Raw genomic sequence first — 288,358 nt, forward strand, 5'->3', positions numbered from 1 at the left:
ACAGTACAGTATTTGATGTCATGGCTCACATCCTCCTCGTCCTGTAGCTCTATATACAGTACAGTATTTGATGTCATGGCTCACCTCCTCCTCGTCCTGTACCTCTATATACAGTACAGTATTTGATGTCATGGCTCACCTTCTCATCCTCCTGTACCTATATATACAGTACAGTAGTTGATGTCACAGCTCACTTCCTCCTCCTCCTCCTGTACCTCTATATACAGTAGGTTAGTTGTCACAGCTAATCTCCTCCTGTACCTCTATATACACTACAGTATTTGATGTCACAGCTCACCTCCTCCTCCTGTACCTCTATATACCGTACAATGTGTGATGTGAAAACAAACTAAACCATACATTTCACATAAAATCCTGATTTAACCAATAGTCTTTTTTCGGCTGACACGTCCCCTTACAGCCGCCCATGTTCCTGGTGCTGATTCTCTCCCTGTATCTGGGGGGGCAGATTCTCGGAGGGGCACATGGCGGAGATGGTTGATGTTTTCGGCTTGTCCTCCTTTAGCTCATGTCCTGCTCCAACCTCGGGAGGGATAAGCCCGGCCTCGCCATGAAACCTGACCCCACTGCTCCAGAATACAATTATTCCAACAGGACCATTACGGGTTATAGGAGGGCGGCAGATGCCAAAATCCTTCCTGGCAAGTAACTGTATCGGCCCGATCCTCTTCTAGGGTATCAGGAGCTTTCTGCACATCTGATGATACGTCGTCATGTCCATTAGTGACAGGGCGCCACGTCCTCCTCCGATCCACACACAGATGTGAGCGGGACTCCCCCTCTCCCGCTTCGGGAGCGTCATGTGTCGGGAGCGGAGGGATCGTTAGTGAGATTGCCTTTCTGCATTCCATGTATTTGTCAGGCCGATGACAGGCTTCTAAAGACTAAGGGCATCGCTGCCCACGGCTAAAATGGACCGCGTGACCGGCGCAGGGCAAATGACAGCATTCCTCATGGAGAGGCGCTCTCGGCCGCCTCTGTTTTAGTATGCGCCTGTACTTGCTATGAAATCCTTCCTTTTTTGTGTCGTTCCTCAGTTATTCCTCCTGGAAATGAAAGAAGACAACAGGCAGTTAATATTATCCAGATATACAGAGTAAAGGTAAGGAAAATGAGACTAAAGACCGAAGCGGGCGCCATCATTATTCAGGAATTTCCTGGAGGAATAACAGAGCAACAGCGCAGCTAGGTGTACAAATTTCCCCAATATTTATATGTAATTGATCTGGACATTGAAATGTCTCCTTTATTTACTTGTTTTTAATTTGTTTTTTGTTTTAATTAGAGGCGACTAATGGGAGCGACAAGGTGAAACCAGCCGAGCGCAACCAGTGTAATCTGTTACCAGGTGATGACTCACGGTTGATAGGAGGGGATTCTGGGATCGACTTATTATTGCTGCGAGATCTGACTGTCTTCATCCACACCCACCTGCCTTCCTCGTCCTCCCGCCTGCCCTCCTCGTCTCCCGCCTGCCCTCCTCGTCTCCCGCCTGCCCACCTCGTCTCCTGCCTTTTCATTACACACCTGTCCTCCTCGTCTCCTGCCTGCCCTCCTCGTCTCCTGCCTGCCCTCCTCGTCTCCTGCCTGCCCACCTCGTCTCCTGCCTTTTCATTACACGCCTGCCCTCCTCGTCTCCCGCTTGCCCTCCTCGTCTCCCGCCTGCCCACCTCGTCTCCCGCCTGCCCACCTCGTCTCCCGCTTGCCCACCTCGTCTCCCGCTTGCCCTCCTCGTCTCCCGCTTGCCCTCCTCGTCTCCCGCTTGCCCTCCTCGTCTCCCACTTGCCCTCCTCGTCTCCCGCTTGCCCTCCTCGTCTCCCGCTTGCCCTCCTCGTCTCCCGCTTGCCCTCCTCGTCTCCCGCCTGCCCACCTCGTCTCCTGCCTTTTCATTACACGCCTGTCCTCCTCGTCTCCCACCTGCCCTCCTCGTCTCCCACCTGCCCTCCTCGTCTCCCACCTGCCCTCCTCGTCTCCCACCTGCCCTCCTCGTCACCCTCTTGCCCTCCTCGTCTCCCACCTGCCTTCCTCGTCACCCTCTTGCCCTCCTCGTCACCCTCTTGCCCTCCTCGTCACCCTCTTGCCCTCCTCGTCACCCTCTTGCCCTCCTCGATCTCCTGCCTGCCCACCTCGTCTCCTGCCTTTTCATTACACGCCTGTCCTCCTTGTCTCCCGCCTGCCCTGCTCGTCTCCCGCCTATCACGTGCCTTGCATCATCATCACCCGCCTGGCCTCCTCATCACCCGCTTGCACTCCTCATCCACCTGGCCACCCAATCACCCATCTGGCCTCCTAGCCTCCCTATCACCTGCCTGGGACTCTTGTCACCACCTTGTCCTCAATCCTCATTCAGGACATACTTGTCATGGGGGTGAATGCCCGACAGGATCTATGGCCCCATCTCCGTCTAGCACAGGAGTCACATCACGTGTACAGACTTCGCCAAACTTTGCTCCTTTAAGTTGAGGGTCAAGTGCAGCTGTTTGGCAGCTCTCCATAATGGGGGCTTCCATAGTTCCCTGCAGGCACCACTAGGGGAGCTCACCTCACATAGCTGGAGCGATTGCCATGATTGGGAGCAGAGCAGCCCCAGCGGCTAAACTTAGCATCTGGGAGAGGAGAGTGCGCCTCCGCCGCCGCCTCTGTGGTAATTGGATGTGTCGGCGGCTTCCTTTACATCTCTCGGTGTTCGTCATTGAGCCATTTTAAAACTTGCATTGTCTTCCAGGGGAATTTTATGTGACGAGGCACTCCAACCTCTCCGAGACCCATGTGGTTTTTCACCTCTGTGTGGATGATAACGTAAGAAGCGGCAACATAACCGCCCGCGACCCGGCAATTATGGGCTTAAGAAACATCCTGAAGGTGTGCTGTACCCACGACATCACTACTATCAATATCCCGCTGCTCCTCGTCCACGAAATGTCAGAGGTAAGGCCGTGCAGACCATAGCGAGGGGGCGGAAATCGATTGGACATGCATTTAAAGGGAACCTGTCACTAAGCCTCGGGCAACTAAACCATGAGCTCGTCATTCTGAATGTGGGGTTTAGCGTTTTAAACATGGCCGTGTCCGAACTGTAGAAGACTAATAGGCCGTGTTCACACGTAACGTGCTTTTTTTTTTCCTGCAGTAGCGCTCTGATTATTGCGTTTTTGACACATTTTTCTCCTGTATTTGATGCGTTTTTGGTGCAGATTTGAAAATTCAGCAAAAATCACATCAGATTGCTGTTGCGTATTTGGGTGTGGAAACCTGCAGAAAAAACGGAGGAGAATCTTGGCAGCGAGTCCAGCGGCAGCCAGAGCATGTGTTATATATAAAGCGAGGTGTACGGTCCTCAGTCTCGTCTACTCAGTGCTTTTGTGCCATCTCCGGGCTCATGTCCTGGTATTGTCCTTTTACTACCACGTGCACGCTTAAACGAGGTGTACGGACTTCTGCTTCACATGCGCCAGCTGTCAATGGACCCCTCTCCCTGGTAATATAGAGGTCCTTTTATTACAGTATGCACATTGATACAAGGTGTACTGTCCTGATCCTCAGTTGTGCAATTCGCCAGATGCCATTGGGCTCTTCTCCCTGCGAATGTCTTTTTACTACCGCACACGCACTGAAAAAAGGTGTACTGACTCTTGCCTCACCTGCGTATACGCCAACTGCCAATGATCCCCTCTCCCGGGTAACATATAGGTTCTTTTATTTCCAAATGCACATTGATACAAGGTGTACTGTCCTGATCCTCAGTTGCACAATGCGCCAGAAGCCATTGAGCTCATCTGCCTGCGATTGTCGTTATACTACCGAATGTGTACTGAAACGAGTTGCATAATCTTCTGCCTCACATGCACCAGCTGTTGATGAACCCCTCTCCCTGGTAATATAGAGGTCCTTTTATTGCAGTATGCACATTGATACAAGGTGGACTTCCTTGCTCCTCAGTTGCGCCATGTGCCAGGTGGCATTGGGCTCATCTCCCTGCTATTTCGTTTTACTACCACATGCGCAATAAAAACGAGGTGTACAGACTCCTGCCTCGCATGCGCCAGCTGTCGTTGAACCCCTCTCCCTCGTAATATAGAGGTCCTTTTATTTCCATATGGACATTGATTAAGGTGTACTACCCTCCTTTTCAGTTGCGCCATGTGCCAGATAGCATTGGGCTTTTCTCCCTGCTAATGTCTTTTTATTACAGCATGCGCACTGAAATGAGATGTACTGATTCCTGCCTCACATGCGCTAGCAGTCGATGGACCCCTCTCCCTCATAATATATAGATAATTTTCTATCTGTATTCACAGTCATGTAAGATGTACTGCCCTGCTCCTCAGTTGCGCAATGTGTCAGATGCCAGTGAGCTCATGTCCCAGCTACTATGTAGGTCCTTTCACTACCGCATGCGCCCTAAACCGCAGTGAGCTGTCCCCGGCCTCACCTGCCCAGTGCGCCAGCATCTGTTGGATAATATATAGGTCCTTTTATTACCATATGCACAGTGATGCAAGGTGTACTGCCCTGCTCCTCAGTTGTGCATGTACTTGCTGCCAAAAGTTCTTTTACTGCTATGTGCCCATGGAAGCAAAGCGCGCTGACCTTGGCTTCATCTGCACAAGTGTGTATACTTAATGGTTTTTACCTCGCTTTAGTGCTCATTATGGAAGCAAAATGGAAAAGATAAAGGTATTACCCATTTCACCTTAAAGAAAGGATATTAATTATTATTATAGTGCCATTTATTCCATGGCGCTTTACATGTGAGGAGGGGTATACATAATAAAAACAAGTACAGTAATCTTAAACAATACAAGTCACGACTGGTACAGGATGAGAGAGGACCCTGCCCGCGAGGGCTCACAATCTACAAGGGATGGGTGAGGATACAGTAGGCGAGGGTGGAGCTGGTCGTGCAGCAGTTTGGTGGATCGGTGGTTACTGCAGGTTGTAGGCTTGTCGGAAGAGGTAGGTCTTCAAGTTCTTTTTGAAGGTTTCCATGGTAGGCGAGAGTCTGATATGTTGTAGTAGAGAGTTCCAGAGTAGAGGGGATGTGCGGGAGAAATCTTGTATGCGATTGTGGGAAGAGGAGATAAGAGGGGAGTAGAGAAGGAGATCTTGTGAGGATCGGAGGTTTCGTGAAGGTACAGTTGTGGCCAAAAGTTTTGACACCCCTGCAATTCTGTCAGATAATACTCAGTTTCTTCCTGAAAATGATTGCAAACACAAATTCTTTGGTATTATTATCTTCATTTAATTTGTCTTAAATGAAAAAACACAAAAAGAATTGTCCTAAAGCCAAATTGGATATAATTCCACAGCAAACATTAAAAAGAAGGTGGACAAAAGTATTGGCCCTGTTCGAAAAATCATGTGATGCTTCTCTAATTTGTGTAATTAACAGCACCTGTAACTTACCTGTGGCACCTAACAGGTGTTGGCAATAACTAAATCACACTTGCAGCCAGTTGACATGGATTAAAGTTGACTCAACCTCTGTCCTGTGTCCTTGTGTGTACCACATTGAGCATGGAGAAAAGAAAGAAGACCAAAGAACTGTCTGAGGACTTGAGAAACCAAATTGTGAGGAAGCATGAGCAATCTCAAGGCTACAAGTCCATCTCCAAAGACCTGAATGTTCCTGTGTCTACCGTGCGCAGTGTCATCAAGAAGTGTAAAGCCCATGGCACTGTGGCTAACCTCCCTAGATGTGGACGGAAAAGAAAAATTGACAAGAGATTTCAACGCAAGATTGTGCGGATGTTGGATAAAGAACCTCGACTAACATCCAAACAAGTTCAAGCTGCCCTGCAGTCCGAGGGTACAACAGTGTCAACCCGTACTATCCGTCAGCGTCTGAATGAAAAGGGACTGTATGGTAGGAGACCCAGGAAGACCCCACTTCTTACCCCGAGACATAAAAAAGCCAGGCTGGAGTTTGCCAAAACTTACCTGAAAAAGCCTAAAATATTTTGGAAGAATGTTCTCTGGTCAGATGAGACAAAAGTAGAGCTTTTTGGGCAAAGGCAGCAACATAGAGTTTACAGGAGAAAAAAAGAGGCATTCAAAGAAAAGAACACGGTCCCTACAGTCTAACATGGCGGAGGTTCCCTGATGTTTTGGGGTTGCTTTGCTGCCTCTGGCACTGGACTGCTTGACCGTGTGCATGGCATTATGAAGTCTGAAGACTACCAACAAATTTTGCAGCATAATGTAGGGCCCATTGTGAGAAAGCTGGGTCTCCCTCAGAGGTCATGGGTCTTCCAGCAGGACAATGACCCAAAACACACTTCAAAAAGCACTAGAAAATGGTTTGAAAGAAAGCACTGGAGACTTCTAAGGTGGCCAGCAATGAGTCAAGACCTGAATCCCATAGAACACCTGTGGAGAGATCTAAAAATGGCAGTTTGGAGAAGGCACCCTTCAAATATCAGGGACCTGGAGCAGTTTGCCAAAGAAGAATGGTCTAAAATTCCAGCAGAGCATTGTAAGGAACTCATTGATGGTTACCGGAAGCGGTTGGTCGCAGTTATTTTGGCTAAAGGTTGTGCAATCAAGTATTAGGCTGAGGGTGCCAATACTTTTGTCTGGCCCATTTTTGGAGTTTTGTGTGAAATGATCAATGTTTTGCTTTTTGCTTCATTCTCTTTTGTGTTTTTTCATTTAAGACAAATTAAATGAAGATAATAATACCAAAGAATTTGTGTTTGCAATCATTTTCAGGAAGAAACTGAGTATTATCTGACAGAATTGCAGGGGTGACAATACTTTTGGCCACAACTGTAAGTACCGGGAGACGAGGTCACAGATGTATGGAGGACTCAGGTTGTGGATGGCTTTGTATGTCATGGTTAGGGTTTTGAACTGGAGTCTTTGGGTAATGGGGAGCCAGTGCAGGGATTGACAGAGGGGAGAGGCCGGGGAATAGCGGGGGGACAGGTGGATTAGTCGGGCAGCAGAGTTTAGAATAGACTGGAGGGGTGCGAGAGTGTTCAAGGGGAGGCCACAGGGCAGGAGGTTGCAGTAGTCAAGGCGGGAGATGATGAGGGCATGGACTAGGGTTTTTGCAGATTCTTGGTTGAGGAATGTACGGATCCGTGAAATATTTTTGAGTTGAAGTCGGCAGCAAGTGGAAAGGGCTTGGATATGTGGTTTGAAAGAGAGATCAGTGTCAAGGATAACCCCGAGGCAGCAAACTTGTGGGACTGGAGAGAGTGGGCAGCCGTTTACTTTAATGGATAGGTCTGTTGGGGGGTCACGTGAGATGGGGGAAAGATGATTAATTCTGTTTTGTCCATATTTTTAGAAATCTAGCGGAGAAGGATGAAATAGCGACAGACATTGAGGGATTCTGTTTAGTAGGGAGGTGATACCTGGTCCAGAGATGTAGATCTGTATGTCATCAGCATAGAGATTATACTGAAAGCCGTGAGATTCTATGAGTTGTCCGAGGCCGAAGGTGTAAATGGAGAAGAGCAGGGGCCCTAGGACTGAACCTTGCGGGACTCCGAAGGATAGGGGGCGCGGTGAGGAGGTGGTGTGTGAGTGGGAGACGCTGAATGTCCGGTCTGTTAGGTATGACGCAATCCAAGATAGGGCCAAGTCTGTGATACCACGAGATGAGAGGGTCTGTAGTAATAGGGAATGGTCCACTGTGTCAAAGGCAGAGGACAGGTCCAGGAGGAGGAGGACAGAGTAGTGTCGCTTGGCCTTGGCGGCTAATAGGTCATTGGTGACCTTAGTTAGGGCAGTTTCAGTGGAGTGGTGTGGCCGGAAGCCAGATTGTAATCGGTCAAGGAGGGAGCAAGAAGAGAGGTGGGAGGACAGTTCAAGATGGACGTGTTGTCCAGTAGTTTTGAGGCATAGGGGAGAAGTGATATAGGCGATAGATAGATACAGAGGATGGGTCAAGAGAGGGCTTTTTGAGGATAGGTGTGATTGAGGCATATTTAAAGCTTGAGGGGAAAACACCAGTTGTTAGTGACAGGTTGAAGAGGTGGGTTAGGGTTTGGATGAAGACTGTGGTGAGGTTTCGTATGAAGTGGGATGGGATCTGTAATGGTGGAGAAGTTGGTTTTGGAGGAGGAGGGCAGGGCAGTTAGGAGGAAGGGCACTGGAGGTTGTTGACCAAGACTGTCTCTGATATCAATCTTCTCCTTGAAAAATGAGGCAAAGTCTTCAGCTGAGATGAGTGGGGAGGGAGGAGGTGCTGGGGGGCGGAGGAGAGAATTGAAGGTGTTGAATAACTGTTTAGGCTTGTGAGACAGGGAGGATATGAGAGATGAGAAGTAGGTTTGTTTTGCTGCAGCGAGTGTGACCTTAAAAGCAGTGAGGAACTGTTTGAATGCGATGAAGTCCTCATTGGAGTGGGATCTTTTCCATCTCCACTCAGCAGCCCTGGAAGCCCGCCTCAGTTCTTTGGTCAGACTGGTGTGCCAGGGCTGTCTGTTGATTTTGCGAGCTTTGGTATGTGTGAGAGGGGCAACCGATTCCAAAGCTACATCAATTGAGGTGATATATAGAGCGGCAGCGGCATCCGCATTGTGTAGGGAACTTATGTCTGTAAGAGGGAGGAGGGATTCAGACAGTGAGTGTAGATCGAGGTGTTGGAGATTTCTGCGAGGGTGTGCAAGTTTTTGAGGTGGGGATTGTGGACCTGAGGAGGAGAGGGAAGAGAATGTAAGTAGGTTGTGGTCAGAAAGAGGAAGAGATGAGTTAGAGAAGCTAGATAGAGAGCAGAGGCGGGTGAAGATGAGGTCTAGTGTGTGGCCATCTTTGTGAGTGGCTGCAGAAGACCATTGAGTGAGGCCGAAGGAGGAAGTGAGAGATAGAAGTTTAGTGGCAGCTGAGAGGGAAGAGTCAATGGGGATGTTGAAGTCGCCCAAGATGATATTGGGGATATCAGTGGAAAGGAAATGAAGTAGCCAGGTGGTGAAGTGGTCAAAGAAGGTGGTGACTGGACCTGGGGGCAGTAAATGACAGCTAGTTGGAGGGGGAGTAGATGCGCACAGAGTGCACCTCAAAGGAAGGGAGGGTAACAGAGGGTGGCAGTGGGATTGGGGTGAAGGAGCAGTTATCTGACAGGAGAAAACCAACTCCTCCACCATGCTTGCTGCTGGGGATGTGGGAAAGGTGGAATCCACCATATGAGAGTGCAGCAGGAGAGGCTGTGTCAGAGAGGGTGAGCCAGGTTTCGGTGATGGCGAGGAAGGAAAGTTTGTTAGTAATAAAAAGATCATGGATGAAGGAAAGTTTGTTTCAGACAGAACGAACGTTCCACGGAGCTCCTGTTAGGCTACTTTCACATTTCCGGCTTTTAGAATCTGGCACCCTGCGGCGAAAATTTCCCAAACCGGATCCAGCGATATGTGGTGCCGGATCCGGCTTTTTCAGCATTGGGATACATTGGTGCCGGATTACGCCGCATTAACACGCGGCGCGTCCGGGTTTTCCCGGATCCGACGAAAAGTGGCGATGCGGCGTTATGAAAAAATGTTGCATGCAACGTTTTTTTCCTCTACCGGACCGCTTTTTTCCAATGCGCATGCCCGGCATATTTCCTCGGGCGAGAATGTTAACCCTGCAAGCGGCGGCAAAAATAAAAAATATCTCTCTATATATCTCTCTCTCTGTATATATATCTATCTCTCTCTCTCTCTCTCTCTCTCTCTCTCTCTCTGTGTGTGTGTATATATATATCTCTATATTTGTGTGTGTGTATATATATATCTCTATATTTGTGTGTGTGTGTATTTATATGTATATATATCTATATATTATCTCTGTGAGTCTCTCTCATCCAGCAACCCCATCACATGGCCAGAACGGAGGGATCAGGGTCATCTGTTCCTTTAAATTTCTACTCTACCGTATCCGGCTAAAAGAAGGATCCGGTGTCAGCGTTTTATGCCGGATCCGGTATTGCGGCTTTTCACCGCAGGCTGCCGGATTCCAAAGCCGGAAATATGAAAGTAGCCTTAGTGGGACTGGGGATGCTGGGACCGGGCGAATGTGTATAAGGTTGGACTGGTTACGGAAAGTTGTGATTGGGTGTGGATGGGCGGTAGAAATGACTGCGGGAATGTGGTGAGGAGGACCAGGATTTGGAGAGATATCACCGGCAGTGAGGAGGAGCAGAGAGAGCGTTAGCAGGTGGGAGCAGGAGAGGGCATGAGGGGGCTGTCTGTGTTTGGAGACAGAGGATTGTATGTTGAGGAACAGATCTGAGCAAGAGGTGAGATGGATTGGAAGGATTGAAGAAGAGATGAACAGTTCCTTACTAGGTGTAGGGATTAGTGGGGTTATCAGAAAGTGAAGGATTATAGGGGTCAGAGTGGAAACAAACAGAAACATTGTTTACAGTGACTCTTTCCAGTTACCTTCTGTTCCCTTCTGGTTCAATTATGAATATATGGATTAATCCAGATCATCTCACACTTTTAAGATACACACTTATAGGATACACACTGCAGACTTGTGCTATAATAAGTCCTGTGCCTTCATGTACAGAGAGTATATACCACAAGGGGGCCTCACTATTGATCGATGGGTGGCAGAACCCATCGCATCAGTTGATTGCATCTGTGATCGCTATGTTGAGTTGCTTTCAACTACTCATTTTCCCTGCGGTGGCCACTAGAGGAGAAATATGGTATTACATGCACCCTTCCATTTGTTGTCCGCTACTTTGAAGTCTAGAGAGGTGACACAAGCAGAAGACCCCCCTTCTATGAGGTTTTCATACCCTAATAAGGAACATGGACATAGATTACACCCCAGTAAGGGCAGAACATCTAAGGACCATGTCAGGCAGTAGAAAACATTTGCACTTAATTATGAATTGATTAAACTTGACATATATGTTTTGCAAATCTTTTTTTCTAATTAACATGTAATAAAGTGATAATTGGCTCCGACTGCGACTTGTGATCGTTTGTGACCGGAGCTGATATTGGCCTCCCGCAGGCGGAGGAGCGTCTATTACAGGCAACATATGGGATCGAGCTGTTTAACTTATTGTCCCCCTCCTCGCATTACCACCGACACCGCAACTGAACTCACTTTTCCCTGTAAAGTCAGGAACAGAACGAGAGCCTGAAGATGCCAAAAAGTGAAACCAGAGGGTTTCGTAAGGAAGGATGTGGAGGAGGTGATGAACGTGCGCAGGACGGAGGAGAAACTCCATGACCTGGACAAGGGTGTCCCAATGGCTCCTCTCCGTATAATAGTAGGGTTCGGAGCTAACCTCTACCTCCTGGCCTGACGTGGGACATCCAAATAGATCAACATCCGCATATGAACCCAGTGATGTTCCTAAAACCGTTTTTTTTTTTTTTTTTAAGATCGGCGGGGTCAACACAGGGTTAGTTATAACATTTAAAGGGGTTGTCCTACCATTAAAAATTAATTATATATATATATATATATATAATGTGTGTGTGTGTATGTATGTGTGTGTATATATATATATATATATATATATATATTGTTATCATGAAAAACTAATAATTGCCATGTTATGACATCTAATTACATGGCATGGCGCCCCCTGGTGTTCAGTGTATAGCAATGAACACGTCCACCTACCGAGCTGAGACCTGTGGACACACATGCTCAGTCCCGCTCCTCATTGTTATCCTCGGCATAGTGCTCTTCTGTTTACCGGATAGCTTCATATACAGAGGGAAAAAGAAACTGAGCGGGGAACCTACTGGAGAATAGATTAATGGCTGCCAGATGGAGAAGGAGACCAATAAATTTGCAGTAGACTATATAGTTGACAGAGGGGAAGGAAACTGCCATGGGAACTTACTAAGGGCTATATTTATGATTGCAAAAGGGAAGGGGACTATATTTATGGCTAGCAGTGGGGGGGGAGACTGCAAACTCTTTTAGGCAATATATTTATAGAAGCTGTAAGGAGGAGGGAACTCACTTTACTGACTGGGGCCCTAACGGTAGACTTTATAGCTTCCAGAGGGAGAAAGAGACTGACTGGGGAACTTACTGGGGGGGGATATATATATATGACTGTGAAAAGGTAAGAGCCTGTCTCTAGTGCTTACTGAGGAATATTTTTTATAACTGCCAGAGGGAGAGGGAGACTGACTGGAAAACTTCCTGTGGACAGGGAAAGGCATAGACATAGCTTGGGTATAGTAGCTAAAGGGAGGAGGAAACTGACTGGGGAACATACTGGAGACTATAATTATGGCTGCCAGAGGGAGACGGTGACAGAGAAATATTCTAGAGACTATATAGCCAACTGAGTGTAATTAGACTGTAATGCTAACATACTGGAGACTATTTTTATAGCTGCCAGAGGGAGAAGGAAACTGGCTGGCAAACTTAATGGGGACTGTATTTATAGTATCTCAACGAAGGGGGAAACTCACTGGGGAACTTACTGGGGGTATATTTATAGTTGTGAATTGGAGGAATACTGACTTTAGAGCTTACTGGAGAATATTTTTTTATGGCTGCCAGGAGGAGAAAGAGACTGACTGGAAAACTTCCTGGAGACTATATGTATAGTAGCTAAAAGGAGGAGGAGACTGACTGGGAAACTTACTGGAGACTATATTTATGTCTGCCAGAGGGAGATGATTACTGAGAAAAATGCTAGAGACTGCAATGGTAACATACTGAAGACTATGTTTATAGCTGCCAGAAGGAGAAGGAGACTGACTGGGCAACTTATTGGCATCTTTATTTATGGGTGTGAAAGGGAAACGGACTGACTGGAGAGCTTAATGAGGACTTTATGAGAGCCGACGAGGAGTGGGGGCGCCATTGCGCAGGAATTTAGGGTGCCAACCTCCGCGTGAGGTAGGGAACAGTCAGTTAGGGACATTTAGGGCCAGATTTAGTGGGCACCCTTTCTATAATTCCTACAGATACATGGAGGTTGGTGGTATCCCCTATTATGCATGCAACAAAATAATTGAACAAATTCCACATTATACATAATTTGCAGATGGTACCCTGATTATCTTTCATTTTCTTTTTTCTGTTTCTTTCCCTACGATGGGGTGTAAAGAATTTGTTTTTATTCACAAGATAATCCTTGACAATGTCCATAATATGGGTGTTGGCGTTTTGTACTGATTCATAACGCCTATGCAATCATAAAATGACTTAATAATTCAGATCCCGTATAAATAATGATAGGGGGACGCAATCAACATTTTGTGATTGAGTAAATGAAGCCGCACTATTAGATTGATGTAGTAAAACAAAGTGAGCGGCTCCTAATGGTACGTGATGGTCAGGTGACTGCTTAGACCAATCACGCAATATTTTGATATGCAGACCGACAGGCCCGGTTACGCCCAGGAAGTGGGGCAGGGTAGGGTCGGTTCCTGTCCCAACATGACGCGCGGCGCCTGTTTAGGAAAACCCAGGAAGTGGGGCAAGGTGCCTGAGCAGATGCCGGCGTCATGCGCAAACCGGAAGTACTGAACGGGGCAACCGGAAACGGCAATAAGCCGCGGTATGCCGCGATTTATAAAAGGCAGCTATCTCACAATGGGCGAGCTATGCGCCAGAAAAAGATGTCACAATACCCCTGATGAGTCAGACATTGATGAAACGCGTTGGGTGACAATTCTGGAGATCGGGTCATGATTCTGGGGTTTTCAGATGGACCTTACCTGATCATCCGTTATTTATAGAAGCGTCCAAAGATAAGTACAGCGGTCTTAGTTTCTACAGTGGTATCATAAATAGATATAAATTGCTGATGAGGTGATTTTATGTTTATGCATTTGACCGGTGCTGTACACACGCTATGCTATTTGTATACGGGCTGAGTATATGTCTAACAAGTAATAATTCTGATGACATAAAGGCCCTTTGGCATATGAATATATATGTATAAGGCCCATATGGTCGGAGAGTCCAGGTTTATAAATATTTGGACAAGAAATACGATAATGTCTAGGGCCATATGGTACCTCATAAAGTACATAACGGTTTGTTTTTAAATAGAGCACTACACAATTGCACTTTGGCACATGTTTGTCTAGATTTGATGCATGGTTTTTAAGGAATCATTAAAGGTTATGTTTTATAGTTTATGATATACCAATTTGCTACCTCTGACTATAAAGCAGACAGTGGGGAAGGAGACTGCCTTGGGAGCTTACTGTGTACTGATGAATATAGCTGTCAGTGTGGTGATGTGGTCCAGAGAGAGTGAATTTTGGGTGGTGTAAGCAGAAAATGTAGAAATGGGTCAAAGCGTCCCTGCCCTGGATCATTTTTTCCCATCAGTAAAAGAGGATAGTTGATAAGTGGCGGATTGGTGGCGTTCTGACCGGTGGAACTCTATTAATCTCCATCACAGAGATGATGGATTTCATGGTAGGGAAACTTTCAGGCCTGTGTCGCGTCACCCCACGTACTGCATAAGGGCTTTTACCTAAACAGGAAAAGTCCTAAAAAAAGAAACAAAGGCACGAAATAAGGATGTGAAGTCACCTCTGCCCTGCGCAGCAGCTAGCAACGCATACGGCAGGTGTGAGTGACATCAGCAGAGGAACACCGATCACATCGCCCTTTATTAATCATCAGAGAGAACTAAAGGAACTGGGTCATCAGGAAATAATTCATCTTTTAAATTTGGTTTTCATTATAAATTTTTCAGACCTTATAGTGATTTTTTTTCTTCACTATTCCCATTGAAAACAATTTTTAAACATTCTACTTTTTTACATTGGTCGCAATCCGCTGACAGTTGTTTTCTGTATGTAGCTCACTTTTTTCAGCTTTACTGTGTAGACTGAGACAGAAGGAACAGAGTCATGTCATTATCATTAGAGGGTGGGTGAGTTAATGACGCCACTTCAGTACTACGCAAGGTTTGTGATCAGCTTCTTTTCAAGACATAGAATCGTAGAGGTGGAAGGGACCTCCTGGGCCATCTGGTCCAACCCCCTGCTCAAAGCAGGATTCGCTAAATCATCCCAGACAGATGTCTGTCCAGCCTCAGTTTGAAGACTTCCATTGAAGGAGAACTCACCACTTCTCGTGGCAGCCTGTTCCACTCATTGATCACTCTGTCAAAAAGTTTTTTCTAAACTGTGTCTCCTCCCATTCGGTTACATCCTTTAAAAGGGGGTTTTCCTTTTTAAGGAAAGTGAACCCCAAATAATGAAATATACCAAAAATAGCAAAAGGAAAAGTTACTGTCCCACCCGGGGTCCAGTGGCGGATCTCTGCTGATGCTCGGATCTCTCTGTTGTGACCGCAGCGGTGATGTCTGTTGTAACCACTGCGGGCAATCACTGAGCTCAGCAGCGAGTTCAGTGATTGGCTGCAGCGGTAACGTAAATTGTAGTCAAGATGTCACACTGCTGTTAAAAACCCAGAAGGGGTTACCTGCTCCTTTTGGTTTATGTTTTTTTTTAGGTATAGAAGAGCGTTTGGGGTCCACTTTTTAAACACCCCTTTAAGTAGTCGTCCGTAAATTGACTTGTGAACTTACTCACCTTGACAGATGATAACCCCGGTGGCACCTGAATGCGAAGAAAGAATACAAAGGACATTTTTTTTTTTTTTTTTTTTAAGTTTTCGGAGCTGGTTTGTGATCATTATCTAAAACACAGGGCTGAAACCACTGTCAGACGCCTACGCCGCTGCTGACAGCATGAAATGTAAGCGTGTGTTCCGTGTAGGCAGATAATATACGACGATGCCGGCTACTGAAAAATATCAGAATTATGGGTCTCTTTGCCTCCGGGGCTTCTCCAAAATTGGCTTTTAAAGAGATATCAACTTTTATCAAAAATGGAGATTTTGTAAAGATATTCCCATCATGGAGTTTCCTTTATTCCGAAAATCCATATGTAATGATATGAACCATTGATTTATAGGGGAAGAAGATTGGGGGGGGGAGGTGGCCTTAGACTTCTCAAAATAGTAATAAAATGGTCCAAAGTCTGTGAGTTTCAGTGGTCTCCTCTCTACCTTCTATTTTTTTTTTCCGCTTCCCAAAAAACTAACTTTTTAACTTTTAGCTCGATAGAGTTGTATCAAGGCTTGATTTTTGTAGTGCAAGCTGTAGTTTTTATTGCCACCATTTTGGGGTCCGTACATCTTTCTGTTTTCTTTACTCATTTGAAAAAAAATCTTGAAATATTGCACTTTTTTTCATTGGCAACTAGAGGAGTCACAATCGGCTGACTTTTCCTATTTTCTACAGCTCAGTTTTCAGCTTTGTTGTATAGAATAGGGCAGAGTAAACAGAGTCATCTCGTAATTATTTCAGGATGACCCTACTGGATGGTGAAGGTTTGGATGAGCCATACAGTAACACTATAGACTAGAGCTGGGCAAACTGCGACCCACAGGCCACACCGGCCCGCAGGCCAAGACGTCCGAAGGGCTGAAAAAGTGGCACATACCATTCCCTCACCCGCTGTCCATCCACTGCCATAGTCGCTATCCACATCCTCAGGATGCAAATAGTTGTGAATACATTGGTGGAGAATGTAGCAGCTGGCTCCTTTTCCCACAAATCAGCGTGTGTGTGACTGACCCAGCTGACGTGATGATGTAATGTTGTTGCACCAGCTGGGTGGAGACTCAGGAGACCGGAGCGGAGCTCTAGGGGAACAGGAGCAAGGTGAGTATGTGGGTTTTTTTCATATGTGCATGGGATGTTTCATGCCTATAGGAGGCTATGGGGGTTCATATTTTATTTAGGGGACTACGTGGTGGCTCACACTGTATATAGGAGGCTACTCATGCTGTATATAGGAGGCTATGTAGGGCTCATACTGTAATAGGGGGCTACGTGGGGTGCTCACACTGAATATAGAAAGCTATGTGGGGGCTCATACTATATATATATATATATATATAGAGAAGCTATGTGGGGGCTCTTACTGTATATAGAGAGGCTATGTAGGAGCTCATACTGTATATAGGGAGCTATGTGGAGGCTCATACTGTGTATAGGAGGCTATGTGGGGGCTCATACTGTGTATAGGAGGCTATATGGTGGCTCATACTGTACTTAGCCTCTCTATTTGGGGCTACACTGTATAGAGGGGCTATATGGGGGCTCATACTGTGTATAGAGAGGCTATGTGGGGGTTCATACTGTGTATAGGAGGCTATGTGGGGGCTCATAGTGTATAGGAGGCTATGTGGGGGCTCATGCTGTCTATAGAAGGCTATGTGGGGGCTCATACTGTACATAGCCTCTCTATTTGGGGCTACACTGTATACAGGGGCTATGTAGGGGCTCATACTGTATATAGAGGCTATGTGGGGGCTCATACTGTATAGGAGGCTATGTAGGGGCTCATACTGTATATAGAGAGGCTATGTGGGGGCTTATACTGTACATAGCCTCTCTATTTGGGGCTACACTGTATTACAGGGGCTATGTGGGGGCTTATACTGTATACTGATGCTATGTGGGGGCTCATAATGTTTGTTAGGGCTGTGTGTCACCTTTTATGGTATATAGAGAGGCTGTGTACAGGATCATACTATATATATATATATATATATATATATATATATATATATATATATATAGAGGGATGTCAGCATGCTTAATTCTGCTCAATATTAAGTGAGATAACATTTTATTAATATAAAATGATGATATGTTAATATTAATATTGAGCAGAATTAATTTCAGCCTATTGGTTTGGTCCTCCACAACAGTCACGGTCTTTCATGTGGCCCCTCGGGAAAATTAATTGCCCACCCCTGCTTTAAGGGCCTGTCACACTAAGCGATATCGCTATAACTTGTGACGTTCCCCCGCTGGTAATCGCTGATCGCGCGAGAACGTCCAGGACTGTTTCTCGTCGTCAGCTTCCTGCGGAGAGACGAGCGTGGACGCGGGCGGAGGACGCAGGATCGCCTGGTGTGACAGGTGAGTAGCGACCCCCGACCCCTGCGATGTCGCTGGTGAGATCTGCCTGTGTGGCAGCTCACTAGCGACCACTTAGCGATGTACCAGCGATCCTGACCGCGTCATATCACTGGTCGGGATCGCTGGTGCATCGCTAACTGTGACAGTACCTTTACACTATACGCATAGGTAAGTATATACACACGTGGTCAAAATTGTTGGTACCCCTCGTTTAATGACAGAAAAACCCACAATGGTCACAGATATAACTTGAATCTGACGAAAGTAATAATAAATAAAAAATCTATGATAATAAGCAAATGAAAGTCAGACATTGCATTTCAGCCATGCTTCCACAGAATTGAAAAAAATAAAACTCTTGAAGTAGGCCTGGATGGAAATGATGGCACCCCTGAAAATAATGTGACAAAAGGGGCATGTGAAATCGCGGTGTGTCCACTAATTATCATCACAGGTGTCCACAATCTTGGAATTTATTTATACATTTTATTTTAGGATTATTTTTTATGTAATATGTTCATATAAAATCCCTTGGTGTAGCTTTTCTATGAATTTTTTTTATTTTATTTTTATTTTATATTTTGCTTTAGTTTTAGCTTGTATTTGTTTTATTCTTTTATTATATTTATTATTTTAGGTTAATTTTTTTCCTGTATTTGTTTTATTCTTTGATCATATTTATTATTATTATTTTAGTTTTAGCTTGTATTTGTTTTATTCTTTATTTTTATTATTCATATTTATTATTTATTTTTTTTCTTTTAACTGGTACATTCATAGACATTAGCAGAGCTCATCTGGGTCTATATCATACCTGGGTACTACTGACGATCACGCAATCGCCGGGGTAGATCAGCCGATTACGCGATCGCCAGGAAAGATCAGCCGATCACACAATCACTGGGGAAGATCAGCCGATCACGCGATCGCCAGGGAAGATCAGCCGATTACGCGATCGCCAGGAAAGATCAGCCGATCACACAATCACTGGGGAAGATCAGCCGATGACGCGATCGCCAGGGAAGATCAGCCGATGACGCGATCGCCAGGGAAGATCAGCCGATGACGCGATCGCCAGGGAAGATCAGCCGATGACGCGATCGCCAGGGAAGATCAGCCGATGACGCGATCGCCAGGGAAGATCAGCCGATGACGCGATCGCCAGGGAAGATCAGACGATCACGCGATCGCCAGGGAAGATCAGCTGATCACACGATTGCTGGGGAAGATCAGGCGATCGCCGGGTCCAATAGTGATCTTTAGGATGCATTGCAGCAGCATTAAAACTTTTTTTTTTTTTTTTACATTCTCAGCGCTTGATCCAAAATAAGATAAGGGTTAATCAATCCCTGCACTGGGTAATTTGCGGTATTTTCACTATATGCGGTATGTATATCCCTATGAGCGGTCTGTATTTTTAGAAAACTAGGAGTCACCTGCACAGCCTCACGTACGCACACGCCGCCCCATCACCTAATAATAAGACTGAGCGCTTCCTGACGGCATTTCTTCTGTCTATTTAGGAAATGACTATACCATGGTGCCTGAAGAGAGCCGAGCTGGTGTTCAAGTGTGTGAAAGGTAACAACGGCGTGTGAATTTATTGGGGTTTTTTTTGTTTTTTTTACGGTGCGACCTCATAGTAAACACGTCTCGGGGTCCCATTGTTCCCGATCACAATCCAGGCATATTTGACGGAGAAATCATGTTGAGAAAGAATTGGAAAGGTTCCTCCAAATGTGTCTCATTAACCTCCCGTCAGCAGTGGGGTCCTGGCTCCTCCGGCCTTCCTGTGGACGCCACGTATGTCGTCTCTGTGTATGGGACCGCCAGGTCAGACGAGGCTGACACATGTCGTGAGCAGTGTAACCCCGGAGCAATCTAGATTTTTTATTTTTTTTTAAATATATGTGCAATTAAAAATATTTAGCCATCTTTCTGGGGTGAATAAATGGCTGATTAACCAGCTTGACCGGCATTGTGACCCTGCTTTACCACTCTCCTGCCTGCATGTGTAGCAAGGATATTGCGGAAAGATGTTGCACTCAGGCTGGGTGATAGGAGCTGTAATGACAACCATACCTTGCAGGGAGAGCGGACCCAAAATTTTGCCCACTGCAGAAAAAGTTTTATAAAAAATTTTCTAACCCCTAGAAGCACTTGGGGTTAGAGCCAGGACTAGGGTTAGAGCTAGTATTAGGGTTAGATCCAGGACTAGGGTTAGAGCTAGGGTTAGGGCTAGAACTATGTTTACAAATGGGGCTAGGGTTAGGGCTAAGGCTATGTGTAGAGATTGAACTAGCGTTAGGGCTAGGACTATGTTCACAGCTAGGACTTGGGTTAGGGCTAGTACTATGTTCAAAGAAAGATTTAGGGCTAGTACTATGTTTAAAGCTAGGGTTAGAGATAAAATGAGAGTTAGGGCTAGAACTATGTTTAGAGATAGGACTAGGGATAGGGCTAGTACTGTGATTAGAGCTAGGGTTATGACTAGGGTTAGAGCTAGGTTTAGGGTTAAATCTATGTTTAGAGCTAGAGCTAGTATTAGGGTTAGGGATAGGTCTAGGGTTAGGGATAGGTCTAGGGTTAGGGATAGGTCTAGGGTTAGGGATAAGTCTAGGGTTAGGGATAGGTCTAGGGTTAGGGATATGTTTAGGTCTAGGGATAGGGTTAGGGATAAGTCTAGGGTTAGGTCTAGGGATAGGGTTAGGGATTGGTCTTGGAATAGGGTTATAGCTAGAGTTAATGCTAAGAGGATGGTTAGAGATATGATTAGGATTAAGGTTGCGCATAGGACTAAGGCGAAGAGTAAGGTTTGGGCTAGCACAAGGGTTAGAGTAATAAAATAATAACAAAATAGTAATAAAGAAGGAAAAATCTATAACACTGCATAACATACATTCTGGGCTGAAAAAAGGGGCTTCAATGGCCCACAGGTTAGGGGGCACGATACACCTGCCTTAGGTGCTGGCAGCCCATACCCCTAGTTGTCTGAGGAGGGAAGGTATAACCATTTGTTTTCCTGCCTTGATTATACTGGGTCCTAGGAGTTCATAGAGCGTCCATCTCAATATATATGTCACCGGTGGGATCAGGGGTGCAGAGGTAGAAGTTGTACGGCGGCACAATAGTCCCTCTTCCATATAAGAACACACCAGTGGTAGAAATGTTACATGATGGGCCCTGGTCCACACTGTGTGTTGGGGCCAGGTATAGAGATCGGGGGCCACTATCTCCCATATGTTACGTAATATCAGAGATTTCTTTTGTAGGTTTCATGATGGAAATGGTTTCCTGGGATGGAGGCGTTTCGAGAACTGTGCAATTTCTTGTTCCGCAGGTAAGTTACGAACAGTCCAACCTAGGAACATAAACCCCTCAGATTCTGCGGTCCATGGCCAGTGCCACATCTAAACGGTTAGATAAAAAAGTCCGCTTTTTTTTTACCCACCCCACCATCGGCAGTAAACATTTTCTGGGCTCTGTTGAGCGTCCACAACAACTGAGATTCATATATGTGTCCACATTGATGCAGATGGTTGTTTAGATCTAGGTAATGTTTCCAGCCAGGAAGTGTTGTCAGGGGGACACATAAATAGATTTGCTACAGACATATTGTAAAATCTCCTTGTACGATATCAACTAGCCTTTGTCATAAGCGCCTTATATCCGACATGTAGGGAAGGAGCGAGACCCTCCTTCCTGGCCGCAGTGTGTCACGTCGGATTTGTCATGGGGTTGTCATATTTTAGTACAATAAGTATTTGTTCGGTGTCCTGGCAGCCATCTTCCAGGTATTTGGCCTCGGTGCGAGCCTGGTGCTATCTGTTCCCACGACGGTCATAAAAAGTTATTAGCCGGCGACACATTGACGAAGATGAAAAGGAAAGCCCCCCCCCTCGCTCAGAGCGGCCGCTGCGCCTTTGTCTAGCGGGATCATCTATGTTAACAGGAAGAGTCATTCTGGGCCGTGTGACACAATGACACGTATTCTTACAGGGGACTTTAACCCTTCCTTAAAATTCTGAGTTGTCAGACCCCCCCTCAGTAAAGGGATTAGGGGGTCTTCATTCCCCCTCCAAGAGGGCAAGACTTTCTCTGTTTCCTTCTGGGTATTTGGTTTCCATCCCTAGGCGCTAGCAGATGTAGGGATCCCCTGACACCCAAAGAGCCCCCCCCAACCTGTAAACCCGGCCCCAATAATCCCAGCGAATCACCAAGCAGACTGCTCTTTACAAAGCTACCCTAATGTTGAGACCCGCTTCCCCCCATTAAAGGCAGCTCTACCTAGTCAATGTGTGAGGGGCTTCCGCTTATACATAGCAGCCAAGCTGAGCGAGCCGAGCTGCAGCGTGAGAGAAAACTCCAAACCCCAGAAAAGGATCATTAGAAATAAAAATAAATTATTGAATATTTTTACTGCATCGGATGGAATTTTTTGAATGTTAACCCCTTAAAGGGGGTTTCCACTTAATAATAAAATATTAAAAATAATAATAATAATAATAATAAAAACACTGCTCCAACAGCGCTGCAGACAGTCAGTGAGGTCAGTGGCTCTGCCTGAGTGTGCACGGCACAAGCCATTTAGAGCCGCTGAGTTTGTTGATTGTCTGCAGTCCAGTCAAAGAGACATCAGATTTGCAGGTAATAACAGACACAGAGCAGTGGCGGAGACTCAGAGCTGGACCAGGGGAGGGCGAGTTAATCAATTTCTATTATATTCCGGTTTCCAAAACCCCTTTAAGACCCCTTTGCTTGTTTCTATATTTTCAGAACATCTCAGAAGAAATGTTCTACCAGCTGAGCAACATGCTGCCGCAGATCTTCAGAGTCTCGTCCACCCTCACCCTGACGTCCAAACGCTGAGACCACAGACAAGACGTCTAAGTAATAGTGAAAACCACCCATAAGCGGCCATATTGTATTATTGATATTGCCACCATCAGTGGGGATCTGTGCTGCTTTCCATCCAGGACGTGGAGTATTACAGTGGATATAGGGATCAAGGACCACAGGCACATGTATATGATATAATGCACTAACAAACATTCCAGTAAAAAGGCAGATTCTGCATTATTAATGGTGGTCACTCATCCTTTCTGCGCTATAGATCAGGGTCATGGTGTAAGTAAGCCAGAGATGGCACGTATTCAGCAGCTACAGCATGGAGGACATTATATAGCAGTACTGAGCAGTGTAGATGTGAATGCAGTACTGAGCAGTGTAGATGTGAATCCAGCACTGGAGTGAGTTGAAACACTTACTAGAAAGCTGAATCATGATGTATGTCTGTCTATCCCTTTAAGCCATTTTAAGAGCAAATGATGAATTAATGGAGAGGAAAAAGTGGCTCACAAATCGAGAAATAATATTTCTTTGATAAGATAGATCACAAAGTTTCTTATATTCACTTTTTCTATTCATTTTGCTGAAATAAGTGAAAATGCGCAGATTTTGTTTCGAATTTCGTTGCGGTACGTTTGCCGCAGCTTTTCATGCTGCGGCGCCGATCAGTTTCCGCTGTGGGTTTGTGCCCTCCCCCCGTTCTCAGACCCTCAGGCCCCCTGCAATAGTAGTATAGATGCGGACGGATAAGACAGGAAATGTCCACGTCACTCTTTATCTTCACAATTATGTTGTTTTGCGGTATTTTTTTTATTTTTATTTTAGAAGATGTATTTAAAGAAGGGAAATTGATATTTTCATTAAATTTGCCACCACCGTTGCAATCTTGGCTCTATGGGTAAATAAGAATTATGGGATGCTAAAAACGGTCCCTTCAACCAGAGGCATTTATATCCGACCGTGATACATGGCTTTAGTGACCGGGGGCTGAATCGACTCCCCTGCAGAATATTTATAGAGAGGACTATAGGACGCCCGCTGTCACAGAGGAAATGATTTCATGGGGGTGGAAGATAACATAACGAGGGGGGTTGTGCGGTCCCTCTCATCTACATAATTAGCCCTAGAGTTTCTTTCCAGCCCGGATCTTCATTTCTGATTCTATTTTTTCCTGAAAGAATATTTTTATTTATTTATTTATTTTTTTAAGGAATTTTATTTTTTTTTTTTTTACATTTTTGAAGAATATTTTTAATTAAAAATTTTTAAATAAGAATATTTTTTATTTTTTGTTTTAATGTTAAAAATTCCTTAATTTGTTTACATTTTTAAATAATTTTTTTATTGTTAAATTCCTTTTACATTAAGAATTTTTTAATGTTAAAAATTCCTTTTTTAAAATTATTTTTTAATTTTTTATTGTTATTCCTTTTTTACATTTTTAAAGAATGTTTATTTTTTAATGTTAAAAATTCCTTTTTTTTTTACATTTTTAAAGAATATTTTTAATTTTATTTTTTTTAAATGTTAAAAATTCCTTAACTTTTATTTTACATTTTTAAAGAGAATTTTTTTTTTTGCAAATTAAATCTGTTGTTGTCAAGCTATTATTTATTTAATAAATTAATAGTACACGTGAAAATAAGAATCCTTGTAATTTATCTTATTAGGTAAATCTGCTTTTTTCTCCTCCTGGACTGATCATTCATAATTCCCAATTCACAGGTAAAATGTTTCTTCAGTACTTTCCCATTACTATGATAACAGATGACAGTTGGTGCTTATAAAGTTCTATGGAGAACTGTAAATATCTGTGTCTGTCTGTAGCTCCTCCCCTCTCCATAGAACCTTGTGGGCACCAACTGTCAGCTCCCATTTCAATAATGGGAAAATCTGAAGACAGATTTTGGAGAAATAAGCAGATTTCTCCAGTAAGTTGCTCATTCACATCTAAAATTGGTTTATAGGGGTAAAAAAAAAAAAAAATTAAAAGAACGAATAGTCTTTAAGGCCTCCATTCACATTAGACTAAGGTCCTGCTCATATTGGCGGTATTGGCCTACAGTCATGTGTGGGGGAATCCAGAGAGATTGATAATCTCTTGACCAGGTTTACGTTTATCGCCCCAGTTTAGATGCTCCCCGTTCCCTTCTGGTCTCTACTTCCGGGTTCTGCCTCGGAACACAGGAGATATCGGCTCAGCCAATCACAGGCTGCTGTACTGACACACCTCCACAACTGATTGGCTGATCAGAATTTCCTGTGTGTTAAGGAGGGAACAGGAAGCAGAGACCAGAGGGGAACTCGGGAGCATCTGAGGATCAATGGCAGTAAGTATTGTTTCGTTTTTTTTCTTTTACTCTTAAAAAGGAAAAAAAAAAATTAGTTGGACAACCTTTTAAAGCCACATTCACACAGATCCCTTTAAATGATAAATAACAAGGAATGGGGAACTTAAGCCCTGGTGGTCCCTTTAAATTATGTAGGGGTGAGGTACTCCGACCGATCTGCCGTTACCGGTGTGTGCGGCAGCCAGAACTGCTCAGTTGCAGAGATGCTCCATCGAATGTATAGTGGCCACGGCCCGATACTGCACATCCGCCATCTATTCAAATCAATAAGGGGTGGATGTGCAGTACCGCTATTCCGAGAAGCTGTTTTATCTCCATGACTGACACCGGCAACAGCTGATCGGCAGGGGAGCCGGATATCGGACCTCCACCAATCAGACATCCTAAGGATAGGCCATCAGTGTTAAAGTCTCGGACAACCCCTTTAACTTCATGATAGCTGAACTGCAATACCTCACACAACCTGTGGACATACGTGGCGCTGTTTCCAGAAAATAAGCCATATTTTTCTCATCCCATATAACCCTTTCAGCGTTTTTATCAATGTTACTGGATTTCATCAATGTATGTCTAAAAAAAAAAAAAAATCCAAAAAATGTGAGAAAGTCCTTAAATAGTGACAGATGATGTCATCCGTATTAATATGGGGTACATCCCGGTGGTCAATGATCTAACCTCCATCATTCACGGATTATTCCGACACGCTCGTTATAAGAAGCAGAAGAAAAAAATGTGAAAGGGATTATGTCTTTAAAAAAAAAAAAAATGTAAATTTTCTTCTTGCGCTGTGCTCCCCCGCTGATTTTCCACTGCAAGCTGAATAAGTCGCAGTCCTTTTCAGAAGCCCCGATTGTTCGCTGATCTGCCGCCGGGTGTTCTGATTGGCTGCAGTGTGTGGTTGATTGACCAAAATGTGACAGATTAAGGACATTACTCCGACGAGATGAATGTGGCACAAACATGAGCGCTGAATGGCGGCTTTACATGACAATCCAGACAGCAAGGAGCAAGTGCCCTCCCTGGCATTACCCCCTGGAAATACATTCTCGTCATATCTCATGCTGCCTACGACATCCAGACTCGGAGAGAATCCTGATGCCTACATTGCATTATGGGTAAAAAAAAAAAAAGTAAAGGCAGTGGGTTATCCTTTAGAATGAAAACTAACTTAGCCCTTACTGATTAACTGTCATTGAAATTCCTACACTAGAGAGTGTACTACTACTTAGGATATGGGAAATTTTGACTTAAAGGGGGTTTGTCAGCATTCACAACTTGTTTGTTTTTAGAAATAATCGTGTTCCCAATAATGTAACAATTCTGGAGCAATTTTTCTTTTTGTTCTACGTCGTTCCGTTCCTCTGTTATACCTCCTAGAAAGTTATGCATTAATTGACATCCGCGTGACAAATGAAGGGGGCGTGTCCCTGCACACTCTGACACCATCCAATCAGTGCTGACAATGTCTGATAGTTCAGGGACACGCCCCCTTTGATAAAGAGAAAGGGGACAGGCAGGTGTTAGTTTATTTTGACTTTTCTAAGGGGAATTACAGAGGAATGGTAAAACACAGAGTTTTAAGGAAAGATTTTCCAGGATTGTTAGTTCTTGGGGAATACAAGTATTGGCTAAAATAGATCTAAGAGGTCCTCCTTAAAGGGGTTTTTTGGTCTCCTGTAAATAAAGCATAAAGTGGTTGACCGTCAAAAAAAAATTAATCGTATGATTTCTTGAACCCCCACCGATCACATATGAAGCCCAGCCGGTGATAGTTTTACAATACACTGCAATATTACAGCACAGCAGTGTATTGTACAAGCGATCGATCGCAGGTTCCAGTCCCTTATGGGGACCAATAATAAAAAAAAAAAAAAGCGTCTAAAAGTTTATATCACCCCCCCTCCCCATTTCCCAGAACAGAAAAAAAATTAATGTATTTGGTATGTAACTGTCCAAAATAATACAATATAATAATATTATAATATAACATTGAAAGCCAAAACGGAAAATAAAATGGCAGGATCATTGTGTTTTAGTCACTTTGCCTCCTGAAAAAATTATATAAAAAGAGATCAGAAAGTCGTACTTACTCCAAAACGGTGATGATAAAAGCTACGGCTCGGACGGCAAAAATAAGCAAGTAGAAGGCAAAGAGGAAAAAATTGGAAATAAAGACGGGCCCACTGGGCAAAAAACCTGGAACTGGCCCTGAATGTTCCATTCAAACTTCTGTGATGACCAGAGGTGTTCGAGGTCTAACCAGGAGGGTGTGACCGGGAATGTGCGGGAAGGGGGCCCGCTGACACCAGCGTTTATTCAGCTGAAATGTATTCCAGGGCAGAGACCTACTGACTTTCTGAATCGCCCAGGATTGGGGACAGTAATACAGGAAAGGTCCCAGGATGCTGGACATTAATACAGGAAGTGGCCCAGGATTGAGGACAGTAATACAGGAAGGGGCCCAGGATTGAGGACAGTAATACATACAGGAAGGGTCTCAGGACTGGGTACAGTATTAAAGGAAAGATCTCAGGATGGGGGACATTAATACAGGAAGGGGCTCAGGCTGAGGGAGATAAATACAGGAAGGGGCCCAGGATGCTGGACATTAATACAGGAAGGGGCCCAGGATGCTGGACATTAATACAGGAAGGGGCCCAGGATGCTGGACATTAATACAGGAAGGGGCCCAGAATTGAGGACAGTAATACAGGAAGGGGCCGAGGATGAGGGATATTAATACAGCAAGATCTTAGGATGGTCACATTAATACAGGAAGGGCTTAGGAAGGAGGACATTAACAGGAAGGGGTCCATGATTGAGGACATTAATACAAGATGAGGGAGAGGCACATTAATACAGGAAGGGCTTAGGAAGGGGGACATTAATACAGGAAGGGTCCAGGACTGGGAACAGTAATACAGGAAGGGTCCCAGGATGGGGGACAATAATACAGGAAAGGGCACAGGCTGAGGGAGATAAATACAGGAAAGGGGCCAGGATTAGGGACAGTAACACAGGAAGGGTCTCAGGATGAGGGCGATTAATACATGAAAGGCTTAGGAAGGGGGACATTAATACAGGAAGGGTCTCAAGATGGGAATATTAACACAGGGAGGAAGCTCAGGATGCAGGACATTAATACAGCGATGATAATGTGTGCAAACTGTAAAGCGCTGCGGAATGTGTTAACGCTATAAAAAAATAAAGATTATTATTATACAGAATGGGGGACATTAATACAGGAGGGGTCCCAGGGTGGGAAGCAATAATACATAATGGGCTCAGGATGGGGGACATTAATACAGGGAGGGGCTCAGGATGGGGGACATTAATACAGGGAGGAGGCTCAGGATAGAGGACATTAATACAGGGAGGAGGCTCAGGATAGAGGACATTAATACAGGGAGGAGGCTCAGGGTGGAGGACATTAATACAAGAAGAGGCCCAGGATGGAGGACATTATTTAATAAAGGGGCCAGAATGTGGAACGTTATTACATGGGGGGTTAGCACATTTGTGTAGGATCTAGAATGCATCAAGGGCCAATACCTCTGACCCACATGCAGGTGGAGGCCTAGGTCCAAATTTTGCAATGGGGCCCATCAGACTCTATTTAAGTCAGTCCACTGCTCAAGATGCCCATGTAGTGATTGGTGGGACCCCCTTTGGTCATATATTTAGCATTTCTCCTGTGGATAGGTGATACATTTTTGTCTTCCAACCCCTTTAAGGTGTAATCCTATGATACACTATACCTTGTATTTCAATTCATTTGAAACATCTGCGCTTGCTGTAAGTGAATGCAAACAATCCGAGCCTATAAAACCTTCTCACAGCTGGGACCTCGGCACAATGTGTCAGGCATCCATCTGCGAGCTCAGCCTCGTGGATTAAAGAACACAATGTTTTACAGAGCCATGGGTATGGATGGTACGTGATCCTGCACATGCATTTGGGGGCATACACCCCCCGTGGTGGAGCGTCCCGGTCCTGGAGGTGCAGTTTCGTTCCAGCTGAGATAACCAAAAATAATAAAAAGCAATAACGTAGACGTCTGCGCACATTTCACATGCCACGAATGTCTCAATCATCACGCGTAGCATTTATATTTATGAAGCGATGATCCTTCAGGAGATTCCCCGTTGGGTCATGGGAACGATGAGATTGGTCGGACAGAAGTAAAAATGATTTTTTTGCAGATGTCAGCAGAAAAAAAAAGAAAAATGTCCTGGATGAGCGACAGTGCAGCATCAGGGGCCTTAAAAATAGTCCCTGAGATAACGCTGCGCCGTGTCCCTTCCCATGTTCTTTGCTCTTTATCCTTGAGAAAAAACTTCCCGATGGGCAGCCATATTTAAAGGATGACGACCCAGTGGGTCTGCACGCTCCTGTAGACGTGCAGGAGGACATGAGACACTGATGGCACTGATGCGTCGCCAAGAGGACTTTAACCCCTTTAATGTTTTTCTTTTTATGTAAATAAAGATAAAAGTTCTACAATTTTGTAATATAATCTGTGCTGGATTTATTATTGCATTTGCTCCTTTTCTTTCTCCAGTTTTTTTTTTTTTTTCCTCTTTGCACCTTTTTCTTCTTTTTATTTGCACTTGTATCCTGTGTAGACAATGTCTCTTGTATCCTGTGTCCAATGCAAAGTAGAAAATCACCAGCGAGATTACTGATGGATTTAAAGGGGTGGTGAGGTGAAAAATAGAAAGAAATGATGCTCGCCTCCTGGACTCCCCCGCCGGTACGCTGCAATCAAGTGGTTCTTCTACTCAGGCAATGCAGCCGACATCTGTCTGTAACAGCAGCGACTAGAGCTAGCTCAGAGTGCTGTTATTTAACTATTTAGATGCTGTAACTGAACACGGACAAAAACATTTTGTATTGTTGAGTTGCTTGATCCGGGTTTACACCAACGCCCATCGAACCATTGCAACATGGTTGTAGGGACGGATGCCTTAACATGGGCAGCCGGGGGCCTATTGAAGGCGTTGGCTTCTTAAATCTTCTATAAAGCTGGCGCTCCTCGTCGCCAGCACACCTCCTGCAAAGCCTGGGCTCCTCCCGTAAAGCCAGGGCTCTTCCCGTAAAGCTAGTGCTCCTCTTCTAAAGCCAGCGCTCTTCCTCTATAAAGGCAGCGCTCCTCCTGTAAAGCCAGCGTTCTTCCTGTAAAGCCAGCGCTCCTCCTATAAAGCCAGCGCTCATCCTGTAAAGCCAATCTCCTCCTATAAAGCCAGCGCTCATCCTGTAAAGCCAACGCGCCTCCTATAAAGCCAGCATTCTTCCTGTAAAGCCAGCGCTCCTCCTGTAAAGCCAACGTTCTTCCTGTAAAGCCAGCGCTCCTCCTGTAAAGCCAACGCTCCTCCTGTAAAGCCAACGCTCCTCCTGTAAAGCCAAGGCTCCTACAAAGCCAAGGCTCCTACAAAGCCAGCGCTCATCCTATAAAGGCAGTGCTCCTCCTGTAAAGGCAGTGCTCCTCCTGTAAAGCCAGTGCTCCTCCCGTAAAGCCAGCGCTGTTCCCGTAAAGCTAGCGCTCCTCTTCTAAAGCCAACGCTCTTCCTCTATAAAGGCAGCGCTCCTCCTATAAAGCCAGCGTTCTTCCTGTAAAGCCAGCGCTCCTCCTGTAAAGCCAGCGCTCATCCTGTAAAGCCAGCGCTCCTCCTATAAAGCTTGCGTTCCTCCTGTAAAGCCAACGCTCCTCCTATAAAGGCAGCACTCCTCCTATAAAGCCGGCGCTCCCCCTATAAAGCTAATGCTCCTCTTATAAAGCCAGCGCTCATCCTGTAAAGCCATTGATCCTCCTATAAAGGCAGCGCTCCTCCTATAAAACCAGCACTCCTCTGATAAAGCTAATGCTCCTCCTATAAAGGCAGCACTCCTCCTATAAAACCAGCACTCCTCCTATAAAGCCATTGATCCTCCTATAAAGGCAGCGCTCCTCCTATAAAGCTGGCGCTCCCCCTATAAAGATAATGCTCCTCCTATAAAGCCAGTGGCTGGGTTGTATCAAGAATTTGACTAAATACTGAAGAACTGTAATGCAATTAAGTGCCCTAAGGGAGCCAAAAAATGAAGTAAAATTGAATTCAATATTTAAAAAATATTAAATAACTAAAAAAAATAAAAGTTTTAATCAGCTTCCTTTTTTAAATGTTATTTGTTCCCCAAAATGGTATCAATAAAATCGTCAGCTCAACCCTCAAACACCTTTCAAAGTGAACAATAAAAAAGTTATTAGGCTCTGAAAACGGAGACAAAAAGCAAAATAATTATTATTATTAATTTTTTCTTTATAAACAATTCTGATTTTTTTTTTAACCATTTTTTTTTTTTTTTTAAAGTGTCAAAGTTCTGTATTGCCATAATGGCACTGAGCTGAGGAATCCTCCAGCCATATTAATATTGGCACTCAATGAACGTGGAATTCCTCCATTGTTTTTTGGGTTCTGTTGTTACTGCATTCATTGTGCCGTAAAAATGATTCCCCCAGATCTGTGTGATTACAGAGATACCAAAGTTGTATAGTTGTTTTTTTTTAAGTGGTTGTGACGACACAGCATTTTTTCTTAATTATGCCAGACATAAAATGTGTAGGCCCAGAATTATAAACTGTTGTCTAAGTATTGACTCTTCTTGTAGATTGAATATTTACCTCTATTATTATCTCCTACAGTTTGTAGCATTCCCAAACAGAGGGGGGAAAACTATGTAAATCGAATCGAAAAATGCAGGTTGGCCTCATTCACATCTCTCTCTGGCTACTGGATGCTGGTTAAAGGCCAGTTGTGAACTATATAAGGAGACTTTTACTTGTGATTCATCTAACTCTACAGGAGATCAGCTTAGGGAACTACGGCTCCAGCTGGAAGAACACAGGGCTGCTTCATTGACCATCACTGAAACGTCCAGATTGGGACAGTCGGGTCACCTGGCCTCATACCTCACTGCTCTTGGTTAGCTTCCTAAGATTGTCGTTATCTCCTCACTGTGGGGGCCCGCCAAAAGCGGGGAGCCACTGGTGGGGGTATTCGGCACTGGAAGTAGCTCTAATCCCGGTGAGTCAGCGGAAGGGTGAGACTCTGTAATTCACACCATCTTGGGTATTTGCTGGGACTGTTCCGTATGCTATTGTGTATTGGTGGTTCAACACTGTTTTACCCTCACCCTGCGTTGTCTGAGTAGTGTTCTGCCCATGAGGAGAGAGCGGGCCTTCAGTGGGATGAGCTCTGGTCCATGCAGTCTTTCTAAAGACAGCCAGGCCAGCAGATGAGAGCACCAACTGATCCCCGTGTCTCCACAGTGGTATGAGAGCACCAACTGATCCCCGTGTCTCCACAGTGGTATGAGAGCACCAACTGATCCCCGTGCCTCTACAGTGGTACGTTAGCACTAACTGATCCCCGTGCCTCCACAGTGGTACGAGAACAACTGATCCCCATGCTTCCACAGTGGTACGAGAGCACCAACTGATCCCCGTGTCTCCACGGCGGTACGAGAGCACCAACTGATCCCCGTGTCTCCACAGTGGTACGAGAGCACCAACTGATTCCCGTGTCTCCACAGTGGTACGAGAACACCAACTGATCCCCGCGCCTCCACAGTGGTACCGTGTACGAGAACACCAACTGATGCCCGCATCTCCACAGTGGTACGAGAGCACCAACTGATCCCCGTACCTCCACAGTGGTACGAGAACAACTGATCCCAGTGCCTCCACAGTGGTGCGAGAGCACCAACTGATCCCCGTGTCTCCACAGTGGTACGAGAACACCAACTGATCCCCGTGCCTCCACAGTGGTACGAGAACAACTGATCCCGTGCCTCCACAGTGGTACGAGAGCACCAACTGATCCCCGTGTGTCCACAGTGGTACGAGAGCACCAACTGATCCCTGTGCCTCCACAGTGGTATGAGAGCACCAACTGATCCCCTTGTCTCCACAGTGGTACGAGAGCACCAACTGATCCCCGTGTCTCCACAGTGGTACGAGAACACCAACTGATCCCCGTGCCTCCACAGTGGTACGAGAACACCAACTGATCCCTGTGCCTTCACAGTGGTATGAGAGCACAAACTGATCCCCTTGTCTCCACAGTGGTACGAGAACACCAACTGATCCCCGTGTCTCCACAGTGGTACGAGAACACCAACTGATCCCCGTGCCTCCACAGTGGTACGAGAACAACTGATCCCCGTGCTTCCACAGTGGTACGAGAGCACCAACTGATCCCCGTGTGTCCACAGTGGTACGAGAGCACCAACTGATCCCTGTGCCTCCACAGTGGTATGAGAGCACCAACTGATCCCCGTGTCTCCACAGTGGTACGAGAGCACCAACTGATCCCCGCGCCTCCACAGTGGTACGAGAACACCAACTGATCCCCGCGCCTCCACAGTGGTACGAGAACACCAACTGATCCCCGTGCCTCCACAGTGGTACGAGAACACCAACTGATCCCCGTGCCTCCACAGTGGTACGAGAACACCAACTGATCCCCGCGCCTCCACAGTGGTACGAGAACACCAACTGATCCCCGTGCCTCCACAGTGGTACGAGAACACCAACTGATCCCCGTGCCTCCACAGGGGTGACAAATTTGTAAAAAAGTAGAGGAATCTGTTACCATTTTCTGAAACACGCAATATTTTCATTTTAACATTGATGGAGCTGTGTGATGGCGTACTTATTGCGTGGCGAGCCGACACTTTTATTGGCAGCATGTTGGGGTAGATACATTTTGATCTCTTCTTATTGAATTTTTTTTTGCTAAATTGCAGCGTCCGTTGAAAATAATTTTTTATTATCTTTGCGGTGTTTACTGATTGGGTTAATTCATTTTATATTTTCATAGATCAGACTTATATGGATGCGGCTATATGTTTAATTTAAATTATTACTTTTTTCTTTATTAAAAAAGGATTTTTACATTTTTTTTTTAAAAATATTTTTAACTTTTATTTTATTTTTTTCTTTTATTTCTAAGTCTCCTCAGGGGAGTAGAGCCTGCGATTGTCCGATCGCTTATACACAGTGACGTAACATGAAGCTTTTGGGCAAAATCTTCAGGAGGGTACACAATTCATCACAGGTCTTTAATAGTAATGGTCTTTCGTTCGGGGCCAAGGGAACTTTTTTTTGAGCCCCCTCTTGTCTCCACGGCCAGATTACAACTCCTGCTTATACTACACTTTACTATATAGTAAAAATGACAGTCTCCTATTAATGCCAACCACAGTCTGGGCTTCAAAGGAGCAACGTCATGGAAGATGCTGGGACCTTCAGCAGGCCCCTCGCTGGCATAGAGACCCATTAGCTCCCTGTGATTGTGCCGCGGAGGGCCAACGGGTGCCTGGAACAGCTCCCTTCCCCAGACTGTGTACTGTTTTGGAGATTTAGGGACTTGACAGCTGTTAAAGGCAGATTAGAGCAGTTAAGAGGCCGAATTTGATGCGGGCTCAGCTCCTGAGACTGTATCATAGAATGTATCATAGAATGTACTAATCCACCCCGATGTCGAGAAAGGGTTAGAAAAAAACGTTAATAGAAACCTCATCCTAATTAACATGTTAATGTCTAGGTGACCTTCTAGATGGCGCTGTTACTGTACATATCTGACCATCTAGATGGCGCTGTTGCTATATATCAAAAGTGATCACACGTTTGGTAAGGGAAAACAATATGGCTGCTCCCATTCCATTATTTCAAGGCGAATATATATATGGAATATGACATATGGGGAAGAAATAAAGTGTGAACGTAGTTTTAGGTTAGTGAAAGAAACACATTCATGCTACTTCACAATAGGGGCTATTTCCGCCTTTAAGGACGTGGAGCTACATGCAGATATGAGCCGGCGATGACTTCCTGTTGTCAAGTGAGGTCGTGTTTGTGGCCCTCCGAGGCGGCGTATTAAAGGCTCCGAGATTCCTCGAAATATTTTTACTTCAGCCAGATCAGTCCAGACTTAGCTGACTCCACCGAGAGTGGCCCATTGTCAGACGACCCTTTTGGGAAACAATTCGAGTGCTAGGGTCAAGATTTTATTAGCCGGACGATGCATAAAGAGTGTTGTTGGCGGAAGCCGGGTGTCAGTCTCCATGTGTGAGGAGTCCCGTACTCCGCGTACATTATTGTCTCTAATGTCATTATCTCAGATCCCAACGCTAAGGTTATTGAGCATTACAGGAAATCCTTATTGTGCCCCGAGATCCCCAGATAAAGGGTTTCCTTGAAGAAAAATAAAATAAAATACAGGACTTTTCTGTTGATTTATGTGTCTGGGATATTTACGGTGACAGACAGTCAGCCAATGAGTATACGTGCTGAGCTGCAACTACGCACTCCGCTCACTGAACTCAGGACATGGGCAACGATTCCCGCTCCTGGAATGTCTCCTGACTACATCCAAGATTCTGTGTGGGAGAAGTCAGAGGATGACACTCAGAAATAAAGGAAAAATTCAAGGAGAATTTTTAACATGATATGAAAATGCCTGAAAATTAACTCTTCCTTTTTCTGCTCTGCTTTCACCATTATTTCCATATGCAGGACATGGCGGCATTATCTGTATATACAGTACGTGGCAGCAGCATCTAGCATGCAGAATATGGAAACACTAGATATACGTGCAATATGTTGCAGCATTATGAGTGTGTACTGTATGTTGTAGCATTATTTATGTGTACTGTATGCTGTAGCATTATTTATATGTACTGTATGTTGTAGCATTATTTATGTGTACTGTATGCTGTAGCATTATTTATATGTACTGTATGTTGTAGCATTATTTATGTGTACTGTATGTTGTAGCATTGTATTATTTGTGTACAATAGGTTGCAGCATTGTGTATGCTTAGTGTTTTGCAACATTATTTATATGTACAGTATGTTGCAGCATTATTTATATGTACTAGATGTTGTAGAATTATTTATATGTACAGTATGTTGCAGCATTATATGTACTAGATAAAACAGAAAGCAAAAAACACAAATATCCTGAACTAAAAGTAAAAAATATACTGCAAATAATGCATAAAGGTAATAATAATAATAAGGGTATTTAGTAAACATAATTTTGATCAAAATAATGTACAAGCCATCCCGCCACGTCACGGCAACCCTTGTGGGACAGTCCCTACTCTAGTATTTAAAACCTTATCACTTGCCAAGTGGCGTGAATGTGAATAAGGGTCGAGCGGCTGAACCACTTGTAACAGCTTAGGCCAGACTGGATGGCTTTCCCAGCATTATTTATATGTACTAGATGTAGAATTATTTATATGTGCAGTATGTTGCAGCATTATTTATATGTACTAGATGTAGAATTATTTATATGTGCAGTATGTTGCAGCATTATTTATATGTACCAGATATAGAATTATTTATATGTACAGTATGTTGCAGCATTATTTATATGTACTAGATGTAGAATTATTTATATGTGCAGTATGTTGCAGCATTATTTATATGTACTAGATGTAGAATTATTTATATGTACAGTATGTTGCAGCATTATTTATATGTACTAGATGTAGAATTATTTATATGTGCAGTATGTTGCAGCATTATTTATATGTACCAGATGTAGAATTATTTATATGTACAGTATGTTGCAGCATTATTTATATGTACTAGATGTAGAATTATTTATATGTACAGTATGTTGCAGCATTATTTATATGTACTAGATGTAGAATTATTTATATGTGCAGTATGTTGCAGCATTATTTATATGTACTAGATGTAGAATTATTTATATGTTGTAGCATTATGTATGACTAAAGTATGTTGCAATATTATTTGTGTACAGTGTGCTGCAGCATCATGTCTATGAACAATAAGTTAAACACACAAAAATCGAGCTTGGTTTGAGTTGATAACATGCAGCACATAAAAGCATGTTGACCTTGGCCATAAAACACAAAACCTACAAAAGACAAAATGAGCAAAAACCCTGCTGTAACTAAATAAGTAAAAGCAAAAGTGCATCTAAATAATACAGAGTTTTTAGTAATACTGTTTTTGATCAAAAGCCATCCCACCATGACAAGGTAACTCTGTTCGGGACAGTCCTACACTGTCTAATATTAAATGTTGTAGGTTTTATGAACAATAAGTGGCAGCATTTTTTACACGCACACTATGTTGCAGCATTGTGTACAGTATGATGTAACATTATTTGTGTACGGTGTATTGTAGCATTATTTGTGTACAGTATGTTGCAGCATTATTTGTGTACAATATGTTGCAGTATTTATATGTACAGTATGTTGCAGCATTATTTATGTACAATATGTTGCAGTATTATTTATATGTGCAGTATGTTGAAGCATTATATGCACAGTATGCTGTATCATTATGTGTACAGTGTGTTGTAGCATCATGTATCTGTTCGGTATTTTGCAGCATTGTATGTGTATAGCATGTTGTAGCAGTATTTGTATACAGAATGCTGCGGCATTGTGTGTACAGTATATTGCAGCATAAGGAGAACATACAAACTCCTTGCAGATGTTATGGGATTTGGACCCAGGACCTCAGCGCTACAAAGGATCAGTGCTAACTGCTGTCTCAGGACAATGAGATTATTTGCGTACACTATACAGCGCCATTACTTATATCTACAGTATAACGCTGCATTTTTTATCTACACAGAGGTGTAGCTAAGGGCCAGGGCCTGCGTTAGGGGCAGACAGACTAGGGCCCGGCTCCTCCAAGGGCCCCCCCAACCAGCCACTATGGGGTCCCCTCTCTCCACGTTCAACTTATCGGCATCATAGTTGCCGATACAGTTGAAAGTAGTGATGGAGGAGAGAACGTCAGCTGACGCTCCCTCTCCCATCACTCCCCCTCTGCCTCAGACTCCACAGCATGTGCCAGCTGTGGAGCTAATGAGACGCTCTGCAGAAGCCAGAGTAGTGGGGGAAACGAAGAGGAGAGGTAAGTATTGTGTATATGCATTATAGTGTGTGTATGCATTATAGTGTGTACGTGTCTCTGCTGCACAATACTGTGTGTGGGGGTGCTGCATTAGACGTGCGAGGGGCTGCAATATAGTGCGTGTGGGGGCTGCACTATACTGTATGTGTGTGAGGGGCTGCACTATACTGTGTGTTTGTGTGGGGAGGCTGCACTATACTGTGTGTGTGGGGTGTTACATTGTACTCTGAGGGAGCTGCTTTATACTCTGGGGAGCTGCATTATACTGTGTGTGGGGAGCTGCATTATACTGTGTGGGGGGGGCTGCATTATACTGTGTGTGGGGAGCTGCATTATACTGTGTGTGGGGAGCTGCATTATACTGTGTGTGGGGAGCTGCTTTATACTCTGGGGAGCTGCATTATACTGGGTGTGGGGGGCTGCATTATACTGTGTGGGGGGCTGCATTATACTGTGTGTGGGGAGCTGCTTTATATTCTGGGGAGCTGCATTATACTGGGTGTGGGGGGCTGCATTATACTGGGTGTGGGGGGCTGCATTATACTGTGTGGGGGGCTGCATTATACTGTGTGTGTAGAGTGTTGCATTGTACTCTGAGGGAGCTGCTTTATACTCTAGGGAGCTGCATTATACTGTGTGTGGGGGCTACATTATACTCTGACAGGGACTGCATTATGTTCTATGAGGGGACTACATTATACTCTATCAAGGACCATGGGGAGTGCATTTTACTATATGGGACCTACATTATACTGTATAGAGGACTACCTGCACCAATCATTCTTCCTCAGCCAGAGTAATGGTAGGTGCACACGGTCAGTATACGCTTTAGGTTGGATGTCGCGTACTTGTGCAGAGTTCAGATGCTACAGCATAGTGGATGGGATTTCAAGAAATCCCATGCCCACTATGCGTGCACAGACTCCCAAGGCTCACCCGCGGAGACATACATGCGGCTCCTTCTCTCCACACCGCAGCATGTCTATTTATCTTGCGGAGACGCGAGTCTCTGCAAGATAAATTTCACCCATAGAATGTATTGGAAGTGGTGATTCCGCAACGGTTCAGTGAACACATGCGGAATCACCTGCATTCAATAGCCGGCATGTGCTGCGTTCAAAGCGCTGCCAATTATTAACTGTGTGCACCTACCCTAAAGAGGCCGGGAAACAAGCTTCGAACAACTGCAATATTGTCGATCACGCTCGATTACCGGCCTGAACTTAGCGCTTACAAATACAACAGAAATGTTTCTGTGTGATGTGGAATATGTGAGCATTTGGGGCCCCACTTTGTCTAAAACCGTTATGTGTACACTAAATGTCACCATTATTTTCTATAGTCTACAACAACATTATTTCTTTGTATAGTGAGTGTAGTATTTATGTGCACGTTATATAGCGCCATTATTAATTTTTACACTATATGGCAGAATTATGTTTGTGTAGTGGGCATTATTCATTTCTATAGAGCATTATTTCTCTATATAGTGTGTGGAGGCAATATTTATATGTACATTATATAGCACCATTATTTATTTCTACACTATATGGCAGCATTACATTTGTATAAGGAGACAGAAGTAACATTTATGTGTACATTATATGGCGCCATTGTAAGATTTTGGCTTTGTCAAAGGTGGTGGGAAAGGGGTCCATGAGACTTGCAGCTGTGGGGAATCGAACATTTTTTTCGAGCACTCCGATGACACTCAGTTAGCAACCGAGCATGCTCAGATAACACCTTATCCCAGCACGTTCACTCATCACTAGTGATGACGCTGATCTCCAGAGGAAAAAAAAAGGCTCCTTTAAAATCCGGTTGAGGACTGTTCTTGTTCTGCTTTCCGGTGAGCGGATTTTGAATTGGATTTTAGCGTCCCGCCCCAAGAGCTTCTATTTGACAGCTATAAGGCAGGTGTCCATGGCAGTAAACTTTCTTCCGTAACTGTAGGAAGCCTCGGCACAGCGGGCACACAGCTCTCCAGGAACAGCTGTAGGGAACTTGACATCTCTCCTGACAGAGGGGATGTAATCGCCCCCTTTACTGCAGTCACAGTTTATTTAACCCTGTTCCTTTCCTGCCAGCAATTCCCTCCAACGCTTTTTAACTCTTTCCTGTTTTCCATAAACACAAAAGGTCCTCGATACATTCTACGCATACTTGGCACGCTGTGAAAAAAACTCATTTTCTTATATCCGATTGCTTAGATGACATTGTTACAGCGGGAAACAGGATACGTGGCGCGTTCTCAATCATTTGTTCTAGAATGTCCTTCTAACAGAACGTCCATACGTCAAGACCCCCCCCCAAAAAAAAAAAAAAGATCAAAGATAGCATTTTATATAAATCTCCCACGGTTCTGTCCTCACTAATGAACCGGGATTCATGTAGGCTATACAGGCAGCTAAACCGCTATACCGGGGTCCAATAAGGGAGACTGTAGTTGAATCTCTATTTTATTGAACGTGGTGGTATATTGGCGCTGTGAAACTACAAGTAAAACATATAGATACAATCAGTACTGGGTTCATAGGAATACATAATATACATACAGTTGTGGCCAAAAGTATTGACACCCCTGCAATTCTGTCAGATAATACTCAGTTTCTTCCTGAAAATGATTGCAAACACAAATTCTTTGATATTATTATCTTCATTTAATTTGTCTTAAATGAAAAAAACACAAAAAGAATTGTCCTAAAGCAAAATTGGATATAATTCCACACCAAACATAAAAAAGAGGGTGGACAAAAGTATTGGCACTGTTCGAAAAATCATGTGATGCTTCTCTAATTTGTGTAATTAACAGCACCTGTAACTTACCTGTGGCACCTAACAGGTGTTGGCAATAACTAAATCACACTTGCAGCCAGTTGACATGGATTAAAGTTGACTCAACCTCTGTCCTGTGTCCTTGTGTGTACCACATTGAGCATGGAGAAAAGAAAGAAGACCAAAGAACTGTCTGAGGACTTGAGAAACCAAATTGTGAGGAAGCATGAGCAATCTCAAGGCTACAAGTCCATCTCCAAAGACCTGAATGTTCCTGTGTCTACCGTGCGCAGTGTCATCAAGAAGTTTAAAGCCCATGGCACTGTGGCTAACCTCCCTAGATGTGGACGGAAAAGAAAAATTGACAAGAGATTTCAACGCAAGATTGTGCGGATGTTGGATAAAGAACCTCGACTAACATCCAAACAAGTTCAAGCTGCCCTGCAGTCTGAGGGTACAACAGTGTCAACCTGTACTATCCGTCGGCGTCTGAATGAAAAGGGACTGTATGGTAGGAGACCCAGGAAGACCCCACTTCTTACCCCGAGACATAAAAAAGCCAGGCTGGAGTTTGCCAAAACTTACCTGAAAAAGCCTAAAACGTTTTGGAAGAATGTTCTCTGGTCAGATGAGACAAAAGTAGAGCTTTTTGGGCAAAGGCATCAACATAGAGTTTACAGGAGAAAAAAAGAGGCATTCAAAGAAAAGAACACGGTCCCTACAGTCAAACATGGCGGAGGTTCCCTGATGTTTTGGGGTTGCTTTGCTGCCTCTGGCACTGGACTGCTTGACCGTGTGCATGGCATTATGAAGTCTGAAGACTACCAACAAATTTTGCAGCATAATGTAGGGCCCAGTGTGAGAAAGCTGGGTCTCGCTCAGAGGTCATGGGTCTTCCAGCAGGACAATGACCCAAAACACACTTCAAAAAGCACTAGAAAATGGTTTGAGAGAAAGCACTGGAGACTTCTAAGGTGGCCAGCAATGAGTCCAGACCTGAATCCCATAGAACACCTGTGGAGAGATCTAAAAATGGCAGTTTGGAGAAGGCACCCTTCAAATATCAGGGACCTGGAGCAGTTTGCCAAAGAAGAATGGTCTAAAATTCCAGCAGAGCATTGTAAGAAACTCACTGATGGTTACCGGAAGCGGCTGGTCGCAGTTATTTTGGCTAAAGGTTGTGCAACCAAGTATTAGGCGGAGGGTACCAATACTTTTGTCTGGCCCATTTTTGGAGTTTTGTGTGAAATGATCAATGTTTTGCTTTTTGCTTCATTCTCTTATGTGTTTTTTCATTTAAGACAAATTAAATGAAGATAATAATACCAAAGAATTTGTGTTTGCAATCATTTTCAGGAAGAAACTGAGTATTATCTGACAGAATTGCAGGGGTGTCAATACTTTTGGCCACAACTGTAACATACATTATCTGCACTAATAACTAACCAGGGGAGAGCTATCTAAGCAGGGTAGTAGAGATAGGAATTAGATATAGGAAGCGTGATTACCTACCAGCGATGCTGACACAAGGGGGAAGAGAAATGAGATGTTCCCAGAATGCAGGCTTGATAGAAAATGGAGGACTGGAGGGAGAAATGGCGGCTGGACTAAACCATAATGCTTTGCAAACTTACCGGGGTGCTTTGCAAGCTTTCCCAAAATACATTGTGAATTGGAGGGAAAGAAGATTAGAAAGTGAAACTAAGACACACAATAACACTGCGGTTATGACTCTGGCCACTAGATGGAGCCAGAAACAATGAAAACATTAAATCTATGGCTGAAACTGGACATTATGGAATTCACAGCAAATCATTGTAGATATTATCAAAATAGACAGTCAAAGGGTTTGAATTATGTCGGAGACAGAACACCCACCATTAATTGGCTTTGGTCACCTAAAATTTATTTGGAAATCCATAGGGTTTCAGTTTGAGGATCATCTCAGGTAATTAAGGGTGGATTTACACTGTCCAAAAAAATGTAAGGTCATCTCATGGTCAATGTGGTGACTAAGGAAATTAACAGGTCCTTTGCCCAAAATGACATTTTCTGCCTGAAAATTCACTTATCAAGTGCAATCCTTCTCTAACAACAGAGAAACTGAGACAGATTACAAGAGGGCATCAACAGGAAGTGAGGGTGAGTCTTTATCTATACAGGAAGTAGGAGCGTGTCCGTCTCTCTCTACAGGATGTGGAGGCGGGTCTTTATCTCTATACAGGAAGTAGGAGCGTATCCGTCTCTCTCTACAGGAAGTGGGGATGAATCTTTATCTCTCTACAGGAAGTGGGGGCGGGCCCATCTCTCTACAGGAAGTGGGGGTGGGTCTTTATTTCTATACAGCAAGTAGGAGCGTGTCCGCCTCTCTCTACAGGAAGTGGGGGAGAAACTTTAGCTCTCTACAGGAAGTGGGGGTGGGTCTTTATCTCTCTACAGGAAGTATGGGCGGGTCTGTGTCTCTCTACAGGAAGTGAGGGTGGGTCGTCTTTGCATGAACAGGAAGTGGAAAAAGGCTTTGTTTCTTTACAGGAAGTAATGTCTCTCTACGGGAAGTAGGGACGGGTCTTTGTATCTGCAGGAAGTCGAGCAGGGCTTTGTCTCTCTACAGTAAGTGGGGGCAGGACTGTGTTTCTACAGAAAGTGGGGGTTGGTCTTAGGATCTACAGGAATTGAAGGCTGATCTTCTTATGTACAGAAAGTGAAGCAGAGCTTTGTCTCACTACAGGAAGTAGGTGCGGGTCTTTCTAAGGAAGTGAGGTAGGTCTTTCTCTCTACAGTAAGTGGAGCAAGACTACCTCTTCAGGAAGTGGTGGTGAGTGTCTCTGTACAGGAAGTACTTTTGTCTCTCTACAAAAGGTGGAGAACAGCTTTGTCTCTCTATAAGTAGTGGAGCAGCGCTGTGCCTTTCTGTCACGTCGGCGGCGGTAGCCGCCGCCGTCCCAGCAGCAGCGGGACCTGCCGCCGCCTATACTCACCGGCGCCCGCCACGCCGCACTGTGCCCGCCTCCCCCTCATTCCCCTCTGTCCAGCGTGTGCCTGCTTCGTGCGGGCGCCTTAGGCTGCGGGCGCGCGCTCTGCAGGTCTCTTAACCCTGCAGCGCCTGCCCAGAAGCCTGAGCGCCCAATCAGCCAGCAGCACGGGGTATATCAGGCGTCTCCAACATGGTGGAGATGCCTGATTATCGTGTGCCTTTCCTTACGGTATCCTGGCCAAGTGTTTAGGGGTTTCCCCCTTCTCACTCTCTCTCCGTGTCTCCGTCCTGTACTCCAGTGCCCAGTCCTGTACTCGGTGTCTCCGTCCTGCACCCCAGTGCCCAGTCCTGTACTCCGTGTCTCCGTCCTGTACCCCAGTGCCCAGTCCTGTACTCCGTGTCTCCGTCCCGTGCTCCCCTCTGTGTGCCTGGTCCTATACTCCGTGTTTCCGTCCTGCTCTCCACTCTGTACTTCCTACTCCCTTCTGCATTCCGTTCTCAGTCCTGCACCCCTCACTCAGTGCTTTGAGCCGCCCCTCTTGGTTCTAGCAGTCGCGGCATCTGTCTTCCGAGGGCCTGCCCCTAACGGCCCCTGTATAGGGGTCGGCACCACCTGGCGCGCTCACCCCCGGGAGCTCCAGTGCCGAGATCCAGAGGGTCCACTCTCGGATGTAACCTACCTGTCGTCACAGTATACGTCACACTTTCTACTGGAAGTAGGGGAAGGTCTTATTCTTTCTACAAGAAGTGGGGGTGTCTCTTCCCAAAGTGGGAGTGGTTCTTACTCTCTCAACTTGTGCATCCATTTCTGTCAAATGGCATACAGATTTAACTGAGAGGTCGGCTTTCATTTCATGGCTGGTAAACCATTGGACAATTTCAGGAGCAATGTGAGAAAAAGATAGTGCTAGTTCCTGTAGTTCTGGCAGAATGCATGAAAAGGAAAAACCACCTAGTCAAACAAATAGATAGAAAGTTTGAGAACATGATAATCTAGACTCATTGACACCTTTGAGGGCAACATAGGGTGAGAGGGGTATCGTGGCAACTGAAATTACAGTTGTTTTCAGTGGAGTGAAGGGCAATATGTACCCCAATAGTTCTGTGTGCCCTAATACACACAACCTGTTATAAAATCTACTAGATGGTGGCCCGATTCTATCGCATTGGGTATTCTAGAGTCTCTGTTAAAATAAAAAATAGTTATATACTCACCTCCCGACGGCCCCCGGACTCTTTCTCTCCTCTCACCACGCTCCCGGTATCTTCCGGTCCCAGTAATGCTTAGCGCGAAACACCGCTGATGACGTCGCGCTCTCGCGGCCCTTCTCGCTAAGCATTACTGGGACCAGAAGATTGTACTCCAGTTAATCCCAGAGCTGAAGTCACTGTTCTGCTTTTACCTAATGTATTGTAGTCCAGTTACACTGAGCTGCAGTCACCGTTCTGCTCTTACCTAATGTATTATACTCCTGTTACAGCCAGAGCTGCAGTCACTGTTCAGATCTTACCAAATGTATTGTACTCAAGTCACACCCAGACCTGCAGTCACTGTTCTGCTGTTACTTAATGTATTGTACTCCAGTTACACCCAGAGCTGCAGTCACTGTTCTGCTGTTACCTAATGTAGTGTACTTCAGTTACACCCAGATCTGCAGTCACTGTTCTGCTGTTATCTAATTTATTGTACTCCAGTTACTTCCAGAGCTGCAGTCACTGTTCTGCTTTTACCTAATGTATTATAGCCCAGTTACACTCAGCTGCAGTCATTGTTCTGCTGTTACCTAATGTATTTGTACTCTAGTTACACCCAGATCTGCAGTCATTGTTCTGCTGTTACCTAATGTACTCCTGTTACACCCAGAGCTGCAATCACTGTTCTGTTGTTACGTAATGTAGTGTACTCCAGTTACACCCAGATCTGCAGTCACTGTTCTGCTGTTATCTAATGTATTGTACTCCAGTTGCACCCAGATCTGCAGTCACTTTTCTGCTGTTACCTAATGTAGTGTCCTCCAGTTACACCCAGAGTGGCAGTCACCATTCTGCTGTTACCTAATGTAGTGTACTCCAGTTACATCCAGATCTGCAGTCACTGTTCTGCTGTTATCTAATGTATTGTAGTCCAGTTACACCCAGAGCTGTAGTCACTGTTCTGCTCTTACCTAATGTATTGTACTCCAGTTACAGCCAGAGCTGCAGTCACTGTTTAGATCTTACCTAATGTATTGTACTCCAGCTACACCCATAGCTGCAGTCACTTTTCTGCTGTCACCTAAAGTATTGTACGCAAGTTACACCCAGAGCTGCAGTCACTGTTCTACTGTTACCTAATGTATTGTAGTCCAGTTACAACCAGAGCTGCAGTCACTCTTTTGCTGTTACCTAATGTATTGTACTCCAGTTACACCCAGAGCTGCAGTCACTCTTCTGCTGTTAGCTAATGTACTCCTGTTACACCCAGAGCAGCAGTCACTGTTCTGCTGTTACCTAATGTATTGTACTCCAGAATATGTACAGGACTGTGCCTGTGTAATGAGCAATGCAGCAGTGATGCCTGTACAATAAGCAATGAGGCCGTGTTGCCGCGATGACTGTTGTGAGTTCATTTTCCCCTTCACCATTGAGGTCTGATGAACTCCCTCTTCTGGTGAAGGAAGGTAGTGAGGCTGATTACAAAGCACCTGAGCAGAATGATGATGACTGGGTGACTGGGATTGCTGACTGGATATAAGACAGCCGACGCCCTTCTGCCTTCTGCCTTGCGGGTGATTACTCTGAGGGATTCTTGGAGACCAGTCTGATTCCTGCTCCTCAAAAGCTAAGTTTTCTGCTCTACTTTTTGCATTTGTGTTTTGGTTTTGTTTTGCCTTGTTTTTCTGGATTTCTGCCTTTCCCTGCTGGGTTAGCTGAATTCCTTTTTGCGCTGTCTTCAGATAATACCTGAGTACTGATATAGTCTTTTTGAAGCCTAGCGTCTTCAGGGCTTTTTTCCCTATCAGTCTGTTGGCTCCTGTTTTTGAGAGGGTTTTGGCGGATTGCAGACAGCAGCTTTTCTATTCTGTCCTATTTAGTTAGCTTGGGCCCCATCATTTGCTCAGCCTATCTTTCTATCTGTGTGAGTGTTTTTTCATCTTGCTTCACCGTCATTATATGTTGGGGGCTGCCTATTGCTTTGGGGTCTGCTCTGGGGCAGTTTAGATTTTCCTTTCTGTCTTTAGGCTATGTAGTTCTCCGGCTGTGATCTAGGGGTCTAGGGCATCGTAGGAACCCCCCACGGCTACTGCTAGTTGTTGTTGTTAGGTTCAGGGGTCTGCAATCCGATAGCTGCCAACTTCTCTGGTTTTCTGGACTTAGCTAGTATTTCTGTTTTTTCCTCCAACGGTGACTCATTCATAACAGATGACTAAGCAACTGTCGCTGATTGGTCGCGGCCTAACTGCCACGACCAATCAGCAAGGTGGGATTTCCATTACAGACAGACAGAATTAGGCAATTATATAGTAGATGAAGATGCTACTTAAACATGAAGGATACTCCTCCGCTCTTTTCTTAGAAGTTTTCTTTATTTGATCCCTCTGTTATGCTTCCTGGAAATGTTTTACTAAATTGACAGTTGGACGTTACCATTCTACATGTCAATGGGGTGTATCCCGATAGAGATTTCATGGAGACCAAATGGCCAGTTCCACTCTTAAATTCTGGTCTGATTGGAAAGAAATGGGTCAGATATCTGTACAAGTAGTGGCGTTTGGAGTTGTAGCTGAACATAGATTCTCATAGCTTGCATCATCTGGATACCATTTTTAAGGCTTTGCACCTGATCCACCCATGAACATTTATTCGTGGATAAATTTGCATAAGTTCCACCCCCGCTGAAAGACAGTCCAGCAAAAAGCAAGATGGTTTGAAGGTATACCTTCCACATTCACTGCCTTGTATTCATGAAAGACCCACTATGAAAAAAAGGACTGGACGAATCTGCCCGAGGAAGAACTTCTGGCTCATATAGAGGTGGACAAAGGACCGTCCTGACTATGATGTCCATGTGTCCTAATCGGTCATAAAGAAAACAGTTGCCGAGACAGCCCCTTAGGATAGGTTGTTAATAATTGATCAGTGGGGGTCTGACCTTTGGGAATAATTGTTACAAGATCTTGGGGACAGATTTGATTTTTAGACCCCCCCAATAGTGAATTTGGGACCATAGTAGGTCCAACCACATTATTTCAAATTGGTTCATCAGTTTCTTGCATCCTTAGCCTTGATCACAGATTTCGTCCAGCCCTGTATTTCCTGGGCACGAGTCTCAGTGACAGAGAGTGCAAATTGCAGTTGGTCTACAACACGTGTTTTCCCCTCAAGCCTAACCATCAAAACAAAAGGATGTGGAGCCCAACCATAGAGCAGCTGCGGTCAGACCACTGTCTGACCAAACATTTTTATCTTGGAAGTGCTTCCATCCGCTCTGGGCAATTCCCCTCCCATGGAAAAGCCTTCTTCCTTTCAGACAGTACATAAATTAAGGAGCAGGCGTTTCTACCGGTTCTCGGTGCATGCTGTATCGCACATACTACAGGGAATGGAGGACGCGGCCTCCTCGGCTATATTTATCACTGCTTCCTGCGATTTGGGCTAAAAATATAACTTTTGTTCAAGTTTCCACCTAAAATCCTTCTATACTGTCTCCTTCTATACATAAAACAGGAGGGCGGTGACGGAAGTCTTAACCCATTGTACGCCAGCGAAAGTGACAGCTTAAACAGGACTTGACATTTACCAAAAATATATAATTTTATTTTTTTTTTTATACTCACTGTTCTCTTGAACCTGGTGTTGTTTTTTTGTTTTTCTTTGTTTTCTGCGCCTTTCTCTTCCTTAGATATGGCCCCATCTTTCCAGGATATATAGCCTTGGTCAAAAGTTTGGACGCATTTGTTCATGCAATGATTCTCGTTGCACTTGTTGGAATTTGCACGTTGTAGATTCAGACTTACGGCAGCAAAAAAACACAAACAAATAAATATGGAAACAAAGAGTAAAGGAACATGTGAAACAAACCAGAATGTGTGTTAGATTCCTCAAAGGACACCTTTTATTTTGATGACAGCTTTACACTCCTTTGGCATTTTCTCAGCTTCATAAGCTGGTCACCAAGTATGGCTTCCAATGAACAAATAAGCCATGCCCACAGCTAAATTGTGGAATCAGCAGCCAGTTAGGGTATCCTCAAGTGCAGTTATGAAAACCATCAGATGCTATGATAAAAGTAGCTTTCATGAGGACTTCCACAGGAAAGAAAGACTAAGAATTACCTCTGCTGTAGAGGATAAGTTCATCAGCATTACCAGCCTCAGAAACTGTAAACTGACCACACCTCAAATGCCAGCTTTCAGAATTCATTACAGACAAGTAGAAGGCACATTTCAATTTCAACTATCCAGAGTCGACTGAGAGGAGCAGGCGTTTATGGTCGAATTGCTGCAAAGATGTTGCTACTGGGGACGAGAACCACAAACAAGAAGGGTTTATATGGTCAAAGAAACACAAGATCTGTTCTGTGATCTGAATAGTTAAAATTTGAGATTTTTGGTACCAATCGCCATGTCTTTGTTAGATGCAGAAAAGGTGAGCGGATAGTTTCTAAATGTGTGGTGCCCATTGTGCATGGAGTGGGGGGTTGTGATGATTTGGGGGTAGTTTGCAGGTCACACTCTTGTTGATTTATTTAAATTTCAAGATGTACACATCATGGCTACCACTGCATCCTGCAATATCAAGCCATCCCATCTGGTTGGCACTTAGGGGGACCATTATTTATGATGCAACAAGACTATGATCCAAAACACATCTCCAGTCTATGTAAGGACTGTGACCAAGAAGGAGAGGGAAAGAAGTTCCTTCAGATGACATGGCCTCCGAGGGATGGAAGTTCCTTCAGATGACATGGCCTCCGAGGGATGGAAGCTCCTTCAGATGACATGGCCTCCGAGGGATGGAAGTTCCTTCAGATGACATGGCCTCCGAGGGATGGAAGCTCCTTCAGATGACATGGCCTCCGAGGGATGGAAGTTCCTTCAGATGACATGGCCTCCGAGGGATGGAAGTTCCTTCAGATGACATGGCCTCCGAGGGATGGAAGCTCCTTCAGATGACATGGCCTCCGAGGGATGGAAGTTCCTTCAGATGACATGGCCTCCGAGGGATGGAAGCTCCTTCAGATGACATGGCCTCCGGGGGATGGAAGCTCCTTCAGATGACATGGCCTCCGAGGGATGGAAGTTCCTTCAGATGACATGGCCTCCGGGGGATGGAAGTTCCTTCAGATGACATGGCCTCCACAATCATCTGACCTCAAGAAATGGAGATGTTTTGGGATGAGTTGGATGCAGACTGAAGGCAAAGCAACCAACACATTCTCATCCCCTCTGGGAACTCCAAGTCTGTTGGAAGCCATTCCTGGTAATCAACAGCAGGTGCCATGTAGTGACATTTTGATTCCTGTGCAGAGTCTCAGACAGCTTAGGTGAATGGTGGAGCAGGGAGCTGAAGGCTCCCTGCTCCACCATTGTGTTCAGCTGTATCCTGCTTCATTCAGGATACATTGGAAAGGAAAGAGTTTAGTGAAAGGAAAGCCCCCATCCACATTAAGTAGCTATCCACAGACCACTTTCTCTTCCAGGTCCTTCATACACAAGAGCCCCCCAGCCGAGCTCTCCATCTCGCTAGTTGAGAGGCGCTATCAGACTCCTCTGTGTCCTCCAGACTCCCATGATAGCAACTTGTCTCCTAGACAACAAAAAAGGATCGGCGGTTGGAAACCAATGTGTCACATTCTACCCTCCCCTGACATAATCTGTTTGGGGATAGTCTGTAGTCCCACAAACACATTAGACTGTCGGACGATCCCATAGATATCGGCAGACTTGCCTGACTTTAGTCCAATGTGTATGGAGGCCTGAAGACCGATTAGTACTGACTGACTTGCAGTAGTGAAGACAAGGATAGATGAAAGGCTGTGGTATTCATTCCAGTTCTTAAGCCACACATTCTTCTAGGTGGCACAATTGTGTTCGCGAATTTTAAAAACCATAAAAAATGCTCTTTATTTTTTTTGCCTATTTCCTTCGTTTTTAGCTTTCTAGAGCAAAAAAAAGTCACATGTTCCACTAAAATGTTGCAGGAAACATCTGTGCAAAATGCTTGGTGTATATATAAAAATATATCACTGGCTGGAGGGTCTAGATTACATGCAGCTACAACTTTTGTGAATTTTTAAAAAGTCGCAAATAGTTAACCTGCGGCAAAGGTCTGGGTCAGCAAAACCGAACCCACAGGGAAAGTCAGAGGAAAAAAAAGTAGAAAATAGACTTCAAAATAAACGCACCTAAAAAGAAGGATTTGATGCAAGACAAAAAACCCTTAAAACAGGAAAAGTTTACAAAAAATAGGCACAAATGCCTAAAGGTCCCCATACACATTAGAATAACATTGGTCAAACCTCCTAATATTAATGACCGATAATCGAATGTGTATGAGGGCCACAGACAAATGATAGTCAGGGGTGACGAGTATCTGGGATATACAAATTCGGACTTACAATCCTTCTGTTCTCCCGAAAATAAGCAGACGCCAGAGATGTCTGGCAGCAGCCCTTTCATAGAGCCCTGCTGCATATAGCAAAGAAGGCTGAGTGAGCTGTCTGCTTATGGATAGGTGCACAACTGTCTGTATGGGACTTACAAATTTTCTGGGTTTTTTTCATGATAAGAAAAGACTTCAGATTCTGGGGGTGTTTTTGAGTTGATTGGATATATTGGAAATATAACCCCAATACAGTGGCCATGCTGCCTGGAAGTTATGGTGGCACAACACACGGAGATGGAAATATCAAATTTAGGAAGGTTAGCACAGGGCAGAAAGACATGATGTTAGACGCAGTGGATTGGTGTTTTGTAGCTCTCAAACACACTGCAAACCCTTTCTTTTAATCCCCTCCCTTTTACCTTTTAATCCCCTCCTTTATGATCCCCTCCTGACAATGGCACATGTAAGAAGTCATTATGGGCTCTGAATACAGGCATCCACAACCGAACAGGAGTGCATGTGTAGTGTGGGGTAGTAAGGAAAGAGAGCTTTCCCTGCAGCTGTGTGTCATGGAGCAGTAACATTCTAAGTGTGCTGCCATACAGTGCACAGTACAGTGCCATAGTCTAAGAAAATTATCCTGGTGTATGGAACTTTCATTGTGAATCCTAGAGAAAGAAAAATGATGTCATTTGATATCAGACGCATATAGTAAGAGTCCATTAGAAGTCTATGGGTGCCTTATGATGGCTCCATATGACTCGGAAATTGTATGGCGGCATAATACACTTGTTTTCATAAAATGTCCATATATACACCACTACAATGATAAAAATGGCCATAAACATTGGATGAAAGTAAGCCAAACCTTCAAGTTTGGGAGTATTCCTCAATCCATTTTAAAGGAGTGTCCTGACTGTTGGGCTCACCTGATGAAGTGCATCCTCAAAGCTCAAGGTTTGGGTGGGCACATGGGCCAGGAGTTTTGGTGCAGTAGGTAGTTGTGGCACATGCAAAACAGGTATCAGAGGTCCTGAAGAACACAGACAAGTAATAGGTCCTACAGACAGGTAACAGAGGTCCAGGAAGACCGTATACAGGTAGCAGATAGCTGGAAAACACAGAACAGGTAGCAGAGGTCCTGTAAATCCACAGACAGGTAGCAGAGATCCTGTAAATCCACAGACAGGTAGCAGAGGTCCTGAGGTATCAGAGGTCCCAAAAAACACAAACACGTAATGGGTCCTACAGACATGTAACAGAGCTCCTACAGACTGCAGACAGGTAACAGAGGTCCAAGAAGACCATAGACAGGTCAGAGGTCCAAAAGACTGTGGACAGGTAGCAGAGGTCTGAAATACCGCAGACAGGTAGCAGAGGTCTGAAATACCACAGACAGGTAGCAGAGGTCCAGGAAGACCGAAGACAGGCAGCAGATAGCTGGAAAACCCAGGACAGCTAGCAGAAGTCCTGTAAATCCGCATACAGGTAGCTGATGTCCTATAAATCTGCAGACAGGAAACAGAGGTCCTGTAAGACTGCAGACATGTAGCAGAGGTCCTGAAAAACTGCAGACAGGTAGCAGAGGTCTTGGAAAACCGCAGACAGGTAGAATAGGTCCTGGAAAACTGAAGGCAGGTAGTAGAGGTCCTGTAAGACTTCAGACAAGTAGAAGAGGTCTGGAAGACTGCAGAAAGGTAGCAGAAGTCTGGAAGACCACAAACAGGTAGCATTGGTCCTGGAAAGCCACAATCAGGTAGCAGAGGTCTATGAAGACAATAGAAAGGTAGCAAAGGTCCATGAAGAGTGCAGACAGGCAGCAGAGGTCATGGAAAACCGCAGGCAGGTAGCAGAGGTCCAGCAAGACTGCAGACAGGTAGAAGAGGGCCCGGAAGACTGCAGAGGGCCCGGAAGGCTGCAGACAGGTAGCAGAGGGCCCGGAAGACCGCCGACAGGTAGCCAAGTTCCTGGAAGATCACAGACAGGTACCAGAGGTCCTGGAAGACTGCAGACAGAAGAGGTCCTGGAAGACTGCAGACAGAAGAGATCCTGGAAGACTGCAGACAGAAGAGGTCCTGGAAGACTGCAGACAGAAGAGGTCCTGGAAGACTGCAGACAGAAGAGGTCCTGGAAGACTGCAGACAGAAGAGATCCTGGAAGACTGCAGACAGAAGAGGTCCTGGAAGACTGCAGACAGGTAGCAGATGTCCTGGAAGACTGCAGACAGGTAGCAGATGTCCTGGAAGACTGCAGACAGGTAGCAGATGTCCTGGAAAACCACAGATGGACAGGATAATTTCTAGAAGCCGCAGGCAGACACATAGCAGAGATTTTAGAAGACCGGGAACAGGTAGCAGAGGTCCTGGAAGACCAGAGATGTGTAGCAGACAGAACCCCTGAGCAACTAGAAAAACAGACACATGATCACATGTTATCTGAAATGCCTGACGTGGAGCACAACAGAGTTCAGCAGACCGGAGTGAGGTGAGCACAGCCCAGATCTGGGACAGGTGCGTAACACCGGCATTCCTCATAAGACGGATATTTTGGGGGATAAAGCGATTGGGGATCTTACATTATAACATGCCAAATCATTTGCTCTTCTTCCCCTTTTCCTAATGAGAATGCACACTCTCCTGAGCATGCATGTGTATGGAAAGGCGAGTAGCTGTCAGACATACAAGTGTGCAGCTACCGATGCTGTATCGGTACATTCCATATCCTAAGGTTGCCCATACACCTTAGATAACTGTCAGCTGAAACATTATTTATCCTCAGCCATCTCTGCCGATTTCCAAAGAGAAGTGCACACTCAGCTCAGTATGGAGAGGGGAGTAAGCTGTTGCCAGAAAACTTATTTCCCAGGAGAATAGATGGATCAATCATTGAAATAAAATACGGCCCATCCTTCTCCCCACCCTCAACCGAGGTCCCCCCCCCGTACACCAAAATCAGTGATGAGGTTAATCTAAGCTGTATAGAAGCATGGGGAAATTAGGACGTGACCGTTTGGAAAAGATAAATGGTCCAAGATATGTCTGGCTGCCAACCAGGCTCAGACTGGCCCACAGGAGAACAGGAGAATCCTCCGGTGGGCCACCACCCTGTTTTATGAGCAGTACTTTTTTATTATTATTATTATTATTATATTATTTATTTATATAGCACCATTGATTCCATGGTGCTGTACATGAGAAGGGGTTACATACAAATTACAGATATCACTTACAGTAAACAAACTAACAATGACAGACTGATACAGAGGGGAGAGAGGACCCTGCCCTTTCGGGCTTACATGCTACAGGATGGTGGGGAAAGAGACAGTAGGTTGGTGGGTTGCAACAGTTCCGGTGTTGGTTGAGATGATATCTCCGGTAGTGGTGAGGAGGTAGCGGGGTCATTGCAGGCTGTAGGCTTTCTTGAAGAGGTGGGTTTTCAGGTTCCGTCTGAAGGATCCGATTGTGGTTGATAGTCGGACTTGTTGGGGCAAAGAATTCCAGAGAATAGGGGCTATTCGGTAGAAGTCTTGGAGGCGGTTGGGTGAGGAGCGAATAAGTGTGGAGGAGAGAAGGAGGTCTTGGGAGGACCAGAGATTACGTGAGGGAAGGTATCGGGAGATTAGTTCAGAGACATATGGGGGAGACAGGTTATAGATGGCCTTGTAGGTCAGTATTAGTAATTTGAACTGGATACACTGAGGGAATGGGAGCCAGTGAAGAGATTTGCAGAGGGGAGAAGCGGAGGAGTAGCGAGGAGAGAGATGAATTAGTCGGGCGGCAGAGTTAAGGATGGACTGGAGAGGTGCGAGGGTGTTAGCAGGGAGACCACAAAAAAGGATGTTGCAGTAGTCGAGGCGGGAGATGATGAGACTTCAGTCTGCAGTGTGATTTCTATAAGTGTGTTCTAGAAGTGTGAAGATTAATTTAAGAATTAAAACCAGAATTGAACCAGAAGAGAACTGAAGGTAACTGTACACAGTCACTGTAAACAATGTTTCTGTTTGTTTTCACCCCTATAATCCTTCACTTTCTGTTAATTCCCCTAATCCCTACTCCTAGTAAGGAACTGTTCATCTCTTCTTCAATCCTCCCCATCCACCTCACCTCCACCTCAAAACTGTTCCTTAACATACAATCCTCTGTCTCCAAACACAGACAGCCCCCTCATTCCCTCTCCTGCTCCCACCTGCTAACACTTTCTCTGCTCCTTCTCACTGCTGGTGATATCTCCCCAAATCCTGGTCCTCCTCACCACATTCCCACAGTCATTTCTACCTCCCATCCACGCTCTATCACAACCTTCCGTAACCTCTCCAACCTTATACCCATTCACCCAGCCCCCCCTTCCCCAGTCCCACTAACAGGAGCTCTGTGGAACGCTCGCTCTGTCTGCAACAAGCTTTCCTACATCCATGATCTTTTTGTTACTACCAAACTTTCCTTCCTCGCCATCACCGAAACCTGGCTCACACCTTCTGACACAGCCTCTCCTGCTGCACTTTCATATGGTGGCTTCCACCTTTCTCACACCCCCCGCCCCAGCAGCAAATATGGCGGAGGAGTTGGTTTTCTCCTGTCAGATACCTGCTCCTTCACCCCAATCCCACTGCCACCCTCTGTTACCCTCCCTTCCTTTGAGGTGCACTCTGTGCGCATCTACTCCCCCTCCAACCTCCAACTGGCTGTCATCTACCGCGCCCCAGGGCCAGCCACCACCTTCTTTGACCACTTCACCACCTGGTTACTTCATTTCCTTTCCGCGGACATCCCTACTATCATCTTGGGCGACTTCAACATCCCCATTGACACTTCCCTCTCAGCTGCCACTAAACTCCTATCTCTCACTTCCTCCTTCGGCCTCACTCAATGGTCTTTTACAGCCACCCACAAAGATGGCCACACACTGGACCTCATCTTCACCCGCCTCTGCTCCCTATCTAACCTCTCTAACTCACCTCTTCCTCTCTCTGACCACAACCTTCTCACATTCTCTTCCCTCTTCACTCCATGTCTACAATCCCCACCCCACAAACTCTCACACCCTCGCAGAAATCTTAAAGACCTTGACCTACACTCATTCTCTGAATCCCTTCTCCCTCTCACAGATATAAGTTCCTTACACAATGCGGATGACGCTGCCGCTCTATATAACACCACAATAGCTGTAGATTTGGAATCCGCTGCCCCACTTACACATACCAAAGCTCGCAAAATCAACAGACAGCCCTGGCACACCAGCCTGACCAAAGAGCTGAGGCGAGCTTCCAGGGCTGCTGAGCACAGATGGAAAAGATCCCACTCCAACGAGCACTTCATCGCATTCAAACAGTCCCTCACTACTTTCAAGACCACACTCGCCACAGCTAAACAAACCTACTTCTCATCTCTCATATCCTCCCTGTCTCACAACCCTAAACAGTTATTCAACACCTTCAATTCTCTCCTCCGCCCCCCAGCACCTCCTCCCTCCCCACTCATCTCAGCTGAAGACTTTGCCTCATTTTTCAAGCAGAAGATTGATAACATCAGAGAAAGTTTTGGTCAACAACCCCCAGAACCCTTCCTCCCGACTTCCCAGCCCTCCACCTTCAAAACCATCTTCTCCACCATTACAGAAGATCGACTCTCCACTCTACTCTCAAGATCACATCTCACCACCTGTGCACTCGACCCGATCCCATCCCACTTCATACCAAACCTCACCACAGTCTTCATCCCAACCCTAACCCATCTCTTCAACCTATCACTAACAACTGGTGTTTTCCCCTCAAGCTTTAAACATGCCTCCATCACACCTATCCTCAAAAAGCCCTCTCTTGACCCATCCTCTGTATCTAGCTATCGCCCTATATCACTTCTCCCCTATGCCTCCAAGCTACTGGAACAACACGTCTACATTGAACTGTCCTCCCATCTCTCTTCTTGCTCCCTCTTCGACCGCTTACAATCTGGCTTCCGGTCACACCACTCCACTGAAACTGCCCTTACTAAGGTCACCAATGACCTCTTAACCGCCAAGAGCAAGCGACACTACTCTGTCCTCCTCCTCCTGGACCTGTCGGCTGCCTTTGACACAGTGGACCATTCCCTATTATTACAGACCCTCTCATCCCTCGGCATCACAGACTTGGCCCTATCCTGGATCTCATCATACCTAACAGACCGGACATTCAGCGTCTCCCACTCACACACCACCTCCTCACCTCGCCCCCTATCTGTCGGAGTCCCACAAGGTTCAGTCCTTGGGCCCCTGCTGTTCTCTATTTACACCTTTGACCTGGGACAGCTCATAGAATCTCATGGCTTTCAGTATCATCTCTATGCTGATGACACACAGATCTACATCTCTGGACCAGATATCACCTCCCTACTAACCAGAATCCCTCAATGTCTGTCCACTATTTCATCCTTCTTCTCCGCTAGATTTCTGAAACTCAACATGTACAAAACAGAATTCATCATCTTTCCCCCATCTCACGTGACCCCCCCTACGAACCTATCAATTACAGTAAATGACTGCCCACTCTCCCCAGTCCCACAAGCTCGCTGCCTCGGAGTAATCCTTGATGCTAATCTCTCCTTCAAACCACATATCCAAGCCCTTTCCACTTCCTGCCGACTTCAACTCAAAAATATTTCACGAATCCGTTCATTTCTCACCCAAGAATCTGCAAAAACCCTAGTCCATGCACTCATCATCTCTCGCCTTGACTACTGCAACCTCCTGCTCTGTGGCCTCCCCTCAAACACTCTCGCACCCCTCCAATCTATTCTAAACTCTGCTGCCTGACTAATCCACCCCGCTATTCCCCAGCATCACCCCTCTGTCAATCCCTTCACTGGCTCCCAATTGCCCAGAGACTCCATTACAAAACCCTAACCATGACATACAAAGCCATCCACAACCTGTCTCCTCCATACATCTGTGACCTCGTCTCCCGGTACTTTCCTGCACGCAACCTCCGATCCTCACAAGATCTCCTTCTCTACTCCCCTCTTATCTCCTCTTCCACAATCGCATACAAGATTTCTCTCGCGCATCACCCCTACTCTGGAACTCTCTACCACAACATATCAGACTCTCACCTACCATCGAAACCTTCAAAAAGAGCCTGAAGACCCACCTCTTCCGACAAGCCTACAACCTGCAGTAACCACCGACCGACCAAACCGCTGCACGACCAGCTCTACCCTCGCCTACTGTATTATCACCCATCCCTTGTAGATTGTGAGCCCTCGCGGGCAGGGTCCTCTCTCCTCCTGTACCAGTTATGATTTGTATTGTTTAAGATTATTGTACTTGTTTTTATGTATACCCCTCCTTACCTGTAAAGCGCCATGGAATAAATGGCGCTATAACAATAAATAATAATAATAATAATAATAATAATAAGGGAATGCACAAGCATTTTAGTAGATTGAGGGTTGAGGAAGGGACGGATTCTGGAAATATTTTTGAGCTGGAGGCGACAGGAGGTAGAAAGAGCTTGGATGTGCGGTTTGAAGGACAGGGAAGAGTCAAAGGTTACTCCGAGGCAGCAGACTTCTGATACTGGGGAAAGTGTGATGTCATTAATTGTTATAGCTAGGTCGGGTAAGGAAGATCTGTGAGATGGAGGAAAGATGATGAGTTCAGATTTGTCTACATTGAGTTTGAGGAAGCGAGAGGAGAAGGAGGATATGGCTGATATAAACTCTGGGATTCTGGACAGCAGGTGAGAGGTGACGTCTGGGCCAGAGAGGTAGATCTGAGTGTCATCAGCATAAAGGTGGTAGTGGAATCCGTGGGACTTTATGAGTTGCCCCAGACCAAGTGTATAGATTGAGAAGAGTAGGGGTCCTAAAACAGAGCCTTGGGGGGACTCCAACAGAGAGAGGGTGGGATGAGGAGGTGGTGTGGGAGTGGGAAACACTGAATGTGCGGTTGGAAAGGTATGAGGAGATCCAGGATAGGGCAAGGCCTTTGATGCCGAAGGAGGAGAGGATCTGTAGTAGGAAGCAGTGGTCAAATGCAGAGGACAGGTCTAGAAGCAGGAGTATAGAGTATTGTCCGTTTGCTTTGGCTGTAAGTAGGTCGTTAGTAATTTTGGTCAGGGCCATCTCAGTGGAGTGATGGGGGCGGAAAACAGATTGTAGATTGTCAAAGAGCAAGTTAGATGATACGTGGGAGGAAAGTTCAGCGTGGACGTGCTGCTCTAGGAGTTTGGAAGCGAATGGAAGCAATGACATTGGACGATAGCTGGACATAACGGTTGGGTTGAGGGTTGGCTTTTTAAGGATAGGCGTGATTGTGGCATGCTTGAAAGCAGAAGGGAAAGTACCGTACGTTAGTGATAGGCTGAAGTGGTGGGTTAGGGATGGGATAAGTGTGGTGGTGAGGTTGGGGAGGAGGTGGGATGGGATGGGGTCAAGTGCACAGGTTGTGAGGTGCGATTTGGAGAAGAGGCGATTAAGCTCCCCTTCAGTGATGTTAGAGAGTGAGGTTATGGGGTTTGGGCATTGGTCTGGAATACAAAGGGGTTGTGGTGGTTGAGTGATGAAGACTTGCCTTGTTTGGTCAATCTTGTTTTTGAAGTGTGTGGCAAAGTCCTCGGCAGAGATGAGGGAGGTTGGAGGAGGCAGTGGTGGGCGGAGGAGGGAGTTAAAAGTTTTGAATAACTGTTTTGGGTTGTAAGATAGGGAAGATACAAGGGTTGTGAAGTAGGCCTGTTTAGCAGAGGTGAGGGCAGATTTGAAATCAAGTGTTGCCTGTTTGAATATGGTGAAGTCATCTTGCGAATTTGTTTTCTTCCAGCGCCGTTCTGCAATCCTGGACAGTTGCCGGAGCTTTCTAGTGGTGTTATTGTGCCAGGGTTGTCTGTTGAACTTGATACGTCGCATTCTGCCATGAACGAGAGGGGCGACCGTGTCAATAGCTGATGTGAGAGTGGCATTGTAGAAAGCAGTGGCAACGTCTGTGTCATGGAGTGAGGATATGGATGCCAGTGGTAGAATAGAGTCAGAGAGCGCATGGGTGTCTAGGTGTGCAAGGTTTCTGCGGGGGGGGCGTGTTGCTGGACATGGGTGACAGGTGAGGAGGACAGGGATGAAAAAGTGAGTAGATGATGGTCAGATAGAGGGAGAGGGGAGTTGGTGAAGTTAGAAAGAGAGCAGAGACGGGTGAAGACCAGGTCTAATGTGTGTCCGTCTGTGTGGGTGGCTGAGGAGGACCGCTGAATAAGTCCAAAGGATGAAGTAAGGGACAGGAGTTTGGAGGCTGCTGACTGAAGGGTATCAGTGGGGATGTTGAAGTCACCCATGATGATAGTGGGGGTGTCAGTTGAAAGAAAATGAAGAAGCCAGGTAGAGAATTGGTCAATGAAGGCAGTGGTTGGGCCTGGAGGTCGGTATATGACGGCCACTTGGAGGTTGGAGGGAGAGTAGATGTGGACAGAGTGGATTTCAAAAGAGGGGAGGATTAGGGAGGGAAGAGGTGGGATTGGGTTGAAGGTGCAGTTGGAAGAAAGGAGAAGACCCACTCCTCCACCGTGTCTGTTGCCAGGGTGAGGAGTGTGGGTAAAGTGGAGGCCGCCGTAACACAGCGCAGCAGGGGAGGTGGTGTCAGAGGGTGTCAGCCAGGTTTCTGTGAGGCCGAGGAAGGCAAGATTGTGAGAAAGAGGTCATGAATCACATGGAGCTTATTGCATATGGAGCGGGCATTCCAAAGTGCTCCCGAGAGAGGGAGCAGGGGGTTGGGTGTCAATGGCACAGGTTTTAAGTTGGAAAGATTGTGGTAGTTCTTATTAGATAGGGAGCGGTAGGAAGGGCAAGTAGTGGGGGGTGAGAGCTGTGGGGGTCCAGGATTGGGAGATATGTCGCCAGCAGTGAGGAGAAGAAGAGAAAGGGAGAGCAGATGAGAGGAGAGTGGGCAGCTTGTTTTATGTTTCATTCGGACAGATTTGAGATTTGTGCTTGGCACAATATACTAGAATCACTATGTCCAGACAAAGGCGGCATCTTATTCATTTAACAATCTGCCCATTTTATTCTATAGAAATGTGTTAATGAGAATAATATCATATTTGCATGTAGCTGAAAAGTGAGGACCTGGAGTTGGCCAGTCCGACACTGCCACCGATCCTTTGCCCTCCAAATATATGCATGTTTGGCTAGGTTGGGTGTGGAAGACATCAGCACAGGACCCTGATTGTCTATGGTCTATTTGGACTTATTTAGACTTCTGTCTGGGATGGAAAAAAAAAAAATTCTGAAGACTAAAGCTTTTCGTTCAAGGAGCCTGAGGTCAGTCTGGAAAGTGATAAAACAGAGGATGGGAGGAGTGGAAATAAAAGGGATTTGCATAGTTTGTGTTGCGTACTCAGGGTGACAAAAAGAAGGTCAAGTTAAGATCTTAATTGGGGCCACAGCCTATCAGGCACACAAGAGGGGTCTATTATTGGGCCTCATTGATGTGGGGGGCTCCATAGACAAATCCACTTACCGGCCGATGTAAATGAAAGGCAAACATCTACTGACTCCAGGCTGACAAAAACAATGGTAAAAAAAAAAAAAGAAGTAAATAGCATCAACTCCAAACATTGTTAGTTGACCACCAATTAAGACAATAGTAAACGTAATCACAGGGGGGTCCTGATGTCAAGACCACCATCAACTGCAAAATGTAGGAATACTTGGCAGTAAGTGTTTACTTTCACTCTACTGCCTCCGCAGGGGGAAAGTTCACTGCCCAGTAGTGATGAGCGAACGTGTTTGGGTAAGGCGCTATCTGAGCATGCTCAGGTGATCACTGAGGGTCTCCGACGTGTTCGAATAATATGTCCAAGTCCTCGCCGCTGCATGTCTCACGGATGTTCGACAGCCGGAACACATGTGGGGAAAATACCTGGATGTGTTGCACTCCGACTAATGTTATTCCTTGAGGCCGTGCACATGCCCGATTTACCTAGCTTAATCGGATCGCACTCGGCCATTCGTGTCTATGGGTCCGATTTTCATGGACCAACAGAATGGAGAAGATGGAGAAACTTTTTTTTTTTTTGTTCTCCACGTCCGAGGAATACGGATCCCACTCTGACCAGAGTCTGATTTGCATAATTGGCCAGTGGGTTTTGGATGCAGAACCCTAATCTAGTACATCTCCAATGTTAGCTGTATGTCCCAATGATATCTACATTTATCATCGTATCTATACATATCCAGTGGTGTCAATACCTGTCCTATAGGAAAGGCTTTAATACTAGAGACAGGTTAGGACTCTCCCGATGGGTCACCTTGATGTGGTGGGATAGCGTTAACCAAGTACCCAATGTTATTTACATGTACTATTCACTTGCTGTAAGGTATATGCTTCCTGTAGGCGGACGCTCCCGAAAACGATGGACGGCGCAGCGCACGTTTGCTCTGCCGGCGCCGTTCCTGCCGACGCATACGTCCAAATTCCGTTTTGCCTGGCGGCACCCGCTAAACGCAATCCCAATCTTATACAACTGTTTCTTTGATAAAGAAGGCCGCGCTCTAAAGTTTCGGAAAATTGCATGGAGAAAAAACCCAAAAAACTTATGGGGTGCAATTTTAGCCCTCGCAATAATTCGCCGGCCGAATAAATGGAGAACGTGGCGGCGCTCTGTATCCTGCCAGGACTTTATGGAATCGTTACTTTAATTGGGAGATGAATAGTTGTTAGTTTCCCACTTCCACAGTCAGAATAAAACACTTTACTGACACGTGAAGCTTCCAACAATCGGGGGGATTCTTCCCATCGCTCCTGATGAGCCCACCCACTCACCCCCTGCTCTCTGCGGCTCTCCTGGGGTCTGTCAGACTTTCCAGCTTATTATCTGGCCCCGTCTGTGAGTGACTCAGGTCGCCCCCCTCTCTCTGTCTGTCTCACACTCCCCTCAGTGTCTCTCACACTCCCCAGCTCTCTCTCTCTCTCTTCGGAGTTTCCGTTTCCTGCTCTTTGCTGTCTCCAATTCCCGGAGTCTGGAACTTCCGACCACCGATCACATTGTAAATGCCCCCCGGTGCCGGGAGACCCGACCCAATCAGATCGCGATCGACGGACGAACTCACCGGAAGGATGAGGTAAGAGAATCCCCGAGCGTCCGGACTGATACATTGTATCCCCCCAGTCACGTGTCCCCCCACTGATACATTGTATCACTCTCTTCTCACAAATACCCCCCAAAGTTTTGAGGACAGAATTTCCAAACTTTTAACAGAAACTTTTCCAAGTCTGTACAGCCTCCTATAAACTCCCTGGATTCCAAAGATGAAAAGAATAAAAAGTTTTTTTTTTTGTTTTATTCAACTTTGTATTACTTTCTAAGGACAAAGCCTCTGACTCCTGACAAGTGCAGCTTAGGATGGATCACCTCTGTGTTGCAATATAAGTATAGCTGATACGAAACCACAAACTCTTTAGATTGCAGGGACTTGTAGTTCTACAGTATTGGGGTTAGATATTGACCTCCTTATATTTTATTATTAACTGATTCATTTCTATTAATTATATATTGGTGTAAATGTATTAAAACGTAAAGGGTCTGGTATATAAACATAAGCTGATCATACACATTAGGTCTCCTTCACGTTAGGGCTCCTTCACGTTAGGTCTCTTTCACGTTAGGTCTCCTTCACGTTAGGGCTCCTTCACGTTAGGGCTCCTTCACGTTAGATCTCTTTCACGTTAGGGCTCCTTCACGTTAGGTCTCTTTCACATTAGGTCTCCTTCACGTTAGGGCTCCTTCACGTTAGGTCTCTTTCACGTTAGGTCTCCTTCACGTTAGGTCTCTTTCACGTTAGGGCTCCTTCACGTTAGGGCTCCTTCACGTTAGGGCTCCTTCACGTTAGATCTCTTTCACGTTAGGGCTCCTTCACGTTAGGTCTCTTTCACGTTAGGTCTCCTTCACGTTAGGTCTCTTTCACGTTAGGGCTCTTTCACGTTAGGGCTCCTTCACGTTAGGGCTCCTTCACGTTAGATCTCTTTCACGTTAGGGCTCCTTCACGTTAGGTCTCCTTCACGTTAGGGCTCCTTCACGTTAGATCTCTTTCACGTTAGGGCTCCTTCACGTTAGATCTCTTTCACGTTAGGGCTCCTTCACGTTAGGTCTCCTTCACGTTAGGGCTCCTTCACGTTAGGTCTCCTTCACGTTAGATCTCTTTCACGTTAGGGCTCCTTCACGTTAGGTCTCCTTCACGTTAGGTCTCTTTCACGTTAGGGCTCCTTCACGTTAGATCTCTTTCACGTTAGGGCTCCTTCACGTTAGATCTCTTTCAAGTTAGGTCTCCTTCACGTTAGGTCTCTTTCACGTTAGGTCTCCTTCACGTTAGGTCTCTTTCACGTTAGGGCTCCTTCATGTTAGATCTCTTTCACGTTAGGGCTCCTTCACGTTAGGTCTCCTTCACGTTAGGTCTCTTTCACGTTAGGGCTCCTTCACGCTAGAGCTCTTTCACGTTAGGTCTCTTTCACGTTAGGGCTCCTTCATGTTAGGTCTCTTTCACGTTAGGTCTCTTTCACGTCAGGGCTTCTTCACGTTAGGTCTCTTTCACGTTAGGGCTCCTTCACGTTAGGTCTCTTTCACATCACGTTAGGTCTCTTTCACGTTAGGTCTCTTTCACATTAGGGCTCCTTCACGTTAGGGTTCCTTCACGTTAGGTCTCTTTCACGTTAGGTCTCTTTCACGTAAGGGCTCCTTCACGTTAGGTCTCTTTCACATTAGGTCTCTTTCACGTTAGGTCTTCACGTTAGGGCTCCTTCACGTTAGGTCTCCTTCACGTTAGGGCTCCTTCACGTTAGGGCACCTTCACAGTAGGTCTCCTTCACGTTAGGGCACCTTCACGTTAGGGCTCTTTGACGTTAGGTCTCCTTCACGTTAGGTCTCCTTCACGTTAGGTCTCCTTCACGTTAGGGCTCCTTCGCGTTAGGGCTCCTTCGCGTTAGGGCTCCTTCACGTTATGGCTCCTTCACGTTATGGCTCCTTCACGTTATGGCTCCTTCACGTTAGGGCTCCTTCATACTAGGTCTCCTTCACACTAGGCCTCCTTCACACTAGGTCTCCTTCACACTAGGTCTCTTTCTCACTAGGTCTCCTTCACATTAGGTCTTCAGGGGTTTGTTTTTCTTACGTACGAGAAAAACCGACCAATTATTTTGATCGAGTGCGGTCCAAGAGTCATCCGTTTTTCTCGTACTTTGAGAAATAAGAAAAAAACAATTTCTCCACCCTAAATCAGATCACACTCTGACGTCCTACAAGTGCGGTCTGATGTTTTCCATTGACTTGCATTGATGATTTCATAGAACCATAGAATCGTAGAGTTGGAAGGGACCTCCTGGGCCATCTGGTCCAACCCCCTGAAACAAAAGTTTCTCCGCCTTCTTTATTCTGTCATTCGGGCGTGGTCCAATTTTTTTTCATGGACCCTTAGAGTTGCATTGCTGATTTTGATCGGATCAAAACTGGACACGTCCCCGATTTTTTTTTTTTCTCCACAGACCAATAGAATATGATAGGTATGAGTGCTATCTGCGAAAACCATGCACTAAACGGTCGTATGCTCTAAGGCCAGCTGGGGTCACACTAGTGTAGATTCTTCCATGCGAGATAATCGGCCAGATTATGCTAATGACACTCAGATTAAACGCTGATCATAGTGTCGGCTTACTGTGATCCGATTCCGTTGGATGAGTGAATCGTAGCACAGGTGAGAAGATGGAGAATGTAATTTCTCCATCTTCTCCATTGTTTGAGTCTGTGGATATCGGACTGCAGTCCGATTGTTTCACACGCAGCAGTACACACACGCTGCATGTGATCTAATCCGGATCGGCGATTCGGCATGAGCAAAAAAAAAAGCTGAACCAGACAGACACTTTGGCCACGGTGAATGTATTATTTTCAAGCATTGGCCTTTCGGAAAACTTTTATACTATGTAAGCAACCCAAAACATGTAGGTCACAACAAGGTTATAAGTTAATGTATACCTCCAATGCATGGCACTGTGTAGATGCATAGCTTAGATTGCTCGTAGTACCCAGCTATTAGGGGTCTAAATATAGTAGGTGCAGGGGGGTTCAGTCACAGCCAGAGCTTAGAGGGGCTCAAAAGGTTCTTCTGGCTCATGTAAGAAGGTCAATACTATTAAAGACCCTTGATAATTGGAGATTTTGCATTGAGTTCCATAAAAGAATGATCAGATATGTGACATGTTGCTTAACCTGGCCATTTCCAAAGAGATTACCGACCCCATTGGATAGTGAGATATTTGCAGTCCACATTTGCTCTTCTTCAAGAACTTGCATTTTACTTGACCTCTGGAGCTGCTCGAATGTTAATTAGCCATTATCTTTCAGGTCTCAACCACTTTTGACCTTGGGAACCCCTTTATTTTCCTAGGATTAATTAAATTCCCCATGCCACCCCCACCCCCAAATATATCAACTCTTCTTTTAATGAAAAACCAAAAAACTGAGCCAGAGTATAAGTTGGTAATACATAGGAACATGCTCCTTTGCACTGTATGTATACCAACTTACAATATACTCCGGCTCAATTTTTTTGGTTTTCCTCTAATTTCTTGTACCTTGAACAGACAGGGCACCCCCTTTTTCTGAGATAGGCGTTTCATTTATGTAGCGTCCCATGGCTGGCTGGGTGCCTGAACAGTCGGACCCCCGCTCCTGATCTGTCTCCATCTACATTGAGGTTGTCTGACGCAAGTTGAGATTTTAACACTAAAGGATAGGACTGTCCCGATTGGGTGCACCTTGACGCAGTGGGATGGCTTTTGTGATCTAAAAACAGTGTTTACTAAATACACAATGTTATTTCTATGTACTGTTACTATTTACTTACAGCACGGTTCATGCTCTTTTTGTTTCCATCTTCAGTTTTGTCTTCTTTTAATGACTCACATTATCTCCACATATACAACTGCCTAATTAAATCCAAAGGGAAATCAGATTTGTCAGGAATGTAGAATTAGGAAGTGGCCTGAGGGACAATCTTTCTGCATACAGGAAATAGTCCCGGCTGACAAAATATTAAAAAGATTAAAAAATCATCACTCTTGTATGAAGAGCAACTCAATAATGAACACAAACTCTTTAAATACTGCTCAACACCCTGTTTTGTGTGGCTTGGCCACTTCAAGTTGGGTAAGAGGGACCATCCTATACTAAAGCCAGGTTTAAAAGTCCATCCCAGGTAAGATCCAGGACTGGAGAACTGAGTTACAGGGCAGTTGCATGTCATAAGGATTGAAAGAAGGTTACTTAGAGAATAATGTATTGCTGCCTTAGGCGAGGGTCACATGACCATTTATGGTAATCGTATTCTGATCAGCGCTTGTTCAGCGTTTGTTCAGAGCTTGTTCAGAGATTGTTCAGAGCTTGATCAGTTTTTTCAGAGCTTGATCAGAGCTTGTTCACAGCTTAATCAGAGCTTGTTCAGCGCTTGTTCAGAGCTTGGTCAGAGCTTGATCAGAGTTTGTTCAGAGCTTGTTCAGAGCTTGATCACAGTTTGTTCAGAGCTTGTTCAGAGCTTGATCAGTTTGTTCAGGGCTTGATCAGTTTGTTCAGAGCTTGGTCAGAGCTTGATCAGAGCTTGTTCAGAGGTTGTTCAGAGCTTGTTCAGAGCTTGATCAGAGCTTGTTCAGAGTTTGTTCAGCGCTTGATCAGAGTTTGTTCAGAGTTTGTTCAGAGTTTGTTCAGCGCTTGATCAGAGTTTGTTCACAGCTTAATCAGTTTGTTCAGAGCTTGATCAGAGCTTGTTCAGAGTTTGTTCTGAGCTTGATCAGAGCTTGATCAGAGCTTGTTCAGAGTTTGTTCAGAGTTTGTTCAGAGTTTGTTCAGAGCTTGATCAGAGCTTGTTCAGAGCTTGATCACAGTTTCTTCACAGTTTGTTCAGGGCTTGTTCAGAGCTTGTTCAGAGCTTTATCAGTTTGTTCAGAGCTTTATCAGTTTGTTCAGAGCTTGATCAGTTTGTTCAGAGTTTGTTGAGAGTTTGTTCAGAGCTTGTTCAGAGCTTGATCAGAGTTTGTTCAGAGATTGATCAGAGTTTGTTCAGGGTTTGTTCAGAGCTTGTTCAGAACTTGTTCAGAGCTTGTTCAGAGCTTGTTCTGAGCTTGTTCAGAGTTTGTTCAGAGCTTGTTCAGAGCTTTATTACAGTTTGTTCAGAGCTTGTTCAGAGCTTGATCAGTTTGTTCAGAGCTTGTTCAGAGCTTGATCAGTTTGTTCAGAGTTTGTTCAGAGCTTTATCAGTTTGTTCAGAGCTTGTTCAGAGCTTGATCACAGCTTGTTCAGAGCTTGATCAGCGTTTGACAGACATGGAGAAAAAAAGTTTCTCCACCTCCTACATTCAGTCTGTATATGACAATTGGTCTGATATTTTCCATGGACCGAGTGCAATCCGATTATTGCAGGCAATTCGTGCATGCTGCGATTTTGGCTTTTCCCCCTCAAACCATTCAGTCTGAGAAAACAATCAGACTTGTGCACGGCTTCATTGAATAACATGAGGACAAGTGCCATCTGTCAAAATGATGGATAGCACTGGTCCGAGAGTTACACGGTCAGGTCGGTCGTCTGCTCGAGCCCTTAGGCTTACACTAGTCAGTTCTATAGTATTCCCTATAAATTCACCTTGACATAATCATCACAAGTTGGGTATTTTTCCCTTCTCATGGGAAAATGAAAACATATAGGCCTTCTAGGATTGAAATAGCAAAGTGGTGTGGCTTTATGCCCTGCAGATTGACGCTGACCTTACCATACATTTACCTTTGCTTTGCACTGAGTTGTACAGCCACAGGTTGTAATCTATTGTATCAACTGGTCAAAAGAAGACAAAGGGGACTGCTGTTACCAATTGTCTAAGCCACTCTACATACTCAAGGCACCAAATAAAAGCCTGTATCCTGTATCTGGTGTGTACATTGATTTGCATATCTGTGACAGTAGGTTTTCCCCAAAAAAAACGAATACACAGAGAACTTGCCCTAAAGGTCTTCTGGGTTGGCACCTATTTCAAGAAGAGCTGCCACTATAAATATAGGTAATTAAAGGGGTTGCCCAGGACGTTAATATTGATAGCCTATCCTTAGGATAGAACATCAATGTCTGATCAATGGAGTGCGACACCCGGTGCCCCGCTAATCAGCTGTTACCGGTGTCAGCGGCGTCTGCAACCACTCAGCCGCAGAGCTGCATAGCTCCATTGACTGTATAGTGGCCGTGGACGGGTACTGCACTTTCGCCCTCTTTTCAAATCAATAAGGGGCGGATGTGAAGTCCTGGAAATCCCTTTAATAACTTGTGTGTTTAGCAATGGGTCTTTGGATTTAATCCGCGCAGAACAGTAAATCTAGTGAGGAATGAAGATGTTGGATACAGTGGCACATATCGGACTGCTATTACTGGCCTAGAGGGGCGTATGGTACATGCCATTCCATAGATGCCTGATACTTTTTTATCTCTTATAACAATACGCTGGAAGGGATCGCTCCGAACTGTCTGACCATGATGGAAAATGATAAGGGACCTCAGATGACAGTGATAATAGCCCTGTAAGACATAACCAGTGTAAAAGAGGCTCTCTTCTTAAAAGAAGAGGGAATCTTATCAGGGGGTTTTGCTATGTTATCTGTGAGCAGAATGATGTTAGGGAAGAGATCCTGATTCCAACAATGTATCACTTAGTTTACTGGGTGCAGCAGTTGTGATAGAAGCACAGTTTTCTCTACAGGAGATCTAGCAGTGCTTGGAATATTGAGCCCTAGGAATGTTGTGCTCGGAATGTTGAGTCCTTGGAATGTTGAGCTCGGAATGTTGAGCTTTTGGAATGCTGAGCCCTTGGAATGTTGAACTCGGAATGTTGAGCTTTTGGAATGCTGAGCCCTTGGAATGTTGTGCTCGGAATGTTGAGCCATTGGAATGTTGTGCTCGGAATTTTGAGCCCTTGGAATGTTGAGCTCAGAATGTTGAGTCCTTGGAATGTTGAGCTTTTGGAATGTTGAGCCCATGGAATGTTGAGCTCGGAATGTTGAGCTTTTGGAGTGCTGAGCTCTTGGAATGTTGAGCTCGAATGTTGAGCTAGGAATGTTGAGCTTTTGGATTGCTGTGCTCGGAATGTTGAGTCCTTGGAATGTTGAGCTCGAAATGTTGAGCCCTTGGAATGTTGAGCTCGGAATGTTGAGCTGTTGGAATGCTGAGCCCTTGGAATGTTAAGCCCTTGGAATTTTGAGCTCGGAATGTTGAGCTTTTGGAATGCTGAGCCCTTGGAATGTTGAGCTCAGAATGTTGAGCCCTTAGAATGTTGAGCTCGGAATGTTGAGCTTTTGGAATGCTGAGCCTTTGGAATGTTGAGCTTGGAATGTTAAGCTTTTGGAATGCTGAGTCCTTGGAATGTTGAGCTCGAAATGTTGAGCCCTCGAAATGTTGAGCCCTCGGAATGTTGAGCCCTCGGAATGTTGAGCCCTTGGGATGTTGAGCTTGGAATGTTGAGCCCTTAGAATGTTAAACTCGGAAGGCTGAGCTTTGTATAACCCCACCCACACTACTAATTGGCAGCTTTCTGTGTACACTGTATGCTGACAGAAAGCTGCCAGTGAGCGCTGGGGCGTGGTTGGACTAGGAGGCACGAGACGCCTAGTCCTCTGGAGATAATCTCCTGTTAATAAAACACTGATTGTACTGAAACATTAAAACACAGCCTAGTAATTGACGTATCGCTGGAATCAGGCTCTCAGTCCCTACATTATGCTGCTCTCAGATTATATAGCAAAAACCTGGTGACAGATGCCCTTTAAAGGTTTAGTCTCACCATAATAAATAGTTAAAATTGCAGAGTTCTTGTAAAAACATTTTTTTAAAAAGCCAATTCAATTCCTGAGAGCGGAGAGAATTTTGAATTCTAGTGTTGATTACTTGTTGACTAGGTTACTTGCTACTGCAGAGGAGTCTTGTCTCCTAGACAATGAGTGCAGCACTTACAAGCTCTTTCCTATAGAGCTTGCAATATCTTCAGTGCTCCTGTGCTCCTCTGATGGTGTAGAGGCAAACGGGCATCTGCTTGGAGAGCACAGAGACACAGTTGAACCCAACTGTCAAACATCAGAAGCACACTGCTCCCGGCAATCAGGAAGCCAGGAGGCAAGGGAGCGGTGCGCTCCTGAAGATTGAATGTGAGACAAGCTGTTTAAGGGTCTTTTTATACCAGACCATACACATTAGATAGCTGACAGCCACCCCACCCCCCATTACTCTTGCTCTCTGCCCAGATGAGCATGTATTTTCAGCAAGAAGATGGTAGAAAGTTTCTTGCAATGATTTATCTCCTCATACACTGCATGATGCCCATAGGTAGTAGAAATGCAGTATTAAAAACTCAAGAGCTTACATAAAGTGATCCAATGGGGGTCTTCAGACTTTCTGCCCACCCCAAACTGTTCTAGCAACTTCCATAGATTGAGACATAACATCTTATGTGACCCCACTTACTACACTGATCCTAATTAGGATTGTGGGTTCCCATAAATCAGACCCCACTAATCATAAAATGGTGCTGCCACCTGTTATCAATATTATTATTATTATTATTATTATTTATTTATACAGCACCATTGATTCCATGGTTCTGTACATGAGAAGGGGTTACATACAAATTACAGATATCACTTACAGTAAACAAACTTACAATCACAGCCTGATACAGAGGGGAGAGGACCCTGCCCTTTCAGGCTTACATGCTACATAATGGTGGGGAAGGAGACAGTAGGTTGGGGGGTTGCAGCAGTTCCGGTGTTGGTTGAGGTGATATCTCCAGTAGTGGTGAGGAGGTAGCGGGATCATTGCAGGCTGTAGGCTTTCTTGAAGAGATGGGTTTTCAGGTTCCATCTGAAGGATCCAAATGTGGTTGATAGTCGGACTTGTTGGGGCAAAGAATTCCAGAGGACAGGGGCAATTCGGGAGAAGTCTTGGAGGCGGTTGGGTGAGGAGCCAATAAGTGTGGAGGAGAGGAGGTTTTGGGAGGACCGGAGATTACGTGAGGGAAGGTATCGGGAGATTAGTTCAGAGATGTAAGGAGGAGACAGGTTGTAGATGGCCTTGTAGGTCAGTATTAATAATTTGAACTGGATACGCTGAGGGAGTGGGAGCCAGGGAAGAGATTTGCAGAGGGAAGAAGCGGAGGAGTAGCGAGGAGAGAGATGAATTAGTCGGGCAGCAGAGTTAAGGATGGACTGGAGAGGTGCGAGGGTGTTAGCAGGGAGACCACAGAAAAGGATGTTGCAGTAGTCGAGGCAGGAGATGATGAGGGCATGCACAAGCATTTTAGTAGATTGAGAGTTGAGGAAAGAACGGATTCTGGAAATATTTTTGAGCTGGAGGTGACAGGAGGTAGAAAGAGCTTGGATGTGCGGTGTGAAGGACAGGGCAGAGTCAAAGGTTACTCCGAGGCAGCGGACTTCAGGTACTGGGGAAAGCGTGATGTCATTAATTGTTATAGCTAGGTTGAGTAAGGAAGATCTGTGAGATGGAGAAAGTTGATGAGTTCAGATTTGTCCACATTGAGCTTGAGGAAGCGAGAGGAGAAGAAGGAGGATATGGCTGATAGACACTCTGGGATTCTGGACAGCAGAGAGGTGACGTCTGGGCCAGAGAGGTAGATCTGAGTATCATCTGCATACAGGTGGTACTGGAATCCGTGGGACTTTGAGTTGCCCCAGACCAAGTGTATAGATTGAGAAGAGTAGGGGTCCTAAAACAGAGCCTTGGGGGACTCCAACAGAGAGAGGGTGGGATGAGGAGGTAGTGTGGGAGTGGGAGACGCTGAATGTGCGGTTGGAAAGGTATGAGGAGATCCAGGATAGGGCGAGGCAGTGGTCAACTGTGTTGAATGCAGAGAAGCAGGAGTATAGAGTATTGTCCATTTGATTTGGCTGTAAGTAGGTCGTTAGTAATTTTGGTCAGGGCTGTCTCAGTGGAGTGATGGGGGAGCAAACCAGATTGTAGATTGTCAAAGAGCAAGTTAGATGATAGGTGGGAGGAAATTTCAGCGTGGACGTGCTGCTCCAGGAGTTTGGAAGCGAATGGTAGCAACGATATTGGGCGATAGCTGGACATAGCGGTGGGGTCGAGGGTTGGCGTTTTAAGGATAGGCGTGATTGTGGCATGTTTGAAAGCAGAAGGGAAGGTACCGGACGTTAGCGATAGGTTGAAGAGGTGGGTTAGGGATGGGATAAGTGTGGTGGTGAGGTTGGGGAGGAGGTGGGATGGAATGGGGTCAAGTGCACAGGTTGTGAGGTATGATTTGGAGAAGAGGCGATTAAGCTCCCCTTCAGTGATGTTGGAGAGTGAGGTTATGGGGTTTGGGCATTGGTCTGGTATACAAAGGGGTTGTGGTGGTTGAACGATGAAGACTTTGTCATGGTCACGTGTGTCAGGACGCAGATGTTTCCGCAAGGCGGACCCATAACACACGTGACCCTGGATACACCGCCTCCAGTGGGGCGCATTTAAATAATAAAACGTGCAGGTGGATACGCCGCCTCCACCTGGCGAATTTAGGTATTACACGTTATACATACAATAATCAAATAATAAAGGGGGAACCTGGGAAACTATAACAATGGTGGGCCCTGCGATAGGGAATGGGGAAATGGAGACCTCCTAAGCTCCCCTGAGCCAGTGTCCCTGCACTCCTTACATTCCCTAAACAGGCTCCGCACCTGTCGCCGCACGCGTACCTTAACGCCCTTGCTCACCCTGACCCTAAACCCTCACTAGGGAATGGGTCGGTGCGGAGACTAATCCCACCACTGCACTAATAACACACATGAGGAAAGAGACAATACAGGGGAAACACCACTTAGCTTTGCTCTGTTGCGTGCGCTCCCAGCAACAGAGCCCTCCACCTGAGTGCATCTTCTCCTCCACCCGGATCCATCACCATAACAGGATCCTTCACCTTAGTGCAGCCTTGGAGCAGAGTCCACCACCAGTTGCAGCTGCTTAGAACCAGAGTCCCAAGGATGAATTCAGCTGCTGACACGAAGTCGAGCATGCTTGAGTCCAGCTCAGCGGCCAAGTCCCACATGGTGAGTGCCACTCTCCATAGTCGCCACTCCACCAGCCCATGCAGACACTTCCCGCTGACACCATCACTGCGACTCCACCACGCCATGCCAGCCCTTCGTCCAGACACCATAGCTGAAACACATCCCCCCTGGCTAAGCTGCGCAGGACTCCTCACCAGCTCCATCCTTCATCCAGGCTCTCCAAAAACAGAGTGAACACAAACTCACAATATCACAGGCAGTGAGTGAACACCCTGAGCACACCTTTATAGGGTGTCACACCTGATCCATAATTAAGTGCAAAAAACCCTAAAGTGCAATACCACTCACCACCACCGGGGACAGTCAAGACACCTTGGAACTTTCCAAAGTAAAAAAAAGTTCACCCAGTGCAATTTAAAACTGTCAGATCACTTCAGATCATGACAGACTTGCCTTGTTTGGTCAATCTTATTTTTGAAGTGTGTGGGAAAGTCCTCGTCAGAGATGAGGGGGCAGTGGTGGGCGGAGGAGGGAGTTAAAAGTTTTGAATAACTGTTTTGGGTTGTAAGATAGGGAAGATACGAGGGTTGTGCAGTAGGCCTGTTTAGCAGAGGTGAGGGAAGATTTGAAATCGAGTGTTGCCTGTTTGACTGTGGTGAAGTCATCTTGCAAATTTGTTTTCTTCCAGTGCCGCTCTGCAATCCTGGACACTTGCCGAAGCTTTTTAGTGGTGTTATTGTGCCAGGGTTGTCTGTTGATATGTCGCATTCTGCCATGAACAAGAGGGGCAACCGCATCAATAGCTGATGTGAGAGTGACATTGTAGAAAGCAGTGGCACTGTCTGTGTCATGGAGTGAGGATATGGATGCCAGTGGTAGAATAGAGTCGGAGATCATGTGGGTGTCTAGGTGTGCAAGGTTTCTGCTGGGGTGCGCGTGTTGCTGGATATGGGTGACAGGTGAGGAGGACAGGGATGAGAAAGAGAGTAGATGGTGATCAGATAGAGGGAGAGGGGAGGTGGTGAAGTTAGAAAGAGAGCAGAGACGGGTGAAGACCAGGTCTAATGTGTGTCTGTCTGTGTGGGTGGCTGAGGAGGACCACTGAGTAAGTCCAAGGGATGAAGTAAGGGACAGGAGTTTGGAGGCTGCTGACTGGAGGCTATCAGTGGGGATGTTGAAGTCACCCATGATGACAGTGGGGATGTCAGTTGAAAGAAAGTGAAGAAGCCAGGTAGAGAATTGGTCAATGAAGGCAGTGGTCGGGCCTGGAGGTCGGTATATGACGGCCACTTGGAGGTTGGAGGGAGAGTAGATGCGGACAGAGTGGACTTCGAAAGAGGGGAGGGAAGAGGTGGGATTGGGTTAAAGGTGCAGTTGGAAGAAAGGAGAAGTCCCACTCCTCTACCATGTCTATTGCCAGGGCGTGAAGTGTGGGTGAAGTGGAGGCCGCCGTAACACAGCGCAGCAGGGGAGGCGATGTCAGAGGGTGTCAGCCAGGTTTCTGTGAGGTCGAGGAAGGCAACATTGCGAGAGAAAAAGAGGTCATGGATCACATGGAGCTTATTGCAGATGGAGCAGGCATTCCATTGTGCTCCTGAGAGAGGGAGCAGGGGGTTGGGTGTCAATGGCACAGGATTTAAGTTGGAAAGATTGCGGTAGTTCTTATTATATAGGGAGCAGTAGGAAGGGTTAGTAATGGGGGTATGAGCTGTGGGAGTCCAGGATTGGGAGATATGTCCCCAGCAGTGAGGAGAAGCAGAGAAAGGGAGAGCAGATGGGAGAAGGAGAGTGGGCAGCTTGTTTTATGTTTCACTCGGACAGGTTTGAGGTTGAGGAGCAGTTCAGCAGAGGAGGTCAGGTGGGGAGGAAAGAAGGGGAAGATGGAAGGGGAGATGATTATTTGGTTAGAGGGTGCTGGGGTTTGGGGATAGAGAAGGAGAGTGAGGATTAAAGGAGCAAACACTGTGAGGCCATATGTAAACATGGTGGAGGAGTAGGAGGGTTAATAGAAAAGCTGGATCCAAGTAATAAAAAGTGCTTACTCTGCAGACATACCCAAAAGAGACTGGTGTATAGTGAGGGGTCCTGACTCCTGCCGTGACTAACTGCCATAGTAATAACTGCATCTTCACGATACTTTTGCTGCAGGGAGACACGTGCCCAACCCCGCACACGTGCCCCCCTAGGAAGCATCTGAATATATAGGACTGAGTGGAGGATCAGGTGAGAGGGATTGTGGGAACTGATTTGGGATAAATTACCAATTGGCTAGCACACCAGGGGATGTTAGACAAAGGCACAGGGCCTGGCTACATACATGTGCTAGTAACACCTTACACCTGATAACATCTCTACTGGGCCCAACATGGCTATACAGCAGTAAGTATTGAGTTACATGCAACAAATGAATTTAGCAAATATTCAGCAGGCACTGTTATATACCATTAAATGAAGTGTTACAGCAGACAGCAGCAGACAGCAAGCAGAGATTGTACCATTAAATGAAATCATCAATAGATGATATGGGAATATCCCTTTAAGGTTTAATGATAATGTGTTTCTCCGCATTGGAAAATCCCTTTTTCTTAGAGGGGTTCCCCAAAAAGAAGCATCATTTTCACTCGGACCAGCAGCGATTGGCTATAATCTGTGTAAAAACGAAGTATTCAATTTCTCAACAGCACCTCCGCAGGAGAAATGAAGCATTACACAATACCCATTGAAATAAATGACTTCTCTATGGAATGCATGGGCGTGATGCGTCTTCTACATCAGAAGACCCTCTATGAAGTTGCTATGGCTAGAAGATTGTCTCTCGAATGGGAAACCTCCTTTATTAACTCTGAATTTTTTAATACGTTTTTGGAAAATGGGACTAAAAAACTGGACAACCCTATTATGTATAGCACCCTACGGGCCTTGATGACTTAATGGAATTGCTTTAAACATGGCCACTTTTTAGGGTCATATGTTGCATCTTTGTGAATCCTGTACCTTTCGGCCAGACAGCCATATGTCACGATCTGTATATAGACTTCAATGCCCGGATGGACCATAGGTTTCCCTACCCGGACTTACAGCCTCACGTGAGTTTGGGTCGGGAGACCAGAGGTCAATCCAGACATTGCGGTCCATAAATGCACCATGAATTACTCCTTTCTCAACAGATTATGCCGTCTCCGATAATAGCTAAGGTTGCGTGTCTGCTAGAAGCATATGGCGGCCACCTGTGGAGTGTCACAGTTTAATTTTCATGTTTTCTATCATAACAAACCTATTTCCTCTCTGCTTAGAAAACTACGGCATCTCACAGTCCCCCCGATGAGTTAATAGGAACATTATGAAGTCCCACGTAACATCATTGTGTCCTATATAGATTTTCCTCTATAGGTTTGGAAAATTGAACTATTTTTGTCTCTTTTTTTGTGGTCATTTTTTGGATGTGAGTCTGAGATTTGGGGACCTAAAGGGACACTGTTACCTTAGAATGACTGTTCAAACCAAGCACATGTGGTCAGTGCATTGCTGGCGGGGCCAAATATTTACAGTAAGTGCACCATCTTATCTACTTGTTTTCCCTTTATCTCCGGCCATCTCGGTCTCTATAAAGCCAGAGCTGTCAAAGAACAGTAGTTGGGAGAGATAAATGGTAAAAAGTTGGTAAAAAGGTGCACTTAAATATTTGGGCACCCCAAGGGTGCACAGACAGCCTGTGTTTGGTTTGAACAGTCATTCTGTGCTGTAATGAGCAAATAGGCCAACCAAGACCATGCGGGTTGGGTTTTCCATCTAGTTCACAGCACCTCATGACATTACATTGTGATATAAATACTATGACCAGATGCCGTCGACATTGGACGGATAAAAGTCGTCTGAACCCGCTGAGTTTGGCAGTGTTGGCCAATGGTCTGTTGTAGAGTTTATGGTGGTAGTCCCAAAATTTCCTAAAGGCAGAAAGAAAGAACAAACTTTTCTTAAAGAAGCCCTCCTCCTCCTCCTCTTCCTCCTCCTTTCAAAGTTTTTATCCTCTTAATATATTCCATTCATCATATTGTACAGCACTGTGTACTTACAATTGCTCATTTTGCCTTTCTACCCGTTAATTTTTCTCTTTTCCATTAGGTCTATGACATTACATGATTAAAAACAGGCTAGCTGACTCTTTCTAATCTCTATGTAGAAACAGGAGGACAATTTTCTCTGTATGAGTCAAAAGTCACTGCAAAAGTCAATGGCAGAGGAGCGAGCAGCTGGGTCAGGAGATGAAGAGGGGAACGACTCACACAGGGAAAAGAGACTTCCTGTTTCTACATAGAGCAGAGAAGAGAGAAGAACTAGCTGGGTAGAAAGGCAAAAAGAGCAATTGTAAGTACACAGTGCTGTATAATATAATGATTGCAATATAATAAGAGGATAAAAACTTTGATAGGAGGAGGAGAGCTTCTTTAAATCCTCTCCCTATTGAAACAAACCTGTCCACTCATCGCTGCTTGCTTAAGGTGGGATCCGTCATTGAGCTACTAAAATTATTATTTTGATTGATTTTGTATGTGTCATCGAAGCGTATGGCCGATACAGGATAACTAATAATTGTGTGATTGCTGGGATTGGACACCCACTGAAAATGAGAATGGGGGGTCTTGTATCTTCAGGTGAATGGAGCATTGGTGTTCATGTGTGACCATCACTCTGGTCAGATCTATGGGTACATGTGAGCGGGACCGTGATTGGAGCAGGGGTCAGGCATGCACACTACCACTCCACCTAGACAGAAAGGAGGTCCCTTTTCTTTTGAATGATGGAGGTCCCCTCACCGGACGTCATGCTTTATCACCTGTTCTGTGGATAGAAAAGGCAAAAAGATCTGGAGGACCTTAGTCCAGCTGCCACATCGGTAGTCCATGGCCCCCTGACCAGAGACCTGCGTGCTTACCGGCATCCCCAGCGCCACTTCTGATCAGCAGGCTCGTCATGACATCATCATGGGAATGTGATGTCATGACATTGCATCACGTTTTCTAATCAGAAGAAACATCAGGGATGTCGGCAAGTAAGAGAAAGATCACAGGGTTGTGGTCCGGAGACCGTGGACTACCAAGATCCTGCAGATCATTTTATTTAATTCTGGTGGCAAACATTACTGCAGTGACTCCAAGGATTTACTGTGGCAATAAGCAGGAGATCATTTTTTTTTTAGATCTAGCCCTTTTGCCATCATTGTGACTCTACCATTTACATACAGGTTCAGCTCAGGTAACGTATATTCGGTAGGAGGATACAAGCAGCTTCATGAAACTTCAGAAAATTCTTATCTACAGTGAAAGGAAATCAAGACTATGGACACCTTTGACATGAGGAAAAATATTTTATATATGTTAGTGCTTTCCTTTTGTTAATAAATTGCACTAAATTTCAGTCTCTCCCAGTAATACATGTTGGATGTGATTTCTGTGGGTCTCTTCCAGTAATATAGGCTGGATGTGAGGTATGCATGTCTCACCCAGTAATATAGGCTGGATGTAAGCTCTGTATGTCTGTCCTAGTAATATAGGCTGGATGTGGGCTCTGTGTATCTCTCCCAGTAATATAGGCTGGATCTAAGCGCTTTGTGTCTCTCCCAGTAATATAGGCTGGATGCGAGTTCTGTGTGTCTCTCCCAGTAATACATGTTGGATGTGATCTCTGTGGGTCTCTCTGAGTAATATAGGCTGGATGTGAGCTCTGTTTGTCTCTCACAGTAATAATATACATTGGATGTGATCTCTGTGTGTCTCTCCCAGTAATATAGGCTGGATGTGAGGTCTGCATGTCTCACCCAGTAATATAGGCTGGATGTAAGCTCTGTGTGTCTCTCCCAGTAATATAGACTGGATGTGGGCTCTGTGTATTTCTCTCAGTAATACATGTTGGATGTGATCTCTGTGTGTCTCTCCCAATAATATAGGCTGGATTTGAGCTCTGTGTGTCTCTCCCAGTAATATAAGCTGGATGTGAGCTCTGTTTGTCTCTCCCAGTAATACATGTTGGATGTGATCTCTGTGGGTCTCTCTGAGTAATATAGGCTGGATGTGAGCTCTGTTTGTCTCTCACAGTAGTAATATACATTGGATGTGAGCGCTGTGTGTCTCTCCCAGTAATATAGACTGGATTTGAGCTCTGTGTGTCTCTCCCAGTAATATAAGCTGGATGTGAGCTCTGTCTGTCTCTCACAGTCATAATATACATTGGATGTGAGCTCTGTGTCTCTCCCAGTAATATAGGTTGGATGTGAGCTCTGTTTGTCTCTCCCAGTAATATAGGCTTGATGTGAGTCCTGTGTGTCTCTTCAGTAATATAGGCTGGATATGAGCTCTGTGTGTATCGAAGGTGCTGAGGTCTTCATTAGCTCATATATCAGCCCAGTTTAAATCCTGTACTTATTCCCTCAACAAATGTTCCTTTTTTACAGAATGATTTCTCTGCCCTCCTTGAGACTGTTGCTGCTTTCCCCTCTTGAGATCTGTGTACAACCCCTCCTCTCCTGCTGCTGTCTCTCTGGAACCATATGATTGATTAAAAAAAAAATAGAAGACTACCCAGAGAAACAGCAGAAATAAAAGCAAAACTGTCCACTTTTGAGCTGGCGACAGGTCCTCTTTAGGCTACGAAGGACACGTGCAGAAAAGTTAAAAAAGATTGCCTCGACATCTAGTATCCGCAGGATAGGTCATTAATAGCAGATCAGCAGGGGTCTGACACTCAGTGCCCCCTCTAATATTTTGCTCCGCTGGCTGGATGCTGACAGCTCCGATCATAGTGTAGCACCGTTTCTTTTCTTTACATAGAAGGTGCACTGTAGGATCCGGCAGCGACTGCTACACTTTGATCGGAGCTGCGATTAGTATTGTTTATGTCTGGCAGCCACCTTAACAAATAGCTGAACGGTTGGGGTGACCGGTGTCGGACTCTCACCTATAGGTAATCTATATTATAGATCGTTTATCAATACCTTATACTCGTACAACCCCTCTAAGTTTGGAGTTTAGGGACCTAAAGCATCTAAGTTCCCTTTAAATAACATAAATGGTTTAAATATTTTGCTTTACATTGAGTTTATAGACAGCAATACACTCAAGATGTAAAAATGTCATGTTACTGTTACTTTAAGAATGCGAAATATTAGTCCTCAGACCTCGGCGGATCTTGTTACCGCTCATGCTGTCAATGTCCGTCTTTGTTTTAGCGCAAAAAATGTCCCTTTCCACGGAGATGGATAGACCAACAATGGACAATACAGACCCTTTGTCTACTGTGACAATTCAGTTTCCCAGAGGAGTCCTTAAAGGGATTCTCCAATTTCCAGATCGAATGTTCCGTGCCGACCCTTTGATACTTTAGACGATGATATTGGCAGGATCTGAGTTAAGATAAAACTTGTCATTTAGTAAATAGTAGGACCCCTTTGGGCTATTTAGGTAAGGTCACTTTACATTCAAGGGTCTGTTTCACTTTTCACAATCCCCCTTTGTTAAATGGGTCCCTTTAAAAAGTAGCTGATTACTGGTCGTCCCAGTGCAATTTGCAGAACAACCTGCTAGCAAGTGTGAAATTACCCTACAGCACTCCAACAGGAGAAATGGGGTATTACACGGCACCTACAAAAAATAATGGATAGATTGATTAATGTAAGGACCTTTTGGGTCTTCCCGGGAGGGACACTCTTTGTAGTCACCCTCTTCTCTGGTTTTATAAATGTGACCCGTCGTGAGTTGTGTCAGAAAAACTCTATTGATCAGATATAAGGTACTTGAGTGCTCTCTGTTATCTAGAATTTAGAGCATTGGGTCTGATCTGTATAGGTTAGGCCAGTAAATCTAGTATAGGCTTAGACATTTAAAGGGGCATGTCTGTTGTATGACTGTTAATGAAGGCCTTAAAGGGGTTCTGAAATGAGAAAAAAATTGTCTGCCTTCTACTGTAAAATCTCTTGTCACTTCATTGAAGCAAGGCTGCAATACCAGGCACAGCCATTGGACAAGAGAAGCACTATTTTCTGGCAGACAAAAAAGTAGAAATGACAATTTTTTTTTTTAAATTACTTGGTAGCCCAAAAAACTAAATCTCGTCTGTTATTCTGTGTGGTCAGAGGACTATTTGGCAATGATCCACCTGATTATTGCACAGTTCTTTTCACCGTCCTGTGACCTTGATCTTTTTTTTTTTTGGCCAGGCATTGCATGATTTTGTGGGATTTTGGGGAATGGTTGCGGTGTGGTTTTTTAAATTTTTTGGTAAATCTTGTAAAAGCACAGACTGGGATGTTATGTAATTGGACTGGGTGGCAACTGGTGACCCATGAAGCAAGCAAAGGAAAACAACACTTGACGGCACAAAGACTTGGGTAAAAAATATACAAAATACAAACTAACCTATACCTAAATATAAATGTCATAAAAGTGTAACTCCAAATTTTTCTTTTTCCTCCAAATCGACACCGCACCAAAGTCTAACACCTCATGGGGGGGGGGTCATTACTTTTAAAGGACTGTTTCAATTGTGTTATAGTTATGTATGTTAAACATTTAGGACTATTCTATAACAGAAAGTAGATTTAAAAAAAAAGAGAAAAAGGGGGCAGAACAGACTACAAACAGAGTTTGTATGTAGTCTGTAATCATGGAAACACATGGATTTGTATTGGAACTCTAGTTTTGATTTTAAATGCATTTTTTTTCAATTTTCTAGATGTTGGAGCATTATATGTTCAGAGGTGAGAACTTAAATTCAAGGGTGGGAGGAGGAAGGTCATTGTGCCCGTAAGGGGGGGGGGGCACAAAAAGGTCCTTTTGCTCAACCAGTATTACAACTGCTACATGGTAGTTTGGGCGTCCCCCTTACTGATTTTTCATTAGGACCCAGCAGTTACACCTTTGAAAGACCTGTGTATTTCTATTTTCCTACACTTGTAACCGAGGCAGAGCTTTTAAGAGTATCATTAAGCGAATACATGTGAAGTAGACATGAGGATATTTTTTTAAATTCTCCTGCTTCGTAAAATTTTCGCCCAAAAATTTGATTAAAAGTAAATAGTTTTCCTCGAATTGCACTGCCCTGAAAACGTGTAACACTCTGAGGCCTCCTAGGACTGTATCCAATGCCTTTTAAGCAGCCTTAGTAACGTCAAAGTGACCTCCACGTACAGTGCTGTCACACGCTATCTGTAATGTTTGTTCAGTGTTGTAAAGCTTTCTCTTCCTATCTCTATGAGTAAACTGTGAGCTGTGACGTCGTCTCGCTGTCCAGATTCACTACAAGATGGCTGCTGTCTTCCCTGTCTCTGCTTTTATACTGTCTATGATAGTTCATGATTGATTGGCTGTGCTATACCATACGGTATCTGCAAGTAATTATGGAGAGGACCACGGCTGAGGTTGTGTGAGCCTTCTCTGGCTCATGCAATCTTCTGCTTTGTGAAAAATGATGGCAGGTAATTAATTGGAGCTTGCCAGGGTAATCGAATTTCCTAAAATTCGACACAAATTGAATTCGCATAGAACAGATTTGCTCATCTCTGATGTGAAGTCTGAGCAGCACACGGTCACTCAGATTTTTTTACAGCTTGCAGTTTCCTAAGATGAGTCCACGGTAAGACCTGTGCCTTTAAATAGTCCTGTATAAAGCTGTGACCTTTACCTCACTCATTGCGGTGACTTGTCATGTGCTCGGGCCGTGAATCCTGCAGAATGTAGATGATGGTACATCACTTGATCACTCACTCACTGTTACCAAACACGACGTGTGAACAATGCCTGAAATGCAGAAACGGCTCCGGCATGCTCCGAGAATGTCTAGTGTTGAGGGTAATGGAGAACCCCAACAATAATTTGCAAGGTGACAAGCAATGGTGGCATGATTTGGAAAAAAGGTTCTTTATTTCCAAGAAGAACCCCTATCCCGAATTTATAGTCGGGGGAAGATTGCGATTCCTCTTTATTTTCTTGTAAATGGTTAAGCTAAAAGGCTCCTACTATTCCTTTTCACAGAATCGGAATTCAACTGAAAAGAACTTTTGGGAGGATCATCATGAGAAAAGCTCTCAGCCAATCAGCTTCTCAAGTAGTTTTCTCAGCACTGCTGATTGGCTGAGAGCAGCTGATAGGGGCTGGCTTTCCTCACCGTGCTCCTCCCAAAGGTTCCTTTTCAGCTTGATGCTGAACTCGCACAGGGATTGCCTCTGTTTTTGGTGAGAGGTTTTTGCACTTAGAGTTTTAACCCCTGGTGGTATCCTGTAGAGTTGTTATAGTGGTACTTTGAAATTACGTACTGTATAAAGAATGGAATTGCAATCTATGACGCCTTAAAATAGTTGGTAACGTGTGTCTAAAACGAGGCAGACCAGAAATTTGTCGATTGGCACTCGTACTATTGTATATTTACATAGGACTGCGGTTATTTTATCCTAGCACGGCGTGTTACTGTACTTGTCAGGCTATGTATTAGCCGATGATGGACATTTAGTTGCAGATGGTTCCTGAATCCCTCAGTCCTGGTAATTGTAGGAGGGGACGGGTTGGGTAGGGTGGGGGGGGGACGTAAGTTTAGTGTCAACACAGCTGTTTGAAGTAAAACCAATGAAGAGGGGATGAGCTCAGACGCAGGAGTCATAATAACCCTGGGATTCCTGCCTCGTCATGTCCTCGCCGTGAGAAGTGCTGGAAATATGGAGAAATCGCACAGCTTCTAAAGCTGGTGTTCTCCCATTGTTTTCTGTGCTTTGTTTGCCAGAGGGTCGATGTATTTTTTTTTTTTTGACGGCACTTTACATTATATGTACTTTGCTGTTCATTTTTTCTTAAAGGGACAGAATCATTTTGAAGACTTATTTTTATTACTCGCTGCTTAGCGTACATCATGCAGTTATAGGCAGGGCTGTGGAGTCAGTAAGCCAAACCTCCGACTCCCCAATTTCCATGACACCGACTCTGACTCAGACTTTGACTCCTACTCCACCAAAATGGGCTCTGACTCCATGACTCTGACTCCACAGCCCTGGTTATAGGGCAATTGGCCAAGTTGTCTTCCATCATGATAGATCATATTTATCAACAATCCTGTTGACAGAACAGGATTGGGTGAGTCGACTCCCGCCCCCGAGGTTCCTGTCCTTCACAAACTTTTGGATAAAGTCTACACACAACGATCCCCTTTTTAAGCTTGAGACAACCCTGAATTTTGCAGGATTGCTTCCGAAAAAATAGGAACAGTTCACAACTAGGCGCAAAAATTGAATTTTCTGTCCCGGCCAACATCCATGACATGTGCCCTAAGGGTAAAGAGTGCGTACCTACCACCAGGTTCTTCTGTCCTAGGTTCTTGATCAAGTGTTGTAGGGACTCATTTTAATATTTGGTATGATGCCCCCATAAATTGCCCCAAAAAAACAAGATGGCAGGGCCAATGGACCTTCAAGTGTATTGTTGGATACAGTTATAGTATTTCTGTCCATCCTGCTCGGGAAGGGGATTAAGTCATGGAAATAAGGATCTATGTATTTCCCAGACGTTCCAATCCTGTCTCCTAGCCTGTAATGAAAGTACATGGCCGGCTCGGGAGATACAATGAGACATTGTCTGTTTCCCCTCAGCAGCCGGTGAGAGGTAGATGTGATGGGAAAATACTATGATTCGGGTCGTCTGAGCTCAGGAAAAAAACAACCAAGAGCTTGGGAAAATTATTAAATTTTAGAGCACCATTCATTCCCTGGAGCTGGACATGTGAGTATGGGGTCAGTGTAGGAACGACTGACAGTAATCGGATCACACTGGGCACCATGCAAATACTGGTTCTTTATGGTTATGGTGATCTTGGAGTGCAGGCAGGTCCATGAGATATATATCATAGTACGGGTATATTGAAATCTCGTGCTGAGTATCCAGCTTTCTTGGATTATCAGATGCCAGACTAAAGGAATTTTAGAATTTTACAATATAAGAAGATATTGAATATAAATTCCATCCTCGGAGCCACTTATATGATTTGTGATTGTGATCAACATCTTTTATGGTTTTACTAATTGGATTTGTTTAAAAGGGAGTTGTAGGAACTGCCAACAACAGTCTGCTACAGGTTTGTAATAGATTTTATGTTTGGACTTGAAAAAAGTTCCAGTTTACAAACTACAGGTGCTTCTCACAAAATTAGAATATCATCAACAAGCTAATTTATTTAAAATCATTTTTCACAGTGCTATGAGGGCATCATACTGTACGAAAGGGAATGTGCTGTGGGGACATCATACTGTGTGTGGGGAGCACTTTGGGAGCTCCACACACAGTATGATGTTCTTACAGTACCCATCCAGCCATAATAATAATAATCTTTATTTTTATATAGCGCTAACATATTCCGCAGCAATGTACAGACATTATCATCACTGTCCCTGATGGGGCTCACAATCTAAATTCCCTATCAGTATGTCTTTGGAATGTGGGAGGAAACCGGAGAACCCGGAGAAACCCCACGCAAACATGGATGCTTGTCCTTGGTGAGATTTGAACCCAGGACTCCACCATGCTGCCCATAGTATGATGCCCTCACAGCCCCATCCAGCTACATTATGATGCATCCACAGCCACCACACACAGTATGATGCTACACAGCTTCTCCACGCAGAGTATGATTCCCCTTAAGCCCCTCCAGACACAGTATAAAACTCTTACAGCCCCATCCACACACAGTATGATGATTTCACAGCCTCTCCACACAGTATGATGGCCCACAGCCTTTCCACACACAGTATGATGGCCCACAGCCACTCAACACACACAGTATGATGGCCCACAGCCTTTCCACACACAGTATGATGGCCCACAGCCTTTCCACACACAGTATGATGGCCCACAGCCTTTCCACACACAGTATGATGGCCCACAGCCTTTCCACACACAGTATGATGTCCCACAGCCTTTCCACACACAGTATGATGTCCCACAGCCTTTCCACACACAGTATGATGGCCCACAGCCTTTCCACACACAGTATGATGGCCCACAGCCTTTCCACACACAGTATGATGGCCCCACAGCCTTTCCACACACAGTATGATGGCCCACAGCCTTTCCACACACAGTATGATGGCCCACAGCCTTTCCACACACAGTATGATGGCCCACAGCCTTTCCACACACAGTATGATGGCCCCACAGCCTTTCCACACACAGTATGATGGCCCACAGCCTTTCCACACACAGTATGATGGCCCCACAGCCACTCCACACACAGTATGATGACCCACAGCCTTTCCACACACAGTATGATGGCCCACAGCCTTTCCACACACAGTATGATGGCCCCACAGCCACTCCACACACAGTATGATGGCCCACAGCCACTCCACACACAGTATGATGGCCCCACAGCCTTTCCACACACAGTATGATGGCCCACAGTCACTCCACACACAGTATGATGGCCCCACAGCCTTTCCACACACAGTATGATGGCCCACAGCCTTTCCACACACAGTATGATGGCCCACAGCCTTTCCACACACAGTATGATGGCCCCACAGCCTTTCCACACACAGTATGATGGCCCACAGCCTTTCCACACACAGTATGATGGCCCACAGCCTTTCCACACACAGTATGATGGCCCACAGTCACTCCACACACAGTATGATGGCCCCACAGCCACTCCACACACAGTATGATGGCCCACAGCCTTTCCACACACAGTATGATGGCCCACAGTCACTCCACACACAGTATGATGGCCCCACAGCCTTTCCACACACAGTATGATGGCCCACAGCCTTTCCACACACAGTATGATGGCCCACAGCCTTTCCACACACAGTATGATGGCCCCACAGCCTTTCCACACACAGTATGATGGCCCACAGCCTTTCCACACACAGTATGATGGCCCCACAGCCTTTCCACACACAGTATGATGGCCCACAGCCTTTCCACACACAGTATGATGGCCCACAGCCTTTCCACACACAGTATGATGGCCCACAGCCACTCCACACACAGTATGATGGCCCACAGCCTTTCCACTCTCAGTATGATCCCTTCACAGTCCCTCCACACACAGAATGATGCCCTCACATCCTATCCATATAAAGTTTGAAGCCCCCAAAACACCTACATTGAGAGAAGAACATTGAGAGAACTGGATGAAAATCTAGTGGGCACATGACTGCCAGTTTGCAAATTGTCAGTGGGAGTAATTCTGCCAGTGGACATTATGCACAGGAATCATTGTAGAAATTTAGTGAACACCCGGAAAACTGCTTTAATCAGATTTTTAAAGAATGGTAACTGAAGGTGGTGGTCGCTTTTTAAAGATTGCATGTACGTTTTTTTTCCATATCATAGAGATGTCTCCACCTTTCCACGCTTGCAATTTGCTTCTGTTGCGGTTTCTAAAGTCTTTGACCCTAATGACTTTTAAATACTCCAGTCAATTGCTCCACACCAGTAGAGACGCATTGGCTGGAGGGAACCAAGAAATACAGTAATGTCCTGTAGCAATCATTGACATCAGAACTTTGGCTTCTATCCATGGCCAACTTGAAGCGATTACTCACAAACCAACCACATAAAAACAACATTAACACCACGGAGAAGGACTTTTTTCTGACTTCAGATGTCATGGTGCTACTACAACCAGACAGACAGCATAAGGGATATGTTATGTCTTAAAAGGAATGTCCACCCTTGAACACGGCAGCATTTACACCAGATAAAGAACAATCCCGGTTTTGCCCGGAAAACCCCTTGAATCCGATCACAAAAGGAGCAGAGTTTAGAAAACTACGCCCAAATGTGACCATTTATGGGGCACTCCTGGTCATCGTGGTGGTGGTTCTTAAATTACCCAATTGTTGGTAAGTATCGGAGCACAGAGGTCAGCCATCTCCATCAATGTCAGACTTTGGAGTGACACCATGCATGCTAAACCGCCAATCCAATCAAATTGTGGTGAAGGAACCTTGGTCTTGTGATCATTGGGGGTCCTAATGATGGGAATCTAGCAATCAGCAACTTCTATTCTCTATGAATTAGTAATTTGTAAATGGGGCTCTGGAATTTGCACTTCATGGGAAGCTGTGGTTGACACATATGGAGAGTTGCTGGTATCGATACTAAAGTTTTGTACAAACTGACCAGCCTGAGATGGCTGATAACAGGGAGCAATAGATTGCATTCAACCGGATTGCAAATAGACTTGGCTATGAATTCAGCTAAAAAAAAAAAAAAGACTTCTTTTAGTTTTCTTCATTCCGTGGTGTATCGCTAGACCTTGTACATTCCTGGAGTATTTTCACTCACATGTGTAAGACAAGTCGGGTACAGAGTGTAACGTCTTTCCTGCGGACTGAGTGATGATTTTTAACCATTCGCCTCCTGGGAGTCATTTTACAGGATCAGGACGAGTCTGAAAACGAGGCTTTGTTGAGTTCTAGATCAGAGGGGATGGTCCTATACGCCCAAGGAAAAAACGTTAGTGGGGAAGCAGGAAAAACAAATTTATGTACAACTGATAGTTATTATCTACTAGATGGAGGCCCGATGCTATCGCATCTGGACGGCGGTGACGCCCTGATGGGGGCAGGCTTTGCCGCACTGAGAATCTGTCGTCCCCAAGCGTGCACCCCATCTCCAGCACAGGCCGCAAGCCGCGGTGTTTCCTGCCGGCTGTGACGGAGGTGGGTGGGCAGGCAGCGGCGGGTCTGGGGAGGGGGGCTGTGGGTCCGGGGGGGCCGACGGGGTGGCCAGCAGCGGCGGGTCCAGCGGTGGCGCCGGTTTTCGGGTCCGGTGGGGTGGCCAGCAGCGGCTGGTTCAGTGCCAGCAGGTCCAGCGGCGGGTGGTGTCCTGGCGGCAGCCAACCGGCAGGAAAGTCCGCGGCTTGCGGCCTGTGCACAGGCCGCAAGCCACGGTGTTTCCTGCCGGCTGTGACAGGTGGGCAGGTAGCGGCGGGTCTGGGAGGGAAGGTCCGGCGGGGTGGCCGGCAGCGGCGGTGTTCAGGTCCGGCGGGGTGGCCAGTGGCAGCGGTGGGGGGTTCTGCGGCGGCAGGTCCAGCGGCGGGTGGTGTCCTGGCGGCGGCCAGCCAGCAGGAAAGTCTGCGGCTTGCGGCCTGTGCACAGGCCGCAAGCTGCGGACTTTCCTACCGGCTGTGATGGAGGTGGGTGGGCAGGCAGCGGCGGGTCGGGCGGGGTGGCCAGCCGTGGTGGCTCCAGCGGCGGGTGGGGTCCTGGCGGCGGCCAACCAGCAGACAAATCCACGGCTTGCGGCCTGTGCACAGGCCGCAAGCCGCTGACTTTCCTGACGGCTGTGACGGAGGTGGCGGGCCGGCGGCGGCGGGGGTCCGGCGGCGATGGGGGGGTCCCAGCGGCGTCCCACTGGTGGTACTGTGGAAGGGCCTGGTAGCACCAGCGGGTGAAATATTGAAATACCCCTTACTTGGGTATTTCAATATGGCGTTCGGCGTACTTCCGGCCGTCGCGGTGGATTGTGGGATTCGGGGACATCCAGACGGAAATGAAAACGTTATAAGGCAATTATGTATATAGAAGGGCATTTATGAGATTCGGTGGTTAATATAGAGTCTCAAACTCATTCTCTCTGCCTCTGCCATTGTTGTAGGTGGGTGGTAAATGAAGGTTTGTAGGCCAAGTATCTCAGACATTGAATATGATTATGCCTCGCATTTGTCCCGACATGAGGAGAAGGATGAACATTGGCCATCATACCCAAGAAATATTATATATTTCTTTACAATATCAGTAAAGGTAGATGCCTACAGAAGATTATCAGAATTGATTGGAGTCATTTTTTTTATTCCACGGTATTGCTACATCTATGGTCAGGTTCCCTCAACTTGAAGGCCCATGGACAGCTGTATATCCTTACTGTATATGGATCTACAGATGTCCATGGTCCTTCTAGTTCAATCACCTACTGTATCTCTTGCTGTTAAGCACAAACTTGATGGAACTTATCAGAATGTAAAGATGGCCATAAACATAAGTTAATAGTGTAAAATATGTAAATGAAGCTAGTTTTCCAGACACCCTTCCATTAATTAGGTGGTCCGATTAGAAGAACCCAATTCCTTTGCCCTATAGGTTCCCTTGCTCCAAATTCCTCATCTGCTAGCCTGAGGAAAGAGAAGTTTCCCTTCAGAACCATAAATGACATGGTAACCCATTTAATTAATACTACATTTCCGTGATATCAGCTGGTCACGGTCACTGGGATCTACACAAAAATGAGTGTTTTCCTCATAGAACAATGTAACATCTATGCTGAATCCTTTCACTCCTGTTTCGGCCAACAGGCGACTCTGCGCCTTTGTTGCGGCTGACATGTGACAGTCCTATTTTATTCCTGGAACTTTTGGTGTTGCAAGATCATTGAGTTATGAGGTTAATTGTTTGGTTTTGATTACTCTTTTCTGAGAGCCCTTGATGGTGCTCTCTGCTATTTAAACCCCTGGGTCTCTGACTTCCACTGCCAGTCAATTAGTTCTGCTTACCTGGCTTGTAGCTCTAGTCCTTGCTCTTGTGTTGTCTTGATTTCTCAAATTTCATAACCTCAACTTGAATTTTGACCATAAGCTTTTTTTTCTGATTTTGTCCCTGACGTGACCTCTTGGCATTGACCCTGCATGGTGACCCTTCTTGCCTTCAATTTACTCCACTGGTCAGCAGCTGACTATAGCATCAGCCCTGGGGCCTCTGTGGGAGTCCAGATCCCTATACAATAATGAAGGCCAGAGCAACCACAGGAATTTGGTAAATGGATTGGATTGGGCTAAGTCCGTCTGTGGAAGCTCTATTAACAGCTGCCAGGCTTCCACGAACAGTGCAACCGTGACACAAGCCCTGTATCTTGTCTTCTTCATTCAGCAAACCGCGAAGGTCCTAGAAGTGGGGCCTACAGTAGTTGTACAGGATAGATCTTCTAAGAAGAGTCCTGGCAAGTCTCTTTAAAGGAGTTTTCCATGCAGACAATTTCTGTCAAAAACTCCTAAAAATGGTATATAATTGTAAAAGAAGTAATAATCACTAGAGTTGAGCGACTTTGGTCGGATCGGGTTTCGTGAAACCCGAATGAAACAAAATAAGTTTCAGATGAAACTCGTCCGACTAGAGCAAAAAAAGTCGGAGTTTCGTCCGACTTTTATTTCCCATTGACTTGCATTGGGGTCGGGTTTCGGACGAAACTCCGACTTTGCTTTGCTCTAGTCGGACGAGTTTCATCTGAAACTTATTTTGTTTCATTCGGGTTTCACGAAACCCGATCCGACCAAAGTCGCTCAACTCTAATAATCACATTTTCCAATCTCCTTCACTCCATTCCACAAATCTCCTACTAGACTATGTTCTTCCCGCTTTGCGTTCATGGAAATGTGACCTCTGCAACTGACACTGTCAGAAATTCTGTAGAATACCTTATATAAGGAGTAATGGACACATTAAGAATCAATGTTACCCCACTTCCCCAGTATCACACCAGACTATATTCTTCCTGTTCAGGTGTCTTCATGGACTTGTGACCTCTGCAACTGTCACTGACTGCAGCGGTAATATGCCACCACCACTTTAGTCACTAGTGCTTTGGATGATGGGCTGTAGCAATTACATGTCCATGTCAATATAAAGAAAAAAGAACATAGACCAACAGAAGAGTGGGGAAAAATCAGTAGCATGCGTATTACTACTTTTTATTATTTTATAGCTTTTTTATAGATAGGTATAAAAAATATAGGTATCTGGTCAACCTCTTCAACTATTTAATGTACCTCAAACCTAAACTGCAGCAGTTGGCATATGGTAGGCCATATGCTAATTGTCAAAAGTCTGGTACCAACAGATCCTGTTATGTAGATACATGATGCAACCTTGATCGTTGTCCCAGGTGGGACGTCTCTAAGTTTGGTTTGATATTTATTCTTGATCTTTTCTTTCACCATACTGTATATTGTGATCACCATCTTATTTGCACTTCTTTCTTTTGTAGCAAGTGTCATTGAGGATGGGGGCCCAAGAAGATCAAAGGGAGGCATCATCTTCAAAGACCGCTCTTCAGAGTTCTCCATCTCATACAAGGTCATTTGAGATTTTATACATTCGGCTCTAGACACTGGAGAGAGAGGGTCCTCAGACATGACGCCCTGCAGGTTGCAGTGGCATCTCGTCCTGTTAAACTTCATGACATGTGGCCTTGAAATTTGTGTGGCAGCTGGGATCACGTACGTCCCACCATTACTGTTGGAGGCAGGAGTGGAAGAGCAGTACATGACCATGGTTTTAGGTAAGGTACTATTAATCAACCACGATATTCTATTCTATATTGTATGTTTTTAAATCGATTCTTGTAAATCTTAGTGTGGAGCCATATGGCTTCCAGTAAAGCCCCCAACAATAATGTAAGTCATGTTTCAAGTCATGTTTCTTTGAGTAGTAGTAATAACCTCTGTCCCAATCTTTTCCTCAATTCTCTGACTCCAGATTTTAATTCATTATGATTGTCACTTGTATATCAGAACGCTCTTTGTCTCAGTCTTGTGGTTTGTGGTATTGGATGTCTGTTACGGTAATTTAACAGAAGCCCAAAAGAGCATAAGAAGTGTCTTTGAGGAGACCTCAGCTTTGGACGTAATGAAAGGAAGTGAAGTATTTCAGTTTAAGAATTTTAAAAGTGTGGGTTTTGTTTTACTTTTTTTTATTTAGAGGTGGAGGTAAAATTTCGATTAGACTAACCATTAAATTGAAATATGTTGTCCTACCGTGACCTCAGGCATCACTGAGTGTTCTGTAATGGGAAATGAATATTGACTTCTTCTGTACAAACTTCACGATTCCAAAGGCAGAAGCCATAAAGTGGTCGTACACATTAGATTAATTTAAACCAAATCTGAAGATTATTGCAGTTTTGGCCGACCCATCTAAAAGTGTAGATGTTCAGCCCTCATTGATTCAGTGTATGTTGAGAGGACTAAAACCAAAATGGCCACACATATTAAATTTTAACAATCCTTTTGTTATCAAGAGAAATAAATCAGTGGTGTCTGGCAGCTGCTCGTTCTTTCCTCATTGGAAACATGGAGCACTCGTGTGTATGGGATGATGAGACAACAGCTTTGAAGGTCTATGGCTGCATATAGAAATACTTGGACTGAGAAAGGCCCCAGACCCAGTGATATCACTTAGTGTAAAGTGATGAGCCAATCAAGCAACCAAACTACAGCAATTTAGAAGAGGGTTCACTTTTGGAAGCCAATTTCTGTGTGATGCGAATGAAGGGGTAAAGGTCACCTATTGAAGGGTTAAGGTTCTCCGTACACAATAGACTAACATCGAACGAATCTGCAGATATCGTCCAGCTCATCTCTGATATCAATGGGCTAATGTGTAGAGTAACAGACTGTGTCGGTGGAGATAAGAATCCGGCATGTCCAATTTTGGGCTGCTGATCCTTTTGTTCTTGGAGAGATAGGCCGCCACGACTCTCGTAGAGAACACAATGAGCGCTCCCGTGTATGGAGGAGTTGGACCTCGGGAGTGATAGCTGCCGGCCACACGATCAGACTATGTATTCTATATGGGACTGCTAATGAGAGTAATGTAATATATCGTGAAGCTTTTTCTGAAGACCATCACTTTGAAAAAAAAACCATCCCAAATTGAGTGTAGATTAATAAATGCTTTGTATTTTAAGTATATTGACCCCCTTTTTTAAGAGGACCACCCATTTAGAAGAATTACCGTAATCACTAGGCAGGAATTTGTTTTGTGTGTCGATCAGTAATTATTTTTTCAACATTTTCTCGTTCAGGTATTGGACCTGTCCTTGGACTAATCCTTGTACCGTTGATCGGATCAGCTAGTGACAATTGCCAAAGTAACTATGGTGGGAGACGCCCGTTCATCTGGCTGCTATCCCTTGGTGTCCTCCTGTCACTCTTCATTATTCCTCATGCAGACTCTTTGGCTTCCTACTTTTCCTACGGTGGGAATAGTGTCCATATTTTTTTCCTGATTTTCGGTGTGGGATTACTAGACTGTTGTGTACAAGTCTGCTTTACCCCACTAGAAGCTCTTCTCTCCGACCTCTACCATGACAATGAAGATTGTGGTCAAGCCTTCGCCATGTTCTCATTAATGATCAGCGTTGGTGGTTGCATTGGCTATTTACTGACCTCGGTTAACTGGAATTATACGTACATGTCACTTTACCTTGGCGGACAAGATGAGTGCTTGTTCCTATTATTGGCTGTAATATTTGTGATAAGCGTCGTTGTAACGATGAAGACGGCAGAAGAACATGGGCATGGCCAACAAGCCTTGGACCTCAAACCTTCTGTGACCTCTCTGTCCTTGACCAGAGGATGTTGTATACCAAAATGGAAGCTACGTTCTTGGAAATGCAACCCAATTATTTGCTTGTTGAGCCTTTGCTGGTCCCTTACCCCCAGGATTTATCACAGTTACTGTCGCATCCCGGCGGTTATGAAACAGCTGTGTGCGGCTCAGTTATGTAGCTGGATGGCTGTTATGTCTTTCATGTTATTCTACACAGATTTTGTTGGTGAAGGTCTATATAAGGGTATTCCAAGTGCTGCTCCCGGGACCGAGTCGAGAATTCGATACGATGAAGGTATGGACATTTTATGTTTATGGTGTTTATAGGGCTCTTCAATACAGTTCTATACCCCACAATGTCCGAATTCCAACTATTGGGACAATTAAAGCACATTTAGTCAATAGATATTGGAATTAAAATAAGTTCCACTATTCAATGTGTTAATAAAAAATGTTCCTGTGCTGAGATAATCTTATAAATGTGCCCCTGCTGTGTACTGTGTAATGGCTGTGTCTGACCGTACAGGAACATGGTCTGAACGTACCACAGCTCCTGAGCAGGGGAGGATGCAAAAGTATACAGACAGGACGACATCAGATCGAAGATGCTGCTTTCTGTGAGGTAAAACATTTCCCTACCTGTTTATAAATAATGTTTTACCTCATAGAAAGAATCACCTGTGATCGCATGCTGTCCTGTGTGTATACTCTCTTTTGCGTCCTCCCTGGCCAGGAGCTTTGGTCTGATCGGACCATGTTCCTGCACATTTAGACACATCCATTTTACAGGGGCACATTTATAAGATTATCTCAGCACAGGAACATTTTTTATTAACACGTCCAATTGTGGAACTTATTTTTATTCCAAGATCTATTGATTGAAATTAACTATGTTTGTGGAGGAAACACCTTTAAGTCCCACCCCATTTTATGTAAATCTTGACAAGCCCCACCTCTTTGGGGGGGTTTTGTGTCTTTTTTTTTTAGACAGCCCCACCAAAAAAGGGACTGTTGGAAGGCAATCTGGTTTATTATAATCTATTCTTTTTGTGACAGATTGCACAGATGTAGCTTTTTGGCCTGATGCTCACTTGCCATTTAGTATTGCAGTCTTTTTTTTGAAGGGGGGGCGGGGCTATGATGCGCAGCATTGGGTTCTTCTCTTCACCCTTTTTAGTTATACCACTGATGGACTATTTCCATCAGGCTCAATCTTTTTAAGTACGCACTATAAACGGACAGCTGGGAACTATCCAGGGATATGTATAATTATGCCAAATGTTAAGCCGCTCTCTGTCCACTTAATTCTGGCACACACTGGATACCCTTATGGGCTATAATGATTAGTGGTATTTCTAGAAGTGATTTGTTTCCATAGATGATCTCCGACATGTTTTTAGTTATTATTTTTTAAATTTAAACTTAAATTTATAATTAAACTTTTTACATTAAATTCACATTTAAGGGATTCTTAGCTAAAAGAATTTTACTTAAATTTGCAGTTATTAGAGAGGAGCGAATAAATTAGCTGGACGCTGACCCAGCGGCAAGGTTGGCACTCCGAGGCCGCTGGATGGTAGCCCTATCTGGCAGGAACGCCAACTCCTCTTTTGATTAGCCAGCCTTTCTTGGATGTCGCGTCAGGCCGGTTAATCAACAGAGGAGATGGAGAAGCCGGCAGGTAGGAGGCAGCCCTGGATTCTTGCTTATCTATAGTAATTCTGCATCTCACTAATATAGTTCAGGTCTGAAAGTTTCCACAAACAAGCCCTATTCCCGATAAGTCCACTTCCGGTTTATGCCCAAAACCAAGACAAGGCGCGTGACTGGAGCTGTGTTTGAATGGTTCTGGCTGGTGGGACATTTTAAACACAAAGCCAACCCCCTTTTTGTATACGCCAGAGAAGGGGTCTGGCTTAGCTAATAAAATAAGCCATGAATCATCCACCAGGAAATGCTGTCCTGTATCGGACACAAACATGAAGAGGACCAGCTTCAAATTTAGGCAAATTTCAGTACTTATTATTGAGCTGGAAAACTCCTCCAAAGTAATCGTTCTCCACCCCGACGAGTTCACGAAAAGTCATACCGACCTAAAAGAAGGATGTGATCATCTGGAATTGCCCATTCTTTCATAGGCATCACCACAAACCTAAAGTTTCCTGACAATGGGTGGTCCTGCTTGCTGACGGTATCCACTTGGAAATACGGGCTGCTTCGTCCATGGTCAAACAGGTCTTGGAGCCAATATTGGCTCAGGTCATTATTAGTTATTTTTTAATCTCACGGTCCCTGTTATCAGCCATATCAATCAGGGAAGAGGCTGACAGTAGTGGTCTGATAATTAAAGGGTTTTACTTTGCTCTATTCAGAGGTCCCTGGTCCAGAGCTTCATCTCCTCCTAAGCTTTTGGTGTCTGTTATTGTCTGCAGTCCTCATGTCGCATCAGCAGCGCTGCTACCAATCACTGATTGGCTGCAGCACCTTTTATGTCACGTCAGGCTATAACAAATACCAGAAGCAATGGCAGAGAATCAAACTGCAGCCTAGTGACGGCGGAGGTTATCGGAAACTGGAAAACCCTTTTAAGTACCAACGTTCCTGTCCCTTTTAACCTGCTAGACGAAATCTTGGGGATTTTTGAAGTAAGCCATTTTTCTTCAAATTATTTTTATTAATTTTTAAAGGGATCAGAAATGACTCACTTTCATGTAAGCCGTTTTTAAGTGACCAACCACCTTCTGGTCTAGAAAATGTTGTATGAGGGACGTCTGTGGCACCCACCAACGGGAATTCACTCACCAATGGGAATTATGGATGACTAGTCCAACATTTTCCTATTCCCACAAAAAATATAAGGTTGTAGAATAATAAAATAGGAACTTAGGAAAGATTTATCAGCATGACATCTGTTAAAAAGCAGCTTAAAATAAGCTGTTAAAAAAAATCTCCCAAAAAATAGACCTTCTTACGGAAATAGATCGCTTCTTCAAGCTGACCATTTACTATCTCACAGGGATTCGCATGGGAAGTCTTGGCCTTTTCCTCCAGTGTGCAACGTCGACCTTCTTCTCCATGATCATCAACAAGCTCGCCAAGCAGTTTGGGTCTCGGAAAGTGTATCTGTCCAGTATGATCACCTTCACCTCTTCTGCCCTCATTATATGCCTGTCGCAGAACATCCTCATAGTCACCTTCATGTCTTCGTTAACCGGATTTGCCTACGCCACCCTACAGACGTTGCCATATACCTTGATATGTCTCTATCACAAGGAGAAAGAAGTAAGTCAAAATGTGGTAATAATTAGTTTATTGTTGGAAAACCAGCCTAGGACTAAATCTGTGTTGAGACCTTAAATGGTTCTGTACCCATCACCCAAGTTTTTTTTGGGGGGGAATTACGATGAATCTAAATGAAAAATGAAGTACCTTTACAAAAACTGCTCCTATGAAGCCTAAGTAGAGCCACTAGACCATTTCCTAATTTATTTGGGTTTCATGACCTTAAGCCCATATGTGGTGATAAAGGGCTATTCCCGTCTCAGGAATCCACCCCTGGGACCAGGAACCTACAAGTGTAGAGCTGGGCCACACCCTCTAGTCAGCCATGTCACTAGGCGGGCTGCGGGCTCGCTCAACACAAGTGTATGGAGAATGAGGCTGCGCCCACTGGCCGGGAGTATGTATAACTCATACATACCATCTGGTTCCAGGTCTGAAACCGGCGAATCCCCACAGCTCACAGTGCGTGTGCTGGGGGGATTCATAAGTCTGCAGTCAAGTGACTGCAGATTTATTGATTTGGACCAGACAACCCCTTTAATTATCCCACCCAAAAAAACAGTGGTTATTACAGTGTGCATGTTATAACTAATCACTTTTCAAAGCCACTGGCAATCTGTCTTCCTGTTTTGACCAAGTTCTTTAGTCTTCAGGATTTGGAATTTTTAGTTGCTTCTTGGCCTACAAGCGCAGTTTTTGCTTTTCAGTTGCCTGGAAAGATATTTGTATAATGAGAAATATCTTTTTTGTGTGAATGAGCCAAGTATACCAATAGAAAAAATATATCTGAAAATTCATCTGTGGAAGAGTCAAACGGCCGTATAACTCGGGTGAGGATTGCAACTCAGTCTCGGACCGGCCGGCTGCTCTTCCCACCCGAGCATGACAGCTGCATAGCAATACATGCTATCACGATCCCGTCGGGAGAGTCGACAGCCAGTCCGAGCATTGCGTTGTGATCCTTATCCGAATTATATGGTGTCTGACTCTTCCTTAATGAGGGCAAAATGTTCCTGTTGTGTTGCCGTCTTTAGCTCAAGACCAATCCAAGCTGCGGTGTGGTCAACTGCATTAGAGGTTTGAGAGATGGTGGAGTAGAAAAAGTGAAAAAATTGACCTAAAGGGTGACAAATCCAACTGGGGTCGTGGTACTACTCCACCACTTGCATCCATAACCTTAGCAATGGTGGAATACAAGTGCAGAGGAGATAGTAAGGCTTCATTCAGACGTGCGTTTTGCTCACGTACGAGAAAAACTGACAAATTTTGATTAGTGAAATCAGTCCAATTTTTTTTCAAGGACCCATAGACTTGCATTGCCAATTTTGATCTGACACTTGGATCAAAATCGGACATGGCTCTGATATTTAACGCGGACCAAGAAAGAAGTTCGGACATGTACACATCTGGGCATAAATATTTCCGAATTTACAAATTTGAAATGTCAAACCAACATCTTATATCTAAGGGCAGCTTGAGATCTGCAACTTGAACCAAAAGCTAAATTTCTTTTTTAATCCGCAAGACTTTATAAGATGTGAATATATTAATGTGACCATGAATAATAAGGATGTGTTTCTCCGTAGGTATTTATGCCAAGACCGTCTCTGCCAAACGTCCAGAAAGAGAAAATTCTTACCAAAGAAGCGGTAAACTTTTCACCAATTATACCGAGCAGCCACCAAAATGGAACCTACAAGCACAAAGGACACAATAAAGAAGAAATGATATGTATAACTGAAGAAATGGATACATACACTCCATCTGAAGACTACTACCCCACAGACAACACTAGCCAGGTGGCCAACCGAGATGACAATTCTAGTAAAAACCTTTACGCAAAGAGAGGGATCGGCCTTGACTTTGCGACTCTTGACAGCACCTTTCTCCTGTCTCAGGTCTTTCCGTCCCTCTTCATGGGCATGTTTGTACAAATGATGGAAAGTGTTACAGTCTACATCGCCTCTTCTGTTGTTTTTGGAGTATTTGCCATATATTTAGCCAACCGTGTTGTTTTTGACCAAAAAGACATGCGAACATGAAAAATATAAAATCTCAACAGTGAAAAAGAAGACAATGAAAATGTTGTTTACAGTGTTTACGTTTACAGCCATAGATGTTTCTCTGTAATTTTTGTTTTACCGTTTGTTGCTCGCTATCACTGAAACTGCTCCATTTTCTACTTTTTATCTATTCTTTTCTTATTTTCCACATCACTTTTTTACTTTTATCTTACCTCCTGTATTCCTGTATTTTTCCTTCTCTAATCCATATTTCCTTATTCATTCTCACTTTTTCCTACCTTTCTTTTTTAATTTTTCTTCCCCTTTCATTCAACCATCTTTCTTGTCATTTTCCCCTCTTTCTCGCTTTCAGGGGAGAAAGGGGAGTCTCACTTGCTTTCCCCTCTTTCCACCTTTCCTCTCTCTCTCGCTTTCCCCTCTCACTCGCTTTCCCCTCTCTCACTTGCTTTCCCCTTTCTCACTTGCTTTCCCCTCTTGCACTCGTTTTCCCACTCTCACTCGGTTTCCCCCTCTCACTCCCTTTCCCCTCTCTCACTCGCTTTCCCTTCTCACTCGCCATCCATTCTCCCTCCCTTTCCCCTCTCTCACTCACTTTCCCTTTTCACTCGCTTTCCATTCTCACTCCTTTCCCTTCTCACTGACTTTAACCTCTCTCACTCACTTCCCCTCTCTCACTCGCTTTCCCATCTCACTCACTTTTCCTCTCTTGATTTCTTTTCTTTCTCAATTTTTCCTCTCAATTTCCCTTTTCTCCTGATTTTCCCTGTTTCTCTTGTTTTTTCTTTTCTTTTTCCCCTTTCCTCTTGTTCGTTCTTTCTATTTTTTCTCATTTTTTTTCTTACCTCTTATTGTTTTTTTCTGTTTTTTTTCCTCATCCTCTTAGTTTTTTCTTTCCTTGATTTTTTTTTCCTTTCCTCTTGCTTTTTTCTTTTTCTCTTGTTTTTTTTACTTCCTTTCCTCTTCAGTTTTTTTTCTTTCCTCTTATTCTTTCCCTTTCCTCTTGTTTTTTTTTATTTCCTTGTCTTTTTTTCCTTTCCTCTTGTTCTCTTTTTTTTCCCCCCTTCTTTTTTTTTTTTCCTTTCCTCTCAATTTTTTCCCCTTTTTCTTTGTTCCGACCAAGTGAAAATGATTAAAGGGAATACAATCTTTCTGTAGCAGCCGTAAAACATTAGAAATGCTATAACGATGTAAGTTTACTACACACCATTCTTGTGAGGAAAGAGAATAATTAATGAAGAATGAATCCGTAAAATAAAAACTTAAGATAAGCTGTTACAAATATGGACCCCCAGTATTTACGGTGAAGGACCTAAAACTAAAGCAAGTAAAGGAAATGGAAGGATTTTTTTTTTTTGGACCAAGAGAAATCTTATGTTCCTGATTCTCAGAAGAACATAAATTAATATTAAAAACAAAGCACAACTTCTAAAAATTCAGATGTAAATGCAGGAATGTGAAAACTAAAAATCCACAGTCCATAATATAATGAAAAAAAAAAAATAAACATTGTAATAATTTTTTATATAGGAATATAATTTATTTTTTTCTGATTATTGGAAATATTTAACACGATGTACTGTATAACTACTTATAAGGAATATTAACTACTGTTACCGAATCAGCCTTTTAGATTTTTTGCTACAACATAAAAGAAAAAAGCTGCTAGCTTTGTTTTTTTACTGTACTTTGGGAATTTAAATATTAGTTTTATATATGTTTTTCCAAAAGATTTTAGTAGTGAAAACTTTAAGCACCTTTATAGTGTGTAGGCAGCCATATTATGGTCCAACCCCAAAAGCCTGATAAATAAGGTCTGTTCTTGAAGCCACATTTCCATTTTGGCTTCCTCTCGGATACTTACTATGCACATAAGTCCATATCTGCATAAGGAGTAATCTGGAGGTGCTGCGTCGTTCTCTTTGAAGGTACTTGCGCAAGTTTCATCCTAGGAAGCTCCATTAGTTTTATTTGGTGCCTGTTTGGATGCCAGTGCCTTTTAAGCCCACCATACATACTGGATGGCTGTTGTACGAACGATGCTTTGGCCGATTATTCGGCCAACTGCCATCTCGGCCATCTCTCCCATTCACAAGAGCGCTCATTCTTCCAGGCGCTATTGTGTTCTTTATGAGAAAGCCACCGACAGACCTCTCAAAGCAATTGGCAGTCCAAAACTGGACATGCCCCATTGACATCTGCCAGAACAATCAGTTGACCAGTGCCCCATACACATTACAATATCACCCAAATCTGTCGATATCGATGGGTGCAGCCGACATTACTCAAATGTGAATGTGTGGCTTTAAGCCCGGCAATTCTCCCGACCCACAAAGAATTGGTCATTCTTCTAATGTTTCCAAGAACATATTTGATGGCATCATATGTCAAAGTCCAGATTTTACCATTCGTGAAGGACTATACTGCTATCTAAAGGTACTTATTGTTTTTTTAGGGAAACAACCCAAAATCTATCAATCTACACTTGACCATACATACAAGAGAGGTGTTGGTCAACCAGATATTTATCTTGATGCCACCAAAAATACACGTGGTTGGCATTTTTATGGTGCAGTCAAGAGAAATATCTGTTTGGTAGGGAGAAGAGAATATTTTATCCCTCACGGGAATTACGATGTTGATTTCCAACTGGGTTGTCCTTCTTTTCCTCAACATCTGTTGTCATAGAGTTGAGAGGCTCCGGTTGGCTAAAGTATGTGTTCCAACATCTTTTCAATTCTATGGCTAGCATAAGACTTTGCCTACAAGGCCATATTTCATCTCAAGCTGCTTGTATATTCTGAAGAATCGTAGATTCAAACAAAAAAAAACTAGAACAAACTTAGTCGAAAGTCAACTCATAGCCAGTGTCAGACTGAAGAACATTGGGCCCACTGGAGGATTTGATTCTGATGGCCCACCTTTCCTCCTCCACTGAAGAACCCAATAGTATCTGCAAGGTTTGCACTATGAATTCTCCTGAAGGAGAAGCCAGGGCCCACCAGAGGATTCTCCAGTTCTCTGGTGGGCCAGTCCAACCCTGCTCATACCATAAGTCCTTGAGATGTACATTTTTTATTGAGCTGCTATCTCTAGGAAAGCTTGGCATCAACCAAGTATGCTTGAGGTTCTGAAGGACACATCTTGCCATGGTGTGTTAGGAGAGAATGGGAAAATGTCTCACTACATAACTGGACCAATTTGTCATTCAGGATGCCATTAACAGTGGGTGACAACTCATGCGGTAGCTGGAATGAAGTCCATATTGGTTGTCACCCTATTTTTCCAAAAGTTGAGTAACTGTCTACACCAAATTATTGGAATTTTCCTTTTATTGGGTTTTCCGGATCAGACAACGCTTGGCTGATCCTTGTCTAGTTTGTTCACTTGCTGACAACATTTAGCTGCATAATTATTGACAGCCTTCATTGTCATTGAAATCCGAAGCCTTCTAATAATGTTTTTCCTAAGTGCCTGTACTTTTAATGTTTTTTTACATAAGAAAATATTCTATTTAAGTGGGAGTGTTAGTTACTGTTGTAATTTCAGAAATAATTTATACTTTTAGAATTTTTTAACTTTGACGCAGTTATCGTGTAAATAATTTGTATACATATTGTCATAAAACTCATTTCAATAAATTATTTCTTTGATGCTTTTATTAATTCCTATTCTCTTGTGTCCTTCGTACCAAATGTCCCTGTAATGTTATTTAAGTTTTAATATTCTGTATACTAAATTCCCAAAGTGAAAAAGGGTGAAATCAGATCTGTCCTATTTCTGTATATTTTAGGACTGATATAAGAACAGTATCATCACATAGGTCTCCTTGGCCATTTTCATCATCGACTAAATAACATACTTGCATAGTAAACAACAACACAGAATGTATTTCATCCCTGGAGCCAGAGGGAGTTAGGATTAGAGAAACTTGATGTAGCAAGGTAGGACAACTGTATTACAAAAATTGTGTAGAATGGCTGTGTTCACATTTCAGTATCTAACAAAGGCAATAACCACTGATTGATTAGTCACAGAAAGATCCATCATTAAAATTTATTCAGTGTTTTACATCTTTCTCTCCCTATCTCTATAGCTAATGAGTGAGCTGTGACATCATCTCACTGTCCAGATTGACTACAAAATGGCTGCTGCATTTCCTGCTTCTGCTTTCATACTGGCTATGATAGTCCCTCCTGAATGGCTGTGCCATACCACGTAATGTGATAGCTGTAAGGTATTTTGACAAAGCCTGTCCAGAGAATTAACAAGTGTAAAATGCAATTTAGGGGATGGACTCAAAGAGAATCACATATTGTTCAAATTAGCTGAATTCCTAAAAATTAATTTTACATTGAATTGATTTGCTCATCTCTACATCCGTACCATGGAGGTTGGCCATGGAGCTTCCAAGGGTGTCCTTGGAGAAAGTGGTCCCCGCTCTGGTTGGTACCATCTCCTTTGCTTTTAGATGCATAGGACCTGGACTCTCCTTTTCCAGAGGAACTTTAGCAAATAGATGAATGGAGAATTGGTTCAAGACCGATGGAAATTGGAGAGAGAAAGCAGCAGGAAGCCCGGAATTGTAATGTTGATGGTGGGTGTCCATTCTGATTGATAAGGAACATGGGGGTTAGTGTTGGGTGCCAAGAAGCCACTTTACCTTGTACTTAGATACATGGCTAGGGTGGAGAACAAAATTGCCCCAGCTGAAGAAATACTGATTATTTTATAATGCTGTCTAATAATTATAGTAACATTCTATACATAGTATTACTACTATCTGTAGAAGTTGTGAGCCATTAAGGACTCACCTTCTCCGATAACTTTCAGCCTACAGAGAAAACCACAGATTATATTTTATAAATGAATGGGATTTCTTGTATACTATTTGTGATCCTAAAGATGTCCGGCGCCGGTATTCACAACCATAGTAATCTAAATATACCCTATGGAATGAGCGCTTATCATTTCAGGGTATTATTAGATGTGAGAATCACTGTATTTAAAGGATATCAAATGCATTTCAGCAGGACCGAAATTCAGCATTTATTTTTGTATTCTAGGTTCTGATACGGATATACACTTATGTGAAAGTTTTTAAAATATATTTAATAGCCATCATTAAAAAATGACCTATTATGAGGTTTTTGTTTTAAATTTATTTTTTAAAATATTTTTGGCAGTCTCCCCCCCCCCCCCCCCATATAACGGTCTGTATTAAAAATAAAAAATAGAAAATCTTGCAATTCCCATACTGGCCACCGGGCTTTTTTTTTAAATTCTATCTTCCTGTTGTTTCAGGAAATTGACATGTACATTAGCAGCAAATGTTATTAATTGAAGTGTCTAATGAGCGTGTGCAAAAATTACTGTGCTGGAAGAGGAAAACACCTATTGTGATCGGTGGATCCTGTGTTGATGTCCTTGTCCCCACCTTCAGATGTATTGATTATTATCAACAAGAAACCAGGACTGCGGCTGCTCTGACTTCCTCTTGATGTTCGATTTATCTGAAGGCGGGGATAGCGACACTGGCTCTGATTGAGAGCAGGACTCATGTGAAATAACAATCTCTCATGAGCCCCAGGAATGCATGTGCTGATAACACTGGAATGGCATGGGAGTGGAGTACAGGTGTTTTTATTTTAACGGGACCAAACAAGTAGTGGAAACTTGCTGGTGCCTGTAAATCACTTTTCACCTTTGCTGTACAGACTTAGACTGGGTGCGCAGAGTCATCTCATTACATTTTATAACAGGTGTATTGCATTGCTGAATACCTTAGTAAATGGAAAAGTAGCCATGGAAAGTCTTATTTCCGCTGATAAAAAGTGTCAAGGATCTTCCGACCAATGAAAATGTCTTGTTAAAAGACAAAGGGTTGGAAAAATGGCCAAAGAATCATGGGTATGCAGATAAAAACAAACTCCAGGCTTTTCTTTAGTGGAAATCTAACATACGGTTCCAGAGATACGGGCAGTTTTGTTTCACGTTACTATTTATGATTTTTTTCAAGGGGCCGGGGCTCACATGGTTCTTTGGGGGTGTGTCTTTAGGCTACTCTGAATAATTAAAATGTGAGCCACGCCCCCTCTGTAAAGACCATACCAGTTATCACTGAATAAAAAGGGCTATACCTCTGGAACCGAATGGCGGATTTAAAAAAAGAAAAATACTGAGTACTCGGGAGAAGCGAGACCTTATTACATGTCCACTTTAAAGGACCAAGCTCTGATCATGTATCTTATAATACTCAGTCCCACCATTATGATTCCTCCGCCCTGTAATATTAGATACGGAGTATTGTGAAACGTTACTCATAGTCTATGTCTAGCAGGGCAAAACTGTCAGGAATGTGACTGTAATATTATTTTCAGAGATTGTTTCATGAAGTCCTTTAAATAAAACAACCAATGGATAAGTCATGTTCTGTCTTATACGGTGATTTGGGCTGTATTATAATTATTTTGATACAGAATTATGAACAAACATGATATAACATTCTCCCTTTCTTAGATAAAGACATGGATATACTACAAAGGGTGTTGGTAATTTTAAGTATCTTTTAGAGATTCTGGGTAAAATGTCTATTCATTGTATCCGGAGGCCCATAAGAGGCGCATTTATAGATAGTGATTTTTTTTTCTCCATGAGTTTTGGACATATTTAGGATTTTCTTGGAAAAATGGTTAACTTTTTGACCACTGTAACTTTTTTGGAAATGAATATTCCATTTCTTTTGAAGAATGACTTTTTTTTTTGCCATTTATGTCACATAATTGATACTCCACCAACACCAATCGAGTGGGTGGTGACCATAAAACCATTGGGGAGGATCATGGTTTCTCTAATGAGAAATGATTACACAAGCAGCTGGGCACTTGGTTCCTTCCTTTTGAGGTCATCCTGTTTCCAAAAAAACAAGGGGCTGTTGTTTTCCAACTGATGTGAATCATATTGCCAAAATGCCTAATTGCCGTATGACAAACACCCATGGCTGTTCCCTTCTAAAAAATATGCAATTTGTGGTTTGGTCTTATTTTTACTTTTTTTTCTAATATTGGTGAGGCTAAAATTCTCAGGATACCAGAGGAGAGATAAACTAGTTCTTCTCAACAATGTTAAATATGCTGTAGTTCCCAATTCTGCTTTCCTGGTATCCAGTCTTTTTTAGGTCTCCTATAAATCTAATGATCGAGTAAATTTGTAACTAGCTATACTGGGCCATTTTAGAGACATTGTTAATGCTCCTCTCACTTTTTTCCCCACCCATTTTTTATTTTTTTGCTCCACCCACTCTTCCATTTTTTTGCCCCCCCCCCCCCACACACACACACACACTTTCTGTTTTTGGAAGTGTAATATTTTGTACTATCCTTTGAGTTTAGTCTTTATAATGATTCTGATTAGATGGATTTGTATAACATACATTTTAACCCTTTAAGTGTCTGATAGATGCCCATCCCACCTCTGGGACCTCCACCTATCTACAAAACAGGTATTCCCAGATTTTCTGTTCCAATTTATCACTGCACTACTCCTGTATTGTGCATATTATGCTTGTCAGTGTATTCCAGGACCTAGCAAGAGTACAAATATAGTGGCCCTGGAGGCCTTTCTTTGGATCCTGCCTGACATGATGACCAATCAACACCAAACAATCATATTGGGGGAGTTGCAATGGGAGAAATGTTCACCTGGTTTAGAAGAGTTATCACCAATCCCAACAAGTGCAGAGAAGTTTAGGCAGTATGTTACAGATAATAATTGCTGTTAATGGCACACACTCAATTCCACGATTTCCAGATGGAGTCAGGCCACTGCCCTTCTAGGTCTCAGTGAGATTAAAGTGCGTAGAAGCACACCATGTGACTGCCTTTGAGTTTGCACACCATGTGACTGCACTTGAATTCTTAGAAATGGTGGGAGGCTTAGTGCTGCTTGATCTCTTCTCCTCTACTTTTAGATTGTGAGAACCTGTTCAGAAAGCTCCTCCCCCGAGGAACTGCATTACTGCCAAACAGGGAGGTGAAGAATAAGAGCAAACATTATAAAAGGCTGAGAAGTGAAAATAAAACACCAGGCTTCATGTCATATTTGGTAAGTCTAGCATTACAATCGGATATTGGCCCCCTTTGCTCTAAGAAGCCCAATGTCTTCAGCTCCGAATATACTTTAGGTACCTGGAGTCACAAAGAAATCTGAGGCCCAAAATAATGACCTCTCACTTGAGCCAACCCTTTCCGACTACCATCCATTTTGAAGATATGTCCTCTCCACTGGTGTAACTTGAAGCTCAGGGACCCGATTGCAAAATCTCCAACTGGGCCACCAACTATCAGAGGTTTTTAATAGTACTGGTCTTCTCAAATGCCCCAAAAGGACCTTTTGGACCTCCCCTAAACCCATTATAGTCACCCCTGGATCCTCTGTGTTGAAAAGAATGCTAACTGTAACCTATGAAGTCTCGTTACATTTTTGGTAAAATGTTCATTTCTTGATGAAGGTGTTTGTAATTTACCTCTACGGTCTACATTCTCTTTGGCATCTATTTTAGAGTAACGACAAGTGTTGGGTGTTTAGGAGCCCCCAAAACGTTTCACTTTCCCTTCTGATAAATTCCTGTGGGTACCCGCTTTTTCTTACAGCAAGGATCTTGAGAAGCTTGTTCTAAAAGCATCCCGGTCTAAGGTTTCTACGCCTTAATTCAAGCAGCAGATGTTTTTGCTGTGAATGTAACTTTGACCCACAGAAAATACTTCTTCTATATACGCTTTATATGACTAGAAATAGACGTGTTTACATAGAAAGCTATGAGTTCTATTCAAATGCAGCAATTGGTTATATTTCTTAAGATTCTAAGACCAGGTTGGCTCATCACACCAACATGTAAAATTAAAATCGGACCAAAAATGTTCATCAATGAGTCAAAGAGTTGGGCTCCAATCAGCATTGAAATGGTAAAACACGTTAATTTGTGGTGTCGCCTCTGAAAGTTTAATGACCTTCAATATGGCTGAGATTGCACAGGAATTTTTGTGTTTGTTAGGGCTAAAGTGTTTTTGCGTGGTTTGTATGGCAGAGCCGTTTTCCACCTTGAGTCACTGGGTAAGTCTCTCTCTCCTGTAAAGTGTAAGCTCTTATAGTCAGTGGGGTCCTCGTCTCTCTCCTGTAAAGTGTAAGCTCTTATGGTCAGTTGGGTCCTCTCTCTCCTGTAGAGTGTAAGCTCTTATCGTCAGCGGGGTCCTCTCTCTCCTGTAGAGTGTAAGCTCTTATGGTCAGCGGGGTCCTCTCTCTCTCTCCTGTAGAGTGTAAGCTCTTATCGTCAGCGGGGTCCTCTCTCTCTCTCCTGTAGAGTGTAAGCTCTTATGGTCAGTGGGGTCCTCGTCTCTCTCCTGTAGAGTGTAAGCTCTTATGGTCAGTGGGATCCTCTCTCTCCTGTAGAGTGTAAGGTCTTATGGTCAGCGCGGTCCTCTCTCTCCTGTAGAGTGTAAGCTCTTATGGTCAGTGGGGTCCTCTCTCCAGTAGAGTGTAAGCTCTTATGATCAGCGGGGTCCTCGTCTCTCTCCTGTAGAGTGTAAGCTCTTATGGTCAGTGGGGTCCTCTCTCTCTCCTGTAGAGTGTAACCTCTTCAGGTCAGCGGGGTCCTCTCTCCTGTAGAGTGTAAGCTCTTATGGTCAGTGGGGTCCTCTCTCTCTCCTGTAGAGTGTAGCCTCTTATGGTCAGCAGGGTCTTCTCTCTCTCCTGTAGAGTGTAAGCGCTTATGGTCAGCGGGGTCCTCTCTCTCTCCTGTAGAGTGTAAGCTCTTATGGTCAGTGGGGTCCTCTCTCTCCTGTAGAGTGTAAGCTCTTATGGTCAGTGGGGTCCTCTCTCTCCTGTAGAGTGTAAGCTCTTATGGTCAGTGGGGTCCTCTCTCTCTCCTGTAGATTGCAAGCTCTTATGCTCAGTGGCGTCCTCTCTCTCTCCTGTAGAATGTAAGCTCTTATGGTCAGTGGGTCCTCTCTCTCCTGTAGAGTGTGTACTCTTATGGTCAGTGGGGCCTCTCTCTCCTGTAGAGTATAAGCTCTTATGATCAGTGGGGTTCTCTCTCTTTCTCCTGTAGAGTGTAAGCTCTTATGGTCAGTGGGTCCTCTCTCTCCTGTAGAGTGTAAGCTCTTATGGTCAGTGGGGTCCTCGTCTCTCTCCTGTAGAGTGTAAGCGCATATGGTCAGCGCGGTCCTCTCACTCCTGTAGAGTGTAAGCTCTTATGGTCAGTGGGGTCCTCTCTCTCTCCTGTAGAGTGTAAGCTCTTATGGTCAGCGCGGTCCTCTCACTCCTGTAGAGTGTAAGCTCTTATGCTCAGTGGCGTCCTCTCTCTCTCCTGTAGAACATAAGCTCTTATGGTCAGTGGGTCCTCTCTCTCCTGTAGAGTGTGTACTCTTATGGTCAGTGGGGCCTCTCTCTCCTGTAGAGTATAAGCTCTTATGGTCAGTGGGGTTCTCTCTCTTTCTCCTGTAGAGTGTAAGCTCTTATGGTCAGTGGGTCCTCTCTCTCCTGTAGAGTGTAAGCTCTTATGGTCAGTGGGGTCCTCGTCTCTCTCCTGTAGAGTGTAAGCGCTTATGGTCAGCGCGGTCCTCTCACTCCTGTAGAGTGTAAGCTCTTATGGTCAGTGGGGTCCTCTCTCTCTCCTGTAGAGTGTAAGCTCTTATGGTCAGTGGGATCCTCTCTCTCCTGTAGAGTGTAAGCTCTTAAGGTCAGTGGGGGTCCTCTCTCTCTCTCCTGTAGAGTGTAAGCTCTTATGATCAGCAGGGTCTTCTCTCTCTCCTGTAGAGTGTAAGCTCTTATGGTCAGCGGGGTCCTCTCTCTCCTGTAGAGTGCAAGCTCTTATGGTCAGTGGGGTCCTCTCTCCTGTAGAGTGTAAGTGCTTATGGTCAGCGCGGTCCTCTCTGTCCTGTAGAGTGTAAGCTCTTATGGTCATTGGGGTCCTCTCGCTCTCTCCTGTAGAGTGTAAGCTCTTATGGTCATTGGGGTCCTCTCGCTCTCTCCTGTAGAGTGTAAGCTCTTTTGGTTAGTGGGGTCCTCTCTCCTGTAGAGTGTAAGCTCTTATGGTCAGTGGGGTCCTCTCTCCTGTAGAGTGTAAGCGCTTATGGTCAGCGCGGTCCTCTCTGTCCTGTAGAGTGTAAGCTCTTATGGTCATTGGGGTCCTCTCGCTCTCTCCTGTAGAGTGTAAGCTCTTATGGTCAGTGGGGTCCTCTCTCTCTCCTGTAGAGTGTAGCCTCTTATGGTCAGCAGGATCTTCTCTCTCTCCTGTAGAGTGTAAGCTCTTATGGTCAGCGGGGTCCTCTCTCTCTCTCCTGTAGAGTGTAAGCTCTTATGGTCAGTGGGGTCCTCTCTCTCCTGTAGAGTGTAAACTCTTATGGTCAGTGGGGTCCTCTCTCTCCTGTAGAGTGTAAGCTCTTATGGTCAGTGGGGTCCTCTCTCCTGTAGAGTGTAAGTGCTTATGGTCAGCGCGGTCCTCTCTGTCCTGTAGAGTGTAAGCTCTTATGGTCATTGGGGTCCTCTCGCTCTCTCCTGTAGAGTGTAAGCTCTTATGGTCAGTGGGGTCCTCTTTCTCTCCTGTAGAGTGTAGTCTCTTATGGTCAGCAGGGTCTTCTCTCTCTCCTGTAGAGTGTAAGCTCTTATGGTCAGCGGGGTCCTCTCTCTCTCCTGTAGAGTGTAAGCTCTTATGGTCAGTGGGGTCCTCTCTCTCCTGTAGAGTGTAAGCTCTTATGGTCAGTGGGGTCCTCTCTCTCTCCTGTAGAGTGTAGCCTCTTATGGTCAGCAGGGCCTTCTCTCTCTCCTGTAGAGTGTAAACTCTTATGGTCAGCGGGTCCTCTCTCTCTCTTGTAGAGTGTAAGCTCTTATGGTCAGTGGGGTCCTCTCTCTCCTGTAGAGTGTAAGCACTTATGGTCAGTGGGGTCCTCTCTCTCTCCTGTAGATTGTAAGCTCTTACGCTAAGTGGCGTCCTCTCTCTCTCCTGTAGAATGTAAGCTCTTATGGTCAGCAGGGTCCTCTCTCTCCTGTAGAGTGTAAGCTCTTATGGTCAGCAGGGTCTTCTCTCTCTCCTGTAGAGTGTAAGCTCTTATGGTCAGCGGGGTCCTCTCTCTCCTGTAGAGTGTAAGCTCTTATGGTCAGTGGGGTCCTCGTCTCTCTCCTGTAGATTGTAAGCTCTTACGCTCAGTGGCGTCCTCTCTCTCTCCTGTAGAATGTAAGCTCTTATGGTCAGTGGGGTCCTCTCTCTCCTGTAGAGTGTAAGCTCTTATGGTCAGTGGGGTCCTCTCTCTCCTGTAGAGTGTAAGCTCTTATGGTCAGTGGGGTCCTCTCTCTCTCCTGTAGAGTGTAGCTTCTTATGGTCAGCAGGGTCTTCTCTCTCCTGTAGAGTGTAAGCTCTTATGGTCAGCAGGTCCTCTATCTCTCCTGTAGAGTGTAAGCTCTTATGGTCAGTGGGGTCCTCTCTCTCCTGTAGAGTGTAAGCTCTTATGGTCAGTGGGGTCCTCTCTCTCTCCTGTAGATTGTAAGCTCTTACGCTCAGTGGCGTCCTCTCTCTCTCCTGTAGAATGTAAGCTCTTATGGTCAGCAGGGTCCTCTCTCTCCTGTAGAGTGTAAGCTCTTATGGTCAGCGGGATCCTCTCTCTCTCCTGTAGAGTGTAAGCTCTTATGGTCAGCGGGGTCCTCTCCTGTAGAGTGTTAGCTCTTATGGTCAGCGGGATCCTCTCTCTCTCCTGTAGAGTGTAAGCTTTTACAGTCAGTGGGGTCCTCTCTTTCTCTCCTGTAGAGTGTAACCTCTTATGGTCGACGCGGTCCTCTCTCTCCTGTAGAGTGCAAGCTCTTATGGTCAGTGGGTCATCTTTCCTGTAGAGTGTAAGCTCTTATGGTCAGCGGGATCCTCTCTCTCTCCTGTAGAGTGTAAGCTTTTATGGTCAGCGAGTCCTCTCTCCTGTAGGGTGTAAGCTCTTAAGGTCAGCGAGGTCCTCTCTCTCTCCTGTAGAGTGTAAGCTCTTATGGTCAGTGGGTCCTCTCTCTCCTGTAGAGTGTAAGCTCTTATGGTCAGTGAGGTCCTCTCTCCTGTAGAGTGTAAGGTCTTATGGTCAGTGGGGTCCTCTCTCTCTCCTGTAGAGTGTGTACTCTTATGGTCAGTGGGGTCCTTTCTCTCTCCTGTAGGGTGTAAGCTCTTATAGTCAGCGGGGTCCTCTCTCTCCTGTAGAGTGTAAGCTCTTATGGTCAGTGAGGTCCTCTCTCCTGTAGAGTGTAAGGTCTTATGGTCAGTGGGGTCCTCTCTCTCTCCTGTAGAGTGTGTGCTCTTATGGTCAGTGGGGTCCTTTCTCTCTCCTGTAGGGTGTAAGCTCTTATAGTCAGCGGGGTCCTCTCTCTCCTGTAGAGTGTAAGCTCTTATAGTCAGCGGGGTCCTCTCTCTCCTGTAGAGTGTAAGCTCTTATAGTCAGCGGGGTCCTCTCTCTCCTCTAGAGTGTAAGCTCCTATGGTCAATGGGGTCCTCTTTCTCTCCTATGGAGTGTAAGCTCTTATGGTCAGCGGGGTCCTCTCTCTCTCCTGTAGAGTGTAAGCTCTTTTGGTCAGCGGGGTCCTCTCTCTCCTGTAGAGTGTAAGCTCTTATGGTCAGCGGGGTCCTCTCTCTTCTACCCCATGTGTATTTTGTATTCTATTCGAATAAAATTTAAATTTGGGGTGGAAAATTCTGCAAAGTCAAGTTTCCAAAGTTCTCCTCATTTCTATTAGTGGTCATTTAAAAAAAAAGAAGGAAAAATCAGATAGAAAAGCAAATTATTTTTTTTGTAACCGCTAGTACAACTGTTATTTTTGTTTCTGTGTTTGTTAGATATTGAATCACACTTGACAGTTTTGATGCAGTTTTTTGATTCAAGCCAGAAGTTCATCATATCAAGAAGAAAAAGTGTCAATTCTTCCTTTATGCTTCCGATTCCTTCTGAATCCACTTCTGCCTCTGGCTCAAAAACAGCATAAAAAACTGCCCATGTGTTTCCAGCCCTATGTTATTACTTTCTTGTGTACTGTGAAACTTTATCAAGCATAAGTGACAAATTAATACAAGGATCTCAGCTCTAACCTGATGAAAACTATTCAAAACACTCAGTGCTGCCTGACGCATGGGTGGGGGAAGATATCAAATGTTTACCTGGACAAAAAAATGTTCTTCTCAATTGTAAATAAAAATACAACCCAGTTAAAGAGGCCACTAAATTATATTTGTTCTTATTTACCTAGTTTGGCGCCACCTGGTGTTCAAAATGTATAGCAATGAGCACGTCCACCTGATGAGCTGATAGCTGGTGGACACACATGCTCAGTCTCTCCATAGCCGGTTCTTTGCATATTGATCACTGGCCAATACACTGGTACACATACACCCCCAGCTAACGTAAGGTCTTGAATAGTTCACTACACCCACAACCAAACTATTTTCTCTCCTCAAGACTGTGGGTATGTTAAAACAAACTTATTACATTTTAGTTTTATTATACAAACCAAAGTACACTGCTAATAAAGCATTCAAAATAACAAAAAGACATATAAAACAAACAGTAAAATAAAAAGGATGAGTAAAGAAACCTTACACAATTGGTACATGCGACTTCTTTGTGGGGAAGACGTAGCCAAAAAGGTAGTGCTGCAAAATGTCCACACGTGTGTGGTTTTCCCAGATCTGACCCTGATCTTCGCTACATGAGATGTTATAAAGTGTCTCACAAGACCCCTCCCTCCTGCCTCCGCTTAGGTAAAAGGAGGACATCTGATTTGATGCTAATCCAGTTTTAGCCCTTATTTCTGCTGTGTGTCATATCATTCCCGAGGAATCTCTAAACAATATGGCCTTTATCTTATAGAACGTCCTTCAAGCATTCGATACCTATCACACATGAATAATACTAGAGAAGAGAGAGAGAGGATTCAAAAAGATATAAATAAACTGGAGCAGTGGGCAGCAACTAACAGAATGGTTTTTAACAGGGAAAAATGAAAAGTACTACATCTCGGCAATAAAAATGAAAAAAGCATATACAGAACGGGAGGAATAGGGCTAAGCAACAGCACATGTGAAAAAGACTTGGGTATACTAATAGATCACAGACTGAATATGAGTCAACAGTGTGATGCAGCAGCAAAAAAGGCAAATGCAATTCTAGGATGTATTAACAGAAGTATACAGTCTGGATCACGTGAAGTCATTATTTCCCTCTACTCCTCTTTGGTCAGACCTCATCTGGAATATTGTGTCCAGTTTTGGGCACCACATTTTAAAAAAGACATCAACAAACTGGAGCAAGTTCAGAAAAGAGCGACCAGAATGGTGACCGGTCTGCAAACCCTGTCTTATGAGGAAAGGTTGCAGGATTTGGGAATGTTTAGTTTGCAAAAGAGAAGACTGAGAGGAGACTTAATAGCTGTCTACAAATATCTAAAGGGCTGTCACATTGTAGAAGGATCATCTTTATTCTCATTTGCACAAGGAAAGACTAGAAGCAATGGGATGAAACTGAATGGGAGGAGACACAGATTAGATATTAGAAAAAAACTGTTTGACAGTTAGAGTGATCAATGAGTGGAACAGGCTGCCACTAGAAGTGGTGAGTTCTCCTTCAATGGAAGTCTTCAAACAGAGGCTGGACAGACATCTGACTGGAATGATTTAGCGAATCCTGCTTGGAGCAGGGGGTTGGACCAGATGGCCCAGTAGGTCCCTTCCAACGCTACGATTCTATGATTCTATGATTCTATAATTCTATGAATATGTTATATCCATAATCCAGTGAGATTTTGTGCGATATTCCTGTGGGTTGCCCCCTACCAGAACTTTTGCAATTGTACCCATAGGTGCAAATATGCTTCCCTATCATGAATATATCCATGGATTGTTGGTCTACAGGGACACATCTGCTGGCTGGACCAAATGGTAATGCATCATTGACAGCTACCTGTTAATTACATAGTGTATGCATTCCATGTCTGCTCTTCATCAGATAACCTGCTTCAATTACCGCTTCACAGCTGGGGGTGCAGGCAGTGATCCAACATTTGATCTGTACAACTCATAACCCCACATATGACAGTAATAATATGACATGTTTATGAAGGGGTATAGCTGTAGGAGATTTAGAGATAACAGTCGACTTAAGCCTTGGCGCTTGAAGGTACCCAAAGGCTACTTAAGAACATACTATAAAAGGGCCTGTTGTAATTATTTGGAACCCAAAGCAAGTCAGATTTCGACTATTATCCCTGAATCCCTCCACTTTTGGTAAAATTTGCTATTTATGTAATGTGCATGGAGACCTCCAGATGGTCCTCCGATGGTCCCAGTAGGCCCACATCAACTTGGGATGCTTTTAACAAAAAGTGATTGCCTAAAGTGGACAACCTCTTTAAATCTGAAAGCTATCGCTTTGCAATCAATCGTTTCTAATGTCCCTTGAGTAAAGGAAACTCGAGTTTCAGGCTTCACACAAGCCAAGGCACTGAACAAGCCGGAACTGCTGGGAGATTTGAGTCAGTAAAGAAATGTAAAGCTAAGTATATACAAAAATACTCAACTTTTTATAGAGATTACAGGTATAGTTATGCAGTATTATTTTTTTTTTTACATGTGAACTTACGTTTTTATCTTGGCTTTACAGCAGCCTATTGATATTATTCTCCAATAACTGTTCCAAGTTCTAAGTATCCAATTACGTTCTGTAAATTTTGACGATATAATTAAGGAGTAAGGGGCTCAGCTGTTTTTCAGGCTGTAATATTGATGGGGGACCGGCCCAGCATGTAACTTCTGGTTTTCTGTTCTAAATTTACAGCAGTGATTTGAGGTATTTGCACAGTGGCAGATACGTGTTTCTGTCTGAGGTCACGCAACATCAAAGGCATACTGGACATGTCTATCAATCAGAACCCATCATCTTAGATGGAGCCGCTCCCATGCTTCCCCTGGCCAGTTCATTTCATCCACGTGATATAAGGTTCTGGCAGCACAAGAAGAGTGGGCATGCCAAGAGATGCTCCCGTTTCACCTGTATCATCAGTTAATTGGTGAACATCTATAATAGGTCTGAGCACAAAGTAAGTCATCATCCCTGACATCTGAAGCATTCCTCCTATTGACAGTGTCTTTTTTATCACCTTAAAGTATATGCTGGCCACAAAACTGACCATTTTACCCTGAAATGGTCTTTGTGTAGTTGTAGGCTGAGTTTCATTTTTTTGTTATAGGAAGTGTTTGTGCAGTTTTAGGCTGAGTTTGATTTTTTGTTATAGGAAGTGTTTGTGCAGTTTTAGGCTGAGTTTCATTTTTTGTTATAGGAAGTGTTTATGTAGTTTTAGGCTGAGTTTCATTTTTTGTTATAGGAAGTGTTTGTGCAGTTTTAGGCGGAGTTTCATTTTTTGTTATAGGAAGTGTTTATGTAGTTTTAGGCTGAGTTTCATTTTTTGTTATAGGAAGTGTTTATGTAGTTTTAGGCTGAGTTTCATTTTTGTTATAAGAAGTATTTGTGTAGTTTTAGGCTGAATTTCATATTTTGTTATAGAAAGTGTTTGTGTAGTTTTAGACTGAGTTTAATTTTTTGTTTTAGTAAGTGTTTGTGTAGTTTTAGGCTGAGTTTCATTTTTTTGTTATAGGAAGTGTTTGTGTAGTTTTAGGCTGAGTTTCATTTTTTGTTATAAGAAGTATTTGTGTAGTTTTAGGCTGAGTTTCATATTTTGTTATAGAAAGTGTTTGTGTAGTTTTAGACTGAGTTTAATTTTTTGTTTTAGTAAGTGTTTGTGTAGTTTTAGGCTGAATTTCATTTTTTTTGTTATAGGAAGTGTTTGCGTAGTTTTAGACTGAGTTTAATTTTTGTTTTAGTAAGTGTTTGTGTAGTTTTAGGCTGAGTTTCATTTTTTTTGTTATAGGAAGTGTTTGTGTAGTTTTAGGCTGAGTTTAATTTTTTTTTGTTATAGGAAGTGTTTGTGTAGTTTTAGGCTGTTTCATTTTTTGTTATAGGAAGTGTTTGTGTAGTTTTAGGCTGAGTTTCATATTTTGTTTTAGGAAGTGTTTGTGTAGTTTTAGGCTGAGCTTCATTTTTTTGTTATAGGAAGTGTTTGTGTAGTTTTAGGCTGAGTTTCATTTTTTGTTATAGGAAGTGTTTGTGTAGTTTTAGGCGGAGTTTCATTTTTTTTGTTATAGGAAGTGTTTGTGTAGTTTTAGGCTGAGTTTCATTTTTTGTTATAGGAAGTGTTTGTGTAGTTTTAGGCTGTTTCATTTTTTGTTGTAGGAAGTGTTTGTGTAGTTTTAGGCTGAGTTTCATATTTTGTTTTAGGAAGTGTTTGTGTAGTTTTAGGCTGAGTTTCATTTTTTTGTTATAGGAAGTGTTTGTGTAGTTTTAGGCTGAGTTTCATTTTTTGTTATAGGAAGTGTTTGTGTAGTTTTAGGCTGAGTTTCATTTTTTGTTATAGGAAGTGTTTGTGTAGTTTTAGGCTGAGTTTCATTTTTTTGTTATAGGAAGTGTTTGTGTAGTTTTAGGCTGAGTTTCATTTTTTTGTTATAGGAAGTGTTTTTTTTTATTTCTCTTCTATAATTCTATATCTACAACTCGAATGGTAGTAAGAACCACACACCATCATTATTGTAGTCTATGGAGCCTATTACTTGGTCACTCGGTCACCGACCATTCTTACCCACATCTGGTCACCTTCTACCTTTGTTCTCCCATTGGCTCATCAGGCTTGTCAATGAAGTATTAGCTTGACCCATATGTGAGAATCATGATTGCTGCTCGTCTTATCTGGACATTTTAAGCTTTTGACCCCTTTAAAGTAATTATTTACTTTCGGAAACTCTTCTTCAAAGTCCCACTTCTGGGTCCCCTGTGATTAGTTGAAATCTGTGTAGAAATCTTCCGGTAAGCTTTCAATTTTTCTGCAGCGCCACCACAGGTGACCTAAAGCATAGCATGGTGTGCATTCAAATCAATGGGCCGTCTGTGTAATGTATGCACAGCCCTGGTCCTCCGGAAACCCTCTTCGTAGTCACTTTTTAATGCAGCTTATTCATGAAGGTCCTACATGACTTTGTAGAAAAAGAGTATAAGAAATTTCCTTGTCAATGGGCCACATCCTTAAATGTTCTAATATTGACAGCACTGATTAGATAGTGTCACAAAATCAAGGGAGTCCACCAAATTGACAGGGTAAATATTAAAACCAAATTGCTAATTATGGTTGCCAGAGGTGGAAGGAGATTGACTGAGAAACTTACTTAGAACTAAGGTGCAAGCTGACTATAAAACTTACTGGGAACTGTATTTACAGCTGTCAGTAAGGAAAGGATACTGACTGACTGCTGGTGACTCTAATAACAGCTGTCAAGTGTAGAAGGAGACTGATTAGGAAATTCACTAGGTTCTATATCAGCGACAGAAGAAGATTGCCCATGCAACTTCCTATGAAGCATATTCGTTGCTGCCAGTGTGTGAAGGAGACTGACTAGGGAACTTGTTTATGACTTTATTAACAGCTGTCAGAGGAAGACAAATACTGACTAGGAAACTTACTAGATCTTATACTGACAGCTATAAAAGGAGAAAATTGGCTATGGAACTTACTTTAAGCTATATTTACAGCTGCAAGTGGGAGAAGAAGACTGACTAGAGAACATGTTGGTTACTTTATTTATTTCATTTATTTTATTCATTTATTTTATTTATTTATTTCAGAGGAAAAAGACTGTCTAGGGAAATTACTGGGAACTAAATGTATAGCTGCCAGGGTGAGAGGAGACTGACCAGGGAACTTACTGCCAGAAGGGGAAGGAGAGTGTATGTTGATGATGTACAGCAGAGAACGTAAGGGCCCCGTCACACATAGCGATCTCGCTAGCGAGATCGCTGCTGAGTCACAAGTTTTGTGACGTAACAGCGATCTCACCAGCGAGATCGCTGTGTGTGACAGCGATCAGCGACCGGCCCCCCTGCCGGTATCGCTGATCGCTGTAGGAAAGCCCTGGACATTTTTTTGGTCACTGGTCTCCCGCTGGCCAGCACGCATCGCCGCGTGTGACAGGCGGGAGACTGATCGCTGGTGACGCTGTCTGTTTGACAGCTCACCAGCGATCATGTAGCGACTCACAAGCGATCCTGACACGTTGATATCGTTGTCGGGATCGCTGCTGAGTCGTTATGTGTGACGGGACCGTTACTATCTAGGGGATTTTCTAAGGACTATATTTACATCTGCCAGAGAAGGAAGGGGACTGACTGATTATCATGTTGAGCATTGGAAAGAGAGAGACATATGGATGGCTATTTATCAAAACCCTTGTGGAAGAACAGTATAAGGTCCTTTGCAATCCAATAATGTGTCTGTGGCAGTGGTTGCCTGTTGTTTTGGGAGTGAATGTTGGCCCCTATACCTCCCGGGCGCCGGTTGCACCAACGGTATGTACTGTACATACCTAATTCTCCCTTAGAATGCAAGCAAGGGATTATGGCAGGCAGAAAACGGAGGTCAAAATATCACAAAAAGATTAAAAAGAAGAAAAAATTCTGCTTGCTTCCAAAGAATGGAAACATTCATATTTACATTCAGCTTTGATCGTGTCCATTTCCTTAGGACAGGGTATCATTGCCTTCTCAAGTTTTTAAGCTTTGGATGTAAATGTTCCCATTCCCTGACAACAAGGAATCGAAGCTCAATGTAAAGAAGAAAGTTGCAGAACTTTACGTTCCCGAAATCACCCCCCTCGAACGACTCCATTGGCATCAGCCGCCGCCGCCGATATACGTGTATAATGAATTCATTACCTCCACGCGGTCGGAAACAGCTGATCCTCACTTGCCATATTTCATGACAGCCTCTAAATACCCTTTACATGCAAGAGGCTCCTTTACCCGTCCCCTCGGGAGTGAAACTCTGCTGGACGTTCATGTCAACGTGATCGCAGCAAGTACAAAACGAGAGAAGGTTTGTGAGGGTCTAATGTAATAATCCCTGGCGGTGACTGTCTCATTCCGGTGCAATTATAAGTGTGAATTTATGGCTGGAGGAGACGGCAGCGTACAATTCCCCTTTGGCTTTCCCATGCCGTTCTCTGAGTTGAACATACTGGTGAGGAAGTGCTCGCAGGATTATCATTGCTAAGTGATGAGGCGAGGAACCGTTATAGCTTCTTGCACTCTAAATAAGGAAACTGCCTGCCAGACATATGACTATTCGACCAATTTGGTCCTTGGAGCTCCCCTTCAGATTTCACATTTTCACAAAGTTGTCCCAAGTGGTCTCATGCCACCAGCTTGGGCATCCGGGATGACCATCGGTGGTGGCAACAAGGTTAGTGATGGTGCACCGGCTTTATCACCGGCATGGCGTTGATGTCAGAATGACGTCGGGGTATAGGACAGCCTCTGAAGTATAAAGATAGGCCGAGCAAATATATCCGGCTGCCCACTAGTACTAGAGAGCTACAAAACATGGTCCCCACCACTTTTATGCTTGCTGGGCTCTACGTATTCTCTACTCATTTTCTCCCAGGCTTCGGTTTCATGTCAGCAATCCCTATCTGCCTTCCAAAAATAAGCTCCTACCGCCATGCTGAAGAGAGAAAAACAAGGAGGGCGGTATTTTTAGGGATATTAATTCTGACCACGTGTCCAGAAGGTGAACCGGATGGCCGTCGCACAAAGACTACTCATCACTATGTCCTACGGAGCCAGAATTCACTGGACGTTGCCCGTTTTTCTTCTGCTGGGTTTCGTGGGAGACCTCGTTTCGACGTACCCTATACCCTACAGGGCTGATGGAACATTACTGGAAAGGACTTTGGAATCGTTGTTCTCCAGGTCGATCGGAATGTCTTCCGACAAATTGGATGCAAAGTGGAAGAGCGATTATTTGCAGGGGATTAAGAGACACCGGAGGCTTTATTGTAACGTCGGGATTGGGTTTCACCTGCAGGTCCTTGAGGACGGAAGGATAAATGGTGTGCACAGTGAAAGTCCGCATAGTGAGTTACATCCTGAAATTCCGTCACAAAGTGATGTCATGCATGTAACATATTGGCAAGCTGATCAATTCAAGACTGTCATTCGTGCAAAAAAATAAAAAATATTATTATTTTTAATTATTTATTATAATTATTACTATTATATTAATTTCTATATTTTATCATTTTTAGCATTATTTTCATGTCCATTACTTTCATAATTTATTGTTTGATTTTTTTTGCATTCTTTTTTGATTATATAATTTTCTTACATTCTTCTTCTTCATAATAATAAATATTATAATAAAATAATAGCAATAAGAATATTTATTGCCATTGTTATTATTGTTTTTCATTTATTATTATTATCATTATTACATAAAAATATTTTTATATAGAATAATAATTATTATTTTACATTACCATTATTATTATTATTATTATTGATTAAATATTACATACAAATTATGGGTAAGCTAATTAAATATAAAGATAAAATATTGTAAGTGATAGTACAATATATAACAATTTATTATATTAATAATAATATTAGTACCAATAATAATAATAATAATAATAATAAATAATAATAATTATTATTATTTAAATATTACATAAAAGTTGTGGCCAATTTGATATTAATAATATTAGTACTACTACTAATAATAATAATAATAATGATAATAATAATAATAATAAAGAAAAATAAAAAATAGGGAATATTGTAAGTGATAGTACAATATACAATGATAATTTATTATATTAATAATATTAGTGCAAATAATAATAATAATAATTATTATTATTAATATTATTTAAATATTACTTAAAAATTGTTGCCATGTTAATGAAATATAAAGAAAAAAAGGAAATATTGTAAGTGATAAAAAAATGTATAGTGATAACAATTGTAAAATATTATTATTATTTAAATATTATATTAAAGAAATATGAATAAAAAAGAAAATTGGAAATATTGTTATAGTAAAATGTATAATGATAATAATTATACAATAATTATTTAAATATTACATTAAGAAATAAAAATGATGGGTTAATGAAATAATTAAGCGAGAGTAAGATGCATATTATTATTATTATTATTATTATTATTAATTTTATTTCTATTTATTTTTTTATTATCATTACATTTTAACATCACTTGCATATTTCACTTTTTTTTTTTGTTTCCTAATTATTTTACTTTCCGCAAATTTATGATGTAATATTAAATCAATCCTGATGGAAAAAATATTTGTAACTAACCAAGCAGAAAAAAAAATTAAGGGGAGGGGGGAAAATATACAATAAAATGGTTTCAACCAAGTAAAACATGTTAGATTCCTGGAAATATGGGGTTAAAAGTATAGAAAAAAAATCTATAAAATCGAAATAAAAAAAACAAAAAGTGACATAATACATTCCATAGATGTAAATGATGATATTAGTAGCTGCTGAAATCTGGGTAGTGGGTGAAGAAGTGAATTACATATGACATCGTACTGATCCTAAGGTGACGTTGCGGCTTGTGAGGCTTTATGTTTCGATATATTTATACTCTACGGGTGCGATACCGTTCGTGGTTATTGGATATTTTCTATGCTATAATTTGTGACTGGTGATTTTGGTAATTTATACTTTTTAGCTAGAGCCCAATAGTACATCTCTCTATCATCTCGACCAGCCCCCTTCATTGTTTACCCAGGCACAGCGCCATATGTACAGTGGTGGCGGTGCCGGGTACTACCGCTCAGTCTCGTGCTGTGAAATGCAGTACCGGGCACAGCCACAAACAAATGAGTGGCGTTGTGCCCAGGAAAATAATGAAGGGCACCATCATGACCGTCATCATCAGTGGTGGCTGGAGTTGAACCCCCAAAATATTGATAGCCGGATTCTAAGCAGTGACGTAGTCTGGGGGAAAACAGGAGCAATTGCCCAGGTGTGACATGAACAGCACCCGAAAGCTACGCATCTTCTTGGACTTGGTGACTACCCATCCAGTGCTTTATAGAGCACAGCAATCTATATAAATTTGTCATCTGCTGTGCTCTGCATAGGCAGCAACTGATATGATAAAAGTCTGTAAAATGAAGTGAGTTTTGTCATCTCGGTCACGAGTTATGTAGAGCGCAGCAGCCGATGAAAAAACTCATCACAGCGGCTGCTCTCTGCATAAGCAGAGACTGTGGATGGCAGAAGCAGAGAAGAAAATGAATGAAGAATGTAATGAATCCCGATCTACACTGCACACACAGTTCACTGTTGTATTTACCCAGTAAGGGCCACTCATACGCTTTCATATCCTTTTTTTATAACCCTAACTAGGGCCCTTGCTAGACTTAGTAGTACGGTTAGGGCTAGGGTTAGGGTAATAGTTACATAAAAAATGTAAAAAAAACCAAAACCTAATTAAATTAAAAAAAGGTGACCATGGATAACTACTGAACTACTGGTAGGCACTCTACTGGACTAATGGTAGGCACTCAACTGGACTAGTGGTAGACACTCTACTGAACTACTGGTAGGCACTCTACTGGACTAGTGGTAGGCACTCTACTGGACTAGTGGTAGGCACTCTACTGGACTTGTGGTCGGCACTCTACTTAACTACTGGTAGGCACTCTGCTGGACTAGTGGAGGGCATTCTACTGGACTAGTGGTAGGCACTCTACTGGACTTGTGGACGGCACTCTACTTAACTACTGGTAGGCACTCTGCTGGACTAGTGGTGGGCATTCTACTGGACTAGTGGTAGGCACTCTACTGGACTACTGATAGGCACTTTACTGGACTACTGGTAGGAACTCTACTGGACTAGTGGTAGGCACTCTACTGGACTAGTCGTCGGCACTCTACTGGACTACTGGTAGGCACTCTACTGGACTAATGGTGGCACTCTACTGGACTAGTAGTAGGCACTCTACTGGACTAGTGGTGGTCACTTTACTAGACTAGTGGTAGGCAATCTACTGGACTAGTGGTAGGTACTCTACTGGATTACTGGTTGGCACTCTACTGGACTACTGGTAGGCACTCTACTGGACTCCTGGTTGGTACACAGGAAGTACTAATTTTCCACAAGCTTACCAATATTGATATTGGAATATCACAATATTTAAGTTTTACTTTAGTCGTGCCTAGTAACATCCCAACTCCACTCCGGGCAAGTGCCAACCCTGCCTGGTTACACCCCTAAACAGAACATGTTTTCCTACTTTTTGAGAAAAGGTTTTAGAAATCCAACGTGTTTTAAGCTTGTCACAACCCTATATTTGGCAGGACTGTTTCTGAAATATCGCAATAGGCCCTGCAAATTTAGGACTATCGGCAGCTATGGATTCATTTTGCCGGTCTGGGCTTGTTGGCTATCTTCATGGCACCTGGAACACCAACCATTGTAGCCTCCTCCCTGCTGGTCCATCTTATAGGAGTGACTCAACATAAGGCCCAGTAGACACCAGGTTCCCAGGCAATGGGGGATGTGGAGAGGACTCATAAACTCCACATCCCCCATTGGCACTGGCCACCATATTATGTGTAAGAGGCCTCCCAACTCCTCCAGATGGGTGATCGTGTTATGCAGAGGACACACAAATCTTGCCACTGCAATATCGTCTATATACAGTATACATCAATTATGGGTATTAAGAAGTTTTTTTCGTTTTTTTTCCAGGTCTCTTAGAAATTTCGACAGTAGAGCGAGGAGTTATAAGCTTGTTTGGTGTGAAAGCAAACTTCTTTGTAGCAATGAACAGCAAAGGTCGAATATATGCTTCGGTAAGTATTGTCCATTTGAAATAGATTCACTTTAGGGAATTTTATGGCATAAAATGGAATATTTCTAGCAATTATGGAAATATATGTTTTTTGGTAAAGTGGTGGAGTGAAAATATTAGAGGATTAACATGTATGAAAATACTCACCACCCTACACCACCAGCTTTAGGCCTGCAGACCGCTACCTCTCCCGTCTCCCCCATACAACTCTACGATTCTATGATTCTATAAAAGATTTAAATAAACTGGAGAAGTGGGCAGCAACTAACAGAATGATTTTTAACAGGGAGAAATGCAAAGTACTACATCTGGGCAATAAAAATGAAAAAAGCATATACAGAATGGGAGGAATAGGGCTAAGTGACAGCACATGTGAAAAAGACTTGGGTATACTAATAGATCACAGACTGAATATGAGTCAACAGTGTGATGCAGCAGCAAAAAAGGCAAATGCAATTCTAGGATGTATTAACAGAAGCATACAGTCTAGATCACGTGAAGTCATTATTTCCCTCTACTCCTCTTTGGTCAGACCTCATCTGGAATATTGTGTCCAGTTTTGGGCACCACATTTTAAAAAAGACATCAACAAACTGGAGCAAGTTCAGAAAAGAGCGACCAGAATGGTGACCGGTCTGCAAACCCTGTCTTATGAGGAAAGGTTGCAGGATTTGGGAATGTTTAGTTTGCAAAAGAGAAGACTGAGAGGAGACTTAATAGCTGTCTACAAATATCTAAAGGGCTGTCACATTGTAGAAGGATCAACTTTATTCTCATTTGCACAAGGAAAGACTAGAAGCAATGGGATGAAACTGAAGGGGAGGAGACACAGATTAGATATTAGAAAAAACTTTTTGACAGTTAGAGTGATCAATGAGTGGAACAGGCTGCCACGAGAAGTGGTGAGTTCTCCTTCAATGGAAGTCTTCAAACAGAGGCTGGACAGACATCTGACTGGGATGATTTAGCGAATCCTGCTTTGAGCAGGGGGTTGGACCAGATGGCCCAGGAGGTCCCTTCCAACTCTACGATTCTATGATTCTATGATTCTATACACGAGTATTCTCCTTCAACAAGCATTCTTGAGTTTTCAATGTGGACGGAGGAGAAAGACAATGCCAGACTACTCTTCTCCCTACTGAAAAAAAAGGGATCGGAAATTGATAATCCAAGTTCCCGATCTTTTTCTCTCCCCACAACATTTGTCACAGGAGACTTAGGAGGCCTCATAGACATCAGAGAGTCATCTCGTCCATCCGAAATTGGTGGCTTTGGCCAACTTTCTTCTAATGTTTATTTGGACCTTAAGGATAGACCATAGATATCTGAATGTCAGATCTTCTACGATGGCTAGAAAAAAAAGTTGCTGTGATCCCCTTTGTTATTTTTTTCTAAAATGCACCCTTATTGATCTTGTACTAGATCAGATCTTCTAAATTTATGGGACTATGTTCCAAAGGTCAAAAGTGATAGCCGCAATCTCTTCAAACTAGAGATTGGACTTCCAAAATCACAATAATCATCAAGGCCAGACCAAGATTGGTGGAACTGGTATGAAAAACTGATGAGGGCTTCAGAACTACTAACAATGTCATGGAGCGTTTAAGGGTCCTAAACATGTTGGCTGGATCCACCTGCTGATATTTTTGGTGTTGGCCACCATATTATGTGTAAAAGGCCTCCTAACTTTTTCAGATGGGTGATGGCGTTTCCTCTGAAGATAGGGCAGTGACAGATCTCTACAAATCCTTTGCGGAAAAAAAAAAAATCACTTGTGATCTTGTGCTTGGTCAGTCCTATTAGACTATGTTCCAAAATCCATGAACGAGCATGAGCAGTAGGTAGCTACAATCCCTTCAATCTAGGCTTTCAATAGGGAAGAAAATACAACCAATCCCTCATAATAAAATGAAGGGAAAAGAAGAGATTCCACTATAAACTTCAATTAAAAGGTATATTTTTATTGAAAAGAATTTCTAAAAACCATATGAAAATAGCAGCAAGATAGCCATTCTAGAGGACACCACATAAATTAATGGGCTATAGCATCATATAATAAGGCATTATGTAAGTCAATATACATGAATAAATAGGCTTTCCACATAACAATAAACCCTTGTAATGAGCAATAAGGGGCTCTAATTAGAAGTTATCCCCTGCACAATAGCTAACCAAGGAAAACCCAACCTGCATGAATAGATTTTCAAATGCTGACCAAGCCCTGAAAAAAACAATTAACCACAATGTAAAATGTGCTGTGACTGCGCTCCGTCATTAAGGACCATTGTCAGTCCAAAAAACCAAAATAGGTGGATAAATAAGAAATGGAGCTAATGAATATATCTACCTGTGGCACTGGAACATAAGGTGTCCCCACACCCCGACGCGCGTTTCGGAGCCAGCTTCTTGCGCAACCTGTGCAGCTGCCATTTTACTTGGGTCCGCTGCACCCTGTATTAGTGCAGATGCATTTAGGCCTGTCTGGTTTTTTCCTAATTCTCCAAATGTTCAAAAATATGCATAGTTCATCAAATGTCCAAAAATATGCATAGTTCTTCAAATGTCCAAAAAAATTCCTATTTCTCCAAATGACCAAAAATATACATAATTCTCAAAGTGTCAAAAAATATGCATAATTGACCAGTGGATATCCAAAATCACATGTTCTGGCATAAATTATTACATACATGTCTTTCTCATATGAGTGATGGGTAAAACAAGGGGTGGAAGGAACTGGATGGTGGAGAAGAAGTGCTAAAACTTTTTTCCGGAATTAAGTCTATCGTTCCATCCCGATATTTTTTTTTTTTTTTTTTTACACAAACGGCAAAGTAATAAAAGCCCCTATAAATAGCGACTGGAGGATAAGATTAGAAAAGCGGGATTACGGCCATCGGTAAATGCATCTTTGCTTACAGCATAAAATATTAAGTGTCACGTTTTCTAATCCGGAGTTCGTATCCAATCACAGATCCCGCGTTTGCGGTCAAATATAAGTTGCACTATAAATATATATTACAGGCGAATAAAAGAGCAAGTTGCTAATGTATATCAGCGAGCGGAGGGTGCGAGGGAACAGGTGGCATCTGACCCGAGCATCTTGGGAGCGCAGAAGCGAGATTTATTGTTAGATGTAGACTCTCAGGCACCGACTGTCATAACACGCTCTTGTCCTTTACGAATAATGACTTTCTACAGGGTCTTGTAAAGGCCCCAAATCGCAGGATACTGTACTTAGCCGCTAAGGTCACCCAGGATAGAGGCGCCCAGCAGCACAGGCGCGAGCACTGACGTCACCGTAATCCTGGCCGGCGCTATAAGAGCCGCCTGACTTCATACACAGATATGAGGGCGCTATTTTAGACCATTATGGCTATTAGTGTTAAGGATTATCCACATTCATCCACCACTTCGGCCTATGCTAAGGCCTGCAGAGGATGACCACTGCACACCTGCCGTAATCCGAACAGTAACATAACGCTGGGTCAGAGATTCTGTAGAAGGCCGATGTGTGCTGGGATCCGGGGCATAGATAGATAATAGATAGATAGATAGATAGATAATAGATAGATAGATAGATAATAGATAGATAGATAATAGATAGATAGAAATAGATAATAGATAGATAATGGATAGATAGATAATAGATAGATTGAAATAGATGATAGATAGATAGATAATATATAGATAATAGATAGATAGATAGATAATAGATAACAGATAGATAATAGCTAATAGATAGATAATAGATCGATAGATAATAAATAGATAGATAGATAATAGATAACAGATAGATAATAGCTGATAGATAGATAATAGATAGATAGATAATAGATCGATAGATAATAAATAGATAGCTCATAGATAGATAGATAACAGATAGATATTAGATAGATAATAGAGAGATAATAGATAGATGATAGATAGATAGATAAATAGATAGATAATACAGTAGATAGATAGATAATAGATAAATAGATAGCTCATAGATAGATAGATAGTTTGATAGATAGATAGATAGATAGATAGATAGATAATAGACAGATGTATAGAGAGATAATATATAGATAGATAATAATAGATAGATAATAGCTAATAGATAGATAGATAATAGATAGATGATAGATACATAGATAGATAGATAACAGATAGATTATTATTATTATTATTATTATTATTATTATTATTATTATTATTATTATGCATTTATATAGCGCCTTTTATTCCATGGCGCTTTACATGTGAAAAAGGGAAATATAGACAAGTATAATAAACATGATCAATACAAGATACACACAATTACAGGAGAGGGGACCCTGCCCGCGAGGGCTCACAGTCTACAGGATCCCTAGAGATTGGCCTCAGTCACTAAGCTCTTCCCAGTAATCTCTCTTACTGAAGTGACCACAAGTACCTGGCTGTCGTATATCATCAGTACATCTTGTCTCCTGTTCTGCAATTAGTCAAGAACACTAGAAGGCATATATATATATACGGTATATATAAAGTGGGGCTGAGCCGCACGAGCCAGAGCGGCCGTATCTCTTTGGAAATGTCTGTGTGTTAGTACAGATGCATAACACATCTCATTTATTGGCATTAATTCTGAGATAACAGATTATTTTTTGCAGCTATGTATTACAAATCTAAGATGTTTATTGTGAATTTCTAGGAAAAAATACTAAAAAAAATCTCAGCCATTCCACCCTTCATCCCTTAATTCCTCTTTTATCTGTAGGAGGATCTATTGTTTAAAGTCAGTTATAAAATTACAATTTTTATGTAATTTTAAAATACTCTTGAAATTTAGCAGTTTTACTCTGCAGCCTCCTAGTAGACTGATACTTTCTGTTTTGTAGAGAGCTCACTTTTTAGCAGTCACTCCATCATCATCATAGACAGGATTACAATGAAAGGTAATCCTATATCTACAGTAGATAACACAGGATCCACCATTCACAATAGGTGATGTCACAGCTCACCTCCTCCTCCTGTACAATGACTGATAACTCCTCTATATACAGTAGATAACACAGGATCCACCATTCACAATAGGTGATGTCACAGCTCACCTCCTCCCCCTCCTGTACAATGACTGATAACACCTCTATATACAGTAAATAATACTGTTTGAGCGCACCACAGAGCTTGGAAGGGAAGGAGCGCCATTTGACTTTTCAATGCAAAATTGGCTGGAATTGAGATCGGACGCCATGTCGCGTTTGAAGATCCCCTGATGTGCCTAATCAGTGGAACCCCCCCAGTAGACTCCCTCAGGAACTTATCTAGATTTGTGGTGAGCATTTTGAACCCCCAAGTGCCTTACAGAAGTTTTTAATGTAGAGCTGTAAAAATTAAAAAATCTTATTTTTATCACAAAAAATATATTTTCGCCCCCAATTTTTTATTTTCCGAAGGGTAACAGGAGAAATAGGACCCCAAAAGTTGTTGTGCAATTTGTCCTGAGTATGCTGATACCCCATATGCGGGGGTAAACTACTGTTTGGGCGCATGGCAGAGCTCGGAAGGGAAGGAGCGCCGTTTCACTTTTTCAGCGCAGAATTGGCTGTAATTGAGATCAGACACCATGTTGCGCTTGGAGAGCCCCTGATGTGCCTAAACAGTGGAAACCCCCCAATTCTAACTTCAACCCTAACCCCAACACACCCCTAACCCTAATCTCAGCCCTAACCCTAGCCCTAGCCCTAACCCTAACCACAAACCTAACCCTAACACACTCCTAACCTTAATCCCAATACTAACCCTAACCTTAACCCTAACCCCAACCATAACCCTAACCCCAACCCAAACTTTAGCCCCATCCCCTTCTGTTATGAATGGGTCACCGAGGAGAAAAAAGCAAAACAAGCTAAGTCACAGAAAACCAGAGAGGTTGGTAACTATGCAGATTGCAGATCCCTGATCCTACCACACAACTAGCAGCAGCCGTGGAGCATACCTACGATGTTCCTAGACGCTTCATCACAGCCGGAGGACTAAATAAGCCTGAAGCATGAAAAGGGGAAAACTAACTGCCCCAGAGCAGACCCCAAAGGAATAGATAGCCCCCACACATGTATTGACGGTAAAACAAGATGAAGGCACAAACACAGGCAGGAAAATAGGCTGAGCAAACGATGGGGCCCAAACTAACTAGAGAGGAAAGGAAAGGAAAGACACTGTCTGCAACCTGCAAAAAACCCTACAAAAATAATGTCCAACACTTCTGATAGCAAAATTAACCCTGAAGTCACTAGACTTCTCCCACTATATCAGACCTCTGAAATATTCTGAGACAGAGCAAAAAGAGACCAAACTAGTAAGGGACAAAAAGCAAATTGGCAAAATACTGATAAATAAGAGTGGAAATTCAGCACAGCCCCCAGCCGGGGCTGGCTGACCACACCAAAAAACTGAATAGACCAACAAAATCAAGTGTGAACATTAGCAGAAAAACTTAGCTTTAGATGACTGGAACAGAGCTGAAAACCAAGAGCTGACAAGCCAGAAGGAATCACCATCAACCAGGCTGATCAGGATGGGCTCGGTGAAAAGCATGAACCAATCTATTGGCATGAATATCGGAGGCAGAGACCCAAGAATTATCCTCCTGACCATAACCCTTCCATTTGACCAAATACTGGAGTCTCCGTCTAACGAAACGAGAATCCAATATTTTCTCTACCTCATATTCCACATTGCCTTTAACCAATACAGGGTCAGGAGGTGCTGCCATAGGAACCACTGGCTCAACAAACCTCTTCAACAGAGATTTGTGAAATACGTTATGGATCTTGAACGTAACTGGAAGAGCCAATCGAAACGAAACAGGATTAAGAATTTCCAAAATCTTATAAGGACCAATAAATCTTGGCTTAAATTTAGGAATTGCAACCTTCATAGGAATATTCTTAGACGACAACTAAACCATATCACCCACTTTAAACCGGGGACCAATGGTCCTATGCCGGTTGGAAAATCGCTGGGCCTTTTCCTGAGAGAGTGACAACTTATCCACCACTTGGTCCCATATCTGCTGCATTCTCTTAACCACAGTGTCCACACCTGGGCAGGACGAAGATTCCACTTGCCCTGAAGAGAATCGAGGATGAAACCCAAAATTACAGAAAAAAGGGTGACATCAAAGTGGCAGAACTAGCTCTTTTGTTCAGTGCGAATTCGGCCAAGGGCAAAAATGAGACCCAATCATCCTGATCAGCAGATATAAAACATCTCAAATAAGACTGCAAGGTCTGGTTTGTTCTCTCAGTCTGTCCATTGGTCTGGGGATGAAACGCGGAGGAGAAGGATAACTGAATTCCCAGATTGGAACAAAAGGCTTTCCAGAAACTGGAAACAAACTGGACTCCTCTGTCGGACTCAATGTTCTCAGGAATCCCATATAACTTAACCACCTGTTGTAAAAACAAGGGCACCAACTCAGCGGAAGATGGCAACTTTGGGAGTGGTACAAGATGGACCATCTTCGAAAATCTATCACAAATCACCCAGATAACAGTCATTCTCTGAGAGACAGGAAGATCAGAAATAAAATCCATTGAGATATGGGTCCATGGCCTCTTGGGCACCGCAAGGGCATCAGCAACCCACTAGAACGAGAACAGGGTTTAGACCGAGAACAAGTCCCACAGGACTGTACAAAATTCCTGACGTCACGAGATAAGGCAGGCCACCAAAAGGACCGACTCACCAAATCTCTGGTACCAAAAATACCTGGATGACCAGCCAATGCGGAGCAATGAATTTCAGACATCAATCTCTTTCTCCACTGGTCAGGAACATACAATTTTCCCATAGGGCAACGAACGCTCAGGTTTATCCTCCTGAAATTCCTCCAGGGCGCGTCTCAAATCGGGCGAAATGGCAGAAAGAACTACCCCCTCACCTAGGAAGGTAGTAGGCTCGGTCACACTAAGAGAATCGGCAAAGAAACTCCTAGAAAGGGCGTCTGCCTTAACATTCTTAGTGCCCGGAAGAAAAGAGACCACAAAATTAAAACGCGTGAAAAACAAGGCTTATCTAGCCTGTCTAGGATTCAAGCGTTTGGCCGACTCCAGATAAATCAAATTCTTGTGATCGGTGAGGACCACAACTTGATGTCTAGCTCCCTCCAACCAATGTCTCCACTCCTCAAATGCCCACTTCATGGCCAACAATTCTCGATTCCCCATGTCATAGTTGCGTTCAGATGGGGAGAACTTTCGAGAAAAGAAGGCACAGGGTTTCATCTTAGAAGTCACAGGGTCTTTTTGAGACAAAACAGCTCCTGCACCAATCTCAGAAGCGTCTGCTTCCACCTGAAATGGAAGTGAGGCATCAGGTTGCAGTAAAACTGGAGCTGAAGTAAATCTCTGCTTAAGCTCCTGAAATGCCGAGACAGCCTCAGGAGACCAATTCAGCACATCAGCGCCCTTCTTGGTCAGATCAGTCAGTGGTTTGGCAATACCAGAAAAATTACCTATAAATTTACGATAGAAATTAGCAAAACCCAAAAACTTCTGGAGGGCCTTCAAAGAAGTAGGCTGAACCCAATCATAAATGGCCTGTACCTTGGCCGGGTCCATTTCAATAGTCGATGGAGATAAGATAAATCCCAAAAATGAAATCCTCTGTACACCAAAGAGGCATTTCGATCCCTTAACAAACAGGGAATTCTCCCTCAAAATCCGGAACACAGTCCGGACGTGTTCCACATGAGAATTCCAATCACTAGAAAAGATTAAAATATCATCCAGATAGATGATCAAAAACTTATCCACAAAGTCAAGGAAAATATCATTCATAAAGGACTGGAAGACAGAAGGGGCATTAGTGAGCCCAAAAGGCATCACCAGGTACTCAAAATGTCCCTCCGGAGTATTAAACGCCATCTTCCATTCATCCCCATGCTTAATGCGAATAAGATTATATGCCCCCCTGAGGTCAAGCTTAGTAAACCAGCAGGCACTCTTAACTCTGGAGAATAAATCAGACATCAGAGGTAACGGGTACTGATATTTAACCGTCATCTTATTAAGGGAACGATAATCAATACACGGTCTTAATGAACCATCTCTCTTGGCCACAAAAAAAAAACCAGCACCTAAAGGTGACGAGGATGGTCTAATATGACCCTTCTCCAACGACTCCTTAATATAGGATCGCATAGCATCATGTTCGGGTACTGATAAGTTGAAAAGCCGACCCTTGGGAAATTTACACCCAGGCATCAACTCAATTGCACAGTCATAACTCCTATGAGGAGGCAAAGACGCAGACTTACTCTCACTAAATACATCAGAAAAATCAGCCAGATAATCAGGAATATCATGAGACTGAGGAGAGGTGGAAAAAACAGGAGCGTCCCTAAGAACACACTGACAACCCCAACTCACCACAGACACAGATTTCCAATCCAAAACTGGATTATGAGTTTGCAACCAGGGAAACCCCAGAACAATAGTATCATGCAAATTATGCAGCACCAGAAATTTACAATTTTCTTGGTGGTCTGGGGCAAGTCGCATTATCACCTGGGTCCAAAACTGAGGTTTATTCTCCGCCAAAGGAGTAGCATCAATACCCCTCAAAGGGATAGGAGTCCGCAGGGGTATCATGGGAAAACCACAACACTTAGCAAAGTCCAAATCCATCAGATTCAACGCTGGTCCTGAATCCACAAAAGCCTTAGTGGAAAACGTGGATAAGGAGCAGATCAGAGAAATTGCCAAAAGGAACTTAGGTTGTATACCACCCACAGCAAATGTGTGTGCAAAACGTTTCTCTCGTTTAGGGCAGACAGAAATAGTATGAGAGACGTCTCCACAGAAAAAACACAGCTTATTACGCCTTCTAAACTCCTGACGTTGCGCCCTAGACAAAACCCCATCACATTGCATAGGTTCAGACCAGAGGCGTAGCTAGGGTTTCGGTTCAGGGGGGCGAAACTTCTGAGTGGACCCCTAACTAGGTAACTTTGATTACAACTCGGTGACGCCCCCTAATAGTGGATATAGGAGTTGACTGCGCTGTTACTGAAAATAATCCCTATATAAAGACCAACATGGATATTACCGCAATATGGTCAGTGGTAAATACCAGTCCTACAAAAACATATGTGATTACTGCACAGGTATAGTTGGTGTCTTACCGCTGACGTTCTTTCTGATGGAATCGGTCACTTTCACGTCTTTTCCATCTGGCCCAGACCGACATTACAACTCCTCCAGCCAGGACACGGCTACAGAGAATAAAACAACGACACGTTTCACTTCTCATATTCCAGCCCCATCACCATGTATACCCAACCTGCACAAACCCATCATCCTGCTGATACCCCAATGCTTAGCCACTGCTGCCGTATGTGTCCCTATTACTGCACCTGATACCCCAATGCTGAGCCACTGCTGCTGCCGTATGTGTCCCTATTACTGCACCTGATACAGCAGCAGAGGCTCAGTATTGGGGTATCAGGTGCAGTAATAGGGACACATACGGCAGCAGCGGCTCAGTATTGGGGTATCAGGTGCAGTAATAAGGACACATATGGCAGCAGCGGCTCAGTATTGGGGTATCAGGTGCAGTAATAAGGACACATATGGCAGCAGCGGCTCAGCATTGGGGTATCATGTGCAGTAATAGGGGCACATACGGCAGCAGAAGCTTAGTATTGGGGTATCAGGTGCAGTAATAGGGGCACATACGGCAGCAGCAGCTCAGTGTTGGGGTATCAGGTGCAGTAATAAGGACACATACGGCAGCAGCGGCTCAGCATTGGGGTATCAGGTGCAGTAATAGGGACACATACGGCAGCAGAGGCTCAGTATTGGGGTATGAGGTGCAGTAATAGGGACACATACGGCAGCAGCGGCTCAGTATTGGGGTATCAGGTGCTGTAATAAGGACACATACGGCAGCAGAGGCTCAGTATTGGGGTATCAGGTGCAGTAATAGGGACACATATGGCAGCAGCGGCTCAGTATTGGGGTATCAGGTGCAGTAATAAGGACACATACGGCAGCAGCGGCTCAGCATTGGGGTATCAGGTGCAGTAATAGGGACACATACAGCAGCAGCGGCTCAGCATTGGGGTATCAGGTGCAGTAATAGGGGCACATGCGGCAGCAGCGGCTCAGTATTGGGGTATCAGGTGCAGTAATAAGGACACATACGGCAGCAGAGGCTCAGTATTGGGGTATCAGGTGCAGTAATAGGGGCACATACGGCAGCAGCGGCTCAGTATTGGGGTATCAGGTGCAGTAATAAGGACACATACGGCAGCAGCGGCTCAGTATTGGGGTATCAGGTGCAGTAATAAGGACACATACAGCAGCAGCGGCTCAGTATTGGGGTATCAGGTGCAGTAATAGGGACACATACGGCAGCAGCGGCTCAGTATTGGGGTATCAGGTGCAGTAATAAGGACACATACGGCAGCAGCGGCTCAGCATTGGGGTATCAGGTGCAGTAATAAGGACACATACGACAGCAGCGGCTCAGTATTGGGGTATCAGGTGCAGTAATAGGGACACATACGGCAGCAGCGGCTCAGCATTGGGGTATCAGGTGCAGTAATAGGGGCACATGCGGCAGCAGCGGCTCAGTATTGGGGTATCAGGTGCAGTAATAAGGACATATACGGCAGCAGAGGCTCAGTATTGGGGTATCAGGTGCAGTAATAGGGGCACATACGGCAGCAGCGGCTCAGTATTGGGGTATCAGGTGCAGTAATAAGGACACATACGGCAGCAGCGGCTCAGCATTGGGGTATCAGGTGCAGTAATAGGGACACATACAGCAGCAGCGGCTCAGCATTGGGGTATCAGGTGCAGTAATAGGGGCACATGCGGCAGCAGCGGCTCAGTATTGGGGTATCAGGTGCAGTAATAAGGACACATACGGCAGCAGAGGCTCAGTATTGGGGTATCAGGTGCAGTAATAGGGACACATACGGCAGCAGCGGCTCAGTATTGGGGTATCAGGTGCAGTAATAAGGACACATACGGCAGCAGCGGCTCAGTATTGGGGTATCAGGTGCAGTAATAAGGACACATACGGCAGCAGCGGCTCAGTATTGGGGTATCAGGTGCAGTAATAAGGACACATACAGCAGCAGCGGCTCAGCATTGGGGTATCAGGTGCAGTAATAGGGGCACATGTGGCAGCAGCGGCTCAGTATTGGGGTATCAGGTGCAGTAATAAGGACACATACGGCAGCAGAGGCTCAGTATTGGGGTATCAGGTGCAGTAATAGGGGCACATACGGCAGCAGCGGCTCAGTATTGGGGTATCAGGTGCAGTAATAGGGACACATACGGCAGCAGAGGCTCAGTATTGGGGTATCAGGTGCAGTAATAGGGACACATACGGCAGCAGAAGCTCAGCATTGGGGTATCAGGTGCAGTAATAGGGGCACATGCGGCAGCAGCGGCTCAGTATTGGGGTATCAGGTGCAGTAATAAGGACACATACGGCAGCAGAGGCTCAGTATTGGGGTATCAGGTGCAGTAATAGGGGCACATACGGCAGCAGCGGCTCAGTATTGGGGTATCAGGTGCAGTAATAGGGACACATACGGCAGCAGCGGCTCAGTATTGGGGTATCAGGTGCAGTAATAAGGACACATACGGCAGCAGAGGCTCAGTATTGGGGTATCAGGTGCAGTAATAGGGACACATACGGCAGCAGCGGCTCAGCATTGGGGTATCAGGTGCAGTAATAGGGGCACATGCGGCAGCAGCGGCTCAGTATTGGGGTATCAGGTGCAGTAATAAGGACACATACGGCAGCAGAGGCTCAGTATTGGGGTATCAGGTGCAGTAATAGGGGCACATACGGCAGCAGCGGCTCAGTATTGGGGTATCAGGTGCAGTAATAGGGACACATACGGCAGCAGCGGCTCAGTATTGGGGTATCAGGTGCAGTAATAAGGACACATACGGCAGCAGAGGCTCAGTATTGGGGTATCAGGTGCAGTAATAGGGACACATACGGCAGCAGCGGCTCAGTATTGGGGTATCAGGTGCAGTAATAAGGACACATACGGCAGCAGTGGCTCAGCATTGGGGTATCAGGTGCAGTAATAGGGACACATACAGCAGCAGCGGCTCAGTATTGGGGTATCAGGTGCAGTAATAGGGACACATACGGCAGCAGCGGCTCAGTATTGGGGTATCAGGTGCAGTAATAAGGACACATACGGCAGCAGCGGCTCAGTATTGGGGTATCAGGTGCAGTAATAGGGGCACATGCGGCAGCAGCGGCTCAGTATTGGGGTATCAGGTGCAGTAATAAGGACACATACGGCAGCAGAGGCTCAGTATTGGGGTATCAGGTGCAGTAATAGGGGCACATACGGCAGCAGCGGCTCAGTATTGGGGTATCAGGTGCAGTAATAGGGACACATACGGCAGCAGCGGCTCAGCATTGGGGTATCAGGTGCAGTAATAAGGACACATACGGCAGCAGCGGCTCAGTATTGGGGTATCAGGTGCAGTAATAGGGGCACATGCGGCAGCAGCGGCTCAGTATTGGGGTATCAGGTGCAGTAATAAGGACACATACGGCAGCAGAGGCTCAGTATTGGGGTATCAGGTGCAGTAATAGGGGCACATACGGCAGCAGCGGCTCAGTATTGGGGTATCAGGTGCAGTAATAAGGACACATACGGCAGCAGCGGCTCAGTATTGGGGTATCAGGTGCAGTAATAAGGACACATACGGCAGCAGCGGCTCAGTATTGGGGTATCAGGTGCAGTAATAGGGACACATACGGCAGCAGCGGCTCAGTATTGGGGTATCAGGTGCAGTAATAAGGACACATACGGCGGCAGCGGCTCAGCATTGGGGTATCAGGTGCAGTAATAGGGACACATACAGCAGCAGCGGCTCAACATTGGGGTATCAGGTGCAGTAATAGGGGCACATGCGGCAGCAGCGGCTCAGTATTGGGGTATCAGGTGCAGTAATAAGGACACATACGGCAGCAGCGGCTCAGTATTGGGGTATCAGGTGCAGTAATAAGGACACATACGGCAGCAGCGGCTCAGCATTGGGGTATCAGGTGCAGTAATAGGGACTCATACGGCAGCAGAGGCTCAGTATTTTTGGTATGTGTCCTTCCGATTACAGCGATACCTCATTTATGTCATTTTTTATGTTTTGGCGCTTTTATACAATAAAAACTATTTTATAGAAAAAATAATTATTTTTGCATCGCTTTATTCTGAGAGCTATAACTTTTTTATCTTTTCGCTGATGACATTGATCCCGTTTTTTGCGGGACAAGATGACATTTTCAGCTGTACGATGGTTATTTATATCCGTCTTTTCAATCGCATGTTATTCCACATTTTGTTCTGCGTTATGATGATAAAGCATTGTTTTTTTGGCTTGGTTTTTTTTAATGGTGTTCCCTAAAGGGGTTAACTAGTGGGACAGTTTTATAGGTTGGGTCGTTATGGACGCGGCGATACTAAATATGTGTACTTTTATTGTTTAGATTTTTTTATTTAAATATTTATTTATTGATTGAATAAATATTGATTTTTTTTATTATTATTTTGTATAATTTTTTTAAAATATTTTTACAATTATTTAAAAAAAAATTTTTATTTCATTCTAACTTTTACACCTTGTCCCACTATGGGACACTCATTTTGTGCAGGCTGATCGCTTATATGGCATGCAGATCTGCATGCCATATAAGCTGTCAGCGCTGCACTCTGTGCACACTGACCTCAGAGACTTCCTGAATGCAGTAGTGTGCATGACAGGAAGTCTGTGAGCTCTGGTAACCCGGATGTCGTCATGACAACATCGGGTTACCAAGGGAGCGATCGGGACCCCGTGTCATGCCATGGAGTCTCCGATCCAAAGGCAGAGGGGCTGTCAGAGCTGACAGCCCCTCTGCCTGCTCCCAGAATGCTGTGATCATGTTTGATCGCAGTGTTCTGGGGGTTAAAGTGTCGGGAGCGGTCAGTGACCGCTCCTGGCACTTAGTGCCGGGTGTCAGCTGTGAGAACTAGCTGACACCCAGCTGCGATCAGCCACACTCCCCCCGTGAGCGCAGCTGATCGCCTATGATGTACTATTCCATCCATGGTCATAGGGGCCCAGGTGACATGGACAGAATAGTATGTCCGAGGTCACAAAGGGGTTAAGTATTAGATGAAAATAACACAAGTAATCACAAAATGCAGTTTTTAAATGAAGGCTTTTATTATTAAGAGGTAACACGCAGACCTGATTACTGCCACACCGGTTCTCAATCAAGAACTCACTTAAATAGGACTTGCCTGACAAAATGAAGTAGACCAAAAGATCCTCAAAAGGTAGACATCAAGCCACGATCTAAAGAAATTCTGAAGCAAATAAGAAACAAAGTAATTGAAATCTATCACTCTGGAAAAGGTGATAAAGCCATTTCTAAAGCTTTGGGACTCCAGTGAACCACAGTGAGAGCCATTATCCATAAATTACAAAAACATGAAATAGTGGTGAAACTTCCCAGTGACCAGCTGACCAATATTACCCCTAGAGTACAACAACGACTCATCCAAGAGGTCACAAAAGACCCTACAACAACATCCAAAGAACTGCAGTCCTCACTTGTCTCAGTTAAGCTCAGTGTTCATGACTCCAACATAAGAAAGATACAGGGCAAAAATGGCCTGTATGGAAGAGTTTGAAGACGAAAACCACCGCTGAGCAATATAAACATAAAGGCTTGTTTCAGTTTTGCCAGAAAACATCTTGATGGTCCCCAAGACTTTTCAGAGAATACTCTGTGAACTGACAAGACAAAAGTTGAACATTTTGGAAGGAGTATGTCCCATTTCATCTGGTGTAGAAGTAGCACAGCATTTCAGAGAAGGAACATCATACCAACAGTAAAATATGGTGGTGGTAATGTTATGGTCTGGAGCTGTTTTTCTGCTTAAGGACCTGGAAGAGTTGCTGTGGTAAATGGAACCATGAATTCTGCTGTCTACCAAAAAATCCTGAAGGAGAATGTCCAGCCATCTGTTCTTGACCTCACTTGAGTTATACAGCAGGACAATGATAAAAAACACACAAGCAAGTCCACCTCTCAATGGCTTAAGAAGATTAAAAATAAAACTTTGGAGTGGCCTAGTAAAAATCCTGACCTTAATCCGATTGAGATGCTGTGGCATGACCTTAAAAAGGCGGTTCATGCTAGGAAACCCTCCAATGTGGCTGAAGTACAAAAATTCTGCAAAGATTAGTGGCCCAAATTCCTCCAGAGCGCTGTAAAAGACTCATTGCCAGTTATCGCAAATGCTTCAGTTGTTGCTGCTAAGGACGGCCCAAACAGGTATTAGGTTTAGGGAGCAAACACTTTTTCACACAGGGCCCTGCAGGTTTGGATTTCTTTTTCCCTTAATAATAAAAACCTTCATTTAAAAACTGCATCTTGTGTTTACTTGTGTTATCTTTTTCTAATATTTAAACTTGTTTGATGATCTGAAACAATTAAGTGTGACAAACATGCAAAAGAATAGGAAATCAGGAAGGGGCCAAACACTTTTTCACACCACTGTACATATATATATGATTAACTATGCACCCCTGCTTCTTAGACGTATAATTTATAGTTAAAGAAATCTGTTAAAGGGCTCCCACCTACTATGCCTCCAATTAGGTGGTGAACAATATACAGCAAATGTATCTAAAGGCACAGAAGGGTATAGTATGTGTTCATATCTGGCTTCTGGGTCGTAAAGGAGATAATAATACTTAATAAAATAATAATAAAATAAAATAATAATAATTTAATATTGAAAAAATAACAATAGTGTTAATAATAATAATAATAATAATAATAATAATAGTAATATTACAATGTAATAATAATACTAACAATATAAATACAATAGAAAATATACTAATACTACAAATAATAATAAATATAATAATGACAATGATAAAAAATAATACTGATAATAATAATAATGACAATCTAAAGATATAATAATACAAATAATAATAATAAATATAATAATAGTAATATTACAATGTAATAATAATCATCAATATAAATACAATACAAAATATAATACTACAAATAATAATAATAAATATAATAATAGTAGTGACAATAATAAAAAAATACTGATAATAATAATGACAATCTAAAGATATAATAATACAAATAATAATAATAATGACAACAATAAAAAGTACTAAATACAATAATAACAATAAAAAATATAATACTAATAATAATGGGTCCTTAAGAGGATATAATAAAATAATAATAATAATAATATTTAATATTTATTATTATTATTATTATTATTAATAATAATAATAAAATGTTTACAATAATAATATACAATGTTATAATACAACTACAAATAATAATAATAATGCTGACAATATTAAAATATATAATAATACATACTAATAAAAACAATAATAATAATAGCAACAATACAAAAATATAACAATATATATAGTAATAATAATAATCTTTTTTTTTCAGCCAACCTTTCAGGATGAATGCAAGTTTAAAGAAATTCTGCTACCCAACAACTACAATGCCTACGAGTCCAAAATGTACCAAGGTGCCTTTCTCGGATTAAGCAGACATGGAAAAATTAAACGAGGAACCAAAATTTCTCCGTCCATGACAGTGACACATTTCCTTCCCCGAATATGACCTGACTCCAGCCCTGATTCGTCTTGTAATTTTGCACATGTGAATAATCTCCCAGGTAAAATATTTATACAGTAGTGGAATATATGTATATTTGGATGGAGATATTTCTACCGGATCCCCGCACCCTGCACCGATCTGCAATCTGCTCGCCGGGCTATAAACACATAAGTCGAAAAAAAATAAAAAATAAAGATGTGCTACATTTAGTGCAGTAACCTAATTAATCCCTGATGGATAGAGGACACATATTGGGAACTTTGATTTCCAAAGGACTTCGTATCATTTTATTTTATTTTTTTTCCGGTAGGAAAAATAAACTCGCAGTCCTTCAGTCTTTATTATGAGTACCTCCAAACTCAGTTTTCGGTATGAAGCTTCTGCATGTATTATTATTATTAGAACTTTTTTTTTTCATTTTTTTTCTTTTAAGGATGAAATTCTTAAGCTAAATTTTTACGTTTGTAAAATTAATGTTTGAAGGAAATGACGAATTACGGTATATTTTGGGGGAACGATGTTTTATTTATTAGTAACGTAAAATAGGGGTGATTTTGGAAAATCACATTGGCAGACAAATTTTTGTCTGGGAATTGAGCACTGTCCATAATTGAATTTAAGAGTTACTGTTGAATAACTTATTCTTAAAATTGTGCAGAAAAAAATATATATATAAAATATCAATTTAGAAGAAAGAAGAAATAGAAAATGTAGAAAAATCAGAATAATATATATGTATTTTTTGGATGAATATTCAAGTCAAAACTTACATGTATTATTCAGGGCAAAAGATGGTGGTGAGAAAATCTCTGTAACATGCTGTATCCCCCTCTCCCCAGCTTTACACCAAGCAAAACACAGTGTATCTTAAAGGCTTTTTTTCCATAATCAAAACTGATAAGTTGACCTTCACCGATCACGAGAAGAATAGGGAACCCCAGGTCCCAGGGGTGAATGAAGAGGCTGTGTGTATTTAGGCATGACCATTGTCACCTCCTCCTCCTGTACAATGACTGATAACACCTCTATATACAGTAGATAACACAGGATCCTCCATTCACAATAGGTGATGTCACAGCTCACCTATTCCTCCTCCTGTACAATGACTGATAACACTTCTATATACAGGAGATAACACACGATCCTCCATTCGCAATAGGTGATGTCACAACTCACCTCCTCCTTCTGTTATCAGTCATTGTACAGGAGGAGGTGAGCTGTGACATCACCTATTGTGAATGGTGGATCCTGTGTTATCTCCTGTGCATAGAGGTGTTATTAGTCATTATTGATAACACCTCTACCTCTATATACAGTAGATTACACAGGACCCACCACTCACAATAGGTGATGTCACAGCTCACCTCCTCCTGTACAATGTCTGATAACACCTCTATACACAGTAGATAACACAGGATCCATCATTCACAATAGGTGATGTCACAGCTCACCTCCTCCTCCTGTACAATGACTGATAACACCTCTATATACAGGAGATAACACAGGATCCACCATTCACAATAGGTGATGTCACAGCTCACCTCCTACTCCTGTACAATGACTGATAACACCTTCATATACAGTAGATAACACAGGATCCACCACTCACAATAGATGATGTCACAGCTCACCTCCTCCTCCTCCTGTACAATGACTGATAACACCTCTATATACAGTAGATAACATAGGATCCACCATTCACAATAGGTGATGTCACAGCTCACCTCCTCCTCCTCCTGTACAATGACTGATAACATCTCTATATACAGTAGGTAACACAGGATTCACGATTCACAATAGTTGATGTCACAGCTCACCTCCTCCCCTTCAGAATGACCTTTGTTCAGATTAGATGCTCAGAAGTCTTCTATATAAAAGATAGAGTTTGAATCAGTCTTTTGCTGATAATGTCCAAGGAAGTAGGTGTCTAATATTTGGCCTGCAGGCCATTGTAAAAATTGCAAGATTTTTTTATTATTATTTCATATAGTGATATAAAAAAAAAATAAAATAGAAAAAAATGTAGCATTACAAAAAAACTGGAAAAAAAAATATGTGCCACTTTCTGATTCCTCATCTCCTTTACATAAAGACCCTATACAGAGAGGACATACAGAGGCGTTGTATAGAATTTGGTAGTGATAAGATCAGTGCAAATACCCATAGGAAATGAAATGATTTTGAGGTTAGATACAATACATAGATGATGTTGGCTGTGACCACAATAAAAAAAAAAGAAATACCTTGTTTTGAAGAACTATAGGTTTGTCCTAAAAATAATTCACATTTTGGCTACCACTGCCTATGTTCATTTGATAGGTTGGCATGGTGCCACTATAGTATCCTCGTGGCCGTGTTTCATAAACGGGTCCCACCTTCCCTGCCATTGTACAAATCGAGAAAGAATGGGTTTATGAAGGTGGAAAAACCTTTGGTTAAGTTAAGATGAGATGATAACGAATGGTGTAAGATACGGACTACCAAGACCAGAAATATATAGAACGTTCCTTATGAGAGGAGCAGGTAGAAGATGAGAATGGAAATATGGAGCAAAATGTTGTCCATCCGTGATCTAGATTATTGTAAATATCAATTAAATCCACTGAGCAGTGACTTGGGATTTCCATCTGTTTGGTCTGAAGACCGGTGATTGTCTTGGACACTACCACAGTGATGGACCTACAACATTTCAAAAGATCATTGAAGGCTGGATTTTTCTTTTTGAATTGTTTGTAAGACAGCTAGAAAGTTGGAAGAGATCTCATGTTTTAGTTATTTATGAAATATGAATTGATCTGAAAACTACCGAGGTCGTTCTAAGATTGTATTTCCGAAAGACTCTGAAGATAGAGGCTTCATTGTTGGGCGCTGGTCATGATGGATGTAGGCAAGACCAAAAATGGAACATGGTGAAGGTGTTAAATGGAATGGGATTTGGTGCAAGTTTTCAAATAAGTCAACTACCGTAATTAGCCATGAAGGAGAAATGGAGACATGCTAGAAGCTTATGTTGGTAGAGTCTATGATTCAAGACCACCAATGATTTTCTTGATTACTGTAAACATCATCTAAATCTATTGAGCAGTGCCATGTGATTTCCATCTATTTATGGTAGTCTGAAGACCGGTGATGGTCTTGGACTTTAGCAATGTAAGATATCTTGAAAGTTAGAGGAAATCCGATGTTTTAGTTATTTTATGAAATGTGGATTGATCTGAAAGTTTCTGGGGTCATTCTAAGTCTCTGAAGACAGAGGCTTCATCATTGGGTCATGGTCTTGATGAACTTATGCATGACCAAAAATGGAGCAAGTCAAACTGTTAGAAGGATTTAGTAATGTGAACTAAAATGGGATCTGCTGCAAGTTTGCAAATAAGTCACCTAATTAGCCTTAAAAAGGGAAATGTAGACATGTTAGATGATTACCTTGATAGAATCTATGATTCAAGACCAACAAGGATTTCCTTGATTACGGTAAACATCATCAACTCCACTGGAGACTGGTGATAGTCTTGGACTTTACTTTACTTTAGATCACTATGGGCACGACTTTTCCTTTCGATCCGTTTATAAGACATCAAGAAAGTTGGAAGAGATATCATGTTTTAGTTATTTATGAAATGTGTAACGATGTGAAAGCTACCAATTGTATTTCCCAAAGTCTTTGGAGATACAGGCCTTATCGTTGGGCCATGATTTTGGTGGACCTAGGCGTGACCAAAAATGGAATTAGTCAAACTGTTAGAAGGATTTCTTAATTTAAAATGGAATGGGATCTGCAGGTTTTGGTCAAAGGCACCCCTAGAAATATTACTTTTGAGATGAGTGGGTAGTCTTTGTATGTTCTTCCGGCCTATCCAATGCATGGCAGATTCCCAGTTTATCTCAATCCAACGTGGTGACCAGTTCTAGTAGCCATGGTCTATTCTCTTCTCTAATGAGATGAGTAGGCTGATGAAATGAAATGGGGCTGCTACAAAGGGAATCTGGAGGGGTCTTTTTGGACTTCTCTGAGTGTGCACTGCTGTTTTTTGCCATCAGGCCTGTCAACGGCTCAGTTCTTGTAGCATGAATTTGGGGACATTAATTCTACAGAGTCTATTTGTATTATGCCAGTGATAAGAGTTTTGGGGGAAAAGCAGAATCTCATCATGGAAGGAAGGACAATAAGGTCTTTCATGGTTCGGAGCTCCTTGAGGTCCATTGTTCACATCATTGAAGCTAGAGTATCACAAAAGATGGTACCAAGAATGCTCTAGGTGGGAACAAGGGATTCAAAACCGTTCCATGACCACATACACTCAGGTCAAATTGCATCTGTTTAGTTGGCCTTAGTTGTCCTGCACACGTGATAATAGACGGTTAACCTAAAGAGCATTGGTGACTGATGCAGAAGTGTAAGTAACTAAGGCCACCAACCATCCAATCATGTCCATGGCTACTTAATCCCAAACTGTTTCATTGTTTCCACTGAGACATGAACAGGAGGTCCCGGAATAGCTGACATACCAATACAATAGCATTACATCAGGGTCATTTTAGGCCATTGCATTCACTCACTTAATGGAAAACAACCTGAAATATTCACCACGGACATAAAATGTAGAGTCTCCGTGTGCGGCGTGTGGTTGCCCAATGCGGGAATCCTTGGAATGTTCACAACGCAGCAGGTGCAGATTCTAAACTATGGGCTGTGCACAATGCCAAGCTCGGTACAGCAGAAGGAAACAATCATTTTATTTTTTTTTTCTAATTATGTGTAAAGTTTTATTTTTTTTAGCATCAAAGGGGTTTTGCGCTTTGAACAATTCCTTTATTTGGGGACATAAAGTTGCCAGAAAATACATTGAATCCAAGGATCTCAGTACAGGGATTAAAAGAAATCTGTTGCAATCTCCTGAGGAACTTGAAATCAAATGTTCAATTACCCAGCAGCGCCTCCAGAGGGGAAATGAAGTATTACATAGTTATTATCAAATCCAATGGCCGGGTCCTCCAATTGGAGAAGCTCTTTGTAGGCACTCTCCCACTGAATTTGGACCCTTTCTAAAAGGTTTCTTCACAACCAGACAACCTTTTACTCCAATTTTACAGCCTGAACCCAAGACTATAGACCAAGAAAAGATATCACACGTGGAGATTTTCCATCTTTGATTCTTTGATCAATCTACATGTGACAGGCATCTGTTAGAGGAAATTTGATCTAGGCAACAGGGGGGTCTTCTCAAAGGCTTTTGTAGAGGTTTCCCTGTACTTACTTTTGCGCACAGACTGTATGTGACTACATCTAATAAAATTCTGTCTGTGGTACTGGAATAGGTCAGTTCTGACTCACAGTTCTCTTTATATACATTATATGACTATAACTCATTCAGTGAAAAAGAAACTACCCCTCGTAGTCTTCAACTGACGTTTTAGCGAACTTTCCAGTGATCCTGTCCCAATTTATATGGATCATTTTTAGACCGCCTAAAAATATCCCCGTTCTGTAAAGGTCAGCTTTGCATTAACAAGTTCACTTCTGGGAATCAAAGCCATAATTAGCCAATTCCTCTGTTGTGTTTATCAGATGTTCCTCTAAGGAAACCTTTTCTTCTACTAGAGGTACAAATACCCCCTACCTTCAACATAGCCACTTCTTTTTGATTTTTTTAATGCAATATAAATTCCCTATCAGTATGCCTTTGGAGTGTGGGAGGAAACCAGTGGAAACTCACTCAAACAAGGGGAGAACATGCAAACTCCTTGCAGATGTTATCCTTGGTGGGATTTCAACCTCGGACCCCAGTGCTGGCAACAGTGCTAACTACTGAGCCACCGTATGTGCTTCCCAGCCTACACAAGGCTTGTTTGTAGTCTGTAACCATGGAGGCACATTAGTCTATATAGAACTTGTACATACATAACAATAGGATATTTTCTATGACTGTTACGAAAGTTGTTTTTTAAATTGAGATGCATTCAAGAAATTAAGAAAAAATGTTGTGAGGGTGGACATAGCCTTTAAGTCATACTTTCCAACTGTCTTGTCGAATGTTTCAGAAGGTCCTGGAAAAGAGGCATCCTGGAATAGTTGGGAAAACTCCTGGGCGCTGCAGACCTTTCAAAAGATTTCTTTTGGGTGACATTGGGATTCTTTGATATGTCATAAGATGGAGGCCAAGCGTCCAAGAGATCATTCAGGGGGCTTAAAAATGTTGTGGAGTGAGAGTGACAGAGCTATAGATGGTGTGTACCATGTGTAAAGGGGTACAGCTAAGTATGATTTCTTCTCGGAAAGTTGGCAAGTTTGCTTTTACTGAGATAGAATATTAAAGAGGTTTATAAATGAAGCATTTCCCTTTGCAGAGTAAAAAAAAAACAATTTCTGTATCGATGCCGTTCTGGAGAAATTGGCGTTGGGTCTCCTTCCACATGACCCACTGATTGGCTGCAGGGCTCACTTGGCATAACAATGTCATGGGAGCTTGGGGAGACCTTAAAAAGCTCCAATATGGGAGGTGAGAATCTTTTATTTTTGTTTTACAAAAGGGTGTACTTTAATTAAAAAGGGATTTCCTAGGTAGTGCATGTTTCGGATCACTGCACAGTTGTCCCAAAACCCAACAGTAAAGATTTTCTGCACATCACCACTGATTAGCAATTGTGCTCTTCAATGAGAAGGACTAAAAATTTTTCAGCGAGGTACACAAAAGTGTACCAAGTAAACAGTTTATAGGGTCTTGTGGTTCACCATATTGTTGTGTTGTGCTGGGGTTTGTAACCATGTTGTTAGGAGGTTCATTTATCAAAATCTATTATTGTTGCCTTTGGGTTACTTTATTCTAATCAGGGGTGTAATTACAATAGGGCAGGGGTTGCAATCGCACCCAAGCCCCGGAACTTAGGGGACCCCCAAAAGAGTCTTTGGCCAATATGAAAAGGTCAACACTATTAAAGGTTTGCAATAATCTGGAGACCCTTTGGAGATTTTCCATTGGGGCCCATGAACTTCAAGTTACGCCCATGATTATATTGTAATTGGTTTAGAAACATTGAAGAGCAGTGGAGTAATGTATGAAAAATTAGGGATGGAAAGAAAGTTCATCCTTTAAATTCTCTCCAAAATGACATTGTCAATACAAAAGTTGTCAATTTTTCCTCTTTCCATGTTAATCAACCTATTTTTGGGGGGTTAAACATAAAAGGATGACATCTGAGATGAATGGAGAAGAATAAAAACCAATGAATTGTTGACTTTCACGATGTACATTAGAGCAGCAGGAAATTACACGTCTCTATAATTAAAGTGAATAAAAAGAAGTACAGTAACTGGGAACTTGCTGGTTAGTGGCCATTTATAGCGTCACGTTAGCTACAGATTTCTAGTATTGTGCCAATATACTATCCTAACCAAGTGTCTGCCGCTCAATGGTAGAGAATAGGAGGGAGGGTAGATGGATTTTCTCCAACTTTTTGTTTAATGTTTTCTGGTTCTTAAAATTGATGACCGAGGTTTAGGATATGCTATCCATTTTAGCATATCAAGATTGGTGGTGGTCCAAATCTTAGCAGCATCCCCACCGATCATTTGTTTGATGAGGTTTCGGTACTCTGACAAGCTATAAGCTTTCATAACTATTTACTGGGTACAATTCTGCACTCAGTAGTTTATATGGTCACTTAAATGATAAATTGTAATATTGTCGACCGGCGCATGAAAACGTGAGGAACTGTGCTTTGTAATCAATATAGAGGACACTATGATCGCCGGAGCATCATTGGCCCTTTCAAATGCAGATCATTAAAGGAAGCAAGAGTGAATGAACCATAGTGTCCATAACCATACCATAGGTCATGGTAGTGGACCATAGTATCCACAACCTTACCATAGGTCATAGTAATGGACCATAGTATCCATAACCTTACCATAGGTCATAGTATTGGACCATAGTGTCCATAACCATATCATAGATCATAGGAGTGGACCATAGTGTCCATAACCATACCATAGCTCACAATAGTAGACCATAGAGTCCAGTGCCTCACCATAGGTCATAGTAGTAGACCATAGTGTCCATAACCTTACCATAGAACATACTAGTGAAGTACAGTATCCATAGTTCCCATTCAAGAGAATTGAGATCTTTGGTGGCCTAAACTTAAATTAATGAGTTGAGTTGGTGTAAATCAAATCACAGGACCTGTTCCATTGGCCATGTCAGCTTTCTCTGGCCACTGGGCAGGAGTCCTGAGAACCACTTCCTACCTTTTGGAATCCACAGCCTTTCTTTTGATTAGGCAGCTTGACGATAGTGTCCATAGTAGTGGACCATGGTGTCCATAACCATACCATAGGTCATAGTAGTGGAGCACAGTGAACATAACAATACCATTGGTCATATTTATGGACCATAGTGTCCATAACCATACCATGGAAAATAGTAATGAACTACAGTGTTCAAAGCTCCCATTCAAGAGAATTGAGATCTATGGTGGGCTAAACTTAAATTCATGAGTTGGTATTGGTGCAAATCAATTCATAGGACCTGGTCCATTGCTGACATGGCCAATCTCTGGCCACTGGGCAGGAGTACTGAGAACAACTTCCTGGTTAATATTACTAAAAAATCAAAGATAATACTGTAGAGCAACAATGGCTGAATAGTAGATGGCGATGTGCCTGTAGATTTCTCGATTTTTCTGTTTGCTCACCAGACTGTTTCCATGCTGCCATTAACTGACCCAATGATCACCATTATGAGGCATGCACAAAAAGGTTCTTCTCACACTATGTGACTGTCGATGACTCCCCTTGTACAACTCTTAACTCAAACACTACAAAAGTAGATCTCATAGTGGAAAAACTTGGCCAAATCTACTCGTAAAACCTAGGTCATGAACACAGTTGTGGGTACAAAGAGACTTGTGGTGCAGTGGGACTCATGACGCAGGATAGCTCATGGCACAGAATGGCTTATGATGTAGGCTAGCTCATGGTGCAGAGTGACTCTTGATGTAGGATTGCTCATGGCGCAGAGTGGCTCGGGATGTAGGATTGCTCATGGCACAGAGTGGCTCTTGATGTAGGATAGCTCGTGGCACAGAGTGGCTCTTGATGTAGGATTGCTCATGGCGCAGATTGGCTCGGGATGTAGGATTTCTCATGGCACTGAGTGACTCGTGATGTAGGATTTCTCATGGCACAGAGTGACTCGTGATGTAGGATAGCAGAGTGGGCCCGTGATGTAGGATAGCTCATGGCACAGAGTGACTCGTGATGTAGGATAGCTCATGGCACAGAGTGACTCGTGATGTAGGATTGCTCATGGCGCAGAGTGCTCATGATGTAGGATTGCTCATGGCACAGAGTGATTCGTGATGTAGGATTTCTCATGGCACAGAGTGATTCGTGATGTAGGATAGCAGAGTGGGCCCGTGATGTAGGATGGTTCACGGTGCAGTGTGACTTGTGATAAAGTATGGCTCGGGAAGAAGTGAACATCAGTATAAGTTGGTCTCATCATTTCTCTCCATAAGCGGAGTGAATCTGTACATTAATCCCCCTTACCCATGGTGACTTCTACTTTAGGATGGGATTGGAGGGTAAGCTAAAGCTGGGTCCACTTACTGTACTTTAGGATGGAAGTGGATGTTGATATAGTTAAACGTTGGGAAGGAGTCAGATTAAGTATTCCCAAAGGCTTCCCAAAGCTTTCCCCCAATAGAGGAATTATCCTAAATACTGTCTTAGACCAACAATATGGGTAAAAAATTTTGTATATTTTGTAATCACCCCCTTGAAACGCTCCGGTGTTTACCTCTTAATTTATTGCTTCCAAATTCCACATTTCTTGCACACACAAAACTGATCATGTTCTTATCAATGAAATATACCTCATTTTGGAGTAGTGCTGATTTCTGGCAAAGATTGTAAATTTCTTGGTAAGCAGAAATATCCAGTCATGTATTTCTAAAAGGTTATGCTTCTATTTTTTTATACAAATGTGCTGTGCACAAACGTTTCATGTAATCCTGAAATAATGAAATAAATTTTTTTATGTATTGTGTTGCATTTTGGTGTTTTATTTGATGCTTATGAGTTTTTCTTAAAGGGACACCTTGCCTGAAATCCATTTTAATATAGTAATTCCGCTACTATTCTTCATTCATATCTCCATGCACGTATATACTGTATTTTTCCAGTGACGACTGTGAGTCTCTTCCTAGACTTAACTAGGGAAAAAGTAAAGAAAAAAAAAGAAAAGAATAAAACACTTCGGTCTCAAGTCAACAGTAGCATTTTTTAAGTCACTTTTCTTTTTTTGTCTATCGAATGCATTGACATTTTTTTGCGGCAAATTCTTGAAAATGATGCAAAATTTGTGCCAAAATTTTAGGCATACACAAAATTTCACTGGGGGAAGGAGGTTGATGTGGAGAAAATTTTTCCCAAAATTTAGCATTTTTCTAAAGTCTTAAGGGGGTTTTACACATAGCGATATCGCTAAAGCGTCACCGATTTTGTGACGCAGCAGCGATATTGCTAGCGATATCGTTATGTCTGATACTTACCTCCGACTGGCTCCCCCGCTGTCTGTCGCTGATCGCGCGATATCGGCCGGGTCCATTTCTCATCGGGCGCTTCCTGCTGGCGCCGAGGAGCGACATGTGGATGCGGGCGGGAGGACGTCAGCATCTCTGTGTGTGAAAGGTAAGTAACGACCGCTGCTGCGTCGCTACATCGCTGGTGAGATCTGCCTGTTTGGCAGCTCACTAGCGACCATTTAGCGATGCACCAGCGATCCTGACCGGGTCGGATCGCTGGTGCATCGCTAAATGTAAAGGGGCCTTTAGTCTAATATTGTTCAATATCAGGGGCTCTGCTGACAGTCCAATGAGTATGGGGGTCCCAACAGATGATGCCATAGAGATAAGGATCTAGTCAAGCACTACAGCTGATCCTTTTGTTCCCGACAAGATAAGCCGCTACTGGAGGAGTCTGGCAACGACCCTCTCATACAAAACACAGAAAAAGAGAGTCTATGTATCGGTGAGATAGCTGCTGATCAAGCGATCTTTCGACCGACAGATATTTATTGTGGACAAGATTAGTGGTCTTCAGGTTACAGACGACCAGTACGCAAAAGCTGATTGTTATTGAGGAGGGTCAAGAAACTTCTTGAAAGGTGTCCATTTATGGTTTTGACTGAGACAGTACATCTTGGAACAATGACTTCCTCCCCCTCCATTATCATAAAGCGTTTACCAACAACTTGGTTTCTGTTAGAAGGCCTAACATTAAGCCCCTGGGTTTTCCATGATAAGACCTGTTGCTGGTTAAAAGAACCTTTGCAACGTCTCTCAGCAACTGTGTCTCTCCAGCTAAAAGCTTCACTGGTTCTGCATCTTCTGTAACATTCCTCAACAGGGTTTCCAAACCCAACTTCTCTCTCCGAACATCACACCTACACAACTTTTCTCTACTCCCTTGTTCATCATGGTTATTTTGTTCACTCGAAATGCAGCGTGAGTGAAATGCCCGTTACAGGACCTGCAGGTTCTGTATCCTGCTTCTTACAGGTATTGCTTTATGCATCCATTGGAGACATAATAAATCTTTTTTCTCATACCTTCTACCAAAAAGAAAAAGAAAATCAAAACCTGCCACTGTAAATATCCGATTTAAGCTTTTCACCCTCTAGAAGCAAGTTGACTCACAGATTGAAGAAGCAGCTGAAACTTCTACTGGAATATGAGATGGAAAGGTAATGAAATGCATTTTTTTTTAGTATTATTTTGATGACATGCCTAAACAAATGCATGACAAAGAAGCACAAGATTACCTGGATATATTGTATTAGTTGTAAGAAAATGTGCATCACAGAAGACAATAGATACACAACTGGTGGAACCGACAACATAAGGGCAAGAGAATCGTCCAAGAGGGTCAGATTCTGAAAAAAACCTTAGGGCTCTGACATGAAGGTCCAACAGACAATAATCCCTTATTAATGACATGCATTGGAGGAGTAAAATGACTGTTAGGGGACCTGCAGGTTCTGTATCATGCTGCTCCATCCAATGCATGAGTAAAATGACTGATGCTGGACCTGCAGGTTCTGTAACCTGCTTACCCAAGGATTGTATGAGGAAAATGACTTTATCTGGACCTGCAGGTTCTATATCCTGCTTCTATAAGCATTGTATGAGTAAAATGACTGTATCAAGATCTACAGGTTCTATACCCTGCTTCCCCATGCATTTTATGAGGAAAATGACTATTTCAAGACCTGCAGGTTCTGTATCATGCTGCTCCATGCAATGCATGAGTAAAATGACTGAAGCTGGACCTGCAAGTTCTGTAACCTGCTTACCCAAGGATTGTATGAGGAAAATGACTATATTAGGACCTGCAGGTTCTATAGTCTGCTTCCACATGCATTGTATGAGGAAAATGACTGTATCAAGATCTACAGGTTCTATATCCTGCTTCTGTAAGCATTGTATGAGTAAAATGACTGTTTCAGTATCTGCAAGTTCTGCAGCCTGCTTTTCCATGCATGTATGAGTAAAATGACTATATCAGGACCTGCAGGTTTTATATCCTGCTTCTGTAAGCATTGTATGAGTAAAATGACTGTTTCAGTATCTGCAAGTTCTGCAGCCTGCTTTTCCATGCATGTATGAGTAAAATGACTATATCAGGACCTGCAGGTACTATATCCTGCTTTTCCTTGCATTGTATGAGGAAAATTTAAGGGTATGTTCCCACGGTCAGGAAACGCTGTGGGTTGGACGCTGCGTACAGCCGCAGCGTCCAACACGCAGCGGCCAGTTGTTACAGCATAGTGGAGGGGATTTCATGAAATCGCATCTCCACTATGCTTGCAGGGACTCTTCTGGCTTCCCGGACATGTGGCGCGTCTTTCCAGACCGCAGCATGTCTATTTATCTTGCGGAGACACTCAGTCTCTGCAAGATAAATATCACCGTCCAATGTGTAGGACGCGGTGATTCCACATTTTTCAATTAACACATGCGGAATCACCGGTGTTCAAAAGCCGGCAGTGCTTTGGACAGAGCGGACATGTGCTGCGTCCAAAGCACTGCCGGTTACTGACCCTTACAGGACCTGCAGGTTCTATATCCTGCTTTTCCATGCATTGTATGAGGAAAATGACTATATCAGGACCTGCAGGTTCTATATCCCCAGGTATTGCTTTATTCTCTATTTAGAAAGATAATGGATCCTCTTCCATCTTAAACTTTATATCAAAGAATGAGAATGGTGAAAGTCTGTGAGCGAAGATTTTCTCAAAATTAGTGATTTTATGCCTAATGGAATATATCAGTTTCAATGGAGCAGAGAATGATCTTAATAAACGTAAAACAAATATTTGTAGTCTAAAATACATTAAATAATACATTAAACAATAGATGGACGAGTAACAGGAGGACAAAATAATCCTCCAGTGGTGCTCAACCACACAAGGCACCATGATGACCAAGAGAAGACTACACCATTGGACGTTGACTATAGAGCAACTGCTTAGAGCTCAGTCTAACATTTCGTACCCAAGAAGATATCACCTTAACACTGACATAGACGTGAAGATGCCTCATAAATGTGCAGTTACTGTAGTAATTTGTTGGTGAGAACCTAACCCTGGTGTCACTGGTGCCACCATAGTCCATTCGCTTGGTAACATGTTTCAGACCTACATGTTCCTTCGTCAAGGCTTGGCAAAGGAACATGTAGGTCTGAAACATGTTACCTTGGAGAGCAGCGGATATTTATTTTCTGCCTTTTTTATTTTTGTGCTGTTGTGTTCAACCATTTTTTATGTCTTTTATACTACTGGAGGAATAAAGCAATTATTTTAAGAAGACGTGACCGCTGGCTACCCTTTGGACTGCAGAAAAGAATTCTGCGTGGATTCCGCTGCAGGTTTTCTTTTGCAAATTTGGTGTGGATTTATCATTTATCACGATGCAATGGAAATGTTGAAATCCGGCATGAAAATCCAAACAAAGGATTATTTTAAAATTATTTTCCGATTGTGTATTTTTATAATCGATTTCACTTTGCGGATACTGTAATCCAATGCAGATTTTCCTCCATCCAAATCGGGACAGAAAACCCGCGGCAAATCCTCAATGTGTGCTTGAACCCTAAAAGGTAAGAATCCAACTTCTACATGTTAGAATACATCTAATATTTTATTATTTTCAGTGTCGATAATTTTTACCATTTTTGAATTTTATTTTTCATTTTTTTAAATAAAAAATTACATTTCTAAAGTAATTTGCTATGTTCAAGATGAATCATAGAACTGAAATCTCCGAGGAAAACTGTAAAACAGGATCTCCCCGGCGGGTCACCCACCCAGTGATAAGATCTATATCTTTATTAATAGCCTCTGAATGTTGCAATTCCTCTCCGCATACCTATGAGAGCTTGCATACCGCATTTTAATTTGGTTACTTGTCGCTGGACTCTTTCCAACGTGGCCTTTTTTCGTATGTTAGTAACAACAACAGCGATGTTTGTTTTGTGCAAGCACATTTTCGGTGTATTTTGGGGCGAGCCTGTTAATCCATTAAAGGCTCTGTGATCGGCAAAGTGATAGACAGCCATATTAGGAGTCGGCGGACTCAAAGCCTTCCATCTGGATCGAAAAAATGAAGGATGAAAACCTTACAGTAAATAACTTTTCTTTGCAACGTCTTTAAACGACTAACAATACGATTCTGTGCAAAACGTCTGAACTAGGGCTGGAAAGTAGGAATGTTTCAAAAAGAGAAGTGATCGGCAAAGTGATAGACAGCCATATTAGGAGTCGGCGGACTCAAAGCCTTTAATCTGGATTGAAAAAATGAAGAAGAAGGATGAAAACTTTACAGTAAATAACTTTTCTTTGTAACGACTTTGAACGACTAAAAATACGATTCTGTGCAAAACGTCTGAACTAGGGCTGGAAAGTAGGAATGTTTCAATAAGAGAAGCGTTTATGTTTATGATGATCAACTAACAAAATATAAAGAGAATGAACAAAAGAGGAATCAATATTTGGTGACCTCTTTTTGCCTTCATCAGTTCATCTAGATACACTTGTCACTTGTACAAAGATAAAACTCGGCAGGAAGGTTGTTCCAAACATCTTGGAGGACCAACCACAGATCTTCGGTGGATGTCGCTAGTGTAATCATTCTGTCTCTTCATGTATTCACAAACATGATCAAGGCTCAGTGGGGCCATATAATCACTTTCAGGACTCCTTGTTATTTTTTATATTGATGATGTTTCTTAGTGACATTAGCTGTATGTTTGGGGTCTTTGTTCTGCTGCAGATTTAATTTGGAGCCAGACCCCTCCCTGATGGTATTACATGGTGGATAAGTAACTGTCTGTATTTCTCAGAATTGAGCACACCATTAATCTTGGTCATATTTCCAAAACGATTTGCTGAAAAAAAAAAGCCCCAAACTTGTAGGAACTTGCACTGCTCCCGCAGATACTCATTATTGTGGACAAACTGCTTTCCATTACAGCCAAATATTTCACATATGACTCAAACATTTGACTCATCAGTCCAGAACACCTGCTGCCATTTTTTCTGCCCCCCAGTTCTTATATTTTCATGCTTCATTGAACCTTGTTTCCTTGATGAAGGTGTGGCTTTTGGCCAAAATTCTTCCATGAAGATCATTTCTGGCCAAACTTCTCCAAAAAGTAGATGGATGTAGTTGAGTTCTACTGGTTGCTACCATTTCTGAGTTGATGGCACTGCTGGACATCTGCTGATATTGAAGATAAGTAAGCATGATGTGTCGTTTATCTGCTGCACTAAGTTTCCTTGGCAGAACACTGCGTCTACGGTCCTCAATGTTGACAATTTTTTGATGCCCTCAATGCTGAAAAATACAAGCCGATACTTATCAGTCATGTTGTACTATTGTGTAGGCTTCTGATTGGCTCCAAATTTATTCTGCAGTAGGACAACGACCCCAAACCTACAGCCAATGTCACTAAGAACTATCTTCAACAGAAAAAAGAACAAGGAATCCTGGAAGTGATGATATGACCCCACAGAGCCCTGATCTCAGCATCATCCAGTCTGTCTGGGATTACATGAAGAGACAGGAGGATTTAACCAAGCGATATCTACAGAAGATCTGCGGTTGGTTCTCCAAGATCTTTGGAACAACCTCCCTGCCGAGATCCTTCAAAAACTGCGTTCAAGTGTTTCTAGAAGAATTGATGCAAAGGGGCAAAATTTAAAGGGACTTTTCAGCAATGTGCTTCTATGAAAGTAGGACAAGACAGGATATGTTATTATTCTCTAACAAGGGCTCAGTAGTCAAACTACGAGAAAGAAAAACCTAAAATTTTCAAATATTACAGTACTTGACGAAACAAGTCGATTTACTGACAATTCATTTAACTTAAAATGATAAAAAAATTAAAATGTAAACAATTATAAAACAAATATAGAATTATATTATTTCATATATTAATTTAGAATATATTTAATAACCTTTTTCTACTGTCCATGCAGTTTTAACCTAGAGGTTAATATTGAATTTTTTTTTCCAGCTGAAGAATTTTATTTTTTTTGCAGAGTCAGAATCATTGCTGGGAGATCGGCTCCATCATCATATCTAGCAGTGAATTATGATGGTATGCAGATACAGTGACAGTCAGCACTTTGCTGCCCGCACATTTGCCGGATTTCTGCTGTCCTCTCACCAAGTCTTATCTAGAGGTCAGGACATTTTTATCTAGATAAAGGAGTCAATGTGAAGTGGATGATGCCCCAATACATGCCCCTTGTGTGCTTAATATTTGTCATAAATGGGAAAGAAAAGAAAATCTTTCTATACACATACACTATTTGGGTATAAGTAAGGGCCCCCTCCACATTCCACTTACATAATCTTTACTAGTCTCTCATTCTACATCCATAGACATTAATATGGAGGCACCTTCCCCCTCTGCAGTTTTAAAAGTTTTCGCTCCTCTGGGAAAGTTTTCTACAAGATTTCGGAGGTGTCTGTGGGAATTTTTGCCCCTTCATCCATAAGAGCATTTGTGAGGTCAGACCCTGATGTTGGGGAGAGGTCAGGCCCATAATCTCCATTATAGGTGTTGGATCAGGTTTAGTTTTGGTCTTTGTGCCGCCACTCATGTTCTTCCCACCAAACTCCCCCCCCAACCAAATCTATATGGACCTTGTGCACTGGGCACAGTCATGGGGCACAGAAAAGGGCCTTCCCCAAGCTGTCCACACAAAGCTGGAAGCTACAGTTGTCCACAATGTCTTGTGCTGAAGTTTTAAGATTTCCCTTCACTGGAACTAAGGGCCCAATGCCGACCCCTGAAAAACAAGCCCATAGCATTATCAGTCCCCGTACCACACTGTACAGTTGGCACAATGCAGTCAGGTAGATAATGTTTTCCTGGTACACCAAACCCAGACTCGTCCAACATACGCAAGATAGAGACGTGTGGTCCGTTACTTCACAGAATACATCCAGTGGTTGCAGGTTTTACACCACTCCATCCGAAGCTCAGCATTGTGCTTGGTGATGTATGACTGCATGTAGCTGCTTGGGCATGGAGCTCCCGGTGGGGGCGCAGTGTTTGTGCTGATGTTAATAGAAGAAGACATCTGGACTCGCAATTATGGAGTCAGCAGAGCATTGGTGACTTTTCTGCCCTCTTCTATTCAGCAAACAGGCAGCTTCACCAGCAATCAGCACCAGCGAGGACACTGGTATCTAAGGTAAATATCGGGTTACTAAGCGGCGCGCGTCACTTAGTTACCTGATGTGTACCTTAGAAACCTGCGTGCTCACGCCGGGAGCTGCAAGAACGCAGGTTTCTAAGGTACACATCGGGTAACTAAGTGACGCGCACCGCTCAGTAACCCGATATTTACCTTAGATACCAGCTCCCAGCGCCAGCTTAGAGCGCTGGGAGCCTCGCTGATCGTTGGCTTCCACTGCCACACGCAGCGATGCGTGCTGGCCAACGAGAGCAACGATCAAAAAATGGCCCAGGACGATCCTGAACGATCAGCGGTACCTGGCGGGGGGGGCCGGTCGCTGATCCCCGTCACACACAGCGATCTCGCTGGCGAGATCGCTGTGGCATCACAAAATCAGCGATCTCGCTGTGTGACGGGGCCTTAAGTCACGATACATTATTTCATTTGAACACTATTTTCTTAATCAGAAAATCCCTTTAAGGGGGAGGGTATAGATGTAGCTTATTTTTCAGCCACGGATTTGGCCACAGTGAATCTGCCATAAAGTCCTCATTTTCTAAATGCAAATTTTATTGTACATATGATCTCCGTCCTACAGCTTTTACATGACTTCTGAGATGTAGACTTAAAGGGGTATTCCCATCTCCAATATCCTGTCTGAATATGTAGTAGGTGTAGTATTAATAATAATATTAGCAAATTCCTCCAATTAGACATGTTAGTACAGTTCTTCTGATTAGCTACGTCGCTTACCCCATGTGCAGGGCATTGCAGTAGTTAAGGTATCCATGGTTACGACCATTCATATAGTGACAGTTAGTTGTTAGTGGTTATAACCATGGATACCTAAGCTACTGTTATGCCCTGCACATGGGGTAAGCAACATCGAAAATCAGACGAACTATACTCCAATTCTAATTGAAGGTATTTGCTAATATCATTGTTACTACACCTACTACATACTGTAATAGGATCTTGAAGCTGGGAATACTCCTTTAAAGGATCATAAGAAGGTGATATTACTAATCAGAAATGGAACCAAATCTGTCTACGGGTTGTCCCTGGTATTGAACATTTACTTGAATGGGGATGAGCTGCAATACCAGACGCATCCTGCATCTAGTAGTTACGGCACTATGTCAGGAAATAAAAAAAATATTGTGCTTCTGGCCCATCCCTTTAATTAGTATGTGTGCCTAAGCTAATGAGGGTGTAGTTGTAGTGAATGTAGAGACCATAGCACAAAAGGTCCCATTGACCATTATTAGATGACCATTACTATTAAAGACCCCTGATAGTTGGGGTCCTATAGGAGTTTTGCAATGGGGTCCATGAGATTCAAGCTACGCCACTACTAGCTATCAACATTATTGGCAATGGGCACCCTTGTCTGCCATGGTTGTCCTAGAACTAATAGCCTAAACTGCAACACTAAGGCTAAAGTTGAGGGTGCTAAGCGGGGGCGTAACCTAAACACAAGGACCGCCTATGCATTGTGAAGAATATTAACAGCCAATCAGCTCTCTTGGTAGGCTAGTGGGAGGGGTTTCCTTTCCACTGAAACCGACCCTGCTTAAATTTTTATGCTTTAACCCTTTGTTGTGAAAAAGTCATTAAAATAATCCTAAGGTAAAGCAGAAATATTCAGGATGAGGCCGACAAGCGTCTAATAAAAGCTGCAGGCTGATCCGCCCTATACGTGACTGGTAATCTCCATGATTTACGTTACTGGAAAGTGGATATCGGCTCAGGAAGTTTATTTTAGCTTCAGCTTGGAAAGTAAATATTGGTTTTCCAAAAAGGTCAACAAGGGATAGGGCCAATGTGCGGAGTGAGAAATCCACCCAATCCACCAGTGCTCAAGGACACACGTAGGCAAAATTCAAGGCAGGCACCCTGGTCATCTGAGAAGGAAGATGCTTTCTATGTTGCCCATGGACATCATATGACTGTCGGATGGACGATTAATTGGCCAACTGTTACCTCATCAAGTTATCTCATTATGGCCCTGTTCACACCCCGTTTTAACCACGCGTTTCAGGTATTTTTATTTTTTTTTTATTATGCATTTTTTAATCATTTTTTCTTTTATTTTTAATCATTACTTTTTACGATTGTATTTATATATAAAACAGGTATTTATTTAAATTTTTTTGCATTTTTGTGATCATATCTCTTTAACCCATTATGGATTTTATTTTTTTTATTACTTTTTTTTTTTTTTTAAAGGGAACCTGACAGCTGGTTCATGCTGCCATGTCACAGCGTTTCAACCCACACGTTTTTTTTTTTACACTGAAGAGTTGCGGTATTACATATAAAACAAGCAGCTCAAGACTATGTGGCCCAGGAGACTAGTCCAAAAGACTAGTCCCTGGCGACTTTTCTCCCCACCCTTTTCTTTTGAGTGACAGGGCGCTCCATGTTAACATATAGACCTATCACTCAATGGGCGTATAGAATGAATCAGCTGTCTAGATCCCGTTAATGAATTATTATCATTGTGAGAAACTTATGGGGGACCTGTCACTCCTTAAAAAGTGCCAATATTTGTGTCTTATTTTATTCCTGCTCCTCCCCTAAGTATATACAAGAAATGAGAATTCAGTGCATACAATTTCTTCCATTATAGTCAATAGGCTCCATATGTGCAAACAGTGCTTTGTGCTCGATACAATCTTTATACTTTGCATTAAACTTCATCTTATTCGTGTTTTTGTGATTGCACCTTTAGTCATACAGTATTACAGTGTCTCATAATCCCTTTGGTTTACATACCGCCACATGGAGGACGCCACGGACATTGAAAACACTATATCTGGCGTTCCTGTAGCTCAACTGAGCATGTGCTACGAGTCATCAGTTCTGTCATGTGCAGCCAGCCAATAGAAAAGCATGTGTGGCATTTCCTTTCTCTGCATCACCTCAAAGACACCATATTGTGTGTTGCAGAAGGTCATATAACACTATTAAGTAGTATTGAGCATTCCGATACTGCAAATATTACTGCAAAGATACTGCAAAGTTCCCATAATGCAATGAGCCAGTGTTGTGGCTGTGATTGGCTGCTGAAATGATGTCATCATGATGCGCGGTCTGTGCGCATCATGATGCGCGGTCTGTGCGGGCCTGCCGGGGGTCTGTGCGGGCCTGCCGGGGGTCTGTGCGGGCCTGCCGGGGGTCTGTGCGGGCCTGCAGGAATCGTCCAATGGGACTACAAGTCCCATTGGGCTATGCCTGCTACAATGACAGTGATTAGCACATTAGCCAATGATGGGACAGTAGTAGTCCCATCATCCGGCTAATGTGTTGAATGTAAAAAAAAAAAGCATACATACTACATACATACTACATATATACAACATTCATACAACATACATACATACTACATACATACTACATATATACTACATGCATACAACATACATACATACAACATTCATACAACATACATACATACAACATTCATACAACATACATACATACATACTACATACATACTACATATATACTACATACATACAACATACATACATACAACATTCATACAACATACATACATACAACATTCATACAACATACATACATACATACTACATATATATTACATTCATACAACATACATACAAACTACATACATGCTACATATATACTACATTCATACAACATACATACTACATATATACTACATTCATACAACATACATACATACTACATACATACTACATTCATGCAACATACATACATACTACATACATACTACATTCATACAACATACATACTACATACTACATATATACTACATTCATACAACATACATACATACTACATACATACATACTACATTCATACAACATACATACATACTACATACAATACATTCATACAATACATACATATAGACATACAGTACATATAAAAGAGTACATACTCACCATCACTTGTCACTTTGATCCCCGAAGCCAGTGTCATCTCACTGTAAAAAATATTAAAATAACAAACAAGCAATATACTCCCTGATCCGCAGAAATCCACAAGTGTCCCACGACGATCTCCTGCAGTGCATCACTGAGAGGTTACTATAGTTCACTGGTCTCGCTTTATGGCAAAAGCTGCGTGGGAACTTTCTCACACAGCAATGCCAGAAGTGAGACTAGGGACTATTTTTTTTACAGTGGCAGAGGAATTTAGTGCGGAAGGATACCTACCTCCCGTCATTGTATTCCTGGGTGGCATCAGCTGATGCTGCTGTTCTCCACGGGAGATCGTCGTGGGACACTCGTGGATTTCTGCTGATCAGGGAGTATATCGGTTGTTTGTTATTTTAATATTTTTTAAAGATGACACTGGCTTCGGGGATCAAAGTGACAAGTGATGGTGAGTATGTACTCTATGTTATATGTACTGTATGTCTATATGTATGTATTGTATGAATGTATGAATGTATTGTACACTCACTGGCCACTTTATTAGGTACACCATGCTAGTAAGGGGTTGGACCCCCTTTTGCCTTCAGAACTGCCTCAATTCTTCGTGGCAGAGATTCAACAAGGTGCTGGAAGCATTCCTCAGAGATTTTGGACCATATTGACATGATGGCATCACACAGTTGGCGCAGATTTGTCGGCTGCACATCCCTGATGCGAATCTCCCGTTCCACCACATCCCAAAGATGCTCTATTGGATTGAGATCTGGTGACTGAGGAGGCCATTTAAGTACAGTAAACTCATTGTCATGTTCAAGAAACCAATCTGAGATGATTCCAGCTTTATGACATGGCGCATTATCCTGCTGAAAGTAGCCATCAGATGTTGGGTACATTGTGGTCATAAAGGGATGGACATGGTCAGCAACAATACTCAGGTAGGCTGTGGCGTTGCAACGATGCTCAATTGGTACCAAGGGGCCCAAAGAGTGCCCAGAAAAAATTCCCCACACCATGACACCACCACCACCAGCCTGAACCGTTGATACAAGGCAGGATGGATCCATGCTTTCATGTTGTTTACGCCAAATTCTGACCCTACCATCCGAATGTCGCAGCAGAAATCGAGACTCATCAGACCAGGCAACGTTTTTCCAATCTTCTACTGTCCAATTTCGATGAGCTTGTGCAAATTGTAGCCTCAGTTTCCTGTTCTTAGCTGAGAGGAGTGGTACCCAGTGTGGTCTTCTGCTGCTGTAGCCCATCTGCCTCAAAGTTCGACGCACTGTGCGTTCAGAGATGCTCTTCTGCCTACCTTGGTTGTAACGGGTGGCAATTTGAGTCACTGTTGCCTTTCTATCAGCTCGAACCAGTCTGCCCATTCTCCTCTGACCTCTGGCATCAACATGGCATTTCCGGCCACAGAACTGCCGCTCACTGGATTTTTTTTCTTTTTCGGACCATTCTCTGTAAACCCTAGAGATGGTTGTGCGTGAAAATCCCAGTAGATCAGCAGTTTCTGAAATTCTCAGACCAGCCCTTCTGGCACCAACAATCATGCCACGTTCAAAGGCACTCAAATCACCTTTCTTCCCCATACTGATGCTCGGTTTGAACTGCAGGAGATTGTCTTGACCATGTCTACATGCCTAAATGCACTGAGTTGCCGCCATGTGATTGGCTGATTAGAAATTAAGTCTTAACACACAGTTGGACAGGTGTACCTAATAAAGTGGCCAGTGAGTGTATGTTGTATGTTTGTAGCATGTTTTATGTATGTAGTATGTACTATGAATGTATGTTGTATGAATGTAGTATGTATGTAGTATGTTGTATGAATGTAGTATATATGTAGTATGTATGTACTGTCACGTCCGCCATGTCAGTTTTGCCTCATGAACCCCTGGAGCGGTGTGCACGTGCACCTTGTGTCTGCTATCTTGCTTGTTCCCTAGAGCAGTGTGCACAGTCACTCACCTCATGTCTGCTGAGCTGCGAGATGCCTGCATTTCTGCTTTGCCTTCTGTGATCTTCTCGTCATGTCTGAAACCTTGATCATGTGACGTTTCCTAAATCCTGCACTGTCTGGTTCTGCAATCATCTCGTCATGTCTGAAACTCTGATCATGTGACCCTTCCTAGGATCCTGCACTGTCTGGTTCGGTGATCATCTCGTCATGTCTGAAACCCTGATCTTGTGACTTCGCTCTGTGATCCTGGAGCATCTGAACTAGGAAGTTCTCCCCTGGTCCTGACCCGGAAGAGGAGGTGCTGTGCCCTATATTAGACCGCCCCTTCCTATGCTCAGGGCCTGATTATTGTGTTGCTTCCCTGCACGGCTCTTGGTCTGTGGAGCGCTCCCTCTATTCTGTGCCCTTGCACTTTGCTCTGTAGTGCTTCTCTGCACACGCTCCGTGCTCGTATTCCATCTCTTGTCTTGTGTTGCTTCCCTGCAGGGCTGTATGTCTGCTCGGTCGCTCCCTTTGTCTTGTGCCATGTCTTGTCTTTGTCATGCTTTGACTTGTAGTCCTTCCTGTGTTCTCTGCCTTGCCTGCTTTGCCATGTCTTGCTTTTGCTATGCTTTGACTTGTGTTCCTCCCTATGGTCTCTCTCTTTGCTTTCTCTGCCTCGCTCTCTCCTATGGCGCCCTGTAGTGCTCCCTGGCACACGCACCATTTCTCCTCTCTTTAGTGCACATTTCCAAGTCTAGTCCCAAGGTCTTTCCTTGGCCCAGCTCTGGGCTTCGGCCTACGCTCCACTGCTAGCTCTGTTCTCACTCTGATCTGATTCTCTGTTTCTGCCTATGTTCTGCTCTGTGTTCCGTACCTTCTTCCTTGCCTTGTCCTTGCCTTGAACCCTGGCGTGGGTTCCCCTTGGCCGCCTCCTGTGCCAAGGTCGTGCCTCGTGCTGGAGTTACAGCCGTGTGCCCTGGCCTGTGTGGCGTGCCCCCTGGCGTGGCTCCTAGCACGCACCCTGTCTTGAACCCTGGCGTGGCTCCTAGCACGCACCCTGCCCTGAACCTGGCGTGGCTCCTAGCACGCACCCTGCCCTGAACCTGGCGTGGCTTCTAGCACGAAGGTTCCTTTGCCCGCCTCCTGTGCCTTAGTCGTGCCTCGTGCTGGCGGTACAGCCGTGTGCACTGGCCAGTGAGGTGTGCGTTCCGCGTGGCTCCTAGCACGCGTCCTGCCCTGTGACTTGGCGTGTCTCTACACGCACTCTGTCTTGTATCCTATGCTTTGGCGTGTCTCTATACATGCACCCTGTCTTGCTTGTTACTTTGTGCCTTGGCATGTCTCTACGCATGCGCCCTTTCTCGTTGGTTAAACCTTGTACCTTGGCGTGTCCCCTACACACGCACCTAGCCTTGTACCTTGGCGTGTCCCCTGCACACGCACCTAGCCTTGTACCTTGGCGTGTCCCCTATACATGCACCTAGCCTCGGACCTTGGCATGTTCTTTAACTCGCACCATGCCTGGATATCTGACGTGCCTCCTTGCCTGAGCCCTGGTTTGCCTGCCGGATGCCCGTTACCTGCCGATTGCTGCCAGAGATCGTAAGCTGGATGACTGCGGCCTGATGTCTGGAGCTGATGTCTGATGCCTGATCATGTCAATCGTTGCCAGCGGTCCGGAGTCCGATGCCATTGTGCCTTACCCGTACCCAGGCGTGCCACCTGGCATGTGCTATGCTATGGACCTTGGCGTGCCCACGCCGCACCCTGCACGTTTTGTTTTTACGTTTGCACTGAATGTATCCTGAAGTTCTCAATGAAGATATCTTGCACTTACCTCTTGTCTTGTCTGGTTTCCTGCTTGTCCATGGTCGTCAGTCACTCACATAGTGTCCCCTGAGCCGGCCGTCTGGTCCCAGCAGTCGTGGTGGCTCACCCCCTTGGTCTTGCCCCTGACACTCCCTGTATAGGGGGTGGATTCTCACAAGGTCAGCTCGCCCTCGGTGGGTGGGTGCCACGACCCAGAGGGTCCACTCAAAAAATGGGCTCAGCAGGAGCTGAGTCCGTCACAGTTAATCAGGCCCTGGACTCCGCTGGTACCTCGGCTACTCTTCTCATGAAGAATCTGACCTGATCTATGTCCTCTGAACTCGCTTGGAAAATGGCGGTACCCCGGCCACTCTTCTGATGTGAATCAGACCCAGCCCGTGTCCTCTGAACTCGCTTGGAAAATGGCGGTACCCCGGCCACTCTTCTGATGTGAATCAGACCTGGCCCTTGTCCTCGGAACTCGTTTGGAAATGATGGCAGCCAGAGTAAGAAGACTTTCCTGTCTACCCACAGTCCTCACCACTGGATCTCCGTGCCTCGACCGCGACTCCTGTATCTTGACCGGTGCAGGTGCTCGTTTCAGATGTCGGATCAACGTTGTTTGGAGTGTTTGTGTTAAACTCTGGTTTCTGCCAAAGGGAAATTTTTTTTTTTTTCCTTCTTTCCAGCCCCGGTAAGAGGGGGCTTAAAGAGGGGGGTACTGTCACGTCTGCCATGTCTGTTTTGCCTCATGAACCCCTGGAGCGGTGTGCACGCGCACCTTGTGTCTGCTATCTTGCTTGTTCCCTAGAGCAGTGTGCACACTCACCTCATGTCTGCTGAGCTGCGAGATGCCTGCATTTCTGCTTTGCCTTCTGTGATCTTCTCGTCATGTCTAGAATCCCTGATCATGTGACGTTTCCTAGGATCCTGCACTGTCTGGTTCTGCAATCATCTCGTCATGTCTGAAACTCTGATCATGTGACCCTTCCTAGGATCCTGCACTGTCTGGTTCGGTGATCATCTCGTCATGTCTGAAACCCTGATCATGTGACTGCGCTCTGTGATCCTGGAGCATCTGAACTAGGAAGTTCTCCCCTGGTCCTGACCCGGAAGAGGAGGTGCTGTGCCCTATATTAGACCGCCCCTTCCTATGCTCAGGGCCTGAGTATTGTGTTGCTTCCCTGCACGGCTCTTGGTCTGTGGAGCGCTCCCTCTATTCTGTGCCCTTGCACTTTGCTCTGTAGTGCTTCTCTGCACACGCTCCGTGCTCGTATTCCATCTCTTGTCTTGTGTTGCTTCCCTGCAGGGCTGTATGTCTGCTCGGTCGCTCCCTTTGTCTTGTGCCATGTCTTGTCTTTGTCATGCTTTGACTTGTAGTCCTTCCTGTGTTCTCTGCCTTGTCTGTTTTGCCATGTCTTGCTTTTGCTATGCTTTGACTTGTGTTCCTCCCTATGGTCTCTCTCTTTGCTTGCTCTGCCTCGCTCTCTCCTATGGCGCCCTGTAGTGCTCCCTGGCACACGCACCATTTCTCCTCTCTTTAGTGCACATTTCCAAGTCTAGTCCCAAGGTCTTTCCTTGGCCCAGCTCTGGGCTTCGGCCTACGCTCCACTGCTAGCTCTGTTCTCACTCTGATCTGATTCTCTGTTTCTGCCTATGTTCTGCTCTGTGTTCCATACCTTCTTCCTTGCCTTGTCCTTGCCTTGAACCCCGGCGTGGGTTCCCCTTGGCCGCCTCCTGTGCCAAGGTCGTGCCTCGTGCTGGCGTTACAGCCGTGTGCCCTGGCCTGTGTGGCGTGCCCCCTGGCGTGGCTCCTAGCACGCACCCTGCCTTGAACCCTGGCGTGGCTCCTAGCACGCACCCTGCCCTGAACCTGGCGTGGCTCCTAGCACGAAGGTTCCTTTGCCCGCCTCCTGTGCCTTAGTCGTGCCTCGTGCTGGCGGTACAGCCGTGTGCACTGGCCAGTGAGGTGTGCGTTCCGCGTGGCTCCTAGCACGCGTCCTGCCTTGTGCCTTGGCGTGTCTCTACACGCACTCTGTCTTGTACCTTGTGCCTTGGCGTGTCTCTACACGCACTCTGTCTTGTATCCTATGCTTTGGCGTGTCTCTATACATGCACCCTGTCTTGCTTGTTACTTTGTGCCTTGGCATGTCTCTACGCATGCGCCCTTTCTCGTTGGTTAAACCTTGTACCTTGGCGTGTCCCCTACACACGCACCTAGCCTTGTACCTTGGCGTGTCCCCTACACTCGCACCTAGCCTTGTACCTTGGCGTGTCCCCTATACACGCACCTAGCCTCGGACCTTGGCATGTTCTTTAACTCGCACCACGCCTGGATATCTGTCGTGCCTCCTTGCCTGAGCCCTGGTTTGCCTGCCGGATGCCCGGAACCTGCCGATTGCTGCCAGAGATCGTAAGCTGGATGACTGCGGCCTGATGTCTGGAGCTGATGTCCGCAGCTTGATCATGTCAATCGTTGCCAGTGGTCCGGAGTCCGATGCCATTGTGCCTTACCCCTACCCAGGCGTGCCACCTGGCACGTGCTATGCTATGGACCTTGGCGTGCCCACGCACGCACCCTGCACATTTTGTTTTTACGTTTGCACTGAATGTATCCTGAAGTTCTCAATGAAGATATCTTGCACTTACCTCTTGTCTTGTCTGGTTTCCTGCTTGTCCCTGGTCGTCAGTCACTCACATAGAGTCCCCTGAGCCGGCCGTCTGGTCCCAGCAGTCGTGGTGGCTCACCCCCTTGGTCTTGCCCCTGACACTCCCTGTATAGGAGGTGGATTCTCACAAGGTCAGCTCGCCCTCGGTGGGTGGGTGCCACGACCCAGAGGGTCCACTCAAAAAATGGGCTCAGCAGGAGCTGAGTCCATCACATGTATGTTGTATGAATGTAGTATATAAGTAGTATGTATGTTGTATGAATGTAGTATATACAGTTGTGGCCAAAAGTATTGACACCCCTGCAATTCTGTCAGATAATACTCAGTTTCTTCCTGAAAATGATTGCAAACACAAATTCTTTGGTATTATTATCTTCATTTAATTTGTCTTAAATGAAAAAACACAAAAAGAATTGTCCTAAAGCCAAATTGGATATAATTCCACACCAAACATAAAAAAGAGGGTGGACAAAAGTATTGGCACTGTTCGAAAAATCATGTGATGCTTCTCTAATTTGTGTAATTAACAGCACCTGTAACTTACCTGTGGCACCTAACAGGTGTTGGCAATAACTAAATCACACTTGCAGCCAGTTGACATGGATTAAAGTTGACTCAACCTCTGTCCTGTGTCCTTGTGTGTCCCACATTGAGCATGGAGAAAAGAAAGAAGACCAAAGAACTGTCTGAGGACTTGAGAAACCAAATTGTGAGGAAGCATGAGCAATCTCAAGGCTACAAGTCCATATACAAAGATCTGAATGTTCCTGTGTCTACCGTGCGCAGTGTCATCAAGAAGTTTAAAGCCCATGGCACTGTGGCTAACCTCCCTAGATGTGGACGGAAAAGAAAAATTGACAAGAGATTTCAACGCAAGATTGTGCGGATGTTGGATAAAGAACCTCGACTAACATCCAAACAAGTTCAAGCTGCCCTGCAGTCCGAGGGTACAACAGTGTCAACCCGTACTATCCGTCGGCGTCTGAATGAAAAGGGACTGTATGGTAGGAGACCCAGGAAGACCCCACTTCTTACCCCGAGACATAAAAAAGCCAGGCTGGAGTTTGCCAAAACTTACCTGAAAAAGCCTAAAATGTTTTGGAAGAATGTTCTCTGGTCAGATGAGACAAAAGTAGAGCTTTTTGGGCAAAGGCATCAACATAGAGTTTACAGGAGAAAAAAAGAGGCATTCAAAGAAAAAAACACGGTCCCTACAATGAGACATAGCGGAGGTTCCCTGATGTTTTGGGGTTGCTTTGCTGCCTCTGGCACTGGACTGCTTGACCGTGTGCATGGCATTATGAAGTCTGAAGACTACCAACAAATTTTGCAGCATAATGTAGGGCCCAGTGTGAGAAAGCTGGGTCTCCCTCAGAGGTCATGGGTCTTCCAGCAGGACAATGACCCAAAACACACTTCAAAAAGCACTAGAAAATGGTTGAGAGAAAGCACTGGAGACTTCTAAGGTGGCCAGCAATGAGTCCAGACCTGAATCCCATAGAACACCTGTGGAGAGATCTAAAAATGGCAGTTTGGAGAAGGCACCCTTCAAATATCAGGGACCTGGAGCGGTTTGCCAAAGAAGAATGGTCTAAAATTCCAGCAGAGCATTGTAAGAAACTCATTGATGGTTACCGGAAGCGGTTGGTCGCAGTTATTTTGGCTAAAGGTTGTGCAACCAAGTATTAGGCTGAGGGTGCCAATACTTTTGTCTGGCCCATTTTTGGAGTTTTGTGTGAAATGATCAATGTTTTGCCTTTTGCTTCATTCTCTTTTGTGTTTTTTCATTTAAGACAAATTAAATGAAGATAATAATACCAAAGAATTTGTGATTGCAATCATTTTCAGGAAGAAACTGAGTATTATCTGACAGAATTGCAGGGGTGTCAATATTTTTGGCCACAACTGTATGTAGTATGTATGTTTTGCTTTTACATTCAACACATTAGCCGGCTGATGGGACTACTACTGTCCTATCATTGGCTAATGTGTCAATCACTGTCATTGTAGCAGGCATAGCCCGATGGGACTTGTAGTTCCATCGGACGATGCCTGCACACACACACAACCCCCGGCAGGCCCGCACAGACCCCCGGCAGGCCCGCACAGACCCCTGAGAGGCCCGTACAGACTCCGCCCGCACACACAGACACGCGCAGTGTCCGCCCAGGCACCGCCCACACTCTTCCCCCCTCCCGAACTGGATGTGCAAGTAAAGAAAGGGTTTTTTAATTCCGATATTTCTGTCCCATTGACTTGAATGGGGTTTCCGGTATCGGAATCAGCGATACCCGATACTTTTTGGGTATCGGTCCGATCCAATCCGATCCGATATTTCTCAATATCGGAAAGTATCGCTCAACACTACTATTACGCCTTTATCCACATCCATATTAGGTTTTTAACCAGCGTTTTTACATAAACCATATAAGGCCACTACTATATTAATCTTATGACACCATCAGTCACAATATTGCTGCGACTCTTGAAAAAACGCTGTTATTTATATATAGGGAAATCCATAAGGCTGCAAATTTTCTTTACCTTGATATATAGGGATTTAATATTATATTTTTAGTTGCCCTAGAGCCCCGGACAACACCCTTATCGGGTTGCTTCCGGTTTATCCAAATAGCCACTCACGTGCGCCATATGACCTTCATCAGGCCGCCTGATTCACCCCAGTGGCTAAAGGGTAATATATATCAGTTATCCCCGCAGCCATAACAATCCACCAATCATCAAATTAATGTAAAATTGGCTGGCCACATGACTGAACCCAGATAGAAAATATTCACAAAAACTTTTTAGTCAAAAAAATTACTTTACAAAAATTGCTTTCCATACAGAAAAAATTATTTAACAAAAGTCCATTCATCCTCCATGTTCTTAATATCTTCACCAGGGTCATTTTAACACTCTTATGAATAGTGATACATCTAAAAAAGAATAAAAAAGAATTAAAACCTGGGATAATCATTCCCAATATATCCATAGGTCGACAACACAACACATATAGAGGAACAGTTTTATATAACAGTATGTATGTTAAATTCAGCATTTAACCCTTTCGGTCTTAATGTATTCAGCTCATAGATCCACTTCAGTTCCTTTTTCTTAAGTATGAGTTCTCTATCCCCACCCCTCCTCTGTACAGGGACCACATCAATTATTCTAAATCTCAAGTCCCTCTCGGTATGATTACACTCAACAAAGTGTTTCGGGACGGGCAATTAAAATCTCACGTGGTTTCCCCAACATACCACAGTTTACAGGGGCATTCCAAGAGATATATCACATGATCAGAACTGCATGTTAGGAATTCATTTATCTTATATATTTTAGAGGTTTCATGGTGTTGGAAAGTTGAACCCTTTAACATAAGTGAACAATTCACGCATGACAAACATGGATAACAACCTGTTCTCTTGTTACCCGTTAGTGTAACTTGTAAATTCCTTTTTAAAGATCCAATGTCAGATCTAACTAAAAAATCTCCAATATTCTTATTCCTTTTATATGCAAACAATGGTGGTACCATTAGTTCCTCAACATGTGGTAAACACTTACCCAGCATATCCCAATGTCGTTTTATGATAGTGGATATATCTTTACTTTCCTCATTATATGTAGTTATGATTGGGATTCTTTTTAAAAAACCTCTTTTCTTATTAATATCTGATTTACCACTAATTAACTCCTTCCTATCCTTTTCCAAAGTTTTCCTGTTATGATTGAGTCACCGTAGGAGGCAAAAATAGAAATGCTAGCTAAGTCCAGAAAACCAGAGAAGTTGGCAGCTATCGGATTGCAGACCCCTGAACCTATCGACACAACTAGCAGTAGCCGTGGGGGGGGCTCCTACGATGCCCTAGGCCCCTCGATCACAGCCGGAGGACTACATAGCCTAAAGACAGAAAGGGAAATCTAAACTGCCCCAGAGCAGACCCCAAAGCAAAAGGCAGCCCCCCACATATAATGACGGTGAAGCAAGAAGAAAGAACAAAACACACACAGAAAGATAGACTGAGCAAAGATGGGGCCCAAGCTAGCTTAGATAGGAAAGGACAGGAAGGCTGCTGTCTGCAATCCGTGAAAAACCCTATGAAAATAAGAGCCAACAAACTGACAGTAAAAAAGGCCCTGAAGACGCTAGGCTTCAAAAAGGCTATGTCAGTACTCAGGAATATTCTGAAGACAGAGCAACAGGCAAAAGGAGATTCAGCTCACCCCAGCAGGGAATGGCAGAATCCAGAAAAGCAAGGAAAACAAAACACTAATGCAAAAAGGCAAAGCAGAAATCTTAGCTTAAGATGAGCAGGAATCAGACTGGTTTCCTAGAAGTCCACAGAGAAATCACCCGCAGGCCAGAAGGGCGTCGGCAGCCTTATATCCAGTCATTAACTCCACTCAGCCAGTCATCATCATCAGCCCCAGGTGTTTGACAATCAGGCTCACTACCTTTCTTCACCAGAAGAGTGAGTTCCTCGGGCCTCAGTAGTGAAGGGGAAAATGAACTCACAACATTTTCCTCTTCACTTTTTCCAACATCCATTGAGGATAACCCCTGTTCACAATTTTTTTTATCATATTATCCATAACTGCATCAACCACATTATCCATTTTGACAATCCTCCTCACTCTCAATAATTGACTTAGTGGTATAGATCTTACCATGCTCCGTGGGTGTTGACTATCATATACCAGTAAATTATTTTTGTCTGTTTCTTTGATAAGCAATGTAGTAATCAATTCACCTCCCACTTGTTTGATTAAGACATCTAAAAATTGTAGCTGTGTTTTTGAGGAAACCAAAGTAAATTTGATTGTCTCATCTATTGTATTAAAAAACAGATGAAACTCATCCAATGCATTCTCTGTGCTAGTCCAGAGGAGAAATACATCGTCTATGTATCTCCACCACACCAACACATGTTGGAAGTGGGGAGACACATAGACGAAGCTCTCCTCTAGGACCCCCATAACAATATTTGCATAAGCAGGGGCCATATTGGCCCCCATTGCTGTACCACGTCTTTGATTATAAAAAACATCACCAAATAAAAAATAATTTCGGGTCAAAATTATTTTTAACATTTTCAATAAAAAATTCTTCCCATCTTCAGTATATCCGGCCTGTTTCAACATCTCATTAACTAAACTAAGACCCCGTTTGTGGTCTATTGAGGTATAAAGTGACACGACGTCAAACGACGCCAGTATCACCTCGCCTTGTAATTTAATTGTTTCCAATTTTTTCAAAAAATCCGTCGTGTCTAATATATACGATTTACAACTCCTTGCAATTCAATTTAGTATTTTATCCAAAAAATATCCCCATTTTACTGAACAAGGAGTCGACCCCTGACACTATCGGTCGACCCGGAGGATCTATTAAGCGTTTTATGAATTTTTGGAATCGTATACAATACAGGAGTACGAGGGTTTTTAACTAGCAAAAAATCAAATAAATCTTGGTCAATTATATGGAAATCCAAAGCTTCCTGTAAACACTCTCTTATTTCTTTCATTATTTTAAATTTTGTATCATTATCCATAATTAAATATACCTCATTATCCAAAAGTTGTCTCCTTATTTCATTTAAGTTATTGACCTTGTCCATGACGACGACCGCACCCCCCTTGTCAGCGGGCTTAATGACTATGTCGTCGTCATGGACAAGTTCCTGTAATGCCTTATATTCATCCCCTGTAACATTCGGATGACTAAAACCCCCAGACCTAGAACTCCTCAGATTTTCAATATCACTTCTAACCGCCTTTTCAAAGGCTTCTATAACAGCCGAATTACTAGGAGGAAGAAAACCACCCTTATTTCTTAAATCCACTTGGTGTAAAACAAATTCACTTTTCTTCATTTTTTTCACATAATTTTTACCAAAAAAAACACTCTTCAAGTTTAATATTCCTAAAAAAACACTCCAGATCTAATTGCAGTCCAAACCAATCAGTGTGTGAACACGGGCTAAATGACAAACCCTTACTTAAAATTGAGATTTGAGGCTCAGTCAATACCTTGCTGGATATGTTGACTACAAGATCTGGCCGTGCGCTAGTAGGATTTTAGCTTTTGAAGGTGCGCCGAACGCACCACGCTAAAAGCGCACGCTAAAATCCTACTAGCGCACGGCCAGCGCACGGTCTGCGACCCTATGCTAAAGATAGGGTGCGCAGATCGCATGCAGCTGTGTGCGATAGTAGGTGGCGATGACCGGATGGGGCGGGCATGGAGCCGGCAGGGGGCGGGGCTTAGCGGCGCCGAGCGCTGCGTGGAAAATACGCTAGTGTGAAACTAGCCTGAGAGAGATTGTATTCAAAAAAAAGAAAAAGAAAAAATATTTCAATTGTGCAAAAATTTTCAGACATTGGTATATAGGAAAAAAAAGGAAACAGCACAGCACTTAGCTTCGGGTGCACGGCCCCTGGCAGAAAGTCCTATTTTCAGCCACAATTTCAATATTCATTCCAAAAAAAAGGCAGCACTCCATAGTAACTTTTTTCAAAGTGGTAGGTGAGTTTTATTCAGCCCACATATCAAGGCAATGTTTCGGCTCAACTGTGTAAACCAAAGGGATTATGAGACACTGTAATACTGTATGACTAAAGGTGCAATCACAAAAACACGAATAAGATGAAGTTTAATGCAAAGTATAAAGATTGTATTGAGCACAAAGCACTTTTTGCACATATGGAGCCTATTGACTATAATGAAAGAAATTGTATGCACTGAATTCTCATTTCTTGCATTGTAAAATGATTGACAAATGAGAGTTTATTATATGGTCTATAAAAAGACCATATACATATATATACACACACACACACACACACACACACACACACAGTGGGTGAAATAAGCATTGAACACATCACCGATTTCCTAAGTAAATATATTTCTAAAGGTGCTATCGACAAGAAATACAAGGAATTCTAAATAGATGTTGGTAACAACCCATCCAATTCACACAGGCAAAGAAATAAAACCATAGAAGTCCAAAAATTATGTGTAACAATGAGGAATGACACAGGAAAAAGTAATGAATACGCTTACTGAAATATATTTACAAAAGACTTTGTTGGTGATGACAGCTTCAAGACGCCTCCTGTATGGAGAAACTAGTTGCAGGCATTGCACAGGTGTGTGATTTTGGCCCATTTTTCTACCCAAACACTCTTCAATTCCTGAAGGTCCTGTGGCTCCATCTATGAACTTAGAACATTTATGGAAGAGACTAAAGTTCAATTTCAGCCAGGTCAGGTTATTGACTGGGCCATTTTTGGAAAATTGGTGATGTGCTACTAAACAGAATCCCTCAATGTCTGTCTGCTATTTCATCCTTCTTCTCTGCTAGATTTGTAAAAGTTAATATGGACAAAACAGAATTAATCATCTTTCCCCCCCATCTCATGCGACCCCCCAACGGACAAATCCATTAAAGTAAACGGCTGCCCACTCTCTCCAGTCCCACAAGCTCGCCACCTCGAGGTTATCCTTGACACTGATCTCTCTTTCATACCACATATCCAAGCCCTTTCGACTTCCTGTCGACTTCAACTCAAAACATTTCCTGGATCCGTACATTCCTCAACCAAGAATCTACAAAAACCCTAGCCCATGCCCTCATCATCTCCCGCCTTGACTACTGCAACCTCCTGCTCTGTGGCCTGTCCTCTAACACTCTCGCACCCCTCCAATCTATTCTAAACTCTGCTGCCCAACTAATCCACCTGTCCCCCCGCTATCCCCCGGCTTCTCCCCTCTGTCAATCCCTGCACTGGCTCCCCATTACCCAAAGACTCCAGTTCAAAACCCTAACCATGACATACAAAGCCATCCACAACCTGAGTCCTCCGTACATCTGTGACCTCATCTCCCAAGACTTACCTGCACAAAACCTCCGATCCTCACAAGATCTCCTTCTGTACTCCCCTCTTATCTCCTCTTCCCACAATCGCATACAAGATTTCTCCCGCGCATGCCCTCTACTCTGGAACTCTCTACGTCAACACATCAGACTCTCGCCTACCATGGAAACCTTCAAAAAGAACCTGAAGGCCCACCTCTTCCAGTATCCACCGATTGACCAAGCCACTGCACGACCAGCTCTACCATCGCCTACTGTATCCTCACTCATCCCTAGTAGATTGTGAGTTCTCGCGGGCAGGGTCCTCTCTCATCCTGTACCAGTCGTGACTTGTATTGTTTAAGATTACTGTACTTGTATGCATTATGTATACCCCTCCTCACATGTAAAGCGCCATGGAATAAATGGCGCTATAATGATAAATAATAATAATGTGTTCAACAATAATTTCACCCTATATATATAGAGAGAGAGAGATTATATACATATCTGTGTCTCAATATACAGATATATTTATATATATATATATATATATATATATATATATATATATTAAGAATTATTGCAATACAATATATTCAGTGGCATTTTTCGTCTGGTCTTGGAAAGTTTTCCATTCCCTCGCCCTTCGTCCTTAGCACTCATTATCTAAGGACAGATCAGGGAACGATGCAGTTTTAACAACCATGATATGAACTGAAGATGACACAAGGGTGATACGGGGACTTCTTGTGACTTGTACAGATTGCCATCTCCGTTGAGACTGTCATTCTGCACCCTTCCCCGGTATTAAATATCCATTACCCAGATCTTACATCTCATGTACTAAGTGACATTTTCCCACCAAATATTTCATTCTTGGACTCTTTGTCAAATAAAGATGAGTTGTTGGATAGTACACGAAGTTTCTTTATGACAAACATGATCTGACCCGTTATCAGAAGTGTTAATGTGCCTTCAGAATGTGACATATTGCTTAAATCCAGTCTGTAAGTTTTACAGACTTGTTAAGAAATTTTGGAATTTTTTCTATTTCCCAATGTCACTATTTATGTAAAAAAAAACCTGAAATCTTGCCGGTTTTACACTGATCACGGAGCCTTGTAATATGCTGACACTTTGATAAATTTCTGTAGGATTACAATGAATAGTAGTCTAGCATAAGGAGGACACAGAGGTGGTTGTCCAGGGCTCCAAATTCTATGGGGGCATGACATTTCACTCCCTTTTTTGCCCGCACTGTAAATAATTCAGGACTCCACTGCACTTAGATGTTTGTACTTGCGAGTAATTGCCCGGCGGCCGATAAGCTGACAACGCTCTCCGTATAATAAAGTGAGCTTTGTCATCCCGGTCACTACTGATGCAGAATGCAGCAACCGATCAAAAACTCATCTCAACTGTTGTGCTCCGCATAGGCAGCATCGGTAATAAATCATGTGCATTACACGTGCTGCACTTTGCTCTCCTGCAGTTTCTGTAATTTTGTGAAAGGAAAAGCAGAGACCAGTTGGGAAATTGGTCCCAAATTTTGAAAAGTATCCTCTGTAAAACAAAACACTCCTTTTTCTAACCCTAAGTAGGGCTAGGCTTAGGCCAACAACAAGGGCTGGAGTTAGGGCTACAACAAGGGCTAGAGTTAGGGCTACAACAAGGGCTAGGGTGAAGGCGACAACAAGGGCTTAAATTAGGGCTGCAACAAGGGCTAGGGTTAAGGATACAATAAGGGCTAAGGTTAGGGCTGCAAGAAGGGCTATGGTTAGAGCTACAACAAGAGCTAGGTTTAGGGCTTCAACAAGGGCTAGGGTTACAACAAGCGCTGGAGTTAGGGCTACAACAAGGGCTAGGGTGCGGTCTACAACAAGGGCTGGGGGGAAGGCGACAACAAGGTCTAAGGTTAGGGCTACAACAAGGGCTATGGTTAGAGCTACAAGGGCTAGGGTTAGGACTACAACAAGGGCTAGGGTTAGGGTTACAATAAGGGCTAGGGTTAGGACTACAACAAGGGCTAGGGTTAGGGTTACAATAAGGGCTAGGGTTTGCGCTACAACCAAGGATAGGGAGGAAGGGCTACAACAAGGGCTAGGGTTAGGGCTACAACAAGGGCTATGGTTATGGCTAGGGTGTTAAAATGTAACAAAAACAAATTATGATAAAACATTTTGCTTTTTTTAAAGATTTTATGCCAGCAAAAAGCAGAAACAAACAAGCGTGTCAAAGGATTTGCTATTCACGACATGGACACAATTCTCTCCCTCCTCTTCCCTACACAATAACCTCTGCACAGGTCAAAGAGCATGCCCACAATACTCAACCTCAACCTTCACTTATTTTGCAGTGGGGGTAAATTGTCAGACTGGGGTGCCAAGGTCCCATCAGTAACATCAACTCCAGGATCCCACTTTTCTGCTACATCCTCAATCACAAAGTTCTGTAGAATCAAATGGGTAGATTGTTAAATGAATAAGATGCCGCCTCTGTCTGTACATAGGGATTCAAGTATATTGTGCCAAGTACTGCTCATATAAGAGCACTCTTGCACAACAGCCCACCGGGGAATTCTCCGGTTCTTCTGTGGGCCAGTCCTTGACTGGTGGTAACATATGCTCACTACTAGTACCCCATAGACATAAATTGAGAGGTGAACACACACGTACACTACAGCTTTGTTCACACAGTGACTTCTTAGAATTATTGAGGGTCCCAGTGGTCGGACCCCCAGCAGTCAATCATACATTATTTATTACCTATCCGATGTATGTTTGGAGTCTGATAGATTCCATGATCTCAAATACCTGAATCCAGACACTTTGCAGCATCGTATATTGATTGATATCATGTTGTAGATAATTCTCGGGATTAATAATTAATCATTTTAGCCTTTGGGTATTACACATGTCTGGAAGCTCCATTGACTTATATCGTATCTAGCTGTTACCCATCACCTTTCACCTGCTCCTACTCTGTCCAGACACCAGGGCAAGTAATTTATAACTAAGCTGTTTAACCCTTCTGTAACATTTTTTTTTACATTTTTTTTTTAATAATTCTTGGATAGTCGGTAACACGATATAAAAAGAGCACTCTGGGGTTAGCCACTCCATCGTAACAAGGTGAAAAACAACTAATCAAAGCAGCAACTTAGTACTATTGTATTCTGCAGGAAAGGAGGGGATGCAAGAGACCTAATTACTTTTTGTTTTTTAGAGGTTTTTTTTTTTTTTTAAAGCACAACGATAAGTCCAAACATGATGGTAAAGGAGGAAATTCTTTAAGGTAATTGCTATAATTTTAATACATATGTTGGGAAACATAGAACTTCAATTCCCCCCCCCCCAAAAAAAAAAAAGTGACCTTAAAATGTAATAAAAAATATTTTTATGAAATGATTCAATTTGTGCTGTACCCATGTCTTTTTCGAATATGTAAATATATGTATTTTTTGCAATTGCGGTACATATTTTATTTAATATTTTATTACACTTGTGCTTTTTATGATGCATTATATGTCGCAGCATGGAATATGCGGAGGCCGCTACTGACGATGGAGAGAGCGTTGTAAAGGGGTTTTCTGGGAAATGACTGCCCTCTAGGGATAAAAAATGGAATGAAACGCTCTGTACCTGAACTTTGATTAAGAAGTGTCCATTATATGGAAGTGATCTATAGAATGAGATAGATGATAAAAGATATAGAAAACTAGATGACAGAAGATGACAGATAATAGATAGATAGATAATAGATAGATAATAGATATATAGATAATAGATAGATAGATAATAGATAGATAGATAATAGATAGATGATAGATAGATATTAGATATTTAAATAAATAGATAGATAGATAATAGATAGATAATAGATATATGATAGATAGATGATAGATAGATAATAGATATATAGATAATAGATAGGTGATAGATAATAGATAGATAATAGATATATAGATAGATAGATGATAGATAGATAGATAATAGATAGATAATAGATATATGATAGATAGATAATAGATAGATAGTAGATATATAGATAATAGATAGGTGATAGATAGATAATAGATAGATGATAGATAATAGATATATAGATAATAGATAGATAATAGATAGATGATAGATAGATAGATAGATAGATAGATAATAGATAGATGATAGATAAGAGACAGATAGATAGATAGATAATAGCTATATAGCTAATAGATAGATGATAGATAGATAGATAGATATATAGATAATAGATAGATAATAGATAGATGATAGATAAATAATAGATAGATAATAGATAGATAATAGATAGATGATAGATAAATAATAGATAGATAATAGATAGATAATAGATAGATGATAGATAGATAATAGATAGATAGATAATAGATAGATAATAGATAGATAGATAGATAATAAGGAGATAAACAATAAAACAGATATTAAATAGATGACAGAAGATAACAAAATGGATAACATAAGATGAAAGGAAATAGAAAGAAATGGAAGGAAGAGAAAAAGAAAGGAAGAAAGAAAAAAGAAAGAGAAAGAAAAAAAGAGAAAAGAGAAGGAAGGCAGGAAGAAAGAAACAGAAAGAAAGACGGAAAGAAAGAGAAAAGGGAAAAAATAAAGTCAGAAAGAAAAAATAAAAAAGAGAAAGAATGAAAGGGGGAAAGAGAAAATAGAAGAAAGAAAGAAAGAAAGAAAGAAAGAAAGAGAGAAAAGGTATGAAAGGATGGAAAAAGAGAAAGAATTTCAGCTTGAAATTAGCTACTTAACCATTCTGCTTCTCTAACGAGACTTTTCCACACATGTTGTATTACTAATTATAATAAAATATCTTTTAGGTTCTCAGGATTTGATGTCATTAACATGTGATACTAGTCAAAAAATGTTCCATCTTATTCCTGTTTTCAAAAGATTTGTGCCCATTTTTTTTTACTTGTAGTGTCACTTAGGTTCTCATTTATTTAAAAAAAAAAAAAAACATATTAGGATAATTAATTTTAAATTTAAAAATTTAAAGTTAAATATTAAATCAAATAAAGTTGCATATTCTACTTTTCTAATGAAGATGGACACAGATCTTTTTGAGTAAAAAGAAATCTATTGTTTAATATTCATTTGACAGTAAAACATGATTTTTTATGATATTATTTATTTATTTATTTTTGTATTAAAAAATCAGTGGCATGGCACTTTGGCTCTTTGGTTTTTTTCTCAGGGTACCCATGTGAAATCCCTTTCCTGAAGTATTTTATGTCTCAGGGCTCTCTTAAATTTCTGCTGTTACGACAGAAAGGATGTTCATAACAAGTTTTTCCTGTGTGATGTCACTATGCTCCAAGCCTTTATATATACTGCAAAAAAAGTTAGGAAGCATCGAAGCCTCGGAGCTGAGGACAGGAGACAGATCCTATCCCTCCAGCATCTATCCCAAGAAAATCGACCAGTCATGTCCGGCCTCAGACAAGGCGGCAGATTAGCGCTTTTGACATTTTTTCTGACCAGCTTTAAGGTCGGCGTTGCCTTTCTCAATTCGTCGCCAATTATAAATTCAGGATGGGGAAGCCCGGACCGGCTGATGCACCTGTACACCGCCACCGAATGGAACAGCTTCCACCTGCAGATCAACCACGACGGCCACATCGACGGATCTCCGCACCAAACCATATACAGTAAGATTTTAAAAAAATGTCAATTATTAAATTTATTTTTTTTTTTTAAATAAAATATCAAAATTTATTTCTTTTTTTCTTTTTATATTAATAACCTCATTCTTTTTAATCAGATACGACACTATGAGAACATTTTTTGATGCGCTCTTGCTCTCTGTTATCAGCCTATTTTTTATAGGTTGTTTAATGGAATTTATGCTTATGTAATACTTGGCCTCACTTATTATATGGTCCTGTTATAATGGACCCAAAAGCACAAAGGCTTATAATTCCTAGGATTCCTATGAATGTTTCTAATTCTTATTACATAGTGGGTTTCCGCCATGCAAAAGGTTGATACCCTTTAAATGTCCCCATTGCCCATCACAGTGCATAAAAAATACTGTCCATCTGCAGGCAGAAGAATGTATGCATCATTTTATACAGGGAAGAAGGGTGAGAAAATTGTCTTAAAGGGAAAGAATCATCAGAAAACAATCTACTGGTTAAATCTAATTTTTAAGTGATTTTTTTTATTTTTGGCAATTTTTAATAATATTTTTTATATATATTACATTTAATAATATTATATATACCGTATTTAATATTACTAAATGCAACAATTATGTATTAAATTTAATAATATTAAATCAAATTTTTAAGTGATTATTTTTTATTTTATTTTTGCCAATTTTTAATAATATTTTATATAGCTATATTACTTAATATTACTTAATGCAACAAATATGTATTAAATTTAATAATATTAAATCAAATTTTTAAGTGATTATTTTTTATTTTATTTTTGGCAATTTTTAATAATATTTTATATATATATATATATATATATTACATTTAATAATATTAGATATACCGTATTTAATATTATTAAATGCAACAAATATGTATTAAATTTAATAATATTAAATCAAATTTTTAAATGATTATTTTTTAGTTTATTTTTGGCAATATTATATATATATATATGGTATATTACATGTAATAATATTATATATATTTAATATTATTAAATGTCACCAATCTGTATTAAATGTAATAATATTAAAATATCTATATATTATATTACTATATTTAATACATATAGGTTACATTTAATAATATTAATATATATTATATTATTAAATGTAATATATATATAAGTAATAATATTATATAAATATATTATATGCTAATAATGTTACATTTAATAAATAGACGCTATGTTTTTTTTAATATATATTTAATTTTACAGTATTATAGCTATATCTTAAAATCTTGCAATTAGTCAAATATTAGATTACAGAGCATGCCCACAACGATCCTCCTTGGAACTAAATGGGTCATCATTTCCAATGGATTGATGTCTAAGGGCAGACAACAGAATTAAAAAAAAAAAAAATCTAATAAAAATAATAGAAACTAATTGAAAAGAAAAAAAAGATTGTATACAATATACAGTTTCAAATATTAATTTTATATTAAATTATAAAAATATATATATATATTTTCTTTTCTTTTTCATGAACAAAATGACTGTTCAAACCAAGCACAGGAGCTCGGTGCACGCTTGGCCAGAAAAGTTTAGCGCACCTTCTCACTTCCTTGTTTTCCACCCTCCTCTGGCTCTTATAAAGTCTGAGCTGTCAATCAAGGAGAAGGGGGTGGGGATAGATGTAAAACAAGTAGGTGGGACGGGGTACTGAACTGTTTAGTCAAATCAAGGGTGCACCGAGCTCCTGTGCTTGGTTTGAACAGTCATTTTGTGCTGATAGACTCCTTTTTAAGATGCGTTTGAAATAGTGCTAATATGGGAGGTTTCCGTTTCATTCTTTCTATTTTCCCCTTCCTCTAGGTGCACTGATGATCAGATCAGAGTCTGCAGGCAAAGTTGTTATTACAGGAGTCAAAAGTGGGCGCTACCTGTGCATGGACAGATTCGGCAACGCCTTTGGATCAGTAAGTATTTACCTCCATGATTCCTTAACATTCCGTAAGAACTCACTAGTGCTGGAAGAAAACTAGTACTAAGCCCCGATTGCTTAAAAGGTGTCCAAGAGGGCTACAATAGTGCACAGATAAATAGTAAAGGGCCACATTGCTAAAGTATTTGGACCCCCATGGATTCCAAAGTGATGGCCTATCACTAGAATCAGATAGGAAAATCCCTTTAAGAGCTTATGGCCATCTTGTGCATCCTCCGCTATTAGTATTTACCAGTGAATTCATAGAGGGAAACGTGCACTCGGAAAACCAGTTTAAAGGGGTTGTCCACAGCTCGGACAAGCTCCTCTTACATAACACATACTCACTTCCTGCGCTGGTGCCGTTCCAGCGATGTTGGCATTTACCCTCCGGCCACTCATGTTATATTGTTTTCCCACTTGAACGTTGCGCCCACTGATTTTCTGCTAGTGGGTTGCAGTTCTCACTCTTCCGAAAAGTGAGTGAAGCATCTCACTAGTGTCCGCTGATTGACTGCAGCGCTCACATGGCATAACCATGCCAGGAGACCCAGAACCAACATTGCTGGAATGGTGCCGATGCAGGAGGTGAGTATGTGATATTGGTCAGAGACCGCTCCTGCCGGCGATTCATCAGCTTCTGCTGATGTAACCTCGACAGAGATGCAGCTTCTCTTCTGCTCTGTTGACGAGGTGGGACTGCCGATGTCATGCTGATTGACACCTGGCTCCCTGCTGCCAATCAGCATGACATTGGCAGTCACTCTCCATCGACAGAGCAGCCTGAAAGAAGAAGAGCTGTTCTGTTGACGTGGAGCAGCTGAATCGCCGACACAAGCAGTCAGTGAACACTGTGAGCAGGCGCTGAGTACATCTGTTAGCAGCTACCTACCTGTTACTTTTTGGGTTCATAGTAAAAAACAAATCAAAATAGTCCTGGCCAACCTCTTTAAGAAGGGGTTGTCCGAATAGTGGACAAACCCTTTACGACCTGGTTGCCTTGCTTTGATGTGTGTTCCAACTGCCAGAAGCACTTTTATTCAAGTAGCTCCCATGAACTTTTTTTTACGAGGTGGCCACCTTTATGTGGTCAACTCTCTATGAGAGTACCAGGACCAGTGGAGCTTCCAGACTTCCACCAGTAGACCAAATGCTACGTCATAATAGTCTATCATAGACAATGACTTGGTAATTTGCCACAACTTTTTTTACTTTCTGAAATGACTTACCACGTATTAATCGACCTCCATATTCCACAGCACTACTTTAGTTATGATGACTGCGTCTTCAAGCATGAAACCCTTGAGAACCGCCATGATGTCTACCATTCTCCAAAGCACAACTACCTTCTAAGCCTAAGGAAGCCAAAACAGTTCTTCCGCCCAGGAATGGACTTACCTCCCTATTCCCAATTTTTGTCTATGGAGAACACAATCCCAATCACCAGATTTATCACCCCCGAGCCTGTCCGACACACAAGGAGCGCCGAACTGTATCCAGATCCTCTTAACGTAAGTAGAGGAAAGAAGCCGACTCTGAATTACCCAACCCCCAAGGATGCTCAAGATGTCAAACCTTCTGACCCTCAAGAGCCCTTGAGACCGAACAAGAATGAAAAGGAAGACCCTGAAGACCCAAGGGGTGTTATCATCACAAGGAAAGAAAACCCACGTGAATATTTTTATAAGATGACATCCCAACTCAGTGGCTGATCTTAAAGCGTCACCAAAACCTAGCGTAGGTACTTTTAGGGAAAGTCAATTAAATAGTCATCCTCATTTCATAATATTGTTATTTTTTTAGGATACCCTATGGTTGAGGTAGAACCATAAAAAAATATACATTTCAGTCTTCTATTAAAGAGGTTGTCACCATGGAGGAGGTTGTCCACATCTTGGAACCTCCCTAGAGGAGCCTGAATGGCCACCATGCAACTCCAAATTTCTGGCTAATCATGGATCCTCCTGCCAAAATCAATTGCTTGTTGGGAGTCTATGAAGCCAAAGACTAGGCAATTAGTCAATACTGGTGGTGGCTTTTATGGAACCCATGGAATTGTCTAAGATTTTTAAAAACTTCCACAAAATGAGATAAAATTAAAAAAAAATTAACCATTACTCAACTTTTATGCCACCCGCGAGTCCAGTCCAGATAAGATTACTGCCCATGTGCAGCCCATTGGTAATTGTGCACATACAGCCCAAAATCAATGGGGTCAAAAAGGTTCCCATGCCAGGACACTAAAAAACTGCTAAAGACCAGTGGGGCTGGAAAAGTAAAGGACTGACAAATGCGAGGTTTGGTTAATTTTTTTAATGCATTTTTTGCTTGTAAGGAACTTTTTAAAAATCTCAGAAAATCCCTTTAATTTTACACCAGAGATCGACTCAATAAGTTATATTTAATAGGGGTTTCCACTAATGACCACCCCCTCATTAATGGACCTGGGAAGTGAAAAAAAAAAAAAAAGATACTGACCTCCCGGAGCGGTGCAGCTTCCTCTGTAGTCAAGGTCAGCTGGGATCAAAATTTTGGTGAGGGTGTTGTTTCTACCGCTTGGCTGCGGAGGGTACGTCAACTCACTGGGAGGTATAAATTTTTTATCTGTTCCCTAGGCTTATAAATAAGGGGCTTTATAGGAGTTAACAAGCCCTTTAATGAGGTTCTTTTTTTGGGATTAAAGTTCTGAAATTAGGCAAAGAGAAAGGAAGGGTCTCTATACATAGCAATATTGGGTTCCATTGAAAACGTTGCACCATCTTGCTTTTACAGGCTCTTGGTTTCCTTGCACAGTCAACTTTGATGTGGTCTGTGGTCATAAATTTGGTTGAGAAGAGCTCAGAAAAAGACAGATAACAGAAATAGAAACTCCCCATCAGTCCATCAGAACGAGCTCACTGACAGATTCTCAGTTAACTCATTCTGCATCGAGCAATAGGAGGTAAACGACAACATTTTCTATGCAACCCAATTGTAAAAATGGTTTTTAGGCCCCAAACACATGCATTTAATTAAAAAAATTCTCTCATAGGTGGACAACCCCTTTAAAATTAACAATAACATTTGTTGAGGATTTTTTTTTTTATTATTCTGTTAGTACCAGTCAACCCTTATCACATGGTTTAAAGAAAAAAAGATTTTGTGATTGAATTTACTAGTTTTTGCACTAGAATTATTTTTTTGTGGAGGAACGTACCAGGCCTCATGATGTCCTTGTTGCTTATGCAAACCATTAAGCTTTAATTTTCTAAACTGCACTGGATTCATATAATTTGGACACTCAATTTTTGCTTTGGTCTATAAGGCAATTTTCGCTTTGTAATATGCCACATGGGGAAGATTAATTATTTGAAGTACGTTTTCAGGCATAACTGCAACCTGTTTAGCCGCCACTAGAGGGAGCCCAGGAGGGTACTGCATACTGTTGATACATAGAACATAACAATATATCTGTATGCAGCAAAGCTCTTTAGCTCCCTCTAGTGGACATAGCAGACAATCAATATTTTATATTTTATGTTGATGTAAGAAATTTAGAACTCTCTCAGAGAACGTTTATTAGGAAGATTTCTTAAGAAATTAATCTTAGATCTAAAACCAACATGGTAGAGATTCCCTTTTTGTCCTAAGTCTCCTCCAATATTTTTTTTATTAAAAAAAAAAGAAAAGTATTTATTTAATATTTAACTATAAGTGGAATAATGTATTAATAAGAATTTTGGTAACATAAAAACAAAACAAAACAAACACTAAACTAAAAGTGTAAAGCATTTAACCAAAAATTGTCATGACGTGATAAATTCTTATCTAGATCAACTGCAGATCTTCGTCTATTGCAAGTCACCGCCTGCGCGTAGATTATTCATTTATGGCTTGTCCTCGAATTAAAAAGGGCTCGATTGTTGAACTGATTTCTACAAAATATTAAGACAGAGCATGCGTGACTTTGAAAGTTGTCAAAGGCATTACCCAGCAGTTGAGGAACTATTATCAAGGGCGCTCCTCACATGTTGAGGAACTGTTCTCAAGGGCACTACCCTACAGTTGAGGAACTGTTCTCAAGGGCGCTCCCCACCTTTTGAGGAAATGTAATCAAGGGCACTACCTGCTTGTTAAGTGACTGTTCACAAGGGCGCTACCTGCCAGTTGAGGGACTATTCTCAAGGGCGCTACCTGCCTGTTGAGGGACTTATCAAGGGCGCTCCCCGACAGTTGAGGAACTATAATCAAGGGCAATCCCCACCTATTGAGGAAGTGTAATCAAGGGTGCTACCCACCTGTTGAGGGACTGTTCTCAAGGGCGCTACCTGCCTGTTGAGGGACTGTTCTCATGTTCGCTACCTGCCTGTTGAGGGACTATTATCAAGGGCACTACTTGTCTGTTGAGGGACTATTCTCAAGGGCGCTCCCCGCCTGATGAGGGACTATTCTCAAGGGAGCTCCCCGCCTGATGAGGGACTATTCTCAAGGGCGCTCCCCGCCTGATGAGGGACTATTCTCAAGGGCGCTCCCCGCCTGATGAGGGACTATTCTCAAGGGAGCTCCCCGCCTGATGAGGGACTATTCTCAAGGGTGCTCCCCGCCTGATGAGGGACTATTCTCAAGGGCGCTCCCCGCCTGATGAGGGACTATTCTCAAGGGCGCTCCCCGCCTGATGAGGGCTATTCTCAAGGGCGCTCCACGCCTGATGAGGGACTATTCTCAAGGGCGCTCCCCGCCTGATGAGGGACTATTCTCAAGGGCACTACCTGCCTGTTGAGGGACTATTGTCAAAGGCATTACTGACAGTTGAGGAACTGTAATCAAGGGAGCTCCCCACCTATAGAGGGACTGTAACTTTGGCAACTCTGTTCACTTTCAGGCTATGCTAAAAGTTGCAGTTTCTCAAGAACTACAGGTTGAAGACCACTGGTCTGGATGTATGGAGTTGTCTTGAAGTTCCCTACAAAGAACGGTATGGAGCGATAATAGGTCACCCATTCAGGTCCATTGAGCCCCATAATACTTGAAGATAGCAATTCAAGATCTTTTCCTATATTTTAGGTGGACGAGCAATTGAAGGTCATAACATAACATGACTTCCTATATTACACATATGAGCAATAATTGCTATTTACATCCACATAGATTCCGTCTATTGAACGAGGGCTAAATTTAATAGATTTCATCCCCAGCATGCAATTTATCTATTAACTTCAGTTTTTGTATTTGTTTTATAACTGCTGTATAATGGATAGTTCTTGTAAAAACAAGCACTTTTGTAATTAACTGCTTATTAAAATTTGCAGCCGTTCTTGAGATATTAACAATTTTCTCTTTTGTTTGCAGCTTGTTTCCTAGTAAACCGACCACCGCTGCTGTTTAACTTCTAAGCACTGTGTTGAAGCTAGCCAGGATTAGAAGGTAACAGTGTGCTCCAGGGATCCTGGCCAGCTTAATCAAAACCAGTGTTTACAAGCTCTATGGAAAAGAGCTTGGAAGCACTGAGAATGTCCTGCTGCCTAGCTGAGGTGGTCGGTTTCTAAGGCAACCAGCTATGAGCAAAAGAAGTGTTTCTATCTCTAAAACGGCTGAAAATTTTAACGAGCAGTAAATTGCAAAATTGCTTGTTTTTAAAAGCCCTGTCCGACCGTACACATTTATTATGAAAATGGGAATAACCCTTTACGCTAAGAGGCTAATGGCAGCTTCTTAAACCGAATGGCTAAACCAATGATAACATTTTGCACTATTATATAGAGTGTGTATTATATAGAGCGTGTATGCCTTTACTGCATGGTCTTGTTTTTGGGGGTATTCTGCATCCATGTGCCATCACCTCTACTAATATGACTGTTCTACTGTTCCTCAGTTACTCCTCATGGAAATGCATAAATGGGTTAGCCCCTAGGCACTACCATCAATGGACATTGATAATTTGTTTTTGTACCATTTTTGTGATTGGGTTTCACTCAAAATTTTGCATTGTTTGACTTCTGTATCCTGTGTTGCAGTCTATTGCTGGCTGCAGAATGAGGTAACTGAGAATCTATCATGGAGCTCATTCAACTCTGTTATCTGTCTTTTTCGGAGCTGTTATCAGTTGATTTATAATCACAGTAAACTTGATCACAACTTTGATGTGGTCAGAAATCAGCTCAGAGTAGCTCAGTAAAAGACAGATAAAAGTGTTACACAATCTCTCCCTTATAGAGCGCTCACTGATGGATTCTCAGTTAACTCATTCTGCAGTCAGCAATATACAGTGTGTTACAGTGGCTACAGAAGGCAAGCGAAGTAACATTTTCAACGAAACCGAATTGCAAAAATATTTTATTATATATTTAAGTAAAATAAAAAAAAAAACCCGGAAAGGGTCCATATCCTTTAAAGCTTTAAATGAGTTCACTCACAGTCCAAATTCTTCTCAGGAAATATCACCCTTAGGGGTTAAAATGGGAAGGCCTTAGAGGGCTATCTTGCCTTGGGAGTAAAGGTTGTGGCAAGAAGTTGACATATTTCCTGTAGGAAGGCCCCTGTGTTCTTTATACAATCTTCATTATCATAATTGACAGACTGGAGCCTAAGATGGCCGCTTCCACTGTTTAAAGGGACCTGTTATCAAGACAAAAGTGACCTGTTTTATGATTATCTCATCCCCATTGTTCCCTTAATTATTCCTACTTAAAAAAAAAAAAAATCCGCCATACGGTTCAAGAGACTTTTAGTTTAGTGCTAATTTTAGGGTCTTTACTAAATGGGGCGTGGCTCACAGGGTAATTATGCAAAGCATACTACAGCTACGCCCCCTTAGAGACCATAAAAAGAAGTACTAAACAAAAAGACCGGAGGGTGTATTGAAAAAAAAACCCCCATAAAACGGAAAACTCGGGGGAGCAGAAGAAAAACCTGGACACTTTTCACCTGAAGACAGGTCCTTTTTAATCTATGTTCTCAGCCCGACGTATTGTTCCTTTGTTCAGATTTCTAAGCTCTCATGGCCGGGAGCGTGAATACTTTTTTTTTTCTTTGTCCTATGGGGTAAGATTGCGATATTTATTTATTTATTTATAGTGTTGCAGACAAGGTTGTAGCTTTATTTATAGATATTTATGACGCATGTCACTAAGTCGATGCTTCTCTTCTATGCAATAAAATACTTCATCACAAAAAATATGTCTTGTAATATTTATTTATGTGTGAGAAATTACCCGAGGTGTGAAATGAAGCTCTGGGGCCCCTGCGTTCTAGCACCAGTGTGTAGTATAAAGCAATACTTCCCACTTCTGGAGTTTCTTTACCATTAACAAAATAGAGGGGTACAATAATGGGGTCCGGCGCTACCCCACCTGGAGTCACACTACAGAGATATGAGCCAGACAGCAGATGGCTGCTTCACTATATGTAGAATGTGTCTGACGGCTATGACCCTAGAGGAGATCAGTGTCTGATACAGTATACAAGACACATTAGTTCGTACTTTTTTAGGGGGCTGTAATAAGTACTAAATAGAAGCTTTTTGTTTTTATTGTCATGGGGCAATATAATATCTAAAACATATGCTATAACAGATGGATAAATAGTTGATAAATAGATCGATAATAGATAGAAAATAGATATATGATATATGATAATAGAGAATAGATAATACCTAGTATAGATAGATAATATAGATTGTGAGCCCCAATGGGGAAAGTGATATCTGTAAAGCGCTGCGGAATATGATGGCGCTATATAAGCAACACATAGTAATAAAGAAATAATATATCTCATGGTGTATATGCTGCCCTCTTGTGGAGCATGACAGAGTTACATCATTGATCACGTCAATTATACCAGTCTCATTATGTCCAATGTGAAGATGTTACTTGTAGGAATGAGATCTTTGCTTTCATTTCAGATGTAACTGACAGAATGTGTTTTACATATATCTTAATGCAACTTTAAGAATTGGAGCGGATTACTATGTAACTTTTATAGTATATGAGGAAAGGAACTTTTATAGCTATTTATTAGTGATTTCTTTACACTCATTATATTGATGACATGTCTGATCTATAGAAAACGAGATGAAGGCGGCTCATCCATATAGGTGCTCCATGAGATCAAGCAGATTGCCATATAAAAGGAGATGCAAAATATATCCCTATACCTGGGAAAGATGAAGAAGCTCAGAGCTTTACATACAGGAGGGCCATTAGCCCTGTGTTCTTGTGATCAGTGGGGGCCTCCCATAATCACCATTTCTTACAGTTAAACACAAGGAATCTATAAAGGGTTCTCTGTGTGTCTCAGGAAATCCACCATGTCCCCTCCACCTCCTTACAGTCCTGTGGGTATAAGACAACCAGCTGCAGCAGGAGCCTCCCCCCTCTGTTCTGGATTGCTAAACCCCACCCACTATAATAATGGGGGTATGGATTAACTCCTTTGTTCTCTGCAGGTTTTCCACACACTGACTGCTGCCGACTAACAGTGAGCGTAACTTTATTTCTTGCTTCTACGTTTAGTTTTCCTTTAAGTTTTGCAAATCTTGCTCCTTTAAGAGGCAGCGGATGCCACCGGTGGCTGCTGCTTATAAAGTAACATAACATTTTACACTAAGCTTTCTTAGATGTCAATGTTATTTATACCTAGCTTCCTATTTTAATTTTTATATTCTTCCCGCCAATGTAGTCCCCTCCTCATGTTACCCGCTGTGTGCCATGTGTGCGCACCGCCTTAGAAGAGGAACCCGTCATATAATCCAGTTATGCCAAATATACTTGCTGTGATTATGTGCCAAGGACAAGGACTTATTAATACGGTGTCCATAATTATACAGGACACCAGGCTTTATTAGGCAGCCAACCTGTCTACACCTATGTACAGTTTGGCCAGTGGTACATTGCACACAGAGATTTTGCAGAGGCCGATCCTTTTCATACTGCAACGGCCAAGATAAGATAGAAAAACATGTTTTTTTGGCGTAAAATTTTTATAATAGGGTTTCATTAAAAATTTTGGACCGTTCAGCCTTCCTGTATCCCAGTATCATCATCTTAGCTGATGGTTCAGAAGAGAGATAAGAGTTACAGACTGCCAAACAAGATCACCAACAGATCCACTGTAAATTCATTCTGCAGCTAGCTGTGTACTGCCACACATAGACGCTCTAGCAGCTAAACACTCCAAAACTTTTAAAGCTTTCGAAGCTAAACAGTCCCAATTGTTTTATGATTGTAGAAAGTTAAATGGTTCAGAAAACTCTGAGTTGTGGTATATGCAAACTTGCCTCTGCTAATAAAATCGCAGGGAAGTTCCGTGAGTTGGGAACATCTAGGCGTGACAACAGCTCCACCTCGTAGCATAAAAACATGTTGTCAAGTGCAACCACCAGAGCTAAAAGGTCTCCACGCTCAATGCCAAGCGTTGGCCGAAGTCCTGTAAAGCACGTCATCACTAGGCTCTGCAGCAGAGTACACAGTAGATTAATCACAATTCACTGGTTGTCGATCTGATGGAATATTTACAGTTTGGGGATGCAACCCAGGCAATAGTATAAGAAAGTTTGTGGATACGGCTCATACTATCCAATATATGTGGGATCTTGGACAGTCCTCTCTACCGATGCACAAATAACGCTTGTGAGGTATAAGGCAGCTTTGCTGAAAAGTGATCATAATGGTTTTTAAATCCAGAAAAAAAAAAAGAATTTAAAGCAAAAAATTCTTGTAACTTCATTAAAATAATAGCATAGAAATGGAAAAAAAATGACGCGTTTTGAGTCTAGGTCACCTAGACTCGAAACACGTCAGTAATTTTTCCATACCCATCGTAGATTAAGAATCAGCTAAACTTGAAACGCGTCAGATATTTGCCATGCTTTTTTTAGGGTAAGAGTCAACCAAACAAAATGCGTCAGCTTTTTCTCCATTCCTATGCTATTTTATTGAAGTAGCAATAATATTATAAGAAGGTCTGTGAATACGGATCATCCTATCCAATATATATATATATATATATTTTTACACACACACTTTATATGTGTTTAATACATACTCAGACTCGAAACACGTCAAATAATTTTTCTGTCTATCGTAGATGAAGTCAAAATGCGTCAGATATTTATCCATGCCTATCAGAAAAGTCAGCGAGACTCAAAACACGTCATTTTTCCATGCCCATGGCAGATTGACAGTCAATTAAGACTCGAAACCCGTCAAATTATTTTTCTATGCCTATCGTAGATTGAGTCACTCCGCTTCAAAACGCTTATTTTTTTCCCATGGGTATCAGATGAAAAGCCTGCTAGGCTCGAAATGCATCAGATATTATTCCATGGCCCATGGCAGATTGAGGGTCAACTAGACTCGAAATGCGTCAGATTATTTCTCCTTGCCTATCGTAGCTGAGTCGGGCTGACTCAATAGTCAGCCTGACTCAAAACGCGTCAAGGTTTTTTTCCATTCCTATATTACAACTTTAATGTAGCAATATAATTTTTTAGGCTTTTGTACTAGATTGAAAAACCTTTGAAGAAAGCTACCTAACGAGTTACATGGTGGCTACTGTAAAATGAGGTTTAGGTGGGAGCTGGTACTCAGAGTTTGGCCCCTTAATCCAAGTGAATAATAATCTTATTGGGGATGATCCTGTTCCTGATCCAAGAAGACTGTGCCCCTAAAGCCAAGTCTGGTGAGTTTGGTGTAAAGGAACTCGATGGAAGAGCCCAAATCCATATGAATGGCCATACTTTTGGAATAGGATGTCCATCAAACGTCCCCATACTTTTGGCCGTATGGTCGATATGTCTCCAATAGAGTCTCGGGTAGAATGAGGCTTTCCGAGGGGTAATCATGGAACCCATAATTTTGTCTAGGGTCTTTATAAAAAATAAATGGTGATAATCTGCATCTCTAGAAGGAGGAGTCCTATCACTAGAATATGAAGATCTAAAAACACAACGGGAGGAACTTTATCAAAACTAATGAGTGGAAGGCGAAATAGTAGGGTCTTTGTCTCTCTACAGTACATATGTGTTGTCCTCCTGTCAAACTATATGAAGCCATAAAAGAGGAGGGCTTTCAGTACAAGACCAAACATGCTGTGAACTTAGGGTAAAGGAAGTTCCAGCACCTAACGTGCTGGCAGAATATTGATGAAGAGGAACTGCCCAGGAGAAGAGTGGATGGCAAGTTAGAGCTGGAGATTTAGGATAGTCCCTATACATATTAGGCAGGAATGTGCCTTGTGGGAGACATCTTCAGATTTTGCGTGAAAGGACCGGCACACCTTACTGAAAGTTTCAAACTTTTTATTAATTTTAATAAATTAATGAAAATACAAAATGAAGGAAAACCATGCAGTACAGCAAAACCAAAATCTTCATGAGCACTTGGGAAGTTGTGGTTATAGTCAATGATAGATTTCTGGTGGAGCTAATAGCCCGATTCCACACACCGAGGCTCGCCGGTCTAACCTACAGTAGGCTGCATACTAAGAACGACCAGTACCAAGCAAGACGAGTCGGAAAGAATAAATAGACAAAAATCAACGATCAATCTCTACCAGCTTCGGATTAACGACCGGAGAAGGTAAAACGTTCACATGTACCCCGGCACCCCAATTAGTCTATGCGGAGTAATTTCTCAATACCGTACATATTTATAGCGGTCGGAATTCTTTTTTTCCCCCTGAATTAGCGCACCAAATCTCCAGCAAGGAATTAAATATATAAGATAAAACACTAACTGCAGCCACCACTAGAGGGAGCTCAGTGAATACTGTTTATACCAGGGCTGTGGAGTCGGTAAGCCAAACCTGCGACTCCGACTCCTCAATTTCCCTTACACCGACTCCGACTCCAACTCCGACTCCCACACATATTGCTTATATTTAAGTGAAAAATGTATTGTAGTACAATGTGAACCTCAGACATTTAATCATTTTTATGATCCAATAATCAAGATATTTAGATAGAACAGAATATATATTGGTGTACTACCCGGTTTTCATTCTTTTTGGTACAGATACGATATGGATAGACAGATATGGATAAATGGATAGAGCAGATTTCTAATCTGCTTTTGCTATTGAAAACATTATCTATTAGCTCAAAAACCTTTCAGGTGATGCAGTTTTTTAAAAAGCTGATCAGCTTTTGCAGCTGAAAAACGTATCCTCAAAAAACACAGGAAAAACGCTGTGTGTGAATGTAGCCTTAGATCAGGAATAGAACAGTCATTTATAGGACATTTCATAACTTTCCCAAACTCCTATGAAAAAATAATCAGCACATTCTGCATTGAACTACTGTACCCAATTTATTATATATTTTAGGAGTCGGAGTCGGTCCATTTTATACCGACTCCACCAAAATGAGCACCGACTCCGACTCCACGACTCCGACTCCACAGCCCTGGTTTATACATAGAACCCAATAACAAACTAGTATGCAGCAAGCTCTCCAGCTCCACCTAGTGGTGGCTGCAGGCGGAATAACATCTTGTGTGTGTCTGTGTGTGTAAACAAATTGCCTCTTCAGAGAGGAAGAGGAGTAGAACTCTAGCGCCAACCTATAGGAAGCAGCAATCCTAAAAGTCAACATCTACCCATAAACCAGCCTTGTCACATGACTTAGGATAAAAGCCAAAACCAGAATCTCTATTTGCAGATGCGGTGTTTTGGGGGTGTTGCCCCTCAACACAGACACACACGCAACATGATATTCTCGCTAGAATTTTTAAATTTTTAAAAATGTTCAGAGAGGGGAGTGGCTTGAAGTTCACTACATTGAGATAACATTTGGAAAATTGTTTAATTTCTTGACATATTTAAAAAATTAAGATAAAAAAATACGGAAAAAAGATATCTATCTATACAATATATATATATATATATATATATATATATATATATATATATATATATATACACACACACACACACATATATATATATACACATATACATACGCAAACATTAACCAATCTCCTATAGATAAGCATGTATATAATATATAGATATATTCTATATCTATATATTATACATATAAATTACACACACATGCACATATATTATATATATATATATATCTATATATGCACGTGTATATTTTTACATACATACATATATATACACACATATACACGCTGACACATAACACACATACTAATAAATACAAACATTATTTGTGCACACATTATTACACAGGTTTTTAGCAATGACTCCTGTGATGATATATTAAGAAATTAAACAATTTCGCAAATTTTGCCCCCATTTGATGCACTTTACGCTGCACCTCTTTCAAAATTGTCTAGGTAGGTCTAAAAAAAAAATTAGTCTAACGTGCATAATAAGTTAATGAATCTGGAGCAAATCACATATGACAGATTTTTGGTTTTCTTACCAAATGGGCACATTTAGCCTAAAGAGGACCTGGAAGTAAGAAGTGTTCAGTTCTCACTCTTATTTTATTCCCGCTATTCCCTTGAGTATTCCGTTATGTGTTGTTGTTTTTTTTAACTCCGCCTTAATGTTCCAGAAATATGGACCTTTTTTTTAAATTTTTTTTTTTATTTAGTGCTTCTTTTTATGATCTTTAAGCTTTTGGCGAGTTTTTGGATTTGCAGATTTTCGGAACCCATAAACTTAAGTAGGTTATGTGTTTTTTTTCGAAAATACAATGCGTAAAAAAAACAAAAAAACTCAGCTAAAACCTATTGTGGGAACACAGCCTAAACTCAAAGGTTCTAGGGAGGAGGAACACTTCCATAAAATGGGCTCTGACTGCCATTTTTTTTCCCCAGTGCTAAAGATAGGGGACTCAGGACGCATGCAGCGTCATGCGTCCGTAGGCGGAGCTACCGGCGGAGGCGCGGCAGGGGCAGGGCTTAGCAGCGGCCGTGCGCTGCCCGATGCTGCGGCCATAAATGCTAATGTGAAACTAGCCTTAGTTGTCGATGGTCAGTTTAGGCCAATCCTTATAGGAAGTTTTCTAAAAACACATTAGGGGTACGGGACCCCCGTAAACAATCACTGGGCCGGGCATATGACATCACAAAAACCAGTACATACGTAAATTGAGGTACCGCAATTGAAATCGTATCCTTCCTACCAATTCATTATTAGTGATCGTTTATGATTTTTACCGTCTCTTGTGCGGAGGTAACTGAAATAACCCCAATATCCAACACGTGGAGAATGTTTAAGGGGTACGTCGACGACTACAATTTTCGGCACCTATCACCGATGTCTAATCAGTCCGCAAATTTGTAAGAAAAATTGGTGGGGCTTGTGTAAACTTGCCCAAAAGGGGCGGGACTTAAAGGGGGACTTAAAGGGGTTGACCACTACCAGATTGCCATGATTACGCCAATCGCATTGGTGTCCCCTGGTGGTCACGTGACACAAACAAAGCTATGGGATCGATTCAGCCATAGATTTGTGCAAGTATTGAGCCCACCACAGGGATTATAGCTAACAGAGACTGAAGCCCCTCTGTGTTATCTTCATACGCTCCACCAACCAGACACGTAACACCCAAAAATAAAAATATGGGATTAAAGAAGCATCCCTTATTATCCCTTTAAGAAACAGAAAGATAATTGCTGACCAATCTTAATTAATTTGACAACACAGAGGTGGAGCAAACCGTCTAAACAAAAATCTCCATGTCGCCCATAGCAACCAATCACAGCGCAGCTTTCATTGTTCCAGAGCAGAATTCAACATGAAAGCCGAGCTGTGATTGGTTGATATGGGCCAAAACAAAGGCAGCCTTCCTCTCTTACATCTCCCACTGTTTCAGATTTTGGTAGAAATGAGACACAAAAAGGGTTAAAACAACCCTTAAAAAAATTCTGTAAACCTTTCGGTACAGACACCAACTCTAAATGGCGGAGGACAAGGCTAATGTTTTTTTACACCCCTGCTTCTAAGACTCGGGGAGCTATGATGGGCGCTTAAACAGGCATGCCGTAGGTATGGCGCCATTTAAATGCCGCTGTCGGGTGCCAGCTGTATAACACAGCCTGCGCTTCTCCTTCTGTACCCCGATCCCCTCCATGACACATATATACGTCATGGCGCAGGAGGGGTTTAGGCAAGGTTTTAAATATACAGCTCTACTTAGGACAGACCCAGGGAATAGTGTCAGGGGGATGTGAAAGATCTGAAGAAGGATGGAAATATCCTACCGTCCTTAAAGGACACGCTACATCACGGAAAAGCATACTGAGGGTACCCATCTGGAGGTGGACTACAACTCCTAGCATGCCCCTACCGGCCAGGCACAAGGAGAAGTGTTGGCAAATGTCATACAACATAATGGCTGGTGTCCGCATTGAGGTCCGCTAAGTGATCGTGGCGATTGATGCAGACGCAACGGATGGCGGGTTTATTTATTTCTCCTGGCGCGAGACTGATAATAAAATGGCTGATGCCCGTGTTGGGGCTGACGGAAAGTTCTCGGGACTTTTTCAGGTCGGGCGGAAAGGTGAAGTGAAGATCTTCTACAAAGTACTTGATCCAGTTCCTCATGTAAGCGCCGTGGCTGACCAGCAGGATGTTGGCGTCCAAGGGGACGTCGCTGTTGTCCTGGACGGCGCCTTGGTTTCCACTGCTGTGATTTATGAATGGGGAGAGGTCAACGGCTGTCACCCGCTCACGCCCCGCCGCGCCAAGAGAAGCCTGGTCATTGGCACTGGTTTCATCCATTACCATATGGCAAAGGAACTCAAAGAAGTCCTTGGCCCGAGCTCGAACCTTAAAAAAATGTTATAATTATTATTATTTATTTATATAGCGCAATTGGTTCCATGGTTCTATACATGAGAAGGGGTTACATACAAATTACAGATATCACTTACAGCAAACAAACTAACAATGACAGACTGATACAGAGGGGAGAGAGGACCCTGCCCTTTCGGGCTTACATGCTACAGGATGGGGGGAAGGAGACAGTAGGTTGGGGGGTTGCAGCAGTTCCGGTATTGGTTGAGGTGAGAGAGAAGGAGGCAGCGGGGATCACTGCAGGCTGTAGGCTTTCCTGAAGAGGTTGGTTTTCAGGTTCCGTCTGAAGGAACCAAGTGTGGTTGATAGTCGGACTTGTTGGGGCAAAGAATTCCAGAGGATGGGGGATATTCGGGAGAAGTCTTGGAGGCGGTTGGGTGAGGAGCGAATAAGTGTGGAGGAGAGAAGGAGGTCTTAAGAGGACCGGAGATTACATGAGGGAAGGTATTGGGAGATTAGTTCAGAGATGTATGGAGGAGACAGATTATAGATGGCCTTGTGGGTCAGTATTAGTAATTTGAACTGGATACGCTGAGGGAATGGGAGCCAGTGAAGAGATTTGCAGAGGGGAGAAGTGGAGGAGTAGCGAGGAGAGAGATGAATTAGTCGGGCGGCAGAGTTAAGAATGGACTGGAGAGGTGCGAGGGTGTTAGCAGGGAGACCACAGAAAAGGATGTTGCAATAGTCGAGGCGGGAGATGATGAGGGCATGCACAAGCATTTTAGTAGATTGAGGGTTGAGGAAAGAACGGATTCTGGAAATATTTTTGAGCTGGAGGCGACAGGAGGTGGAGAGAGCTTGGATGTGCGGTTTGAAGGACAGGGCAGAGTCAAGGGTTACTCCGAGGCAGCGGACCTCCGGTACGGGGGAAAGCGTGGAATAATTATAATACCTGCTACAGAACCTCCTAAACACACCTCAGCTGCTGCAGAACCTCATAATACACCTCAGGTACTACAGAACCTCATAATACACCTCAGCTTCTGCAGAACCTCATAATACACCTCAGCTGCTGCAGAACCTCATAATACACCTCAGGTACTACAGAACATCATAATACACCTCAGCTGCTGCAGAACATCATAACACACCTCAGCTGCTGCAGAACATCATAACACACCTCAGCTGCTGCAGAACATCATAACACACCTCAGCTGCTGCAGAACCTCACAATACACCTCAGCTGCTGCAGAACCTCACAATACACCTCAGCTGCTGCAGAACCTCACAATACACCTCAGCTGCTGCAGAACCTCACAATACACCTCAGCTGCTACAGAACCTCATAATACACCTCAGCTGCCACAGAACCTCATAATACACCTCAGCGGCTGCAGAACCTCATAATACACCTCAGCGGCTGCAGAACCTCACAATACACCTCAGCTGCTGCAGAACCTCATAATACACCTCAGCGGCTGCAGAACCTCATAATACACCTCAGCTGCTACAGAACCTCATAAAACACCTCAGCTTCTGCAGAACCTCATAATACACCTCAGCTGCAGCAGAACCTCATAATACACCTCAGCTGCTACAGAACCTCATAATACACCTCAGCTGCCGCAGAACCTCACAATACACCTCAGCTGCTACAGAACCTCATAAAACACCTCAGCTTCTGCAGAACCTCATAATACACCTCAGCTTCTGCAGAACCTCATAATACACCTCAGCTGCAGCAGAACCTCATAATACACCTCAGCTGCTACAGAACCTCATAATACACCTCAGCTGCCGCAGAACCTCACAATACACCTCAGCTGCTACAGAACCTCATAATACACCTCAGCTGCCACAGAACCTCATAATACACCTCAGCGGCTGCAGAACCTCATAATACACCTCAGCTGCTGCAGAACCTCATAATACACCTCAGCTGCCGCAGAACCTCATAATACACCTCAGCTGCTGCAGAACATCATAATACACCTCAGCTGCCACAGAACCTCATAATACACCTCAGCTGCTACAGAACCTCATAATACACCTCAGCTGCTGCAGAACCTCATAATACACCTCAGCTGCCGCAGAACCTCATAATACACCTCAGCTGCCGCAGAACCTCATAATACACCTCAGCTGCTACAGAACCTCATAATACACCTCAGCTGCTGCAGAACCTCATAATACACCTCAGCTGCCGCAGAACCTCATAATACACCTCAGCTGCTGCAGAACATCATAATACACCTCAGCTGCCGCAGAACCTCATAATACACCTCAGCTGCCGCAGAACCTCATAATACACCTCAGCTGCCGCAGAACCTCATAATACACCTCAGCTGCCGCAGAACCTCATAATACACCTCAGCTGCTGCAGAACATCATAATACACCTCAGCTGCTGCAGAACATCATAATACACCTCAGCTGCCGCAGAACCTCATAATACACCTCAGCTGCTACAGAACCTCATAATACACCTCAGCTGCCACAGAACCTCATAATACACCTCAGCTGCCGCAGAACCTCATAATACACCTCAGCTGCCGCAGAACCTCATAATACACCTCAGCTGCTGCAGAACATCATAATACACCTCAGCTGCCACAGAACCTCATAATACACCTCAGCTGCTACAGAACCTCATAATACACCTCAGCTGCCGCAGAACCTCATAATACACCTCAGCTGCCGCAGAACCTCATAATACACCTCAGCTGCCGCAGAACCTCATAATACACCTCAGCTGCTGCAGAACATCATAATACACCTCAGCTGCTGCAGAACATCATAATACACCTCAGCTGCCGCAGAACCTCATAATACACCTCAGCTGCTGCAGAACCTCACAATACACCTCAGCTGCTGCAGAACATCATAATACACCTCAGCTGCTACAGAAACTCATAATACACCTCAGCTGCTGCAGAACCTCATAATACACCTCAGCTGCCGCAGAACCTCATAATACACCTCAGCTGCCGCAGAACCTCATAATACACCTCAGCTGCTGCAGAACATCATAATACACCTCAGCTGCTGCAGAACATCATAATACACCTCAGCTGCCGCAGAACCTCATAATACACCTCAGCTGCCACAGAACCTCATAATACACCTCAGCTGCCGCAGAACCTCATAATACACCTCAGCTGCTGCAGAACATCATAATACACCTCAGCTGCCACAGAACCTCATAATACACCTCAGCTGCTACAGAACCTCATAATACACCTCAGCTGCCGCAGAACCTCATAATACACCTCAGCTGCCGCAGAACCTCATAATACACCTCAGCTGCTGCAGAACATCATAATACACCTCAGCTGCTGCAGAACATCATAATACACCTCAGCTGCCGCAGAACCTCATAATACACCTCAGCTGCTGCAGAACCTCACAATACACCTCAGCTGCTGCAGAACATCATAATACACCTCAGCTGCTACAGAAACTCATAATACACCTCAGCTGCTGCAGAACCTCATAATACACCTCAGCTGCTGCAGAACACCATAATACACCTCAGCTGCTGCAGAACCTCATAATACACCTCAGCTGCTGCAGAACATCATAATACACCTCAGCTGCTGCAGAACCTCATAATACACCTCAGCTGCTACAGAACCTCATAATACACCTCAGCTGCTGCAGAACCTCACAATACACCTCAGCTGCTGCAGAACACCATAATACACCTCAGCTGCTGCAGAACCTCATAATACACCTCAGCTGCTGCAGAACATCATAATACACCTCAGCTGCTGCAGAACCTCATAATACACCTCAGCTGCTGCAGAACCTCATAATACACCTCAGCGGCTGCAGAACCTCACAATACACCTCAGCTGCCGCAGAACCTCACAATACACCTCAGCTGCCACAGAACCTCATAATGCACCTCAGCTGCTGCAGAACCTCACAATACATCTCAGCTGCTGCAGAACCTCATAATACACCTCAGCTGCTGCAGAACATCATAATACACCTCAGCTGCTGCAGAACCTCATAATACACCTCAGCGGCTGCAGAACCTCACAATACACCTCAGCTGCTGCAGAACCTCACAATACACCTCAGCTGCTGCAGAACCTCATAATACACCTCAGCTGCTGCAGAACCTCACAATACATCTCAGCTGCTGCAGAACCTCACAATACATCTCAGCTGCTGCAGAACCTCAAAATACACCTCAGCTGCTACAGAACCTCACAATACACCTCAGCTGCTACAGAACCTCACAATACATCTCAGCTGCTGCAGAACCTCACAATACATCTCAGCTGCTGCAGAACCTCACAATACATCTCAGCTGCTGCAGAACCTCACAATACATCTCAGCTGCTGCAGAACCTCACAATACATCTCAGCTGCTGCAGAACCTCACAATACATCTCAGCTGCTGCAGAACCTCACAATACACCTCAGCTGCTGCAGAACCTCACAATAGACCTCAGCTGCTGCAGAACCTCATAATACACGCAACTACACTCCATTATCTGACCCCACACACAACTTACCTGATCCAGGGTTTCTCCTCCCGGCGGAGTATATGAAGGACACTGATCTCCCGATTTCTTCGCCATGATCTTCAGCTCGCTGAGCGGCTGCCCCTCCGCAACGCCATATTTCTACAACATACAGTTTAATAGAATTGTTTCCAAGAAAAGTTCCACATTAAAACACAATAACTGTAACAAGAAAATACCTTTAATGCATTGTCAAGGAAAACGGACAGATGCCAAACGATCCCTATACCGGGGTCACTGACTGCTTAGGGACTGGAGCTCCCTCTAGTGGCCAGACTTTGTTACTGCACTGCCATCAGTCCAGATCAGATTTCTTCTGCACAGCTTTATATATTAACCCCATAATGACAAGACAAATATTTTCAATTTTAGCCTCTTAGAATTCCTCTTTAAAAATTTTTTTTAAGCTGAATAATGCCTTGCTTTATGGGCAAGGAGTTTATTTTTTATAGCACTGGGTGGGGTACATATAAATTATTTTTTATTTCTGAATATAAATTATTTTTTTTTACACTATTCACATTTCAAGGGTAAGAAAATAAATTATTTAAAGCATTTGATTTTTTTTTTTTTATCATTTCTTTCCAGACTTTAATTTTATTATCTTTTTAATTGGTTTATAAACGATCTGTATCACTTTGTTTGTCTGATCATTGTTCTATATACAGCAAGATATACCGTATACAGTATTGCTGTATATAGTGAAGATCAGGCTTCCCAAGGACCTGTGTAATGACAGGCACAGGGGTCTTAAACAGACCCTCCAGCAGTCATAGCAATTCATCGGTGCCCCGCGATCGGCGCAGAAATGTCAAACTGACAGCGGCATTTAACAGGTTAACAGTCATAGGGGAGCAAGGCAGGTCCTGGCTGTGTGGCACAGCCATTATCCATACATCCGCTAATGATCTGTACATGTAAGACGGATGTTGGTAACAGGTTAACGTACGCCTATATGATAGTATATTATATTCATTAATAGGGGAATCTAGCAAGAATTTTCTGCAAGTTAATAGGTATAAAAAAAAAATACTCTTTATTTTTGTTATTTTCCTTTATAAAAAAAATAGATTATTATTACATCTTAGAGAAATCTGCTTCTTTCTCCTCCTGGACTGATTTTTACATCTCAATTCCCGGGTATAATCTGTATTTATTGAAGACAGATTTCCCCATTACTGAGATAGGAAATGACAGTTGGTGCTTATAAGATTCTATGGAGAGGAGCTAGAGGCAGGCACAGACATTCCAGGGAGGAGCTGGAGGCAGACACAGACATTCTAGGGAGGAGCTAGAGGCAGAAACAGACATTCTAGGGAGGAGCTAGAGGCAGAAACAGACATTCTAGATAGGAGCTAGAGGCAGACACAGGCATTCTAGGGAGAAGCTAGAGATATAGACATTCTAGGGAGGAGCTGGAGGCAGACACAGACATTCTAGGGAGGAGCTAGAGGCAGACACAGCCATTCTAGGGAGGAGCTAGAGGCAGACACAGCCATCCTAGGGAGGAGCTAGAGGCAGACACAGCCATTCTAGAGAGGAGCTAGAGGTATAGACATTCTAGGGAGGAGCTAGAGGCAGACACAGCCATTCTAGGGAGGAGCTAGAGGCAGACACAGCCATTCTAGGGAGGAGCTAGAGGCAGACAGACATTCAAGAGAAGAGCTAGAGGAGACACAGACATTCTAGGGAGGAGCTAAAGGCAAACACAGACATTCTAGGGAGGAGCTAGAGGCAGACACAGATATTCTAGGGAGGAGCTAGAGGCAGACACAGATATTCTAGGGAGGAGCTAGAGGTATAGACATTCTAGGGAGGAGCTAGAGGCAGACAGACATTCTAGGGAGGAGCTAGAGGCAGACACAGATATTCTAGGGAGGAGCTGGAGGCAGACACAGACATTCTAGGGAGGAGCTAGAGGCAGAAACAGACATTCTAGGGAGGAGCTAGAGGCAGAAACAGACATTCTAGGGAGGAGCTAGAGGCAGAAACAGACATTCTAGGGAGGAGCTAGAGGCAGAAACAGACATTCTAGATAGGACCTAGAGGCAGACACAGGCATTCTAGGGAGAAGCTAGAGATATAGACATTCTAGGGAGGAGCTGGAGGCAGACACAGACATTCTAGGGAGGAGCTAGAGGCAGACACAGACATTCTAGAGAGGAGCTAGAGGTATAGACATTCTAGGGAGGAGCTAGAGGCAGACACAGCCATTCTAGGGAGGAGCTAGAGGCAGACACAGCCATTCTAGGGAGGAGCTAGAGGCAGACAGACATTCAAGAGAAGAGCTAGAGGAGACACAGACATTCTAGGGAGGAGCTAAAGGCAAACACAGACATTCTAGGGAGGAGCTAGAGGCAGACACAGATATTCTAGGGAGGAGCTAGAGGAGACACAGACATTTCAGGGAGGAGCTAGAGGCGGACACAGACATTCTAGGGAGGAGCTAGAGGCGGACACAGACATTCTAGGGAGGAGCTAGAGGCGGACACAGACATTCTAGGGAGGAGCTAGAGGCGGACACAGACATTCTAGGGAGGAGCTAGAGGCGGACACAGACATTCTAGAGAGGAGCTAGAGGTATAGACATTCTAGGGAGGAGCTAGAGGCAGACACAGCCATTCCAGGGAGGAGCTAGAGGCGGACGCAGACATTCCAGGGAGGAGCTAGAGGCGGACGCAGACATTCCAGGGAGGAGCTAGAGGCGGACACAGACATTCCGCTACAAGTGCTCCTGAAACTAAAGTTACACTTTAATCCTCCTCTACTACAGAAATGCCAAAAAAACACCAACCAATGAGCACCAAGCTACCGAAAAATACTCATCCCGTAGCACTTACCCTCTCCCGTAGTCTGGCGTCATAGTTTATTTTAATCTCCTCACTGGGCTTGTTGTTCTTCATGATAGTACAAGCAGTCTATAGAGAAAGATGAGCGTTATTAACTTTTCTATGGGGAAGGCAGCATCAGACTACAAACAGGCTTTTTCTGTAGTCTGTAACCTAGGAGACACATAGATATGCAGGAATTGCAAATTCATCAATTTACATTCAACAAATAAATCAATAGTTAAATCACCTGAAGAAATCCACTGACAGCTGATTCTTATTGTAAGCCTATACTGGAAAAATGCTTTTCACACCAAGAAAAGTAAGGGTTTGTTTCTGCATTCCCCACAAGTTAAAACTACTTTTGCTGTGAAAACCAGTCTAATAAATTATAAATAAGTACATAACCATAGTAAGGATAACAATCCCATTCACGTAGATATGAATATACCAATCCTTTGCTAAAAATATAGAAAAATGGGATAAAGTAGAGGATATATATACAAGGATAATCGCAAAATGAATTAAATCACAGAGAAAACAAGCGATCAGAAAAATCCAAATAACTACATATGTATGAAACATATAAAAGTTTATTCAGAAAACAGGGAAACAGGGCAGGAAGTGGAGTCATAGATTGACCATGGCAGCGTGCAAGCAACCAAATGGGGTAAGCATGGAGTGGAAAAACCTAATAGGAACATCAATACAAGGCATGTAACTAGATGACATAATTGAAAACAAAAAAATTTTTTGCAAGTTCCTAAAGGAATAAAGAGTGTGACAAAACAGGACAAATACATAAATGCAAATAATGAGCAAATGTCCAATGACAAACTTAATACCTGTTTTAGTAGTATATAGCAGTCCACTCCAGCATAACCCCCCCCCAACGCACGTTTCGGCAGATGGCCTTTCTCAAGGGGTACAAGGGAAGGAGGAAGTAGGGGATATTTAAGACAGAGTCAACCAATCAATCCAAAGGTCATACCCATGTGATCAATCACCAATGGTGCGAGTGTATCAAGGTTCCACCCACCCATAACATCCATTGTCATGGCTACAAACCGCCAATCCACTAAAGCAGACTCTTCATATGGGTGTTAATAAACAGGCTATCTGAAATAAGAAGCCAGCAAGTAGATAGACACCTCCAAGTTAGGACTCTTTTAATAAAAATCGCTACTGACTTAAGTGAAAACTACCGTTCATGTATTTAACAACGTGTCATGATCTATGTGTCGTCCAATAAAGATGACATCATCATTGGTGGAGTCACGTGAGTCACCTTAGCTCACTATTTACACCCAATGCGGTGCAAGTGACGATAACAGCAGCACTGGTCACATGACCATAATCGCGCTGCCAGGGCTCCTCCCCTATTGACATCACCACGCCGACGCGTCCACCAATGATGACGCGAGCGTCACCCCGGCAACCAAGACAGCGGGCGACGGCGGCATCAATGTGACGTCACCGAAGCGACTGGCCACAATGAGAGATGCCGGCTCTTTGACTCCTCCTCATTGTGGGCAGTTACAAGGATGACGCCGCCGCTGCCCATTGTTTTGGTTGTCGGGGCAACGCTCGCGTCATCATTGGTGGACGCGTCGGCGTGGTGATGTCAATAGGGGAGGAGCCCTGGCAGCGCGATTATGGTCATGTGACCAGTGCTGCTGTTATCGTCACTTGCACCGCATTGGGTGTAAATAGTGAGCTAAGGTGACTCACGTGACTCCACCAATGATGATGTCATCTTTATTGGACGACACATAGATCATGACACGTTGTTAAATACATGAACGGTAGTTTTCACTTAAGTCAGTAGCGATTTTTATTAAAAGAGTCCTAACTTGGAGGTGTCTATCTACTTGCTGGCTTCTTATTTCAGATAGCCTGTTTATTAACACCCATATGAAGAGTCTGCTTTAGTGGATTGGCGGTTTGTAGCCATGACAATGGATGTTATGGGTGGGTGGAACCTTGATACACTCGCACCATTGGTGATTGATCACATGGGTATGACCTTTGGATTGATTGGTTGACTCTGTCTTAAATATCCCCTACTTCCTCCTTCCCTTGTACCCCTTGAGAAAGGCCATCTGCCGAAACGTGCGTTGGGGGGGGGTTATGCTGGAGTGGACTGCTATATACTACTAAAACAGGTATTAAGTTTGTCATTGGACATTTGCTCATTATTTGCATTTATGTATTTGTCCTGTTTTGTCACACTCTTTATTCCTTTAGGAACTTGCAAAAAATTTTTTTGTTTTCAATTATGTCATCTAGTTACATGCCTTGTATTGATGTTCCTATTAGGTTTTTCCACTCCATGCTTACCCCATTTGGTTGCTTGCACGCTGCCATGGTCAATCTATGACTCCACTTCCTGCCCTGTTTCCCTGTTTTCTGAATAAACTTTTATATGTTTCATACATATGTAGTTATTTGGATTTTTCTGATCGCTTGTTTTCTCTGTGATTTAATAAATTATAAATAAGTAGTTCTATACTTTGGCAACCATTCTCCTTCAGTGGGTGGTTTCTCTTCATTGGCTTTCTGTCAGCACTATAGGTGCTGGAATTAGCTTCCCCCAACTTCTCAGCATTGCATTGAGCCTGCTATTATCTAATGGCCTGCCTGCCCTGAATTGAAAGCATGCTCCTCTGTTATACCTATATGTAGTTTGACAGATAAAACAGCAGAGAAAATGCCCCGCCCCCACTTCCGGTAGAGAGAAAAAAAAAAAAACTCGACCCCACTTCCTGTCGAGAGACAAAGACCCGCCCCAACTTCCTGTCGAGAGACAAAGACCCGCCCCAACTTCCTGTCGAGAGAAAGACCCGCCCCAACTTCCTGTCGAGAGGCAAAGACCCGCCCCAACTTCCTGTCGAGAGGCAAAGACCCACCCCAACTTCCTGTCGAGAGGCAAAGACCCACCCCAACTTCCTGTCGAGAGGCAAAGACCCGCCCCAACTTCCTGTCGAGAGGCAAAGACCCGCCCCAACTTCCTGTCGAGAGGCAAAGACCCGCCCCAGCTTCCTTTTCATATCTGACAGAACGGATGTCACAACTGTATCTGCACATCATTGTGCAGCACTTGCCTGCTTTGCTCGGATCAGGTCACTGGAGAACACATGTGTAAACCGGACATCGCTGAGGAACCGGCCAGCAGCTTCCGCCTGCATGAATCCTATTTCAGAGAGGGGTTCATCTATGCCTTGTCCTGTAGACAAATGACGCACTTGAGTCAGACAAGCAGCAGAAGACTGTACAAAGTCGGAAGTTTCAAGACTCCATGCTACATATCGTGAAGTACAGATGGCGAATTCAGCCTTTTTTAATCCACTTAAAGGGCCATTACACCTGTAGCCAACACTGCATAAAAGTGCAAAACTATACACAGAGCTGCTAATATCAGACACTCATATCTGACATTAAGAGAACTGGACATACAGGTGACAGAAAATACAGGAGAAAGAAAAAAAAAACTGAAAAAGGATTCCAGCTGTGAACCATTCACCTCAATGGGTCAATACTGCCATAAAATGTATTCTTCTGGCCACTATACAAAAGTATATGGATTATAGTTGTCCGCACGAGAAAACCCCTTAAAAAAAAGAGGGACCCTATTCCATAGTATACAACAGGATGTAAACATATAATTTTATGCAATACCCATCATTTATAGTCACAAGGAAAAAGGCAGAGTAAAATATAGACAATGTTGGTATAATAGAGCATATTTTGCCTGGAGACGACTCCCGAAGAAGCGGAGTGAAACGCGCGTCGGGGCAGAGGGAAGCCATAATATCCACAGTGATACATGCAAACAGGTAAAATATGCTCTATTATCCCAACATTGTTATATGCACATTTCAATAGCAGCGGTGCTGCATACTATCCATCAGGTGTAGCCATCACACGTTTAGTCCTCAGTAAAGTAACAGGTGGTTCTTTAACAAACTAATCAAGATAGGCATATACAGCAGCCATCACAGCACATGTTTTTCTACCCTGCTCTTTCCCTTGGGCATTCTTGTGATCACAATCATGGATATTGATATTTGCACAAAATGTTGCTTATTATTCAGTGTTTTTTTTCACATTTCTGTCCTTGGTAAAGCAACAGGTGGTTTTAGATTAACTCATTAAGGCACGCATTTACAGCAGCCATTACAGCACACACATATAAATGATGGGTATTGCATAAAATTATATGTTTACTATGGAATAGGGTCCCTCTTTTATATAGCTAGCATCTTTCTTGTATATTATACACATATATATATATATATATATATATATATATATATCCTGTACCTTTAAGACCATTCAACACCATTTGTCACAATCTCGTTGGCTCAATGACAACCGTTTGCAATGACGTTTATGTATCAGATGGCACAGACGCTGGCGCCACACGGGTCTGACCTTTCCTTTGCCGAGAGATCAGACTCCGCATGACTGTAATAACCTCACACTGCTCCTTAGAGACCGAGAAGACATAGATCCCGACCAATCAGAATACTACAATTTACGGAACGTGCCCAGAGAGAACGCGCTCGTCTGCTCCTGGCTCACCTGCTCTCTGCATCCGATGCTCTGCGCCAGTTTACTATGGGTCTCATTCGATGACGACATCGGATGCCTGGGATGAATCATCAGCGTAAATGAATTAGAAAAAAACCAAATGGCCCCAAAAGCATCAAAGCGATTTCGATAGAATTCGGGGGCAAATTTGAAAAGTTTCAAATACTTTGCGCAACTAAGAGTTCAACAAAACTTGTGCCACTTTTAGTATTTCCACGTGTGCTGTTCGTCATACGCAGGCGTCAGATCAGGAGCATCTGACCCCAACAAGCCTCCCTGCGATTATCATTTTTTTCGAACACTTAAAGGTAACACAGAACAAAAAAAAAAGTCAAAGCGGCTACAGATACGTGTTCTTTATTTATTATTAGTAAATCTCGTTTCATTTTCTGATTTAAGTTTATTTTATTTTTTATACATAATTATGGGGCGGCCTTCATGCTCTGGGACCTGTGCAGTGAGGGGGAGGAGGTGAGCTGTGACATCACCTATAGTGAATGGTGGATGTTATCTGCTGTATATAGAGGTGTTATCAGTCATTGTACAGGAGGAGGAGGTGAGCTGTGACATCACCTATTGTGAATGGTGGATCCTGTGTTATCTACTGTATATAGAGGTGATATCAGTGATTGTACAGGAGGTGGTGAGCTGTGATATCACCTATTGTGAATGGTGGATCCTATGTTATCTACTGTATATAGAGGTTTTACCTTTCATTGTACAGGAGGAGGAGGTGAGCTGTGATATCACATATTGTGAATGGTGGATCCTGTGTTATCTACTGTATATAGAGGTGTTATCAGTCATTGTACAGGAGGAGGAGGTGAGCTGTGACATCACCTATTGTGAATGCTAGATCCTGTGTTATCTACTGTATATTGAGTCGTTATCAGTCATTGTACAGGAGGAGGAGGTGAGCTGTGACATCAGCCATCAAGAGATACAAACATTTGGAAGATGGCAAAGAGGCGCAGGAATGAAAGAAAAACATCGCCAGATTCAGGAAAACAGCGGCGTGTACACCAGGTACAAAATAAAGAAAAATAAATAATTAGGGTTTGGTTAAACCAAACAGATCTATAGATCCTTATTTAAAGAACTTACAATAGAAATTTTTACTAGTTTTCAAGTGTTCAGATGATACGCAAAAGACAATGTGATTGACTGCCAAGAAAAGCTGGAAGAGGAACATCTGCTGATCGGTAGAACAAAATGGTACCAGCTAAATGGAAGACTTTGGACTGTAATGGTCCGATAGCCTCCCCTTCCCCCGATGGGCACCCGTGGGGAGTTTGTATTCAACCAAGGCATTCGGCTGTCAGATCATTACCAATAATATAAAACGAGATTCTATGACGGGTTTGTGTTAAGAGAAATGCTGAGGATTCTATTCCGTAAGACACAACTGAAGCAAAAAAAAAAAGAGGTTACTGCCCCTTTAAATCACAGATTTTTTATTTAGTCATTTTATTACTTACCTTGTAGTAATTTTTCTTTGTTGTATCGGGTCTCCCCACTTGAAAGGAAAATAAAAAGTGAAAATAAATAATTGGTGCAGAAATGGAATTTTCATTGGAGATGGGCTAAAAAAAAAACCAAAAAATGAGCAGAATTCTGCCAAATTGTCACCATGATGCCCCTTTAGCTTAAAGGGTTATTTCTTATCATTAAGGGTTATCTTTTGTACAGGTGATCACCTTTAGAATGGGAATTAACTCATATGAATAATAGAGGTTGTCCGGTCATCTGATAAAAGCCTGTAGACGTCTCAATCCTCAGCGCGCACACTGTCAGGATTCTCCAGTATTGCCGGTGAGAGTGATTTGCTACACTTCCGGCCACATTCCGACTAGACGTGCCCGGCTTCACTTAATACTAATGAATTGAAACAGAACACGACTAGTCGTCCTGTGACCACATGTAGGCAATTCGCATACTTGCAGTCATGGGTTCGCCTGTTCTCACCGGCAATACCGATGAATCCTGACAGTGTGCGCACAAGTCTGCAGTCACATAGAGCGACGGCAGAGTTTTATAAGAAGACCAGAAAACCCCTTTAACATCAGGTCACGGTGACGATGTGGGGAGCAGCCTCTGACTATTTTATATGTGTAAGGGCCTCCTCACTCTCCCCTGAAATGTTAAGGAAAAAGGAGATTGGGCATGTTGAATATCTATGCCCGATCCTTTTCTTTCAGGGGAGATGAGCTGTCGCCAGACGCGTCTGACAGCAGCTTATTCCCTTATACCGAAAAATACATGACTGCTCGGAGAAAGCGGAGAATATGAACATGTGTAAGGGAAGAACCGGAGGACCTCTAGAATCACTAACTGGCCTGGAGATGTGACCGCTGAAGACAATGATTGGTAGCAGAGGTCAAGTCTGTCAACATGATATCAGTACTGCCATACAGCAAAGAAAAATCAATGAGAAACCATGGCGCATAAGGGATTTAAAACGTTAGTCCCCCAAAAAACAAAATCAAGTTATTCCTTATCCATAAGATAATTAAATACATGCTGATTACTGGAAGTCCAACCATCAGGACCCCCAGCCATCCCAAGAGCGGGGCACTCGGCGGACCCCCAGCCATCCCGAGAGCGGGGCACTCGGGGGACCCCCAGCCATCCCGAGAGCGGGGCACTCGGCGGACCCCCAGCCATCCCGAGAGCGGGGCACTCGGGGGACCCCCAGCCATCCCGAGAGCGGGGCACTCGGGGGACCCCCAGCCATCCCGAGAGCGGGGCACTCGGCGGACCCCCAGCCATCCCGAGAGCGGGGCACTCGGGGGACCCCCAGCCATCCCGAGAGCGGGGCACTCGGGGGACCCCCAGCCATCCCGAGAGCGGGGCACTCGGGGGACCCCCAGCCATCCCGAGAGTGGGGCACTCGGGGGACCCCCAGCCATCCCGAGAGCGGGGCACTCGGGGGACCCCCAGAAATCAGCAAGTTATCCCCTTCTGTAGTGAAAATAATTAGTTATTTCTTATCCATAAAATAATGAATTACTTGCTGATTACTGGGGGTCCAACCATTGGGACCACCAGCCATCCTGAAAGCGGGGAACTCGGGGACCCCCCAGCCATCCCGAGAGAGGAGCACTAGGCGGACCCCCCGCCATCCCGAGAGAGGAGCACTAGGCAGACCCCCAGCCATCCCGAGAGAGGAGCACTAGGCAGACCCCCAGCCATCCCGAGAGAGGAGCACTAAGCGGACCCCCAGCCATCCCGAGAGAGGAGCACTAGGCGGACCCCCCGCCATCCCAAGAGAGGAGCACTAGGCAGACCCCCAGCCATCCCGAGAGAGGAGCACTAGGCAGACCCCCAGCCATCCCGAGAGAGGAGCACTAAGCGGACCCCCAGCCATCCCGAGAGAGGGGAACTAGGCAGACCCCCAGCCATCCCGAGAGAGGGGAACTAGGCAGACCCCCAGCCATCCCGAGAGAGGAGCACTAGGCAGACCCCCAGCCATCCCGAGAGAGGGGAACTAGGCAGACCCCCAGCCATCCCGAGAGAGTAGGACTAGGCGGACCCCCAGCCATCCCGAGAGAGGAGCACTAGGCGGACCCCCAGCCATCCCGAGAGAGGAGCACTAGGCAGACCCCCAGCCATCCCGAGAGAGGAGCACTAAGCGGACCCCCAGCCATCCCGAGAGAGGGGAACTAGGCAGACCCCCAGCCATCCCGAGAGAGGGGAACTAGGCAGACCCCCAGCCATCCCGAGAGAGTAGGACTAGGCGGACCCCCAGCAATCAGCAAGTCATCCCCATCTGTATGGACAAAGAGTTATTTCCAGAAAACATTGTCATCAGGCACATACTATGTGATGTTTCTATATTAGTCTATAGCTTCCTCCCACTATGTGGTTTTTGTCAGTCCCTTTACCATATACTATATATATATATATATATATATATGTATGTCATTGACGCCCCCTGGTGGCAATAGTTGGTAACTAGAATTCTATCATCATCATGCAGGGGCTGCATTGTTCCCCTCCAGCATTCTGTGGGTATTGGGGGAGCAGGTCATGTGATGAATGGATGTGCTGCCCCCCACAACACATCACTGCAGTCACATACCCCTATTAGTCATGCCAGTGCCAGCCCAGACATCACTGTATCGGTGGGTCCACAGCAGGTTTCCTGTATGGCTGCCACTGATTTGTGTGCCCTACTAATACAGAGGTGTGTGTATATATATGTGTGTGTATATCTTCTCCCCTTCCCTCCCGGGCTCATGTTCTGCCCATAATAGCCCCGGTCCTGCTGTGCAGCCCACACTGTGTCTCCTATGACCTTTCCCAATGCAGCTCCCAGCAGTCCTCAGACACAGAGTGAAATACCGGACTCACTGTCTGACGATAGTCAACGCGAAACGGGCCATGTCTAGAGGTCGGTGCCGGCCGCGTCCTCACAGCTCCGCATTGCAGGCGACTCCTGCTCTGATAGAATGGATCATCGGTCTCCAGAACGGAGCCAATCGCTGCACCGTTCACATCGGACTGCCTGCATCACTGACGTAACGCGGCTCCTGATTGGCTGGCGCGCACAGCGTGCACACTGATTGGCGTCAGAGTCGCCTTCTATGGAGACTGAGTTCTGTGCGGACTCGGGAGACAGAAGTGTCCTGTGCGAGGTGAGAGAGAGGGCGAGAGAGGGGAGGAGAAGGGCAAGAGAGAGTGGGCGAGAGGGGAGGAGAAGGGCAAGTGCTGTGGAGACGGGGAAAGAGGAGAGAGGAGACATGTACAGCAGACAGTATATAGAGAGAGGAGACATGTACAGCAGACAGTATATAGAGAGAGGAGACATGTACAGCAGACAGTATATAGAGAGAGGAGACATGTACAGCAGACAGTATATAGGGAGAGGAGACATGTACAGCAGACAGTATATAGGGAGAGGAGACATGTACAGCAGACAGTATATAGAGAGAGGAGACATGTACAGCAGACAGTATATAGGGAGAGGAGACATGTACAGCAGACAGTATATAGAGAGAGGAGACATGTACAGCAGACAGTATATAGGGAGAGGAGACATGTACAGCAGACAGTATATAGGGAGAGGAGAGATGTACAGCAGACAGTATATAGGGAGAGGAGACATGTACAGCAGACAGTATATAGGGAGAGGAGACATGTACAGCAGACAGTATATAGGGAGAGGAGACATGTACTGCAGACAGTATATAGGGAGAGGAGACATGTACAGCAGACAGTATATAGGGAGAGGAGACATGTACAGCAGACAGTATATAGGGAGAGGAGACATGTACAGCAGACAGTATATAGGGAGAGGAGACATGTACAGCAGACAGTATATAGGGAGAGGAGACATGTACAGCAGACAGTATATAGAGAGAGGAGACATGTACAGCAGACAGTATATAGGGAGAGGAGACATGTACAGCAGACAGTATATAGGGAGAGGAGACATGTACAGCAGACAGTATATAGGGAGAGGAGACATGTACAGCAGACAGTATATAGGGAGAGGAGACATGTACAGCAGACAGTATATAGGGAGAGGAGACATGTACTGCAGACAGTATATAGGGAGAGGAGACATGTACTGCAGACAGTATATAGAGAGATGAGACATGTACTGCAGACAGTATATAAGGAGAGGAGACATGTACTGCAGACAGTATATAGGGAGAGGAGACATGTACTGCAGACAGTATATAGGGAGAGGAGACATGTACTGCAGACAGTATATAGGGAGAGGAGACATGTACTGCAGACAGTATATAGGGAGAGGAGACATGTACTGCAGACAGTATATAGGGAGAGGAGACATGTACTGCAGACAGTATATAGGGAGAGGAGACATGTACTGCAGACAGTATATAGAGAGATGAGACATGTACTGCAGACTGTATATAAGGAGAGAAGACATGTACTGCAGACCGTATATAGGGAGAGGAGACATGTACTGCAGACCGTATATAGGGAGAGGAGACATGTACTGCAGACAGTATATAGGGAGAGGAGACATGTACAGCAGACAGTATATAGGGAGAGGAGATGTACTGCAGACAGTATATAGAGAGAGGACACATGTACTGCAGACAGTATATAGAGAGAGGACACATGTACTGCAGACAGTATATAGAGAGAGGACACATGTACTGCAGACAGTATATAGAGAGAGGACACATGTACTGCAGACAGTATATAGAGAGAGGAAACATGTACTGCAGACAGTATATAAGGAGAGGAGACATGTACTGCAGACAGTATATAAGGAGAGGAGACATGTACTGCAGACAGTATATAGAGAGAGGAGACATGTACTGCAGGCAGTATATAGGGAGAGGAGACATGTACTGCAGACAGTGTATAGGGAGAGGAGACATGTACTGCAGACAGTATATAAGGATAGGAGACATGTACTGCAGACAGTATATAGGGAGAGGAGACATGTACTGCAGACAGTATATAGAGAGAGGAGACATGTACTGCAGACAGTATATAGGGAGAGGAGACATGTACAGCAGACAGTATATAGAGAGAGGAGACATGTACTGCAGACAGTATATAAGGAGAGGAGACATGTACTGCAGACAGTATATAGATAGATGAGACATGTACAGCAGACAGTATATAAGGAGAGGAGACATGTACTGCAGAAAGTATAGAGGAGAGGAGACATGTACTGCAGACAGTATATAAGGAGAGGAGACATGTACTGCAGACAGTATATAGAGAGAGGAGACATGTACTGCAGACAGTATATAGAGAGAGGAGACATGTACTGCAGACTGTATATAAGAAGAGGAGACATGTACTGCAGACAGTATATAGAGAGAGGAGACGTACTGCAGACAGTATATAAGAAGAGGAGACATGTACTGCAGACAGTATATAGAGAGAGGAGACATGTACTGCAGGCAGTATATAGGGAGAAGAGACATGTACTGCAGGCAGTATATAGAGGAGACATGTACTGCAGACTGTATATAAGAAGAGGAGACATGTACTGCAGACAGTATACAGAGAGAGGAGACACGTACTGCAGACAGTATATAAGAAGAGGAGACATGAACTGCAGACAGTATACAGAGAGAGGAGACATGTACTGCAGACAGTATATAGAGAGAGGAGACATGTACTGCAGACAGTATATAGGGAGAGGAGACATGTACTGCAGACTGTATATAAGGAGAGGAGACATGTACTGCAGACTGTATATAAGGAGAGGAGACATGTACTGCAGACAGTATATAGGGAGAGGAGACATGTACAGCAGACAGTATATAGAGAGGAGACATGTACTGCAGACAGTATATAAGGACAGGGGACATGTACTGCAGACAGTATATAGAGAGAGGAGACATATACTGCAGACAGTGTATAGGGAGAGGAGACGTACTGCAGACAGTATATAAGGATAGGAGACATGTACTGCAGACAGTATATAGGGAGAGGAGACATGTACTGCAGACAGTATATAAGAAGAGGAGACATGTACTGCAGACAGTATATAGAGAGAGGAGACATGTACTGAAGACAGTATATAGGGAGAGGAGACATGTACTGCAGACAGTATATAGGGAGAGGAGACATGTACTACAGACAGTATATAGGGAGAGGAGACATGTACTGCAGACAGTATATAGGGAGAGGAGACATGTACTGCAGACAGTATATAGGGAGAGGAGACATGTACTGCAGACAGTATATAAGAAGAGGAGACATGTACTGCAGACAGTATATAGAGAGGAGACATGTACAGCAGACAGAATATAGAGAGAGGAGACATGTACAGCAGACAGTATATAGAGAGAGGAGACATGTACTGCAGACAGTATATAGAGAGAGGAGACATGTACTGCAGGCAGTATATAGGGAGAGGAGACATGTACTGCAGACAGTATATAAGAAGAGGAGACATGTACTGCAGACAGTATATAGAGAGAGGAGACATGTACTGAAGACAGTATATAGGGAGAGGAGACATGTACTGCAGACAGTATATAGGGAGAGGAGACATGTACTGCAGACAGTATATAAGAGGAGACATGTACTGCAGACAGTATATAAGAAGAGGAGACATGTACTGCAGACAGTATATAGAGAGGAGACATGTACAGCAGACAGTATATAGAGAGAGGAGACGTACTGCAGGCAGTATATAGGGAGAAAAGACATGTACTGCAGACAGTGTATAGGGAGAGGAGATATGTATTGCAGACAGTATATAAGGATAGGAGACATGTACTGCAGACAGTATATAGAGAGAGGAGACATGTACTGCAGACAGTATATAGGGAGATGAGACATGTACTGCAGACAGTATATAGAGAGAGGAGACATGTACTGCAGACAGTATATAGAGAGAGGAGACATGTACTGAAGACAGTATATAGGGAGAGGAGACATGTACTGCAGACAGTATATAAGGAGAGGGGACATGTACTGCAGACAGTATATAGAGAGAGGAGACATGTACTGCAGACAGTATATAAGGAGAGGAGACATGTACTGCAGACAGTATATAAGGAGGAGACATGTACAGCAGACAGTATATAGAGAGAGGAGTCATGTACTGCAGACAGTATATAGAGAGATGAGACATGTACTGCAGACAGTATATAGGGAGAGGAGACATGTACAGCAGACAGTATATAGGGAGAGGAGACATGTACAGCAGACAGTATATAGGGAGAGGAGACATGTACAGCAGACAGTATATAGAGAGAGGAGACATGTACAGCAGACAGTATATAGGGAGAGGAGACATGTACAGCAGACAGTATATAGAGAGGAGACATGTACAGCAGACAGTATATAGGGAGAGGAGACATGTACAGCAGACAGTATATAGGGAGAGGAGACATGTACAGCAGACAGTATATAGGGAGAGGAGACATGTACAGCAGACAGTATATAGGGAGAGGAGACATGTACTGCAGACAGTATATAGAGAGAGGAGACATGTACTGCAGACAGTATATAGGGAGAGGAGACATGTACAGCAGACAGTATATAGGGAGAGGAGACATGTACAGCAGACAGTATATAGGGAGAGGAGACATGTACAGCAGACAGTATATAGGGAGAGGAGACATGTACAGCAGACAGTATATAGGGAGAGGAGACATGTACAGCAGACAGTATATAGGGAGAGGAGACATGTACAGCAGACAGTATATAGGGAGAGGAGACATGTACAGCAGACAGTATATAGGAGAGGAGACATGTACTGCAGACAGTATATAGAGAGATGAGACATGTACTGCAGACAGTATATAAGGAGAAGAGACATGTACTGCAGACAGTATATAAGGAGAGGAGACATGTACTGCAGACAGTATATAGAGAGATGAGACATGTACTGCAGACAGTATATAGGGAGAGGAGACATGTACTGCAGACAGTATATAGGGAGAGGAGACATGTACTGCAGACAGTATATAGGGAGAGGAGACATGTACTGCAGACAGTATATAGGGAGAGGAGACATGTACTGCAGACAGTATATAGGGAGAGGAGACATGTACTGCAGACAGTATATAGGGAGAGGAGACATGTACTGCAGACAGTATATAGAGAGATGAGACATGTACTGCAGACAGTATATAAGGAGAGGAGACATGTACTGCAGACAGTATATAGGGAGAGGAGACATGTACTGCAGACAGTATATAGAGAGATGAGACATGTACTGCAGACTGTATATAAGGAGAGAAGACATGTACTGCAGACCGTATATAGGGAGAGGAGACATGTACTGCAGACAGTATATAGGGAGAGGAGACATGTACAGCAGACAGTATATAGGGAGAGGAGATGTACTGCAGACAGTATATAGAGAGAGGACACATGTACTGCAGACAGTATATAGAGAGAGGAAACATGTACTGCAGACAGTATATAGAGAGAGGAGACATGTACTGCAGACAGTATATAAGGAGAGGAGACATGTACTGCAGACAGTATATAGAGAGAGGAGACATGTACTGCAGGCAGTATATAGGGAGAGGAGACATGTACTGCAGACAGTGTATAGGGAGAGGAGACATGTACTGCAGACAGTATATAAGGATAGGAGACATGTACTGCAGACAGTATATAGGGAGAGGAGACATGTACTGCAGACAGTATATAAGGAGAGGAGACATGTACTGCAGACAGTATATAGAGAGATGAGACATGTACTGCAGACAGTATATAGGGAGAGGAGACATGTACTGCAGACAGTATATAGGGAGAGGAGACATGTACTGCAGACAGTATATAGGGAGAGGAGACATGTACTGCAGACAGTATATAGGGAGATGAGACATGTACTGCAGACAGTATATAGAGAGATGAGACATGTACTGCAGACAGTATATAGGGAGAGGAGACATGTACTGCAGACAGTATATAGGGAGAGGAGACATGTACTGCAGACAGTATATAGAGAGATGAGACATGTACTGCAGACTGTATATAAGGAGAGAAGACATGTACTGCAGACCGTATATAGGGAGAGGAGACATGTACTGCAGACAGTATATAGGGAGAGGAGACATGTTTAGCAGACAGTATATAGGGAGAGGAGATGTACTGCAGACAGTATATAGAGAGAGGACACATGTACTGCAGACAGTATATAGAGAGAGGAAACATGTACTGCAGACAGTATATAGAGAGAGGAGACATGTACTGCAGACAGTATATAAGGAGAGGAGACATGTACTGCAGACAGTATATAGAGAGAGGAGACATGTACTGCAGGCAGTATATAGGGAGAGGAGACATGTACTGCAGACAGTGTATAGGGAGAGGAGACATGTACTGCAGACAGTATATAAGGATAGGAGACATGTACTGCAGACAGTATATAGGGAGAGGAGACATGTACTGCAGACAGTATATAGAGAGAGGAGACATGTACTGCAGACAGTATATAGAGAGAGGAGACATGTACAGCAGACAGTATATAGAGAGAGGAGACATGTACTGCAGACAGTATATAAGGAGAGGAGAAATGTACTGCAGACAGTATATAGAGAGATGAGACATGTACTGCAGACAGTATATAGATAGATGAGACATGTACAGCAGACAGTATATAAGGAGAGGAGACATGTACTGCAGACAGTATAGAGGAGAGGAGACGTACTGCAGACAGTATATAAGGAGAGGAGACATGTACTGCAGACAGTATATAGAGAGAGGAGACATGTACTGCAGACTGTATATAAGAAGAGGAGACATGTACTGCAGACAGTATATAGAGAGAGGAGACATGTACTGCAGACAGTATATAAGAAGAGGCGACATGTACTGCAGACAGTATATAGAGAGAGGAGACATGTACTGCAGGCAGTATATAGGGAGAAGAGACATGTACTGCAGGCAGTATATAGAGGAGACATGTACTGCAGACTGTATATAAGAAGAGGAGACATGTACTGCAGACAGTATATAGAGAGGAGACATGTACTGCAGACAGTATATAAGAAGAGGAGACATGTACTGCAGACAGTATACAGAGAGAGGAGACATGTACTGCAGACAGTATATAGAGAGAGGAGACATGTACTGCAGACTGTATATAAGGAGAGGAGACATGTACTGCAGACTGTATATAAGGAGAGGAGACATGTACTGCAGACAGTATATAGGGAGAGGAGACATGTACAGCAGACAGTATATAGAGAGGAGACATGTACTGCAGACAGTATATAGAGAGAGGAGACATGTACTGCAGACAGTATATAGGGAGAGGAGACATGTACTGCAGACAGTATATAGGGAGAGGAGACATGTACTGCAGACAGTATATAGGGAGAGGAGACATGTACTGCAGACAGTATATAGGGAGAGGAGACATGTACTGCAGACAGTATATAGGGAGATGAGACATGTACTGCAGACAGTATATAGAGAGATGAGACATGTACTGCAGACAGTATATAAGGAGAGGAGACATGTACTGCAGACAGTATATAGGGAGAGGAGACATGTACTGCAGACAGTATATAGAGAGATGAGACATGTACTGCAGACTGTATATAAGGAGAGAAGACATGTACTGCAGACCGTATATAGGGAGAGGAGACATGTACTGCAGACAGTATATAGGGAGAGGAGACATGTACAGCAGACAGTATATAGGGAGAGGAGATGTACTGCAGACAGTATATAGAGAGAGGACACATGTACTGCAGACAGTATATAGAGAGAGGAAACATGTACTGCAGACAGTATATAGAGAGAGGAGACATGTACTGCAGACAGTATATAAGGAGAGGAGACATGTACTGCAGACAGTATATAGAGAGAGGAGACATGTACTGCAGGCAGTATATAGGGAGAGGAGACATGTACTGCAGACAGTGTATAGGGAGAGGAGACATGTACTGCAGACAGTATATAAGGATAGGAGACATGTACTGCAGACAGTATATAGGGAGAGGAGACATGTACTGCAGACAGTATATAAGGAGAGGAGACATGTACTGCAGACAGTATATAGAGAGATGAGACATGTACTGCAGACAGTATATAGGGAGAGGAGACATGTACTGCAGACAGTATATAGGGAGAGGAGACATGTACTGCAGACAGTATATAGGGAGAGGAGACATGTACTGCAGACAGTATATAGGGAGATGAGACATGTACTGCAGACAGTATATAGAGAGATGAGACATGTACTGCAGACAGTATATAGGGAGAGGAGACATGTACTGCAGACAGTATATAGGGAGAGGAGACATGTACTGCAGACAGTATATAGAGAGATGAGACATGTACTGCAGACTGTATATAAGGAGAGAAGACATGTACTGCAGACCGTATATAGGGAGAGGAGACATGTACTGCAGACAGTATATAGGGAGAGGAGACATGTTTAGCAGACAGTATATAGGGAGAGGAGATGTACTGCAGACAGTATATAGAGAGAGGACACATGTACTGCAGACAGTATATAGAGAGAGGAAACATGTACTGCAGACAGTATATAGAGAGAGGAGACATGTACTGCAGACAGTATATAAGGAGAGGAGACATGTACTGCAGACAGTATATAGAGAGAGGAGACATGTACTGCAGGCAGTATATAGGGAGAGGAGACATGTACTGCAGACAGTGTATAGGGAGAGGAGACATGTACTGCAGACAGTATATAAGGATAGGAGACATGTACTGCAGACAGTATATAGGGAGAGGAGACATGTACTGCAGACAGTATATAGAGAGAGGAGACATGTACTGCAGACAGTATATAGAGAGAGGAGACATGTACAGCAGACAGTATATAGAGAGAGGAGACATGTACTGCAGACAGTATATAAGGAGAGGAGAAATGTACTGCAGACAGTATATAGAGAGATGAGACATGTACTGCAGACAGTATATAGATAGATGAGACATGTACAGCAGACAGTATATAAGGAGAGGAGACATGTACTGCAGACAGTATAGAGGAGAGGAGACGTACTGCAGACAGTATATAAGGAGAGGAGACATGTACTGCAGACAGTATATAGAGAGAGGAGACATGTACTGCAGACTGTATATAAGAAGAGGAGACATGTACTGCAGACAGTATATAGAGAGAGGAGACATGTACTGCAGACAGTATATAAGAAGAGGCGACATGTACTGCAGACAGTATATAGAGAGAGGAGACATGTACTGCAGGCAGTATATAGGGAGAAGAGACATGTACTGCAGGCAGTATATAGAGGAGACATGTACTGCAGACTGTATATAAGAAGAGGAGACATGTACTGCAGACAGTATATAGAGAGGAGACATGTACTGCAGACAGTATATAAGAAGAGGAGACATGTACTGCAGACAGTATACAGAGAGAGGAGACATGTACTGCAGACAGTATATAGAGAGAGGAGACATGTACTGCAGACTGTATATAAGGAGAGGAGACATGTACTGCAGACTGTATATAAGGAGAGGAGACATGTACTGCAGACAGTATATAGGGAGAGGAGACGTACAGCAGACAGTATATAGAGAGGAGACATGTACTGCAGACAGTATATAAGGACAGGGGACATGTACTGCAGACAGTATATAGAGAGAGGAGACATGTACTGCAGGCAGTATATAGGGAGAGGAGACATGTACTGCAGACAGTGTATAGGGAGAGGAGACGTACTGCAGACAGTATATAAGGATAGGAGACGTACTGCAGACAGTATATAGGGAGAGGAGACGTACTGCAGACAGTATATAGAGAGAGGAGACGTACTGCAGACAGTATATAGGGAGAGGAGACATGTACAGCAGACAGTATATAGAGAGAGGAGACATGTACTGCAGACAGTATATAAGGAGAGGAGACATGTACTGCAGACAGTATATAGAGAGATGAGACATGTACTGCAGACAGTATATAGATAGATGAGACATGTACAGCAGACAGTATATAAGGAGAGGAGACATGTACTGCAGACAGTATAGAGGAGAGGAGACATGTACTGAAGACAGTATATAAGGAGAGGAGACATGTACTGCAGACAGTATAGAGGAGAGGAGACATGTACTGCAGACAGTATATAAGGAGAGGAGACATGTACTGCAGACAGTATATAGAGAGAGGAGACATGTACTGCAGACAGTATATAGAGAGAGGAGACGTACTGCAGACTGTATATAAGAAGAGGAGACATGTACTGCAGACAGTATATAGAGAGAGGAGACATGTACTGCAGACAGTATATAAGAAGAGGAGACATGTACTGCAGACAGTATATAGAGAGAGGAGACATGTACTGCAGGCAGTATATAGGGAGAGGAGACATGTACTGCAGGCAGTATATAGAGAGAGGAGACATGTACTGCAGACAGTATATAGAGAGAGGAGACATGTACTGCAGACAGTATATAGGGAGAGGAGACATGTACTGCAGACTGTATATAAGGAGAGGAGACATGTACCGCAGACTGTATATAAGGAGAGGAGACATGTACTGCAGACAGTATATAGGGAGAGGAGACATGTACAGCAGACAGTATATAGAGAGAGGAGACATGTACTGCAGACAGTATATAAGGACAGGGGACATGTACTGCAGACAGTATATAGAGAGAGGAGACATGTACTGCAGACTGTATATAAGGAGAGGAGACATGTACTGCAGACAGTATATGGAGAGAGGAGACATGTACTGAAGACAGTATATGGAGAGAGGAGACATGTACTGAAGACAGTATATAGAGAGAGGAGACATGTACTGCAGACTGTATATAAGAAGAGGAGACATGTACTGCAGACTGTATATAAGAAGAGGAGACATGTACTGCAGACAGTATATAGAGAGAGGAGACATGTACTGCAGACAGTATATAGGGAGAGGAGACATGTACTGCAGACAGTATATAGGGAGAGGAGACATGTACTGCAGCCAGTATATAGAGAGAGGAGACATGTACTGCAGACAGTATATAAGGAGAGGAGACATGTACTGCAGATAGTATATAGGGAGAGGAGACATGTACTGCAGACAGTATATAGGGAGAGGAGACATGTACTGCAGACAGTATATAAGAAGAGGAGACATGTACTGCAGACAGTATATAGAGAGAGGAGACATGTACTGAAGACAGTATATAGGGAGAGGAGACATGTACTGCAGACAGTATATAGGGAGAGGAGACATGTACTGCAGACAGTATATAGGGAGAGGAGACATGTACTGCAGACAGTATATAGGGAGAGGAGGCATGTACTGCAGACAGTATATAGGGAGAGGAGACATGTACTGCAGCCAGTATATAGAGAGAGGAGACATGTACTGCAGACAGTATATAAGGAGAGGAGACATGTACTGCAGACAGTATATAGGGAGAGGAGACATGTACTGCAGCCAGTATATAGAGAGAGGAGACATGTACTGCAGACAGTATATAAGGAGAGTAGACATGTACTGCAGATAGTATATAGGGAGAGGAGACATGTACTGCAGACAGTATATAGGGAGAGGAGACATGTACTGCAGACAGTATATAAGAAGAGGAGACATGCACTGCAGACAGTATATAGAGAGAGGAGACATGCACTGAAGACAGTATATAGGGAGAGGAGACATGTACTGCAGACAGTATATAGGGAGAGGAGACATGTACTGCAGACAGTATATAGGGAGAGGAGACATGTACTGCAGACAGTATATAGGGAGAGGAGGCATGTACTGCAGACAGTATATAGGGAGAGGAGACATGTACTGCAGACAGTATATAGGGAGAGGAGACATGTACTGCAGACAGTATATAAGAAGAGGAGACATGTACTGCAGACAGTATATAGAGAGGAGACATGTACAGCAGACAGTATATAGAGAGAGGAGACATGTATAGCAGACAGTATATAGAGAGAGGAGACATGTACTGCAGACAGTATATAGGGAGAGGAGACATGTACTGCAGACAGTATATAGAGAGAGGAGACATGCACAGCAGACTGTATATAAGGAGAGGAGACATGTACTGCAGACATTATATAGAGAGAGGAGACATGTACAGCAGACTGTATATAAGGAGAGGAGACATGTACTGCAGACATTATATAAGAAGAGGAGACATGTACTCCAGACAGTATATAGGGAGAGGAGACATGTATTGCAGACAGTATATAGGGAGAGGAGACATGTACTGCAGACAGTATATAAGGAGAGGAGACATGTACTGCAGACAGTATATAAGGAGAGGAGACATGTACTGCAGACAGTATATAAGGAGAGGAGACATGTACTGCAGACAGTATATAAGGAGAAGAGACATGTACTGCAGACAGTATATAAGGAGAGGAGACATGTACTGCAGACAGTATATAAGGAGAGGAGACATGTACTGCTGACAGTATATAAGGAGAGGAGACATGTACTGCAGACAGTATATAAGGAGAGGAGACATGTACAGCAGACAGTATATAAGGAGAGGAGACATGTACTGCAGACAGTATATAAGGAGAGGAGACGTACTGCAGACAGTATATAGAGAGAGGAGACATGTACTGCAGACAGTATATAAGGAGAGGAGACATGTACTGCAGACAGTATATAGAGAGAGGAGACATGTACAGCAGACTGTATATAAGGAGAGGAGACATGTACTGCAGACATTATATAAGAAGAGGAGACATGTACTCCAGACAGTATATAGGGAGAGGAGACATGTATTGCAGACAGTATATATAGGGAGAGGAGAAATGTACTGCAGACAGTATATAAGGAGAGGAGACATGTACTGCAGACAGTATATAAGGAGAGGAGACATGTACTGCAGACAGTATATAAGGAGAGGAGACATGTACTGCAGACAGTATATAAGGAGAAGAGACATGTACTGCAGACAGTATATAAGGAGAGGAGACATGTACTGCAGACAGTATATAAGGAGAGGAGACATGTACTGCAGACAGTATATAAGGAGAGGAGACATGTACTGCAGACAGTATATAAGGAGAGGAGACATGTACAGCAGACAGTATATAAGGAGAGGAGACATGTACAGCAGACAGTATATAAGGAGAGTAGACATGTACAGCAGACAGTATATAGGGAGAGGAGACATGTACTGCAGACAGTATATAAGGAGAGGAGACATGTACTGCAGACAGTATATAAGGAGAGGAGACATGTACTGCAGACAGTATATAGGGAGAGAAGACATGTACTGCAGACAGAATATAGGGAGAGGAGACATGTACTGCAGACAGTATATAAGGAGAGGAGACATGTACAGCAGACAGTATATAAGGAGAGGAGACATGTACAGCAGACAGTATATAAGGAGAGGAGACATGTACAGCAGACAGTATATAAGGAGAGGAGACATGTACAGCAGACAGTATATAAGGAGAGGAGACATGTACAGCAGATAGTATATAAGGAGAGGAGACATGTACAGCAGACAGTATATAGGGAGAGGAGACATGTACTGCAGACAGTATATAAGGAGAGGAGACATGTACTGCAGACAGTATATAGAGAGAGGAGACATGTACTGCAGACAGTGTATAGGGAGAGGAGACATGTACTGCAGACAGTATATAAGGAGAGGGGACATGTACTGCAGACAATATATAAGGAGAGGAGACATGTACTGCAGACAGTATATAGAGAGATGAGACATGTACTGCAGACAGTATATAGAGAGATGAGACATGTACAGCAGACTGTATATAAGGAGAGGGGACATGTACTGCAGACAGTATATAAGGAGAGGAGACATGTACTGCAGACAGTATATAGAGAGAGGAGACATGTACTGCAGACAGTATATAAGGAGAGGGGACATGTACTGCAGACAGTATATAGAGAGAGGAGACATGTACTGCAGACAGTATATAAGGAGAGGAAACATGTACTGCAGACATATAGGGAGATGAGACATGTACTGCAGACTGTATATAAGGAGAGGAGACATGTACTGCAGACTGTATATAAGGAGAGGACACATGTACTGCAGACAGTATATAAGGAGAGGAGACATGTACTGCTGACAGCATATAAGAAGAGGAGACGTACTTCAGGCAGTATGTAAGGAATGGAGACTATCCTGTGTGATGTATGCAGCAGTCTCTTTATTTCCTATGTGATGTATATACTGCAGTCTGAGTGTCTCTTATCTGATATATATATAGCAGCTTCAATGTAGCCTTGTGTTATATACCATGTGTATAAAACAGTCTTGGTGTATCCTATGTGATGTATACTACAATCTCAGTGTCTCCTTTGTGATGTACATATAAAAGTCTGTGTCTCCCTATATTATGTATTTACAGCAATCTCGACATCTCCTATTTTCTATATACAGTTGTGCTCAAAAGTTTACATTCCCCTGCAGAATTTTTGCTTTTTTTTCCAGAGAATATGAATGAAAACACCAAAACGCTTTCTCCACTCATGCTCAGTAGTTGGGTGAAGCCATTTATTGTCAAACTACTGTGTTTTCTCTTTTCATAATGACAACCCAAAACATCCAAATGACCCTGATCAAAAGTTTACATACCCCATTTCTTAATGCCGTGTATTACCCCCGCTAAGGGAGAGTGCACACAGTGCGGATTGTGCTGCAGATTTTGCCACGCGGATTTGCAGGTAAATCCGCAGGTAAAATGACCTGCGTTTTACCTGTGGATTTGCCCCTGCATTTTGACAGCTGTACAATGGTGCAGGTGTCAAACCGCTGCGGAATCCGCAGAAAGAATTGACGTCCTGCGGATTTAAAACCGCAGCAAATCCGCAGCATGTGCACTGCAGTTTTTAAATACCATTCATTAAAATTCTACTGTACATTGCTTGCGGATCCGCAGCAGAATCCGCACCGTATGCACACACCCTACGGCTATCTGCACACGGTGCGTATTGTGCTTTGGAATTTTCCGCTCAGAATTTACTAAATCAGCAGGTCAAATAACCTGCATTTTTCCTGCGGATTCAGTGCATGTTTTGTGCTGTTTTCCACCTGCGGATTTCTAGAATGGAGCAGCTGAAAAACTGCAGCAAAACCGCACAAAAGAAGTGACATGCTGCATTTTTCATTCCGCACCAAATCTGCGCGGGAAAAAACGCAGTATGTGCACTGCGGATTTTGTTTTACATAGCCTATAATTCTACTGTACATGACATGCAGTTCTTCTGCGAATCCGCAGGGCCAAATCCACTGCGGATCTGCAGCAGAATCCGCACCGTGTGCACATAGCTTAAGGCTAGTTTCACACTCGCGTATGGAGGAGCTGCAGAGGGATGCAGACTTCCTCTGTGAAGCTCCGCCTCCTCCGCGACGCTCCGCCTATGTCGGCATGCGGCCTGCGTACCCTATCTTTAGCATTGGGTACGCAGGCCGTGCCCCTGTATGCGGATGCCTCCGCATGTGTCATTTTGACGGTGCGGCGACTGCACCAAAATGCACGTTGCGTTGGCGCAGGTCGCCGCACCGTCAAAATGACGCATGGGGAGGCATCCGCATACAGCGGCACGGCTAAAAATAGGGTACGCAGGCCGCATGCCGACGTAGGCGGAGCTTAATGGAGAAGGCGTGGCAGGGGTGGGGCTTCATGGAGGAAGTCCGCATCCCTCCACAGCTGCTCCATATGCAAATGTGAAGCCAGCCTTACATCAATGACAGCTTTAAGTCTTTTGTGACTTCCAAGTGCCTCCTTATTGTGCATCTTGAAACGGCCACACCGCTAGTTTTCAGAGAGTCCAGTATTTCAGCTGATGTTATTTGTGGGTTTTTCTTTGCATCCCGAACAATTTTTCTGGCAGTTGTGGATGACATTTTTGTTGGTCTACCTGACTGTGGTTTTGTTTTTACAGAGCCCCTGATTTTCCATTTGTTAATCACAGGCTGAACGCTGCTGACTGGCATTATCAATTCCTTGGATATCTTTTTGTATTCCTTTCCTGTTTTATACAGTTCGACTACCTTTTCCCGTAGATTTATTGACAATTCTTTTGCTTTCCTCATGACTCACAATCCAGAAACGTCAGTGGCTGGATGAAAGATGCAAGAGTCTGTCTGGATCCCAGAAACTCACTCATCTTTTATGCACACACACTGATTACAAGCAAACAGGTCACAGGTGAGGATGTTACCTTTAGTAGCCATTCAAACCCATTTGTGTCAACTTCTGTGCATGTTATCAGGCCAAAATCACCAGGGTATGTGAACTTTTGGTCAGGGTCATTTGGATGTTTTGGGTTGTGATTATGATTTAAAAAGAGAAAACACAGTAGTTTGACAATAAATGGCTTCACCCAACCACTAACCATGAGCGGAGAAAAAGATTTGGTGTTATCATACAAATTCTCTGAAAAAATGCCAAGAAAGCAAAAATTCTGCCGGGGTATGTAAACTTTTGAGCACAACTATATACAGCAGTCTCAGTGTCTCCTATATGATGTAGACAACATTCTTGGTGTTACCTATGAGTTGTGTATACACCAGGCTTAATGTAGCCAGTGTGATGTATTATAGCAGTCTCTGTGTCTCCTATTTGATGTGTACAGCAGTATCATTGTCTCCTATGTTATGTATCGTCAGCAGTCTGTTTCTCCTATGTAATGTATACAGCTTGTTCTGTGTCTCCTATGTCAGGTTCGTAGCGAGGGCTTTGGTTTGGGGGGGGGACAAAACTTCTCAGTTGGCCCCTATCCAGGTAACCTTGATTATAACTGTGGTGGCACCCCTATTAGTGGATGTTGGAGAACTTCAGCTGATGACCACTGTTAAAGGGAATCTGTCACCCCATTTTTGGACTATCAGCTGCCGGCACCGCCATCAGGGGATTATCTACAGCATTCTGTAATGCTGTAGATAAGCCCCCGATGTAACCAGAAAGATAAGAAAAACGAGTTATATTATACTCACCCCGGGACGGTCTGGTCTTGGTCCGATGGGTGTCGCGGTCCGGCACCTCCCATCTTGTAGCGGTGACGTCCTCTTCTTTGCTTCCCGTCACGGCTCCGGCGCAAGCGTACTTTACCTGCCCTGTTGAGGGCAGAGTAAAGTACTGCAGTGCGCAAGCGCCAGACCTCTCTGATCTGGTCCGGCGCCTGCGCACTGCAGTACTCTGCTCTGCCCTCAACTGTGCAGGAGCCACGATGGGAAGCAAAGAAGAGGACGTCACCGTTTGAAGATGGGAGGCGCCGGACCGTGACACCCATCGGACCAAAACTGGACTCGGACCGCCCCTCGGTGATTATAATATAACTCATTTGTCTTACCTTTCAGTTTACATCGGGGGCTTAGCTACAGCATTACAGTATGCTGTAGCTAAGCCCCTGATGGCGGTGCCAGCAGCTGATACTCGAAAAATGGGGTGACTGATTCCCTTTAATAATAAAAATCTCTACACAAAGATCAATACTGATATTACCGCCATATAATGACCATATATTGGTAGATACCAGACCTGCAGAACATATAGGAGATCACAGTACAGTTATAGATGGTGACTTAAAGAAGATGTTCTTTCTGATGGAGTCATTCACTTTTCCTTCTGGTCTAAACCTACATGACAACTTCTTCCAGCCACGATTCGGCTGCAGATATTGCAACACATACACATCTGATATCTGCGATGACGGACGGGGACCCAGTGCTGGCACTGGGCTCCCCCTCCTGCTCAAGGGCCCCATAGCGGCAAGGTGGCAGTGCAGGGAAATAGTCTCACTGCTCTGCCACAGAGAATAACTGTATGGGCGTGCTGCGCACTCTGATGCAGTAGCATAGCTCCGGGTGGGCCCCACAGAGCACAGGGCCTGGGGTGACCTGCCCTCTGCTCTCCCCAGTTTCTACACTACTGTCGTATGTGATGTACATACAGTAGTCTCTGTGTCTCCTATGTGATATACACTGCAATCTCGGTGTCTCCTATATGGTGTATACCATATTTTTTGCTTTGTAAGACGCACTTTTTTTCCCCCAAAATTTTGGGGGAAAATAGGGGTGCATCTTACAATGCAGCTATACCTTTTTTTGTGCTGTGGGTGTCCGGTGCTTCTTGCCGCCTCGCTCTGTCCCCCCCGGTGCGGCTGGGTGCTGCCGCCGCTGCGCTCTGTCCCGTGGGGGCTCTGCCGTTCCATCCATGCTTGCAATTCACTGTGTGGTGGATTTCTTCCAGGAAAATGGCCACCACGCAAGCGCAGATGGAGATCTCGGCACTGAAATCTTGGGACAGAGCGCGGCGGCGGCAGCACCCGGCCGCATCGGGGGACAGAGCACGGCGACATCACCCGGAAGCACCAGGTACAGAGTGCGGTGGCGGCACCGGGGGACAGAGCGGGCGACATCACCCGGCAGCACCAGGTACAGAGCGCGGTGACAGCACCGGGGGACAGAGCGGGCGGCAGCATCAGGTACATAGTGCGATGACGGCAACACTGGGGACATAGCAAGCACAGCGGCAGCATCGGACACCTGCACATCAAAACACCCCCTCATCCTAGCAGCAACGTTCCACTCTTACCTCTTCCAGCAGCAACCCTGGGACCCCACTTCCCACTACCCCCGGTAAGCAATAAGACACCTGGATTATTAGAAGCACCACCATTTTATTAAAAAAAAGTTTTTTTTCCTATTTTACTCCTCAAAATTTGGGGTGCGTCTTATAATCCGGAGCGTCTTATAAAGCGAAAAATACATATACAGCAGTCTCTGTATCTTCTATGTGATGTATATACAGCAGTCTGTGTCACCTACGTGATGTATATACAGCAGTCTTTGTGTCTCCTATGTGATGTATATACTGCAGACCTCCCTCTGCTTGAGCTCTATAGATGTTATGTGAGCAGTGATGAATTTCCCACTGTGAGGAGACGTGTATTGATATATGCATCCGGGTTTGGAACAACTTACTGCATTGAGAAGTGGTTTTCAAAATTTATCGCAAAGATTTGGCTGTGTTCCAGATCAATACAAACCTGGAAAAGCAGTTGCGAATATCATCATGATCAATACCATCTAACATCATAGCCGCACTAAAGAGAAGCTGCTTCAGTCATTCATATTATGGGGGAGGTAGTTAAATATTTGACCAAATATAACAGGATCATTTTTAAGTTGATAATTTGATATGGTCACAAATAATAGTATAAATTTATCCAAAGGGTCCTTGCAGTACCGGAAACAGACAAAAGAGGGCGTCTATGCAATAATACTATATGGACCCTCTGCAGTCCAATAACTCATCATAATGCACATTGTCCTTTGCTTGGACCCCTGTGTGGGTGCATAGGTTGAAACAATTACAGCTCTGTCAAAAATTAAGAGACCACTGCAAAATTTTCATTTTGTCTGATTTTTCTCCTTGTAGGTTTATTTTTGAGTAAAATGTAAATTGCTCTTTTATTCTATAATCTACTGTGACAATATGTCTCCGAATTTCCAAGCACTAAATTTTGTATTTTCAGAAAATGAGTAAATAACAAAAAAAATGCAGAGCTTGCAGACCTCAAATAATGCTAAGAAAACAAGTTCATAATCATTTAGAAACAACAATACTAATGTTTTAACTCAGGAAGAGTTCAGAAATCATTATTTTGTGGAATAACCATGATTGTTAATCCCAGCTTTCATGCGTCTTGGCTGCTTTCCACCAGTCTCTCACACGGCTTTTCGGTGACCTTATGCCACTCCTGGTACAAAAATTTAAGCAGTTCTTCTTTGTTTGATGGCTTGTGACTATCCATCTACCTCTAGATTACATTCCAGAGGTTTTCAGTGGGGTTCAGGTCTGGAGATGGGGCTGGCCATGACAGGGATTTGATGTAGTCGTCCTTCATCCACACATTGATTGACCTAGCTGTGTGGCATGGCGCATTGTCCTGCTGGAAAAAACAGTCCTCAGAGTTAGGGAACATTGCCTGAGCAGAAGGAATCAACTGTTATTCCAGGATAACCTTGTATGCGGCTTGATTCATACGTCATCCGCAAAGATTAACCTGCCCAATTCCAGCCTTGCTGAAGCATCCCCAGATTATCACCGATCCGCCACCAAATTTCACAGTGGGTGCAAGACAACTGTGGCTTGTATGCCTCTCCAGCTCTCCGTCTAAAATTAGACTCATCAGAGAAGATTACCTTATGGTCTTTGGCAAACTTCAGCCTGTCTGTCCTTTTGCTTCTCATTGATGAAAGGCTTTTTTCTAGCTTTACATGACTTGAGCCCTGCCTCTAGGAGCCTGTTACGAACTGTTCTTGCCGTGCCCTTCACGCCATTTGCCATTCCTTTTATAGGTCACTTGATGTCATCCTGCGGATGCTGAGTGACATTGGAATATGTTGACAGTCATCCCGTTCACTGGAGAGTCATTTTCTCCCTCTGCCGGTCTGTAGCTTTGTTGTCCTCAATGTCTGCTGCTTGACATTGTTGTAATGGACTGCCGTCTTAGAAGTTTTAAGGATGGAGCAACATGATACTTACTGTATCCCTTTGCTAGTAAAGCCATAATTGAGCCCTTCTTTTCCTCACTCAAGACTTTTCAACTCCTTTGGCATGGTTAAAAGTTATTTTTTCATTCCTATTACTTTTAGGATATTACTAGCACTTGTTTTGCCATCCAGCTTGTCCTATTTTAAGAGGATTGTGAACACCACAGCAGGGTTTTTTATACTTTCCTTCATTAAATAAGATTTGGTTCAGGTGATTACCTAATCAGAAGCACATTAAGTAGAATGAGGTGTACTCTGGTTGGAATTCAACTGACACTGGAATGGAACGGCTGCCAGACATGGAGAGAAGCTGGTTTTTATAAAACTGTGCAGTGGTCTCTTAATTTTTGCAAGAGCTGTATATGCCTGCCCCTGGACTCTTAGCAGAAAAAAAAGATTTCCCACCCCTGCTTTATTAATTTAATTCTTCTCTTACTAAGACACTACACGGTATCAGATTATGTAGCTTTTGGGTTTTCTGATAAATGCTTTTCTATGACCATCCAATAAGAATATTTCAGAATTATATACAGTATATGTATCAAAAGATCACTATATTTACCAAAGGGTTTAAGTGACTCTGGGTAAAAAGGGACAAACTCTTGGAGGACCTGGCAAATCTTCCCGGCTCCAAATCCTGACAAAATGTTTTTTTATTTGGATGAAGCTCTGTGTCCAAACATACTTATAGAGTCCAGTTATAGCTGTGACCAAAGCTTCATTCATACTATTCTGTGAAAATGGTCTCCGAGCCCCATGCTAGTCTTTGGTGGAGGTCTGAGTATTTGTAAATGTATCATCTATCCTGTGCACAGATAATGACAAAGCGCCTTTAGTACACAATATTACTGAAGTAGTACATGTGCACTGTATGCCAATCTGCTTATCAGTGGCTGACGGCTGTAAATGTTATATGTCACATAGGAGACGCCGACACTGCAGTGTATACATCACATAGGAGACACCGACACTGCAGTGTATACATCACATAGGAGACACAGACACTGCAGTGTATACATCACATAGGAGACACCAACACTGCAGTGTATGCATCACATAGGAGACATCGACACTGCAGTGTATACATCACATAGGAAACGCCGAGACTGCAGTGTATACATCACATTGGAGACACCAACACTGCAGTGTATACATCACATAGGACACCAAGACTGCTGTGTATGCATCACATAGGAGACACCAACACTGCAGTGTATACATCACATAGGACACCAAGACTGCTGTTATATATCGCATAGGAAACACAAAGACTGTTGTATATAAATCACATAGGATACCAAGACTGCTGTATATACATCACATAAGAAACACAAAGACTGTTGTATATTCATCACATAGGAGACACAGAGACTGCTGTTTATACATTGTATAGGAGACACTGAGACTGCTGTATATACATCACATAGGAGTGAGCGTGATGAGAGAGAGAGTGTTCGGATATTGTGTTATCCAAGCATGCCCGGGTATTATCTGAGTATCTTGGGTGTGCTCGAATAATATGTTGTAGTCCCCGCGGCTGCATGTCTCGCGGTTGTTAAACAGCCTCAACAGATGCAGGGATTGTCTAACAAACAGGTGATTCCCACATGTGTTGTGGCTGTCAATCAGCCATGAATCATGCGGCCATGGGGACTTGAACAGATTATTCAAGCACGGCCGAGATACTCGGATGAAACTCTCCAGCAAAAAAAAAAAAAAAGATAATTTGAGTAAATTGCACACAATTTTTTATATGGGATATTCTATTAATATTTAATGGTCAAAATTGCAAAGTGCTTGCAAAAAAAACAAGCAATTTTGAAATGTACTTGATATTAAAAATCTTCGTTTTTAAGAACGCATGGATTATTAGGGATTATCTGCTAAGCTTCAGTTCCTTACATCGTTTACAGCTGGTCGTTAGGGTATCTGATCTCGGACCCCCAAAAGTACATCAATATTATAAGATACTGAAAAGAAACTGAAAAATATAATGTGGATTGGCAAAAGAATCTGTAGCAGAAATTCAAGACAGACCCTCAGATTTCTGATGCTTATGCGTGAACAAGGCCACCCCCAACACGGGCTGCTCCTTTAGCATTTTTTTCTTTTTAGGTTTGACTGCCCTCTAGTGGCTGCATGCAGGAAATGCAATAATCAACTAGAAATTGGGCTACTGTATTAGAGGAGTATTTCCATAATCCCATTCCTAGACAATTATAAACCACTATTAGATTATTTGTGTTCAAAAGACGTGCAAAAAAATGTAACAGCACAATACTAAATTTCAGCTCCATTAACAATACCAAAATGTAAGTGTTTCTTCCTGGATGCCTCTGGTGGCTTCCTCCAATGGTTGTCAAAAGTTCTGGAGCTTATGCAAACCTCATGTGGGCCAAGGGCATTTCAGGGAGGGCTAAAGGACAATGGCTTAATGAGTCCTATGGGCCCCAGTGAAAATTTTGGACCTGGCCACCCCTTTTCCTACTTTTTTGGCTCTGGTATAGCAGTGGTATTATGCTATGTAGTGCCATAAATTAAAAACTTGCCTCATGTGGCCCGCATATAGTAATAATGGCCCTCATATAGTAATAATGTACACCAATTCTGGCTCCATAAATTAATAATGCTCCCCTATGTGGCCCCATAAATTAATAATGCCCTCCTATGTGGCCCCATAAATTAATCATTCCCCCCTATGTGGCCATAAATTAATAATACCCCTATGTGGCCCCATAAATTAATAATACCCTCCTATGTGGCCCCATAAATTAATAATGCCCCCCCTAAGTGGCCCCATAAATTAAGGCCCCATCTGACATCCCTACTCTGGACTACTATACAGCTGCAGACTTCTGATAGGCCTGCGGTTATAAAGTAAGTGCTAAGCATGGAGCCAGAGGCTCTCTGCTCCACAATAGTTTTCAGCATGAGGTCCATTCCTCCCTCCACGGACCCTGTCACAGTCTAACCTCCTGTGATAGCCCCTAGTAGGCAGGATTCCCAGGAAGTTGGGATGGGGAGGCGAGCCTTAAACATCCCCAAAAATATTAGCAACTAAGTACAGTAGATACTGTATACTCAGACTGAAGAACATTGGGCCCTCCAGAGGACTTGATTCTGAGGGCCAACATTTCATGGATACAAAACCAATGCATTGTCATTAAAGCAGTTTTTCAGACCTAGACTAGTTTTTATCAGACACTGTACAGTTGTGGCCAAAAGTATTGACACCCCTGCAATTCTGTCAGATAATACTCAGTTTCTTCCTGAAAATGATTGCACACACATTCTTTGGTATTATTATCTTCATTTAATTTGTCTTAAATGGAAAAAACACAAAAAGAATTGTCCTAAAGCCAAACTGGATATAATTCCACACCAAACATAAAAAAGGAGGACAAAAGTATTGGCACTGTTCGAAAAATCATGTGATGCTTCTCTAATTTGTGTAATTAACAGCACCTGTAACTTACCTGTGGCACCTAACAGGTGTTGGCAGTAACTAAATCACACTTGCAGCCAGTTGACATGGATTAAAGTTGACTCAACCTCTGTCCTGTGTCCTTGTGTGTACCACATTGAGCATGGAGAAAAGAAAGAAGACCAAAGAACTGTCTGAGGACTTGAGAAACCAAATTGTGAGGAAGCATGAGCAATCTCAAGGCTACAGGTCCATCTCCAAAGACCAGAATGTTCCTGTGTCTACCGTGAGCAGTGTCATCAAGAAGTTTAAAGCCCATGGCACTGTGGCTAACCTCCCTAGATGTGGACGGAAAAGAAAAATTGACAAGAGATTTCAACGCAAGATTGTGGGGATGTTTGATAAAGAACCTCGACTAACATCCAAACAAGTTCAAGCTCCCCTGCAGTCCGAGGGTACAACAGTGTCAACCCGTACTATCCGTCGGCGTCTGAATGAAAAGGGACTGTATATGGTAGGAGACTCAGGAAGACCCCACTTCTTACCCCGAGACATAAAAAAGCCAGGCTGGAGTTTGCCAAAACTTACCTGAAAGAGCCTAAAACGTTTTGGAAGAATGTTCTCTGGTCAGATGAGACAAAAGTAGAGCTTTTTGGGCAAAGGCATCAACATAGAGTTTACAGGACAAAAAAAGAGGCATTCAAAGAAAAGAACACAGTCCCTACAGTCAAACATGGCGGAGGTTCCCTGATGTTTTGGGGTTGCTTTGCTGCCTCTGGCATTGGACTGCTTGGCCGTGTGCATGGCATTATGAAGTCAGAAGACTACCAACAAATTTTGCAGCATAATGTAGGGCCCAGTGTGAGAAAGCTGGGTCTCCCTCAGAGGTCATGGGTCTTCCAGCAGGACAATAACCCAAAACACACTTCAAAAAGCACTAGAAAATGGTTTGAGAGAAAGCACTGGAGACTTCTAAGGTGGCCAGCAATGAGTCCAAACCTGAATCCCATAGAACACCTGTGGAGAGATCTAAAAATGGCAGTTTGGAGAAGGCACCCTTCAACTATCAGGGACCTGGAGCAGTTTGCCAAAGAAGAATGGTCTAAAATTCCAGCAGAGCATTGTAAGAAACTCATTGATGGTTACCGGAAGCGGTTGGTCGCAGTTATTTTGGCTAAAGGTTGTGCAACCAAATATTAGGCTGAGGGTGCCAATACTTTTGTCTGGCCCATTTTTACAGTTTTGTGTGAAATGATCAATGTTTTGCTTTTTGCTTCATTCTCTTTTGTGTTTTTTCATTTAAGACAAATTAAATGAAGATAATAATACCAAAGAATTTGTGTTTGCAATCATTTTCAGGAAGAAACTGAGTATTATCTGACAGAATTGCAGGGGTGTCAATACTTTTGGCCACAACTGTATAAGATAGACAATGTTAGTGTTCTGCTCTGATTCGATCGGTTATAATGTGATCGTTGAGATACTGTCAAAATCCAGATGTTGGAGCCAAGTTCTCCCCTACTCAAAAGCCCCCTAGCAGCTGCCATATTTCCACTATAAACTCTCCTGAAGGAGAAGTCAGGGCCCACCAGAGGATTCTCCGGTTGTCCGGTGTGCCAGTCCAACCCTGAATACGCCACGGCTCTATAGTATCGTCGTCTTTCCTTGCAGTGAGGCAGCGCATGCGCGGTGGCATCGTCTTCTCTGTAGCGATCTGACGTGCGCACTTGCTGCATTCAGTAAAGGCGTAGCTCTCCCCTCTCCATGAGCTTTGATCATTTGTGTGCTTGCAGTATCCTAGATGGTATCATCAGCAGGACTGTCCATATTGCCCTATGAGAAAAGCGGAAAGAAATGGAGTAATTGGTGAAAAATCGCTGAATAAATGTTGAAAATAATTAACATTTACACAGCGATGTCAAAGCGACTTGCTGTGCGCTTGTCTCATCTTTTTCATCCGCATCGGGTTTTTATGTTCATTGTACTTTTTAAACATGTTTGATTATTTTTTTTTTCCAATTTTCCGCATGATTGTATAAAGAAAAAAAATAGGAAATCTTCCGTTAGGACTTATCATAAAAACTCATTAGACTTAAATAAAAATATTTATTATTTTATTTAGAGGACCAGAGTAAGCAAACCTGGTACCTGCAGCATCCCTGACACCTCCTGTGGTTTGTCTGCCTGCGCGACATTAACAGCGCATCGTGCTGCAATGTGATGTGGCCTACTAAAAAGAAGAGGTGACGAGGATGCCACAGGTCAGATATTCACAGTACTATGATCTTGTGTGGGCCTGGGCCTTACATATCTTTTTGCTCAACTTCAAGATTCATACTTCAGGTTTCCTGTTCTGTACAGATGACTTTTCAGAAGACTCATTGCCATCACAGTCAGGATTACGAAGACAGCACCGCTACATAACACACAATTCACCATTCACACTAGGTACGGTCACAGCTCACCTTCTCCTCCTGTACAATGACTGATAACACCTTTATATACAGTAGATAACACAGTATCCACCATTCACAATAGGTGATGTCACAGCTCACCTTCTCCTCCTGTACAATGACTGATAACAGCTCTATATACAGTAGATAACACACAATTCACCATTCACAATAGATGATGTCACATCTCTCCTCCTCCTCCTCCTCCTGTATAATGACTGATAACACATTTATATACATTAGATAACACAGTATCCACCATTCACAATAGGTGGTATCACAGCTCACCTCCTCCCCCTCCTGTACAATGACTGATAGCTCCTCTATATACAGTAGATATCACAGGATCCACCATTCACAATAGGTGATGTCACAGCTCACCTCCTCCTCCTGTACAATGACTGGTAACGCCTCTAGGTTCAGTAGATAACACAGGATCAGTGTTTTAGACCTGTTCCTCAGCGTGTCTCCGTGTTTTCACTTTCATGTAACATGTAACTGCTGCAGTCAATCACTGACTGCTGTGATCACATGTCCGCCAAGATGCGAGCAGTGCTAGAAAAGGAGTGTCGGGGGGGGGGGGGGGGGGGATCAGTAAGGTGAGTGTAGTTCAATTTTTTATTATTATTATTATTATTAATAAGCATTTCTGGACAACCACTCACTAATGAGGGCATATCCTAGCATTGTGATATGGGAATACCCCTTTAATTATGAAAGGAGCCATCTCCGGTACTCAGTGCCGCCCCCTGTTGAGTGATACACTTTGAATAAGCCGTGATTTGGGACGGGACACGATTCTGGTCAAAAAATGTCAAATAAAATACTGCAGCAACACCAATGTAATACTGCCCCCTATGGATAGGGAAGAGGATCTGACCTGTTAGTCTCACTGGTGGCACTACAGATGCTGGTCACTGGGGGGGTGTCATGTTTTTTGTTTCTGCCTTTCTGGACTATGCCTTTACTGAAACAAGATCAAAAACTAGCCTTTACACCAAGTATATAACTCCAAGACTTATAAAATCTTATCATAACACGCCCGCTTTACGACGGCCTGGCACGAGATGAAAGCAAAAAACACCTTTATTGATCGCAATATCTCCCCAGCGATAATGCCGCATGGACTAGAACTGGAAGGAAGAAAAGAAGAAGGGAAATACTTGAAATATTTTATCTCCACATGGATAATGATTTCAAGATTGCACCAGTTTACTGCACTTTCTACATATGTCTTGGAGATGTTGCTAAGGAGAAACATCGGGGGCGTTCTTTTGAGAATTTCTTATTTCAGAGGGCAAAGGTAGCCACTAAAAGAAAAAAAACTAATAATCATGCACAGAGAGAGAAATGACGATACACAAGATAAGGCTCTTATTTTTGGAAGGGCAATCATAGTTTTCCACGTTAAAGAAGTTGTCCACCACTTGGACAACGCCTTCTCATACCCCTAATTTAAAAACCTCCCGTGCCGGCGCTGTTCCCGCGGTGTCAGCACTCGCTCTCCCCGGGGCTCCAGTGCGGTCGTTGTGACACGTGGCAGCAGCTCCCAATCCCATGCTGACGCTGTTCCCGCGGTGTCGGCACTCTCTCTCTCCGGGGCTCCAGTGCGGTCGTTGTGACACGTGGCAGCAGCTCCCAATCCCATACCGACGCTGTTCCCACGGTGTCGGCACTTGCTCTCTCCGGGGCTCCAGTGCGGTCGTTGTGACACGTGGCAGCGGCTCCCAATCCTACACCGACGCTGTTCCCACGGTGTCGGCACTTGCTCTCTCCGGGGCTCCAGTGCGGTCGTTGTGACACGTGGCAGCGGCTCCCAATCCCATACCGACGCTGTTCCCACGGTGTCGGCACTTGCTCTCTCCGGGGCTCCAGTTCGGTCGTTGTGACACGTGGCACCGGCTCCCAATCCCGTGCCGACACTTTTCCCGCGGTGTCAGCACTCGCTCTCTCTGGGGCTCCAGTGCGGTCGTTGTGACACGTGGCACCAGCGCCCCTTCCCGTGCCGACGCTGTTCTCGCGGCGTCGTGACTCACTCTCTCCAGGGCTCCAGTGCGGTCGTTGTGACACCAGTGCCCAATCCCATGGTGGCGCTGGTCCAACAGTGTCAGCACTCGTGATCCTGGGGCTTGTCATGACACGAGACCGGCGCTGGCGTCACTGTGTCCGCCTTCTGTCAAATTGAACATGAAGAGGAAGACCGGGATCACCTGCAGCCTGGACTTCCTCAAAATGTTCAAGTCGTACGAAGGTGGAGACAGTGACGCCAGCGCTGGTCTCACAATGAGCCCTGGGTTCACGAGTGACAAAGTGCCAACACCGTTGGAATGGCGCCGGCATGGGAGGGGGAGTAAAGGCTTTTATATTTTATTGGGGCCAAAAATATACATCAAGAAGGCGTTGTCCTAGTATTGGGCAAATCCTTTAATGATAGTTTTTCTTTAATCACTGTGACATTGGGTCACTTTCTGGTTTCCTTCTAATACCTTTAGATATTGCCAACCAGCCTTCTCTGCCTTTCCACACTGTGGATTAGAATTTGCACGCTGCCTGTGTCACTCATGCTGCTGCGCATAGCAGAGCCTGAAGCCCTTCCTATGCCTTGTACGTCTGTGTCCCTCCAGCGAGCTGCTCACCATTGGGATTGATCTAGCTTCTCGTTGAGGTGATGTCAAGGAATCATGGGATTAGTAACGAAGGCTACAATAATTTCTTTAGAAGCTGGATCATTTTATTGGAATAGAAGGAACAAAGATGAAGACCACCAGCAACCCGATGGCTTGATACTATAAAGATAACAGTGCAGAAGACCTTGGTGGACCTATCTAGGCTTGCCCAAGATTGATCTTCCTACAGAGCGTTCATCCATCAAGTCGCCATGGCTCGAGATCGAGCTGAAGGCCTTTAATACACAAGTTAGAAGTGGGCCAGATGAAGCGTAATTAGACGCGAAACATTTGTAGCCGACTCTTTGTATCTTCACTCTGTATTCCCATATGACCTTAGAATAAGATAATGCACCGGTGGTTAGTGCCACGTAGTTCTCTTCTCTTATCGAAATTTCATAAATAAGAAGTGGCATGAGGCTAAAACGGAAGATGACGTTTAGAATTTGAATAGGTTAGGGTTGATCGATACGATTTTGTATGACTGCTAGAATTTCTCTTCTAGGTTTCTTTGATGGTCTTATTGTCTAAGGGTTTTCACTTAGGCACTATGTTCACAATTCCATTTTTTTCAGGAGTTCAAAAGCCTCAAGATTTCAGGCAGAAATTGCTTAAGAAAAATCTGTTTTTGGGGAGGTTTTAGAGAAGTTTTTTCTTGACGTTGTGAAGCCATTTTGAAGTGTTTTTCAACAGTTTGTTTTCTTAAAGATGTTTTCCTGCCTTTTGATTGGACAGTGGCTAGTTGTCATGTCTGTCAGAGGCCACAGGATCAAAAAGGTTACCAAGGATAGACTTTACACAAGCCAATACATCTGGTAGATTTGAGAGGAACCCTGACCTTCATTCACCATGATCTGGTCTTGCAACGGGGTACCACCACGGAAGAGCCGCTGTCCAGAATAGCAAACCAGAGGCTGGAAGAGTCGCCAAAGAGGGTCAAAGCTAAGAGGTCTTCTCAGGAACCGAATCGTAAAATAAGAGGATGGTCAAAATTCAAGCCAAGGTCACAAAAAAGGAGGAATTAGGAAAACGCAAGCAATGGTTAGGTGGCAAAACCATTGTCAGTTGAAGTCAGAGATCCAGGGGTTTTATGACGAGGCAGCCCCGACCAGGGCTCTCAGAAAGAAGAAATCGCCAAAAATTCCCAGGAATGAAACGGGACTAATACTGTCAAGCAATAAAGGGGAAGCGCCGCCTACTGGCCAAAGCAGATACGAGAACAGATGTTACACTATTTTGGAGAGGTTTCCTTCAGGATCCGCCTCAAAGAAGTGACATACACTTTGGTTTCTTTCCACCTCCCATCAACTTTTCCAAATCTTTTCGAGGGAAAAAAAAGTGGAAAAAATACTTCTCATATCAACAGCAAAGTGGAATTGGAAGAGTTTTCCTAGAGTTTTTGAACCAGTTTTTAAGGAGGATATTCCACTAAAAACAAAAAAAAAAACCTTTTAACCTTTGGGTGAGTTCACATTCAGAATTTTTGCTGAGATTTTTGGAAAGTGGCCATGTGGAGACGATGTCTTTTAAACTCAAGCAAGCGTGATGAGGTGTTCAGGCAAAAGACTTTAGAGTCTTTTTTTTTTTTTTCCTGAAGCATCTTTTATGTTTTTCTCCTATTTCCTGAGACTTTTTTTTTTTCGTCCGGCTTTTTTTTTTGGGGGGGGGGGGGGGGTTTACAATGGTTTTTGTGAACTCTTTTTTACTGTCGTTTGCTTTTTTTTTTTCCCCCACTCCATTGAATAATTAATAAACCACTAACCTTTTTTTTTTTTAGCAAAATCAATGACAAAACACCCCCCCCAAAAAAAAAAAATGTCCAGGCGTCTTTTGAGCCGTCTCATTGATTTCTATTGTAAAGTAAAGATCGTCTTACGAGCGGAAATTTACAGAAGAATGGACCGGTCACTTCTATAGACAGGGAGTCGTTTTTACCTAGTCGTTTGTTCTTTTGAACTTTTTTTTCTATAGCTTTTTCAGGCGGTTTCCTCCTGAAAAAGACGACGTGTGCTATAGACATTGAGTGAAAACTGAGAGTTTTGAGGGGTTTTTTTAGGAGGATTTTCCAACATTTCTGCTCCAAAAACTCGGCCAAAAGCAGAAAAAAACGCTGTGTGTGAACATAGGCTATGTCAGAGGGGTAGAGAGAAAGCTGCTGTCTGCTTCTAAGAGCAGCCAATAAGATTTTGATAGTAATTCTGGATAAAAATAAAAATCTAGGGAGAGAAAGAGAAATACATAAAAATTGATAAAAGAAAATTTTAGAAAAATTAAATTATACTTGGACAGTTTATGCAGTTACCTAAACCATATGAGGTTTCCAAATTTTTTTTATTTTTTTTTTAGATAAAAACTTTATTTGATGGTATTTTTTGCAAAGATCTTCCAGTATTCCGAGTTTCAAAAGGGAAGAATGTGAAACATTCCACCGTCGGTAACGTCCCGCCGGCAGCGAGCTAATGTCATGGAAGCCGTAAAGTTATGTTGACTAAAGTCCACGTTTTTACAAGACAAGCAGCTTTTCACATCCAAGCAATCGTCCCGAAGACCACCAACGTGCGCATCGCGCAAGGCGAGAGACGTTTACAGGTCCCAATGACAGGCGAAGGGTTAACGTCGATCAAAAGTCTTGTCCTTGAAGGACCCCCCCGTTTTATGTGAATCCAATACAGAATTTGACAAAGCGGAAAATTAAGCGTCTTAACGTTTGTGTCACATAGTTGGCACCACCCTGGATTGGCGCTCAGCAACTGGGAATGTTGTTATTAAAAGTTTTTGGGGTTTTTTTGCCCTTTGTGCACGGGGAGGAAACAACAACAAGAAACATTTAGACAAGCCCCGGAGAAACTAAACAAGACGTTATGCTGGTAGATGAGCATAAGTGGTTATTCCCGCTCCGAAATAATAATAATAAAAAAAAACATACAATAGCAAAAATAAAAAATGACATGAAAAAAGAGAGACAACCCCAAGGTTCCAGAATAAAAACCATCAAAGATAAACCTATCATTTATCTACTGGCCAATTATAGTCCATTTTCCATGTGTGATTTAGATCAAAAAGAACTTAAAAAAAAAGTATTTTCTTAGAGAAATCAATAGAATATAATTATAGTCCATTTTCTGAATGTGATTTCGATCAGAAAAACCTAAAAAAGGGTGTTTGCCCTTCATCAGTGCAAAGCAGGAGATGTGATTTGGCTGGGTGAGAGGCCTCTGACTAATAATGTAAAGGGGAGGACTCTTATCCAGCCAAATCAAATCTCCTGCTTGGCACTGATGAAGGGCAAACACACAGAAACACGTGTATGCGAAGGAAAAAAATATATGCAAATCGCCATTTCAGAGAGAGGAACTCTAGCACCACCTATTCTATTTAGCAATCCTAAAAGTCAATATTGACCCTTGCTACATGACTTAGGATAAGAAGCCAAACCAGAAACTCTGTAGACACGTGTTTCGGGGTGTTTGCCCTTCATCAGTGAAAAGCAGATGATTTGATTTGGCTGGATAAGAGGCCTCTGACTAATCTAAAGGGGAGGACTCTTATCCAGCCAGATAAAACCTCCTGCTTAGCACTGATGAAGGGCAAACACACAGAAACATGTGTATGCGAAGGAAAAAAATGTATGCAAATCGCCATTTCAGAGAGAGGAACTCTAGCACCACCTATTCTATTTAGCAATCCTAAAAGTCAGTATTGACCCTTACTACATGACTTAGGCTAAGAAGCCAAACCAGAAACTCTAATTGTAGACACGTGTTTCGGGGTGTTTGCCCTTCATCAGTGAAAAGCAGGAGATTTGATTTGGCTGGGTGAGAGGCCTCTGACTAATGGTCTAAATGGGAGGACTCTCACCCAACCAAAACAAATCTCCTGCTTTGCACTGATGAGAGGCAAACACCCCAAAACACGTGCCTACAAATGGAGTTTCTGGTTCAGCTTCTTATCCTAAGTCATGTGACAAGGGTCGGTATTGACTTTTAGGATTTCTACATAGAATAGGTGGTTCCTCTCTGAAAAGGCGATTTGCATATATTTTTTTCTTCCTTATTTTCTTAACTTAATAGCCCAAAAAAACAACGTCATCCATGACCAGCAAGAGAAGGAATTGTTGCGTAATTTTAGTGTCTAGTATGGCCTTCCATGGTAGTTTCCCATTAAATTTAATATTTCAGATATAAAGGTTAAATGTGTTTTTTCAGACTGAAGGGGTCGTCCTTCTTTAAAGAATGAGGTTTTCTTTTTTTTTCTTTTTTTTTTTGCTTATTTCCAGTATATTCGTCTGCTTTCTGCCAGCTGAAACAATACCAACTGCTTGATTTTCCTCGACAGTTTGGAACGCTTTCCTGTTTTGCTGGGAGAATTGGCAATGTCCCTTAATTCGCAAACCATATTTTTGCCTGGAGACTCAGCAAAAGGATTAGAACAAAGACGCGGCTCTCTGATATAATAAAATTGATAGAGAATCTCTGGAAAATGTAAGCGTGACGCTGAGAGATACAATCGGAGCCAGGAACGGCCACATTCTGTATTTTTTTTTTTTTCTCCTGATGACATAAGCGGTAAAAGCAATGATAATGTAGGAGGAATGTGGAATGGCTCCATTGTAAAGCCTGCTCATAAAATGTAACAAGGTTCTCTTTCCCACATATACGGTACCATGAAAAAGTATTCATACCCGTGAACTTTTCCGCATTACGCTCACAAATCAAATGTATTTTATTGGGATTTTATGTGACATACCAACACAAAGCAGCAAGCCTTTGTGAAGTGTAAAGGAAATTATATTTTCTAAATATTTAAAAAATAAAAATCTGAAAATTGTGACGTGCATTTGTATTCAGCCCCCCCTGAGTGAATACCTTGTAGGACAACCTTTCGCTGCAATTACTGTTGCATGTCTTTCACGGTCTGTCTCTACCAGTTTTGCACATCTAGAGAGTGTAAATTTTGCCCCTTCTTCTTTGCACTTTAGGTCAGTGATATTGGATGGAGGCATCTGTGAAAAGAAATTTTCAAATATTGCCACAGATTCTCAGTGAGATTTAGGGCTGGACTGTGATTTTGCCATTCTTACACATGAATGTGCTTTGATCTAAACCGTTTCATTGGTGCTCTGGCAGTATGTTTCCGGTCATTGTCGTACTCCAGTCTCGAGTCTTTTGCAGCCTCTATCAGGTGCCCCCTCCCCCCCGGATTGCTTTTTATTCATAGCTCCATCCATCTTTCCATCAACTCTGACCAGCTTACCTGTCTCTGCTTAAGAAAAGCATCCCCACACCAAGATGTTGCCACCACCATGTATGACAATGGGGATGGTGTTTTCATGGTGATGTTAAGTGCTATTTATCACACATAACATTTTGTATTTAGCCCCAAAAGGTCTACTTTTGTCTCATCTGACCAGAGCATCTTCTTCCTCGTTCTCTTGTGTCCCCTACATAGCACTTATTATACTTTTTCAAGGCACTGCATGTAATTGGAGTGATCATTTTTTTCTTTATATACTTTTTTAATAAGGTACAAATGCTTGATGACGTCAGTAGTTGTCATGAAAATTATTATAACAGAGTCTGGACTTTTAGTTGAAGAAGAGTTGCAGTAGTAATTCCAGATTTTGGCTAGAACGGCCAACGTGTATGAGGGTTTCCTAATGTTCTTTTCTTTTCCCAATAAAAACATACAAATGCTCGGCCGAGCTGTCCGTTCTCTCGTGTATGGAGATGTCGGGGAGGTTAATGGTCAGTTGAATAAACGCCGGCCGACATTTATCTCATGTGTATGGCAGTTTAAAAAACTTTGTGGCACCTAAGTAGTTGCACCGAAAAAGTAGTTATAGAATCATAGAATCGTAGAGTTGGAAGGGACCTCCTGGGCCATCTGGTCCAACCCCCTGCTCAAAGCAGGATTCGCTAAATCATCCCAGTCAGATGTCTGTCCAGCCTCTGTTTGAAGACTTCCATTGAAGGAGAACTCACCACTTCTCGTGGCAGCCTGTTCCACTCATTGATCACTCTGTCAAAAAGTTTTTTCTAATATCTAATCTGTGTCTCTTCCCATTCAGTTTCATCCCATTGCTTCTAGTCTTTCCTTGTGCAAATGAGAATAAAGTTGATCCTTCTACAATGTGACAGCCCTTTAGATATTTGTAGACAGCTATTAAGTCTCCTCTCAGTCTTCTCTTTTGCAAACTAAACATTCCCAAATCCTGCAACCTTTCCTCATAAGACAGGGTTTGCAGACCGGTCACCATTCTGGTCGCTCTTTTCTGAACTTGCTTGATTCTTCCCTTTCCTTGCTGGAATTATGCATGGGTGGGCTTCCCTTCCCGTGACTCAATTAGGCAGGGGAGGGACTTACCGTCTGAACAACAGATGGCAAATAGCACCTTACAATGGTTATGGATCCATTTAAGGAACTGTCTCCGTAAGACACACCCCCCTTGGATTATTCTTTACTGGGCCATATGATTGTCATTGGGGGTGGTGAGGGATTCTCATATGGCTGACCTGTTGAACTCAAAGTAGTCCTAGATAAAAAGAACTGTTACTGCTTTGTAGACTTAGACTGGCCATATCTTATATGGTTAAATAATTAGGGAGAAAAAATGCCTAACTAGAAGTATCCACTGTGATGTGAGGCGATCACCCAGGACGGTTACTTCTAGCTCAAAAATCGAAACTTTTAGGTTCTGTATACACCTTTTGCTCTATTTTTTGCGTGTTGTATGTCCTATGTTTACCATTTTTGCTTCTGACCTTTTTTTTAATCTTGTTTACCGTTTTGTAGCTCAGTCTTGGAAGATAGAGTGGCCGTTTCGATCAACTGTGGAGCTATCGTTTTTTGTCACGGAGTCACCCAAGTCTTCATAGAAATGCATAGTGCTCGTTCCTTCCTCACTCATCGATCTCAAAGTTCAAGACAGTTGACAGGTTGGTCATAAAAGCTAAAAAACAGTCATATCATTCCTTATTTGCGTACTTTTTTTAAAAATGTAATGACGTTTTCCACTAAATAGAAAAATAAAAGACCAGTGTCTGAATTTTCCTATGTGAGTTTGAGGAGTTGTCCACTGCTTGGACAACCCCTTCTAAATCACTGCGTTTCTCGCAAGTAAAATAATAACTGCTATACTTCCTTCCGGAGCATGCACCCTTCGAGCATTGGCGGTACTGGCTCTCCTGGGGCTCTCGTGACATTGGCATTTTAGACACAACTGGCATACGGAGGATATCGGAGCTGCAGCTGCTCTCTCACTTCCTCCAGATGTCCAATTTGTCCGAAGGAGGGAACAATGACGCAGCCGCTGATTGGCCTCAGGGATTGCGTGACATAATAATGTCAGTCAAGCCCAAGGGGAGTCAGTGTCGACACTAATGCAACCGCGCCGGCACCAGAGATAAGTCAAACTACTAATATTTTACTTGTGGGAAGCATAGTGATTGAAAGTGGTTGTCTAAGTGCTGGATTACCGCTTTTAGTTTTCATGTTAGTGTATGACTTATTAGATTAACACACACAAGTTTCCAAAACTGGGTGACTAATACTAATCTCAGGCTTGAAAGTTGCAGTATGGAGGTAAAATTTCTACTGGAGGTTTGCACTGATGGCTTTCAGAATTGGCATCTTGGCTCGAATCCAACCTCGGACATCATCTGCGTGGGGATTGTAGGGTTTCCCCATTTTTGAGCTTCCTCTAGGTTCCTTCTATGCTCCATAAAACTAGGTCACTGACCGTTGTATTGGCTTTTTATGAAATTGGTGCTAGCTTTTGAGACAGGAAAGTTGAGCACAGACACCGATGTGAATTGTAGCACACCTTTGTATGGCGCTATAGAATATGTTAGTGCCATATAACCAATAAGTAATACATCAAAAGAAATGTATCACTATGTGATTCTTGACATGGATCTTTGAGGACCCTTCTAGTAAAGCCATGATATCAGAGGGACAAACGCTATAGAATTTGGAAGCCTGGTTGACTAATCTAGGAGCCAAATGACATTGTTTTGGTTGCCAATCAATAAAACTTAACTTTCTTATAAAAAGTCAAGTGCCAGCAGTGATTTTCTAGGCGCCTTGACTACCTGGCTCCGGGGATTTGTCACGCCCTAGCGTAACCCAATGTAATAATTTTGGAGACTTATATTGTAAATATAGGAATGGGGCGATATAAATTCACATCGTCTATAAAATTGGCTCAAGCGGTTCGTTGAAATGTTAATTCAATTTACCAGAAATTGGACTGAGCTAAATTGTCTCTTGAAATGCAAGCGTAAGCCAGGAATCTGCATTATAGCTCCCAGTGAAATAAAACACAAGTACAATTGTGTTATATACCTTGTATTTTGGGCAGTACATTTCGATCTGCCATTTATTTCCATAGATGTCGGATAGGAAATATTAAGCCAGGTCCTGTGATGAATAACAGTCCAGCCCTGTCTGAACTCGCCCGGTGCCAATTTGGAGCCACAAAGGTGTCTAAATTAGTGGAGGAGCTGAAACATCGACACAGGAAAAGGCAACCAGCTTATTAAACAATATATCCTGTTTTTCGTGCCAAGAATTTGTGAAAAGTCCTATCACTCTAAGTCTAGAGATGATAAAGCCTGTAAAATGGTCACAGAATTTCCAGTAGACTTTTCCAAAATTTGACAAATCGGGTCATTGTCTAAGAGGCTGGTGCAAAACTAAGTGAAACAGTGTAGTCAAAATGATGTGGAGTTAAAAAGTTAGTATATCGTAAGGAGCCACAGAAGATGTCAAACCATAGGAGTTTCCAACCCATAGAAGTCTACGGAAATAATGCCTGGACGTTGAACCTCAACTGGTTCTTGGTTTATGAGCATATATGAAAGTTGAGTTACGTAGAAAACCCTTTAAAGATTGATTTTGCAAGTCAACGGAGATGAGCCTTTGGAGATGTGGTTGGAAAGTAACGGTGGAGACTTGAAAGTTAGAAGGAATTGGGTTCAATTTTTATTCATGATCTCTACGAATCTCTTAACCAAAACATGGAAGTTTTCTTCCATGTCAATTTAGGTAGAAAGCCTTTTTGAAATACCTATTTTGGCATGATGAGTTAGGAAGGGTGTTAGCTAGAGAAGCATCGTTTGGTGGAGGGGGCAGAAGGTCAAACCATTCAAGATTCTTCATCTGTTGGCATAATTAAAGAGTGGCCATAAAGAAGCCCCGATCTATTGGCCTTTAAAATGATTTGCCCCCTAAATCCTGCTATCACCACTGTGCCCCTATCAATTTACAAGTGTCACTTTCAGCCTGTCCCCTAACAGCTTCTTGTCGTGCACAGAGGAATCCGAGCATCAACCTCTTAATGGATGCAACATCAACTGTGAAGAGCAGAGAAGAATGTAGGGGACATCCCAGGAAGTTGGGAAGACGTGGAGCTAAGGCATCAAGTGATCGGCTCAGGAATCGGAGAAACGTCTACACGTTAGATGAGAATCTATGTTAGAAAACTTCTTATTAAGCAGATTAAAGATAGTCTTTCATTTTCGGAGTTTCCAAGAATGCCTTTCAATGGTATGGTCCAGCCAGAAAACAATTTTTGGAAAACCAATTTACCAATGCTCCAACACTGTCATTATGATGGTCCCGATTACCCACCAGTATCTATACCCTCATGCTCCAAGCAATAGCATCCTTATATGAAGATATGACTGTAGGCAATACCTGGAAATAATTATGTACCGTATTTTTCGGACTGTAAGACACACCCCAAATTTTCAGAAGGAAAATGGGGGAAAAAATGAGCGCCTCAAATGGGAGTCCGTCTTACAGTCCTGAATTCAGCTTACCTGGGCGGGGATCCGCAGCGCTGGTGGCAGCAGGAGTCGGGCGATTCTTCCGGTAGTCCGACGCTGCAGGGTGATGATCTCGCTTCCTTCCCAGCCTGGTGCGGCTGGTTCGCAGTGTGGGGGGGATCCGGTGACATTTTCTGATGTTCAATGCTGCAGGACGATGATAGTGCGACGGTGCCCGGGGTTGCGAAGACATTTTCTGTAAGCCCGGAGCCCCGCACTTCTATTGCCTCGATGATGCGGCTTCCGGGAAAATGGCCGCTGGAGGTGGCGCATGCGCAGATTGAGATCTCGGCAACGAGATCTCGGGAGAAGAGATCTCAGTCTGCGCTTGGGCCACCTCCGGCGGCCATTGTCCTGGAGGCCAGATTGATTCCCCAGGCGCAGATTGAGATCTTGGCAATGAGATCTCATCCTGAGATCTCGAGAGACGAGATCTGGGAGCAGAAATCTCATTCTTTGCATGCGCCACCTCCAGGGGCCATTTTCCCGGAGGCCACAGCATCGAAGCAATAGAAGTGCGGGGCTCCGTGCTTTCAGAATAGGTCGCTGGAGCCCCCGGCACCACCGTACACTGCCGCACCAGCCGCACAATCATCGCCCTTCAGCGTCGGACCAGGACCACCGGAAGAATCGCCCGACTCCTGCTACCACCACGCTAAGTGTAAGTACCATACATTCCGACTATAAGACACACCCCCGTTTTCCCCCAAAAAAATTTTGGGGGAAAAAGTGCATCTTATAGTCCGAAAAATACGGTATTTATTTTATTATTTTATAAAAAACATGCTAAATGGATTTCCAAATCAGTGTCCTTGGCTAGACAATCTCATTATTGATTTGATAAATTTTCAATGTTTTCAGACCCCAAACTACTTTCATATAATGTACACTCAACAATAAAATTTGCAAAATCTAGATGGAAAAGCCGTAGGGTTATGAAAATCACCGAATAGATAAGGCATATTATTGATACTGAAATGATGGAAAAACAGAAACACATTTTTACAAAATATCTCGATTTATTCAGTATCGAGTATAAGTGCCACACACTGAGCTGATTTTCAACACCAGCCCGTATGTTGCTCATGCTACTCTGAGCCGATTGCGTGGCCCAAACGTGCTACTATAGTCTGCAGTGTCTCCGGTCTTGTCTCCCATCGAGCACATCTAGGATGATATTGGTCAGAAGTTGTAAAAGAAGCCGCCAGCAGCAGATCTTGATGATTTGCCCAAGTGCATTCTGAGCGGCAGAACTTTTCTCAGATGACCATTATTGATAGCAGTCAAGGTTGTAAGAGCGGGGATTTCTCCACCTTCTGTTCATACTCGATGCTGACAAAATCTGCATGTTTTGGATTTACAGAGGTCTAAGATGTCTACCCATCTTGAGATTTCCGTAATTCCATGATTTTTTTTTTCCTTCTTGGTGCTGCAATTTCAGTGTATATACAGCTCAAATTTCCTCTTTTGAGGTCCCAGAATCTATTATTTCCTCCCAAACAAAAGCGCCATTTTTGTTCGTCACCTCTGGTAGAACATTGCTTTTTGTGCCCCGGTTATTGGGTAAATCTTTGTTGTTCTTATTGCTTGAAGCTGAAATAATTTGGATAATTCTCCGCTTTGACTTTGTAGTCATAGATACGTGATAAGAAATGTACTTTGAAATGCTGTTTGGTGACCCACGCCTTTTATAAATGCCAAAGACACAAAAGGAGCAATTTGAACTATTGGCAGCCGCGTACCCTTGTGTGTGTCGTCAGTGTCGGGAAGTCATGTCTGGTGCCCAGTTTTATGCAGGTGAAAGCATTCCAGCCGGCATTGCCATGTGAACGCTAATGGGAGAAAAAAAAAAATTGACAGGTTGCCTGTAGTTAACAATTAGGTTTTAATTCTCAAGTCCAGATTATATGGGAGCAAAAAACGAGATAAACCTTTAAACACAAAAACATCAATACCCAGAGTGCAAAAACCAAATTGTCAGGTTCACGTGCCCCCCCCTATAGCCGCACCCCATTACTGTTACATCAACTCGCCCATTGTCTCAAACAGAAAAACAACATTTTAAGAGTTTGTGCTCTTTTTATGGGAAATGGTTCTGGAATGTTTTTTTATTATCTTTTATGCTTAAAGGAAAGACATCGGAAAATGAGCTATTGTTTAAATTGGGTTTTTGCGCTACATGTATTTTTTTAGCAATTTTTTTTCCATCGGATCACAATCTGTATTAAAAAACAAATTGTGGTCTTACAATTTTTCACAGTGACAATTTGTTTTTTGTTTTTTTTTTATACTTCCTTTCCTTTTTAGGAAGAGATTTCAGCAGACTGCTTATCAGCAAAGGCAGGATTACAGGTCTATATGCAGCTGATAACACTGGATTCACCATTCACAATAGGTGATGTCACAGCTCACCTTCTCCCCATCCTGTTCAATCACTGATAACACCTCTATATACAATAGATAACTTACAATAGGTGATATCGCAACTCACCTCCTCCTCCTTCCTGCACCTCTTTATACAGTAGGCAACACCGGATTCACCATTTGCTATAGATATCACAGCTCACCTCCTGTACAATGACTGATAACACCTCTATATACAGTAGATAGCACATGACCGACCATTCACAATAGGTGATGTCACAGCTCACCTCCTCCTCCTGTACAATGAATCAACACCTCTATATACAGTAGATAACACAGGATCCATCATTCACAATAGGTGTTGTCACAGCTCCCCTCCTCCTGTACAATGACTAATAACACCTGTATATACAGTAGATAACACAGGATCCATCATTTACAATAGGTGATGTAACAGCTCACCTCCTCCTGTACAATGACTGATAACACCTCTATACACATTAGATAACACAGGATCCATCATTTACAATAGGTGATGTCACAGCTCACCTCCTCCTGTACAATCACTTAATAACACCTCTACATATAGTAGATAACACAGGACCCACCATTTAAAATAGGTGATGTTACAGCTCGCCTCCCTTCACAATGACCCTTGCATACGCGCACTAGATGCTTCAATACAACAGATAAGAGTGAGAATATGTTCATTGCTGGAAATTTACATGTGTTGTTTCCTGAAACAGCAAGACGTTAAGAGTCCAAAAAAGCCCCAGTGTCCGGTGTGAAAACTGCAAGATTTCTACTTTCAATTTTTAATACGGATTGTGATAGGGGAAAAAATATATAGAAAATACATTGAACACAGAAACTTGATAATTTCCCTTTAAAGGGTTTTTCCCAGCAGGATAATTTTTAGAAACAGCTCAACATATAAAAAAATTTATAAACAAAAAAAAAAACATCCACCTTACCGATCCCCTGCCGGGCCTGTTCCAAAGTTTTCCTGGTTCCCCATTGGTCTCTGTACTTCCTGCTTCTACTGGCCAGACACGATCATTGATGACTTGTCGATACAGGACCAGGAAACAGAGACCCAACGAGGACCAGATAGTTTGATTGTTGCTTCTTTTTTTTTTCTTTTACAAGTTTGCGCCCTATAGTTCGTTTTCCAGACCCTCATGGAAATGCATGTATCACCCCTCCATAGAGGTCTCCGTAGAAGGGCAGGAAAGTGACTTCTGATCAGATGGTGGACATCAAAGATCTGTCGGCTTTTCACCCGTCAATCATTCCTTCGCTTGTGAGAAAGCTGCTGTAATGTGAGATTTCAAAGGGGATTTCTTTTCATTGCTGACAAATTTCAACATGGGGGATGAGCTGGGGTGAGGGGAGGAAAGGAGCTGCCTTCAACAATGGCATTATGTCAATCTCTGAAAGAGTTCTATTTAACAAGTCGGATTCCTTAAAGGGAACTTGTCACTTATCACTTAAATGTCTCCTACGTGAATCTTCTATTGATCCTGCCTTTAAAAGGAGCTATTCCATAGTGGACTTTTGCAACTTTTCTTTGCTAAATCCACAAAAAAAGTTAAAGCACCTTAAGAATGTTCTATTGCTTGATGTATACAGCTCCCGTGCGGGCCAATGTACAGTTGCTTCCCCATGGCTCCCGGTTACATGTTGCCTTATTTGAAGTTGTAATCCAGTTTTCGTTAGAAAGGTCAATGATGATTAGTTGAATCACCAGCAATCATCTTTAATCTGTTGACTCTTTGATTTCCCTACAGTGCCTCCACTGGGGACATGGAGTATTACAGTTAGGTCCATATATATTTGGACAGAGACAACTTTTTTCTAGTTTTGGTTCTAGACATTACCACAATGAATTTTAAACAAAACAATTCAGATGCAGTTGAAGTTCAGACTTTCAGCTTTCATTTGCTGGTATCCACATTAAAATTGGATGAAGGGTTTAGGAGTTTCAGCTTCTTAACATGGGCCACCCTGTTTTTAAAGGGACCAAAAGTAAATTGGACAATTGACTCCTATTTCATGGACAGGTGTGGGCAATCCCTTCGTTATGTCATTCTCAATTAAGCAGATAAAAGGCCTGGAGTTGATTTGAGGTGTGGTGCTTGCATTTGGAAGGTTTTGCTGTGAAGGAAACATGCTGTCAAAGGAGCTCTCCATGCAGGTGAAACAAGCCTTAAGCTGCAAAAACAGAAAAAACCCATCCGAGAAATTGCTACAACATTAGGAGTGGCAAAATCTACAGTTTGGTACATCCTGAGAAAGAAAGAAAGCACTGGTGAACTCATCAATGCAAGAAGACCTGGGCGCCCACGGAAGACAACAGTGGTGGATGATCGCAGAATATTCTCCATGGTGAAGAGAAACCCCTTCACAACAGCCAACCAAGTGACCAACACTCTCCAGGAGGCAGGCGGATCAATATCCAAATCTACCATAAAGAGAAGACTGCATGAAAGTAAATACAGAGGGTTCACTGCACGGTGCAAGCCACTCATAAGCATCAAGAATCAAAAGGCTAGACTGGACTTTGCTAAAAAACATCTAAATAAGCCAGCACAGTTCTGGAAGAACATTCTTTGGACAGATGAAACCAAGATCAACCTCTACCAGAATGATGGAAAGAGAAAAGTATGGCGAAGGCGTGGTACAGCTCATGTTCCAAAGCATACCACATCATCTGTAAAACACGGCTGAGGCAGTGTGATGGCTTGGGCATGCATGGCTGCCAGTGGCACTGGGTCACTAGTGTTTATTGATGTGACACAGGACAGAAGCAGCCGGATGAATTCTGAGGTATTCAGAGCCATACTGTGTGCTCAGATCCAGCCAAATGCAGCCAAACGGATTGGTCGTCATTTCATACTACAGATGGACAATGACCCAAAACATAAAGCCAAAGCAACCCAGGAGTTTATTAAAGCAAAGAAGTGGAATATTCTTGAATGGCCAAGTCAGTCACCTGATCTCAACCCAATTGAGCATGCATTTCACTTGTTAAAGACTAAACTTCAGACAGAAAGGCCCACAAACAAACAGCAACTGAAAACCACCGCAGTGAAGGCCTGGCAGAGCATCAAAAAGGAGGAAACACAGCATCTGGAGATGTCCATAAGTTCAAGACTTCAGGCAGTCATTGCCAACAAAGGGTTTTCAACCAAGTACTAGAAATGAACATTTTATTTACAATTATTTAATCTGTCAAATTACTTTTGGTCCCTTTAAAAACAGGGTGGCACATGTTAAGGAGCTGAAACTCCTAAACCCTTCATCCAATTTTAATGTGGATACCCTCAAATGAAAGCTGAAAGTCTGAACTTCAACTGCATCTGAATTGTTTTGTTTAAAATTCATTGTGGTAATGTCTAGAACCAAAATTAGAAAAATGTTGTCTCTGTCCAAATATATATGGACCTAACTGTACATTATTGCTATTCAAGTAATGTAATAAAAGGGCATGTTTTGCCCTCCAGAGTGAGAAATGCTCTAGCAGCGGCCCCCTAAGTTTAAGGGCACAGTCAGATGCCCGTATAAATAGTAACGTGATCAGATCTCAGTGCTTGGGCTGTCCGGCAGCTCTCCTGACTCAAGCCTGACCGCTACATGTATTTCTATGCAGCTGCCATGCTCAGGTCGGGAGAGCCGCCGGCAAGTCGGAGTACTGCGTTCTGATCTCATTCTGGTACAGTCATCTAAAGATAAGGGTCTACAACAGGGCTCTACTCAATTCAAGTAGAATTACTTGAATTTTAGGAAATGGGTTCTCTACATTAGGCAACCACTTGAGAATACGATATAAATCAATTTATGAAAAGCAAAAATCGGCAGCATGGCGGCTCAGTGGTTAACAGTTGCCTTCAGCATTGGGATCCTTGTGTCATGGTTTGAACAGGGTTCTTGCCCTGCACTCACAGGGTTAAGTGTTCGTGGCCTCTTTCTGGATCTGGGAGGGGTATTTATACTCCCTCTTTACCAGGGTTCTCTGTCAGCTATACTGTTGTTCTGGTGTGTCTGACCCCTGGTGTGCGTGTATTCTGCGTTGCTTGTTTGCTTCCCGTGTATGATCCGGTCTGTTCCCTCACTCTGTACTCCGTCTCTCGTTTTTGAACTATTGTCTTTTCTGGTTCTGACCTCCTGGCTTGGCTATCGTTACTCCGTTACAGTTTGTCCCTATTGTACTGTCTATTGCCCGTTCTGGTTTTCTGATCTATTGCTACGTCCTGACTATCCATTCTGTCTAACCCTTTGGTACTCTATTGCTATCTTGTGCTTTGACCTGGTTTCTGTCTCTGTCTATGCCCCTTGGTAACATTAACCTGTAGTTACCTTTCTAGGAGTTTCCCTGCAGCTCCTGGCTCTGTGGAGCTGAGGCCACGCCCCCAGCAGTCACGTGCTTCAGGTCCTGTGAGCTTGGAGCATGCATCGTCACCACTGAGACCCCGCTCCGCAGGTATCTTTGTGCACAGTCTTTGTACTCAGGACACGCGCACTGGCTCAGTGAGCAAGTGCAGTGCGGTGTTCCTGACACCTTGGTTCGAATCCGACCAAGGTCAACATCTGAGTGGAGTTTGTATTCTGCCCCATATTGTTGTCGGTTTCTTCCACCCTTCACTAACATACTGATGAGCTAAATGGGTTGGACTGGTTTATTAAAAAATGGGTAAGGCTGTTAAAACAAGCACAACTTTCCTCTTTAAATGGGACTGTCAGCACAGAATGACTGTTCAAACCAAGTATAGGCTTGGTGCACCCTTGGCAGGGCCAAATATTTAAACTTCACCTTCCTACCTACTGGTTTTCCATCTTTCTCCGCCCTTCTCTGGCTCTATGAAGCCAGAGCTGTCAACCCAAAAAAGGAGGAGGAGTGTAGATAGAGGGAAAACAAGCATGTGGTAAGGTGCACTTAAATGACTGGCTGCACCAAAGTGTACAGAGCGCCTGTACTTTGTTTGTTTTTTGTGCTGACAGAGTCCCTTTAAGACTTTCAAACAGCCGCTCCTCTGCTTGCGGTAGATGGAGCTATAGCAGTGACATCATGTCTACATCATGTGATTACTGCAGCCAATCAGTGGAGTTAACTGTCTTACGCCATATTCAAAGGCATCACTGATCAGACCAGCGATTGGCTGAAAAGGGTCACAAGATGTAGATGGGATGTCCCGCTTTCTGCCCTGTCTGGAGACACCAGCGCGGGAAAGGGAAGAGGAAGCGCTGAAGCCACAGAGGCTTTAGCAGGTACTCATAATTTTGATTCTTTAAAAGTATAAGTAGCCTTGGTACCATGTTATAATTACAGAAAAGAGCCTTTTAACTGTTTTCTTATGATGGCCATACAATAGACAGGTGTTGGTGAAATTTTCCTTTAGACTCCTCCAAGGTGTAGGGGTGAACCTGGACCCGGGGAGTCCAATGAGCCTAAACGGTCCCTTTGGTCCATACTAGCAGACCAATTTCAATACAGACCCATGATAATTAGGGACCTTGTTAAGAGTTTTTGCATTGAGGCCAGTGAGCTTTAGATTACGCCACTGCTTCAAGGGTTCAAGTAAAGCAGATGCCTCCAAAAAAGAGAAAAGCTTGGGCGCAAAATTTTCAACTGCCTGACCCTTCTCTGATGGGGCTGTGTCTTGAGTCACCCAAACAACGCAGCTGTTCAGCAGGTCCAACCAAAATCATGTTTGGCCTTCAGATGTGAACGGTACAGTTGGATTTGCACATCTCATTCTATCAGCCATGACAGTGTTGTCTGTGTCCACTGCATGGGAACGTTGGGATCACTTCTTACCTGCCAGAATTGGCAGCTCTCCTTTTTATTAGCCAGCTTAGCGCGCCATCCAGGCCGGCTAATCAAAAGAAGAGTCTTGGATGCGGCAGATAAGAGGCGGTACTCCTGCTCTTGTGCAGCGGCCACAGACCACTGCCATGTCTGATGGAATTGAACATCCAAAATAATTCTCCTACTCTAGACCAGTGTTCCCCAACTCCAGTCCTCAAGAGCAGAGTTGAGCAAATTTTTCAAAATTCGGTCCCAATTACGATCAACGGCGAATATTGTTTTTGTAATATTCAAACGTCATTGGAGTCCCTAGGAGTAGAAGTGAACGAATATGTTCGGAACTGATCATGAAACAAATTTGGCATGAATATGGCAAGTTCAGATTCGGCGACCAATTCCGAACATTCGCTCAATTCTACTCAAGAGCCACCAACCGATCATGTTTTCAGGATTTTTTTTAGTATTGCACAAAAGATGGAATTATCATCTGGGCAATAGTAAGGAAATCCTGAAAAAAACCCTGATCTATTGGTGGCTATTGAGGACCAGAGTAGGGGAACACTGCTTTAGTGCAGGCCAAAAATGTTCCAGAATACGATAGAGCAGCATAATTTGTAAGGCGAAAAAAACCCATAAGTCATCCAGATCAACCTAAAGTTGATTCAGAGGAAAGCAAAACCCCCTCTGAAGCCAATTTTCAACATCTTATGGAAAATAAAAAGGTCTTCCCGACTCCAAATATGGCAATCCGAATAAATCCCTAGATCAACGACCCATCTCCAGTAATCTAGTGCCAGAACATGTATTAGTACTATATATGCAGAGATAAAATGTGAACAGAAATAGGATGTCTTTTCCATAATAGGAAAAAAAATATAATGGATGTATTATCCAAGAAAACATGTATAAATATGGATGGGGTGGGTCAATATATCCTACTCGAATGTGACCATGGCCTTGAACAACTAGAAGGGAGTTTATCCGAGATGGACCCAGATATACGTCGATTGTCCTGGGATCATCGGACGCATTCCTTAGCAGTTAGGTGATGTAATATGCAATTATTTATCTATCTTTCCATCCGGCATATCCATCAGAAGATCGCTCTCGGGCTGCCAAATCCCTCTTGTTGAGATAATTTTTTTTATTTGCTCAAGTAGACAGCCTTTTATAGAAACAACTCGGAATAAAAGCAAAAAGGAGTCAGCTTAGGTCAAGGTGAATTTATTGCCCAAACAACATTCTTATTCCCCCTCAAAAAAAAAACAAAAAACAAAAAAAAACACATTTCACAAATCCATCTTGAAACTAAATCAATTAACAAGTTAGTAATAGAAAAAAAAAAAAAAGGAACGACTAACACTGAACAGACAAGACCTTTCCCGTAGGTAATCGTCCAAACGACGCGACGATCAAGGTCTTCTCCACCATAAGAAATCTCACATACGTTCTATAAAAGTTCATTAATTCAACTCTACACTTTCTCTCCGTTCCCTGACCACGTAATCGTCACAACTTTGTTGTGGTTCTTTTACAATTTTTTTTTTTAATTTTTTTTTTTTTTCGACTTCTTACAATTTTATAAAGTACAAAAGTGAGACAACGTTGACTTGATATGGCATCACACTGGATTAAAGCGACGAGGAAAATGAGACAGTTGTGCAGAGTGATTGAGGTACTCGGTGAAAATAAATTAAACAAAAACATCCACTTGCCAATAGGATGGTGGAAGGGGGGAGTGTTTAGGGCATTGAGGACATGCATCAAAATGGTGGGGGGGATAGGAAAGTAAAGAATTCGAGCCAGCAGCATCACCTTCATCAGGATATTTGGCAATAACCAATATGACCACTCTTAGATGGGGAGGAAGTGGGGTCAAGAGAAACGACCGTTGGGTTGACAAAAAGTCATAAAGGGGGTGCACTGATCACCCGATGATCTCTGCAAAAGTGTCATAAAGGAACAAGTTTGGCAAAACCAATAATATTTTAGGGGAAGTACGTGTAATAACGCCAACAAGAGAATCGTTGGGTCATAAAATGCCCACTCCCGACTTCACTAGACATCAGTTGTATCCTAAAGCTGGCCATACGCTTAAGATAACTGACCGAAGAGCTATCCCTCCCCCTCAAATACACATGAACACTTTTTTTGGTCACGCATGCATGGGTTTTGAATAGGGAGTGGCCTAAAAGATTGGGCATGTTGAAGTCTAACTGCTTGATCCTCCTCTTTCCCTGTAAGATGGGAGCCTAATCCTGCTGAAACAGGTTCAGCTCATTTTAATTTATAAACCAGCTTAACTTAAGGGTCAAATAAGATTTCCTTCTTATTTTTTTTATTTATTTTTTTTTACAATAATAACTTTCTTTGCACTAAGTCTAATAAGTCTCACCCATTTTTTGATAATTATAACAAATGGTGACTACAAAGTCTAGAAATTCAACTTTTCAGCTAAAAAATAGATCAACTAATTCAACCCCATAATACCCTTGATCTCATCCTATTAAAGAAGCACTCCTCATCCTCCGCCCATGAAAATTTTGATCCTCTTAATATATTGGAGTCATCATATTATACAGCACTTTGTACTTACAATTTCTCATTTTGCCTTTCTACCCAGATAATTCTTCTCTTTCCATTCGGTCTATGACATCACTTAATTAAAAACTGACTAGCTGAATCCTTCTAAACTCTATGTAGAAACAGGAGGTCAATTTTCCCTGCACGAGTCATGAGTCGCAATAGCCTATGGTAGGAGGGAGAAGCTAGCACAATCAGGAGTTGAAGAGAGGAATGATAAATGCAGGGACAAGAGACTTCCTGTTTCAACACAGAGCAGAGAAAAGAGAATTAGCTGGGTAGAAAGGCAAAATGAGCAATTGTAAGTACATAGTGCTATATAATATGATGACTGCAATATAGTAAGAGGATAAAAACTTGGATGGGTGGAGGAGAAGGAGGAGGAGGATAGCTTCTTTAACAGTTACCCCCTTCCCGCCCGAGAACTCCAAAAATGGAGATCACATGGCTTATGGCAAAGAACCCGTGGCTTTAATGTGCTTTGGACAGTAGTTGCCATTACTTTGTACAGTTGTAAAAAGAATTAACTTTGGAGACAGAAGGAAGATCGTGGACAAGAATAAAAAAAAAAAATACATTTTTCCTCCATTCCTGTGCTGTAAGTAAACCCATAATGGGCATTGGCAGCTTTTATATTTTTCCCAGAGGAAAATTGTGGAATTTTGGCATCTTGCCGCCAATTGAGTTACTAATAAATAGCGTGATGTCATATGAAGATCTCTGCTGTTCAGGTATCATTTTCAGAGAGTAAACTTTGGAATTTCTATTGATTAGATTACTCCAGTTACAAATCAAAGTTGCCATGAAAAAAAAAAAAAAAAACACTTACAAAAATACCATCGGCCATATTCTTTTTTTTGTGTTTTGTCCATTTACACCATACGATTTACATGACGCCTGCTGGAATTATTTTTTTTATTATTCTTTTTCTTTCTTTCCATTTCAAGCAGCAATACATAGTAGCAGTCATATTTCAGCCCTCGAACAGCACATTTCAGGAAGTCAGGCTTTGGCAAACTTTAATGTGTACCCATTTAATACACACAGTGGAGGCCGACGTTTTATTTTTAGGGGCAAAAACAATTTTTTTTTTTTTTAATATTTTTTTTTATAAAATTGGAATCTAATACATAGCGATTCCTTTATAACGGGCCCTCTCCACCACCACTACTACCACCACCACCGTGTGTATACAACAGATAACGTTTTCATGAAATACTTAAAAAGAAGAAAAAAAAATTCAGAAATTCAGATTTTTTTTTTTCAAACTTTTAAATTAAACATTTTTCAACATTTTACACAATTACCACAAAAGTCTAGTACATTTTATAATGTTCTAAATTAGACTAAATGGCACCTCCCCCGAGGAATCACCCCCAGCTACGATCGTTGTAGTTCGCCGGGAGCCGATAAGGCACGGGTACCCTCACTTGTGTCCTAAGTACAGTTTTTCTGCTACCTAAATAGTTAATAGGTCACAGACACCAAAACAAAGTGTGAAAAAATAAAAAAAAATTAAAAAGTCCTCGTTCCTATTGGCTTAGAGCCAATACACAAGGTTTTTTTTTGTGCTGGTGAAGTTAACAGAACAGATTAAATTACCTTATAAAGTCTTTATGCTAATTAGCAGAAATCCAGAGAGGACACATGTTTCGCATCACTTTAGGTACACACCCTATAAATCCCAGATCATGGTGTATCTACATTTTGCCCTATATGACTTTTACACAGCCATGAAATTGTGATCCATTTCAGGTTACAATAGACCAAGCGGGAAAGGTGATGTACAAAAGTGATTTGGCCCACACCCTTGAAGAGTCAAAGGCATTTTTATTTCTTTTGTTGTTTTATTTACACCTCGAAACTTCATATTTACCTCCCTCTAGAGTTCACATAGCAAGATTGGATCTGGGTTGACTAGCAGCTGTTTAATAGCTACATACTCGAGTATATAACTACATTTCTTCCAATCCAGAAATGCACAAGACGCAATATGTAACTGTCCATTTTTACAAAAAAAAAAAAAAAATTAAAATCAATCACTATTGTAAAAATTTTCTAAATTACGCTATTCTCACCAAAGCAGATTGTGAAATGCCATACATATCCATAAGAGCGTGAGATTTGAGTATCTTCATGCCTTTATATACATGGTATGCCTTTCCCTTAACTCCTAAAAACTAAAATATAAAAGGGTCTTTTTTTTTCCTTCTTCCTAAACACAATAATGACCATCTTATCTGAATACTGAACCCACAAAAATGGTAGAAATAGAAAATAAATGGTAGAGAAAAAAAATCTGGAAAGCACATGCCGCTTCTCAATCCTTTTATCTTTGCTCTCCCGCAAGCTGCGTTTGTGTTAAAGTGCAGCATTTACAAAACTCTCAGTCATTTAAAGGGGCACCCCACCTATCTAGTACCTTTAAAGAGGACCTGTCACTTGCCATAAATATGTAAATTTCTTAACCTGGTGTAAATGCCGCTGTTCTCCTGAATCCGGCGTTGTTTTTCTTTTCTTCCTGCGCCTCTCCGTTCCCGAGATATGGCCCACTCTTTCCTGAATATAAATTTAGTCTTTTTTAACCAAGAGGGTGTGATCCTCAAAAACACTTCCATATAAGGAAGTTGAGGACCACACCTATTTGACTAAAATATTAGATTTATATACAGGGAAGAAAGGGCCATATCTCGGGAACGGAGAGGCGCAGGAAGAAAAGAAAAACAACGCCGGATTCAGGAGAACAGCGGCATTTACATCAGCTACAAAAAAATATAGTACATATGTATGGCAAGTGACAGGTCCTGATTAACTTACAAGCTGTGGGATGTCACACACAAAAAAAACAGGGACAGACCCGATCTATACTGCACATCTGGAGGAATAGGGGAACATGCTGCAATAACTTTTGGAGAGGGAGTCTGCATCGGGACCTCGTGACTAAGCAATTCAAGTTCTTGTTATTAGGAACATTATTGGTCCAGCCATTAAGGGGGCGTAGAATTTAGCAGCAGATTTGTATGGCTCGTTCCAATTAGTTTTTAGCCTAGACGACTATTAGGAGTCATTACTGTAAGTTTTCTTCAAACCAGGTCATAGGATCCCTCCCGTTGTGACCATTGCAGCATGTTCGTCCACGGTCAACACGGCCATATTCATTCTCTAGAATACAGGATCGGGAATTATGTCCTAATCCGACAAGCCGAAAAGGGAATGAGTAGCAAGAAGTCAGGCGCAAACACAGATCCCTGCTGAATTTGCACCATTGCACTAAGCTCCCAGAGGAAAACTGTATAATGTGAGGTATTGTGAGAGCAGGAACCATTCTGTATCCAGTAAACCTGAGGTAAGTCTACCATATTTAGTGGGTGCGATCAGATAAAAAAAAAAAAGTAATTATAAGCTATCTGAGGAAGAAAAAAAAAAAAAAAAGAAAACCCATCCAAGGGCATTTCCAGTAATAAAAAAAAACAAAAAAAAACTAAATCCTCCACTTAACCATCTACTTCAGGATTGGAAATTTTAAGCAGTAAAATAATATATTATAAAAATGTTTATAAAATAGCAGCACACTCAGTGAAACAATACAGCCAAGTACTGTTAATGTGAATAAGAATGAAACAAAATCATAGCTCCTTAGCAGCGCAAAAAAAAAAAATATATATATATATTTATTCACTTAGTCCTTTAAAAAAAAAAAAAAAAAAAAAATCGCCAACAAGATGGAATAATAACCCCATTTAATTGTCTTTACTTTTAGTTAAAAAAAAAAAAAAAATCAAAACAAAAATTGCAAACATTTTAAGCAACAGCTTAACAAATGTGTCTCCTGTGTCATACAATTGTGCAGCATAAAAAAAAAAAAAAAAATTTGAATTGCTGGAGCAACTATATTGAAGGAGAAAAAAAAAAATTAAATTCAAGTAAAATGGTATGTATTAATTAGGCAACAAAATATCTAGATGTCTACCATTTGTTGCAAAAAAATAAAAAAAAAATGAAAAAAAATGTTTCGCAAGGTGGATTGCACCCTCTTGGGCTCAAGGAAATATCAATAGAGACAACCGAAGGGGTGGACAATCCTTCAGGGTCATTATACACAATAATGGTTTATTTTTCTCTGTATGTGTTCGGAATGTAGTTTTTAAGGAATGTCATCCAAGGCAGGTGTCGAAAAAAAAACCCAGCAACACCGTAACATAAAAATTCGACGGTGGTGCGTTGGCGGAGGCTTTAAAACGGATGTCACGTGGTCAGCACAATTTTTCATAAACCATCCCATTTATCCCTTAGGAACAATTTTCAAAGTGCTTTTACGAATGAAATGGTTTACAACAGTGCTAATGGTAGAGCGAACCATATAAACCACTAGTAAAGACCAAAACGCGTGGGAAAGTGGCTTTTTTTTAATGAAATTATCTACCTATTTTTAATAACTTAGGCTTTGGCGATAGAAACTAAATGATTATAATTGGATTATTTTATTTTTTTTGTAGCCAATACTTTTTTTTTTTTATACAGTTTTGTTTTTGGGTTCAGGAATTTTATATCAAAATAATAAAAAAAATAATATTGGCAAGTTATTAACTTACTAGGACTATTTGGTTTTCAAAAATAAAATATATCGATGACTTGCTCAAGAAGTGGGTGTGGATTAGTAGAAGGGGCGTGGCTTAAAGGGGCTAAAATGGCACCCAAATATTTGGAAAAAAAAAAAAAAAAACTAAGCCAACTTATAGGCGGAGTAAAGTTTGACAAGTGTCTAAAAGAAGCGCCAAATTTTTCACCGGCTAGTCTAAGTTTACCCTGTCTAAATATTAGACAGAATTCGTTAAAAATCGGCCCCATTCTTTTGTAGTTCTATGTCACGGCTGGTTAAAAAAAATCAGCCTCCTTCTATTGCCAGGAATGCCTGTAATGAACACTTGTTTACAAAAAACAAAAAAAAAAAAAATAGGAAACCAACTTTAAAAAAACAAACAAACAAAAAAAAACCTGCCTCTGGCTTGCAAAAATAAAGCATCATTTTTTTTTTTTGTTTTTCGGTAGCAGCTACCATAGACAGCAAAAGTAAACAGAACTAAATAGGAGATTCAGAAAGCACCTCTCTTTAGGTTTAAAATAAAATAAAAAAAAAAATAAAAATTAAAAAAAAAAAAAAAAAAAGATCCCCAATCATCCAAAAAAAAAATGCTTCAGTCTCTTTAGGGATCGCACTTTCCATTGCCCCCTCGAATCTATTAGTCTTTTGCTTTGCAATCTACATATGAAAACCACATATACGGCGCCCACGTCCTCCCCGACATCTATCGAGAGGTGTAAGCGACTACAAATATATATAATAAACCAAAAAAACAACCTACGTTTCATCCCACAGATGCAGGCTTACAATTTCTCAAGCTACGGTTTATGCTTACATCAGCACTTAAAATTTAACAATATATAATAAAGAACAGCAATTATCAAATATATTGTGGGATTCCCTTCTAAAAAAGGACATCAAAAGGCACCGAAAACAATTCATTTTTTTTCTTTTTTTTATGTATTTAAAATAGTTTTTAAATATTTTTTTTTTATCTAAGTGGGACAGCATGTATAAACAGGTTTGTTCTCGAAAATACAGAACAAAAAAGGGAAAAAAAAAAAAGACTTTTTTTTCACTGCCGAAGTCCTCACAGGTTGATGTCCCGCACGTCTGTAGGGGTGCTGGCTTGGTCCAGTTCGTCCACAGACTTAACGGCGTTTCGTTGTTGGGTCGACGTTCTGTTTTGTCTAAGGCTGCTGACTAGCACAGACTCGATCTGTTCTTGACAAGCTTTAAGGCAATCCTGGGAAATAGAAAAGAAAATGTAAAAATTAGAAAGCAAAAAACACTTAAACACAAGGTCTAAATAAAATAAAAAACCCACAAACACTCGCTTTTGTACAGCCCACCCCTTTTTCCTAGCCCCTGAATAAGGGTGAAACCTAATAAGGCAACATCTAGTTGCCAAGCACAGAAAACATTCAGGAAGCACCACTTATCGGAAGGCTTCTCCACCACTCAGGAGACCTGCCAACTCTTACAGGGATTCAGAAGGCCTCCCTTGTCCTGAGAAAAGTCCAGAACTTTTTGTTACCCTCACATTTTTAGAGAATGCCCATTTCTTTACATTAGTCAGCTGAAACTAGGCTTCGTCTTTAAATAGGTTTTTTGAACATCTGTATTATAGATCTTTGTAGATTTGCACTATCATGGTCTAGTATCCACTTTGTTACTGTGTTGCAGCCAGGCCAGGGCAGCACAGCCTTCCACGAATGCCATCATCCTTGGTGCCATGACGTTCCTTGAGGCCTAGTGCCAATTTTTATGCTTATCTACTCTCCATAGAATCTTATCGCATAGGTCAATGCATTATGTTCATGATAGAAGTACTAAAATATTATGAATATCTGAAATTTGCCTGACCCAGTCATTGTGATGGAACTACTTGATTCTCCCCTAAACAATGCCAACAGGCTTACCACCGAAGTGACTGGCTAAGAGTACAGCTAGCCATAAACCTTAGCTGTCGGCTGAACAATCGTTGAACAGCTCACAATCCTGGCACCCCCATACATAGGCTTGGACAAGCCCTGCTATGTCCTCTACGAGAAGAACAGAAGGATTAGCCACTAGGACCCCAATGGTCGATCCTTCTCTTCCCCAACATCATCTGTTGGGAGAGAGTCGGGAGAACACCTTTCACATTAGATTCTTAGGTTATCCCACCCCTATCCCACAGAAATGGGGGGGGTTTCAACCAACTTTTAACTAATGTGTGTTTGGGCCTCAACATTGTGTAAGGATCAGTCGTTGAGACCCCAATGGTCGATCCTTCTCTTCCCAGACATCATCTGTTTGGAGGACCTGATACACATTGGATTTTTAGTTTATCCCACCCTTAGCCCACAGAAAATGGGGATTCTGCCAACTTTTATCTAACGTGTGTTTGGGCCTCAATATTGTGTAAGGATCAGCCGTTGAGATCCCAATGGCCAATCCTTCACATCCCCTACATCATCTGTTTGGGGGAGAGTCAAAAGGACCCGATACACATTGGATTCTTAGCTTATCCAGCCCTTATCTCACAGAAATTGGGGGGGGTGGTTCAGCCAACTTTCATCCAATGTGTGTTGGTTCCTCAACATTGTGATGACAAAAACAATGTGGTTTTGGAGGCTAACTGTAGTAAGGGTCTATAAAACCTTTATGGATAACTTAAGGTGGTGATCAAAGGGTTTGTTTTATAAGCCAGGACTTTAAAATTAGCTTTACATAACCCGCCACCCTTCTAAACGACCCCGGACATTGAATGCAGGTATCCGATGCTCGGCCATCGCTATAAATCAAATTGGACGCCTTTAAAATCCATCTACACTTCAACATCTAAAAGCAAATAATCAGAGTTAAGATCCATCAGGCCGTTTAGGAAGGGAAGTAGAACAATGGCGCGTAATCCCTGCAGCGTCCAGTTATCATGGATCCATAGAAGGGGGGATTAGGTATTGTGTGCCTGACAAAATACTTGATATTCTATTGAGACTTGGTATAATCAGTCTCTTCCTGCAGAATCCTCTCATCTTTCCTAAGGACGGAGTATTCAGGCACACAAGACCTCACGTCCGCCACGTTCAGAAGCAGATTCCATTTTGCATCTAGTGAACCTAATTATGTGAAAACAAAAACTCCTGGGATTTTGCCAATCCTTTGTCTTTTTTTGTAACAAAGACTCTCAACAATAGGAAGCAACTGTATCAAAATTTCCACTTCCGCAAAATTTGCCCCCATCCCCTCCTCCGACCTTTGGGATCACCTTTTTTTTGGAACCCGTTGGGGGTCCAACGATGCCCTGAAGGCGATCTATGCCTTAAGGATAGGCAGGGAGTTGAAAGAGTTAAACATCTGACATGTTTTGCATCAACTTTCATGGTACAAGATAAATGAGATTCCAGAGATTCTTCAGCATTATTTGCAACTAGAATGGATCTTGTGAACTAGCGTGGGAACGGTGCTGTGTGCACAGCTCCCCAGACTGCTAGTTTAACAAAGATTAGGCCATGGAAAACTCTCAAAAACCTGCTGCTTTCTCCTGTGTCTCCTGGATGGAGGAGAAACAATTTGCTAATGTGAGCTTTAAAAAAAAAAAAAAAAAAAATGCTTATATTGCAAAAATTCTCAAAATAACTGTCTTAGTTAAATATTTTTTTAATTACCGTAATTTAAAAATACATATTGTTTTACAATTTAAGATGATTTATAAAATGGTTATTGCAAAAAATCTTAAAATAACCAACTTTATGGTGGTAAAACGATTTTTAATTTAAAAATACATATTTTCCTACCATTTACATTTTTTAGTGGTATATTATATACTAGCTGAAGAGTCCGGCGTTGCCAGGGCATAGTAACTAACTGCCGTCCCGTGCTCTCCCTACGCAGCCCGTCTCCACAGGTCGTCCCCGCTCTCCATCCACCGTCACGCTCTCTCCTTAAGCAGCCCCACTCTCCAGTTGCCGTCCCACATTCTCCTTCCACAGCCCCTGTCTCCACTGGCTGTCCCGCTGTCTCCCTCTGCAGCCCCGCTCTCCATTTGCCATCCCGCTCTCTCCTTCCGCAGCCAGTCTCCCTTACCAGCCCAGCTCTCCACACGCGGCCCACTCTCTCCCTTAACAGCCCCGCTCTCCACCCGCCATCACGCTCTCCCTCTACAGCCCTGCTCTCCATGCGCCATCCCTCTCACTCCCTCCGCAGCACCGCTCTCCATCAGTGTCCCGCTCTCTCCTCCGCAGCCCAGCTCTCCATGTGCTGTCCCGCTCTATCCCTCCGCAGCTAAGCTCTCCGTGTCCCGCTCTCTAGGCGCCGTCCCGTTCTCTCCCTCCCTTTACATATTTTTATGCTTGGAGCTTAGATAATTCTTTGATTGTGAACGCTTGTGTCTTAGGCCTGTTTCACATTTCCGTTATTTTGACGGGAGGCAAATCCGCCAGAGCGGTTAAAAATGGATCCGCCTCAGTCATGGGCTAAACGGATGCTACAGGATCCGTGTTGTGTACGGATCCGCTGGAGGGGAAATTTAAAGGGAGAGAGAGACAGAGAGCTTTTTTTTCCTTTGCACGGCTGTTCCGGAATGCCATTCAGGGGTTAAAAGCCCTGCTCCAGCGAATCTGCCGGGCATGCGCAATAGAAATTAGCGGACCGTCGCTCGGAAAAAACGTTGCAGAGTCCGTCCCATCCACCCAGGAGACGCTAAAATTTTGACGGATCCGCCAAAAAACGTGTGGGACGGACGACCGTCAGTCAAGATCCGCCGCTAATGTAAGTCTATGGGGGAAAAAACGGATCCGCCCCTTTTTGGCGGATTCGTTTTTTTTTCAAAAATTGGCGGATTTTGACTGACGTCAAAAAACGGAGGTGTGAAACAGGCCTTATTCGTACATAAGTGGCAAAATAGTTTGTGACCTGGGCCATCTGTAAAATGACATTAAGGTAGTGGATTTTGTAGGTTTTAACCCTTACAGAAAATGCAAAACAAAAATAATAAAAACTATGAAATAATTGTTACTTAAAGCGTTATTTTTAAAAAAATAAATTACCCCCCCATCAAACGTATAAGGTATAACTTTTGATGGCGTCATACACAAAAGGTTGGCGCAACCAGTCTACTGAAGATCTACAGTATCTATGTAGTTGTAAAAAATTGGATTTGTTTTAGGGGCAGACATACCATTGGTGCAACCTGTGTAGGGTAAAGGGTTCCTACAGATAAAGGGGCCCAATTTTGTCTCCAAAGCAGCAAGAAGCTTCTGTCACAGACACATAAAGGGGCCTATATACTGTTCTTGCAAAGTGGCCCTCATCACCCTTTGTCCACCACTCATTTGTCTATATAAGGGGTCATATAAGGACAATCCCTGTCCATTCGCCCTATAAAAGGGTGTAGATTCAGGATATCAGTCTTAATGGTTGCCATGTTATACTACACTTTAGTAGCTGGTGACATCTTCTCTAAAGTCGGGCTTAAAATGATATTAAAAATCGATCTAAGGGATCACACAGTTGATGGAAAAATGAATTGTGGTACGGAAATTGACTTTTTTTTCCCTACTGAATTTACACAAAAAGGTAACAAAAAAAGGTTGAGTAACAAAAAAAAAGGTTGGGCAACATAAAAAAAGGTTGGGCACCATAAAAAAGGTTGGGCACCATAAAAAAGGTTGGGTAACAAAAAAAAAAAAAGGTTGGGTAACAGTCCAACTTTGTGAAGTAGTGGAGGCCATACTGGCTGTCAATCTACCTTTATAAAACGAGAAGAAATTTTTTTCTCTTAATGTTCATTGAAAATACATCCTCAACCATAAAATCTACAGAAACGTCATGTGCGCAATAAAAAGAATCGTAGACCCCTAGTAATAATTCAACATATTAGTCACAGTTTTTGAAATGTCACACAATTTTGGTAAATTTTTGTTTTTCACGTACTGGTGTGCAGAGTGTTGTTCTAATCAAGGCATGACAAATATTTTCTGTGGTGGAACAAAAACACACTTTACATGTGGAAAGACAGGAAACAGCATGAGTGGTGTTGGAATTTTTAATTGCCAATATATCAGTGTTCACAATTTCAGTCCTACCACACACACACACACACACACACACACACACACACGTTAATCAGACAGCTTAGCCTTGCCCACCAGCTGACTCGTAGCACATCCAGCACTGGTGGTTAATACCAGAAATGCCATTCCTCAATGACTTATTTCCTTGTGAAATGCCAGTGGTTGTTTTTTTTCCAACGTGTTTTATGTGGTTGTGGCCTGATCTACATTTTTTTTTTTAAGCCAAAAACATGCGAGTGTAAAACAAGCACAAACTCCGAGCACTGTGAGCGGGCCGAGAAAAATGTTCTATATTTCTATAACCATATGCAAAGACTGTGGGTTAAGAATATATCCAATCTAGAAAATCCACTTTCAAATACTCCCAATTCCAGACCTCTAAAGATCATCAAAAACAGAATGTCGCTTTGTTTGGAGAACCCACCTTGCTCATGCATTACATGGACAGCTTAATTTTCTTTTTATGTTTTAGAGGACCTGGGTTATAAGTGTTTTTAGTTTTTGCGCTTATTTTATTCACGCTTCTCCGAGTATTCCATTTTTTTCTTTTTTAAAATCTGCCATACGAGTCCAGAGATCTGGGACTTTTTATTTAGCACCAATTTTTATGGTTTTTACCAAAGGGGGCGGTTCACACAGGGTTCCTCGGGGGCGTCTAAGCTGCTTTGCATAGTTATCCTTTGAGAAACGCCTATTTGGCAAAGACCATATTAGTTAGCACAAAATAAAAAGGATCATAACTCTGGAACCATAAGAAGGATTTAAACAACAAAAAAAATAAATAAACCTGCATACTCAGGAGAGCAGCAGGAGTAAAACAAGAGCAAAAACTGAACACTTTGACCCAGTGATAGGCCATCTTTAAAGGGTGCTTTTTAAGACTTAATTTCCTCTGTGGTGGCACTGCATGAGATTCGAAGAGTTACTACCAGGTTCCTTCATAAATTACATGCAAAACACAAGCTGTGGAGACACCATCACATGTTTCTCAATGCAAGCAATGACTAGCCAGGTCTTTCCCCGGGAAGGAACAACCACGGGAAGGGCAGTCTCCAATGAAGGAAACCACCTATGCCAAAACATGGTATCCATCCACAGACAGCTGTTTCGGGGTATTGCCCCTCATCAGTGTGGAGTAGGAAACTGGCCAGTAGGAGCAATGCCTAGTGCTTGCGTTGAGAAACGTGATGGTGTCTCCGCGACTTGTGTTTTGCATGTTTTTACATATTTCCCATAAGGGATGGGGGCATTGCTCTAGAATCACTGCGTTGAGAAACATGTGATGGTGTCTCCACAGTGTTGGATGTTGATCTCCATAAGTTCATTCATCCTCATTTTTCACAGTCTTCTACTAGGCATTGCTCCTACTGGCCAGTTTCCTACTCCACACTGATGAGGGGCAATACCCCAAAACAGCTGTCTGTGGATGGATACCATGTTTTGGCATAGGTGGTTTCCTTCATTGGAGACTGCCCTTCCCGTGGTTGTTCCTTCCCGGGGAAAGACCTGGCTAGTCATTGCTTGCATTGAGAAACGTGATGGTGTCTCCGCGGCTTGTGTTTTGCATGTTTTTACATATTTCCCATAATGGATGGGGGCACTGCTCTAGAATCACTGCGTTGAGAAACATGTGATGGTGTCTCCGCAGTGTTGGATGTTGATCTCCATGAGGTCAATCATCCTCATTTTTCAAAGCCTTCATAAATTACAGCTGACCGCGGGGGAACCCAACAGCAGAACAACCTGTAATCACCTCATTTTTGAGGGATACTGCTTAATTAAACATATGGTAACTGTAAAAATTAGATTTTGGAAAAATGTACCCGAATCTTCGATACTTTATATTAGACTAACGTTTCTTCTCCGGTCTGGTCTTCTCCATCGTCCTTGCTTAAGTAATTTCTAAAGGGATCCTGTGGGTATTTTTTTTTTTTTTTTTTTAAGGGTTCGGTGTGGTATAGGTAAGTATTTCTACTCTCACCGATTCCCAAGGCTCCAATTCCAATGCTAACCTGGTCTCCGCTTCCGAATGTACACCAGCTTCCCAATTTTACCAGGACATCTGTACCAAAAGATGGTGGGGTTTATGGACATTCTGGATGGGTTGGTGAGCTCTAGGGAAGGGTTGTAGACAGGACTTAAAAATTTCCCCGAAAATGTTGGCAATCGTACTTTCTGGTCTCATTTTGACACAAGGGAAATGGTCTCTTGGCCAATCACTGGTTGAGATGAGTCTCTGCTGACTCCAGTGATTGTCTGACCAAGCATTCCCAGCCATTTCTGGTGTGTCGAGATGGAAACATGGCGTCAACAAGGATGTTGCTCCTGACCTAACAATCATAAGAGGACTTGTGGATGCTGGCACGTAGGCAGAGATAGCCACAGACACTGGAACTGGACCAGTGTGGTGGTTACCGCACCAGAACTGAAAACGGAACTACATTCTGAAAAATATTTAAAGGATGCCACCTCCACCCCAAAAGAAAGGTGGAGGAGTTACCAGTAACATCCAATCAAGTTTCGGAATATTTAAAAAAAAAAAAAAAAAAAGAAAAAAAATTGAGGAGACAAATGGAATCCGATTGGGGAAAGAAGTGGCCAAAGCAACCACATTTACATAAACCAAGAGGACGGCCTCGATCTACTAATCTGGATTATGTCATTACATAGGGGGTATTTTAAGCAACAAGTTATCATCTCAGATGGAAAAGTCCAGATTGTGTCGCCCTGCGTTCCCCTGTGGCAGGCAAAGAGGGTTAGACAAAGTGCATGGGAAATGCTATGAGGCTTCAATATCCTGTTCTAAGATCACAAGGAAACCATGCGGCAGGGCTGTGAAGCGGGGAATGTGATTTGCTTTCTCCTGACATTCTCAAATTACTGCTAAGTGCTCTATTATTTCCCCATATCACAGAGTCTCTGAAGTGCCGGGGTAACATTGTTCACCTCATTTTACTGCCTTCGGCGGCGGAGAATGGATTTAAAGAAAATCGGTCCCAATTAATTCAAACTAAAAGTCCCAAAAAGACATTGTACCGTGCACCTGTTAGTATCTGATTTAAAGTTAATGTCCACACTTTTTTTTTTAAATCTAAAATCAGTTCAAATTCGAAGCTTAATATTTTTTTTTTTGGATAGCCTGAGCTTTGTTTTTATGATACAAAGCTCCAAATCCCTCGTCATAGACATTTTTACACCAGAGACCACTAGAAGGACCTCACTGTATACTGTTAAAAGGAATCTGTCACCAGGTTTTTATTTGCCATGTAATCTAAGATTAGCATGATATAGGGGCAGAGACCCCGATTCCAGCGATGTGTCACTTACTAGGCTGTGTCTTGCCATTTCAAGAAAAATCAAGTGTTTTATCAGCAGGAGATTATCACTACAGGACTAGGTGTCTTGTGCCTTCTGGTCCAACAGCACCCTCTGGTCTAACCACGCCCCCAGCACCGATTGGCGCCCCCTTGGTCCAACCACGCCCCCAGCACCGATTGGCGCCCCCTTGGTCCAACCACGCCCCCAGCACCGATTGGCACCCCCTTGGTCCAACCATGCCCCCAGCACCGATTGGCGCCCCCTGGTCCAACCACGCCCCCAGCACTGGTTGGCGCCCCCTTGGACCAACCACGCCCGCAGCACTGATTGGCGCCCCCTTGGACCAACCACGCCCCCAGCACTGATTGGCGCCCCCTTGGTCCAACCACGCCCCCAGTGCTGATTGGCTGCTTTCTGTCAATATACAGCGTACACAGAGAGCTGCCAAGGTTCAACATTCCGAGAACTGAACCAGAAAAGAAAAGTGATTCTATCACAACTGCTGCGTGCAGTAAATTAAGTAACACATCGCTGGATTCGGGATTCTGTCATGCTGCTGTCAAAATAAATAAAATTATATATAATTAATTTCAGATATCGAATATTTTCATATTTGATAACGAATATTAACCTTTATCTGAGATCTAAAATATCTGATATCTAATATCTTTCTCTGACAGCTATGTAATATCTATTTAAGATCTAATATCTATCAGATCTCTAATACCTATCTATATGATAATGTCCATTATCTACGTGATATCGATCTAACATCTTTTATTTGATGTCCAATTTCTATCTACCTAATATTTAACTGATAATTTATTATAGCGCCATTTATTCCATGGCACTTTAATATCTGTGATATCCAATGTATTCAATATCATAATATGCATCAATGTAATATCCATCTGACATGTACCTGTATGTCCGCCATATCTATCCACAATCGCACACAAGGATAAAAAAAATAAATAAAAAACAAACAAAAAAAAAAAAAAACAAGACAGCGAGCCACATCCACAAAGCCCTATTTATATGCATATGTCCTGCAGATATTTCTATGAAAGACAGAGCGAGATGTTCAGGCCGAGGAACCTGAATGCATCTTTAAGATGATTAATTAAACACTCCGGTTTCTTGAACCAAGCCATCTGGGGTCCTGTATTTAGCCTCTGCCAAAAAGCTAATTATGCTAAAAATAAAACTAAAAGTTTATCTGGATACAAATCTATGCTGCTTGTAATAAATGCTCTTTGTCAGCGCAGAGAGAAGGCATCTGCTGTCCTTGTCATAGGGACAAGCATCAAACCCGATGATTGTAGCACGCTAGTAGATCATGGGGCGGAAACAAAAGTATGTGTACTGCCGCTCATTAGTTGGGGGCCCTTACTTCCTCTGCTTGTTGGCTCCGTCACAAGCCGTGCACCCTTCTCTGGACTTATGAATGGGGACGACGGAACTCCAGCATCAGACTGCAGCATATCTGCATCACCCCATTGTAACCACACACGCAAAACACTCACTGGGGAACAAAAAGCTGAATGAACTTGGAAGCAGCTGCCAAATCAGGCAAAAAACAACTTAGGAAACTATCTCATTATCCCTTTTCTCTCCGGGATATGCTGTATGATGTTTCCTTGCATACAAAATACGACCTGACACCAGAGGCAATATATGGGGCTTTTAAAAATGGCAGCTTGCTTATGCCACCCACCGATTATATTAAGGGCTTCATTTCTGAATCCTTAAGGATGGATTTTATATTATTAGCTTTAGGTTTCCCCATAGTCCAATCAAATATACTGTATATGATTAAATTCCTTTAATCTGCCAGGTGGCTCATTGAAATTTGTTGAATCTGTGCTGAAAAGTACCCAATTCAGATCTATTTTGGGGATTTAAAGGGGACTTTTTACTTGCCACGAATATGTAATATTTATATTTTACCTAAATGCCGCCATTCTCCTCAATCTGTAACTGTTTTTCTTTTGTTCCTGCGCCTCTCCGTTACGGAGATATCGCCCTATATTCTCTGTATATAAAATGTAGTCTTTTAAGTCGAGAGGGCGTGGCTTTCAAAAAGATGCGCCAGATGGCGACCACGCCCACCTAGATACAAAGGCTTCGATTTCCCAAATCTCAGGAACCAAGAGGCGCAAGAACAAAAGAAAAACATCGCCGGATTCGGGAGATCAGCGGCAATTGCATCTCATAATCAAAATAGACATATTTAGGTTTTCTTTAAAGCCCAAAAATGGACCCAAACCATGTTTTCAGAGGGATTTTCACAAATTCTGCCATTATTTCTCAGGTCTGTCCTAACAGTCAAGAAAAACTCCCTAATAGGTTTATCCAGTATTGAGATACAATCAGAACTGTCTAAAAAGGAAAACAGTCCTTGATGCCCACATCGGCCAATCGCAGAACGACTTTCATTTTCCCAGATTCGTTTAGGAAATAACAGCTGGGCTCTGATTGGTTCCTATGGGCAATTAAGCCAGTGCTTTTTCCAGGCCGTTTTGATAAATGAGGCCTAGTAAATGTAGATGGTTTATATGTATATTTTTCCTGGCAGTGTCTCCGTTTTAAGTAGTAATAGGGGCAGCACATTAAAATATACCCTTTATTCCGCTGCATAAATAGCTCTGAAGGGGGGTATTATACAAAACTGTATGGAAAAGGCCACTTGTTATCTAGGAATTGATCCGGAGAATGTGACCATGGTGAGAACAGAAGATCACGCTGGATCACGGAGGCCAGATGTAGTCACTCTATCTGTTGCGAGGCATCCGAGACCTAAGAGGGCACAGTTTGGGCCCACCATACGCATCTTTGGGTTTCCTTGAGGGATAGATGACATCAAAAACGCAAATAAGTATGGTCATGACCGTCCATGGGTGGACATATCATTGCAGCCACATAGGGACCCAAGGGCAAAGGAATCCAATTTCCACCTCCAAAGCAGGTGGAACTGTGCATTATGATGAGCTATTGGGGACTGCAAAGGGCCCATATATTGTTCTTACACAGGGGCCCTCTTCTGTCTGTGTCCGGCAGTCGATTCTGCAGCACAACATTGTGACGTTGCCATGTTGTCCTAGCCTAAGAAAAAAAAAAAAAGAATCTTGGAGGGCCGAGAGTCAACGACACGGTTAATTAGTTTCTTCCTTTTTCTTCCTCTCGCTCTCTCTCTCTCGCGCGGAAAGGAGTCTCTTGAAAGATTAACAGCTGACTCTATTTAAGCCCCCTATGAGTCAGTAATACAGTATGCAATTCTGTTCCAATAAAACCCCGCCGCCGCACAACTACGTCTCTCCAAAGAAATGTCCGAGACGCATCCAATACATTCAGCCTAGCAACACGCAGTTAAATAGGGGACGTAGGCATCGTTTCGCCCGGTAATTCCTAGATCTTACAATGGTTGGGGGTGGAGGTATGTGTGTATGGGGGGGGGGGGGGTGGAGGTAATAACCACCAAAGCCACTACAACATTCATGTTACTGCTGACGGTAACATTGGGTTGTCCATTTTCAATGAGTCATTAACAGGAAGCCGCCCACACTGCGATTATTCTCTGCAGCTCCACTGTGTGCACAAAAAAAAAACAACAAAATAACAAGAAAACCCTATAAACCACAGAAGAACAGCAAAACATGCCAGAATTTCCAGGAGTCCGGGACCACCGCTATGTGTTAAACCTTGCTCTGAGCAGATGTCACAAAGAATTTAAAGGGCTCATTCATTCATAAAAGCACAAAGTATAGAAAATCAGACTAAAAATCATAACCCCCCCCCCCCGCCAAAAAAAAAATATAGAAGTCAGATAATGTCCTGTTTCAGTTATCTAAATGCTGCTGCAGCCAAGTGACCGAAAAACGGGATATTATTGATTTGAGAGGATTAGCCAACACCAGAGCAAGGAAGGTTACAGCATCACTTTCCAAAATTTTGGGGTAACGGTGTGCACCCATCTAAGGGGTTTGTTTGCCAGACTATCGTGACAGGGGGGGCAACCAAATGTCTTCCCTGCAGTGGCCCAGGCATTCAGACAAATTGCCAACCGCTATGTTTTGGCATATAGTGGAGGGTCCCAAGCTGGCCATAAAAAGGCAGATAAGTGAACATTCGGTTGTAAACAGGTTGCGATCGACACGCAAGCATGAAAATCTTCTCGTTCATCAAGCGAGTGGATGGTTTGTGGCGGCATAAGAGGCGTCATTGTCGGCAGCACATCGCCTGATGCAAAAGGGGGATGTGCTCCCCGGCACCATGTTATATGAGGACAGACAGGTCTTATCCACACCCCACATAGTATTTGTCGACCCGTGTGAATGAGCCAGTAAATTACCATACATTAGTGCGGATTAATTTACAGATAATCAGTAGTTATTTTTTTTTACCTGTAAATGCCACCGTTTTCCTGACTCTAGCGTGATTTTTTTTTTTTTCTTCATTCCTGTGCCTTTCCGTTCCTGACAAAGTAGCTCCCTTCCCCCCCTGCATATAAAACTATTATTTTTAGGCAAATGGGCCTAAAAATTATCATATATAAAA

General features: G+C 43.1%; 6 protein-coding genes and 1 long non-coding RNA gene across 12 annotated transcripts in view; 4 read left to right on the forward strand and 3 right to left on the reverse strand.

The window, feature by feature from the left end:
• FERRY3 (FERRY endosomal RAB5 effector complex subunit 3) overlaps window positions 1-22,988 on the forward strand; it is a 62,605-nt gene extending 39,617 nt beyond the window's left edge. For both annotated transcript variants that reach the window (XM_073567792.1, XM_073567793.1), the window contains 5 exons: window positions 1,307-1,369; window positions 2,747-2,949; window positions 19,429-19,486; window positions 21,178-21,245; window positions 22,682-22,988. In XM_073567792.1, coding sequence (XP_073423893.1) covers window positions 1,307-1,369; window positions 2,747-2,949; window positions 19,429-19,486; window positions 21,178-21,245; window positions 22,682-22,774 — 485 coding nt within the window. In that variant the 3' untranslated portion in view covers window positions 22,775-22,988. The remainder of the gene's footprint in view (window positions 1-1,306; window positions 1,370-2,746; window positions 2,950-19,428; window positions 19,487-21,177; window positions 21,246-22,681) is intronic.
• A 40,281-nt stretch (window positions 22,989-63,269) lies between these two features.
• On the forward strand, window positions 63,270-101,635 carry LOC141083497 (solute carrier family 45 member 3-like). Its single transcript, XM_073567794.1, has 5 exons — window positions 63,270-63,472; window positions 93,461-93,754; window positions 95,279-96,100; window positions 98,822-99,087; window positions 100,674-101,635. Exons 2-5 carry the CDS (start codon window positions 93,607-93,609, stop codon window positions 101,127-101,129), a joined length of 1,692 nt encoding a protein of 563 aa, XP_073423895.1. The 5' UTR covers window positions 63,270-63,472; window positions 93,461-93,606; the 3' UTR covers window positions 101,130-101,635.
• LOC141083499 (uncharacterized) lies at window positions 98,935-169,147 on the reverse strand. Its single transcript, XR_012230734.1, has 4 exons — window positions 168,223-169,147; window positions 137,038-137,127; window positions 100,727-100,780; window positions 98,935-99,068 (listed from the first exon to the last, which is right to left on the reverse strand). It is a non-coding gene; the product is annotated as an uncharacterized lncRNA (long non-coding RNA).
• On the forward strand, window positions 122,793-144,569 carry FGF6 (fibroblast growth factor 6). Its single transcript, XM_073567795.1, has 3 exons — window positions 122,793-123,129; window positions 126,785-126,888; window positions 144,393-144,569. Exons 1-3 carry the CDS (start codon window positions 122,793-122,795, stop codon window positions 144,567-144,569), a joined length of 618 nt encoding a protein of 205 aa, XP_073423896.1.
• A 16,849-nt stretch (window positions 169,148-185,996) lies between the features above and the next one.
• On the forward strand, window positions 185,997-189,959 carry FGF23 (fibroblast growth factor 23). The gene is made up of 3 exons (XM_073567337.1): window positions 185,997-186,219; window positions 188,051-188,154; window positions 189,419-189,959. Exons 1-3 carry the CDS (start codon window positions 185,997-185,999, stop codon window positions 189,869-189,871), a joined length of 780 nt encoding a protein of 259 aa, XP_073423438.1. The 3' UTR covers window positions 189,872-189,959.
• An 11,690-nt stretch (window positions 189,960-201,649) lies between these two features.
• Window positions 201,650-220,314, reverse strand: TIGAR (TP53 induced glycolysis regulatory phosphatase). Of its 4 annotated transcripts, none has more exons than XM_073567803.1 (7): window positions 220,161-220,293; window positions 217,286-217,323; window positions 215,799-215,865; window positions 214,319-214,440; window positions 211,227-211,304; window positions 208,378-208,488; window positions 201,650-203,885 (listed from the first exon to the last, which is right to left on the reverse strand). In XM_073567803.1, exons 3-7 carry the CDS (start codon window positions 215,809-215,811, stop codon window positions 203,436-203,438), a joined length of 774 nt encoding a protein of 257 aa, XP_073423904.1. In that variant the 5' UTR covers window positions 215,812-215,865; window positions 217,286-217,323; window positions 220,161-220,293; the 3' UTR covers window positions 201,650-203,435. The 4 variants fall into 4 exon arrangements, with proteins under 4 accessions (XP_073423904.1, XP_073423905.1, XP_073423903.1 ...); XM_073567804.1 differs by lacking the exon at window positions 220,161-220,293 and adding an exon at window positions 219,889-219,970; XM_073567802.1 differs by lacking the exon at window positions 215,799-215,865 and having other exon boundaries at window positions 220,161-220,314.
• A 55,047-nt stretch (window positions 220,315-275,361) lies between these two features.
• The window catches only part of CCND2 (cyclin D2), a 574,109-nt gene continuing 561,112 nt past the window's right edge, over window positions 275,362-288,358 (reverse strand). For both annotated transcript variants that reach the window (XM_073567801.1, XM_073567800.1), the window contains one exon: window positions 275,362-275,670. In XM_073567801.1, the coding sequence (XP_073423902.1) occupies window positions 275,515-275,670 (156 nt within the window). In that variant the 3' untranslated portion in view covers window positions 275,362-275,514. The remainder of the gene's footprint in view (window positions 275,671-288,358) is intronic.

The sequence above is a fragment of the Dendrobates tinctorius genome, unplaced genomic scaffold, assembly GCF_039654945.1.
Source record: "Dendrobates tinctorius isolate UK_male_01 unplaced genomic scaffold, ASM3965494v1 ptg000020l, whole genome shotgun sequence".
NCBI lineage: Eukaryota > Metazoa > Chordata > Amphibia > Anura > Dendrobatidae > Dendrobates > Dendrobates tinctorius.

Bases quoted from the DNA above. Each gene is read 5' to 3' on its own strand.
- TIGAR (XM_073567802.1), bottom strand. From the start codon at position 220,192: ATGGCCCGTTTCGCGTTGACTATCGTCAGACA. The intron at 208,489-211,226 runs GTAAGTGCTACG...TGTATGTTGTAG, and splicing joins ACGCCAGACTACGGGAGAGG to AAATATGGCGTTGCGGAGGG. The intron at 203,886-208,377 runs GTAAGTTGTGTG...CATTTTTTTAAG, and splicing joins GAGGAGAAACCCTGGATCAG to GTTCGAGCTCGGGCCAAGGA.
- FGF23 (XM_073567337.1), top strand. From the start codon at position 185,997: ATGTCCGGCCTCAGACAAGGCGGCAGATTAGCGCTTTTGACATTTTTT. The intron at 186,220-188,050 runs GTAAGATTTTAA...CCCTTCCTCTAG, and splicing joins TCCGCACCAAACCATATACA to GTGCACTGATGATCAGATCA. The intron at 188,155-189,418 runs GTAAGTATTTAC...CATATTCCACAG, and splicing joins TCGGCAACGCCTTTGGATCA to CACTACTTTAGTTATGATGA.
- FGF6 (XM_073567795.1), top strand. From the start codon at position 122,793: ATGGCCGTCGCACAAAGACTACTCATCACTATGTCCTACGGAGCCAGA. The intron at 123,130-126,784 runs GTGAGTTACATC...TTTTTTTTCCAG, and splicing joins GCACAGTGAAAGTCCGCATA to GTCTCTTAGAAATTTCGACA. The intron at 126,889-144,392 runs GTAAGTATTGTC...TTTTTTTTTCAG, and splicing joins AAGGTCGAATATATGCTTCG to CCAACCTTTCAGGATGAATG.
- LOC141083497 (XM_073567794.1), top strand. From the start codon at position 93,607: ATGACGCCCTGCAGGTTGCAGTGGCATCTCGTCCTGTTAAACTTCATG. The intron at 93,755-95,278 runs GTAAGGTACTAT...TTTCTCGTTCAG, and splicing joins GTACATGACCATGGTTTTAG to GTATTGGACCTGTCCTTGGA. The intron at 99,088-100,673 runs GTAAGTCAAAAT...GTTTCTCCGTAG, and splicing joins TCTATCACAAGGAGAAAGAA to GTATTTATGCCAAGACCGTC.